This window comes from Alternaria dauci, chromosome 2 (genome assembly GCF_042100115.1).
Source record: "Alternaria dauci strain A2016 chromosome 2, whole genome shotgun sequence".
Taxonomy (NCBI): domain Eukaryota; kingdom Fungi; phylum Ascomycota; class Dothideomycetes; order Pleosporales; family Pleosporaceae; genus Alternaria; species Alternaria dauci.
The window spans coordinates 1,308,217-1,569,348 of record NC_091273.1 but is presented as its reverse complement, the minus strand read 5'-3'; the positions used below and the strand labels follow the sequence as shown (position 1 = coordinate 1,569,348).

At 43.9% G+C, this 261,132-nt stretch overlaps 51 protein-coding genes across 51 annotated transcripts; 22 read left to right on the top strand and 29 right to left on the bottom strand.

Annotated features, from left to right (window-relative positions):
* Nucleotides 1–23,296: 23,296 nt before the first annotated feature.
* Nucleotides 23,297–24,442, bottom strand: ACET3X_002548 (uncharacterized protein; the record flags this gene model as incomplete). Its single annotated transcript, XM_069449303.1, has 4 exons — nt 23,297–23,302; nt 23,406–23,444; nt 23,498–23,883; nt 23,932–24,442. 4 exons carry the CDS (start codon nt 24,440–24,442, stop codon nt 23,297–23,299), a joined length of 942 nt encoding a protein of 313 aa, XP_069309095.1.
* Nucleotides 24,443–25,064: 622 nt separating this feature from the next.
* On the top strand, nt 25,065–26,656 carry ACET3X_002547 (uncharacterized protein). Its single transcript, XM_069449302.1, has 4 exons — nt 25,065–25,116; nt 25,174–25,411; nt 25,475–26,075; nt 26,137–26,656. The coding sequence occupies exons 2-4, from the start codon at nt 25,203–25,205 to the stop codon at nt 26,638–26,640; spliced, it is 1,314 nt and encodes a 437-aa protein (XP_069309094.1). The 5' UTR covers nt 25,065–25,116; nt 25,174–25,202; the 3' UTR covers nt 26,641–26,656.
* Nucleotides 26,657–32,490: 5,834 nt separating this feature from the next.
* On the top strand, nt 32,491–33,978 carry ACET3X_002546 (uncharacterized protein; the record flags this gene model as incomplete). Its single annotated transcript, XM_069449301.1, has 2 exons — nt 32,491–33,601; nt 33,665–33,978. The coding sequence occupies 2 exons, from the start codon at nt 32,491–32,493 to the stop codon at nt 33,859–33,861; spliced, it is 1,308 nt and encodes a 435-aa protein (XP_069309093.1). The 3' UTR covers nt 33,862–33,978.
* Nucleotides 33,979–34,064: 86 nt separating this feature from the next.
* On the bottom strand, nt 34,065–34,907 carry ACET3X_002545 (uncharacterized protein; the record flags this gene model as incomplete). Its single annotated transcript, XM_069449300.1, has 3 exons — nt 34,065–34,103; nt 34,435–34,826; nt 34,880–34,907. 3 exons carry the CDS (start codon nt 34,905–34,907, stop codon nt 34,065–34,067), a joined length of 459 nt encoding a protein of 152 aa, XP_069309092.1.
* A 21,871-nt stretch (nt 34,908–56,778) lies between these two features.
* On the top strand, nt 56,779–57,178 carry ACET3X_002544 (uncharacterized protein; the record flags this gene model as incomplete). Its single annotated transcript, XM_069449299.1, has 3 exons — nt 56,779–56,825; nt 56,877–56,948; nt 57,001–57,178. The coding sequence occupies 3 exons, from the start codon at nt 56,779–56,781 to the stop codon at nt 57,176–57,178; spliced, it is 297 nt and encodes a 98-aa protein (XP_069309091.1).
* A 7,829-nt stretch (nt 57,179–65,007) lies between these two features.
* Nucleotides 65,008–66,173, bottom strand: ACET3X_002543 (uncharacterized protein; the record flags this gene model as incomplete). The annotated part of the gene is made up of 4 exons (XM_069449297.1): nt 65,008–65,460; nt 65,513–65,765; nt 65,821–66,016; nt 66,072–66,173. The coding sequence occupies 3 exons, from the start codon at nt 66,171–66,173 to the stop codon at nt 65,686–65,688; spliced, it is 378 nt and encodes a 125-aa protein (XP_069309090.1). The 3' UTR covers nt 65,008–65,460; nt 65,513–65,685.
* Nucleotides 66,174–106,061: 39,888 nt separating this feature from the next.
* On the top strand, nt 106,062–107,003 carry ACET3X_002542 (uncharacterized protein; the record flags this gene model as incomplete). Its single annotated transcript, XM_069449296.1, has 5 exons — nt 106,062–106,081; nt 106,173–106,247; nt 106,600–106,643; nt 106,691–106,910; nt 106,967–107,003. The coding sequence occupies 5 exons, from the start codon at nt 106,062–106,064 to the stop codon at nt 107,001–107,003; spliced, it is 396 nt and encodes a 131-aa protein (XP_069309089.1).
* Nucleotides 107,004–108,602: 1,599 nt separating this feature from the next.
* Nucleotides 108,603–109,968, top strand: ACET3X_002541 (uncharacterized protein; the record flags this gene model as incomplete). The annotated part of the gene is made up of 3 exons (XM_069449295.1): nt 108,603–108,649; nt 108,742–109,277; nt 109,340–109,968. 3 exons carry the CDS (start codon nt 108,603–108,605, stop codon nt 109,966–109,968), a joined length of 1,212 nt encoding a protein of 403 aa, XP_069309088.1.
* Nucleotides 109,969–114,565: 4,597 nt separating this feature from the next.
* ACET3X_002540 (uncharacterized protein) lies at nt 114,566–115,385 on the bottom strand (the record flags this gene model as incomplete). The annotated part of the gene is made up of 4 exons (XM_069449294.1): nt 114,566–114,801; nt 114,860–115,135; nt 115,198–115,312; nt 115,374–115,385. 4 exons carry the CDS (start codon nt 115,383–115,385, stop codon nt 114,566–114,568), a joined length of 639 nt encoding a protein of 212 aa, XP_069309087.1.
* A 1,343-nt stretch (nt 115,386–116,728) lies between these two features.
* Nucleotides 116,729–117,757, bottom strand: ACET3X_002539 (uncharacterized protein; the record flags this gene model as incomplete). The annotated part of the gene is made up of 4 exons (XM_069449293.1): nt 116,729–117,353; nt 117,409–117,557; nt 117,607–117,624; nt 117,680–117,757. 4 exons carry the CDS (start codon nt 117,755–117,757, stop codon nt 116,729–116,731), a joined length of 870 nt encoding a protein of 289 aa, XP_069309086.1.
* Nucleotides 117,758–118,050: 293 nt separating this feature from the next.
* ACET3X_002538 (uncharacterized protein) lies at nt 118,051–118,815 on the top strand. Its single transcript, XM_069449292.1, has 4 exons — nt 118,051–118,122; nt 118,184–118,286; nt 118,373–118,503; nt 118,555–118,815. The coding sequence occupies exons 1-4, from the start codon at nt 118,120–118,122 to the stop codon at nt 118,741–118,743; spliced, it is 426 nt and encodes a 141-aa protein (XP_069309085.1). The 5' UTR covers nt 118,051–118,119; the 3' UTR covers nt 118,744–118,815.
* A 1,520-nt stretch (nt 118,816–120,335) lies between these two features.
* ACET3X_002537 (uncharacterized protein) lies at nt 120,336–121,091 on the bottom strand (the record flags this gene model as incomplete). Its single annotated transcript, XM_069449291.1, has 3 exons — nt 120,336–120,653; nt 120,715–120,970; nt 121,033–121,091. 3 exons carry the CDS (start codon nt 121,089–121,091, stop codon nt 120,336–120,338), a joined length of 633 nt encoding a protein of 210 aa, XP_069309084.1.
* A 2,302-nt stretch (nt 121,092–123,393) lies between these two features.
* ACET3X_002536 (uncharacterized protein) lies at nt 123,394–125,631 on the bottom strand (the record flags this gene model as incomplete). The annotated part of the gene is made up of 7 exons (XM_069449290.1): nt 123,394–123,690; nt 123,755–124,086; nt 124,243–124,668; nt 124,711–124,850; nt 124,907–125,084; nt 125,137–125,358; nt 125,421–125,631. The coding sequence occupies 7 exons, from the start codon at nt 125,629–125,631 to the stop codon at nt 123,394–123,396; spliced, it is 1,806 nt and encodes a 601-aa protein (XP_069309083.1).
* Nucleotides 125,632–130,168: 4,537 nt separating this feature from the next.
* ACET3X_002535 (uncharacterized protein) lies at nt 130,169–130,828 on the top strand (the record flags this gene model as incomplete). Its single annotated transcript, XM_069449289.1, has 2 exons — nt 130,169–130,197; nt 130,252–130,828. 2 exons carry the CDS (start codon nt 130,169–130,171, stop codon nt 130,826–130,828), a joined length of 606 nt encoding a protein of 201 aa, XP_069309082.1.
* A 388-nt stretch (nt 130,829–131,216) lies between these two features.
* On the bottom strand, nt 131,217–131,823 carry ACET3X_002534 (uncharacterized protein; the record flags this gene model as incomplete). The annotated part of the gene is made up of 3 exons (XM_069449288.1): nt 131,217–131,409; nt 131,459–131,566; nt 131,648–131,823. 3 exons carry the CDS (start codon nt 131,821–131,823, stop codon nt 131,217–131,219), a joined length of 477 nt encoding a protein of 158 aa, XP_069309081.1.
* Nucleotides 131,824–132,465: 642 nt separating this feature from the next.
* On the bottom strand, nt 132,466–136,004 carry ACET3X_002533 (uncharacterized protein). The gene has a single exon (XM_069449286.1). It carries the CDS (start codon nt 135,587–135,589, stop codon nt 133,019–133,021), a length of 2,571 nt encoding a protein of 856 aa, XP_069309080.1. The 5' UTR covers nt 135,590–136,004; the 3' UTR covers nt 132,466–133,018.
* A 2,650-nt stretch (nt 136,005–138,654) lies between these two features.
* Nucleotides 138,655–140,316, top strand: ACET3X_002532 (uncharacterized protein). Its single transcript, XM_069449285.1, has 3 exons — nt 138,655–138,825; nt 138,874–139,137; nt 139,186–140,316. Exons 1-3 carry the CDS (start codon nt 138,733–138,735, stop codon nt 140,212–140,214), a joined length of 1,386 nt encoding a protein of 461 aa, XP_069309079.1. The 5' UTR covers nt 138,655–138,732; the 3' UTR covers nt 140,215–140,316.
* Nucleotides 140,317–141,364: 1,048 nt separating this feature from the next.
* On the top strand, nt 141,365–143,457 carry ACET3X_002531 (uncharacterized protein). Its single transcript, XM_069449284.1, has 5 exons — nt 141,365–141,665; nt 141,774–141,872; nt 141,932–142,002; nt 142,067–142,696; nt 142,763–143,457. The coding sequence occupies exons 1-5, from the start codon at nt 141,482–141,484 to the stop codon at nt 143,240–143,242; spliced, it is 1,464 nt and encodes a 487-aa protein (XP_069309078.1). The 5' UTR covers nt 141,365–141,481; the 3' UTR covers nt 143,243–143,457.
* A 161-nt stretch (nt 143,458–143,618) lies between these two features.
* Nucleotides 143,619–144,786, top strand: ACET3X_002530 (uncharacterized protein). Its single transcript, XM_069449283.1, has 3 exons — nt 143,619–143,914; nt 143,970–144,308; nt 144,363–144,786. The coding sequence occupies exons 1-3, from the start codon at nt 143,689–143,691 to the stop codon at nt 144,593–144,595; spliced, it is 798 nt and encodes a 265-aa protein (XP_069309077.1). The 5' UTR covers nt 143,619–143,688; the 3' UTR covers nt 144,596–144,786.
* A 1,514-nt stretch (nt 144,787–146,300) lies between these two features.
* On the top strand, nt 146,301–147,190 carry ACET3X_002529 (uncharacterized protein; the record flags this gene model as incomplete). Its single annotated transcript, XM_069449282.1, has 2 exons — nt 146,301–146,704; nt 146,758–147,190. 2 exons carry the CDS (start codon nt 146,301–146,303, stop codon nt 147,188–147,190), a joined length of 837 nt encoding a protein of 278 aa, XP_069309076.1.
* Nucleotides 147,191–147,809: 619 nt separating this feature from the next.
* On the top strand, nt 147,810–149,905 carry ACET3X_002528 (uncharacterized protein). Its single transcript, XM_069449281.1, has one exon. The coding sequence runs from the start codon at nt 148,277–148,279 to the stop codon at nt 149,663–149,665; it is 1,389 nt and encodes a 462-aa protein (XP_069309075.1). The 5' UTR covers nt 147,810–148,276; the 3' UTR covers nt 149,666–149,905.
* Nucleotides 149,906–150,285: 380 nt separating this feature from the next.
* Nucleotides 150,286–151,028, top strand: ACET3X_002527 (uncharacterized protein; the record flags this gene model as incomplete). Its single annotated transcript, XM_069449280.1, has 2 exons — nt 150,286–150,841; nt 150,934–151,028. 2 exons carry the CDS (start codon nt 150,286–150,288, stop codon nt 151,026–151,028), a joined length of 651 nt encoding a protein of 216 aa, XP_069309074.1.
* Nucleotides 151,029–152,759: 1,731 nt separating this feature from the next.
* Nucleotides 152,760–154,537, top strand: ACET3X_002526 (uncharacterized protein; the record flags this gene model as incomplete). Its single annotated transcript, XM_069449279.1, has 2 exons — nt 152,760–153,576; nt 153,624–154,537. 2 exons carry the CDS (start codon nt 152,760–152,762, stop codon nt 154,535–154,537), a joined length of 1,731 nt encoding a protein of 576 aa, XP_069309073.1.
* Nucleotides 154,538–156,697: 2,160 nt separating this feature from the next.
* Nucleotides 156,698–158,352, top strand: ACET3X_002525 (uncharacterized protein). The gene is made up of 3 exons (XM_069449278.1): nt 156,698–157,021; nt 157,072–157,718; nt 157,773–158,352. The coding sequence occupies exons 1-3, from the start codon at nt 156,924–156,926 to the stop codon at nt 158,258–158,260; spliced, it is 1,233 nt and encodes a 410-aa protein (XP_069309072.1). The 5' UTR covers nt 156,698–156,923; the 3' UTR covers nt 158,261–158,352.
* Nucleotides 158,353–164,643: 6,291 nt separating this feature from the next.
* On the bottom strand, nt 164,644–165,760 carry ACET3X_002524 (uncharacterized protein; the record flags this gene model as incomplete). The annotated part of the gene is made up of 2 exons (XM_069449277.1): nt 164,644–164,733; nt 164,783–165,760. 2 exons carry the CDS (start codon nt 165,758–165,760, stop codon nt 164,644–164,646), a joined length of 1,068 nt encoding a protein of 355 aa, XP_069309071.1.
* A 3,283-nt stretch (nt 165,761–169,043) lies between these two features.
* Nucleotides 169,044–169,736, bottom strand: ACET3X_002523 (uncharacterized protein; the record flags this gene model as incomplete). Its single annotated transcript, XM_069449275.1, has 1 exon — nt 169,044–169,736. The coding sequence occupies one exon, from the start codon at nt 169,734–169,736 to the stop codon at nt 169,044–169,046; it is 693 nt and encodes a 230-aa protein (XP_069309070.1).
* Nucleotides 169,737–170,783: 1,047 nt separating this feature from the next.
* ACET3X_002522 (uncharacterized protein) lies at nt 170,784–172,173 on the bottom strand (the record flags this gene model as incomplete). The annotated part of the gene is made up of 2 exons (XM_069449274.1): nt 170,784–172,046; nt 172,111–172,173. The coding sequence occupies 2 exons, from the start codon at nt 172,171–172,173 to the stop codon at nt 170,784–170,786; spliced, it is 1,326 nt and encodes a 441-aa protein (XP_069309069.1).
* A 4,692-nt stretch (nt 172,174–176,865) lies between these two features.
* ACET3X_002521 (uncharacterized protein) lies at nt 176,866–178,902 on the bottom strand (the record flags this gene model as incomplete). Its single annotated transcript, XM_069449273.1, has 4 exons — nt 177,752–178,902; nt 177,608–177,698; nt 177,377–177,558; nt 176,866–177,328 (listed from the first exon to the last, which is right to left on the bottom strand). Exons 1-4 carry the CDS (start codon nt 178,726–178,728, stop codon nt 176,866–176,868), a joined length of 1,713 nt encoding a protein of 570 aa, XP_069309068.1. The 5' UTR covers nt 178,729–178,902.
* A 3,259-nt stretch (nt 178,903–182,161) lies between these two features.
* Nucleotides 182,162–184,658, bottom strand: ACET3X_002520 (uncharacterized protein; the record flags this gene model as incomplete). Its single annotated transcript, XM_069449272.1, has 4 exons — nt 182,162–182,458; nt 182,513–184,310; nt 184,362–184,396; nt 184,623–184,658. The coding sequence occupies 4 exons, from the start codon at nt 184,656–184,658 to the stop codon at nt 182,162–182,164; spliced, it is 2,166 nt and encodes a 721-aa protein (XP_069309067.1).
* A 931-nt stretch (nt 184,659–185,589) lies between these two features.
* On the top strand, nt 185,590–193,921 carry ACET3X_002519 (uncharacterized protein). Its single transcript, XM_069449271.1, has 3 exons — nt 185,590–185,715; nt 185,909–191,121; nt 191,168–193,921. Exons 1-3 carry the CDS (start codon nt 185,712–185,714, stop codon nt 193,619–193,621), a joined length of 7,671 nt encoding a protein of 2,556 aa, XP_069309066.1. The 5' UTR covers nt 185,590–185,711; the 3' UTR covers nt 193,622–193,921.
* A 7,259-nt stretch (nt 193,922–201,180) lies between these two features.
* Nucleotides 201,181–202,398, bottom strand: ACET3X_002518 (uncharacterized protein; the record flags this gene model as incomplete). Its single annotated transcript, XM_069449270.1, has 1 exon — nt 201,181–202,398. The coding sequence occupies one exon, from the start codon at nt 202,396–202,398 to the stop codon at nt 201,181–201,183; it is 1,218 nt and encodes a 405-aa protein (XP_069309065.1).
* A 959-nt stretch (nt 202,399–203,357) lies between these two features.
* On the bottom strand, nt 203,358–206,999 carry ACET3X_002517 (uncharacterized protein; the record flags this gene model as incomplete). Its single annotated transcript, XM_069449269.1, has 4 exons — nt 203,358–203,736; nt 203,790–206,194; nt 206,247–206,618; nt 206,664–206,999. The coding sequence occupies 4 exons, from the start codon at nt 206,997–206,999 to the stop codon at nt 203,358–203,360; spliced, it is 3,492 nt and encodes a 1,163-aa protein (XP_069309064.1).
* Nucleotides 207,000–207,148: 149 nt separating this feature from the next.
* ACET3X_002516 (uncharacterized protein) lies at nt 207,149–208,937 on the bottom strand (the record flags this gene model as incomplete). The annotated part of the gene is made up of 5 exons (XM_069449268.1): nt 207,149–207,166; nt 207,221–207,269; nt 208,251–208,497; nt 208,549–208,716; nt 208,769–208,937. 5 exons carry the CDS (start codon nt 208,935–208,937, stop codon nt 207,149–207,151), a joined length of 651 nt encoding a protein of 216 aa, XP_069309063.1.
* Nucleotides 208,938–210,217: 1,280 nt separating this feature from the next.
* Nucleotides 210,218–210,892, top strand: ACET3X_002515 (uncharacterized protein; the record flags this gene model as incomplete). The annotated part of the gene is made up of 2 exons (XM_069449267.1): nt 210,218–210,306; nt 210,754–210,892. 2 exons carry the CDS (start codon nt 210,218–210,220, stop codon nt 210,890–210,892), a joined length of 228 nt encoding a protein of 75 aa, XP_069309062.1.
* A 507-nt stretch (nt 210,893–211,399) lies between these two features.
* On the bottom strand, nt 211,400–212,098 carry ACET3X_002514 (uncharacterized protein; the record flags this gene model as incomplete). The annotated part of the gene is made up of 2 exons (XM_069449264.1): nt 211,400–211,728; nt 211,798–212,098. 2 exons carry the CDS (start codon nt 212,096–212,098, stop codon nt 211,400–211,402), a joined length of 630 nt encoding a protein of 209 aa, XP_069309061.1.
* Nucleotides 212,099–214,718: 2,620 nt separating this feature from the next.
* On the top strand, nt 214,719–217,421 carry ACET3X_002513 (uncharacterized protein). Its single transcript, XM_069449263.1, has one exon. It carries the CDS (start codon nt 215,862–215,864, stop codon nt 217,140–217,142), a length of 1,281 nt encoding a protein of 426 aa, XP_069309060.1. The 5' UTR covers nt 214,719–215,861; the 3' UTR covers nt 217,143–217,421.
* Nucleotides 217,422–218,911: 1,490 nt separating this feature from the next.
* ACET3X_002512 (uncharacterized protein) lies at nt 218,912–219,796 on the bottom strand. Its single transcript, XM_069449262.1, has 3 exons — nt 219,727–219,796; nt 219,585–219,672; nt 218,912–219,513 (listed from the first exon to the last, which is right to left on the bottom strand). Exons 1-3 carry the CDS (start codon nt 219,745–219,747, stop codon nt 219,131–219,133), a joined length of 492 nt encoding a protein of 163 aa, XP_069309059.1. The 5' UTR covers nt 219,748–219,796; the 3' UTR covers nt 218,912–219,130.
* A 366-nt stretch (nt 219,797–220,162) lies between these two features.
* ACET3X_002511 (uncharacterized protein) lies at nt 220,163–221,580 on the bottom strand. The gene has a single exon (XM_069449261.1). It carries the CDS (start codon nt 221,387–221,389, stop codon nt 220,196–220,198), a length of 1,194 nt encoding a protein of 397 aa, XP_069309058.1. The 5' UTR covers nt 221,390–221,580; the 3' UTR covers nt 220,163–220,195.
* Nucleotides 221,581–222,268: 688 nt separating this feature from the next.
* Nucleotides 222,269–223,176, bottom strand: ACET3X_002510 (uncharacterized protein). The gene has a single exon (XM_069449260.1). It carries the CDS (start codon nt 223,016–223,018, stop codon nt 222,302–222,304), a length of 717 nt encoding a protein of 238 aa, XP_069309057.1. The 5' UTR covers nt 223,019–223,176; the 3' UTR covers nt 222,269–222,301.
* Nucleotides 223,177–223,426: 250 nt separating this feature from the next.
* ACET3X_002509 (uncharacterized protein) lies at nt 223,427–226,624 on the bottom strand. Its single transcript, XM_069449259.1, has 5 exons — nt 225,093–226,624; nt 224,507–225,029; nt 224,318–224,449; nt 224,236–224,265; nt 223,427–224,181 (listed from the first exon to the last, which is right to left on the bottom strand). Exons 2-5 carry the CDS (start codon nt 224,975–224,977, stop codon nt 223,558–223,560), a joined length of 1,257 nt encoding a protein of 418 aa, XP_069309056.1. The 5' UTR covers nt 224,978–225,029; nt 225,093–226,624; the 3' UTR covers nt 223,427–223,557.
* A 1,269-nt stretch (nt 226,625–227,893) lies between these two features.
* ACET3X_002508 (uncharacterized protein) lies at nt 227,894–229,372 on the top strand (the record flags this gene model as incomplete). Its single annotated transcript, XM_069449258.1, has 4 exons — nt 227,894–228,224; nt 228,279–228,781; nt 228,829–228,960; nt 229,010–229,372. 4 exons carry the CDS (start codon nt 227,894–227,896, stop codon nt 229,370–229,372), a joined length of 1,329 nt encoding a protein of 442 aa, XP_069309055.1.
* Nucleotides 229,373–230,061: 689 nt separating this feature from the next.
* On the bottom strand, nt 230,062–230,936 carry ACET3X_002507 (uncharacterized protein; the record flags this gene model as incomplete). The annotated part of the gene is made up of 3 exons (XM_069449257.1): nt 230,062–230,345; nt 230,399–230,560; nt 230,615–230,936. The coding sequence occupies 3 exons, from the start codon at nt 230,934–230,936 to the stop codon at nt 230,062–230,064; spliced, it is 768 nt and encodes a 255-aa protein (XP_069309054.1).
* Nucleotides 230,937–236,598: 5,662 nt separating this feature from the next.
* ACET3X_002506 (uncharacterized protein) lies at nt 236,599–238,719 on the bottom strand (the record flags this gene model as incomplete). The annotated part of the gene is made up of 3 exons (XM_069449256.1): nt 236,599–236,913; nt 236,970–238,442; nt 238,660–238,719. 3 exons carry the CDS (start codon nt 238,717–238,719, stop codon nt 236,599–236,601), a joined length of 1,848 nt encoding a protein of 615 aa, XP_069309053.1.
* Nucleotides 238,720–239,874: 1,155 nt separating this feature from the next.
* On the bottom strand, nt 239,875–240,284 carry ACET3X_002505 (uncharacterized protein; the record flags this gene model as incomplete). The annotated part of the gene is made up of 2 exons (XM_069449255.1): nt 239,875–240,119; nt 240,176–240,284. 2 exons carry the CDS (start codon nt 240,282–240,284, stop codon nt 239,875–239,877), a joined length of 354 nt encoding a protein of 117 aa, XP_069309052.1.
* Nucleotides 240,285–240,692: 408 nt separating this feature from the next.
* On the bottom strand, nt 240,693–242,028 carry ACET3X_002504 (uncharacterized protein; the record flags this gene model as incomplete). Its single annotated transcript, XM_069449253.1, has 4 exons — nt 240,693–241,350; nt 241,400–241,444; nt 241,500–241,664; nt 241,847–242,028. The coding sequence occupies 4 exons, from the start codon at nt 242,026–242,028 to the stop codon at nt 240,693–240,695; spliced, it is 1,050 nt and encodes a 349-aa protein (XP_069309051.1).
* Nucleotides 242,029–243,384: 1,356 nt separating this feature from the next.
* Nucleotides 243,385–244,911, top strand: ACET3X_002503 (uncharacterized protein; the record flags this gene model as incomplete). The annotated part of the gene is made up of 1 exon (XM_069449252.1): nt 243,385–244,911. The coding sequence occupies one exon, from the start codon at nt 243,385–243,387 to the stop codon at nt 244,909–244,911; it is 1,527 nt and encodes a 508-aa protein (XP_069309050.1).
* A 1,017-nt stretch (nt 244,912–245,928) lies between these two features.
* On the bottom strand, nt 245,929–248,237 carry ACET3X_002502 (uncharacterized protein; the record flags this gene model as incomplete). The annotated part of the gene is made up of 2 exons (XM_069449251.1): nt 245,929–247,811; nt 247,910–248,237. 2 exons carry the CDS (start codon nt 248,235–248,237, stop codon nt 245,929–245,931), a joined length of 2,211 nt encoding a protein of 736 aa, XP_069309049.1.
* A 1,527-nt stretch (nt 248,238–249,764) lies between these two features.
* On the top strand, nt 249,765–251,882 carry ACET3X_002501 (uncharacterized protein; the record flags this gene model as incomplete). The annotated part of the gene is made up of 6 exons (XM_069449250.1): nt 249,765–249,923; nt 249,988–250,085; nt 250,133–250,140; nt 250,218–250,325; nt 250,376–250,751; nt 250,814–251,882. 6 exons carry the CDS (start codon nt 249,765–249,767, stop codon nt 251,880–251,882), a joined length of 1,818 nt encoding a protein of 605 aa, XP_069309048.1.
* A 451-nt stretch (nt 251,883–252,333) lies between these two features.
* Nucleotides 252,334–253,048, bottom strand: ACET3X_002500 (40S ribosomal protein eS19; the record flags this gene model as incomplete). The annotated part of the gene is made up of 4 exons (XM_069449249.1): nt 252,334–252,585; nt 252,646–252,711; nt 252,875–252,893; nt 252,960–253,048. 4 exons carry the CDS (start codon nt 253,046–253,048, stop codon nt 252,334–252,336), a joined length of 426 nt encoding a protein of 141 aa, XP_069309047.1.
* Nucleotides 253,049–253,816: 768 nt separating this feature from the next.
* ACET3X_002499 (uncharacterized protein) lies at nt 253,817–254,974 on the bottom strand (the record flags this gene model as incomplete). The annotated part of the gene is made up of 1 exon (XM_069449248.1): nt 253,817–254,974. One exon carries the CDS (start codon nt 254,972–254,974, stop codon nt 253,817–253,819), a length of 1,158 nt encoding a protein of 385 aa, XP_069309046.1.
* A 2,733-nt stretch (nt 254,975–257,707) lies between these two features.
* Nucleotides 257,708–259,100, top strand: ACET3X_002498 (uncharacterized protein; the record flags this gene model as incomplete). The annotated part of the gene is made up of 2 exons (XM_069449247.1): nt 257,708–258,085; nt 258,135–259,100. 2 exons carry the CDS (start codon nt 257,708–257,710, stop codon nt 259,098–259,100), a joined length of 1,344 nt encoding a protein of 447 aa, XP_069309045.1.
* Nucleotides 259,101–261,132: the final 2,032 nt, after the last annotated feature.

The following is a 261,132-nucleotide window of genomic DNA, read 5'->3' as shown; positions in this document are numbered from 1 at the left end:
ATTTAATTAAAAGCCTCTTAATATTCCTTATTCTATTTAAAACTAATTTCCTTTTTTATAATCTTAGAGAGAGGTATTATAATCTTTAAGTAATCCTTAATAAACTTTTAGTAGTAGTTAGTAAATCCTAAGAAGGATTATATATCCTTAACTATTTTAGGTATTAGCTACTCCTATATAACTACTATCTTTTTTAAGTTTATCTTTACTCCCTCTATAGATATTATAAAGCTTAAGTATTCTATTTCCTTTATATAGAATTTATACTTCCTTAGCTATAAGTATAGCTTATATTCCTTAAGCTTCCTTAGCACTTTCTTAATATACTCTATATATTCTTCTAGCGTCCTACTAGTATATACTAGTATATTATTAATATATACTATAATAAAGATTCTAAGGTACTTATAAAGGGTGTTATTAATAACTAACTAAAATATTACTAAGGTATTTATTAACCTAAAAGGTATTACTATATACTTAAATAGTCTATATTTTATCTTAAATATTATTATTTATTTATATCTTTCCTTAATCCTAATTTAGTAAAATCCTTCCTAAATATTAAACTTTATAAACTACTTAGCTCCCTAGAGTTAATCTATAAACTTAGTTATTAGTAGTAAAGGATATTAGTTCTTCTAAGTAATACTATTTAACTTATAAAAGTTAATATATAGTTACTACTTTCTATTAAACTTCTTTATAAATAAGATAGGTAAGGCTATTAGGCCTAATCCTAGTCTAATAAATCCTTTCTTTAGATTCTTCTAGATATAATCCCTTAGCTTAGTATTATACTTAGGTAATATAAGGTATATAAGTCCTAGGCTTAGCTTTACCCCTTTATTAAGGATAATTTTATAATCTTAATCCTAATAGTCTACTAGATCTATAGCTTTATTTTCCTTAAAGAGTTCTCTAAACTTATTAGTTTAATACTCTTTTAGTATCTCTAGTAGTAAGGGTCCTTCCTTTATAGTTATAACTTATCTTATCTAGATAACTCTTACTCTCTAAGGGTCCTTCTTATAGATTCTCTTAATCTTATAAAGTAAGATCTTACTAAACCTCTTATCTTAGGTTAAGCTCTAGTCCTTTAGGCTTACTCTTCTATATACTCTAGTAACCTTATATATAGGTTCTCTTCTAAGTATTATTTACTTTTACTAGTTAATAGTAGGGTTATAGGTATCTAGCTAATTATAACCTATTAATATATCTAGTCCTCCTAGATCTATAATATTAATATTTATTTAGTACTCTATACTAGCTATTTATAGCTTTATTAATTTAGTCTCTAACTTTATTATACTATTTTTATATTCTATAGGTTTCTTATTAACTAGTACTACTAGTACTAAGTAATCCTTAATCTTATAAGGTATCTTATATTTCTTTACTACTTAGGGTAAGATTATTATATATATAGCCCTACTATCTATAAGCGCCTAGATATCTTAACCTAGTATAGATATAGTTATAAGTAGCTACTTCGCCTAACTATTAGTATCCTATACCTTCCTAAGGGTCCTTTATTATAAGGTAACAAGGAATTACTTCCTTTTTATATAGGTCGCATGAAGGAAGACTATTAGGCGGACACTATAGATAAAAGTAGATCTAAGGTAGGGCCTAGATTATATAAAAGGAATAGTATCCTACTAAGACCTAGCCTCTAGGAGGCTAGTAAGGATTAAGAGGCTATAGCCCTCCTAGGCCTCCCTTTTAGAAGGGAGGGTAAAGAGGATAGGACCTAAGGTAATAAGTATAAGAATATATTAGATCTTATTATTATACTTATTATAGTTAACTTAAATAGTTTATCTCTTATATAGATTATTAACTAGTTATTCTATTATTTATAGAATTAGTATTATTATTCTCTTAGTTAATAATAATAACTCTTTTCTACCTAATTATTCTATATACTACCTTATAGACTATTACCTAAACTTATCTTACCTTAGTATAGACTAAGCCTAGAGAAGTATAGCTAAACCCTATATAATACTTTAACTACCTTAGATATTAGTAGATATTTTAACTAATAGTATTACCTAATTAAGATTTAGTAATAGTATCCTATAGAACTACTTAGAATAATATAGTCTAGGGTCTAGGACCCTTAATATAGGTGCTATATAATAATAAGATACTTAATATATCTAACTCTAAGATAGAGGATAGCCTAAGTATTAGAGAACTCAAGAATCTTAGGTAGCTAGCCTATATCTAGGCTTAGTAGATAGCTATAATATAAGATATAATTAATTAACTTATAAGTTAGCTAATAGCTATACCTAATAAAAGATTACCTACTATTAAGAAACCTAAGATAGTAGCGCCTAAGAAATATAATAGAGGATAAGAGGAGTTATAGATATTCCTTACTTAAGTTAATCTCTATTACGAATTTAATAAAGTACTAAGTAACTAGGATAAGATCCTTATAGTAAGTATATATATAAAGGGATAAGCCTTAAACTAGATATAACCCTATATAAATAACTATCTACTAGACGTAGAATACTAAGGAACTAGAGAGGAAACTAAAGCTATATTTACTAGTTAGAGTAAATTTAAGTAAGAGATAGGATATATCTTTAGAGAAGTAGACGCTAAGAACTAAGTAAAAAAAAAAATTACTCTCCTAAGGTAAACTAAGTCTATATCTATATATATAGCAGAGTTTAAGTAATTATAGGTAAGGATTAATTAGGATAATATAGTACTTTAAATAGTATTTAAAGTAGGCCTAAAAGAAAATATTAAGGATAGCCTTATATACTATAATAAGCTTAGAACGCTATAAGCTCTACTTAAGCTAGCTATATATATAGATAACTACTTATAGAAATAGTCTTAGTAGAAAGGATAATTTTAACTAATAATAGCTAATACTAGGAAGTAGCGTAATAGGTATAATAAGGATAGTAATACTATTATAACTAGTAAGGTATAGGAGAAACCTAAGGATAAGAAGAATAAAAGTTAGAGATAAGATACTCTCTCTAAGGAAGAACGCTAGAAGTGTTATAATAATAAAGTATATCTCTAATATAGTAAGATAGGACACTTTACCTAAGACTATAAGGAAGAATAGGTTAAATAGGTAGCTATTAAGATTTAAATAATTAGATAAGGTACGCCTTACCCTACTCTAAGAGAATTAGATAATAACCTAAGTAACTTAGACCTCTATAATAAGGCGCACTAGGTAACCTAAGAGAAATTTATAATAATTTAGTAGCCTAAGGCTTTAGCTAGGGATAAATTAAAGAATAATAACTAGAAGATTAAAGGCTAAGATATATTAAACTAACTAGCTAATAACTAATACTAGATTTATAGTAGTAATATATACTACGCTAATAACTATAATATCTAAGGATAAGTTATTATTACTAGTAAGAATACTAAGGATATTAGTTACTAAGTAGTACACTAATAACCCTACTTTAAAGACCTATTAGCTAAGGTTAGGGACTAAGAAGCTTCTAAAGTAAAAGATACTAAGGATTATAAGGATTTATATTAGTATAACTATAAGATTAATTATAAACTCTATAAGTAGGATAAGGAGGAATATAGAATAGACTAGGACTAGTATTATTACCTAAACCTCTAGGTAGACAAATATCTAGTAGATAACTACTATCTATATAAACTAGAGAAAGTAGAGATCTACTATAGACTCCTATAGACGTAATATAGGAATAGATATAAGTTCTATTAAGATTAACTTAATAAGGTATAATAAGTAGATAACTACTACTATACTATATTATTATTAAATATCTATAAGGTTATAAATTACCTAATATATAAGGCTAAGAAGGCCTAACTAAGAGAAAGGATTACTAAGGAGGAGATCCCTTATTAGAATATCTATTAGAGCTTCTATTATAATAATAAGTATTTAATATACTATAGCTTAAAGAATAATACTAGCTACTTTCCTAAGTATAGGAAAGGTAAGTAGTTAAAAAACTAAGATACTACTAGGGATAGGGTTATACTAGTAAAGGTAGTCCTAAAATAACCCTTAGGAAGGTATAAGATACTAATAGTTAGGTAAAGTAGTTACTTATAACTATATCTATATAAGGATAGAATATTAAGGCGCTTATAGATAGTAGGGCTATATAAATAATAATCTTACCCTAAGTAGTAGAGAAGTACGGAGTACTATACTAGATTAAGAAGAATCTAGTACTAGTAGTACTAGCTGATAAAAAGCCTATAGAATATAGAGACAGTATAATACGGATAGAAACTAAATTAATAAAGCTATAAATAGCTAGCATAGAGTGCTAAATAAATATTAATATTATAGATCTAGGTGGACTAGATATATTAATAGGTTACGATTAGCTAGATGCCTATAACCCCGCTATTAATTAGCGAAAACAAATAATACTTAGAAGAGAACCTATATATAAGGTTACTAGAGTACGTAGAAGAGTAAGCCTAAAGGACTAGAGCTTAACCTAAGATAGGAGGTTTAGTAAGATCTTACCTTATAAGATTAGGAGAATCTATAAGAAGGACCCTTAGAGAGTAGGAGTTATCTAGATAAGATAAGTTATAACTATAAAGGAAGGACCCTTACTATTAGAGATACTAAAAGAGTATTAAACTAATAAGTTTAGAGAACTCTTTAAGGAAAATAAAGCTATAGACTTAGTAGACTATTAGGATTAGGATTATAAGATTATCCTTAATAAAGGGGTAAAGCTAAGCTTAGGACTTATATATCCTATATTACCTAAGTATAATACTAAGCTAAAGGATTATATCTAAAAGAATCTAAAGAAAGGATTTATCTAACTAGGATTAGGCCTAATAGCCTTACTTATCTTATTTATAAAGAAGCTTAATAGGAAGTAATAACTATATATTAACTTTTATAAGTTAAATAGTATTACTTAGAAGAACTAATATCCCCTACTACTAATAACTAAGCTTATAGATTAACTCTAAGGAGCTAAGTAGTTTATAAAGTTTAATATTTAGGAAGGATTTTACTAAATTAGGATTAAGGAAGGATATAAATAGATAATAGCGTTTAAGATAAAATATAGACTATTTAAGTATATAGTAATACCTTTTAGGTTAATAAACGCCCTAGTAACGTTTTAGTTAGTTATTAATAACGCCCTTTATAAATACCTTAGAATCTTTATTATAGTATATATTAATAATATACTAGTATACACTAGTAGGACGCTAGAAGAATATATAGAGTATATTAAGAAAGTGCTAAGGAAGCTTAAGGAATATAAGCTATACCTATAGCTAGGGAAGTGTAAATTCTATATAAAGGAAATAGAATACCTAGGCTTTATAATATCTATAGAGGGAGTAAAGATAAACCTAAAGAAGATAGTAGCTATATAGGAGTAGCTAATACCTAAAATAGTTAAGGATATATAATCTTTCCTAGGATTTACTAACTACTACTAAAAGTTTATTAAGGATTACTTAAAAATTATAATACCCCTCTCTAAGATTATAAAGAAGGAGGTTAGTTTTAAATAAAATAAGGAATATTAAGAGGCTTTTAATTAAATTAAGTAGATATTCTTTAAAGTACTAGTACTAAAGATATATAACCTAAAGTAAGAGACGTAGGTTAAGACTAATACGTTAGACTATATACTTAGAGCTATATTATTATAGTAGTACCTAGATAAGAAGTAGAGACTAGTATTCTACTACTTAAGGAAGTTCTCTAGAGTAGAACTTAACTATAACATTTATAATAAGGAGCTACTAGGAGTAGTTAATACCTTTAAATAGTAGGAAGTCTATCTACTAGGACTACTACACTAGATTAAGGTTTTTACTAATTACTAGAACTTAGTAGGTTTTATAATAATAAAGAAACTTAACTAATAATAAGTCTAATAGGCTAAGATACTAGCTTAGTTTAACTTTAAGATAATATACTACGTAGGAATACTTAATAAAGTAGTAGATACCTTAAATAGGAGATCTAACTTACGTAAGGAAAGTTATAGGGAACTATATAACGCTATATTTAAGAAGATACCTAATAGTATACTATATTATAACTAGCTAGAACTAGCTAAGATAGCTAAGGTAGCTAAGTAGGTAGAAACACTTTAGTAGTAGTAGTAGTAGAGAGTAGCTAGCTAGTAGTTTAAGCCTAAGGAAAAAGGCTCTAATAAACTATTATAAGATAAGTAAGAGTACTAAGATATAATTTAAAGTAATTAAATATATATACCTCTATATATAAGATTAAGTCTTATTAAGGAACTATATAAGTCCCTAGAGTATAGGTATATATTACTAGAAGAAATAGTTAGGCGACTATTAAAGGTATTTATAATACTACGCTTATAAGTAAAGATATAGGACGTCTTAGGTAACTATTTAGCTTATTACTAGAATAAGCCTAAGAGATATAAGCCCTATAGCCTATTATAACCCTTACTACTACTAATAAGACTATAGAGTAGCGTAATAATAGACTTTATAGTAAAGCTCCTAAAATTATTAGAACTAAGATCTAGAAGATTATATAATATAATCTTAGTTATTATATACTAATATATAAAAGGAGTAAAGTTTATACCTATAGAAGAGACTATTATAGTAGAAGAATACGCGTATAAGGTTAGTAAGGCACTAATATTAGAGTATAGGATACCTAAAGAGTTTATTACTAATTATAATAAACTATTTACTTCTAAATACTAGAATATATTCCTAGTAAAATTAGGTATAAAGAAGAAGCTATTAACTAGCTTTTACCCTAAAATAGACAGCTAGATAGAAAGAATAAACTAAATACTAGAATAGTATCTAAGGATATACGCTAATAAGCTATAAGATAACTAAGTTAAACTCTTACTAATAGTATAATTAGCTTATAATAGTACTAGGTCTATAATAACTAAGTACTTACTATACTATATAAACTATAGATATAAACTAGTTACTTATTAAGATCTAAAAGATATAGAAAGTATTATAGTAAGAGTAGATAATAAGGCCTACTTAATGCGAGAGCTATATAATAAATTAAGTAAGAATATAGCTTATAGGAACCTTACTGTAGCTAAGGTAGCTAATAAGTAAAGGATTAAGGGACTAACCTTTTAGAAGGGGGATAAAGTTTTCTTATTATAATAGAACCTAAAAACTAAGTAACTAAGTAAGAAACTAAATAACCTCTAAGTAAGACTATTTAAGGTTCTAAAAGAAATAAGTAATATAAACTATAAACTCTAACTCCTACTAGGTATATATATCTACTCTATCTTTTATAAGAAACTCTTAGAAAGAGTACCTCTAGAGGCTAAGCTAGCTACTAATATAGAGCTTAAAGATAATAAATATAAGGTTAAAGAGATTAGGGGCCTATAAAAAATTAGTTATTAATAGAAATACTTAGTTAAGTAGCTAGGATAGCTAGAGAGCTAGAATACTTAGGAACTAAAGGAAAATTTAATAAACTATAAGTTATAGGTACGTAAGTACTATTAGAAATACTTAGAGAAGAGAGGACTAGATCCTTAAGGGAGAAAAAGAATTTAGAAAAAGGATTAAAAGAAGTATTATCCTATAACTAGCCTAAGTTAGTTTATAGTCTAGGTAGTAATAGTTTAGTTAGCTAAAAGTCTATACTAAGGGTAGAGTTCCCCTTAGCTTACTCTTTTACGTAATCTTAAAGACTTAAAATAGTATAATCTTAATTAGTAAATACTTACTCTTATACCTTAGTCTTTACTACTTCTAGCTAAAGTTAAGTAACCTTAGCCTTAGCTTAAAGAAGTGCTAAGTACTTCTTATACTTTTTAGCCTTAACCTTCTTCTACTCTTCTTTAGTTATAAATAAGCTGTACTTAGCTTTTACTAAAATATAGCTAGTATACTACTTAGAGGTAGTATTTATAAAATAATAAAGATTCTTCTCCTTATACTACTTATAATAAAAGGTTATCTTATTCCTCTATTAGTAGATATAGTTAATATAAGCCTAGCGCTATTAAGTTAAGTTCTAGGTATAGATATATTAAGAAGTCTAAACCTTAGGTATAGTGTTACACGGGGTTAGGCTATACTTCTCTAGGCTTAGTCTATACTAAGGCGAGGTAGACTAAAGCGGTAGTCTATAAGGTAGCGTATAGAATAATTAGGTAGAAAAGAGTTATTATTATAACTAAGAGATAAATAATACTAATTCTATAAATAATAGAATAACTAGTTAATAATCTATATAAGAGATAAACTATTTAAGTTAACTATAATAAGTATAATAATAAGATCTAACATATTCTTATACCTATTACTATAGGTCCTATCCTCCTTACCCTCCCTTCTAAGAGGGAGGCCTAAGAGGGCCGTAACCTCCTAATCCTTACTAGCCTCCTAGAGGCTAGGTCTTAGTAGGATACTATTCCTTTCACGTAATCTAGGCCCTGCCCTAGATCTACTTTCGTCTATTATATCCGCCTAATAGTCTTCCTTTATACGACCTATATAAAAGGGAAGTAATTCCTTATTACCTTATAATATTACCCCCCCTCTTAGGCGTATCGTCTTAATACCCTAGATTATTATTTTCCTGCGCCTAGTCTAGCGGCGGTAGTAGAGGTATAGCTACTCTAGTAGTATTATATCCTCTCTTCCCTCCTTTCCTTACTTTCCCTAACTATACCTAAGGTTTAGACTTCTTAATATATCTATACCTAGAACTTAACTTAATAGCGCTAGGCTTATATTAACTATATCTACTAATAGAGGAATAAGATAACCTTTTATTATAAGTAGTATAAGGAGAAGAATCTTTATTATTTTATAAATACTACCTCTAAGTAGTATACTAGCTATATTTTAGTAAAAGCTAAGTATAGCTTATTTATAACTAAGGAAGAGTAGGAGAAGGTTAAGGCTAAAAAGCGTAAGAAGCGCTTAGCGCTTCTTTAAGCTAAGGCTAAGGTCACTTAACTTTAGCTAGAAGTAGTAGAGACTAAGGCGTAAGAGTAAGCATTTACTAATTAAGATTATACTATTTTAAGTCTTTAGGATTGCGCGAAAGAGTAAGCTAAGGGGAACTCTACCCCTAGTATAGACTTTTAGCTAACTAAACTATCGCTACCTAGACTATTAACTAACTTAGGCTAGTTACAGGCTAACGCTTCTTTTAATCCCTCTTTTAATTACTTCCTTTCCCTTAAGGACCTAGTCCTCTCTTCTCTAGGTGTTTCTAATAGTACTTACGTACCTATAACTTACAGTTCGTTAAATTTTCCTTTAGTTCCTAAGTGTTCTAGCTCTCTAGCCATCCTAGCTACTTAACTAAGTATTTCTACTAATAACTAATTTTCTATAGGTCCCTAATTTCTTCGACCTCGTACTTATCGTCTTCAAGCTCTATATTAGTAGCTAGCTCAGCATCTAGAGGTGCTCTTTCTAGGAGTTTCTTGTAAAAGACAGGGTGGATGCGCATACCTAGTAGGAGTTAGAGTTTATAGTTTACGTTACCTATTTCCTCTAGAACCTTAAATAGTCCTATTTAGAGGTTGTCTAGTTTCTTGCTTAGTCACTTAGTTTTTAAGTTCTAACGTAACAGGAAAACTTTATCCCCCTTCTTAAAGGTTAGTCCCTTAATCCTTTACTTATTAGCTACCTTAGCTGTCATAAGGTTCCTATAAGCTATATTCTTACTTAATTCTTTATATAGTTCTCGCATTAAGCGGGCTTTATTATCTATACCTACTATAATACTCTCTATATCTTTTAGATCTTAATAAGTAACTAGCTTATATCTGTAGTTCGTATAGTGTAGTAAGTACTTAGTTATTACAGACCTAGTACTATTATAGGCTAATTATACTGTTAGTAAGAGTTTAACCTAGTTATCTTACAGCTTATTAGCGTATATCCTTAGATACTGCTCTAGTGTCTTGTTTCTTCTTTCCGTCTAGCCGTCTGTTTTAGGGTAAAAGCTAGTTAATAGTTTCTTCTTTACACCCAGCTTTACTAGGAATGTATTCTAATACTTAGAAGTAAATAGTTTATTATAGTTAGTAATAAACTCTTTAGGTATCCTATGTTCTAATATTAGTGCCTTACTAACCTTATACGCGTATTCTTCTACTATAATAGTCTCTTCTATAGGCACAAACTTCGCTCCTTTTATATAATAACATATAATAACTAGGACTATATTATATAATCTTCTAGATCCTAGTTCTAACGACTTTAGGAGCTTTACTATAAAGTCTATTATTACGCTACTCTATAGTCTCGTTAGTAGTAAGGGTTATAATAGGCTATAGGGCTTATATCTCTTAGGCTTATTCTAGTAATAAGCTAAATAGTTACCTAGGACGTCCTATACCTTTACTTATAAGCGTAGTATTATAAATACCTTTAATAGTCGCCTAACTATTTCTTCTAGTAATATATATCTATACTCTAGGGACTTATATAGTTCCTTAATAAGACTTAGTCTTATATATAGAGGTATATATATTTAATTACCTTAAATTATATCTTAGTACTCTCGCTCGTCTTGTAATAGTTCGTTAGAGCCGTTCTCGTTAGGCTTAAACTGCTAGCTAGCCGCTCTCTACTACTACTACTGCTAAAGTGTTTCTACCCACTCAGCTACCTTAGCTATCTTAGCTAGTTCCGGCTAGTTATAACGTAGTGTACTATTAGGCATCTTCTTAAATATAGCGTTATATAGTTCCTTATAATTTTCCTTACGTAAGTTAGATCTCCTGCTTAAAGTATCCGCAGCTCCGTTAAGCGTTCTAGCGCAGTAAGTTATCTTAAAGTTAAACTAAGCTAGCATCTTAGCCTATTAGACTTGTCGTTAGTTAAGTTTCTTTATTATTATAAAACCTACTAAGTTCTAGTAATTAGTAAAAACCTCGATCTAGTGTAGTAGTCCTAGTAAATAGACTTCCTACTATTTAAAGGCATTAACTACTCCTAGTAGCTCCTTATTATAAACGTCGTAGTTTAGTTCTACTCTAGAGAACTTTCTTAAGTAGTAGAACACTAGTCTCTACTTTTTATCTAGGCACTGCTGCAACAATATAGCTCTAAGTGTATAATCTAACGCGTTAGTCTTAACTCGCGTCTCTCGCTTTAGGTCGTATATCTCTAGTACTAGTGCCTTAAGGAATATCTACTTAATTTAATTAAAAGCCTCCTAATGTTCCTCGTTCTATTTAAAACTAACTTCCTTCTTCGTAATCTTAGAGAGAGGTGTTATAATCTTTAAGTAATCCTTAATAAACTTCTAGTAGTAGTTAGTAAATCCTAGGAAGGATTGCACGTCCTTAACTATTTTAGGCGTTAGCTATTCCTGTACAGCCGCTGTCTTCTTTAGGTTTATCTTTACCCCCTCTATAGATATTATAAAGCCTAGGTATTCTGTTTCCTTTGTGTGAAATTCGCACTTCCCTAGCTATAGGTATAGCTTATATTCCTTAAGCTTCCTAAGCACTTTCTTAATATATTCTACATATTCTTCTAGCGTCCCGCTAGAGTATACTAGTATATTATTAATGTATACTATAACAAAGATTCTAAGGTACTTATAAAGCGCGTTGTTAATAACTAACTAAAACGTTACTAGGGTATTCGTTAACCTAAAAGGTATTACTATATACTTAAATAGTCTATATTTTATCTTAAACGCTGTTCTCTATTCGTGTCCTTCCTTAATCCTAATTTAGTAAAATCCTTCCTAAACATTAAACTTTGTAAACTACTTAGCTCCCTAGAGTTAATCTATAAGCTCCGTAATTAGTAGTAAGGGATATTAGTTTTTCTAAGTAACGCTGTTTAACCTATAGAAGTTAACATATAGTTGCTACTTCCTGTTAGGCTTCTTTACAAACAAGATAGGTGAGGCTATTAGGCCTAATCCTAGTCAGATAAATCCCTTCTTTAGATTCTTCTAGATATACTCCCTTAGCTTAGCATCGTGCTTAGGCGATATAGGATATATAGGTCCTAGGCTTAACTTTACCCCTTTATCTAGGATAATCTCATAATCCTAATCCTAATAGTCTACTAAGTCTGTAGCTTCGTTTTCCTTAAAGAGTTCTCTAAACTTATCGGTCTAATACTCTCTTAGTATCTCTAGTAGTAAGGGTCCTTCCTTTATAGTCGCGACTCGTCTTATCTATATAACTCCTACTCTTTAAGGGTCCTTCTTATAGATTCTTATAATCTTATAAGGCGAGATCTTACTAAACCTCCCGTCCTAGGTTAAGCTCTAGTCCTTTAGGCTTACTCTTTAGCGTACTCTAGCAACCTTATACATAGGTTCTCTTCTAAGTATCATCTTTATTCGCTAGTTAATAGCAGGGTTATAGGCATCTAGCTAGTTATAACTAATTAATATATCTAGTCCTCCTAGTTCTATTATATTAATATTTATTTAGCACTCTATACTAGCTATCCGTAGCTTTATTAATTCGGTTTCTATCCGTATTATGCCGTTTCTATATTCTATAGGTTTCTCGTTAGCTAACAGTACTAATACTAGGTTCTTCTTAACCTAGTAGGGTAGTTCGTGTTTCTCTACTACTCTAGGTGAGATTATTATTCGTACAGCCCTACTATCTACAAGCGCCTTAATGTTTTATCCCTGTATAGATATAGTCGTAAGTAACTACTTTACCTAACTATTAGTATCCTATACCTTCCTAAGGGTTATTTTAGGACTACCTTTACTAGCGTGACCCTATCCCTAGCGGCATCCTAGTTTTTTAACTGCTTACCTTTCCTATACCTAGGAAAGTAGCCTATGTTATTCTTTAAGCTATAGTGCGTCAAGCACCTATTATTATAACAGAAGCTCTAGTAAATATTCTAATAAGGTATCTCCTCCCTAGTAATCCTCTTCCTTAGTTAAGCCTTCTTAGCTTTGTAAATCTTATAGTCTACAACCTTATAGATGTTTAATAATAGGGTGTGATAGTAATAGTTATCTACCTTATGTACTTCCTTAAGCTGCTTACGATAGAAGTCACACCTATTCCTGCATTGCGTCTATAGAAGTCTGTAGTAGGTCTCTACTTTCTCTAGCTCGTGTAGGTAGTAGTTGTCCGCTAGACATTCGTCTACCTAGAGGTTTAGGTAACAGCACTATTCCTAGTCTATCCTATATTCCTCCTTATCCTATTTATAGAACTCGTAATTAATCTTACAGTTATACTAACATAAATCCTTATAATCCTTAGTATCCTCTACTTCAGAAGCTTCTTAGTCCCTAACCTCAGCTAACAGGTCTTCAAAGTAGGGTTGTTAGTGTATCACCTAATACCTAATTTCTTTAGTATTTAGGCTAGTAATTATAATTCGTTTACGAACCGTGCATTTATTAGCGTAGTGTGTCTTGTTACTATATACCTAACACTAGTTGTTAGCTAATCGTTCTATTATAATAGTACCTTTAACCTTCTAGTTAGTCTTCTTTAGCTAGCCTATAGTAAGAACTTCGTTATCCAGTTTAACTCTTAGGACGATTTCGTAGCCTTCCTTATCCTCTAAGCGTACCTCTTCGTATAGGTCTAAGTCGCTTAGGTTATTATCTAGCTCTATCCTAGCTAGGTAAGGCGTGCCTTATCTAATTATCCGGATCTTAATAGCTACCTGTTTAACTTATTCTTCTTCGTAATCCCTAGCGAAGTGTCCTATCTTCCTATATTAGAGACATACTTTATTGTTGTAACGCCGCTAGCGTTCTTCCTTAGAGAGACTGTCGTGTCTTTTACCTCCTTAGGTTTTCTTATCTTTAGCCTTCTCTTATACCTTACTAGTTATAATAGCGTTACTATCCCTGTCAAATCTACTACGCTGTTTCTTTATATTAGGCAGGTTAGGTTAGAAGTATTTCTTCTAATTATTTCGTTCCTATAACCTATTATTAATACGCGTAGCTAGCTTAATTAGAGCGTATAGCGTCCTAGGCTTATTATAGTGTATAAGGCTGTCCTTAATATTCTCTTTAAGGCCTACTTTGAATACTGTTTAAAGTGCTATATTATCCTAATCGATCTGTACTTATAGTTGCTTAAATTCCACCGTATATACTAATACTAACGAGGTCTACCTTAGGCGAGTAATCTTCTTCTCTACCTAGTTCTAAGCGTCTACTTCTCTAAAGATGCGTCCTATCTCTTGCTTAAACTCTGTCTAACTTGCGAATAAGGTACGGGTTCCTTCTTTAGTGCCTATATATTCTACATCTAGTAGATAATCGTCTATATAGGGTTACATCTAATTAGAAGCCTTATCCTTTATATATATACTAGCTATAAGGATCTTTTCCTAGTCGTTAGGTACCTCGTTGTACTTACAGTATAGGTTAATGTTAGTAAGAAATACTTATAGCTTTTCTCGTTCTCTACTGTATTTCTCTAGTGACGCTATCTTAGGTTTCTTTATAGTAATAGGTTATTTATTAGGGGTTATTATTAGTTACCCTATAAGCTAATTAATTATTACCTACATCTTAGTAATCTACTAAGCCTGCGTAGTTGTGTGTTACCTAAGATTCCTAAGCTTAGTGACGTTAGGGTTCTCTCCCTCGTTATTAGATACTTCTAGTATCTTATTATTTTCTAGGGTAGGGCGTGCTAGCGTTAAGGGTCCCTAACCCTAAGCCCTATTATTCTGCGCGTTTCCCTAATAAGCTATTATTAAATCTTAATTAGGCTGTCCTGTTAGTTAAACGTCTACTAATATCTAAGGTAGTTAAAGTGTTACACAGGGTTAGGCTATACTTCTCTAGGCTTAGTCTATACTAAGGCGAGGTAGACTAAAGCGGTAGTCCGTAAGGTATTGTATAGAATAATTAGGTAGAAAAGAGTTATCGTTATAACTAAAGGATAAACAATACTAATTCTATAAATAATAGAATAACTAGTTAACAATCTATATAAGAGATAAACTATTTAAGTTAACTATAATAAGTGTAATAATAAGATCTAACACATTCTTATACCTATTACTATAGGTCCTATCCTCCTTACCCTCCCTTCTAAGAGGGAGGCCTAGGAGGGCCGTAACCTCCTAATCCTTACTAGCCTCCTAGAGGCTAGGTCTTAGCGGGATACTATTCCTTTCACGTAATCTAGGCCCCGCCCTAGATCTACTTTCATCCATCGTGTCCGCCTAATAGTCTTCCTTTATACAACCTATATAAAAAGGAAGTAATTCCTTATTACCTTATAACATACAGTTAGGGAAAGTAAGGAAAGGAGGGAAGAGAGGATATAATACTACTAGAGTAGCTATACCTCTACTACTACTACTAGACTAGGTATAAGAAAATAATAATCTAGGGTATTAAGATAATACACCTAAGAGGGGGGGTAATATTATAAAGTAATAAGGAATTACTTCTCTTTTATATAAGTTATAGGAAGGAAGACTATTAGGTAGATATAATAGATAAAAGTAGATCTAAGGTAGGGCTTAGATTACGTAAAAGGAATAGCGTCCTACTAAGACCTAGCCTCTAGGAGGCTAGTAAGGATTAGGAGGCTATAGCCCTCTTAGGCCTCCCTCTTAGAAGGGAGGGTAAGGAGGATAGGACCTAAGGTAATAAGTATAAGAATATATTAGATCTTATTATTATACTTATTATAGTTAACTTAAATAGTTTATCTCTTATATAGATTATTAACTAGTTATTCTATTATTTATAGAATTAGTATTATTATACTCTTAGTTAATAACGATAACTCTTTTCTATCTAATTATTCTATACGCTACCTCATAGACTATCGCCTAAACCTATCTTACCTTAGAAAGGACTAAGCTTAGAGAAGTATAGTAAACCCCCGTATAATACTCTTTTAGGTATACCTTTATTAGTATAACCCTATCCCTAATAGTATCTTAGTTTTTTAACTACTTATCCTTCCTCTTCCTAGGGAAGTAGCCTATATCTATTTTTAAGCTTTAATATACTATATAGCGGTTATTATAATAGAAACTCTAGTAGATATTCTAATAAGGGATCTCTTCCCTTACTATCCTCTCTCTAGGTTTAGTCTTCTAGACCTTATAAATTAGGTAGTCCTTTACCTTATAAATATTTAATATAAGTATATTATAGTAGTAGTTATCTACTTATTATACCTTTTTAAGTTAATCTTAATAAAAAGTATATCTATTTCTATATTACGTCTATAGAAGTCTATTATAGATTTCTACTTTCTTTAGTTTATAGAGGTAGTAGTTATCTACTAGGCACTTATCTACTTATAAGTTTAGGTAGTAGTACTACTCTTAGTCTATCCTATATTCCTTTTTATCCTTCTTATAGTACTTATAGTTAATCTTATAATTATACTAGTATACTTTTTTATATTCTTTAGTATTTTCTACTTTAGTAGCTTCTTAATTAGAGACCTTAGCTATTAGGTTATTAAAGTAAGGCTATTAGTATATTACTTTATACCTAATTACTTTAGCGTTCTTACTAGTAATAATAATTTAGCTTTAAATCTTATAGTTATTAGTATAATATATCTTATTACTATATATCTAATACTAGTTATTAGCTAGTTATTCTATTATAACTCTACCCTTAACTTTCTAGTCTATAGTCCTAGGCTTATCTATAGCTATAACCTTATTATCTAATTTAACTTATAGAATAACTTTATAGTCTTCTATATCCTCTAAGTATACCTCCTTATAGAGGTCTAAGTTACTTAGGTTATCTTAATACCTCTAGCGTTCTTCCTTAGAAAGGCTATTATAGCCCTTTCCTTAGGTATATCTATCTTTAGCTTTCTCTTATACCTTACTAGTTATAATAGTATTACTATCCCTATTAAATCTACTACGCTATTTTTTTATGTTAGGTACATTAGGTTAGAAGTATTTCTTCTAGTTATTCTATTCCTATAGCCTATTATTAATATATATTACTAACTTAATTAGAGCGTATAGTATTCTAGGCTTATTATAGTATATAAGGCTGTCCTTAATATTTTCTTTAAGGCTAGCTTTAAACACTATTTAAAGTACTGTATTATCTTAATTAATCTATACTTATAGTTACTTAAATTCCGCTATATATACTAATACTAACGTAGCCTACCTTAGGTAAGTAATCTTCTTCTCTACCTAGTTCTAAGCGTCTACTTCTCTAAAGATATATCCTATTTCTTACTTAAACTCTATCTAACTTATAAATAAGGTAGAGGTTCCTTCCTTAGTACCTATATATTCTATATCTAGTAGGTAGTTATCTATATAAAGTTATATCTAGTTAGAGGCTTTATCCTTTAGGTATATACTAGCTATAAGGATTTTTTCTTAATTAGTAGAAACTTTATTATCCTTATAGTATAAGTTAATATAAGTAAGAAATATTTATAGCTTTTCTTACTCTCAACTATATTTCCCTAGTAATACTATCTTAGGTTTCTTAGTAGAAATAGGTTATTTATTAAGGGTAGCTATTATCTAGCTTATAAGCTAATTAATTATATTCTATATCTTAGCTATCTACTAAGCCTAAATAAAGGCCTATTACTTAAGATTTCTTAGCTCTCTATTACTAGGGTTCTCCTCTAAGTCTAAGTTAGATATATTTAGCATCTTATAATTAGCTAGTATAGCTACTAGTATTAAGGGTCTCTAACCCTAAGCCTTATTATCCTATACTACTCTTAGGGATACTATATTAAATCTTAATTAAGTAAATCTATTAGTTAAATATCTACTAATATCTAAGGTAGTTAAAGTATTATATAGGGGTTTACTATACTTCTCTAAGCTTAGTCTATACTAAGGTAAGATAGATATTAGTAATAGTCTATAAGGTAAGATATAGAATAATTAGGTAGAAAAGAGTTATTATTATAACTAAAGGATAAATAATACTAATTCTATAAATAATAGAATAACTAGTTAATAATCTATATAAGAGATAAACTATTTAAGTTAACTATAATAAGTATAATAATAAGATCTAATATATTCTTATACCTATTACCTTAGGTCCTAATATCTTACCTAGCCCTCTATATCTTAGATATTAATAGTATCTAGGGAGGACCTAGTATCTTAAGAAGACCTATCTTAGTAAGATACTATCTACGTAACTACAGCCCTGCTAAGATTATTACCTTCTAATATAGCCGCTAGTTAGCTTCTAACCCTAACCCTTACGTTAAGGAGAGAGTCCTCTTATTACCTTATAATAAATATTTAAAGACTTTTTTAAGATAAAGCGCTAACTAAGTTACTATAAGCTTATACTTATATTTAGTACTACTAGTATATATATAGTATATTATAAATACTAGATACTAAAGATATATAATAGTATTATATACTTACTAGAGATAAGATAATTTAGAGTAACTTTCTAACTTATATATTATCCCCTACTATCTTCTACTATCCTTTACTATCCTTTATTATATCTACCCTTTATAACCTTTATAGTTACCCTTTATAACTACTACCTCTTCTTAAGAATAACTACCTAGGGCTACTACTATACTTTTAACCTTAACTAAAAGAATATTAGTAGTAGTACTATCTATACTATATTCTTATATCCTTATAATATCTATTAAAATTCCTTCTCCTTAAGCCTAAGATATTAATCCTTTATTACTCTTTTAATATTAACTACTTACTTATATAGCTAGGCTTAGGTTTCTTAACTAAAGCTTACTTTATTAAGGAGAAAGATATAGCTGAATATAAAGAGCTTATAGCTATAGCGTTTATTAAGCTAAGCCTTATATCTAACCTTTTTAACTTTCTTCTACTATTTCTATATCCTCTTCTCCTTAATAGTCTCTTCTATAATAATCTTACTAATATAGAGGTTAATCTAATCTCTTTTAAATACTTTACTATCTTAGAATATATAGTAAACCTTTAGTAATTACTTATCTAACTTATTATAGACTACCTTAAGTAGCTCTTAGGTATATATAAGGCTAGTATATTATATATTAGATAGATTAATTACTACTTATCTAGTTAGGGTTTTTAGGCTATAATAGAAAACCTTATAGAGGATAATATAGAGGAAATATATTATATATATAAGTTTATATATAGTATAAGTTTTAAATAAAGTCTTAAAGCTTATAAGTTAGTATTAGTATAAAGGTTAAAAGTAGTTAGGCTTTATAGAAATATATAAAATTCTAAGTAAGCTTAATTATAGTAAAGATACTATATCCTCCTCCCTTTATAATATATTATAATTATATTACTAGCTAATACTAGTAATCCCTATTAGACCTCTGCTAAGGTTTCCTATAGGTGTCTTTTTTAGTTACCTTTAGTAAATTTTTTTTAACTTTAGTTTTTACGTATAGACATTAGAGCTTTACTACTATAAAACACTAATTAGTCTAGCGTTTAAATCGCGTTATTACTCTATCTTTTTTATTAACTTTTATAACTAATAAGTAGAGGGATAGCTACTTTTCACTTTTTTAAAGTTTTATTTTAATAATACCCCCTACTTATAGAAAATAGAAAAATTATCCCTACTATTATAATTACTATTAATACTACCTAGAGATTAAGAAGCTCTATTATATTATAGTAATTATAGTTTAAGAGTATAAGTACTACTACTATTATAATTATAATTATAGTTATCCCTCTTAGGCCTTAGGGATAAGGTTTATAGTATTATCTAATATTATATTACTAAGAAATTTTAAAACTAAGCCTAAACTATCTTAGTATATTTAGATATCTCTTTTTACTTATAATACCTTTCTATTTACTTTACTTATATTATACTTAGCTATACTACCTTAATATCCTTACTATTATAATTACTACTAATACTACCTAGAGATTAAGTAGAAGCTCTATTATATTATAGTAATTATATTTTAAGAGTATAAGTACTACTACTATTATAATTATAATTATAGTTATAGTTATAGTTATAATTATAATTCCTTTTAAGTAGCTATAAAGCTTATATATTAGTAGTACTATTACCTAAACTCCTCTATAGCTACTATATACCTAATAAGTCTTATTATACTATATCCTAAGCCTCCTATATTATTATTATTATTATTAAATTAATTATCTACTACCTTATTAATACCTACCCTATATATAATTATTAGCTATACTTACTTAATATAATTATAAGATAGGGATAAGCTAGCTAAGGACCTACTATAGCTATCTATTATAGTCCCTACTTATAACTATCTTAATATATACCTCTTACTCTATTATAAGTATACTTTTAGCTACTATTATACTACTTAACTTCTTAATATAAATATTCTACTCTATAGTAATAGATAACCTTACTTCTATATTTATCCTAATACTAGCTAGTAAAGTAATACTACCTAAGTAGATAAGAGTTATAGTAAATAGGCTATCTATATAGAAGAGAATTTTATAATAGTCTTTAGTAGTATTATCTAATAAGTTAAGAGAAGAGAGGTAGATATTTAAGAAAGGGCTTAAAATACTATAAGGCTTAAGATTATTATAATTTAAGCTAATTTAATCCTTAGTATACTAGTACTTTATATCTATATTAATATTAAGTATAGTTTATAACTTTAGGAATAGTAAATTAATACTCTTAATATTATTATATATTATAAGGTATATAGTATTAAAGAAGGTATTCCTCTTTAGTAGTAAGCTTTAGGATAGAGTATTAAAGTAGAAGTTAAGAAATAGAAATTTAAAGAGTAGTTACTTAAATATTTCTATAGCCTTAAGTACTATAGTTATAAGCTTAAAGGTAAGCTAGAAACTATAGTTATTAACTAAAAAACTCTTCTTTTACTTAATATTACTATAACTCTCTAGAACTATTTAAACTTTAGGGCTTTAGTTTTAACCTATCTATTATTAAGCTATATATAGCTATATATAGGAAAAATAAGTATTTAGGAACCCCCCTAGGCCTTAGGGATAGGGCCTATAGTGTTATCTTATATTATGTTACTAAGAAATTTTAAAACTAAGTCTAAACTATCCTAGCGTATTTAGAAGTCTCTTTTTACCTATAACACCTCTCTGTCTATCCCCTATATTACGCCCTACACTGCCTTAACGTCCCTACTATTACGATTACTACTAATACTACCTAGAGATTAAGAAGCTCTATTATATTGCGGTAATTATATTTTAAGAGCGTAAGTACCGCCGCTATTATAATTATAGTTATAGTTACGGTTATAATTATAATTATAATTATAATTATAATTCCCTTTAAGCGGCTACGAAGCCTATATATTACTATTACCTAAACTCCTCTATAGCTACTGCGCACCTAAGTCCTATCGCGTTATATCCTAAGCCTCCTATATTATTATTATTATTATTGTTAAATTAATCGTCCACCGCCCTATTAATACCTACCCTACGCGCGTAATTATTAGCTATACCTACTTAATACAATTATAAGATAGGGATAAGCTAGCTAAGGACCTACTATAGCTATCTATTATAGTCCCCGCTTATAACTATCTTAATATACGCTTCTTACTCTATTATAAGTGTACCCCTAGCTACTATTATATTACTTAGCTTCTTAATATAAACGTTCTACTCTATAGTAATAGATAATATTACTTCTATATTTATCCTAGTACTTACTAGTAAAGCGACACTACCTAGGTAAATAAGAGTTATAGTAAACAGGCTATCTATATAGAAGAGAATTTTATATTAGTCCTTAGTAGTATTATCTAATAAGTTAAGAGAAGAGAGGTAGGCGTCTAGGAAGGGGCTTAAGACACTATAAGGCTTAAGATTATTATAGTTTAAGCTAATTTAATCCTTAGTGTACTAGTGCTTTACGTCTACGTTAGTATTAATATTAAGTACTATCTATAACTCTAGGAATAGCTGTTTAATACCTATAGCGCGATTATACATTATAAGGCGTATAGTATTAAAGAAGGTATTTCTCTTTAGTAGTAAGCTTTAGGATAGAGTATTAAAGTAGAAGTTAAGAAATAGAAATTTAAAGAGCTAGTAGTTACTTAAATATTTCTATAGCCTTAAGTACTATAGTTATGAGCCTAGAGGCGAGCTACGAACTATAGTTATTAACTAAAAAACTCCTCTTCTGCTTTAACTCCTCTTCTCCCTAACGTCGCCGCGACTATCTAGAACCGCTTAAAGTTTAGGGCTTTAGTTTTAACCTATCTATTATTAAACTATATATAGCTGTATACAGTAAAAATAGGTGTTTAGGAAACACACCTTTACCGCGATTTATCACAGTGTCTTTTAATAGTGTTGTGCTTACGTCTTTTACTAGCACGTTTATCATTTAAATAAGTATTTAGGAAATATACCTTTACTATAATTTATTATAGTATCTTCTAATAGTATTATACTTATGTCTTTTACTAGCACGTTTATTATTTAAATTAATCTAAAGCTTTTATATTTTATAGAGCTTCTACTAGTTTAAGTGTTACTTAGTAGTATCTATTATAAGTAATAGGAAGGATTCTCTCCTTAATAAAGACTAAGGGTTAAAGGCTAACTAGTATTTATATTAGAAGGTAATAATTAGCGCCTTATACTAATTATATAACTAATATCTTACTAAGACTAAATATCTTAAGATACTAGGTCCTTACTAAGTACTAGTAATGTTAGAGATATTAAAAGCTAAGTAAGAGGATAGGACTTACGGTAATAAGTCTAAGAATATATTAGATCTTATTATTATACTTATTATAGTTAACTTAAATAGTTTATCTCTTATATAGATTATTAACTAGTTATTCTATTACTTATAGAATAGGTTTTATCTTTTAATTATTAGTTAACTTTAATAACTCTTTTCTATATAAATTGCTAGACAACTACCTTACAGATTACTACTTCTAGCTACCTCGCCTTAGTACGGACTAAGCTTTGAGAAGTATAGCCTAACCCTATGTAACATTCTGTAGTTTCTTACGAATCTCTTGATGTTTCTTAAGCTAAAAACTGTTTTTAACTTATTTTGGATCTTAGAATCCTTGCAGAACAACCTTTCCCTGCAAAAGAGACAGAGTAACCAGCTTCTCACGATCTCTATCAGATAATGACTCTTTAGCCTGACCCGTTGTATTGTGTACAATTAACCCTCCCCCGTAAAGATGGCTGAATTCAACTTTTGCATCCCATGAATACAATGGGGATCGCTCGCGGAAGCAGTACGGCTCACCATTCTTGAGCCCGAGATCATGGGTTTCCCGCAGGACTCCTGCGTGTGCTGTTGTAAATCTCCCATGCACGTCTACGGCTACTGCACAATGCCAAGGTGTCATGGACAAGGAGTCGGGCTGAGGTATTAGCGGCATCGATATCTTCGTTAGACCGGTCGAGGGATGGATAGACAAACGCACACAATCGGGGTATTTCTCCCGGATGAGCGCTGCAAATGCCTAGAGTTCTGTGTCAGCATATAGTGCCTCGATTGAATTGGGGAGTGACATACCACGCCACGAGCAATCATTGATTTCGCCGTCTCGTGTACCAAGGTCCTCCACTTCCTTCCGCTGGCTATATTTTGTTTGAAGGGGCTGAAGGCAAGGTCCTTCTTCAAAAACTTGGCATATCCGTCATAGGTCGACTTGTAGTCCGGGTCGTTCTTGATGCAATAAGTTGCATCAAAGTCAGAATCGCCGTACCTGGACATTAGTTCCACTCGTGAAGGTTCGAGCAAACTAAAATACTGTTCTTTGGAGATGTGTTCGTCCGTGTGTAAACCCAACAGATTCATGATGCGGACAAACTCGATGCGATCGTAGCCTTTCTCTGTTACCATCTTACGTAGTGTGGCTCCATATTCCCAAAGGTTTTCATTTGTCACACCTGTGAGATCTTTTTCATGGTTAGCAAGTGTCTTTCGGTTCGTAATCATGTACTGACCGTTATAGCAAGCTCCATCAGTTGCGATAATAACCACAATACCAGGCTTATAGATTTGACCAATCTGATTACAAAGGTCGTTCAATCTATCCAAAGCAAGTCCTTCGCCAAGATCAGGGCTGGTTCCCAGAACTTTGTCTTGGGTATTGATGCTTTTGGCCGGGAAGGCCGGCAACACCATGGGGATATATTGACTTTTGGAGACGTGATGGCGAACCCTTGGCGAGAAGACCTCCCTTCCCATGAAAACGTCATTGCCGTGCTGTTGGAGGCTGAATCGCTCTAGGATATCCATGATTGCAGTGACTATCCCGTCGACCTGCACATCCTGCTGATTTGGCACTTCTCCAGTGCGGTCTGGTTGCCAATTATTAGGCCATCCATTATAGATGTCCTTCAACAAGTGATCGTTCGAGAGCGACGCGGGTTTGAGGCCGTGTCCGTGCTCGGCTACGAAAGTTGGTATGAAGGTCGGCTTTTCGGATGCGACGATACTGGCGGAAAGAGACATGTTCGAAGCACAAACAAGGATATGTGATAAGTGGATTTGATTGGAAAGTTAATGTGAATAGTGTTTCGGAGTATATATGTGCCAGATATAGCGTTAGTTATGGAAACATGAGCCTATTTAACAGACAGCTAAACAGCTACTAAGAATCTGTCTGTTCGTTTCCGCCCGAAGAAATCTCTATCTCAAATCAATCCTAGAAAAGGTAATATTCCGGTAAGACTGCAGCTGCATGCGGTCCCGACTCTCAATCGTCACATCTTCGTCCCCTAAAAGGCACAACTCCGGCGCGGCGTTAGCGACACGGACAATTTTAATTAATATACACTAGTTACCTTCCTTATGTACACAATATACAAGGTACAGAGATCTAGACTTACCATTTTGAAGGTAGTCTTACTTATACTTATTTCTATAACTCTAGAAAGTAGCTGTTCTCGTAAGGAAAGCGGCTCGGCACGCGCGCCAACACTGTATTTGTCATTCGTCCGTCAATAAGCCCGAATGCTGATACCAAATTTTACCTCCCGTTCACATTGGGGTGTCAGCCTTTGAACGCCTTCTTTATTGGCATCGTCAACTCAAACTTTCGTCTTGTCTCTGCAGGAACCCCCCCCCCTCCCCCCCCGGAAGCTTTTCACTACATTCGGAACTGCAAGCTAAGCCTGGAATTTAAAGTTCGTTGAGATCTCCCTAGATTACCCTTTCAGTCTGAACTGATCAGCCTGGTCCAGCTGCAGTGGATCGCACGCAATATACAACGATGGGTAGCCATCTATCTCCTCACGAACAGGCCGGGGTTGTCCTCGAGCCTTCAGGTACTGAGAGGCAAGAATCCCGTTCTCTGGGGAATCCAAGGTTACCAGACATAGGTCATGCACAAGACGATATTCCTGATGGAGGTCTTTCGGCGTGGACGCAAGTCATCATGGGCCACTTGGTTATCTTCAACTGCTGGGGATATATTACATCGTGAGTTACACCGGCGGCGGAAACGTCACTACCGATGGTAGTCGGCTCTAACACTACATTCAGTTTCGGCTTGTTTCAGCAATACTACGTTGAACAACTGGGGAGATCATCATCAGATATCGCTTGGATAGGCGGCATGCAGATGTTTCTACTCAACTTCGTCGGCGTGTTCTCCGGGAGGACTGTTGATATGGGATATCTCAGACATTGCCTCGTTCTCGGCTGCATACTGCAGGTGCTAGGGGCATTCATGACAGCTATCTCGACAGAGTACTGGCAGTTGTTTCTTTCACAAGGCCTCTGCAGTGGCCTTGGACACGGCTTTTTGTTCGCGCCGATCGTTTCCATCCTCCCGACATATTTCAAGAGACATAGAGCGCTGGCCGTTTCTCTAGCTACCTGTGGCTCTTCCACGGGTGGTATGATTTTCCCACTCATTGCCTACTTTTGTCTTCATCGTCACGGCTTCCGATGGACGGTCTTCATTATGGCTTTCGTTATAACGTTCAATGCTGCGACCATCCTCGCCTTTACGAAGACACGTGTTCCAGTCCGCAAACCGCGGTCGTTTTTCGATGCAAGAGCACTCAAGGAAGGTTCCTTCAACCTGTTCGTCATTGGCTCATTCCTGTCCCTGTGGGGATTGTATTTCGCTTACTTTTACGTGAGTCTTTTTTGCCTTCTGTCATGGCAGCCGATGCACGCCTATTTACTAATGAGACTAGATTGGCACATTCGGACGTACAGTACTCGAATTCTCGCAGACCCAGTCACTACTTTCCATCGTTGTAGTGAACGGTGTCGGTTTGTTCGGTCGGGTCATCCCAGCGCTCTTGGCGGATAGATACTTTGGGATACTGAACACACTGATTCCTGCGGCTGGTGTCAGTGGAATTTTACTGTTTGGTTGGATAGGTGTATCATCCATTGAGGGACAGTTCGCATGGGCTGTCATCTATGGTATTGCAGCGAATGCGACCCAGAGCCTGTTCCCAGCTGCAGTCAGTGACTTGTCGACGGATCCTACAAGGGTAGGCACCAAGGTCGGTATGGTTTTCGGCTTCGTGAGCATCGCGTGTCTCACTGGGCCACCCATTGGCGGTCAACTCGTCGCGCTCAATAACGGAAGCTTTCTCTATGCTCAGTTGTTTGCAGGGTTCACGCTATTGGCAGGTTGTTTGGCCTACGTATCAGTTGCCATAAACAGGTCAAGGGCAAAATTGAGCTAGTTTGGAGGACTATAGAGATCTGCAAAGGGATCTTTGGTTGGATCTGTCACACGGGTGTACTCCATCCTGTTCGCGATTTCCTTCGCTATCTTGGAACCGTAGACCTTCTCCATCCATGCAAATGTCACGTCAATTCCAGCGCTGATGCCTGAGGAGGTCCAGATGTTTCCGTCTTGTACCCAACGAGCTTTGTGTATCCAGTTCACTTCCCGTCTCAAGGCAATCGTAGCATCCCAAGAAAGCTTGTTTGTGGTTGCCCTCTTTCCATCTAGAACTCCAGCGCGGGCTGCGAGTCCAGAGCCTGTACAGACGGTTATCAGGTACTGAAGTGAAGGGTATGCCTTCTTGATAAAATCCACGGTACCCGTTATATCCGATGCACGTGTCCCCTGACCGCCAGGTACTATGAGAACATCAAGCGCTGGCGCGGTTTCGAAAGTGTGAGTTGGCAATATTAGCTGCTCAAAATTTGATTCTACAGGTTGTTTGGCGTGCAGCTTTGTTGAGACGGGTTCCATGGATGCGGCAATGATGTGTAGGTTCATCCGTTTTGTACGAGAGAGCACATTGAGCGCGTCAAGGGGTCCAAACACATCAAGTGCCTGGAAAGCAGGAAACAAAACGATGCCAAAGTTTACAGGCTTGTCTTCGATTATGTCAGAAGAAATTTGTGCTTAGTGGAAGACTTTTCCTTACTGTCCGTGTTTTGTTGAGCCATTTTCGGCGCCTGTCCTTCAGTAAAGCATCCAGCGTTTTGTGATGAAGTCGAATTCAAAGGCTTGAGACGAGAAATAACCGAAATCGGGCGGGGTTGGCGATCGGCTTTGGCAGACAAGCGAGAATTGAGCCTGACCTTTACAGCCCTGTTCAATCTTCTCGTGTTTGCGAAATCAGGTCTAGAAAGAACATCGTAAATGAATTTTATGATCATCTTTATCCCTGCTCCAGATTCATGGGAAGAATCCGAGGGTCGCTCGTGCAGAGGTGACATGTCATCCGGCCATGAGAAAAATAGGGGCGGCCATACTAGCGCGTAGGTAAACCCACTAAACAGGGGTATAGAGGTAGCAGAGCTTAGCGTCAGCAACGCTCGTAATAGGTCTATGCTTTTGGCTTCAGCCTTTGCAGAGTTTTTTTGCTGTTACAGCACGTTTAGAGACTTTTTTTGAGATAAAGCGCTAACTAGGTGACCGCGGGCTTATACCTATATTTAGCACCGCTAGGACGCACGTAGTGTGTCACAAACGCCGGACACTAAAGATATATAATAGTAGTAAGTTACTAAGACCTAGAATTTAGGTACGTGTTATATCTAGCGCCTTAGATTTAACGTAATATATCTTATTTTAACGCTAAGGCTTTTATTAGCGTATATAGCTAACTTAGAGTCTTTATAGTAGTTATACACCTACTAGAGATAAGACGGAACCTTCTAATATATATACTATCCTCTACTATCTTCTACTATCTTTTACTATCCTTTACTATAGCTACCCTTTATAACTACTACTACCTCTACTACTACTACCTCTACTACTACTACCTCTACTACTACTACCTCTACTACTACTACCTCTACTACTACTACCTCTACTACTACTACCTCTACTACTACTACCTCTACTACTACTACCTCTACTACTACTACCTCTACTACTACTACCTCTACTACTTATTCTTAAGAATAACTAACTAGTTACCTATAATATAACTATTATTATTTAGTAATTAGTTTTAATTAGAAGAATATTAGTATTAGTACTATTTATACCTTATTCTCTTATCTTTATAATATCTCTTTAAATTCCCTCTCTCTAAGCCTAGGATACTACTCCTCTAATACTTATTTAATATCCTTTATCTACTAGTATAACTAGTTCTTAGTTTCTTAACTAAAAGTACCTTATTTAAGAATAATAAGGTAGCTAAATATAAGGAGCTTATAGCTATAGTAGCTATCTATATAAGCTATATATACTAGCTCCTCTCCCTTCCTCCTTATCTATATCCTCCTCTACCTAATAGCTACCTATATAATAATATTACTAATAATTTTTTTATTTTCTGTAAGTAGGGGGGTATTAATAAAATAAAACTTTAAAAAAGTAAAAAGTAGCTATCCCTCTACTTATTAGTTATAAAAGTTAATAAAAAAGATAAAGTAATAATATAATTTAAATATAGGACTAATTAGTATTTTATAGTAAAGCTCTAACATCTATATATAAAAACTAAAGTTAAAAAAAAGGTACTTATTAAACCTTAAGAGGATATAATAGGGATTACTAGCTATTAGCTAGTAATCCCTATTATAATATATTATAAAGGGGAGAGAGGATATAGTATATTTACTATAACTAAGAAGAGGTTATATAAAAGCCTAGCTACTTTTAACCTTTATACTAAAATTAACTTTAAGTATCTTACTATATATAACTAAATTAAATTATTTATTAATATATATATCCCTTAAGTTAACTTATTATAGCTATTTAGCTAGGCCAGTATACTTTCTTTAGTAAAGAGCCCTAAACTTATTGAATTTAAATAATATAAGCTATACTACTCTATATACCTTAGAGTTAAATCTAGTAGTTAATAAAGAGCTAGAAGAGTAAATACCTTAAATACTCTAAATCCTTAGTAATAGTAAATCTATTAGCTAATAGCTTATTAATAAGTTTAAAGCTAGTAGTATTATTATAAAAGTAACTTATAAATAGACTAGAATATAGTATCTAAAGAGGGTTATAAAGTATAAGGAGATTATCTATACTAATACTTACTACTTTATTAATCTCTTTATATTTAGCTACCTTACCTACCTAACCTTTAGTAAGTAAAGTAAAAAGACTAAGAGATAGCTATACTACTAAGCTATTAATATTAAAAGAGTATTTAAAGACTAGTATCCTAGGCTTAGAGAGAGGGAATTTAAAGAGATATTATAAGGATAAAAGAATAAGGCGTAGACTATACTACTATTAATATTCCTCTAACTAAAGCTAATTATTAAATAGTAGTAGTAACTATACTATAAGTAGCTAGTTAGTTATTCTTAAGAAGAGGTAGAGGTAGTAGTAGTAGTTATAAAAGGTAGCTATAAAGGGTAGCTATAAAGGTTATAAAGGGTAAATATAGTAAAGGATAGTAGAGGATAGTAGAAGATAGTAAGGGATAGTATATAAGTTAGAAGGTTACTATAAATTATCTTATCTCTAGTAAGTATATAATACTATTATATATCTTTAGTATCTAGTGTTTATAATATACTATATATACTAGTAGTACTAAATGTAATTATAAGCTTATAGTTACTTAGTTAGTACTTTATTTTAAAAAAAGTCTCTAAATATACTATAATAAAAAAAAGGTCTATAAAGGCTAAAGCTAATAGTTTTACTATATATAGCTATATATATTTAATAAGAAATAAGTTAAAGCTAAAGCCCTAACCTTTAAGTAGTTCTAAAAAGTTATAGTAATATTAAGGAGAAGAGGAGTTTAGAGAGAAGAGAAGTTTTTAAACTATAGTTTATAGCTTATATCTAGGCTTATAACTATAGTACTTAAGAATAAAGAAATATTTAAGTAACTTAAATTTTCTTCTCTTAACTCCTATACTTTAATATATCTAGTATATCTAGTAACTCTAGTAACTCTAGTATCTCTAATATAAAGGTTATTATATATAATATTATTATAAGTATAAAGCGCCTAGTTTTAGAGGGCCTAGTAACCCTCTTAGTAACTATAGTAGTAACTATTAAGTAGTATAGTAAGTATAAAGTTATTATTAAGATTAACCCTCTTAAAAGTAACCTTAAGTATAAGTTCTAGACTTATATTTAATCCCTTAGCCTATTATATAGGTTTACTAAAAAAGAATTTAACTATATACTTAGGGACTTAGTATTTATTACTAAGGTCCTCCTTATAAGTACTACTATTATACTAGCTAATAAAGGTATAAATAAAGCTAATAAGTTATTTACTCTTCTTTAGGATATATAAGTCTAGTGTATATATAATATATAGGTTACTAGTATTATAATAACTAATAAGTAGTATAGGTACTTAGAGGAGGTCTATAATAAGGACTTTAAGGACTAGCTACTATATATTATAGATATTATTAAGGAGCTAAGATAGGTATAGGTAGTAAATAATTAATTTAATAATATAGAAGGCTTAGGATATAACGCGATAGGATTTAGGTATATAATAGTAATAAGTATAGTATAATAGCTATAATAGCTATAGTAGTAATATATAAGGGTACTACTACTACTAATATATAGGCTTTATAGCTACTTATAGAGAATTATAATTATAATTATAACTATAACTATAACTATAACTATAACTATAATTACTATAACTACTATAATTACTATAATTACTATAATTACTATAATTACTATAATTACTATAATTACTATAATTACTATAATATAATAGAGCTTCTTAATCTCTAGGTAGTATTAATAGTAATTAAATTATATATAGTATAACTTAATTATATATAGTACGATTTAATTATATATAGTAGGATACTTAAAGTAAGTTAGTATTAGTATAAAGGTTAGAAGTAGCTAGGTTTTTATATAACCCTCTTTTAGTTATAGTAAATATACTATATCCTCCTCCCTTTATAATATATTATAATTATATTACTAGCTAATACTAGTAATCCCTATTAGACCTCTACTAAGGTTTCTAATAGGTGTCTTTTTTAGTTACCTTTAGTAAATTTTTTTAACTTTAGTTTTTATATATAGACGTTAGAGCTTTAATACTATAAAACACTAATTAGTCTAGCGTTTAAATCGCGTTATTACTTTATCTTTTTTTATTAACTTTTATAACTAATAAGTAGAGGGATAGCTACTTTTTACTTTTTTAAAGTTTTATTTTGATGATATCCCCCCACTTGCAGAAAACAAAAAAAATCAAAATTATAGGTCTATGCTTAACTAACCTATCTTTTTCATTTCCCCGTTGACCAGTTTATACGCCGTGATTCATTTCCGACATCTGACTGACTAGCCTGAAGGAGAACTAATTGAACGAAGCACAAAGCAGGGGTTTGGGGGGTTTGGGCAACGATTAAATAAGTAAAGTGATAGATACACAGCTTCACGTTCTTCACAAATCTTTTGCGCCTCAAGAATGGCTTTTTCATTCGCAATTTGTTGGACATTTCTATTGCCTGCTGCCTTGTCACTCCAGCAAGGTCCACACGTCACTAGTGTCACCGCACGTCTTGACGACATCGATTATTGGATCCCCCCAGATGCAGTTGGGTCTCTCCTAGATGATTCTAAAACTCCACTTCTCGGAGCAAAGCACTTTGCTACCGGATCTTTTGCGGCGTTGACCGTGATTTCTACCGAGTCAGGTGACTTTTCAGAGGCCGGCCTAGAGCGAGACTTCATCCGTTTCAGGACGATTGATGATGTGTGGAGCGAAGGGTTCGCAAACGGTATGCTTCCCTGAAGCTATGGGTTTCAATCCGTGTTGCGTACTGATGATTACCTAGTGGTGTACCTTCAAGCAACAAAGAGTATGAATGGAAGTTCTCAAGCTGCTTCTGAACAATCTGAGGGCAAAAGAATTGTTCTTTTCCCTTCAAAAATGCTGAATGAGACCCTTCCCGAAGGCCCCTATTTCCTGTCATCTCAAGGTAGCATTCACCGGGCATATCGGCTTTTTTCCGATCATCAAGAGTCCTTTATCGAGTCTATGTACACCGACCCTACTGGCAAGCATTCGGTTCTTCCGGCGCATATACCGGGACATGGTCTTACGATCGCAGTCCCATCTCGGCTTTACTACAGACCAACAGCGATGAAACCACTTGACGGCATGCGTCTGGGCGTCAAGGACATCTTTGACATATCCGGCATCAAGACTGGCAATGGAAATCGAGCTTGGTACAACTTGTATCCCCCTAGCAATACAACAGCACCGTCAGTTCAAAGACTGCTCGACGCAGGGGCGATTATAGTAGGCAAACAAAAGACTGCTCAGTTTGCTAATGGAGAATACGCAACGGCAGACTGGGTTGACTACCACTCGCCCTTCAATCCGCGTGGGGACGGCTATCAAGATCCAAACTTTTCGTCCGCAGGAGCTGGGTCGAGTGTGGCCTCGTATCGATGGCTTGATTTTGCATTAGGGTCGGATACAGGTGGGAGCATTCGCGGTCCGGCTCGGGTAAACGGCGTATATGGCTTACGGCCGTCACACGGCGCTGCGCCGTTACAATTCACGCTACCACTAGCTCCGGAGCTGGATACTGCCGCGCTGATTGCAAGGGATCCATTCCTTCTTCACGATGCCGCTGCTGCACTCTACGCGCTCCCTCGCAACAGATCTCATGACTCTCTTCCCACTCAGTTGCTGATTGAAAGTTACCCGGCAGTTAACTTGACGAACGAGACAATTGCGGTTCTCGACCAATTCTGGCATGGTTTGAGAGGTGTGCTTGGCAACGGGACGACCGATTGGTTCAACATAACTACAACCTGGCAGGAGACCCGACCGCCGTCGGCACCAGAAGATCTAGGGTCGTTGATGAACAATACCTACACCACCATCGTAAGCCAGCGTCAGGCAGAACTGGTGCGCGATCCCTTTTACACCGACTATCGACTCCTCCATGATGGAAGGTTACCCGCTGTTAACCCTGTTCCCTTAGTGCGCTGGGCATTCGGAGATGCGCAGCCACCAGCGGCCTGGACCAATGCGCTAAGGAACAAGACCGTTTTCATGGACTGGTTCCATCAGAACGTCCTCAAGGAAGATGACGAGACTTGTACTTCCGCGGTCTTGGCCTACTTTACTCCATTAAGCGTGCAATACAGAAGCACGTACAGAAACCCACCTACACCGCCCTCGGGCTTTGCAACCCAATATTGGAGTGTCATGGGAGAAACTCCTGATATAACTATCCCGAGTAAGTAGAGTTTATGCACTGAGCTAGTCAGTCTAGACCATTGTACTAACGAGCACGACACAGTCGGTCAGATGTCGTATTACTCCACGATAACAAATCACGTAGAATATTTGCCTATATCGATAAACCTGATGGTCGCCAAAGGATGCGATTCCGTTCTGTTGAACTTGGTCACCAAGCTTTATCAGAGAGGCGTACTAAGAGCTTCAGCAGCCGGAGCAAGTAGTGTAGATGGCGGGGAAATACTGCAAAAGAAATAGGCGGTCGGGACAAGTAGCTGCATATTTTGGCATACTTTATTAATTGGTGCATCAAATGATGAACCAGTAGAGCAAGGCTGGAGTTTCCTACTGAATTTGAAACCCACGCACTTCCACACTCCCAAACCTCAAAGCTAGGTTAGCAAGTTTTAGCTTGAATTCTGCATTTAGTTCCGCTTTCTCTGGTGAGATGTTTTCTACAACTATTTTGCCTCCGTAAGTATGATGTAGTCTGATGTGTTCTGGCCAATTAAAGTCGTCATGTCTTTCACGTATTAAAAAGGGTCTTCCATGTTTTTCAATGACCTCGAAGTTCTTGTTGTCTCGATAGTCCTTTGAATGAGCAGCCAGGTACCGCCCTTGAGCGGTAACCACAACACAGCAGTGCCAGGGCTGGAACCCAAAGCCCTCAGGCTGTGGTATCAAGGGTATGGGTATCTTGGCTTCTCCAGTTGATCGATGAATGGAAAGCCTAATGTGATTCGGAAAAGCCGCTTCTAAAGCTCCTTCATAAGCCTAGGAAAAGTGATTTTAGACAAAAAAATTGGATAACACTCGAGCAGACGGACTTACGAGCAAGCGCTCAGTCATTCTGATTGCGACCTTCTGGGTCTCCTTGGTGTACCTCTCCCTGTCATCTCTGATCTGTGGATCAAGATCCGGACCCCATCGCAAGTCCTCATCGGCAAGCTTAACATAACCCTGGTAGGTCAGATTTGTGTCTTTGTGGGTTTCGATCTTTTCCTTGATCTGCGCGTCTTTCGGCAGGAACCTCGCTTCCATCTCGGTTCGGCATGTATTAGCTAGTGCTAGATGTTCGTCCTTGGACAGGCTGTCGCCATCTGCTAGTCCAAGTACATCGGCTAAACGCCTAAATCGAATGCATGTAAAGCCTTTGTCGGCGGCAATCTTGCGCAGCCGGACACCATAATCGTAGTAATCAGAGCCAGGTATGCAGAGTAAATCTGGATGGTTGGTATCAGCGAGGCGGTGTCAGTCTTGACCAAGCATAGCTTACCATTGTAGACCGGGCCATCAGATACCATTGTAAGTTCTGCGCCAAAGGGATGCACCTTTGTCAATTCATCGCAGAGATGGTTGAGCCTGGACAAACCCAACTCTTCTCCAAAATCAGGGTGCTTTGTGTCCAAGACCTTGTCTGCACAAGAATTTTTGAAAGGGGCAGCAGGCAGGAGCAAGGGGATTGGACTTTTGGATGCAAAACTGAGTTGGATCTTTGAAATGACAGCCGTACTATAGCCACGTGCCTCGTTTGGCTGGTTCCGTTCTTCAAGACGAGAGAAGCGACGAAAAATAGCGAGAATCGCGTCAACCTGCAATGAATTGTTGCTAGCCATTTGTAATAAAAGATTGTGGACAAATTAGGCTGAATGAAGTAGGCTGGAAGGTTGTTGAGAGAACAGGGGACCTAAACTAAGAAAGTAGGGCATGTCGCGGAGTATAAACAGATCGATATACCCCGACTGGCCGAGTTTTGTGCCGAACGGGCGTACGTGGCAACCTTGGCGGTAGCAACACCCTACCGTGTCCGTGCACGCAATGAGCTGGGTCATGCAATAAGCTATCCCACAATATTAGGATCCTAAAAAAATAAGGTTATATAGCTAAAGTAAATTATAATAAAATTATAATAACTTAGTATTATACTAATTATATACCTATAAATAATTTAGCTTACTTATTGCGAAGCGAGCTTGCGAGCGAAGCAATATGTATATAGTTTAAAAATTAAAACTATAAATAGGGGTCCTTTATTTTATCTAGTATAAATTTCCCCTTTTAGCGTCCTAATATTCTACTAAAAATTAATCTTTTTTTAGCCTACATACTAAGCTAATACTAACTAATACCTACTTACCCCCTTTCTAGCCTAGTTACTACGTTACTTTCTTACTCTAAACTATAACTATTTATATACCTATTTTACTTATTATACCTCTTATAATACTACTACCTAAGTACTATAAGTATAGTAAAGTACTAAGTACTATAATAGACGCGTTTTAGTCTAGGAAATAAAAGTAAAACTATATTACTTACTTTCTACCTACGCGTATATACTAATATAATAATATATATATAACTTTAAAGTATTAGAGCCTTATAATATATACCTTAACTTCTACCTCTAATAGTAAATCTAGAAATTATATTACTTATACCTATCTACTTAAACCCTCTATTATTATTGCTTTATACCTAAACGCTTCTACCTATACCTCCTCTACTTTTATTTACTATAACTATATCTATATCCTATCTTAATTTAATACTATAGCTTAATAGTATATTTAGAAGTATAATATCTTTACTATTAGTTTACTCTATAGTAGCTAGTATAGGTAGTTTAAGATATACGCCTATACTATCTACGCCTATAAGGTCTTTACCTAGTAATATAAGCTTATCTTATAGTACTACTTCTATCTTTATATCTTAGCTAGATTTAGAAATATAAGAGTATAATAATAAAAGTAGTATTAGTAAAGGTATTAGCTAGGGTATTAGTCTTACTAAATTTAAATTAGTAGAACGCCTTATATATAATATACCTTAAATACTACTACCTATAAACCTAGAAGACCTAGTATTCCTAGAAACTAATACTCTAATAGACTCTAAGAAGGTCTTAGTTACTAAGTTTTATTATAAAATTATAAAGATTTATCTTAAGATATATAATACTTATAACTATATATAGTTTAGGATAGATATTTTTAACTATAAATATTTAGCTTATTTAGAAGATTATATAAAGTACTCTAGTATAAATAGGCTTATACTACTTTTTAGTTAACTTAATAATATTAATCCTAGGCCTATACTACCTAAGTTACCTACTCTAACTTATATTAAGGAGATACTTCTTATATATATCTATATCTTTATAAAGGTCTACTAGTATTATAGTCTTTAATATAAGTACTATAGCTATATATATAACTTTATAGTTAATACTATAAAGGTCTTTAATTAACTACCTCTTCTTCTATCTTATCTTAATATTATTATTCTAAAACCTTTACCTTTAGTAGAGGATAATCTTAATATAGTTAATTAGTAATTCTAGAAGGACTATAAAGTCTAAAGTATAGTTATTATATAGTAGAAATACTTTCTAAAGGATAACTATCCTAGTTACTCTAATATTATTATTAATAAGTTTACGCTTAATACTCTCCCTATTAATAATTATATTAATAACTAGCTTATAACTATTATCTAAGATCCTACTACCTAAGTTAACTAGACTATGTAATCTTCTTCTATATTACTAATAAGTAACTAATATAATATAATAGAAAGGTCTATATAAAAGTATAATTCTAGTCCTATAAGTAGCTATAAGGCTTCTATATAAGATAAAGTTAATAAAGATAGGGATCTTCTACTTAAAGTTATAGTAATTCCTAATATTATAGCTAATATTAGTAAGTTTAAAGTACTATAAGAGTAAATATAGTCTAATACTTAGGATATATTTTTATCTATAGGATCTATTTAATATATACTAATATTAGAGTTTAATAGTAAGGAAAAGTATTTATCTCTTACCTTCTTATCCTTATACCTAACTAAGTAGGTAGACTTTATATAGCCTTAACTATAGGAGATTAGCTATACCTTATATATTAAGCTTATAATCTACTATTAAGATAGAAGGTTTACTTACTACTTACGTTTCTAGTATACTATATTTAATACTTTAATATACTACTAGTTAAGGGATAAGATAAACTTTTTTATAAAGTATTAAGCTAGTAGTAACTAAATATTATTAGAAGATATCTAAGTAGCTTTTAATAGTAATAATAGAGGCTAGCGCCTTATAAACTTTATTATCTACTAGTTAGTAATAGTTTATAAGACTAGAGCCTTCTAGAATACTAAAGGAAATAAATTAGAAGTAATAGTAAGTAACTAATACTAACTAATACTAACCTAATACTATTACTAATATATACTAATAGTATATAAGTCTACTAGTTAAAGGCTTTATATCTCTTTATTATACTCTCTACTATAGACTACTATTAGAATAACCTATTACGCTTTATACCCTAATATAAAGAGTAGAAGATAGTAATATCTATAAGATAAGCCTATCTAGTATAAGACTATATATAAGATAATCCTTATATTATTACTTATTACTTCTATTAGTAGTTTAAGTTATTTAAGAAGTATATTATTATTCTTAAGTTTAAGGTTACTAACTCTTAGGATTACTATAAGTAGTAGGCCTATAGTAGTACTTATAGTTATAGCCTCTACTATTATAATAGTATTCTTAACTTAGATAAAGAACTTAGTCCTAATAGTTCTACGTTTAGTATTACCTATACTATAAGGTTCTAGGGGTACTATATTTTAGCTATATACTTAGACCCTAATCTATAGTCTTTACTTAATAAAAGGTTAGTCCTTATACTACTATTTAAGGAAATAAAGTAGATATTTAGAGAGTTATTATCTATCCTTACCTACTACTATAAGTACTTTTACTTTATATTATACTATCTCTATAAAGATAAAACTACTAGTATAGAAGTCTACTACTTTAATATACTTTAGTCTATCTACTTAGAGCCTACTTTTAAATAACTACTAACTAAATTATTTTTATACTTCTATACTATATATAATTATCCTTACCTTAATACTTATATATAACTATTACTATTAGCTTAGTAAGCTAATACTAATATCTAAGTTTATATAAGTATAGCTAAGGTTATATAGTATATAGGTATTTATACTATAAAAGGTAAAGTCTAGTCTTAATCCTTTAAAGATATTACCCTCTAAGTCTTACTTTACGTTAAGCTAAATTATTCTCTACTTTCTTTTATATTACGTATTATAAATAAGTTAATTAGTAAGTAGGATTATAGCGCTTAGGAGGTTATATATATACTATTTAGTTTACTATTAGTATATTACTCTTATACTATTATTAATATTAACTACTACTTAGAAGATACTTAGTTAACTTTATAAACTATCTATAAGAGTAATATAGAGAATCTAAACCTAAACTTAGAGAATATACTAACTATTATATAAGGTATATCTCTCTATATAAAGTATAAAGGTTAGCTAAGCTATATAGAGGATATATATTATTTAGATTTCTTACTATACTTTATATATATTAGTAAAGATTATAAGTGCTAACTAAGAGCTAAGCCTTATATACTAAACTATATACTATAGTATAGCGCTATTATAGAGCTAGAAGAGTTTACTTAAGTAAAGTTAATATTATATTATTTATTTTAATATATCTAGGATATCTAGATCTTATATAGCTAGGTATTTAACTCTTATATAGCTACCTACTAGGCTTACTATATTATAAGTAATAAAGGTTAGATCCTCCTTATATAAGGGAAGCTATAGATAAAGGAAGAAAGGCTAAGTATAAGGTGTACTAAGTTATATAATATACTATTACACTAAGATCTAATATCTAGGATAGTAGAGTACTTTAGGATAGTAGCACTATTATAACTATCTATAGTAGAAGGGATAGAAGGGATAGTAGGACCTAAAGGTAATAGGTATAAGAATATATTAGATCTTATTATTATACTTATTATAGTTAACTTAAATAGTTTATCTCTTATATAGATTATTAACTAGTTATTCTATTATTTATAGAATTAGTATTATTTATCTCTTAGTTATAATAATAACTCTTTTCTACCTAATTATTCTATACGCTACCTTATAGACTATTACCTAAGCCTATCTCGCCTTAGTATAGACTAAGCTTAGAGAAGTATAGTAAACCCCTATATAATATACTAGGAAGAATATAAATTTAAGGAAAAGGACTTATATACTAATCCTAATCTTAGGGTTAAGGAAGAGGACTTTAATTTAGAGCTTATATAACCTTTAAATAAGTCCTCTTTTAATAAGCTAGTAGGTAGGAGACTAAGCTTAATAAAGAAATTAGTAGATAAGGATAGGATTAGTAAGTAACTTAGTAATAAAGTAAAGGACTAAGGTACTACTAAATATATAGACTCCTTTAGGCTTAATATATAAACCTATTAGCTAAATATAAAAAAGGACTACCTTATAGTAAGGCCTAATACTAGGCTTAATACTAGGCTTAATACTAAGACTAATACTAGGCCTAATACTAAGCCTAATACTAAACCTAATACCTTAGCTAGTACCTTATAAGAGAAGTAGTATATACTATATAATTTAGTTATTAATAACTTTTAGGCTACTCTTAATAGCTACCTACTAGTATAGTTATTAGTCTAGTTATATAGGTAAGGGGGTACTAAGAAGATATACTTAATTAAGTATATCTCTTATACTTTAGAGTACTTAGTTTTATTAGCTAAGCTAGAGTCCCTTATTATATACTACGCTCCTACTAGTATTACTACCTTCCTTATCTCTAGGTATACTATTAATATACTCTTCTAAATACCTATTATATTTATATATAGGTAGTTAGATCTACTTAATACTACTAAGTAATAGTATATCTAGGTAGTATTTAAATATATTTACTACCTTATTATTAATAAGAAGTTAATAGTTAGTCTACCTATACTTAGCTTTATCTATAGTTATTATAGTTAGATTTAGCTTAGCTAAGTATATATCCCTTTTACTAATCTTAATATTATTCTTTTAGGTAATTACTACTAGCTCTTACTTATAGGATATTAGGCGCTATATAACTACTCTTTAAAGAAAGATCCTATTAAAGTTTATAGCTAATACTTATATTATATATTTAAGAGGACTATTATCTTAGATACTATTATATATTAATAAGGTATAGTATAATTTTTTAATTTCTGTAAGTAGGGGGGTAATATTAAAATAAAACTTTAAAAAAGTAAAAAGTAGCTATCCCTCTACTTATTAGTTATAAAAGTTAATAAAAAAGATAAAGTAACAACGCGATTTAAACGCTAGACTAATTAGTGTTTTATAGTAGTAAAGCTCTAACGTCTATACATAAAAACTAAAGTTAAAAAAATTTACTAAAGGTAACTAAAAAAGATACCTATTAAACCTAAGTAGAGATCTAATAGGGATCACTAGTATTAGCTAGCGATACGATTATAATATATTATAAAGGGGAGGATATAGTATATTTACTATAACTAAGAAGGGTTATATAAAAGCCTAGCTGCTTCTAACCTTTATACTAATACTAACTTACTTTAAGTATCCTACTATATACAATTAAATCGCACTATATACGAATATATATATCCCTTAAGGTAACTTATTAGAGCTATATAGCTAGGCTAGTATACCCTCTCTAGTAAGGAGCCCCTTACCCTATTAAATATAAATAATATAAGCTATACTACTATATACTCTTAGGAGCTAAATCTAGTAGTTAGTAAGGAGCTAGAGGAGTAAATAACTCTAATACTCTAAATCTTTAGTAATAGTAAATCTATTAGCTAGTACCTTATTAAGAGGTCTAGGGTTAGTAATATTATTATAAAGGTAACCTATAAGAAGACTAGAATACAGTATCTAAAGAGGGTTATAAAGCGTAAAGAGATTATCTACGCTAACGCCTACTACCTTATTAATCTCCTTATATTTAGCTACCTTACCTACCTAACCTTTAGTAGGTAAGGTAAAGAGACTAAGAGATATCTATACTACTTAGCTATTAATATTAAAAGAGTGCTTAAAGACTAGTATCCTAGGCTTAAGGAGAGAGAATTTAAAGAGATACTATAAGGATAAGAGAATAAGGCGTAGGCTATACTACTATTAATATTCCTCTAACTAAAGCTAATTATTAAGTAGTAGTAGTAGCTACACTATAAGTAGCTAGTTAGTTATTCTTAGGAGGGGGTAGAGGTAGTAGTAGTAGAGGTAGTAGTAGTAGTAGTAGTTATAAAGGGTAGATATAGTAAAGGATAGTAGAGGATAGTAGAAGATAGTAGGGGATAGCGTATAAGTTAGAAGGTTATATCTTATCTCTAGTAGGCGTATAACTTACTACTATTATATATCTTTAGTATCTAGCGTTTATAATATACTACGTATATACTAGCTATACTAAATATAGGTATAAGCCTATAGTTACTTAGTTAGCGCTTTATCTTAAAAAAGTCTCTAAACGTACTATAATAATAAAAAAAAAGTCTATAAAGGCTAAAGCTAAATAAGGTGTAGTATAAGCCTAGTTTTATAATACTTTATAGTAACTTTAACTTAGCTATTCTACTTAGAATAATTAAGTATTATTTATAATATAATATAGGGTTAATCTCTTATATCCTAACTATACCTTATTCTAAGATACTATTTACTTATATAGCGACTATATTAATATATCCTATATTAACTATAAAAGTATATATAATTATAGTAGTCTAGTATTAGTTATATTAGCCTAATATAACTAAGCTATATAGGCCTCTATATCTATAAATAAAGCTAGTAATCTACTAAACTAACTCCCTTTATATATTTATATAAGAGTTTTATTAATAACTAATATCTAGACTAAATAAGAACTAGTTAATAGTACTACTAGTATTATTAATAATATTCTATAAGATACTAGTATAGCTAATCTATAAGAAGAGATACCTAAGGCTATTCTTATTACTTTATTAGAATATATTAGTCTAAGCCTTTATACGCGCGCTAATAGTTAAGCTATTATACTTATCTTTCTTATTTTACGTAAGTTTTATTAGAATAAGATATCTTATTCTTAGCTATAATTTCTATTATTACTTACTTAAGCTATTACTATTTATAAGTCTTAAGGTATAAGTCTTAGCTAAGTAGTAGTATAGGATAAAAGAGACTTTATCTTAGGTTTACTATATATTACTATTTCTTAAGTTAAAAGTTTAGAGAGTTTAGTATTTAAAGAGCTTATATCCTTTAATTATTTATATAGAAAGGAGGGTAAGGTAGTATAGTAGTAGAAGAAGGATAAGGAGTAGTAAGCTAAAGAAATTATTTCTTTATAAGAGATAAGCTTTTTTTAAGCTTATCCTCTATAGTAGGCCTAATACTAGCTATATTAATCCTTTATTATATCCCCTACGTCTACTAACTTATTATAGTAGTTCTAAATACCTTATATTTAGTCTTCTCCCTCTTTATTAGAGTTATCCTTAGATTCCTCTTAGAATTTATAGTCCCTAGAGTTAAGCTCTTCTTTAACTACGTTAATATCTAATTCCTCTAGAATCCTAGTTAGTTTAAACTAATACCTAGCTAATACTCTACTTACCTAGCTTATCTATAATTTATTACTCTAGTATAGTTACGTTATTTATATTAATTACTTCTTCTTCCTCTTTTAAGTTCTAGTTAGTGTTAAGGCTAGACTCTACTCTAGCCTATAAATTATCTATCTTTTATTAGTAATTATTAGCCTATACCTTCTATATAAACTTACTAAGATTAGGCTTAGGCTTATCCTCTATCAGTATATTATTATTCTTATTATCTATTACCTATATATTAGTTTATAAGCTAATACTTAGCTAATACTACTATACCTAGGCTATATCCTAGCTTAAAATCTAGTCCTAGTTACTCTAACTTAAGCTAGTTATTTATATTCTTAGGTAGCCCCCCTTTAGGCTCTCTTAATTCTAGTAGTATATATTTAGCTTCCTTACTATTAATATACCTATATAGAAACTTCTTATTAGAGAATACCTATTTATTAAATAGTAGGGGTAGGTAGTATAGGCTATACTAAGTAGTAAGGTAAAGGTAGCTATTTTCCTAGAAGTATCCTTATATCTATATAGTAATAACTATAGCTATAATAATCCTCTGCTAATTTTAGAAAAGTAGTATAAATAGGGGGATTAGTAGGCTAGTATTATTATTAATTTTAATTAGGGGCTTATAGCGTTTAATATAGTTCTAGTAAGTTTCCTTAATAAGGTTAACCTAATATTATTAGCTTTAGCTAATACTAGACTAATACTAGTATATCTAACGTACCCTATTATAGTAGGTAAGTAGCTTAGTATATAAAGAGCTTTCTAATAAATATAAGTAGGCCTAAGGAGTATAAGTTAGTATAACCTATATTATAGTAAGTAGTTATAAATATACTTTAAACTTAGTACTTATTATCTACTTAATGTATACTCTAAAGTCTATATTATATAGTATATTAATCTTAGTAGTAGTATTCTTAGCTATTTCTATCTAGAAATCTTTAATATATAACTAGTACTTAAGGTTATAGTCTTTATTATACTAGCTATTAATATAGTTAAGGTATACTCTAGCCTTATACTTAGGTATAACTATTATATAGTATTAGTATTAGCTAATACTTACCTAATACTATACTTATACTTAGTATTATCTATATCTCCTTTTATATCTAGTTCTTACTCTACTCCTATAAAAGTACTATTAGCTTCTATATAAACTACCCTTAATACTATATATATAATCTAATTAGGAGGTATTAGACTATCCTCTAGTTAGTAGATAGTTTCTTATTTTATAAAGTACTTATTCTTTTCTTTCTATATAGTAGTATTTTTAGTTCGCACCTTACCCTCTTAGCTTAAGTACTTATTCTAACTAAACCTATAACCTCTTAGTAGGGCCTAATACCTACCTAATACTAATATACCTAATCTCTATAGTAATATTATTACTCTAGTAGTAGAAGTTATCTTTAAGATACTTTCTCTTAGTCTTATCTTTTTCTATATCTAGGGCGTTTTAGATAGTAGGCTTAAACTTTTTTAACTAGAATATTAATAAGGCCTAATTAATATAAGCCTATATTAGTTAAGGTAGTAATATATACTTACCTTATTAGTAGTATTATTTAATAGGATCTTAATAAGCCTAATACTTATAGCCTTCTTACATTACTCTCTATTCTTAATAGTATATAGGTTTATAGAGTATATAGCCTTAGATAGATTTAGTATAGTAGGTAGTTATAGTAGTATTAGTTTAGCGTACTTAGTATTAGGCTCTATAGGTCTATAGGGCGTAAGTAGGGTATAAGAAGTAAGGATAGAGTAGAAAAGATATTATTAGTATAGGTAATATTAGTATAGACTTACTATATTTAGGGCCTACTTTTAATCTAGGATAGGTATTCCTAATTAGCTATAATCTTACTATTACTTATACTAGTAGGAGTAGTAGTAAAGGTAAAGGTAAAGGTAAAAGTAAAGTTTAAATATATATTTTTTCTTCTATACTTTAATCCTCTTCCTCTTCTATCCTCTTCCTCTTATATCTATCTATTATTACCTAACACTATACTAATACTTTTATTAGTATATTATCTTACTTTCTACTTACTTATATACTATATAGTACTTATAATATCTATTAGCTCTAATATATTAAGTTTACCTTTACTTTTACCTTTACCTTCTACTTTTACTTATTATTATAGTTACCTAAAAGCGTTTACTATTAATAAAGTATTATTAACTCTTATAGTTAACCTTTCTCTTACTTCCTACTTACCTCTTATACTTATAACCTAATAACCCTAATTACTACTACTATAATAATAATAATACTACTACTACTTCTCTTAATATAGTTAACTATACGTATTAGCTAGTATTAGTTAATATTAGTCTATATCTTATACTTACTTAAGGTTTAGTATTACTTATCCTTTACTTAGTATAACTAACCCTAAGGGTACTTAAGGTTATCCTACTATTACTTATAAAGCTCTTTACTTTATTATCTTAATAATAAGTATATATATTCCTAACTACTACCTCTTACTTATTAATTTAGGTACCTTACTTAGTTTACTTACTCTAAGTTCCTTAATAGTATAGCTACTTAGTATTACTCTAGATACTTTACTTACTACTACTCCTACTAGTAGCGCTAGTAGTAGTAGTTAGGATCTAACTTATATAGTTATTAATAGCTATATCTATAAGAGTACTAGTAAGACTTTATATATATAGCCTAGAGTTAAGATCTAATTTAACTATAAGGTAGAATAGGTTCTAGTCTTCTATAGTAATATAATAGGACCTAGGAAAATTACTTAATAGGGTTAGTCTAATACTACCTAATACTAACTAATACCTTACTTTACTAATAGTATTATATAGCCTATATAGTAGAGGAGATCTAGTACTAATAGTAATATTAGGGTTAGGTATTACTAAAGCTTATTATCCTATACTATATTAAAGAGTTTATAGCTATAGAGCTTAAAGCTCTATTCTATTACTACCTAAATCTACCTAGTAGGATAAGTATATCTACCTTTACTACTATTTATAAGGCTACTAAGGAAATATACCTTTAGCTCTAGGTTAGTATATATGTAGTTATAGTATTAACTTAGTATTAGATTAACTTTCTTAGCTATAAAGGTTATAGTTAATTATTAGGGTACTATTATTACTACTCTTAAGGATATAGCTAATACCTTTAAAGTAGCTAGGTTACTAAATACCTACCTAAAGCTCTTAGAAAACTATATCCTCTAATATACTTAGGTTATTATAAGGTATTATAAGTTTTTAAGTTTATAATATATAGTTCTTATAAGTATTTATACTATTTACTTTTAGTTTTATAGTCTAGCTCTTAGTTAGTAATAAGAATAAAAAAGATATTTTATAGCTTTAAATAATCTAGCTTACTTTATATTACTGTTTTAATTTTTTTTAAGGAGCTATATTACTATTATAAACTATACCTAAGAGGAGCTAAGGGTAGGCGTAAGTACTTTAAAGGATTAAGTAGTATAGCTAAAGGATTATAGTATAGTACTATACTATAGTTATATAAATACTTATCTATAAGTATTAGTTATTAGTTAAAAGTAAAGTATATATAGTACTACTTACTTATAAGTACTTATATACTTATATATAAGTATAATACTTATTAAGTATATAGCTTAGATACTAAACCCCTATAGCTTAGTATATTTAACTTTTTATAAAACTCTAGTATTTAATCTAAAGGTTATACTTTATTCTTATATAACCCTTTATAATATTATATTAATCTTCTAATTATACTATTATACTAACCTTATCTATTATACTTACTTATTAACTTTTATAACTAATAAGTAGAGGGATAGCTACTTTTTACTTTTTTAAAGTTTTATTTTAATAATACCCCCCTACTTACAGAAAACAAAAAATTATCTATTATACTTACTTATTCCTAAGAACTAACTTAAAAATTATCTAAAGATAACTTTTATAGCTTTCTTCTTAAGTAAGGGAAGGATAAAGTAAAGAAACTAAAGGAAGTATAAGTAGTTAAAGAGCTAATAGGCTTAGGGATAGTATAAGAAAAAAAGGCCTTATAAAAACTAGCTAAATAGTATATAGCTATAAGATAACTATAGTATATACTCTTTTTAATATTTTAATATCTACTTATTATATTAAGTACTTATTCTTAATAGAGACTTTATAATATAATACTCTACTATACTACTACTTATACCTATCTTAGCTACTTAATAATATTTATAATATATAGTAGCTAATCCTTAAAGTCTCTATTATAAACCTCCTCTAAGTACTTATACTACTTATTTTAGCTTTAGCCTTTATAGACTTTTTTTATTATTATAGTACGTTTAGAGACTTTTTTTAAGATAAAGTACTAACTAGGTAACTATAGGCTTATATAAGCCTATATTTAGTACTACTAGTACGTACGTAGTATATTATAAATACTAGATATAAAGATATATAATAGTAGTAAGTTACTAAGACCTAGAATTTAGGTACGTGTTATATCTAGCGCCTTAGATTTAATATAATATATCTTATTTTAACGCTAAGGCTTTTATTAGCGTATATAGCTAACTTAGAGTCTATATAGTAGTTATACACCTACTAGAGATAAGATAGTAAGCTATTAACACCTTAGTCCTAGTTAGACGTTACACCTAGTAATTCCGCCTTAATATAATACGTTTTCTTAGACGCTAGAGGCTCTTATTAGCGCGTTAGTTAACCTAGCGGTTTTTATAGTAACCTTCTAATATATACGCTATCCTCTACTATCCTCTACTATCCTCTACTATCCTCTACTATCTACTACTATTTCCGCCCTTTATAACCTTTGTAGCCGCCCTTTATAACTACTACTACCTCTACTACTACCTCTACTACTACTACCTCTACTACCCCTTCTTAAGAATAACTAACTAGCTACCTATAGTATAGCTACTACTATCTAATAATTAGCTTTAGTTAGAGGAATATTAGTACTAGCGCTATCTACGCCTTATTCTCTTATCCTTATAGTATCTATTTAAATTCGCTCTCCTTAAGCCTAGGATCTTAATTATTAATTACCCTCCTAACGTTACTTATTTACTATTATAGCTAGGTCTTAGTCTCTTAACTTAATCCCTTTCCTAATACTAAGATAGTAAGATAGCTAACTATAAGGACTTTACTACTACTAGTATTATTAATCTAGGCCTTATAGATAACCTCCTCTACGTCCTTTAGTATCTACGTTCTACTCTTCTTTATTATCTCCTCTACTTTAATATCGCTAATATTAGAGGTATTAATAATATTAATATTATCTACTATCTTAGTCTATAAGAGGTAGTAGAACTTAAGTAATTACTTATCTAACTTATTAAGGACTACTCTAGGTAGCTCCTAAGTATATATAGGGTAGGTATATTATATATTTATAGATATATTAATTAGTACCTATTTAGCTAGGGTTTTTAGGCTAGGCTAGAAGACCTCCTAGATAAGGATAAAGAGGAAATATATATATACGTAGCGGTTTATATATAAGGCGAGTCTTAAAAGTATTAAAAGTATTAAAGCTTATAAGTTAGTATTAGTATAAAGGTTAGAAGTAGCTAAGCTTTTATAAAAATATATAAAAATCTAAGTAAGCTTAATTATAGTAAATTTACTATATCCTCTCTCTTCTTTATAATATATTATAATTATATAACTAGCTAATCGCTAGTAATTCCTAATAAGCCCTCCTAAGGTTTAATAGGTATCTTTTTTTAGTTACTTTTAGTAATTTTTTATAACTTTAGTTTTCGCGTATAGATATTAGAGCTTTACTACCCTAAAATACTAATTAGTTTAGTATTTAAACCGCGTTATTAATTTATCTTTTTTATAAACTTTTATAACTAATAAGTAGAGGGATAGCTACTTTTTACTTTTCTAAAGTTCTATTTTAATAATACCCCCCTACTTATAGAAAATAAAAGATTATACTACTTATTAGTTATTATAATACTAGTAACCTATATGTTATATATACACTAGACTTATATATCCTAAAGAAGAGTAAATAACTTATTAGCTTTATTTATACCTTTACTAGCTAGTATAATAGTAGTACTTATAAGGAGGACCTTAGTAATAAATACTAGGTCCTTAAGTATATAGTTAAATTCTTTTTTAGTAAACTTATATAATAGGCTAAGGGATTAAATATAAGTTTAGAACTTATACTTAAGGTTACTTTTAAGAGGGTTAATCTTAATAATAACTTTATACTTACTATACTACTTAATAGTAGCTACTATAGTTACTAGGAGGGTTACTAAACCTTTTAAAACTAAGTACTTTATACTTATAACTTAGTTTTAGCTTTTATAAACTTTTTTTATTATTATAGTATATTTAGAGACTTTTTTTAAGATAAAGTACTAACTAAGTAACTGTAGGCTTATATTTATATTTAGTACTACTAGTATATATATAGTATATTATAAATACTAGATACTAAAGATATATAATAATAGTAAGTTATATATAAACTAGATTAGCTTTAGCCTTTATAGACTTTTTTTTTATTATTATAGTATATTTAGATACTTTTTTAAGATAAAGCGCTAACTAAGTAACTATAGGCTTATATAAGCCTATATTTAGTATAGCTAGTACGTACGTAGGATATTATAAATACTAGACACTAAAGATATATAATAGTAATAAGTTATATATAAACTAAAGACTATAAGATATAACCTTTTAATATATATACTATCTTTTACTATCCTCTATTATCCTTTACTATTTCTACCTTTTATAACCTTTATAGCTACCCTTTATAACTACTACTACCTCTACTACTACTACCTCTACTACCCTTACTACCCCTTCTTAAGAATAACTAACTAGCTACCTATAGTATAGCTACTACTATCTAATAATTAGCTTTAGTTAGAGGAATATTAGTATTAGTACTATCTATACCTTATTCTCTTATCTTTATAATATCTCTTTAAATTCCCTCTCCTTAAGCCTAGGATACTAGTCTTTAAGCGCTCTTTTAATATTAATAGCTTAGTAGTATAGCTATCTCTTAGTCTTTTTACTTTACTTACTAAAGGTTAGGTAGGTAAGGTAGCTAAATATAAAGAGATTAATAAAGTAGTAAGTATTAGTATAGATAATCTCTTTATACTTTATAACTCTCTTTAAATACTATATTCTAGTCTCCTTATAAGTTACTTTTATAATAATATTACTAAACTTAGACCTCTTAAGAAGGTATTAGCTAATAGATTTACTATTACTAAGGATTTAGAGTATTAAAAGTATTTACTCTTCTAGCTCTTTACTAATTATTAAATTTAGCTCCTAAGTATATATAGAGCTTATATTATTTATATTTAATAAGTTAAAGGGCTCCTTACTAGAGAGGGTATACTAGCTTAACTAGATAGCTATAATAAGTTACCTTAAGGGATATATATATTTATATATAGTATAATTTAATTATATATAGTATAATTTAATTATATATAGTATAATTTAATTATATATAGTAGGATACTTAAAGTAAGTTAGTATTAGTATAAAGGTTAAAAGTAGCTAGGTTTTTATATAACCTCTTCTTAGTAATAGTAAATATACTATATTATCTCTCCTCTTTATAATATATAATAATTATATTACTAACTAATAGCTAATAATCTTTATTAAACCCTCTTAAGGTTTAATAAGTATCTTCTTTTAGTTACTTTTAGTAAATCTTTTTAACTTTAGTTTTTATATATAGATATTAGAGCTTTACTACCTTAGAAAACTAATTAGTTTAGTATTTAAACTATATAATTACTTTATCTTTTTTATTAACTTTCTTAACTAATAACTAAAGGGATAGCTACTTTTTACTTTTTTAAAGTTTTATTTTAATAATACCCCCTTACTTATAGAAAATAAGAAATTATAAACTAGAGATAAGATATAACCTTCTAATATATATACTATCCTCTACTATCCTTTACTATTTCTACTCTTTATAACTACTACTATTACCCCTTCTTAAGAATAACTAACTAGCTACTTATAGTATAGCTACTACTATCTAATAATTAGCTTTAGTTAGAGGAATATTAGTTCTAGTACTATCTACGCCTTATTCTTATATCTTTATAATATCTATTTAAATTCCCTCTCCTTAAGCCTAGGATATTAATCCTCTATTACCTATTTAATATTAACTACTTACCTATATAGCTAGGCCTAGGTTTCCTACCTAAAGCCCCCCTAGTTAAGGAGAAAGATATAGCTAAATATAAAGAGCTTATAGCTATAGTATCTATTAAGTTAAGCCTTATACCTAAGCTCCCTAACCTTCTATTATATCTATATCCTTCTCTCCTTAATAGTCTCTTCTATAATAATATTACTAATATAGGTATTAATCTAATCCCTCTTAGATACTCTACTATCCTAGAATATATAGTAGAACTCTAGTAATTACTTATTTAACTTATTATAGACCCCCTTAGGTAGCTCCTAAGTATATATAAGGCTAGTATATTATATACTTATAGATAGATTAATTAGTACTAGTCTAGTTAGGGTTTTTAGGCTATAATAGAAGACCTCTTAGATAAAGATCTAGAGGAAATCTATAGTATTTATATATAGTATAATTTAATTATATAGGATTTAATTATATATAATTTAATTATATATAGTAGGATACTTAAAGTTAGTATTAGTATAAAGGTTAGAAGTAGCTAGGTTTTTATATAACCCTTCTTAGTTATAGTAAATATACTATATCCGCCCCTCCCTCCCTTTATAATATATTATAATTATATTACTAGCTAATAGCTAGCGATCCCTATTATACCCTCCTAAGGTTTAATAGGTGTCTTTTTTTAGTTACCTTTAGTAAATTTTTTTAACTTTAGTTTTTATATATAGACGTTAGAGCTTTACTACCCTAAAATACTAATTAGTCTAGCGTTTAAACTATATTATTACTTTATCTTTTTTATTAACTTTTATTACTAATAAGTAAAGGGATAGCTACTTTTTACTTTTTTAAAGTTTTATTTTAATAATACCCCCTTACTTATAGAAAATAAAAAATTATAAGTAGTTTATAGCTACTTTATTATTCTCTATTATTAAGGCTAAAGGTCTTAGTAGATTTACGTAGATATTATACCTTATCAAGATTTTATAGTTCTTCTTTAGGCGCACTATTTATATATTGAAGTATTACTAGTCGAAGGCACTTAAGGTCCTTATTCTAGGTATACTTATTAGTTATATATAAGAAATTATTAAAGTTAGCTAATAAAGGTTTTCTAGTACTATAGAATTATTTAGTAGTGATAGATATAGCGTTATATATATTATAATAATCTTTACTATATATTATACTACGAGAAAAACCTACACTATTAGCTTAGTAAATATATAGATTATAAGCTAACTTACTACACTCGCTATTACTTCAATATAAGGGTCCTTAAGATAGGTATAAATATTAAGAATTTCTTTAAGTATATACCTAGAGTACTCTAACTAGAAAAAGATTAAGTTATTAGTCTCAAAAGCTTACTTAATAGTAGAGACGTATAGGTGGTTAGATAATCTCTTTAGTATCTTAAGCTGTTTACAGCCTGCATTAATAGCTATCTCTCTAACTATAATAAGCTCTTGTCAATAGACGTATATTGATCGTATGTGCTTACCTTACACTAAGTTGCCTTGTTAGGTTAAGGTCCTCTAAGGACTTTCGCGGATCTCTTAATAGATTAAAGAACAACGCTTATCGTCCTCTATTGCTCGCTGCAACAGTGCTACTTTCGTTGGTACCGTGAGCCGCGACGGACCTGGCTTTATAGGCACCTGGGGTCTTGGGTGACGTTGAAATGCTTCCTCAACACCCTTTGATACCATATTGCATGATACGAGTCACGAAAGCTACCTAGGTAGAATTTTGATCTTGTTGTATAGCACTGCAAGGACGATTACCAGATTATGGATGATACTGGAAGCTGCGTAAAGGCTCAGGGGATGATCTTCCGATATCGTGCTTGAGCTCGCAGAGAACAGGTGACATATCCCGGAGTCGGGTGGCATTCACCGGCGGCGGTCTTCCAAGTCCAGATACGGGAACTTGTGCCTAGGTAGGTAACAACTACCTAAGGTGTGTCCATAAAAGCTTTGATCAAGAACTTCATTCACGGTACCAAGGTATCGTCCATCATCACTGTCTATCAATCGCATCAGCCTTACCATTATTGATTATGGACCAAGTTGAAGCTACGTGGCCCACAGTCACCTGGCCCACTTTACACCCATTACGTCATCAGCATTATGATGTAACCAATCGGCTTGCAGAAAACCTCCGCACTCCAACCTGGCCACTGCAAACATCAAGCAGTCACGCCTCGCCTCAGCATCAACCAGACCTCTATCTACAGCTAGCGCAGGTCTTAGAGTGGGAGATCTGGAATCACAATCAAACACGTGGTAGACTATGCTCAGAACTAGCTCGTCGCATAGAACTCGAAGCCTAGGTACACAAGCTTAACCAGGAGGTCGCCCAGTGGTAAGAAAGCTGTCGTATAGCCTACGCAGCACTCGATGAACACAGGTCTAAGAGTTTAAATCTTAAGCTTGATGTTGAAGCTTTGACTGATGAGCTGCGCCATTTCCGGAAATCACAGGTACGTAGTATGCGGTTTCTTCTGAACAAGACCTTAGGAGGAATATTTCGCCTTTAGTTTAGACCGTCGTCCAACTATGCTTCGCAACGTTCCTTAGTGCGGCTTCTTTCGAGTTCTAGCTTACATAGCGGCAGGTCCAGCCAATCCACAGGAGTCCATCTCCGCCTTCAGGATACAAGGAGGATGATAAAGCTGCGGACAAGATGCCACAGGAAAATCAGTTACCTCCAATTGAGAAGGATAATGAGGCTTCGTGGCGTCTGGGATTCATTCAAGACATTGAAGAACATCAAAGCAGTTTCGAGTAGCTGTGCAGTCAGAGTGGTTTACATTGTCATCCTTCGTTCAGATAGTGTTAAGCAAACAATTCAACGCCTAATTCATGCTACCTAGAGTCCAGTCCATGTCATCTTCATCGTCTCTCCGCATACCAAAATCTTCTTCGCTCAAATCTTGTGTTGCTTCCATGAACTGCTTTAGTTCTCTAGAAAAATCATCCAAGCGCTTCTTCTCCTCTTCCGTGTCGAGCGTCGCTTTCAAAACTGAGCGTCTAAGGTCCCACGAATTCGACAACTTGCGCGCATCGTCACCGGAGATTCTCCCGGATTGGAACTTCTTTGCAGTCTGCTCGATACAAGTGGTAAAGCCAACCATCATAGCTCCTTCATGCCTCTTCGCGGCTTCGTAGAAGTCTATCCAGAGAGACTGTACTAGTAACCACGATTGCTCAATTCCTTCCAGCTTACGGTCGAGGAGTTTCTCGTATGCAACAAAACCTGGGCGCGAGGTTTGTAAGCGTACGCGTTTCGACCAGCGGCTAGAACTATCAACTGAATGTTGATCGTGGAGTAATGGCTGTTGGTGCTGTTCTGCAGGTGATTGCTCATCGTCCGGGGAGATAGTGTTCAGGAGATCTTGACTATCATTCTCGTCGTCGTCGTCGTCGTCGTCGTCAGACAGATCGATAAAAATTGACTGTTTGTGCTATGCTACATGAGCTCCGCAATCATTGTTGTTCTCATGGTCGTCGTCTGATAGATTCTCGACTATTATTGGATTACTTTGGCTCCCCTTGACGCGATCAGCTGCTAGCAATCCTAGCGAACGACGGCGCGCTGTTCCCGACTCGGATGATTCAGGATCAATTGTGATTCGCACGCTGCTGATGGATGTTACACTCTCAGATAGTCTTGTGGACGTGTCTTGTATATCTGTGGAGTGTTCTGCGGAGGCTCGGGCAGAAGGCTTAGAGGTCTTGGCTGCTACAGCTATTCTTTCAAGGTCTTTGTAGTCGATAGTCCTTGTGCTCGTTCCTCTTCCACTGACATGAGGCTGCGGTGAGGAAATCGAACATGAATCGAAGTCTGAATCGTCTGGGATGGTCTGACCAGCTCGGCCAAGTCGTTTCCGGCTGCCTGTCTGCTTCGACGTAGAGCTCTTGCGCTTTTTCGTAGGCACAGTAGAGTCCATGGTGTCGCCACCCATAACAGGAGGTGGTGTAGTCTCAACGACTGCATCATGCGGTGGCCGTGGTAGTACTTCTAAAGATTCGACCTCGATGTTTGGCACTGTGGCTGATGCACAGGGAACAATGACTTCAGGCTCTACCAGAGATGTCGTAGAAGGAGGAAACTGTGGAATCTTGTCGAAACAAACCAAGGTCTTTGAAATTGCTAGCAATGGTCCTTGACTGTACTGAGGTAAAGTCTCAATAGATTGGATTGTCGACATAACTAGCAAGAAGCATGGTGGAGCTTGGGGTGAAGGAGAGGCGGTCGTCTCCTTCTCGTATGGTGGCATAATATCATCCGCAAAGTTTGGAAGTTGAGTTGCCATGTCGGATGATACGCTGGGCACTCTGCCAGTATTCGGGATCTCCTCCAGGATTCTATCCCGAGATTGGTTCTCAGCCTTGTTGAAAATCAGCAGTGACAGAGCAAGATAGTCGATTTGCATACGTCGATGTGGCCTGCCGTATTGTATTCTTCACGTGTCTGAATCTCTTCACAGAGATTAATAAGCTCTTCGTTGCTTAGTACATGCATTACGTCCTTTTCGGCCATGGTAAGCGTAGGTTGTCAGGGTGATGTTGAGTTGCAAGTTGGATGAAATTCGTCGAACAGCGAACGAAGGGTATTTAAGTCCCCTTGGGCGGTTATTGCATGAATATCGATATCATTGTTCGGCATCTCAAGCCGCAGCACTGGCGGTCTTGTGACGAGAACATCCAGTGAGAGTGCTCTCTGCATGAATGTCTTACCACTAGGATGATCTCAAGGCGCCCTTTTGGTTCTGGGTCGCATATGGTAACCTTATTCAGTGGAATCCGTTGGCTCGCATAGTTCAAAGCAGAGCAGCCGTAAGACAAACACGATGCATTGCATGAACACGTTGCCGCTCTGTCGTTGACCTGTTGGTAGCATGTCCAAATATACGTCTGTCTCCATATCACGAGCTCTATGCCGCTGTAACCGTTGGCCATCATCGTTCCGAGCAGAGTAGCTCTAAAGTAGACACGGCATCATGCATGAATGCATTGCCGCTCTGTCTTCAGATTGTTAGTAGCACGTCTGAGAATACCCTTCTCGAAGTCCTGGTGACACAATGTCAAAATCTATTGGCTCTTGTGGCACTGGGCGCAGCGTTGGCAAGGCAAACCCACTGTCCTGCATGAATGTATTGCCGCACTGAGGCTCATCCTGTCGGCAGTATGCCCAAATGTATCTGTTTGTCTAATGCCTGACCTTCGCATCAGCAAGAACCATTGGCTTGCATTGCACTATGCACCGTGTAGACAAGGCAGAATCTTGTGATGACATGGGGATCCTGGCCGCTATGTTAGCCCCCTCGGCGTCTGTCTTTGGAGGAATCATAACTGCTCTATAAAAAAGAGGACTGCCCCAGCGGCAACTACTCTTCCAGCAACTGCAGCGAAGATGAGCCCCTCTCAACATTCACAGACTCCCGTACAAGACCCGTCAGCGTAATTAGTATTATTGTCTTTTGTGATCGAGGGAGACTAACATGCAAGCAGTGATGACTTCTACTTTTCACCGGAGTGGGATGATAGCAAACCTTCACAAACCCCCGTGCAAGATCAGTCGGCGTACGTTGCATTGTTCACTCTCATAATTGAATGAGACTAACAGCGAATATAGCCCCGATGAATACTACTTAGAACTGAAGTGGAATGACGACGACCAGTCGGCCACTTTCGACTGCAAGGAACATTCCTCTCAAACCGAAGATAGCCAGCACCCCATATCGATTCCAGCCGTCGAAGAGCTCTCTAAGGGGGAGTCGACCATACCCGATGAGGTAGTGGAGTACGCTTAAGATAGCATTGGACGATCGGAGCCATCATCTGAAGCGACGTCAACTCCCTGGACTCGAGCATCTGTTTCCTGCATTGGTGTCAATGACCACGGATGCCGTATAAGGTACGGAAGCCAAAACCTATCGGCTCGTGAGATATTGGAGTTTACAACCCAGTGCAAGCGGCCTTTACCGGAAGTTATATCCTCTTTGCAAGTGGTCGGTACAACCACAAGATATCGAAATTCCGCGGATTTGACAATGATATTATATCAAGCGCTTTATCAAAATAAGCGTTTGAAGGTGCACTAGAAAGATCGGCTCATGACCTTTGAGGAGGTCACAGCTGAAGGTCAGACCTCTCTCGTATTGTACTTTCTATGGCAAAGGAGGCGCTTTATCACACAAGCTCTTGCACAATGGTACAGCGAGCTGTTCATCTCTGTTATCTACGAGCTCGTAACGAGTTCTTGGTCTGATTCTTTTGGGCGCCATGTATTACTACCGTACCGCGCTAGGGGGGTTCTAGGAAGAGATGTTGTCACTGTGCCAATGGTAATAGAATGACCAAGAGCTCTTTAAATCTTGCGTCGCAGTAATAAGCAAAGCAAAGATATTGCATATCAGAAAAGATGTACATAAGTCTCGCAGAACAAATGCGAAACTATCACCTAACTGCATTGTTGCCACCTTAGACAAACGTACCAGCTGAACCTTTAGGTCTCTTCGTCATCCTGGAAGATATCGTCCTCATCCTTATCTGTCTTGACAACGCCAGGTTCTGGCTGTCTGCTTCTTAGGCGCGGCTTTGGCCTTACGCTGGCCTTGTAGTTTTGTAGGTCTAGCTTCCTTCTTAGTAGCCTTCGCTAGCTTTAGGGGAGGTATAGATTTAGAGCTGGCGCCTTTATTAAAGACGGAGTCTCTAACCAAAACTTAGTTACGTACAAATAGTTAGGTAACTTATAGAGGATGCTTACATACCTTACGCCAACAAGCAGGCATAGTGTCCTCGAAAGCTAGTGGTAGGCACGATGCAAGCAACCGCGCGCCCTAGTAGTAAGGGTTCAAACGAGGCCCTGGGGCGCGCGGCTAGCATCGTGCTTACCACTAGCTGCCTAGGTCTGCTTTAGCTTTCTTGTTGTCTAGAGAAACTTTAATAATTAAATGTTAGCAAAACACTTCTACTTAGAGTTTGACAGTCTGTGTTACCGAAGTTATACCGTCTCTGCTTAGTTAGGCCTAGCTTATGGCCCCAGCGCTCGCTTATTAGCTAGTGCGCGCTAGGGCTACCTAGTAGGATCTAGGCCTTATAGCTACCTAAGTTTCTTTCTCCCTACCTTATCTATACTTTAGTAAGTATAATCTTATTACCTAATCTAGCCCTAATAATTTTAGCTAATTAATATAAGCTATTTAAAACGTCTTTAACGTTCTATAGCCTTTATACTTTTTAGTATATTCTCTTTCTATAGAAACGCAGCTAATAATTTAGGCTAGTAGTAGCTATAGCTAATAGTATAAATAATTAAATTATTTATTATAATATATACCTCTCTAAGATTATCTTTAATAATTTTATTATCTAAGCCTAATAATACCCCCTCTAAGAAGAGTTATTTAAATAATAAACGTACTAGTAAAAGATAGAAGTATAATACTAATAAAAGATACTATAATAAATTATAGTAAAGGTATATTTCTTAAATACCTATTTTTATTATATATAGTTATATATAGTTTGATAATAGATAGTTTAAAACTAAAGCCCTAAACTTAAAGTAATTCTAGAGAGTTATAGTAATATTAAAGAGAAGAGGAGTTTTTTTAGTTAATAACTATAGTTTATAGCTTACCTCTAAGTTTATAACTATAGTAATTAACTTTAGCCTTTATAGACTTTTTTTATTATTATAGTATATTTAAAGACTTTTTTTAAGATAAAGCGCTAACTAGGTAACTACGGGCTTATATAAGCCTATATTTAGTACTACTAGTATATACGTAGTATATTATAAACGCTAGACACTAAAGATATATATTAGTATTATACGCCTACTAGAGATAAGATGTAACCTTCTAACTTATATACTATCCTTTACTATTTCTACCCTTTATAGCTACTCCTACTCTTACCCCTACTATATCCCTTCTTTATAATACTTATATTACTACTAACTATAACCTATAAGTTAAATAACTATATAGCTAGTATACTAAGTATAGCTAATATACTTTAGAGCTTTTTACTATCCCTATAGTTATAGTTATAGCCTTATTTAAATACTATCTATAATACTATTACTACTAGATAATTAACTTTAGCTAAAGGAATACTAGTAGTATAGTTATCTACGCCTTATTTTACTCTCCCTATAGTATATATTTAAACTCCCTCTCTGTAATACCTAGATCCCTCTTCTTAACTACCTTATTAATATCTATAATTTATTAATATAGCTACTCTTTAGTCTCCTTACTAACCCCTAAGGCTATTATAGCTAAGTAGCTATACCTAATAAGCTTAATAAGGTAACGTATATTAGTATATATAATAAATATTAACTTAAACCCCTTCCTCCTTAGAATTATTATTATAGTCTCCTCTACCCTCTCTTCTATTATAATATAGCTAACCCTAGTCTCTCTTATAAGGTCCTTATTAGGTTTAGTGTAGTAAAAGTACTAAAGGACCTTAGGTTTACGCTCCTCTAACTCCTAGAAGACTTTTAGAGGTAGCTTACTAATATATATAATACTTAGATCTTTTATATTATTAAACAGTATAAGTAGGACCTCCCCTACTAGAGTGTAATTATTCTTTTAATATAATATATTAAGGATCGCAATAGTATTTATATATAAGGTAGTTATATATAGTATAAAATAATTGTATATAGTATTAAAGCTTATAAGTTAGTATTAGTATAAAGGTTAGAAATAGCTAGGTTTTTATATAACCTCCTCTTAGTTATAGTAAATATACTATATCCTCTTTCCCCCCTTTATAATATATTATAATTATATTACTAGCTAATAGCTAGCGATCCTTATTATACCCTCTTAAGGTTTAATAGGTGTCTTTTATTAGTTACCTTTAGTAAAAATATTTTAACTTTAGTTTTCGCGTATAGACGTTAGAGCTTTACTACTATAAAACGCTAATTAGTCCTATATTTAAACTATATTAGTACTTTATCTTTTTTATTAACTTTTTTAACTAATAAGTAGAGGGATAGCTACTTTTTATTTTTTTAAAGTTATATTTTAATAGCACCCCTACACTTATAGAAAATAAAAAAATTATAACTATAGTACTTAAGGCTATAGAAATATTTAAGTAACTACTTTTCGAATTTCTAATTCTTAACTTCTACTTTAATACTCTATCCTAAAGCTTACCACTAAAGAGAAATACCTTCTTTAATACTATATACCTTATAATATATAATTATATTGTAAGTATTAAATAGCTATTCCTAAAATTATAGATAGTACTTAATTTTAATACTAATATAGATATAAAGTACTAGTATACTAAGGATAAGATTAGCTTAAACTATAATAATCTTAAGCTTTATAGTATCTTAAGCCCCTTCTTAGAGACCTACCTCTCCTCTATTAACTTATTAGATAATACTACTAAGGACTAATATAAAATTCTCTTCTATATAGATAGCCTATTTACTATAACTCTTATCTACCTAGGTAGTATTACTTTACTAGCTAGTACTAAGATAAATATAAAAGTAAGGTTATCTATTACTATAGAGTAGAAGGTTTATATTAAGAAGCTAAGTAATATAATAGTAGCTAAGGGTATACTTATAATAGAGTAAGAGGTATATATTAAGATAGTTATAAGTAGAGACTATAATAGATAGCTATAGTAGGTCCTTAGCTAGCTTATCCCTATCTTATAATTATATTAAGTAAGTATAGCTAATAATTATATATATAAAGTAGGTATTAATAAAGTAGTAGGTAATTAATTTAATTATAGTAATAAGAATAATATAAGAGGCTTAGGATATAGTATAATAAGACTTAAGTATATAGTAGCTATAGAGGAGTTTAGGCGATAGTACTACTAATATATAGGCTTTATAGCCGCTTAAAGGGAATTATAATTATAACTATAACTATAACTATAATTATAATAGTAGTAGTACTACTTATACTTTTAAAATATAATTACTATAATATAATAGAGCTTCTCTATCTCTAGGTAGTATTAGTAGTAATTATAATAGTAAGGATATTAAGGTAGTATAGCTAAGCGTAATATAGGGGATAGATAGAGAGGTATTATAAGTAAAAAGAGACTTCTAAATATACTAAGATAGTTTAGGCTTAGTTTTAAAATTTCTTAGTAATATAATATAAGATAATACTATAAGCCCTATCCCTAAGGCCTAGGGGGGATTAAGGATAGTTATAACTACTTATATTAAAACTACTATTAAAATATATTAAGAAGAGGAAAGAAGAGATTAACTAGAATAATAATATAGTAGTAAAATCCTAGCTTAAAAGCGCTTAGTATAATACCCTTATATTATATAGTAAAGGAAGAGTAAAAATAAGAGGTTTAAATATCTTTATAATTACTAAAAAGTATTAAAAACTTTAAGGATAACCTTAAGTATAAGATCTAGATATTAAAAGTAAATAAGGTTAAGCCCCCCTAAGCCTTAAGGATAGGGCCTATAGTATTATCTTATATTATATTACTAAGAAATTTTAAAACTAAGCCTAAATAGTCCTAGTATATCTAGAAGTCTCTTTTTACTTATAATACCTTTCTATCTACTCTATCTATATTATACCTTATACTACTTTAATATCCTTATTATTATTATAACTACTACTAATACTACCTAGAGATTAAGCTCTATTATATTATAGTAATTATATTCTAAGAGTATAAGTAGTACTACTACTATTATAATTCCCTTTAAGTAGCTATAAAGCTTATATATTAGTAGTACTATTACCTAAACTCCTTTATAGCTACTATATACCTAAGTCCTATTACGCTATATCCTAAGCCTCCTATATTATTATTATTATTATTATAATTAAATTAATTATTAGCTATACTTACTTAATATAATTATAAGATAGGGATAAGCTAGTTAATAACTTACTATAGCTATCGATTATAGTCCTTACTTATAACTATCTTAATATATACCTCTTACTTTATTATAAGTATACCTTTAGCTACTTTTATATTACTTAGCTTTTTAATATAAATATTCTACTTTATAGTAATAGATAACCTTACTTCTATATTTATCTTAGTACTAGCTAGTAAAGTAACACTACCTAAGTAGATAAGAGTTATAGTAAATAGGCTATCTATATAGAAGAGAATTTTATATTAGTCCTTAGTAGTATTATCTAATAAGTTAAGAGAGGAGAGGTAAGTATCTAAGAAAGGGCTTAAGATACTATAAGGCTTAAGATTATTATAGTTTAAGCTAATTTAATCCTTAGTATACTAGTACTTTATATCTATATTAGTATTAGTATTAATATTAAGTACTATCTATAACTCTAGGAATAGCTACTTAACGCCTATAATATAATTATATATTATAAGGTATATAGTATTAAAAAAAGTATTTCTCTTTAGTAATAAGCTTTAGGATAGAGTATTAAAGTAAAAGTTAAGAAATAGAAATTTAAAGAGCTAGTAGTTACTTAAATATTTCTATAGCCTTAAGTACTATAGTTATAAGCCTAGAGGTAAGCTATAAACTATAGTTATTAACTAAAAAACTCCTCTTCTACTTTAACTCCTCTTCTCCCTAATATTACTATAACTATCTAGAACTACTTAAAGTTTAGGGCTTTAGTTTTAACCTATCTATTATTAAACTATATATAGCTATATATAGTAAAAATAAGTATTTAGGAAATATACCTTTACTATAATTTATTATAGTATCTTTTAATAGTATTATACTTACGTCTTTTAATAGTACGTTTATTATTTAAATAGAAGAGTAGATAGGGTTAAGAGATAGTAAATTATAGTTAAAGTTTTTATAAATTATAGTTAAAGTTCTTATATTAGCGCTAAGACTATTTTAAGGAAATTATATATATTTATAATAATCTTATCTTAGTAGTATAAGATTAGATACCCCTAAGTTTATAGCACTTATAATATTTTTAGTAGTAGAATAGTCTAAACTATTACTCTATATATAAATAACTATTAGATTTATATTTAAAATAATCTTCTATCCTACCTTTATATAAATTTTATAGTATAGGAAGATAGTATTTTCTTAAGGTTTAATAGTCTATATATATATATATATATATATTCTAGATATTAATATATATAATATTTTTATACTATAATAAATATATAGAATATATAAAATTATCCTTAAGATAGCGTAAAATTACTAAAATTACTAGAGATAATAAAGGGACTTAGGAGAGTATCTTTTATTACTAACGTTAACTAGGATCTTAATATATAACTACTTTACTAACGTTATTACTCTACTATATTAATAATTATACTAGGTAAGCTAAATTCTAGTAGGGTAGGTTATGCGTTAGTAGCGCTCTTAGCGCGGAAACAGTCTGAGTGTCAAACTTTAGGTTAGGGGCTTTACTTCTTGTTAGATCGTTTCTGCGAGGTACTTACTAGAAACCTAGGCTGGTTATCTTCTTGCTTTACCCGCAGATGGTGAAGCCGTCGTCGTCGTCGTGTTCATTAGTGATGGAGTGGAAAAAAGATGAAGATAGATGCGACAAAGTCACTTGCGTTGAGGCCTGAGCTCAAGCTGGTGGGCGGCTACCTGGCTGTCGGCGCAGTGGAAGTGAAGGTGACCTCGAGAGCCGCTGCCTAGGTGGCAAACGACCAAGAAGCGAATAGGTGGCGAGGAGCTGGCCAACCAGAAAGACATATCTCGTAATGTTGTTGATGTTATACATTACAGCTCAACATCATATCAAACTCACCGGGCCTCAGCTACAACACATATCGAAACTATCACTACGATGGACGAGTATCGGAAGTTGTGACTGACTTTCACATTTACAACACTATACCTAGGTATCTTTGTCTATTTAGATAACAACTGATTAGCCTCCAGTCTCTCAACGGCATCTTGGCGAATCTTATTTGATGCCTTTACGTGACGACGACTCTTCCATAGAAACCAAATAACCAGTGCTATAAATATTACAAAGATAGTTGCAACAACTCCAATGACTATCGGGGAGTTAAACTTGAATTTTTTACTTGTCTTGTGTGACGCTGAGGGAGCCATCTTGTTTCCGAATCTTAACTTCTAAGTTTACGTTAGTTATATGCTATACTCTAATAGTGTCCCAACTTACCATATACTACGACTCGCTGGAGAACCTCTTGCAGCCTTTTCAACCACGAATCCTGTAGTTCGGGTCGCTGTAGTGTATGCGGATCTGATATACTTCCCATAGTTAGATAGCTAACAAAACCATTAGGGCGGCACCTACGAGTAAGGCGGCAGATAACTTTGCTGCCTTGTACTTTTCGGCGAATATCGGATAAAGACGATGCAGCACATGTTAATCACAATGCTAATACGTGTAGCTTAAACAGTCACTTTATAGTTCTCTCTTCCCTCTCACAACACCTCTCTAGAATCCTGGGTCCGGTAGTGGTATCTAAAACAGGAGTATGCAGCCGGTTTCTGCGTCGCGCGACGGTAACTAAAACACGGATATAGTAAACAGTTCTACAATTGCCCAGTTAGACATCAGGTGCAAGCTTCATAATCGGGTGTAGCATTAGTACATCGTCATTTACAACATTACAACTATCGTAATAGCGAGGACTTTGCAGAGGTAGAATGTAGCAGAAAATTAGCCACGCGGTGCACCATAAATGTGAATCAGGTTAGGTAAGAATATCTTGTCTGACCAGGTCTTAATTATGGTGGAGTAGTGTTGATGCTTACGCAGTGCAACAACGCGGTTGAGTAACCCAGTATATTGAACTCAATGCAGGTGTATTTCCCAAACACGTCGTCTGACCAGGTCTTGAAACATTCCAAAAACTCTAGACCTTTGCATTAAACTGCAACACAATGCCAGACCCTTATTTGACCAAGTGGACTAGCGATATGTTGATAACTCCTGTGAACGACGAGATGTATATTGTACGATGGTGACGGTGGTAATCGGAAGTTGTGTGTGGCTCGCTTATAGGTCATCGCAGTACCATGGAAGGCCATGATAGCAACCACGGTTCGGCTTCGCATGAGTCAAAGGGACGTATATGATGTTGATAACTACATATAGATCAATTAGCCAAAGTCAGAGCGAATCAAACATAAAGCGTACCGATCGGTGGATCCAGAAGCTGAGTGTTGGGATGGCAAAGCAGCGGCTTAGGAGACTGGTGAATGACATCTTCCATGCGTCCTCATCGTCGCCTTCGCCCTCGGCATCTTCCTTCCTGCTGAACTTCTTGTAGAGGGGGAATGTCCTTGCTGGCGTTCGCTTTTGCGGTCGCATCAGCAGATTGGCATTGGGGTGGCTTTGCGGGAGAGGTCAAGGCAGAGCTGACGCCTTTCTCGAAGATCGAGTCTTCGGACTAACAGTTTAGAAGTTAGTTAAGGACAAGCACTCAAGTTATTAAGAACACTTACAGAATCTACAAGCGGGCGTAGAGTCTTGGAAGACTGGGGAGCTGGTAGTGACGCCGTGGTCGCCACCGGCTGTCTGGAATTCGATGGTGAGCACCATGCCGCGCGCTCTGGGCGGTACAGGCTCGAATGAGGCCCTGGGGCGCGCGGCCGGCATCGTGCTCACCAACAAAATGTAGCTGTAGCCTTCTTGCGGAAGCTACAAGAGCAGCATGTTAGCGAAGTACATTTAGTTAGCTTTCGCTATTACTTACCTTGTTGTTGGCTGTGTTGGTGTGGAAAGTGATTGAGGCGGAGGCAGCAACAGATTTACAGTTGTTGGGGCCCAAGCTCAAGCTCGCTACCGCCTTTAGCATGGTAATGGTGACAGTGAATCTAGATTTAGATATATCTTGAATTTTAGAGTCTTATTTTGCCTCTACAGTGATGGCTTTTTGAATATCGACTTATTGCCAAGGTGCGTTGTACCACCGCACAGAGTCTCAAATCTAAAGCAGCTACCTGATTAAGGCCCACGGGGGTCTTGTGAACCGGCTTTACAAGTTTAAGCAACCACTACAGTCTTCGTGATTGCCATAAGCTTCCGCCTATACCTACCTATAGAGTAAGTTAAGCTCTAAGAGGCTAAGACAAGCTTACCTCTTCGTCTTGATAGCAATCATACATAAGTATCGCTCCTTTACGTTTGACCGTAATGTAAACTTAAGTTTATAAAGGTAGTATATAATACTTAAAGGCTTAGACGCCTCCTTCGTAGTAGGGTACAGATTAGTAGGATTTGTTTTAGATATAGAAGCCTATGTAGTAGCACTATGCCTTGTTAGAAGTAGCCTTAGTGTTTACATACCAAGGACTTACGTAAGAGGGAAGACTATACATATGCTAGATAACTTCTAGAAACCCAAATAGTAGCTCAAAAGCATCACCGCCACGCTCTACACCTCAGTGATAATATCTATGCACACGGAAGTCCGGCAGTTATAGCTTAGCAGGCAACAAGCCCTAATCATTAACGGGAAGGTTCCCTATCCGGGTGTCTGTATATGCAGGCGGGCAATCCGTAGTAGCGGTAGAGGCTAAGGTCGCAGTAGGTGCTACTATAAGCATTTCTAGAAAGTTTATAGTTATAGAACAATCTATCTCCGCAGCAGATAGCGTTAGTAGGACTAGAATGTATAGAATCTCTGCTAGACTACCCCCTAACGATTGCTTATAGAACTTAGTAGTAATTATACTAGGTGTACACGCTATGTGCTCCTAGATAGACGATATATACTGCGTTTAATTAGCTTACGTATATAATAAATACACTTTAGAGTTACCTACTAAAGGCTCTACTATAGCTAAATCAAAGATTTAGACTTTACCTAGTCTCTTAATTTCTATATAGACGGAAGCTCTAGACGAGCGCGAATATTAGCTTAAAAGAAGAAAGAGAACGTCCTCTTTATAAAGTAGTTTTATAGTGTATAGAACTTTCTAGTATTTAGATATAAGCTATTTAATGTTAGGAAAAGCTTAGCTTAATTAGACCTTAACAAAATAGTTAATACTAGAAATAGGATAGCGGGCGCCCTAAATATAGTTAGTTTAATTCTCTAAGCCTTACTATCTTAAGGCCTTATAACGCTACGCTCTAAAAATAAGTCTTTAATATACTTTACGTAAGTCTAATAATCTTCTACACTTAGTGGACTATTTATTATAAATATAGAGCTGTACTTTATATTTCTAATTTTCTAGTAGGAATTAGACATACTCTCTATATAGGCGGGAGGTGTAGCTTAAGGGGATAATAGGTCTATTATTAACGCTAGAGATATACGACTAGTATAGGAAGATTTATAATAGGAGTAGGGTAATAATACTTTTAATTTCTTAAGTAATTACTACGCCGCCTAGATCCGCTAGTAAGAAAATAACTATTATAAGCTTACTATATTGATAAAATTCGTATAGGCGCCTTATATAAATAGCGTATTATATAATAGGTATATATCTAGTTTATAGTAAATAGAAGTCTATTTATTACTTATTAAGCTTTGCACAGCCTACCTAAGTAAATAGGTTCTAGGATTAGAATTTAGGTACTATAGTTTTTTATTTTCTATAAGTAGGGGGGTATTATTAAAATAAAACTTTAAAAAAGTAAAAAGTAGCTATCCCTCTACTTATTAGTTATAAAAGTTAATAAAAAAGATAAAGTAGTTACGTAATTTAAATGCTAGACTAATTAGCGTTTTATAGTAGTAAAGCTCTAATATCTATACGTAAAAACTAAAGTTAAAAAAAATTTACTAAAGGTAACTAAAAAAAGACACCTATTAAACCTTAGGAGGGTATAATAGGGATTACTAGCTATTAGCTAGTAATATAATTATAATATATTATAAAGGGGAGAGAGGATATAGTATAATTTTTTATTTTCTATAAGTATAGGGGTATTATTAAAATAAAACTTTAAAAAAGTAAAAAGTAGTTATCCTTCTACTTATTAGTTATAAAAGTTAATAAAAAATAATAAAGTAATAATATAATTTAAATCCTAGACTAATTAGTATTTTAGGGTAGTAAAGCTCTAACGTTTATACGCGAAAACTAAAGTTAAAAAAATTTACTAAAAGTAACTAAAAAGATACCTATTAAACCTTAGTAGGCCTAATAGGGATCGCTAGTATTAGCTAGTAATATAATTATAATATATTATAAAGGGAGGAGGATATAGTATCTTTACTATAATTAAGCTTACTTAGAATTTTATATATTTCTATAAAAGCCTAGCTACTTCTAACCTTTATACTAATACTAACTTATAAGCTTTAAGACTTCTTTTAAGACTTCCTTTAAGACTTATACTATATATAAACTTATATATATAATATATTTCCTCTATATTATCCTCTAGGAGGTCTTCTCCCTTTTATTTATATATACTATTAATCTAAATATTATTTAGCCTAAATATAGTATTAGCCTAACTAAGAGGAATAGGACCTACTATTATAACCTTAACAGGTATTAACTTACCCTTATCTACTTTTATAAGGCTTTATTACTAAAATATATCCTCTATATCCTTAGTAGTATTTTCTTTATATACTTATTATAATACTTCTTCTAGTACTTAGTCTAATAGCTATTTATAACTATTTATTATAATAATATAGAGTCCTTCTCTATCTTTTATAATAATACTACTATTAATACCTTTATTTATAAAGTTACTATTCTCTTATAAAAGGTAATATTACTACTTCTTCCTTTCTTACTTACTTTTCTAGTTCTTCTACTTACCTATAAATTTTATCTTTAACTAACTACCCTTTAGCTCTTCTTCTAAGTCTATTTTTACTTCTATTACTCTTATTATACTAAATACTACTTTACTTTCTAGCCTTTTAGTAAGTTAATAGAGTAGAGTACTAGTTTTTATACTCTTATTCCTTTTCTTAAGATAAGTCTAGTATAGAGGTTAGGTTTAGATAGTTAATTACTCTTAGTATATATAAACTTAGTATTATATTAGCTATTAATACTAAAGATATAATAGTACGTTAGCCTATTAATTATATACTTAATCTTTACCTAAGTATCTATTAGAAATAAATTACCTAATATAATTAGATTAGTATAAGTTTCTACTATAAAGAAGTTTATTTAGACTTTAACTTACTCTATAATAATAAGGACTCCTTAGATAATCCTTATAAAGTTTACTATACTACTATTAGTAGTAACTATCTAAGTAGCCCTTATACTTCTTAGGAGTAAGGTTATTAGTAGTATAGTATTATATAGGGTTTAGCTATACTTCTCTAGGCTTAGTCTATACTAAGGTAAGGTAGACTAAAGTAGTAATCTATAAAGTAATATATAGAATAATTAGGTAGAAAAGAGTTATTATTATAACTAAAAGATAAATAATACTAATTCTATAAATAATAGAATAACTAGTTAATAATCTATATAAGAGATAAACTATTTAAGTTAACTATAATAAGTATAATAATAAGATCTAATATATTCTTATACTTATTACCTTAGGTCCTATCCTCCTTACCCTCCCTTCTAAGAGGGAGGCCTAAGAGGGCTATAGCCTCCTATTCCTTACTAGCCTCCTAGAAGCTAGGTCTTAGTAGGATACTATTCCTTTTACGTAATCTAGGCCCTACCTTAGATCTACTTTTATCTATTATATCTACCTAATAGTCTTCCTTTATATAACCTATATAAAAGGGAAGTAATTCCTTATTACCTTATAATATTACCCCCCCTCTTAGGTGTATTATTTTAATTCTCTAAATTATTATTATCTTATACTTAGTCTAGTAGTAGTAGTAGAGGTATAGCTACTTTTATAGTATTATATCCTCTCTTTCCTCCTTTCTTTACTTTTCCTAACTATAACTAAGGTTTAGACTTCTTAATATGTCTATACTTAGAACTTAACTTAATAGTACTAGGCTTATACTAACTATATCTACTAATAAAGAAATAAGAAAACTTTTTATTATAAGTAGTATAAGGAGAAGAATCTTTATTATTTTATAGATACTACCTCTAGGTAGTATATAGGCTATATTTTAGTAAAAGCTAAGTATAGCTTATTTATAACTAAGGAAGAGTAGGAGAAGGTTAAGGCTAAAAAGTCTAAAAAGTACTTAGTACTTCTTTAAGCTAAGGCTAAGGTTACTTAACTTTAGCTAGAAGTAGTAGAGACTAAAGTATAAGAATAAGTATTTACTAATTAAGATTATACTATTTTAAGTCTTTAGGATTATATAAAAGAGTAAGCTAAGGGGAACTTTACCCTTAGTATAGACTTTTAGCTAACTAATCTATTACTACCTAGATTATTAACTAACTTAGGCTAGTTATAAGATAATACTTCTTTTAATCCTTTTTCTAAATTCTTTTCTTCCTTTAAGGACTTAGTCCTCCCTTCTCTAAGTATCTTTAATAGTACTTCTATACTTATAACTTATAGTTTATTAAATTTTCTTTTAGTTCTTAAGTATTCTAGCTCTCTAGTAATCTTAGCTACTTAACTAAGTTTTTTTACTAATAACTAATTTTCTATAAGTCTTTAATTTCTTTAACTTTATACTTATTATCTTTAAGCTTTATATTAGTAGTTAGCTTAGTATCTAGAGGTACTCTTTCTAAGAGTTTCTTATAAAAGATAAAGTAGATATATATACTTAGTAGAAGTTAGAGTTTATAATTTATATTATATATTTCTTCTAGAACTTTAAGTAGTCCTACTTAGAAGTTATTTTATTTCTTACTTAGTTACTTAGTTTTTAAGTTCTATTAAAATAAGAAAACTTTATCTCCTTTCTTAAAGGTTAGTCCCTTAATCCTTTACTTATTAGCTACTTTAGCTTTTATAAAGTTCCTATAAACTATATTCTTATTTAATTTATTATATAGTTCTTATATTAAGTAAGCTTTATCTTTTATACTTACTATAATACTTTCTATATCTTTTAGATCTTAATAAGTAACTAGCTTATATCTATAGTTTATATAGTATAGTAAGTACTTAGTTATTATAGACCTAGTACTATTATAAACTAATTATACTATTAGTAAGAGTTTAACCTAGTTATCTTATTATAAAGTAAGCTTATAAGTAAAGTAATATATAAATAATTTAAAAATTAAAACTATAAATAAGGGTCCTTTATTTTATCTAGTATATATTTCCTTTATTAGTATCCTAATATTCTACTAAAAATTAATCTTTTTTAGCTTATATACTAAGCTAATACTAACTAATACTTACTTACTTCTTTTTTAGCCTAGTTACTATATTACCTTCTTACTCTAAACTATAACTATTTATATACTTCTTTTACCTATTATACCTCCTATAATACTACTACCTAAGTACTATAAGTATCGTAAAGTACTAAGTACTATAATTTTTTCTTTTCTATAAGTATAGGGGTATTATTAAAATATAACTTTAAAAAAAATAAAAAGTAGTTATCCCTCTACTTATTAGTTATAAAAATTAATACTAAGCGCTATAATAGACGCGATTTAGTCTAGGAAATAGAAGTAAAACTATACTACTTACCTTCTACCTATATATATATACTAATATAATAATGTATATATAACTTTAAAGTATTAGAGCCTTATATTATATACCTTAGCCTTTACTTCTATTTTATCCCTACCCCTAATAGTAAATCTAGGAATTATATTACTTATACAGATCTACATAAACCATTTATTATTTTTAATTTATACCTAAACGCCTCTACCTATACCTCCTTTACTTTTATTTACTATAACTATATCTATATCTTATCCTAATTTAATACTATAGCTTAATAGTATATTTAGAAGTATAATATCTTTACTATTAGTTAACTCTATAGTAGCTAGTATAAGTAGTATAAGATATATACTTATACTATCTATACTTATAAAGTCTATACTTAGTAATATAAGCTTATCTTATAGTATTACTTCTATCTTTATATCTTAGCTAGATTTAGAAATATAAGAGTATAATAATAAGAGTAGTATTAGTAAAGGTATTAGCTAGGGTATTAGTCTTACTAAATTTAAATTAGTAGAGTACCTTATATATAATATACCTTAAATACTACTACCTATAAACTTAGAAGACTTAGTATTCTTAGAAACTAATACTCTAATAAACTCTAAGAAGGTCTTAGTTACTAAGTTTTATTATAAGATTATAAAGATTTATCTTAAGATATATAATACTTATAACTATACGTAGTTTAGGATAGATATTTTTAACTATAAATATTTAGCCTATTTAGAAGATTATATAAACTACTCTAGTATAGATAAGTTTATACTACTTTTTAGTTAACTTAATAATATTAATCCTAGGCCTATACTACTTAAGTTACTTACTCTAACTTATATTAAAGAGATACTTCTTATACGTATCTATATCTTTATAAAGGTTTACTAGTATCGCGGTCTTTAATATAAGTACTATAGCTATATATATAACTTTATAGTTAATACTATAAAGGTCTTTAGTTAATTACCTCTTCTTCTATCTTATCTTAATATTATTATTCTAAAACCTCTACCTTTAGTAGAGGATAATCCTAATATAGTTAATTAGTAATTTAAGAAAGACTATAAAGGCTAAAGAGTAGTTATTATATAGTAGATATACTTTCTAAAAGATAACTACTTTAGTTACTCTAATATTATTATTAATAAGTTTATACTTAATACTCTCCCTATTAATAATTATATTAATAAGTTTATACTTAATACTCTCCCTATTAATAATTATATTAATAACTAGCTTATAACTTTTATCTAAGATCCTACTACCTAAGTTTACTAAACTATATAATCTTCTTCTATATTACTAATAAGTAACTAATATAATATAATAGAAAGGTTTATATAAGAGTATAATTCTAGTCTTATAAGTAACTATAGGGCCTCTATATAAGATAAGGTTAATAAGGATAGGGATCTTCTACCTAAGGTTATAGTAATTCCTAATATTATAGCTAATATTAGTAAGTTTAAAGCGCTACAAGAGTAAATATAGTCTAATACTTAGGATATATTTTTATCTATAGGATTTATCTAATGTACACTAATATTAGAGTTTAATACTAGGGAAAAGTATCTATCTCTTACCTTCCTATCCTTATACCTAACTAGGTAGGTAGACTTTATATAGCCTTAACTATAGGAGATTAGCTATACCTTATATATTAAGGTTATAATTTACTATTAAGATAGAAGGTTTACTTACTACCTATATTTCTAGTATACTATATTTAATACTTTAATATACTACTAGTTAAGGGATAAGATAAGCTTTTTTATAAAGTATTAAACTAATAGTAACTAAATATTATTAAAGGATATCTAAGTAGCTTTTAATAATAATAATAGAGGCTAGCGCCTTATAAACTTTATTATTTACTAGTTAGTAATAGTTTATAGGACTAAAGCCTTCTAGAATACTAAAGGAAATAAATTAGAAGTAATAGTAAGTAACTAATACTAACTAATACTAACCTAATACTATTATTAATATATACTAATAGTATATAGGTCTACTAGTTAAAGGCTCTATATCTCTTTATTATACTCTCTACTATAGACTACTACTAAAATAACTTATTATACTTTATACCCTAATATAAGGAGTAGAAGATAGTAATATTTATAAAGTAAACCTATTTAGTATAAGACTATATATAAGATAATCTTTATATTATTACTTATTACTTCTATTAGTAGTTTAAGTTATTTAAGAAGTATATTATTATTCTTAAGTTTAAGGTTACTAACTCTTAGGATTACTATAAGTAGTAAGCCTATAGTAGTACTTATAGTTATAGCCTCTACTATTATAATAGTATTCTTAACTTAGATAAAGAACTTAGTCCTAATAGTTCTACGTTTAGTATTACCTATACTATAAGGTTCTAGAAGTACTATATTTTAGCTATATACTTAAACCCTAATCTATAGTCTCTATTTAATAAAAGTTTAGTCCTTAAACTATTATTTAAGGAAATAAAGTAGATATTTAAAAAGTTATTATCTATCTTTACTTACTACTATAAGTACTTCTACTTTATATTATACTACTATATAAGTGTTAAAGTGTATAAAGATACTAATATCTTAGTATTAAAGTTTTATCCTTTATATAGCTAGTAAGGCGCTCGTAAGTAAGTAGTAGATAGAAGTAATTAATTATTATAAGAAGAGTAGTAAGTATATTCTATACTATTAAAAGAAAAACTTATAAAAGGTTCTATAAAGGTTTAATATTAGATAGATAGCTAATAGATAATTAATAATTATTTTTATACTACCCCTTTAATATAGAGTAGAGGGAGTACTTATAGGAAAGCCCTTTTACTTACTCTATATACTAGTATAAACCTCCCCTTCCTAGAGTTATAGTCCCTTTATAACTCTTCTACTTATAAGCTTTACTAAGTAAAATTAAATAAATAAAAATAAATAAAAGAGAAGAATAAAAAAGAGATAAAAGTTAGTTTAAACTTATAAAATCTAAGAAACTAAAGTAATATAAAAGAAATCTTTTAGACTAGGTAATACCTTATATTATTATAGTAAGTATTTTTAATAGGATTTAGGTTATAGAGCTATAACCTAGATTTAATTACCTAGGTACCTAATTCTTTACTTCTTATAATAATTAATGCGACTTAAGGCTATAGTAGGGGTAAGAGGTATAGTAATATTAGATACTTATAGGCTACCTAAATAAGAGTAAATATTCTTATCCTAATTACTTAGTAATCTAATAGTAAGCTTATCTAATTCTATAAAGTACCCTATCTTATCTAGTTCTAAAGTAATCTTATTAGCTAGTTAAGCTAGAGTATTAGCTTAAGTAATATCCTTATCTTATTTATTCTAATCCTTATCTTAAGCTAGAGCCCTCCCCTTATTAGTAAAGAAGGATTAATTAAGGATATTCTCTCTAGGTACTACTATAAAAGTAAATATCTTTAGTTATTATTAAATAACCTAAAGTTCTTTAACTATCTTAATAACTTTCTATTACTTAACCTTTATATATTAAATCTACTATTTTTTACTTATATTATTAATCTTAATATATTCTAGTTATACTATCTTATTATCTTATAAGAGTTATCTAATTAACGCCTTTTAAATAAGATTACTAAATAGAATATATAAGTTAGCTAAGAAAGCCTACCTAATACCTCTAAACTAATTTAGGTATCTAGAAGGAGTATAAGGAGGAGCTATTAAGTTTTAATATATACTATAATTTTTTCTTTTCTATAAGTATAGGGGTATTATTAAAATATAACTTTAAAAAATTAAAAAGAGCTATTACTCTACTTATTAGTTATAAAAGTTAATAAATAAAATAAAGTAATAACGTAGTTTAAATATAGGACTAATTAACGTTTTTTAGTAAAGCTCTAACATCTATATATAAAAACTAAAGTTAAAAAAATTTACTAAAGGTAATTAAAAAAAGATACTAATTAAACTTTAGTAGGCCTAATAGGGATTACTAGCTATTAGCTAGTAATATAATTATAATATATTATAAAGGGGAGAGAGGACATAGTATATTTACTATAACTAAGAAAGGTTATATAAAAACCTAGCTACTTCTAACCTTTATACTAATACTAACTTATAAGCTTACCTTTAATACTATATATAATTATATTATACTATATATAACTACCTTATATATAAATACTATTGTAATTATTAATATATTATACTATAAGAATAATTATACCTTAGTAGGGGAGGTCTTACTTATACTATTTAATAATATAAAAGATCTAAGTATACTATATATTAGTAAACTACCCCTAAAAGTCTTTTAGGAGTTAGAGGAGCGTAAACCTAAGGTCCTTTAGTACTTTTACTATACTAAACCTAATAAGTACCTTATAAGAGAGACTAGGGTTAGCTATATTATAATAGAGGAGAGGGTAGAGGAGACTATAATAATAATCTTAAGGAAGAAAAGGTTTAAGTTAATATTTATTATATATACTAATATATATTACCTTATTAAGCTTATTAAGTATAGCTACTTAGCTATAGTAGCCTTAGGCGTTAGTAAAGAGACTAAAGAGTAGCTATACTAATAAATCCTAGATATTAATAAGGTAGTTAAGGAGAAGGATCTAGGTATTATAGAGAGGGAGTTTAAACGTATACTATAGGGAGAGTAAAATAAGGTATAGATAACTATACTACTAGTATTCTTTTAGCTAAAGTTAATTATCTAGTAGTAATAGAATTATAAATAGCTACGTTTAAATAAGGCTATAACTATAAATATAAAGATAGTAAAAGGAGGTTATAGTTAATAGTAATATAAATATTATAAGGAAAGGGTAGTAGAGGTAGTAGTAGTAGTTATAAAAAGTAGAAATAGTAAAGGCTAGTAGAGGATAGTATATATATTAGAAGGTTACGTCTTATCTCTAGTAGGCGTATAATACTATTATATATCTTTAGTATCTAGCGTTTATAATATACTATATATATACTAGCTATACTAAATATAGGTATAAGCTAATAGTTACTTAGTTAGCGCTTTATCTTAAAAAAGTCTCTAAACGTGCTATAATAATAAAAAAAAAGTCTATAAAGGCTAAAGCTAATTAATATATATTATAGATTTCCTTATAAGTACTTATAGCTAGTACCTTTATAATACCCTTATAAACTATAATAAACTATAGAAAGATAGTATATTATACTTTTATTACTAGTCCTATTAATCTATATAGTAATATTAGTAAAGTAATATAAGTATCTCCTTTCTTATATATAACCTTTATCTATTTAATATTTAGGTATTAGGATAAGATTACTATAGGCTAGTCTTTACTATTAACTTAACCTTTAATATAGCTAGTAGAAGAATAAATACTAACTATAGTACACTAGTTAATATAGTCTAGAACTATCTTATAAAAACTAGTTAGAATCTTAGTATAGTTTTAATTATCTTTATTATTAAAAGAAACTAATCCTTAGATTATATCTTACCTAGTACTATCCTAGCTAGCCTATTCTAAATTAAGATCTATATAGTAGAAAGTAGTCTTATCCCCTTCTATTATATACTTAGTATAGTAAGGGTAAAAAATTAATATATATTCCTTCCTAAGTATAGTATAACTAAACTAGTATCCTAAGTTAGTGCGTATAACTTACTAAATTAAAGAGTAGTATATATTATAAAGCTATCCTAAGTTCTCTTTTCCTCTAATATAGTATAGGTAATATTAATATATATAAAAACTTTAGTTAATAATCTCTACTATTTCCTTATCTCTAAATAGGTAGTTAAGCTAATTAGTAATAATATTACCTTTATTAGTAAACTTTATATAAAAGGACACTATTCCTTAGTCTTTAATAATCTTATCCTAGTTAAAGCTAGTAAAGTTACGTTTATTTAGGTAGTAATAATAGCTAAGTATATTATCCTCCTATTAATTCTTATAGTAATAACTAATAAAGAGTATTAAAGTAACTAGATTACTCTAGATAATATCCTATTAGCTATATAGGTAATAAAGCTAGTAAAGCGTATTATTAAGTATTATACTAAATATAGCTTATTTAAATAGTCCTATTACTATAGTAGTAGCGCGCTTATAGATAAAGTATAACCTATTATTATTCTTAACCTTATTACTATCCTAACAAATCTTATAGTACTATTCCTTAATAACTACGTACTATTCTAAGTCTTTAAGGGATACTTTCTTCTTATATACTTTCTTTAATAGTACTAGTAGGATAGACCCTATATCTATATACTTATATAAGTCTACTAGGATTTAAGTTAACTATTTATAAGTATCTAAGTCCTCCTCTTAATACTTATTATCTTCTAGAATAGAATTAATAGTATTTATACTCTATTAGTAAGTAGAAGTTAGCTTTAGTACTCTTAAACTCCTCTTAGGAATAGGTAGTAATAGAATATTAGCTATTAAGATATTTTTCTTAGCTATAGCGTTAATTATAGTAGTCCTCTTTACTACTACTTTCTTACTAGCTTCTAGTTCTACTATCTTACGTACTTCTAAAGGTACGTTAACTCCTAAGGTCCTAGCTTTATTTATTACTTCTCTAAGGGAGTAAGTTTCTGATTAAATTATAAAGGCTAGATTAGTAATACCTTCTTCTACTTAACTAACCTTATTATTAATAGGGATAAATAAATAGTACTTTAGATATATCTTAAGTCCTTTATTCTTTAAGTTCTTCTCTTATTACTAGATATAGGTAGTAAACCCTAAGCTTAAACTAGGTACTACTATCTATATATAGTAAGGGAGTAGCGTTATCTAAAATAGTAGTTAGGTTTCTAATTATACGTTAGGCCTAAGCTTCTTTATATTATAGATAAAGTTATCCTCCTTTATTTAATAGGCTTTAAATATTTATCTTAACTCTTTAATATTAGTATCTAGTAATACTTTATATTAGTTTATATTAAAGGTATTATCTACTATAAACTAGTATATAGACTTTAGTTTAGATTTTAATATTACTTAGTCCTATTTATTAATAAATTAATTATTAGCGTAATTCTTTATATAGAGTCTAACTACTATAATTTAGTTAAGGAAAAGTATAGCGTTAAAGAGCCTTATATATTTTAGTATAAAAGTTATATTAGCTATTATCTAGAAGGTACCTATTATATAGGACTTCTACTTATAGAGGTAGTTCTTAACTAATCTTAGTTCTAGTTTCTTAATAGTCTTAATTACGCTAATTATTTTAGTCTTACGTTTATCTTTTATACTAGTTATTTCCTTAATAAGAGGGTAATACTGTATAAAGGCTTTATATCCTCTATACTTATCTATTAGGCCTAGAAGTTTTTTATATATTACTATTACCTTAAGTATATAATTATAGAAGAGCTTAAGGGCCTAAGAACTATTATAAAACTAAATATTTAGTATTATATACTACTAATATAGAGTTTTATTTTCTAGTTAGTTAATAAGGTTATATACTAAGTCTTAGACGCTAATAAGAGCCTATTAAGCTATATTAAGAATATCTTACTTAGCTAATACTAGCTCTTAGTTTAATATTATAATATATTACTCTTTATTAGGTAGTTTAGATATATCTCCTACTCTAAGATTACTAAAATTAGATAATAAACCTAAGGTTATTAGAGGTAGGGTTAACTATAAGGAAAGAGGTATTATTACTAATACTTTACCCTTATCCTTATTCTTATTCTTATTCTTTAGAGCTATCTATTACTATTCCTTTAGTAATATAAAGTAGTTTAGTATATAGAACTAAGTGCGCTAGTAAGTAATTAGGTATAAGAAGTTTTTTTATACTACTTCTAGCTACTACTTTTATAGTTTAAACGTTTTACGTATAATTAAGTTAAGTATAAAGAGTAGTTTAAAAGAAAGAAAAGGTAATTAAGAGCTTAAAGCTAAGAGGTATTACTTTTATCTATCCTATAGTAGTGTATTTATAGCTTCCCTAGCTAATATTACCTAGGTAGTAATATAAGTAAAGGTAAAAGAGCACGTAAAAGTAAAGGTAAAAGAGCACGTAAAAGTAAAAGTAAAATAATAATATATAACTATAGGCGTATATACTATAGAGAGGTTCTCTACCTTTATATTCTTCTTTAATTAGAACTAATAGCTAATTATTAGGGGCTATAAGTTAGCCTATTACTAAGGCTATAGATTCTAGGTTTATAACTTTTAATAGAGGAAGAAAGAAGGAAGAAAAGAAAGATACGTTCTATTTATATTATACTAAGACTACGCCTAGATACTACTTAGTAGCTAGTTATAGAAGTTTTACTTTATATAATAAAGATCTAGACTAAGTATTATTATTTTCTTCCTCCCTATTCCTAAGGTAGTATTATAAATACGCTTAAGTTATTATTTTCTAGTATCTAAAGAGATTTATAATATATTATTATATAGTATATAGTCTATAATATATTCTAGTAGTTAGGGTATAGAATCTAGGTTATAGCTTATAAACCTAGATTCTATATTTAAAAAGTATAAATAATTAGTATTATCCTAAATTAATAAAGGAGTACTTAGAGGTATTAAAGTACTACTAAAAGTTACTCTCCCTCCCCTTCTTAGAAAGATAGACTATCTTATAGTCTATTTAGATACTAAGGAGGTATTAGAGTTAGATCTAGAGTTAGAATTTCCCTAATCTTATATATATACCTATTATTCTTCTTTTATTAGATATTTAGTAATAACTACTCTAAGAACTATCCTACTATCCTTCTATTATATAGTTAGTTATATTAATAGTCTATAGTCTTAGGGTAGTAATCCTTTAGTATCTAGAATAACTAGAATATCTAATATAATACTACTATTTTCTTAGTACCTTAGATTCTATAGTTTTATATTACCTCTATCTTCTTTTATAATATTATCTTTAAGATACTAGTAGAAGAGTTTTAGCCTTTTTCTTAGTATAGTATATAGGAAAATAGTACTATTAAGGTCTTCTAGGTAGTAGGTTCTATAGTTAGGCCTTACCTCTTATTCTCTATATAGTCCTAGCTATTTTATATTAAGCTTTTAATCTCTTAATATATTAATTTCCTATATTAAATTCTAAAGAAGTACTAAGTCTCTAGGTATAATATCTTCTTAGTAAATTTCTTTTATATTATCCTAATATTCTTTCTTAGCTATATATATATAGTTAGTATAAGCTATAGCTTCCTTAGTAAACTAATCTCTAAGATCTAACTATATTACTTAAATTATAAGTAGCTATACCTAATCTTTAACTTACTAGAATAGTAAGGTCTACTACGTTAGTAGTAATAGTTTAATTAGTAGGACTAGGTTCTAGCTAGTAATTAACTAATATAAAGAGTAGCTAGTTTATTCCTATATTAAAATTCTATCTATAAGAAGTACTATAGGAAGATTCTTAACCTATAGACCTAGGAGTTTTACTAAAGTATTTATAATAGGCTTATATCCTCCTTTAATCTTACCTATTACCTATAGGTTATATACTAATAACTATATATAGTTAATCTTATAGGTTTTTACTAAATAGTTAACTACTTTAGTAAAGTCTAGTCTACTATCTACTATAAGTTTTCTTATTATACTCTATCTATATATAATATCTTTATAAATAAACTTAGTAATAGTCTTAGACTAGTTATTTAATAGTATGTAGGCTTCTAGCTATCTACTAAGATAGTCCCTTATAATAACTAAGTATTTCTTTCTAAAGTACTATAGTATATAGACTATATTAATAGTAACTATTTTCTAGATTATAAAGCTATACGTCTTAGTAAGTATATCTACTATCTTTTTTAATAATCTTAGTTAATAATCTAGGTATATTACTAAATATATATAAATATAGTTATATATCCTATTCTACTAGTAATATTACGTAAGTATTAAGTATACTCTATTTACTCTATAATATCTAATTTATTAATAAATATTCTAGACTATAGTAGATTATAAGTTAGGATTATTTATAACTCTCCTAATAGCTATATTATATAAGGTTTTCTTAAATAGTATTCTATCTTAGATAAAAAAGTTTAAGGCTCTCTTTTTCTATACCTAAAGCTCTTATAGGGTTATATCTCCTAGTATTTTTAGGTTTAATAAGAATTAAGCGTACTATTTAAATATATTAGTAAACTCTTACTAGAGTATTCTCCCCTCTAGTAATAGTAAAGAAGGTATATTTATATTCTTAATTATATAATTAATAAATTCTTTAAGATTATCTTTAGGTTCTTTTAGTAGTTCTTATCTCTTTAGTTTTAGGTACCTTAAGAGAGTGTCTACTACTATATTTTTCTTACTTAGGATATACTTAATATTAAAATTCTAGAGTATAATAGTAGATATCTATCTATTTATTACTAATCCTAGGTTATCTATAGAGGATTTATTAAGTTAGGTAATAAGAGTAGCTATATTAGTTTTAATAGTAAAGTATACTCTATATAAATATATCTAAAACTTCTTTAAGGCCTATAATACTACCTTATATTCTAGCTTTATAGAATACTATATTTATTCTTATACTAACTATAGGGTACTTTTAAATTAGACTAAGTAATATTTACTATCTTTTTTAATTTACTTAATATATACTCTTACTCTATCCTAGCTAGTATCTATTATAAGGAATATTTTATTAGTAAAGATATCTAAATAATCTAAATTAACTAGTACTAGTACTAAAAGAATAGACTATTTTAAGGTATATATAGCCTTATCCTATTCCTTTAGCTATATAAACTCTATATCCTCTTAGAGGAGATAGAATAGGGGTTTTACTACTAGAGTAGAATAGTTAACCTAAATATAGTAGTATATATAAATACCTATAAATAATTAAACTACTATATACTTCTTATAAGGTAGCTAGTTTAAAACTTATTAACTTTCTTAGTATTAGGGTACTAGCTATCTAAACTTACCTTATATCTTACGACTTCTAATTATTCTATAAGGAAGTAGTATTTCTTCTTATTTACTATACCTCCTACTTATTTAATATCTACTAGGACTAAATCTAGTTATTAGATATATTCTAGGATATACTATTATACTCTAGGGAATAATTCTTCTCTTTTATAGTTTATTTTAGGTCCCTTAGAAGTAATATTATTAATAAATAGTATTATCTCTAGCTAATAGTCCTTTAGGATCTTTATTATTACTCTCTAAAAGGTAGTAACTAAATTTATAGTACTTATAACTATAGTATAAGATTAAATAAGGCTAATTAGTATCTAGAAAGCTATTATATCTTAACTATCTAAGTAGAGGGTAATCTAGTTATAGCTAAAGAATAAGTTTATAAGAGATATAATCTTATAGCTAGTAAAGTATTTAGAAAACTTATTAGTAGTAGGAGGAAGATTTATATCTCTTATAGTAATACTATTAAGTTTTTATATATTACTAATCTAGTATACTCCTTTATCTTTCTTAGGGACTAAGTACTATAAGTTATAATATTAGCTATTATATCTTTCCTATATACCCCTATTTAATTACGCGTTAACTATTATAATTACTTTTAGTTTAAGAGCCTTTAGGACTATAAAGCTATATATCTACTATACTTTATATAGTATAGTCCTTATTTTATAGGGTAGGTAGATGTTTAGGTAAATCTACCCTACCTCTTTAAATTACTATAATAGTGTACCTTCTTAATTATAGAGTATTTTAATTATTATATTATACTCTTATATTATAAGCTATTCTCTAATATATAATTTAGTAATCCTTTTTATTATTAGTTAGGTTCCTCTTAGAAATATAGCGTAGCGCTATTTAAATAAGTAGTTATAAGAACCTAGATTAGAGTTTTAAATATTAATACATAAGTATTAATATTTAATTACCCTCTCCTTCTAGTCCTTATATCTAAATTCTATTAGTACCTTTTATCTAGGAATATCTACTAGCTAGACCTTCTTATTTACTATTTTATATAGTATATATAAGTTATTATTTCTTTAGATATAAAGTAATTATTCTTAGTTTATATATTCTTAGTTTAACTTACTTATAATTACGTACTAACTAAGTTCTAGTAGACTCTCTAAGTCTTCTACTTCGCCTATAGCTATTATAAAGACTAGATTTATCTATTATATTTCACTTTAGATATCTTATTTACTAAAGATTATTCTATACTCTCTTAGTCTAGTAGTAGGATTAGACTATACTACTTTATAAAGATACTTTACCCTTACTATATTAGGAGGATATTAATTACTATTTATAAGTATATTAATTATACCTAATCCTAAGGACTTATTATTAAGTAGGTATACTTCCCCTATACTTATACCTACTACTTATTTTTTAAATCTTTATTATCTTTATAGGGCGTTATCTATAATAGGTAATATAGTACTAGGTTAGATACTATAAAAACTATATTCTTAGTACTATCTTCTAAGAGTATCTTATATATAACTCTCCTAAAAGTATTATATTAAATAGTTATCTTTACGTATATATACTAAGGACCTCTTAGTATTACTAATTAAGTAATATTAATAACTATTTAGAAGTTAGTAAGTATTATTACTAAACCTATTTATATAAGTATATTAAAAGCTATTTTAATAAAAGGATTATATATACTATTTACTAAGGTAACTCCTTAAGGCGTATTACTAAGTTTATAATATATAAGTTTATATAGTATTTTTATAGCTCTAGCTACGCTAAGTTATAAGATATTTATCTAGGTATTAGTATTAATTAAGTACTTTATAGAGTTACTATTAATTATTACTTAGTATTTAGGTAAGTCTATTTATATATAGGCTTATCTATTTTATTAGTATATACTATATACTACTTTAGTAGAGAGTATATCTAGTTCCTTAATCTAAGTATTACCTCTTCTAGTAGCTCTATATCTAGTTTATATACTTAAATTATATAGATAAAGTATACTATACTTTTTACTACTATATATTATTATACTATAATAATTATATTCCTATATAGAAATATAAGTAGCTAAGTTAGGGTTAGTAATAGCTAGCTAATTAGATTATATAGTAGAATCTAAGTTATATTTAGAGAACTTAGATTCTATACCTAACCTAACTTCTAATATATTAATACTTTTACTACCCTTAACTAACTCTATATCTTTATCTAAAAGATTATATAATTACTTTTTTAGTCCTTCTTAACTTATTAAGTCTATAATAGTAATACCTCTTACTTCTTAGTTAAGTAAAGCTATTAGGATATAGTTAGGGTTTACGTAAAGTAATTCCTATAATCCTTCCTTAAGTAAAGTACTTATAAATTTTATAACTTTCTTTTTATATCCTTATTATAGTTATTTTAGATTTATAGATATATTACTATTAATAGTTACTAACTAAGGTAGCTTAATAATAGAAAATAAGTCTTCTTCTTACTATATTTCTTAGTATTTATATATAGTATCTATTAGCTAAGAATTTATAATAAGATTATTAGAGACTATAGGGGTACCTTTATATAGCTCTCTAGTAATCTTATACTCTCTATTATTCTTAGTAAGTCTTCCTTATTTCTAGATATCTCTATTTCTTATACTATCTATATCTTATAATCTTATACTATTCTTAGGTTTAGGGTATATTATAGTATTAGCTTTAGTAAGAGTTCTAAGAGTAGATTCTTCTCCTCCTAAGATAATATTTACTATATTAACCCTATCTAGTTAATAATCTATATCTAGTAGGTAGGGGTTAAATAGTTAGTCTTAGAACTACTAGAATTAAAGTAATATATTATATTTCTCTTTATATTAGTCTAAAGAGGAGGTAATATTAGCTAAAGCTATTAGGTTTCTTAGTCTAGTATACCTTATAGCTAGATATAAGTCTCTTCCTAAAAACTTCTTAGGAATAATGCTTAAAGCTAGCTAGTTAAGGATATTATTAGTAATATTAAAGTATTCTCTAATTTTAGCTTTTAGCTATTAGAGAATAAAGTTAAGAGGAACTAATCCTAAGATCTCTCTAAGTCTTATATATAGAGGGCTAAAGTAGTAAGTCTTATACTTAGTATCTAAGTCCTAGTTAAAGCTAATCTACCTGTTACAAGGTAACAAGGAATTGCTTCCCTTTCATGCAGGTCGTATGAAGGAAGACCATCGGGCGGACACGATGGACGAAAGTGGATCTAGGGCGGGGCCCAGATCACGTGAAAGGAATGGCATCCCGCCAAGACCTGGCCTCTGGGAGGCCAGTGAGGATTGGGAGGTCACGGCCCTCCTAGGCCTCCCTCTTGGAAGGGAGGGTAAGGAGGACAGGACCTATGGCAATGGGTATAAGAATGTGTTGGATCTCATTATTACACTCGTTGTGGTTAACTCAAATAGTTCATCTCTTACACAGATTGTCAACTAGTTATTCTATCGTTTATAGAATTGGTATTGTTTATCCTTTGGTTACAACGATAACTCTTTTCCACCTGATCATTCCATACGATACCTCACGGACTACCGCTTTAGTCTACCTCGCCTTAGTACGGACCGAGCCTAGAGAAGTATAGCCTAACCCCGTGTAACACTTTGACCACCTTGGATATCAGTGGACGTTTAACCAACAGGACAGCCCGATTAAGATTCAACAATGGCTCATCAGGGAAACGCGCAGAACAACAGGGCTCAGGGTCAGGGACCCTCGACGCCAGCACGCCCTACCCCAGAAAATGATGAGATGCTGGAAGCATCCGATGACGAGGGAGAGAACCCTAACGTCACCGAGCTCAGGAATCTTAGGCAACACACAACCACGCAGGCTCAGCAGATTGCTGAGATGCAGGCAATGATCAATCAGCTTGCAGGGCAACTGATGATGACCCCTAACGAACGACCCGTTGCTACAAAGAAACCCAAGATAGCGTCACCAGAGAAATACGGTGGAGAACGAGAAAAGCTACGAGTATTTCTCACCAACATCGACCTGTACTGCGAGTACAACGAGGTACCCAACGACCAGGAAAAGATCCTCATGGCCAGTACATACATGAAGGATAAGGCTTCCAATTGGATGCAACCCTATGTGGACGATTATCTGCTGGATGCAGAACACATGGGCACCAAAGAAGGAACCCGTACCTTATTCGCAAGTTGGACAGAGTTTAAGCAAGAGATGGGACGCATCTTCGGAGAAGTAGACGCTCAGAACCAGGCAGAGAAGAAGATCACTCGCCTGAGGCAGACCTCGTCAGTATCGGCATACACGGCGGAATTTAAGCAACTACAAGCACGGATCGATTGGGATGATGCGGCACTTCGAACGGTATTCGAAGCAGGCCTCAAAGAGAATGTCAAGGACGGCCTTGTACACCACGATAAGCCCGGGACGCTACACGCTCTGATCGAGCTAGCCACGCGTATCGACAACAGGTTGTGGGAACGAAACGATCAGAAGAAATACTTCCGACCCAACCTGCCCAACATGAAGAAACAGCGTGGTAGATTCGACAGGGATGGCGACGCCATCATGACCGGCAAGGTACAAGAGAAGGCCAAAGACAAGAAAACCCGAGGAGGTAAAAGACACGACGGTCTCTCCAAGGAAGAACGCCAGCGGCGTTACGACAACAAAGCATGTCTCCGATGCGGGAAGACAGGACACTTCGCTAGGGATTGCGAAGAAGAACAAGTCAAACAGGCAGCTGTCAAGATCCGGATGATCAGACAAGGCACGCCTTACCCGGCCGGGATAGAGCCGGATGACAACCTAAGCGACTTAGACCTATACGAAGAGGCACGCTTGGAGGATAAGGAAGGCTACGAAATCGTCCCAAGAGTTAAACCGGACAACGAAGTTCTCACCATGGGCCAGCCAAAGAAGACTGACTGGAAGGTCAAAGGCACCATCGTGATGGAACGATTAGCCAACAACCAGTGTTGGGTATGTGGTAACAAGACACACTACGCCGACGAATGCACGGTTCGCGAACGAATCATGATTACCGGCCCGAATGCCGAAGAAATTGGGTATCAGGCGATACACCAACAACCCTACTTCGATGATCCAATGGTTGAGGTCGAGGACCAAGAAGCCCACGAAGTAGAAGATACCAAGGATCACAAGGATTTGTGTTGGTATGACTGTAAGATAAATTGCGAGTTCCATAAGCAAGATAAGGAGGATTGCAGGACAGACCAGGACCGGTGCTGCCACCTGAACCTCTGGGCAGACGAATGTCTAGCAGACATCTGCCATCTACACGAACCAGAGAAAGTGGAGATCCACTACAGACTTCTATGGACGCAATGCAGGAACGGGTGTGACTTCCATCGCAAGCAGCTCAAGGAAGCACACAAGGTGGATGACTATTACCATCGCACCCTATCATCAAACATCTGCGAGGTAGCAGATTGTGAGATTCACGAGGCCAAGAAGGCTCAACCAAGGAAGAGGATCACCAGGGAGGAGATACCTCACCAGAACATTCATTGGAGCTTCTGTTACGACGACAGGTGCTTGACGCACTACAGCTCAAAGAATGACACAGGCTACTTTCCTAAGTACAGGAAAGGTAAGCAGTCAAAAAACTAGGATGCCGCCAGGGACAGGGTCACGCTGGTGAAGGCAGTCCTAAAACGACCCTTAGGAAGGTGCAGGATACCGATGGTCGGGTGAAGCAGCTGCTCACGACCGTATCTGTACAGGGACGAAACATCGAGGCGCTCGTAGATAGCGGGGCCGCACGAACGATGATCTCACCCAGAGTGGTGGAGAAACACGAACTACCCTACCGGGTTAAGAAGAACCCAGTATCGGTACTGTTAGCCGACGAGAAACCCATGGAATATGGAAACGGCATGATACGGATGGAAACCGAATCAACAAAGCTACGGATAGCTGGCATAGAGTGCCAAATGAATATCGACATAATGGAACTAGGAGGACTAGACATGTTGATTGGTTATGACTGGCTAGATGCCCATAACCCCGCCATCGACTGGCGAATGAAGACGATACTCAGAAGAGAACCTGTGCACAAGGTTGCTAGAGTACGCCAAAGAGTGAGCCCGAAGGACCAGAGCTCAACCCAGGACGGGAGGTTCGGCAAGATCTCGCCTCATAAGATCATGAGAATCTATGAGAAGGACCCTCAAAGAGTAGGAGTCATATGGATAAGACGAGTCGCGACCACGAAGGAAGGACCCTTACCACTAGAGATACCAAGAGAGTATCAGACCGACGAGTTTAGAGAACTCTTCGAGGAAAACGAAGCCACGGACTTGGCAGACCATCAGGATTGGGATCACGAGATCATCCTAGATGAAGGGGCAAAGTTAAGCCCAGGACCTATGTATCCCATATCGCCCGAGCACGATGCTGAGCTAAGGGAGTACATCCAGAAGAATCTGAAGAAGGGATTTATCCGACCGGGATCAGGCCCAATGGCCTCACCCATCTTGTTCGTAAAGAAGCCTAACGGGAAGTGGCGACTATGTGTCGACTTCCGAAGGTTGAACAGCGTTACTCGGAAGAACCGATATCCCTTACCACTAATAACCGAGCTCATGGATCGACTCCAGGGAGCCAAGTGGTTTACGAAGTTCGACGTTCGGGAAGGATTTCACCGAATCAGGATCAAGGAAGGACACGAATGGATGACAGCGTTCAAAACGAAATATGGACTGTTCGAGTACACAGTAATGCCTTTTGGGTTAACGAATGCCCCGGCAACGTTTCAGTCAGTCATCAACAACGCTCTTCACGAGTACCTTGGAATCTTCGTCACAGCGTACATCGACGATGTGCTGGTATACTCTAGCGGGACGCTAGAAGAACATGTGGAACATGTCAAGAAAGTGCTCAGGAAGCTTAAGGAATACAAGCTGTACCTGCAGCCGGGGAAGTGCGAATTTCACACGAAGGAAACGGAATACCTAGGCTTCATAATATCCACAGAGGGGGTGAAGATGAACCCAAAGAAGACAGCGGCTGTACAGGAATGGCCAACGCCCAAAACAGTCAAGGACGTGCAATCCTTCCTAGGATTTGCCAACTACTACCGGAAGTTCATCAAGGATTACTCAAAGATCACAACACCTCTCTCCGAGATCACGAAGAAGGAAGTTGGTTTCAAATGGAACGAGGAACATCAGGAGGCTTTTGATCGAATCAAGCAGATATTCCTCGAGGCACCAGTACTAGAGATGTACGACCCAAAGCGAGAGACGCGAGTCGAGACCGACGCGTCAGATTATGCACTCGGAGCTGTATTGTCGCAGCAGTGCCCAGACAAAAAGTGGAGACCAGTGTTCTACCACTCAAGAAAGTTCTCTGGAGCAGAACTAAACTACGACGTTCACGATAAGGAGCTACTAGGAGTAGTCGATGCCTTTGAACAGTGGGAAGTCTATTTGCTAGGACTACCACACCAGATCGAGGTTTTTACCGATCACCAGAACTTGGCAGGTTTCATGACAACGAAGAAACTCAACCGACGACAAGTCCGATGGGCTGAGATGCTAGCTCAGTTCGACTTCAAGATAACTCACCGCGCTGGAACGCTCAACGGAGCTGCGGATGCTTTAAGCAGGAGATCCGACTTACGCGAGGAAAATCATAAGGAACCACATGACGCCATGTTCAAGAAGATGCCTGATGGCACACTACGTTACAACCAGCCGGAACTAGCTAAGATAGCTAAGGTGGCCGAGCGGGTAGAAACACTTCAGCAGCAGTGGCAGCAGAGAGCGGCCAGCTGGCAGTTCGAGCCTGACGAGAACGGCTCCGACGAACTGTTACAAGACGAGCGAGAGTACCGAGATATGATTCGAAGCGATCGAACATATGTACCCCCACACATGAGATCGAGTCTCATCAAGGAACTGCATGAGTCCCCAGAGTATGGACATGCATCGCTAGAAGAAATGGTCAGGCGACTATCAAAGGTGTTTGCGATACCACGCTTGCGAGCGAAGGTGCAGGACGTCCTAGGCAACTGTTTGGCTTGTCATCAGAACAAACCCAAGAGACATAAGCCCTATGGCCTGTTACAACCCTTACCGCCACCAACGAGACCATGGAGCAGCGTAACAATGGACTTCATAGTGAAGCTCCCGAAGTCGTTAGAACCAGGATCCGGAAGATTATGCGACACAGTCCTAGTCATCGTGTGTCGTCACACGAAAGGAGCAAAGTTTGTGCCCACGGAAGAAACCATTACGGCAGAAGAATGCGCGTATGAGGTCAGCAAGGCACTTATGTCAGAACATGGGATACCTGAAGAATTCATCACCGATCGTGATAAACTGTTCACTTCCAAGTATTGGAACACATTCCTGGCAAAGCTGGGTGTGAAGAAGAAACTATCGACTAGCTTCCACCCCGAAACAGATGGCCAGACGGAACGAACGAACCAGACACTGGAACAGTATCTGAGGATGTACGCCAACAAGCTGCAAGACAATTGGGTTGAACTCTTGCCGACAGCACAATTGGCCTACAATAGTACTAGGTCTGCGACGACTAAGTACTCACCACACTACGCGAATTACGGATATGAGCCGGTTGCTCATCGAGATCCAAAAGATATAGAGAGTATCGCAGTAGGTGCAGACGACAAAGCCCGCTTGATGCGAGGACTGCACGAAGAATTGAGCAAGAACATAGCTCATAGGAACCTCACGACAGCCAAGGCGGCTAATAAGCAAAGGATTGAGGGACCAACCTTTAAGAAGGGGGACAAAGTTTTCCTGTCACGTCAGAACTTGAAAACTAAGCGACCAAGCAAGAAACTGGACAACCTCCGAATAGGACCATTCGAGGTTCTAGAGGAAATGGGTAACGTAAACTACAAACTCCAACTCCCACCAGGCATGCGCATCCACCCTGTCTTTCACAAGAAACTCCTGGAAAGAGCACCTCCAGATGCCGAGCTAGCTACCGACATAGAGCTCGAAGACGATGAGTACGAGGTCGAAGAAATCAGGGACCTGCGGAAAATCGGTCGTCAGTGGAAATACTTGGTCAAGTGGCTAGGATGGCCAGAGAGCCAGAACACTTGGGAACCAAAAGAAAATTTGACGAACTGCAAGTCACAGGTACGTGAGTACCATCGGAAACACCCAGAGAAGGGAGGACCGGGTCCTCAAGGGAAGAAAAGAATTCAGAAAAAGGATCGAAAGAAGCGTCATCCTGCAACCAGCCCAAGTCAGTCGACAGTCCGGGTAGCGATGGTTCAGTTGGTTGAAAGTCCGTACCAGGGGCAGAGTTCCCCTCGGCTTGCTCTTTCGCGCGATCCTGAAGACTCAAAATGGCGTGATCTCGATCAGCGAATGCTCGCTCTCGCGCCTCAGTCTCTGCCACTTCCAGCCGAAGTTGAGCGACCTCGGCCTCAGCTCGAAGAAGCGCCAAGCGCTTCTCGCGCTTTTCAGCCTCAACCTTCTCCCACTCTTCCTCAGTCACAAATAAGCTACACTCAGCTTTCACCGAAATACAGCCCGCACACTGCCCAGAGGCAGTGTCCACGAAACAACGAAGATTCTTCTCCTCACACCGCTTGCAACGAAAGGTCATCTCGTTCCCTTGTTGGCGGATACGGTCAGCACGAGCCTGGCGCTGTTGAGTCGAGTTCTGGGTACGGACGCGTCGAGAAGTCTGAACCTTGGGCATGGTCAGGGAAAGTGAGGAAAAGAGGAAAGAGAGGATACGACACCACCGGAGTAGCTATACCTCCACCACCGCCGCCGGACTAGGCGCGGGAAAACGATAATCCAGGGTATCGAGACGATACGCCTAAGAGGGGGGGTAATGTTACAAGGTAACAAGGAATTGCTTCCCTTTCATGCAGGTCGTATGAAGGAAGACCATCGGGCGGACACGATGGACGAAAGTGGATCTAGGGCGGGGCCCAGATCACGTGAAAGGAATGGCATCCCGCCAAGACCTGGCCTCTGGGAGGCCAGTGAGGATTGGGAGGTCACGGCCCTCCTAGGCCTCCCTCTTGGAAGGGAGGGTAAGGAGGACAGGACCTATGGCAATGGGTATAAGAATGTGTTGGATCTCATTATTACACTCGTTGTGGTTAACTCAAATAGTTCATCTCTTACACAGATTGTCAACTAGTTATTCTATCGTTTATAGAATTGGTATTGTTTATCCTTTAGTTACAACGATAACTCTTTTCCACCTGATCATTCCATACGATACCTCACGGACTACCGCTTTAGTCTACCTCGCCTTAGTACGGACCGAGCCTAGAGAAGTATAGCCTAACCCCGTGTAACACTACCCTATCTTCTTTAAGTAATTATATAAGTTATAGTTCTTAACCTAATATCCTATCTTATTATATATATTAAATATATTATAATATTCTCTACTACTATAGTTAGCTATATCTTAGTTTAGAGCTATATTTCTAGGTACTATAGTAATAAAGGTACTATTATTCCTTTTATTTAGAAGTCTAGCTATTATAGCTTTAGTAATAAAGTATACGTAATTACTTAGCTTCTTTAGTAACCTAGACGTATCTAGATAGGCTATTAGTATATCTACTATAGCTAGTTTAATCTTTATATCTCCTAGAGACTTAATTAAATCCTCTACCTCCTTATTTATATTATTTAGGGTAGAAGGAATAGCTACTACCTTCTTTACTTTAGATATGGCTTCCCTTACACTTTCTAAGGTAAAGGTTACTTTCTTATTAAAGAGTATAATACCTCTTATTTCTATATTAATATTACCTCTTTTTTAATAATATATCTTATTAAGACTATTAATCTTCTTATAGTAGGATTTTAAGAATATATATATCTAATTTTTATTATACGTAGACTAGTTATCGCCTATTAGAGCGTTAGTTATATAGTATATAATTACTTCTTTATCTAATTAAGGTAATCTTTTAAAGAAAAGAATACTAACTTCTACCTCTAGTAGCTATCTATTATTAATATAGGTATCTACTACTAAGGAAAAGTAAGTATAGTACTCTACTAGGCCTAGCTAATCCTAGAGGTAGAAGTATAAGTATATTTATAAATAAGATTACTTACTTATTATTACTATAGTATCTTTATCCTACTACTACTCCTTTATACTTATTTAGAGCTATAACTAGTTTTTCGAAGAGTAACTAGGTAGCTATTTTAATATATAAGAGATAGTTTGATTTATATTAAATAGGTAGTCTAAAAGTATAGAAACCCTTATATTATTAAGGGTATTTCTATTATTAGCTTATTAGTTAAAGTCTTTAAGGAACTTAGTAACGTCCTTTTCTATAAAAACTAAACTAGTATACCTAGGTCTAGCTTTAGATAAAACTAAGTTACTTAGAGTAGATATAATATCTTTACTAGGACTAGTTATTATTAATAAAGCTTCTAGAGTAGCTTCTAAAGGGTTCTTAGATATTAATAAAGAGAGTAATTCTAGTTCTAAGCTACCTTAGTACTAAATAGCCTTTTAGTTCTTCTTTAATTTTTAATTTTTTATTTTCTATAAGTAGGGGGGTATTATTAAAATAAAACTTTAAAAAAATTAAAAAGTAGCTATCTCTTTATTTATTAGTTACAGAAGTTAATAAAAAAGATAAAGTAATAACGCGATTTAAACGCTGGACTAATTAGCGTTTTATAGTAGTAAAGCTCTAATATCTCTATATAAAAACTAAAGTTAAAAAGAATTTACTAAAGGTAACTAAAAAAAGATACCTATTAAACTTTAGGAGGGTATAATAGGGATTACTAGTATTAGCTAGTAATATAATTATAATATATTATAAAGGGAGGGAGGGGAGGATACTACTAGTATCTTTACTATAATTAAGCTTACTTAGAATTTTATATATTTCTATAAAGCCTAGCTACTTCTAACCTTTATACTAATACTAACTTATAAGCTTTAAGACTTCCTTTAAGACTTCCTTTAAGACTTACACTATATATAAACCTATATATATAAACCTATATATATAATATATTTCCTCTATATTATCTTTTTAAAGGTTTTCTATTATAGCCTAAAAACCCTAACTAGACTAGTACTAATTAATCTATCTATAAGTATATAATATACTAGCCCTATATATACCTAAGAGCCGCCTAAGGTAGTTTATAATAAGTTAGATAAGTAATTACTAAAGTTCTACTATATATTCTAGGATAGTAGAGTATCTAAGAGGGATTAGATTAACACCTATATTAGTAATATTATTATAGAAGAGACTATTAAGGAGAGGAAGATATAGATATAGTAGAAGAAGGTTAGGGAGGTTAAGTATAAGGCTTAGCTTAATAGGCGCTATAGCTATAAACTCTTTATATTTAGCTATATCTTTCTCTTCTACTAAGGGGGCTTTAGGTAAGAAACCTAGGCTTAGTGATATAAGTAAGTAGTAAATATTAAATAAATAATAGAGGATTAATATCTTAGGCTTAAAGAGAGGGAATTTAAATAAATATTATAGAGATATAAGAATAAGGCGTAGATAGCGCTAGTACTAATATTCCTTTAACTAAAGCTAATTATTAGATAGTAGTAGCTAAACTATAGGTAGCTAGTTAGTTATTCTTAAGAAGGGGTAGTAGTAGTAGTAGAGGCGGTAGTAGTTATAAAGGGTAGAAATAGTAGAGGATAGTAGAGGATAGTATATATATTAGAAGGTTATATCTTATCTCTAGTAGGCGTATAACTACTACTACTATTATATATCTTTAGTATCTATTATTTATTATATACTATATACGTACTAGTAGTACTAAATATAGGTATAAGCCTATAGTTACTTAGTTCGCGCTTTATCTTAAAAAAAGCCTTTAAATATACTATATTAATAAAAAAAGTCTATAAAGGCTAAAGCTAAGTTCTTCTTTATATTATATAATATAAAAGAACTTATAGATTAGTTCTTCTTAAACTAAGTTAAATTAATATAACTAAATAATTAATATATTTAAAAGATAGACGTTTACTTTAATAATTTAAGTAGTATATCTAGTATACGCCTCTTATAGTAACTACTAACTATCTCCTTTAATTACTTCTCTAGCTTATCTATATATACTAGTAGTATTACCCTTTAGGTCTATTAGATTAGTATTTTCTATCTAATATTATTTTTAAGAGGGGTTACTATCTAGTCTATTAAATTAGTATTTTCTATCTATAGTATTAGTATAGGTAATTCTATTCCTAGGTATAGTACTAATTTAGAGAGTAAGTAATATTAGTCTAAGGAGTTACTTAATAGTATAGTATAACGTAGCTTCTAATAGTCTCTTCTAGAGAATCTAATTATAATAGGGTCTTAGCTACCCCCTTATAGGATAACTAGTAGTATTAGCTATATATTAGAATTACTTCTTTACTAAGTTAAATAGTATCCCTATAGGCTTTACTATTTATATAGGTATTAGAGTATATAAAGATAGTAATATCTTAGTATTAAAGTTTTATCCTCTACGTAGCTAGTAAGACGCTTATAATTAAGTAGTAAATAGAAGTTAATTAATTATTATAAGAAGAGTAGTAAGTGTATTCTATACTATTAAAAGAAAAACTTATAAAAGGTTCTATAAAGGTTTAATATTAGATAGATAGCTAATAGATAATTAATAATTATTTTTTTTACTACCCCCTTAATATAGAGTAGAGGGAGTACTTATAGGAAAGCTTTCTTACTTACTCTATACACTAGTATACTATCTCTATAAAGATAAAACTACTAGTATAAAGGTTTACTACTTTAATATACCTTAGTTTATCTACTTAGAGCTTACCTTTAAATAACTACTAACTAAATTATTTTTATACTTCTATACTATTAGCTTTAGCCTTTATAGACTTTTTTTATTATTATAGTACATTTAGAGACTTTTTTTAAGATAAAGCGCTAACTAGGTAACTATAGGCTTATATAAGCTTATATTTAGTACTACTAGTACGTACGTAGTATATTATAAACGCTAGACACTAAAGATATATAATAGTATTATACATAAACTAGAGACTATAAGACGTAACCTTCTAATATATACGCTATTCTCTACTATCCTCTACTATTTCCGCCCTTTATAACCTTCGCAGCCGCCCTTTATAACTACTACTACCTCTACTACTACTACCTCTACTACTACTACCTCTACTACCCCTTCTTAAGAATAACTAACTAGCTACCTATAGTATAGCTACTACTATCTAATAATTAGCTTTAGTTAGAGGAATATTAGTACTAGTACTATCTACGCCTTATTCTCTTATCCCTATAGTATCTATTTAAATTCCCTCTCCTTAAGCCTAGGATATTAATTATTAATTACCCTCCTAATATTACCTATTTACTATTATAGCTAAGTCTTAGTCTCCTAGCTTAATCCCTTTCCTAATACTAGGATAGTAAGATAGCTAACTATAAGGACTTTACTACTACTAGTATTATTAATCTAGGCCTTATAGATAACCTCCTCTACGTCCTTTAGTATCTATATTCTACTCTTCTTTACTATCTCCTCTACTTTAATATTACTAATATTAGAGGCATTAATAATATTAATATTATCTACTATCTTAGTCTATAGGAGGTAGTAGAACTTAGGTAATTATTTATCTAACTTATTAAGGACTACTCTAGGTAGCTCCCTAGTGTATATAGGGTAGGTATATAGCGTACTTATGAATATATTAATTAGTACCTATCTAGCTAAGGTTTTTAGGCTAGGCTAGAAGACCTCCTAGATAAGGATAAAGAGGAAATATATATATTTATATATAGTATAATTTAATTATATATAGTATAATTTAATTATATATAGTAAGATACTTAAAGTTAGTATTAGTATAAAGGTTAGAAGTAGCTAGGCTTTAATAGAAACGTATAAAATTCTAGGTAAGCTTAATTATAGTAAAGATATTATATCTTCTTCCTTTTATAATATATTATAATTATATTACTAGCTAATACTAGTAATCCCTATTAGGCCTACTAAGGTTTAATAAGTATCTTTTTAGTTACCTTTAGTAAATTTTTTTAACTTTAGTTTTTACGTATAGATGTTAGAGCTTTACTACCCTAAAACACTAATTAGTCTAGCGTTTAAATCGTGTTATTACTTTATCTTTTTTTATTAACTTTTATAACTAATAAGTAGAGGGATAGCTGCTTTCTACTTTTTTAAAGTTTTATTTTAATAATACCCCCCTACTTATAGAAAATAAAAAATTATACTTCTATACTATATATAATTATCCTTACCTTAATACTTATATATAACTATTACTATTAGCTTAGTAAGCTAATACTAATATCTAAGTTTATATAAGTATAGCTAAGGTTATATAGTATATAGGTATTTATACTATAAAAGGTAAAGTCTAGTCTTAATCCTTTAAAAATATTACTCTCTAAGTCTTACTTTATATTAAACTAAATTATTCTTTACTTTCCTTTATATTATATATTATAAATAGGTTATTTAGTAAGTAAGATTATAGTACTTAGGAGGTTATATATATACTATTTAGTTTACTATTAGTATATTACTCTTATACTATTATTAATATTAACTACTACTTAGAAGATACTTAGTTAACTTTATATACTATCTATAAGAGTAATATAAAGAATCTAGACCTAAACTTAGAGAATATACTAACTATTATATAAAGTATAAAGGTTAGCTAAGCTATATAAAAGATATATATTATTTAGATTTCTTACTATACTTTATATATATTAGTAAAGATTATAAGCGCTAACTAAGAGCTAAGCCTTATATACTAAACTATATACTATAGTATAGTACTATTATAGAGCTAGAAGAGTTTACTTAAGTAAAGTTAATATTATATTATTTATTTTAATATATCTAAGATATCTAGATCCTATATAGATAGGTATTTAACTCTTATATAGCTATCTACTAGGCTTACTAAGAAGAATATAAATATAAGGAAAAAAACTTATATACTAATCTTAATCTTAGAGTTAAAGAAAAAAACCTTAATTTAAAGCTTATATAACCCCTAAATAAATCCTCTTTTAATAAACTAGTAAATAGGAGACTAAGCTTAGTAAAGGAATTAGTAAATAAAGATAAGATTAGTAAATAACCTAGTAATAGAGTAAAGGACTAAGGTACTACTAAATATATAGACTCCTTTAGGCTTAATATATAAACTTATTAGCTAAATATAAAAAAGAACTACTTTATAGTAAGGCCTAATACTAAGCCTAATACTAAGCCTAATACTAAGCCTAATACTAAGCCTAATACCTTAGCTAGTACCCTATAGGAGAAGTAGTATATACTATATAATTTAGTTATTAATTACTTCTAAGCTACTCTTAATAGCTACCTATAATTTTTTTTATTTTCTATAAGTAGGGGGGTATTATTAAAATAAAACTTTAAAAAAGTAAAAAGTAGCTATCCCTCTACTTGTTAGTTATAAAAGTTAATAAAAAAAAGATAAAGTAATAACGCGATTTAAACGCTAAACTAATTAGCGTTTTATAGTAGTAAAGCTCTAACGTCTATATTTAAAAACTAAAGTTAAAAAAAATTTACTAAAAGTAACTAAAAAAGACACCTATTAAACCTTAGTAGAGATCTAATAGGGATTACTAATAGCTACTTACTAGTATAGTTATTAGCTTAGTTAGATAGGTAAGGAAGTACTAAGAAGATATACTTAATTAAGTACCCCCTTAGGCCTTAGGGATAAGGCTTATAGTATTATCTTATATTATATTATTAAGAAATTTTAAAACTAAGCCTAAACTATCTTAGTATATTTAGAAGTCTCTTTTTACTTAAAATACCTCTTTATCTATCCCTTATAATTTCTTGTTTTCTGTAAGTGTAGGGGTATCATTAAAATATAACTTTAAAAAAATAAAAAGTAGCTATCCCTCTACTTATTAGTCGCAAAAGTTAATAAAAAAGATAAAGTAATAACGTAGTTTAAATATAGGACTAATTAGCGTTTTATAGTAGTAAAGCTCTAACATCTATACGTAAAAACTAAAGTTAAAATATTTTTACTAAAAGTAACTAAAAAAAGACACCTATTAAACCTTAGGAGGGTATAATAGGGATCGCTAGCTATTAGCTGGCGATGTAATTATAATGTGTTGCGAAGGGGAGAGAGGATATAGTATATTTACTATAACTAAGAGGAGGTTATATAAAAACCTAGCTACTTCTAACCTTTATACTAATACTAACTTATAAGCTTTAATACTATATATAATTATTTTATACTATATATAACTGCCTTATATATAAATACTATAGTAATCCTTAATATATTATACTATAAGAATAATTATACCTTAGTAAGGGAGGTCCTACTTATACTATTTAATAATATAAAAGATCTAAGTATTATATATATTAGTAAGCTACCCCTAAAAGTCTTCTAAGAGTTAGAGGAGTATAAACCTAAGGTCCTTTAGTACTTTTACTATACTAAACCTAATAAGGACCTTATAAGAGAGACTAGGGTTAGCTATATTATAATAGAGGAGAAGGTAGAAGAGACTATAATAATAATCCTAAGGAGGAAGGGGTTTAAGTTAATATTTATTATATATACTAATATACGTTACCTTATTAAGCTTATTAGGTATAGCTACTTAGCTATAATAGCCTTAGGGGTTAGTAAGGAGACTAAAGAGTAGCTATATTAATAAATTATAGATATTAATAAGGTAGTTAAGAAGAGGGATCTAGGTATTATAGAGAGGGAGTTTAAACGTATACTATAGGGTAAGTAAAATAAGGTATAGATAACTATACTACTAGTATTCCTTTAGCTAAAGTTAATTATCTAGTAGTAATAGTATTATAGATAGTATTTAAATAAGGCTATAACTATAACTATAGGGATAGTAAAAAGCTCTAATATCTATTAACTACGCTTAGTATACTAGCTATATAGTTATTTAACTTATAGGTTATAGTTAGTAGTAATATAAGTATTATAAGGAAGGGATATAGTAAGGGTAGGAGTAGGAGTAGGAGTAGCTATAGAGGGTAGAAATAGTAAAGGATAGTATATAAGTTAGAAGGTTACGTCTTATCTCTAGTAAGTGTATAATATTATTATATATCTTTAGTGTCTAGCGTTTATAATATACTATATACGTACTAGTAGTACTAAATATAGGCTTATATAAGCCTATAGTTACCTAGTTAACACTTTATCTTAAAAAAAGTCTCTAAACATACTATAATAATAAAAAAAGTCTATAAAGGCTAAAGCTAAATCTATCCCCTATATTAGGCCTAGCTACACTACCTTAACGTCCCTACTATTACAATTACTACTAATACTACCTAGAGATTAAGCTCTATTATATTATAGTAATTATAGAAATTATAGTAATTATAGTAATAGTTAAAGTTATAATTAAAATTATAATTCTCTTTAAGTAGCTATAAAGCCTAGATATTAGTAGTAGTACCCTTATATATTACTACTATAGCTACTATAGCTACTATAGCTATTAAAGCTATTATACTATACTTATTACTATTATATACTTAAATCCTTCAGCTTTAGCCTTTATAGACCTTTTTTTTATTATTATAGTACGTTTAGAGACTTTTTTAAGATAAAGTACTAACTAAGTAACTATAGGCTTATACTTATATTTAGTATAGCTAGTATATATATAGTATATTATAAACGCTAAATACTAAAGATATATAATAGTAATAAGTTATACGTAGACTAAAGACTATAAGATATAACTTTCTAATATATATATTATCCTCTACTATCCTCTACTATCCTTTACTATCCTCTACTATCCTTTACTATTTCTACCCTTTATAACCTTTATAACTACCTTTTATAATTACTACTACCTTTACTACTACTACTACCTTTTCTTAAGAATAACTAACTAGCTACCTATAGTATAGCTACTACTATCTAATAATCAGCTTTAGTTAGAGGAATATTAATATTAATAGTATCTATACCTTATTCTCTTATCCTTATAGTATCTCTTTAAACTCCTTCTCCTTAAGCCTAAGATACTAGTCTTTAAGCGCTCTTTTAATATTAATAGCTTAGTAGTATAGCTATCTCTTAGTCTCTTTACTCTACTTACTAAAGGTTAGGTAGGTAAGGTAGCTAAATATAAAGAGATTAATAAAGTAGTAGGTATTAGTATAGATAATCTCCTTATACTTTATAACCCTCTTTAGATACTATATTCTAGTCTACTTATAAGTTACTTTTATAATAATATTACTAACCTTAAACCTCTTAATAAGGTACTAGCTAAGAGATTTACTATTACTAAGGATTTAAAGTATAAGAGGTATTTACTCCTTTAGCTCTTTATTAACTCTTAAATTTAGTTCTTAAGTATATATAAGGTTTATATTATTTATATTTAATAAGTTAAGGGGCTCTTTACTAGAGAGGGTATACTAGCCTAGCTAAATAGATATAATAAGTTACATTAAGGGATATATAGTATTTATATATAGTATAATTTAATTATATATAGTATAATTTAATAATCTATAGTAAGATACTTAAAGTTAGTTTTAGTATAAAAGTTAGAAGTAGCTAGGCTTTTATAGAAATTTATTAAATTCTAAGTAAGCTTAATTATAGTAAAGATACTATATCCTCCTCTTTTTAAAATATATTATAATTATATTACTAGCTAATACTAGTAATCCCTATTAGACCTCTACTAAGGTTTCTAATAGGTATCTTTTTTAGTTACCTTTAGTAAATTTTTTTAACTTTAGTTTTTATATATAGACGTTAGAGCTTTACTACTATAAAATACTAATTAGTCTAGCGTTTAAATTATATTATTACTTTATCTTTTTTATTAACTTTTATAACTAATAAGTAGAGGGATAGCTACTTTTTACTTTTTTAAAGTTATATTTTAATAATACCCCCCTACTTTTAGAAAATAAAAAATTATACTAATAAATCCTAGATATTAATAAGGTAGTTAAGAAGAGGGATCTAGGTATTATAGAGAGGGAGTTTAAATATATAGTATAGGGTAAGTAAAATAAGGTATAGATAACTATACTACTAGTATTCCTCTAGCTAAAGTTAATTATCTAGTAGTAATAGTATTATAGATAGCGTTTAAATAAGGCTATAACTATAACCATAGGGATAGCTAAAGGAGGTTATAGTTAGTAGTAATATAGATATTATAAGGAAGGGACGTAGTAGGGGTAGCTACGAAGGGTAGAAATAGTAAGATTTTTTTTATTTTCTATAAGTAGGGGGGTATTATTAAAATAAAACTTTAAAAAAGTAGAAAGCAGCTATCCCTCTACTTATTAGTTATAAAAGTTAATAAAAAAAGATAAAGTAATAATATAGTTTAAATACTAGATTAATTAGTATTTTATAAAGGTAAAGCTCTAATATCTATATATAAAAATAAAAGTTAAATAAATTTACTAAAGGTAATAAAAAAAAAGATACCTATTAAACCTTAGGAGGGCTTATTAGGAATTACTAGCGATTAGCTAGTTATATAATTATAATATATTATAAAGAAGAGAGAGGATATAGTAAATTTACTATAACTAAGAAGGGTTATATATAAACCTAGCTACTTCTAACCTTTATACTAATACTAACTTATAAGCTTACTAATAATACTATATATAATTAAATCCTATATAATTAAATTATATATAAATACTATAGATTTCCTCTAGATCTTTATTTAGGAGGTCTTCTATTATAGCCTATAAACCTTAACTAGACTAGTACTAATTAATCTATCTATAAGTATATAATATACTAGCCTTATATATACTTAGGAGCTACCTAAGGGGGTCTATAATAAGTTAAATAAGTAATTACTAAAGTTCTACTATATATTCTAGGATAGTAGAGTATCTAAGAGGGATTAGATTAATACCTATATTAGTAATATTATTATAGAAGAGACTATTAAGAAGAGGAGGATATAAATATAGTAAAAGGTTAGGGAGCTTAGGTATAAGGCTTAGCTTAATAGGTGCTATAGCTATAAGCTCTTTATATTTAGCTATATCTTTCTCCTTAACTAGGGGGGCTTTAGGTAGGAAGCCTAGGCCTAGCTATATAGGTAAGTAGTTAATATTAAATAGGTAATAGAGGATTAATATCCTAGGCTTAAGGAGAGGGAATTTAAATAGATATTATAAGGATATAAGAATATAGTATAGATAGTACTACTATTAATATTCCTCTAGTTAAAGTTAAAAGTGTAGTAGTAGCTATAGGTAGTTATTCTTAGGAAGGGGTAGAGGTAGTAGTAGTAGAGGTAGTAGTAGTAGTAGTAGTTATAAAGGGCGGCTACAAAGGTTATAAAGGGTAGAAATAGTAAAGGATAGTAGAGGATAGTATATAAGTTAGAAGGTTATATCTTATAGTCTCTAGTCTATATATAATACTATTATATATCTTTATATCTAGCGTTTATAATATACTACGTATATACTAGTAGTACTAAATATAAGTATAAGCCTATAGTTACCTAGTTAGCGCTTTATCTTAAAAAAAGTCTCTAAATGTACTATAATAATAAAAAAAGTCTATAAAGGCTAAAGCTAAGTAGAAATAGTAAAGGATAGTATATAAGTTAGAAGGTTACGTCTTATAGTCTCTAGTCTATATATAATACTATTATATATCTTTAGTGTCTAGCATTTATAATACACTACGTGTATACTAGCTGTACTAAATATAGGCTTATATAAGCCTATAGTTACTTAGTTAATACTTTATCTTAAAAAAGTCTCTAAATATACTATAATAATAAAAAAAAAGTCTATAAAGGCTAAAGCTAAAATAATATTATATATAATAACCTTTATATTAAAGATACTAGAGTTACTAGAGTTACTAGATATACTAGATATATTAAAGTATAGTAGTTAAGAGAAGAAAATTTAAGTTACTTAAATATTTCTTTATTCTTAAGTACTATAGTTATAAGCCTAGATATAAGCTATAAACTATAGTTTAAAAACTCCTCTTCCCCCTAAACTCCTCTTCTCCTTAATATTACTATAATTATTTAGAACTACTTAAAGTTTAGGGCTTTAGCTTTAACCTATCTATTATTAAATATATATAGCTATATATAGTAAAACTAAGTATTTAAGAACTATACCTTTATTATAATATATTATAGTATCTTTTTATAGTATTATACTTATATCTTTTACTAATATATTTATTATTTAAATAGAGAGGATAGTAGTAGAGGGGGTAGGAGTAGAGGGGGTAGAAGTAGGACTATAGTAGTAGGTTAAGCCTTATTATCGTAGTATTCTATTCTTAACTTAGTAAGTACCTTTAGATAGTTATAGTATATTAAAATACTATTAAAACTTATTTAGGGCTATATTAGTAAGGTATATAATAAGTTAGTAATAGAGTTATAATTCCTAAAATAGGTAACTAAGGATAAATCTTAGTTAATTAACCCTAACCTAGAACTATAAGATTTAATAGATTGCGAGGGTAAACTAATTTTCAGTGTCCTATGGTCGTATGTGGAAGAAAGAGCCGTGATTAATGATCATATTATAGAGGCGTATAGACGTGGTAGGCATGCAGACGGCGATATGCCCCCCTGCTCGTTAGCGCGATGAATCAGCAGGATATGTTCGACTTGATACCAGCCAGCATATAGGTACCCAGTGATCGCAGAGTGTAAGAACAGGCTGCGTAGATCCAGACAACCGTTAGTCTCTTCTGTTGTGATGGTGGTGGTGCTTCTTCGTGTAGAATTGCGTCAACGCTGTGGCTAGCTCGCGTTCCAACGACGGGCCAAGAGTTAAGGAAGATACAGGTCTGAAGACTGCCGCGCTGCTAGAGATCTTGGACATCAAGTCAGTGTTGAAGATGAAGATGAACGCGGCATGGAGAACCCCTTGGTGGCGCAGCAACCAATGAAGCCAGGTATGACGTTTAGCGCGGGAGCTTGGCCGCCGTTCCCTTGCAACGTCTCGTCGCAGGCCCGACATTGCGCAACACCAAACATACTCCCGAGCTCTGTCCTAACAAGCTCCATTTCCCATCTCATCTCATCCGCCTCCTCCCCAGCCCGTTGCGCGAAGTCGTCAAAGTGCGGTTCCCACACCTCGCCGGTCAATCATCCGCCATGGATTTCTCAGACATCTTGTAAGTACAGCTGGAGCTAGGCAGCGGTTTCCGACAGAGGCATTGGGCGCTTAGAAATGTCGAGAGCGAAAGCTAATTCACGATTTTGTAGTCGCATGGTGAATTTCGCCGTTGCGGTATTCGTGGTCCTCGGTGGTATCGCGAAGTTGTTCCCGTTCGACGACTTGTGAGTGCACCTGGCGCGTCATTCTCCATCCGGTTCCGTTGCGTCGACATTCGAGTGGGTAGAACAGTGAGATGGCACACCATGCCTTGACGATCGAGCCGCGATGAGCGTGTGTGGACTTTGGAGATGGGCGCAGGCTGGACAATGTTGAGAACTGCCGCTAGCTTGGTCCACACACGTCTCGGCGTGCGTACGGTTAGAGCACTATACATGCGAGCTTGCGCATTTGCGAGGGTGTACAAAGAGCACGCGAGCTTTGAGGGTTGCATAACTGCTCTTATGCAACCTTGAGTTGGCGGCGCTGTACAAAACTTTAGATCGCGTTACCTAGGAAAGCGCTGACAGTCCCTAGCTCTCACATCATTCTCGGTGTATATCTGATAATATTCGGTCTTGGTACGTTCGGCGGCCTCGTACTACCACATGCCACTAACAAACAACAGGAACCGCTCTACTCGAGTTCCAGATTCCCCAGCAAGTGGCACGCTATGCCTCTTTTATGTTCTCTTTCCTCGGCCGCGGTATCTTCTACATTTTCATCGGCTCGGTTATCGTGGGTGAGCGCTGGTTCCGCATTGTGCCCGGCACCATTGTCGGCATCATTGGTGTGGGCTACGCTGCTCTAGAGTTCATTCCTTCCATTGAGCCTCCAGCGAACATGCGGTAAGATATCAACGCTGCTTGGAAATATTCTGCGTGTGGTACTAACGACGTTACAGCGACGCCGACGCTGGCTGGGGTGCCGAGCAAGTCTAAGTTCGCAATCTGTAGACAAGAGGATGGCGGTTGAGGATTCCTCGTACAAGAACGCTTGTCTGGTTTTTGGACCTCGGCATGAGACCGTCGTGCGGTTTCTGTGTACTAGCCCAAGTATCGCATATTACGGATTGGAGTTGCCCACAGTTGCGTCTACGGATGTCAACAAGGTGGTCTGAGTATGTCTTTTTGGATCCCATTGGTTGGTCCGGTGATCCCATCGAGGTTTTGGTTACACAGGTGGAGAAAGCCTTGGAGAGAGAGTCGATGTATGATAGGTTATCTGATTCAAACGAGGCTGTGGTCGTCACACGTGTTCGCTTGTCTGTCTAGTGTCCGCAGTGCATGGAGCGAGGATAGACTACTGGTACTTGCATTTCTGCTAGTGTATCGTTCCGGGAAGGGCTACGTTGAGCAATTGTCAAGATTTAGTGTGATGTTGCTGTTGCTGCGATAGTAGGTAACGTTGACGCGATGTTGGTTGTGTCGTCCACCCTGTGATTGGTGCCAGCTGTGCATGAGTAGCGTGCGGAGCAGCAACCATTACAAATCGCTAGTCGTAGGCGAGGCGGATCCTCATCCGCTGACAGCTGGTTTATCGCAAGGCTCAGGTGGAGTCCAAGCCTGATGGAGCCGAGTTTTCCTTTTTCTTGCCGCCGAGCATATGTATCGGAGATAAGGACGCCCGGCCTGCATTTTAGAATGAATGTACCTGAGTGATGGTTGGCCCCGCCTGCAAGCACGCGCATGTGTAAGTCCAAAGTCGAATTGTCTTCACTACTTCTGAGCTCGTCTGTTGCCTATAGTCGCCGTGAACGTGCTTTCAGGGTTGTCGCGCTAAATCTCGGCTTAGAATAGCAACGCCTTGATTGGCCACCACCTCCTATTCACCGCCTAAGAATTCCAGCTTGTACCGCACCAGCATCGCCAGACCCAGTAAGCACCTTGCGCAGAATTATGACGACGGAGATCCCGAGCCCACCTGATATCCTCCCGAGCTAGACCCGTCCTTCTTAAAGTTATCTGCCAGCCATCGGTGTGCTACACCCCTCAAATATTGTGTACAAAGGCCCGAAGTCGCGCAAACCACACCAAGTCACGTTAGCGCCTGCTCCAGATTAACCTACACTTTCATCGGATATCAGATTAAGCCGATAGCGACGTCCGGACATCTGTTTGGATCGACAACTTGCACATCCCCGGACTCGCGGGCTCTATTTACAAAAATTTAGGCAACAGTGCATCACTACAACCCTGAACTCATCTTCTAGAGACACGTACCTTGGATCAATCAGACGCTGCCCTATGGCACATCCTCCAGGGAGCGGAGGCACGTCTTTGGCCCCAACCCCGACACATCCGCATCATTTATCACGAGAAACGAGCAGAGACGAGCTGGAGATGGCTGAGAGTCTACGGTTACTCAACCAGGCCCATGAGCACCACAGGCCGAGGACAGAAGATCCATCTCAGGAACAGCAACAGATTCAGAGCCAGGGAGACGAAAGATCCGAGATATACCACTCGCTCGAGGATGCGGTGCCCATCTCAGAGGAGCCGACGACACCGGCAACTTCAGCGTCGCTACAGCTGCCGAACATGAACTACGATGCATCCAACGCGCCTGTCACCGGACAAGTCTGTAGGTACGTTGTCTGCGATTTTACCGTGTGCTTGCCACCAGTCCCTTGATTGCAGTTGAAACCAGATCCGCAGGCAAGACGCTAACGGACCGAAGCAACTGCAAAACGACACAAACGCCGCTTTGGCGCCGATCCCCAGCTGGGGAAACTGTGTGCAACGCATGCGGTTTGTACATGAAGGCGCGGAATCAATCTCGTCCAGTGAACCTGAAACGGAACACTCAGACTCAACCGATTATGCCCGTGCACCAAAGTCCAACGCCGGGCCCAGGTGACGGCAACGGGACGTCCCCCGGAAACCTTGCGGCTTCGCCCCGAGTAGCAACTTATGTTGCTGCGGACCAGATGACCGCAGGTACATGTCCTGGTGGGGGTCGATGTAATGGTACGGGTGGTCAGCAGGGCTGCAGTGGCTGTCCAGCGTTCAACAACCGCGTATCGAAGACGGCGAAGTTTGCGTTGGCTCAGGCAAATGCAACTTCGAGCGACGGTACGAATAGTGCAGATGCTACGTCCAGTGCAGCGGCAGCAGGTTCTACCAGTGCTATCCCTGCGTGCCAAAATTGCGCAACTACAATCACACCACTATGGAGACGGGATGATGCTGGCCATATAATATGTAACGCTTGTGGTGAGTTTACATTCGTGGGGCTACTCTTCAACTGAGCCGCGATAGCTAACTCCAGGTTGAAGGACTTTACTACAAGCTCCATGGAACACATCGTCCCGTCGCGATGAAGAAGCAAGAAATTAAGCGTCGGAAACGAGTCGTCCCAGCCGGCGATACTAGCTCTCAAGCCACACCGTCGGTGGCCGATTACTCTCCACCACAGCGCCCGTCCCAAACCCCCGCATTCGAGCATTCTGTTTCTCCAGACCCGTCCATGGCAATCGAGTCTAGGGAAGACTACACACCCGAACCTCCTAGAGGACCTATCGCTGTCGACTTTACTCACTATTACGGTAACGCATCAGTCACCTCTAATCCTGTGACCCTTGTACCCAACATGCAACCCAATGCGCCATCACCCCGGAAACGCAGCCGCAGTGCCACCATGGACCCAGAAGAAACTGCAAACCCGATGCCCCACCGTCCAAACGCAATTTCTTCGATACTGAACCCATCTCAAGCTGATGCGGACGCAAAAATCGACCCTACACTTTCCGTGCCTCTACGCCCGAGTGCCGGCACATCACCGAATCCAGGAATGTCGCAAGAAGAGAAGGCAGCTAGGAGGGAGAGACTAAGGAAAGAGGCAGAAGCCATGAGGCAAGAATTGGCGAGAAGGCAGAAAGAACTAGATGAATTGGAAAATGATTGAGGCGTCAAGGCAAAATTAAGGAAAATATCACGAAGTACACGTGTTTGGAGAAGAGCAGTTGTGTTAAAAGTGGTACTGCTAAACTGGGCAGGGACGAACTATCACTACATGTAGAAGCTTTGGGGTCTTGGATGGCGACCGCCGGCGTTCTATATCATACCTCCATGCCTATCCCCCGCTCAGGGATACAAGGCGTTGTTCTGGAGGCCAAGGAATTACGGACTAGCGGATGCCAGAATAGCAGAATCAGTAAGACTGTGGGCTTGGCACTATAGCCCAACCACGTGATCACTTTCGCAATGCCTCGGATGCTGAGATCATTTATTAATCTAAATCGGCTAACATTTCCAGCCCATTTTGTTGTGGGGTCTTCAAGCTCGAATGGTACGACTGGGGCTTCAAGTGTGATAGACGATAAACAGACACAATGTCTTCCGACCACAGACGATAAACCAGCGCATACGTTGCATCGATATGAACAGTTTTTGTCCACATGTACACACCTCGAAAGCTGTTCGAATAATAATCAGACACCGAGCCGTACGGTGGTGCGGATCCGATGTAGAAACATCTCCGCATCCATGCCGCATTCCTTGGCAGATTACGCAATAGTGATCTTTGCTATCGTTTCCATGTAGCGAAGGGCAGTGATAAGGTGTGTGTATAGTAAACGTCTCTCGATCTGATGCGGAGGTCCTTGAGAAAACATGGGACTGAGCAAGGTCACTTCAAATCCGAAATTCTAAAGAAGAGATACATGCGAAGACCGCGACCAGACTAGGAATAGTTCCTTGCTTTGAAGGTCCCTCACTCCAGTGAACGTCTACACTGTGTTGAGATTCATATTCTTTGCAGACTGGTTGTTGAGCTATACACGCGGTGGACGCAGTGTGAAGGTTGCGCCACCTCGATGCCATACTCGATCTGCTAGCAGAAATTTACAACTTTTGATGAGATGGGTCGTTTTCTTCGCAGTTGACTTTATTATCGAAATCTTCTCACTAGAGCTGCACTCCGTGATTCGCTTGTGAAATATCTTCGAGTGACATTATTTGCTGCTGCACAGCTGCAGTTGCATTAGTTGATTGTCAGTCCAGCCATATATCTGCAGTACCAGTATCTCATGTCTTCGTCTTAATTTTCCGGACCATTCCGTTCGACAGAGAGGACCACGCTACCTCCCATGAACAAGGAACCTTCATATCACGGCAAGAAGTTGCGGAATCGGGAACATAGTTACCTATCTATCGGTATACTTCACTCACGCGCGGCCACTTACCGAATATGCACTTTTCGGTCCTTCTCCATTTATTGGCTTACCCAAACTCGTTTACCTCTCGATTCCGCTTCCAGCTTTGTCGCAAGCGGCTGCGATATTCAGGTTCACGAGAAAAAACAACTGGAGATGCTATATGATCTTCTCTTCGAAATATGTTCGGGCCGTGCCGTAGAACAAAGATCAACAGGCACCCGTGGACGTTGATCTTTATTGAACCGTTGAGATGCTGATAGGCAACGAACCTTGGGTCGACAAAAGTCAGTATTGACCTGCGACGTCCAAGAGAAACGCTTTACAAGTGACGACTATAGTTGGCAAGGTGGATGCTGCAGCTCGGTTGACTTTGCCGGGGAGGCAGGATGGGGACCAGTGCGGAGCAAGGGCGCCATGGCCGTATATTGTCAGCGGAGGAAGACATCCAGTCAAGGGCTGCATAATCCCGTAGGAGTCTCAGCAAACCTTGTGAGACCCGCCTGTAGGCGATGGAAGGACAGAAACTGTCAAGCAAACCTGAGTGGTTCAACAGCGACACAAAAGGAGTAACGTCGAACCCTCACGAGACCATGAGTACAGCTTAATCCCCATCAATGCAAGCAGCAGAACTAGCGACCGACGTATTCCCACCACCATCTACTAGCATCGTTAATTCGGGTTACACTTCACTGCCACTTCGCGCCTTGCCCGCCCATTGGCTGGCTTCAAAAGCCGCGATTCTACCTACAATCCACAGTGTCCTACCACAATTACCTGAAGCAGCGATGCATCAAAGCATCTTGGTTTCGAGACACGATTATGGATCGAAAGACCATGAGCGAACGGCTTTGTATGCCGTTGTCCCAATCGGGTCGGCCAACAGGGGTGGCTGACAGATACGGGATCGGCGATGAGCAGGAGCGTTGGAAGTCGAGTCACGCAACGATGAAGACGGCTGTTGAGACGAGTCGTTTTGTTAAGCAAACATTTGCAGGTACCTGCGGTGCATCTACATACTCGACCAGTTCAATTTTCCAGTAGTCTTCGCTTGATTGTTGTGGTGAAAAGCCAGTGTACTAGAGGTTGCATTTCGTTGCTGCGCTATCCCTGCTACCCAGCTAGCGCCAGGGTCCAGATCATTCCGCGGAGTGCCGATCTGCGTGATGAATGTAAATGTGCCCGTACCTTTTTACAGCTGCCCAACATGCTATTGTGTTATTAGTGAGGCCCGAAGCAACTCGGCAGGACGCAGCTGCAGCTCTGCAAAGAGTTGACAGAAATAGGCTCGATTGAATTTTCGTTACGGGGCATGGTGCAGGGCGTATAACGTCAGACTTACGAAACCGTGCCTGAACGTGGCCTGCGGCATGTGCCATCCGGCTACGTCTGTACAGGCACGGCCCGAGAATGATAGCCTTATGCGTGAACCGAAAAGTTCAGTCTAGAATCTGGCGGCAGAAAAGCCTAGAAGAAGTCGGGTGGTTCGCGTCTTGGGCTATGAAACAGGCAACCTGAAGGCATATTTGGAAAGAAGAGCACACGTTGTTGGACACTGGATCACTCTCAGCCACCCAAGAGACATGAGTCTGACTAAGTCGAGTTTCAATATGAAAAGGGACTGCTGTTCTCTCGCTCATCCTGTAGGAAGCGGTTGCATGCGCTCTCTCGCCATCAATTCTTACTGGCTGACTTGACTGCTATACTGATCAAGGATGGTGAGTGGCGTACGAGAGGGCTCGCAACCGAGCCAATTCGAAGAAGCCCAGCATAAAATCTGCACGCTTGGTCCAGTTCGGTGTGAATCGCAAGCATCGATGCCCGTGAAAGGAGGCAGTCACTGACAGCTCACGCATAGTCGGGCGAGCTGTTGCAAGAGTATCGGGGTAATCTGCTATGTCTGCGCACGGATGGGGAACGAGGCGTATGGGTGGGTTCAGATATCCATCTCCACAGCCTGGTGTGCTGGCCATGAATGGCTTTTGGCCAGCGAACGATTTGCTCAAAACCAAAGTAGAGGCTGTGGACTGCATGTTTGGTGCATTTGTTAGCAACACTACAGGGTTAACGAAGCGACCGCATAAGCAGCTTTCCTTGCGCACCAAGGCGCATGCAAAGGCGTCGACTGCTTGGTAGTGCAGAGCAGCGGATGTAAAGATGCAGTTGAGCTAGTGTAGAGTGGTCGAACGAGGCTGCCCTTTGAACCGACGCGGGCAGGGCGTATAGTACTGCCCGTTCGGGATGGCGCTGAAATAGGCTAAACGGCAGGGGGTGTGAGAAATTCGTGAATATCCAAACTGTCGGGCCGCCACTTGATTGCAGTTGGACGGGACGGCAAGTATTTCGCAAAAATGGCCGCAGAGAGGTGGAGTGAGGCGAAGTGATCGTCAGGCCGAAGAGTTGAGGATTGGCGACATGTTGATGTGCGCCATTTAACGCATCGCGCACGTGTTGCGGATACGGCAGGAACGGCGCATCGGTTTCTAGCAAGCTGCCGCCCCCCAACCCAGCGTTTCACCCAAGGGACCCCGATCGACGGATGCTGTGGTGTTCGTCCGGAGAATAGCTCCCTGGAAGTCGGGCCTAATGGAGTCGATGTTGACTTACCTCTCTCCTGATCGACTTCCCCTCTTTCTGTCGGGATGTGCTCCCTGAAACGGCCGTGCAGAGGTAGCGTCCTATCTGTGGTAATCTGCATCCAATGGCGGCGCCCGGGCAAGGCTCGCGAGTCGAAACACCACGCGATTATGGCTCCAAGGAGATGATCACTGGCATTGCGACGCCGCTGGTAGCCGATGGCTGTCGAGGATGCAGCGCAAAGGGAAGACGATTGTGATGGAAAAAGACAAAGGTGGGCTGCGAGTAGAGATGAATTATGTTCATAGAAGGTAGGTAAAGTTAAACGACCCTAAAAGCTGTCAAAGAGAAAATAAGGAAATCTTTTGACTCCCAGAAGCGTGCTGCATGGTGCCTCTCTCTGGCATGCCGACAGGAGGAAATACAGAGTACCGATCAAAATGCCATAAAGAAATCGGTCTAGATAGATGAAGGCGAATACGAAGAGCGCCACCAGATAGGAAAGATGGAGTCGATACCAGGAGTAGAGGTAGGGTGTTCGGAGGCGCATCCAGCAGACGTGAATCCGTTACCCCGTAATGTGAGCCCAAAGTGACAGTATCGAAGAGAAGGTGTACTGGCAGTACGCAACAGCAGCATCGCGTGTGTTTTCTTTCTGCTGGACCAAGCAGCACCGCCAATGGCCAGGGCGGGTGACCGAACCCAGCGGTGTAGGTATCTCTCTGACCGCGAGCGCGACAGCAACAACGACGACAGCGGCTCCCCATGTCCTTACATTACTGAGCATCCACAGCATCCCTTCTTCTCTGCCTGGTCATCCGTGTCGAATGTCGTCTTCTGGGGCCCGTTGCCGTTTGAGCCAGGGGCGCCTGTGTATGAGGACATTTCCTTGTTGTATCTGCGGATTTCTCGGACAATGTCGTAGAAGGCGTTGTCGACGTTGATGCGGGATTTGGCCGACGTCTCGATGAATTTGCAGCCAAAGTTCCGCGCCAGAGTCTGGCCCTCTGTGCAGGGTTAGTATATGCAGGTGGAAAGGGCAAGGGATGCAGCAGGCAAACGCACCTTGTGTCGATACTTGCCTCTCGCCGTCGAGATCGCACTTGTTGCCGACGACAATCATGGGGAAGTAGTCCTTGTCCTTTACTCTCAGGATTTGTTGCTGGAATGTCATAATCTCCTCGAAGCTCTGCCTGTCGGTTATCGAGTAGACGAGCAGGAAGCCCTCTCCTGTGCGCATGTACTGCTCGCGCATGGCCGAGTACTCCTCCTGTCCGGCGGTGTCGAGCACATCGAGCAGGGCGACCTCGTCGTCAATGACACACTGCTTGCGGTACGAGTCTGCGAGGGGGCGTGTTAGTGTGCTTATCGCGCCAAAGGGTGCGTGTGTGTGGAGTGCTCACCCTCGATGGTCGGGTCGTACTCGTCTACGAAGTGGCTCTGGATCAGCTGGATGGTCAAACACGACTTTCCGACTCCACCGCCGCCGACTACCACGAGCTTGTATTCTCGGAGAAACTGGCGCGGGTTAGCAAGGGGGGGTGTGCGCGGGCGGAGCGGGCGATGGACAGGCGCCTACCTTTGATGCCATTGTGAGTGTGAGTGAGGTGCCGGACGATGGTGTAGGTCGCAGGCGATGATGGATGGTGTATTAGGTACCAGCAAGGATGAGGGAGGCGATCAAGGGAAGGGAAATGCCGTCGTGTTGTGGCGATGCGACGCGCGCTGTCAAGGCGTTTTGATGCAAGGGCGGCGGTGACGGCCGTCGGGTCGGGGGTATTATCAGCAGCGAGAGAAATGGGGCCAGGAGAGCTCGTCGCGGTGGCAGAGAAGGACGGGAGCGAGCACAGAGCAGAGCAGAGCAGAGCAGAGCAGTGCAGAGCAGCAGAGCAGAGCAAAAACGACCTTCTAGCTTGCTCTGGGGCCTTGAAGGAGGAAGGGCTAGGACATGGGCTTGGGCGCGGCTTTGGCGCTAATGTCGCCGTGCATAGGCCTACCTTCCAACCAAAAGAGGAGCACAGCGAGCCACCCGTCTCCACCACGACGCCCGCTCCAATGCACGCTGAATAGCCTTGGGCGTTTGCCTGCGTCGAAGCCCGCCTCCCCCATTTGCTGCCGCCGCTCTGCCTGCCGGCCTGCATGCATCCCATGCCCCCCCCCTCGCACTGTACTGTGCAAAGCGGCGGCACTGGACACACTCTAGAAACACCGCATGGGCCGCCAGTCTCCGACGCTTCCCTGCGATCCCAGCGCCCGACGCCACGAGGCACGGAGTACCTGATGCCCTCGCACGAACCACTACTGTGCACCAGGCATGCCACAACTGAGTTCCACGCCATCCCAAGGCCAACTGCAGAGCAATATATTCACTCCCACGGGAACACCGTCGCTCGCCTCCGCGCTTGCCCTCGTGCATTCACTCCAATCGCCTCCGCTCCCGTGCATGTGACTATCCGAGCATGCGGGTGCTTCACCTCGAGCACACGCACACGCACACACGGCGACCGTGGTTGCTTGGGGTCCCTCACACGAGCGGGGTCGGCGGCTTATCACATCGCCATGCACGCGAGCCTTGCCCCGACGACGACGACGACCTTGTCATGGTCATCATGACACCTAATTTCATTGACAGCTGGAAAAGCAAATCCTTCTGTACCGCACAATCTCTGCCCGCTGTCCATCTATCCCTCCCTCGTATCAAGGGTCCAGCGAGGGCGCCCAGCTCCCGGTCGCACGCCACTAGGCTGCTTCTCGAACATGTGTAGAAGCCTGCCGCACAGTTCGCTGATACCCGCCTGTTCCAACATCATCGTCGTCATCTTCATCACAGGCACTCACTCCATTCTGACACACACTTCTCGCGTCTCCACTTTCGATATATACACTGACGGACGGCTGCACTTCTGCAATGCCCAGCCTGCTCTCCATGACCCTCTACGAGTCCTTGTCAGACGTGTCTCCGTCGTCCTCGCCTTCTACAGCCACGCGCCTCCCCTGAACAGCCTTCTCTACCTCGGGAACTAAGCTCTCCATGAAGTCGCGATCGCGTCCAACTAGCGTCACAGTGTTGTGGTCCTTGCCCCATCGTGGGTAGCTTCCCACCTTGACCCCTTTTGGCTCCGCCTTGGCAGCCAGCTCGGTGAGATAACCAGCAACGGCACTTTCGGCCATCGGAGTCGAGATGAGGATCCGCAGAACGCCTTTGCCCTCGGGATCTGTCAATCTAGGTAGGATGCGGGGCTTGAGGCCGTCCAGCATCGCTTCAAAGAGGCGAGGCACGCCGGGCAAAATGTGCACGTTACCGTTGACGACGCTAACGGGAACCCAAAGCGACTCGCTGACGAAAACAACCTGATCTTCGTCTGGCTTGGATTCATCAATAGGCAGTTCAACCATGCGCTTCTTTGCCGTAAGCGCTGGAGACTCGACGTTCCAGTCAAAGTTTGGCTGAGACTTGTGCGGCTTAGAGAGGCGCTTCATACGCTCAAACGCCGCATCGTGCAACTTCAGAGGCAGGCCAAAAGCCTTGGCTATGGACTGGTAAGTAATGTCGTCGTGACTGGACGCCTGTTAGCTCAGCGGCTGCGTGGTGTAGCGAGTATTGCTGCACGCACGTAGGACCAATGCCGCCACTCGTCACCACCATGTCGTAGTTCTTCGACATGCGTTGCACGGCTTCTACAATCTCGCCCTCGTCGTCTGCAATGACTTCGATGCGGCGCAAGTTGATGCCCAATGAGAAGCAGAATTTGGCAAAGTACGCCTGTGAAACATTAGCCAAGGTACCACGACTTCAAAGTGGCATAGTCTACCGAGTTTGTATCGACTGTCTGCGTTTCACGTCAGCTGCCAGAGTACCAAAATATTTACATGCACCCTGAATACCTTGCCTCCGAGCACTTCGTCGCCAATGATTAAACAAGCCGCCGTGTGGATCAGACTCTTTTGCTGTGTCGACGCCATGACTGATGACGTTATTGACGGACGGAACGAAGCCGCTGAACGATGCGCAAAGTTGGGTATGGGACGAGACAAGTGTCTGGCAACCTGATTCAGTCGTCCGAACATGGATCAGGAGAAGAAACTCGGGGGAAAGAGGGTATGAGTAGCTAGGTGCATGAGAAGAAAAGGCTTCTACAGAGTTGAGGGTGTATGGGCATGACGGTAGTGCATTGTCTAGCGCCATCCGTCCAGCTCAGGAACCCCCGCCAACAGACCCCCCCACTAGCGTGTGCCGTTCGTCAGACTCCCTCAGCCCTACACCTCCCCCGAGCATCGTCAAACAACCGTTGCGAACCCGACTCTCCCCATCATCGTTCGCCATCATGGCAAGTGCCGTCTTCGTCTTACGCGCGTCATGTCCACGGGTTCGCTAATACCTCGGCCCAGAGTTCCGAGGCACGACTGTACACCTTCTCCGACGAGACCAAGACCAAGCTACGCAAGTTCCGCCTAGGCACCTCGCGCGCCAAAGATCCCCAGGCCGTCATCTGTTCGTATATACCTGCCGCAGTCGTTCCTGCCACTGCCCGCCACGGGCCCACACTATGCAATGGCGCTGACGCCCATGCGCGCCAGACGAAATCGATAAGAAGACGCTCGAAGTGCGCCAGGCAGACGACGATGTCTACACCGACGTCCAAAGCCTCGCCGACGAGCTGCCCGACCATGCCCCGCGATTTGTGCTCCTGAGCTACCCGTTGACCCTCGTACGCAATGCGGACCATACACCGTGGGAGAGAGAGGCTGAGACTTGACAGGACTCGGGACGGTTATCGGTGCCATACGTCATGCTATACTACCTGCCCATAACATGCAACAGCGAGGTGAAGATGCTGTACGCCGGTGCAAAGGAGCTGATGCGCAACACCAGCGAGGTCAACAGAATCATCGAGATTGACAGTGCGGAGGACCTGGAAGAGATTGAGAAGCTGCTGAAGGATGTCTAGAGGGGAAGCAGATGACGACACAATGGGGAACGGCCGACTAGGATAATACATTGTGCACCCGCCACAAGGACAATACCACTACATGCCGCAGGTATGCACAATACCGCACAAGCTCGATTCTCCCAGCAATCTGCCACCCTCCCACCAAGACCACACATGCGTCATTCCTTCCAAGGCGTCTCAACGGCCCCTGCCGTTGCTGCGTACCGCCTAACCCTCTTATAGCCGAAGCGTCCGCAATGGTGGTCCCCGTGTAAACGCGACATTGACGTGAAGCAGCACCGACAACATGTGCATCATGGGTCCAATCATACACGCGCAGTGACCATGCAAAGCATCCGTTGTCGAATTTCAAACTATTAGCAACGGCGCCTCCTATAGCTGCTATCCTCTCTCACGTCACACGTGCATGGTCCTGCCCTCGCCTCATTGGCCAACAACCCCCATTTTCCTACAAATTACATGTGGACCCCCACGATACCCTACCACGACAAAAGAAAATCTCCGAGGCGCCCACCACGCTGCTATGTCTGCATACGGCAGGTACGCTGACGCTTTCAACATGCCATCGACTGGTATGATTGCGGCACGTTTTTGCATGTAGGGATGTTGACTTGTTCACCCCTGCTCCCGCGGGTTCATGGAGCGTCTCTCGCTTGCACCGGCATTGGGACATGGGAATCCGGAAATGCTACTGCTTTCTGCAGTGATCGCCGGAGAGGGTTGACTCGATAAATTGTCGAGAGGACGTGAGTTGAAGAAAAACGTTATTTGAAATGAAGTTCGCACGGATATCGCAATGGACGACGCGCGTTGGGCGCCGAGAATCATAGGCGTAGGGTTCGGGATGCGACAATTTCTCAAAAGGGACCGATTTCTTCCGCACGCTGAACGGTGAGTCACAGAGTAGGAGTTTTCAGCAAGGAGGTTTGTGCTTGTATGCGTTTGACCCGTCTCGCGTCGCGGTAGAAGCGCGTTGTCTCCTTTACCGAGACCGTAAAGGGGTCCGTGAGTGCACCTCAAGCAGATTGACGTCCTTCCACGGACCAGTTCAGAGACCTTCCCATTATTGTCAGCGTCTTCTTCCAATCTGGAGGTACATTCAAGAGCGGTTGAATTGACAAACAATTGTCGCCGGAACAACGAGACGCCAGCAGCCAGTCTCTTCATCCCGGCTTTCTCTGACCAAGGATTAGCTACGTCAATGTTGGCCTGCTTCGATTGTGGATGATATCCTAAGCCCTGGATAGTGACCTTCAAGGCCAAGTCTTCCGTGTTAGACTAGGTATCTTGACCCACAGCACTGCGTCTTCTGGAATACAGCAGAGATTGTTCGGCTTCTTCATTCCGACATACAGCATGGCGTGGTGGTAAAGGCAGAGCGCATCAATCTTGGCGCCGCGCTGATGCTGTGATAGGCGTTGACGCAAGACTGCCGAAGAGCGGTTCTATCAAATTTAAAACACCAACAGCAGTAGTAACAAACACTCCTTATCGTGCTAGCGCATCGCTAGAAGCAGTATCATTGGGCCAGAAACTGGAAGCATTCCTTCCTTCTCGTATATCAATGCTATCATACCTCGCCAACCTCCTTATACTGCCCACTTGCTGCGCTTCCGGAGACTGGGTCCGAAGTGGTATAGTACATACGGAATCGGTAGCGCAACAACGCTAATGATACCAAGCAAAGTCAAGGTCCAGTGAGTCCCTAGGTTTCTATACATGGGAATGCCGACAACTGTCATGCCACCGGCTGCAATGTATCTGACCAAGGCGACAAATGTCAAGGCCGATGCTGCGTATGCTTCGTAACTGTCGATGATGTACATGTACGCGGACATGAAGATGCAGATGTTGCTAAAACCAACAAGCAAAGATGCTGCTAATGGTGACCATATTGAAATGGAAGCCTGTTGTTTGTTAGACTTGTATAGAAGCACGGATGACGGAAGACGCGTATACTATACTCACATAGTCAGTCCAACCCATCCAGAAGAGTCCGATAGGTAACGTAGGCGCTCCAATCATGGCAAAGAACAACCTCGACTCGCGGTGTATAGCCTTGCCAGACCCATCGTCTCCATCGTTCTCAAGCTGTCGCACGGTCCTGTGGTAGGCTATTGGAACAAGGAGTGCCGAAAGGGCGATTCCGATGAACAATCCAACGAAGCAGACGTTGGATAGTCCCTCGTTTACACCGAAGGTCTCCGCAAAGATATAAGGGTAACTGCAACATCGTTAGTAATGGACATGCTACATTGCAATTTGAAGCATTCAAGGGACTCATACCCGTCCAGAAACGTAAACAGAATGATGTAAACAATCATCAAGTACAGTGTAAAGGCCATGACGATTGGCTGTGTGCAGAGAAGAAAAGGCCGAGTAAAAGACCTAGACAAGAGCTCACCAATAGAGCCATGCGATGCTTCAGTCGCGGTCTTGAACTGCTGATTGCCTGTGAGTTTCCGGAAGTGCTGTGCTTTGTAGTGTAATAGGCGTGGTGCGAATGATTCTCTTTTACAGAGCAGTATTAGTATGAAAGTCACTCCGATCAGAATCAGCGTTATCCATTCCGTCCATCTCCAGTTGATGTCTTGCTCGTAGCCAATGTATGCGCCTATCACAGGACCTAGTTTTTTTCTATCGTCAGCAAAGCCAACAAGGAGCAGATTGTCTTGCTACGAATAACACACGCATCGGAGACTAACCAAGAACGGGTCCGCCAAATGCGGGTATCGCGAATAGTGGAAAGGCGAATGTCTTCTCCACTGGGCTCCAAAGATCACCCACGGAGCCGCCTGCAACCGTCAAGGGAGTACTCGCCGAGAACCCAGCTAGGAATCGAAAGACAATCTGAGCGCCAAAGTTCGGCGCCAACGCAGATCCAAGTGTCCAGCAGGCAAAAACGAAGAGGGAGCCAAGATAGACTGGATATCGTCCGAGGAGCTCAGAGAGGGGAGATAGAAGCAAGGCACCAAAGCCAAATCCTACCAAGAAAAGAGCAGTGGCCAATGACTCTGCTACTTCTGAAACACCAAAGTCGGCAGTCGCTCTGGTGAGCACAGCAGAGTCGATGGAAGATGCGAGGGTCGCTACAAAAGCGACGAGACATACGAGTAGTGTCGCAAAGATACGGTGGAGGGTTGAGAAGTGCTTGGGGTTGAATGGGTCATCGGGGCCGCTCCAGTCAACCTGGTAATAGAGCTGGCTGTTACCATCTTCCCTCAATGTGATGCCTGGAATCCGTGTGTACGGTTCACCTTTGTTTAGCGTACCAGGTGACTCCAAATCTCCCAGTTCGTGTGATCCATCGGGGAAGTGTCCAATGTGGGCGGACAATGGATCTGGAACGTCGGTTACACGCTGTAGCTCTTCCTTAGCATGCCGCTGAATAGCCCTGTATTGCAAGAAAAATGCCATCGAGGAAAGAGAAATGGCTAAGACCGTGGGGATGAGGCTAGGAGATGTTGCAGACTTTCAAAAATCTGAGAACTTGTGAAGAGTTTCTACACCATGACGTATCCGAGCCATCATTGGGTGATGAAAGTCTCTGATACATGACCGAAGGCAATGTTTTGAAAAAATGGAACATTGCTGGATGCTTGTGACGGGAGATGCGATAGTGGGTCAAAGCTAGAGACTTTGCAGCTACCGATGGCTGGTGCCTTTGGTCCCCGAGACCGCGCTTTCCCCAAAAGAGCGTCGTAGTCGACGTATGGGTCCGGAAATAAATCCTGACGTAGCGATTTTGGAGGGATAGACGGCAAATAGCTTATTACGCAGTTAAGACAGAGTAGGCGAAAATACAAATATTGAACATCCAGTCTTTGTACATATGCTGCTTTATAAGCTCTGGCGTTCTAGAAAGAACACAACGAGGAAGGCGGCTCCCGCTCCACGCTCTTCAAATCCAGCGGCCAGTTCTATTTCGCGTTGGTCTAACACTTTTCTGGCAACAAAATATCGTTCGTGGTGGTAGGAGTTTGATCCGAAACCCCTGAGTGCGGCCACGACATTGATGTTATTAATGGCCGCGGAGCGAGCGGGCAGGCAGCGTAATGTCATCGACAACTTTCTTTTTGTCAGCTCTGACCATCGCCCTTGGATACTAAGAATCTAGTCCATCGTCGTCATCTGGAACCTTTTTTCTGTGACGTGTACATGCTATGCACCTTACTAAGTTAGGCCCACGTTTCTGAGCCTTTGCAAGGGCTACAATATATTGCATCCCACGCTCTTGCATCCCATCAACTATGACATGTATCTGCTTGAGCGCCGCTAGACTGATTCTTTTCTTTTCTCGGGCCATATCGCATGCCTGCTCAGCATTGGACCTCCAGCGGCCCACTTTTATTCTCTTCGAAAGTGTAATCTTGGATGACTTAGTATGAAGGAAGTCTTTGGCCGCTAACATGGCAGCAAGGATGCGACGCGCAGCCACATTTGATACGATGGGCACCTCAAGCTGAAAAGACTTAACAATACATTGCGTCATGTCGTTAAGATTGATGTCTTGTTCGGGCTTCGTAATGCTATACATAGCTTATGAAGCTCGTCTTCACTATTCTCAAGCCCTCATAGTACCCCGCCCCAGCAGAAATTTCGTATTGAGCCGACAAAAAAATCCAGTTCGAAACCCAGATCCCAAGATCAGGCTCTGTCGGCATTCTCAGTCTTCGCCGCGGCGTACTCAGCGTTAGACTGGAAGCCACCTTCCGGAAGCTTGTCGAGTCTATCGTTCTCCTTGTCCAATGTTCTGAAAGTCCAGGCGAAACCAACCCAACCGAGAAATGTCAAGATGGCAATACTCATGTACAGCCATACGAGAAGTGGGTCACCAGCCAATGGCACGAATGCCTGGGCAATGGCAGAAGAGAAGGCATGGGTAAACCAAAACATGCCTGTAACCAACGAGCGCATGTTCTTCGGTGCTTTTGTGTACGCGTACTGCAAAGGTGGAGATTCAAAGTCAGTATATGCCTCAACTGCAATTCGTACACGCGAATCTTACCTCTAATCCAGTGATGGATGCGAAGATCTCCGAGAATGCGATGAGGATATAGGCTGGAACCTGAGTCCACACTGAAAGATCCGGTGGCTGGTCACAGTCTGTTGGGAATTCTCCACATGGCGACTTTTGGTAGATAAAGTGCTGAATGACTGCTGCAACGACCATGGAGAGCATCGCGCAAGCGAAACCGGCTTGGATCTTCTTCAACGGTGTGAAGTTGATACCCCAGTGGGAGAGTCTTGGATAGATGATTTTGTCGAAGATCGGGATGGAAATAAGCAGCGTGAACGGATTCTTGAGTGTAGAAGTCAGTATCTGTCTGCTCTTATGAGCTCGTACATTGAAGTTCTTACCAGATTGTGCACCACATCGTTTGGTACACCGTTAAGTTTCATAGTAGACGCCTGCGAAACTAAGTTACTAGTCCTTGAAGACGGTCAGCGGCGATCTGGAATGTATCCCAGAGAGTATCGAGACTTACATCTGACCATATGGCAGCCAGAAGATCGGCAACCAAAAGAATACTTGACAGGCCTTGATACCACGTCGAACTTCGTCCACCCACGCATCGTCGAAGGTCATCCATACTGGTTTGTTTGCGATCTTGCTTGGCTTGGCAGCATCCCAGATGTTCGGATCGGAAAGATTTTTCCACGTCCGCACAGGATTGAGCGAGAAACGACCTTTCAGGACCAAACCGTATGTCCTCATCGATTTGACAAGCACGTCACCCTGCGGAGGCTTCTTGACGTAATGCTTACTGAAAGCAAGCATCAGAAGCGGGCAGAGGATGAAGAGAATGGTCGGCAATGTGAAAGAAAGCCAAAAACCGACGTATTTCTCCGCGTAAACTGCATTCGAGGTGAGCTTTTGAACATAGTACAATTCGCTGACAAACTGCTTACCCATGGAAACTTGGCCAACGAGTGCTCCAACATTGATCAAAAGGTAGTAGCGCATGTAAACTCGGGAGTAGGTGATTCCCGGATCGACGATGACTCGTTCCCCGTTTGGCTCGGTGCGAATAAAAGCTCGCGGATGGCTGGCCTCGTACTGCTCGGCGATCAACGGAGATATGCAGCACTTGAAGAAGCCCCTATATTTGACGAATTTAGTATGCGCCTCACGAGCACTCATTCCAGAGACACTTACACGCCGGTTCCAAACAAGATCAACCCCAGAATAAATGAGGCAAGAGCTCCTTCAGGATTTGGCCCCATAACTTGAGGGATGGCGGCGACGATGATCAAGATATGCCCAAGAGTTGCGACTCCAATCGCAAAATATATTGTTTTGAATTTTCCCCAGTATTCGTCTGCAACCCATCCACCTAGGAGAAGGATTTAGTATGATGCTTGCTCATTAGCAGAGAGTACACTGACCAACTAGAGGCATGATATAAGAGAAGAAGGAATTAAACTGGACGAGGCCAGTACTGGCACGCTGACCCATTCCAAGTGCGCCAGGCTGCCCGTCACCTGCAGCGCCTGCTTCTGGGAAAGGTCCTGAAGTAGGTAGGTCTCTCTGAATGAAGTTGACAAACACCGCAGTAGTTCCGTAGTAGGCAAAACGCTCGCACATCTCCACAATACCGATAACATAGACTAATAGTGGTTTCAGGCGTTAGCGTATGTTACACAAAATCTCATGAGGAAAATGAGCGTACTCATCCAGTTAACTTTGCCATACACACGGCGAAGCTGCCTCCAGTCTTCATCGGTAGGATATTGCTCGCCATTAGGGCCAAGGAGGCTCTCAGAAGTCGACACAAACTTGTCTTGCTTTTCCAAACTCACACTGCCCCGCGTGTTGTTGTGAGGGGCGTGGACATTTGCCAGAGCGGCATCAACTATCTCCAGGTTGGCGCCTGTAGACATGGCGACAGGTTTGAATGCGATACAGCTGTCTGTAAAAATGCTACACACTCATTATATAAGTCTCTACGCCTTAATCCTTTAGTTCTCGAGCTGCCTCATTCAGCAAAGTCGTGGAACTGTATTACCATTCACGGCGTTCTCGGCACCAAACAAACCTTCCACAACCCTGATCGCCCAGAGATAATATCCTGTAAACGACGTTCCACACTCGTTCGAATTTCATCCTGCGTTCTTGGATTTCTTGGGTCTCTCGGATTCGCGGTTGGCGCCGAGCAATACTAAGCCTGCGCCATTCTTGAATGTTTGCAACTTGACCTTGGCAAGCATCACTTCGCCAGGCCAAGCACATAATATCCAATGAAACGTGTCAAAGAGATACAGAGGGGCTGTTGGCCACCTGATAGCAATCCAAGGCTCTCATTCACCCAAGATCTGACAATGTCTTGACATCCCTACTTTATATCGCGACCTTCCCCATCAAGCAATGTGGCAACCCTTACACAGAAGCTACAAGTCGCGTGCACATTGCCCAGGAAAACGCGAAAGAGCATTGTCGCAACGGACTCTTAGTGAACGGCCGATGCTGTGAAATAACTAAGATTACCGTGATTGGGACATCTGACATGGATGAATCGCTATTGGATGGACAGACAAGAGCCTGGATGTAGAAGAGAAGGTAGCTTCCGTTGCGGCTACGGATGTCGAGAATGACGGATGAAGCAAGCTGCACATCCCCTCGGCCCTGGGAGCGCCAAGCAGACCCCGCTCAGCTAAGCAGCTTCCGACTAGTGTCATTTCTTCTCACCCGCTCACCTGTGCAGCGATCCAAAAGCACTTGCAACTTTATCTATGCGATACACACGCATATTGCTTAGTATAGACATGTCATCAAGGATGCTCTCGAGCTGTTGCAACTAACTAGGTACCCTCGCCTTCCATGCCAGGTCCCTCGCAAACACGGTAAAGACCTAGGCACATGTTGCTGATGATTGATGAACCTAGGTAACATAATGTATGTCAAGAAATGCTCTTTGGTAGATGGTAATTGCTTCCGGTGTCGACCACGTCAAACTGTTTTTATCGTGACTGATAGCCGTAGTGCATATATACCGATATACCCGCGCATCCTACCACACCTGGATCCGCCCCTCCACCCCTCTGCTGCCGCCACTACAATCCTTCCAAACCCGAGCGATAAGCAAGTAGTTCCTCTTCGGTTTTCCGTAGCTTCTCTCTTTCAGATTCCAGTCGCTTTCTTCGCTGATCGTTCGAGCCCTTCTGCGAATCCTTCTCTTTGTCATATGCCAAAGGATGGTTCACTAGTAGTCGGATCTTCCAGTCTTCAAACAACACATCTTTCGCGACTCTTTTATTTCGAAGCAATACGTTCACTACGTTCTGCAAACGTTGTGCGCATGTCCCATCAGCATCCGCTTCGAGGCCTCGGTGAGGTTTTAGCGCTTTATTGAATTGAGCTGGTCCTCGGAAGCCATTCTTGCATCGGTCAATCAACGCTAGGAAGATCTCGCGGCACGTTGCTTCGAGAAGTAGGGAGTCGTACGCTTCTGGGCGAAATATCTTCGCTGCGCTCGAGCTTGCAGGATCTTTGATATCTTCGAGATTGATCATGGCCAGGACGAGCCTCCGCACCCAAAATTCGGCATCTTGCTCCACAGCTGGTATAGAAATATCAGAGTGAGGATCAACTTGAGGCGCCTGCTGCACTCTCCGCCTATATTCTCGAGCGTTGTCCCATCGGCTGCTGGTAGCTGGTGCTGGTATAGTATAATGGAGAGTTTCTAGATTTTGAATAAGTGGTGAGTGCATGCCGGCTAGGTATAGACTTGGGTAGGATGGCGGAAGATGGAGTTGAAGATGTCCCATTCTCGCAGGTCCCAAGACACGTATCAGGGTACAGGCGACTTGTGAATACTAACATGGAACATTCAGTGTCTGCTGGTCCTTGGAAACTCTGCCGCTGGCACTGCGATTCGGAACAAGCGCATAATGTCAATCTGTGGCAGATTCTTCACATCTATGGTTCTACTTAGCGCGCCTGTGCTACGGTACTTATATTGCAGCACAGTGGATCTGTTAGACCGGGTGCCTGCAGATAGCGTCACGTTATTCACAGTAATCGCTTGCTTTGTCCGGACCACGAGCATACTAGGCTTTCACGATGCCTTTGCTGTGCTGTACTGCCTTGCGGTACATCTAGTCTCCGCTAGCAAGTTGTTACCGCACCAGACAAGCATTGGTCCAGCCCCAACTCACAGATTTGTCAGTTGATTTTGTAGCTTTCATCACCGCCACCGCAAAATAACGACAGATTGTTTGAGTAAGACACACTGGATATGGCACCATCCCACACGACGAGCCGAGCGAGAGCCCCGTATCCTTCGTCACTTCCAAGCACGCCCTCACAGACGAAGTGCTCAGAAGGCTCTTCGCCTGTATATACAACAACATCGCGACCGCTACCATCACCACCCTTCTCTGCTATCACAAGACCAACTATGCGAACAAAAAGATATTCATGGGACGATCGTTCTGGAGATAATGCCACCCCACAAGGTCAGTCTGGAACTGCGGTGGAGAACATTCTCAGCCAGCCACAACCACTTTCATACCCATACGATACCCTCATGTCCGATGTGAGGTCTATGGAACAAAGTCCTATCAATATGCCTGACCACAACGAATACGTTAGGCCAATCTTCGCCGGGAGCAGAAGGAATCAGGACTTCCTCCGGTCACCACCGTATCCGATACATGATGATGACATTCAAGGGCCGTCAGCAGGTGCTATATATGGTAATAAAAGCCGCATCCTACGACGGCCGACGACAGAAGACTTTCTCTGTTCAGACTATCTACTTCCCGCGCCTCCGCCCGAGTATGATTCTGATCAGGATCTTCCTGTTATCGAGCCGGATTCCTATCTCTCTGAAAATATCCACAACGAGCAAGAACCGCAACTAGTCCATACTCAATATCAAAAATCATCCGTAGCCGTCCCGGAACGAAAATCCGCGACTGCCAACGCCCTAGAGCACCCTGGACCCGCAACCAGGCCGAATTATAAACGCTCGAAATCAGAATCCACCCCCCCTTCACATGTCCCTGCTCTTGCGTACGAGCCAACCATTTCCGAGCATCACAGCACGCCTGAACGTGTGCCAGCCATCGGTGTTGACATGTACCAGCCAGCTCTGGGCGGCTTGCAAATGGTGTCGGTTATCCAACGTAGTGATCCGAAGCGAGATCGTGTCAGGCGCTGGATGAGAGGTCACAACCCATTTCATCGGGAGCGAAAGTTAGGGCGCCAGCAGAGCGACTAATGAAGAACGCTGGCCGACAGGGAATATACTTGAACTGCTGGTATGGATGGGCGATAGGAGAGATTGCAAGAAGGCAAATTTTGGAAAACGGCGCGAGATGCGTCGAAGAAACAGGCGCTGATGCAAAACTTTCGAAGCCATTAGCTTAGAGAAATTGATGTTTATAAGGGACGATTGACTAGTGTCTTCGCACATGATAGCGTCTTCTATATCTTAGGTCAGACCAGGCTGGAAAGCAACAGAGAGACCAAAACAATAGTTCAACACTATCTATATGACTACAAGTTGCAAAGACGATGAAGCATCTGGTAATAGTACCACAGCCTGATGCGACCCCACTAGCGTTGTGACTGCGCCATCTCCATCAGTCTAATCTTGGAAACCTCACTTTTCACTTACCCATATACAAGAATGCATCATGCGATCATATACCCAATTATGACAGTAGCGACATATTTCTCACGAGAGTGATTGAAACCAGTTCAGCGTTACATGCTACAATGTCACCGTTCACTTCGCCCAGCCCCTAACGTGTGCGGCTGAACAGCCGTCACGCACATACATGACATTCACCTAAGCATTACTAATACCAATCCTATCACTGCACGAAACAAGACCAAACGCAATTTATTCACTGGTTTCTTGTGATCACAAGCATATTTCATTGAAGCACTAGCCACATTGTTCTCACCCGCAGAAAGATCAAGATGCCATTCGGACCCTTCGCCCTGCAATGGCGCGCGCCAAATCCCAACCCACCGCCTCCCACACGAGTCCCAGATGGCATAACAAGAACCTATATCTCAACTGCATCGGGACCGCTGGAGCTCCTCTCAGCCCTTCCTCCATCACCGTCTACCAAGCCACCCCTCTTCTTCGCCCACGGCGGCTTCGGCTGCGCGGCCGTTTGGACTTCTTATATGCTCTTCTTCTCGTCTCGTGGATATCCTTGCTACGCTGTGAGCTATAGGGGACACGGTGGCAGCTGGTATCCTGGGTTCTTGAAGCTGTATTTCACAGGTCGAGGGAGCATTGCACAAGACCTCGTAGCGGGCGTTGAGGAAGCCGAGAGACTCGAGGGTGAGCGGAGAAAAGCCGAGGAGAGAGTTCGAGTCGTGTTGATTGCACATTCGGCGGGTGGAGCGCTGAGCCAGTGGGCGCTGGGTCAAGGGTTGTTGAAAGTCCAAGGTTTTTGCATGTTTGCGGCGGTACCGGGGTTCGGGTCGTAAGTCCATCTCTGTACTGGTGTTGCTTGTGAATATCGCTGACTGCAAAGTAGATGGTCATGCTACAAGTTCTGGGCCTTTTCTGCGCCGCTGAACTTCCTCTACCGTTTCATGCACCCAAGATACGTCTTAGCGATGACCAGGCAGGTTCATGACGCCTTCTTCTTACCCTCCACACCGACTTCCGTTGTCAAAGATCTGGAACGCCTCCTCAGCCCCTACGAATCCATGGGCTGGCCGATGCAGGCACTCTTTCCAATCGTGACTGGGCCAGATGTGCTCAAGTCTATTACCGGATGGAAGACGCAGCAGCCGACCAGTGAAGATAGGCGTGGAACTACTATTATTCCACGGTTTCTGGTTCTGGCGGCAGAGCTAGACGTCCTCTGTACACCACCAGTATTACTTGATGCAGCGAAGCGTTATCGTGCAGCGTTTCGTCACTGCGTCAGGTCTCGGAAACTGGATGGTATCCGGGAATACGATGATGAGCATATTGAAGGAAATGATGAGGACGGACGGGACGGTATCTCATTCAAAGTTATCAAAGGAACAGCGCATCATTTGCAGAACGATGTTGGATGGGAAAGAGGTGCGGAAGAGGTTTGGAGATGGACTGAGAGCTTATGAATCTCCCGCCTTTTTTTGCCAACGCATGCGCATCACATACTGCTCAGCTTGTTGTCACATTCACTGCCTGTTCGATCAGACTGCAAACGTGGATTGCAGTGGTCTACTAGGGATGCTACCACGCCAGTGTCAGACTGGTCAACAAGGTATCGACTTGTTCTTCTCTTGAGTGGACGCACGAGTAAATCATTGCACGAGTCCAACCTGAATTTATTACATTTGGCAATGCAGCAGCTGGTATTTGAAAAACATTATCATAATTCCACTCTGCGGCGTGCTGCCCATGATTTGTCCCTCAGCAAAACAGTATCCCTTTACTCAATGTCCAAGCCTAGTCTGGTGCTGGATGCGATTGTCTGTGTTTGCGGGGCGGCTTCGACTGTGCGCTCTATTCCTCGTAGTTGTTCTGGATAGCGGTTTCGAGAGCCTTGGGGTTGGCGCCAACGACCTCGGCGACCTTGGTGCCGTTCTTGAAAAGGATAAAGGTAGGCATGGCGCGGATACCGAGATCTGCTGCGACGTCGGAGGCTTCGTCGACGTCGAGCTTGTAGAAGCGCGCCTGGGGGTACTTGTCGGAGAGTCTAGAGCACGGTTAGCGGCGCGTGATTGTCATGGCAAGGCACAACTTACTTGACGACCTGGGGAGCGATCACTTTACAAGGGCCGCACCATGTCGCGAAGCAGTCGATGACCATGAGGCTGTCCTTGGTTGCCATGGCTGCCTCGAACTCGTCCTTGCTGCAAGGCCATCACGTCAGCATATGTCCAGCAGTATGACGTCGTGCATCGCATGTGGAATGCGACGGCAGCTCGACTTACTTCTTGAGGTTGTGTACGCCCTTGTGATCGTCGCTCATTTTGGCGGTGTTGTGGAAGAACTTCTGGGTGAAGAGTGGACGGTAGAGGTTTGCGGTGGATGTGGGGTTGATGGCTGTTTGCAGACGCGTAGATGTGAGCAGTGTTCTGGTAGCTCTAAAGGACGACGGCGCAAACATAGTATATGTAGAAGCGTGGTTAGACAGCAGGGGAGGGCGATTTCAAAGAACTCGGCTGATGGACTGAACTGGCCGCCGTTGCCGATAACAATTCTGATGCGCTTATTTTTCGGCAAAGCCGTTCGAGTCCCTGCGCAAATCCGAGACTGGCAGAGATGCCGGGGGAATGTGAGCGGAAATAGGAAAGGCGTTACTTACAATATCAAAGGCTGTGCGTGTATTTGAGATGGTCGGTGGAGTAGGGTTTCCAACGGGTTCTTAGGTCTGGCGTTGTGATGATAAAGCGCGGATTACTGTACACTTGCCGCGCAGAGGGGCTGCCATGATAGATGACGTGCTTGCCCGACCGCCCGATTTGCCCCACCAGGGCCTGCCTTCTTCCTTAGGCAACGCAACGGCGACATGCCCCCTGTGTGCTGCTTCCAACACCGGATGCAGCTGACAAAGACAACGGGACAAACTTCGCTGTCATATACACCGTGACCATGTAGCATTCTACTCTGTGTTGCGTGAGACATTGCAGAGTTACTCTTGTCCCTTGCATGTAGCTTCGCATCACCACGTGGAGCAGCCCAAACACGTGCGCACTACGTCATGGAACCATGAGAGGCTTGTTCGAGGTCCAATTTGAGAATGTACAAAGCTGATACAGCTGATTTAACTAATCTCTCTTCATAAAGAGTGATGAACGCAGCGTCTTCTCGACGCCGTGCCCGTGGTATCTGATCTACCCTAAAAACAAAAAACCTCATACAATGTGGCAGTCCCTATGACCCAAACCGGGCCTCAAGCCCGTCTATATACTACACATATTTCCTTACACGCCCAAAAGAACACAACCCGAAAAGAGGGTATCACAGAAGCAGCCCCTGGCAACTTGTGGTATCACGCAGAAAAAACTAACTTTGAAACAAATGCCAACGCCACGCTATGCAGTTGGGGGGATAATCCGAATCCAGTTGAGTAGTCCGAGGGAGCACATCCATCCGAACGGTCGATTGGTCCAGGAACTCATGCAGCTAAGCCAAAACGAAAAGCAAAACAGCTAAGGAAATTCAAAGGAGTGGCTGTAGTTGGGGGAGAGACATGTAAGGAAATGTAAACGAGTGACAGGATACAAAGGAAAGCTAAATGAACGGCGTGGCTGGCATGCATGCATGTTCCTGGAGGAAATCAATCGTTAGGAACAGGTGTTTTACTCCTGCTCAGACATCCTGGGCGACCGGCCGTGTACTGGTGTACTAGATCGCTTCTGAATATCCAGGAGTTTTGCGGAACCAGCGCTGAGGTGACGAACGTGACCATGGCCTTTACCGAGATCGACGCTCTTAGCGCGCTGTACTAGCACCGGTTCCTCCGATGTGGGCGATGTTGGAGAATCCGGGTCCGGTGACTCTTGTCCAATATCGGCAACCTTGGATGATGCATCCTCAGTATCGTCTAGAAACATGCTGAGGAGGCCTTCAGTAGACTTGACGCGGGGTCGGCGGTGGATAATGGTAGGCTGGCGACCGACGCTGCTTTGTACAAATCCTCCTTCTTGGGCAGGCGGTACGTCTTCGGAGGGAGACACAACCTCCTCATCGGACTCAGCCGCAGCATCTAGCGTCATAAGCGTGCTGCTAGCCTTGCGTCCCCGATCGTCGCTTGCATGAGGGGATCGACCTCTGTGGTCTGGCAGCGGGGTCAATCTTCTGAAGTATTCATCATCGGCCATGCCCAACTCCTCATACGACGCATTGAAATCGTCATTTCGTAGTGGGGCTGAGGACGTCAGACTGGAGCGCATCTGCGATCTGTTTGACGATCGCTTGGGTGGTCGACCAGAGAGCCAAGATCCCTCAGAGTCGACTGAGGCGAGCGATTGTGACATGACGTTGACGGGCGCACCTGGACTGACAGGAGAATCAGATCGGTCGCCAGGAAGCGACCCAACGTGGAGATCTGAAAGATGCTGGCTCCTTCGGCGGGCAGCAATGACGCTCGTTGAGGGGACTTCTGGTGACTGGACGCGTGAATCCGGGGGTGATAGAGGAAATTCTGGTAGATCCTCTCTGAATTTGGACATTGTCCGTCGGGGCACGCTGGAAGGCCTCCGAATCTGGATAGGTTGGGTGGGAGGTGCGGTTCCAACCAAGTGGGCTGGGATGGGCTGGCGAGACATGGACTCTCGCGAAGTGTTGGAAAAGGAGATTTCGGATGGCGTGGGTCGTGCTTGCTCTTGCGAGTTGCGCTTCCCCCGTCGGAACAGTGATGCAAAGACACCCATACGTCTGCCTTCTGAACTACGCCGGCGTGTGGAAGAGCCCGGCTTTGACGTGGCAAAGGTATCGGTGGTGTCAATGGGGTGCAGCGAGCCGCTTCGAGTTGGATCGTGCCCATGCTCGATAGAGTCTACAGGCATGTCGTTTGCGAGCTTCTCCGAGATGAGTTCTGGTAGGATTGAGGCGTTGGATGGGCCGCGAGTGTGTACGTGTGCGGAGGCGCTGCCTCGTGAATAACGAATCTCCCGAGCATCGGATACCACAGGCTCCTCGGTGGGGCTATCCAGCGGTGTCGGCAGTTGGTTGTTCTCGTTGGTACGGGGTGTGGCGGGCATGTCGAGCCGCTGCGGCTGCGGCTGCGGCTGCGGTGGTGTAGATGGGCGGACGTCTTCCATGGGAACAGGCGCCTCTCGCTCGATACCGAGACCAACCGTGCCTGTGCCCTCCTTGCGGGGGGTGGCGGGCGTGCCTCTTGCCTCCATGGCATCCTGCTTCTCTGCACGGCGTTCGAGTCTTCTCCGCAGCCGCTCCTGGTCAGCCTTGGCCTTCTTCTCTCTCCGTCTCTTGTCTCGCTCAAGGATATCGCGTAGGGCGCCGGCATCGAGTTCGTCGGCGAGGTCGTCGATGCGGCTTGTCCTCCTGCTCGCCTTTTCGTCTGCGCTGCTGCTGATGGGCCGGCGTGTGGATTTTTCGCTGTACGTGTTGGGTGACATGCGGTCACCGGCGTAGTGGTTGGAGCCGACGGAGACGCGGATGGTGGGCCGGGGAGAGAACATGTCGAGTGCACTCACGCGGAAGGCACGGTTCTCCGAGTTGCCAGACATGGACGAGTGGATGGAGTTTTCGAGGGGCAGTGATACGTTGGACATGGGACGCTCGAAGCGGTGGTTCAGGGCGCCCTTGACCTTCTTGCTGTCGCGGCGGAGCATGCCTCCAGAGCTGGCAGCGGGACGTTTCTGCGGCATGGGGAATGACATGGCGCGGATCTCCTCCTCGCGGACGTGATCATGTTCTTTTCGCCTCTTGCTCGACTTGCGGCGGACCAGGGCAGAGTCAGTGTGCGGATCCCTGCGCATCGACTGGGGTCGCTGGAGCTTGCCACGGTCCTTTGCAGAGGGCGGCAGGCTGTGGTGGGAGGGGGACGAGTGGAAGTTGTAGGGGATGCCGGCGTGTTCCTGCGTTATTGGGCGCAGGTGCGGGCTGTGAGCCAGGCGTTGCTGGTTGGGCAGGGCGGTGATGTCTTCGGCGCTCGACGAGGGCCACTCCCTCGCAAACGCGGGCGCGGGAAGCGTCTTTTCAACGTCGCGCACCGAGGCCGTCGTGGAGCGCGAACTACCCCTTCTGCGGCGCTGGCGCTGGCTCTGGCTGGGCCCTCGTCGCGGTCCATTGCCCGTCTGAATCGTGTTGGTTTGCTCTGCGACAGGCCGCTTCCTGTCTGTAACCTCAGTGGGTCCGTCTTTGAGCTTAGCGGCCTTTCTGCGTCTTCGCCCAAACAGCCACATGGAGCGGCGAGCGTGCGGGCGCCAGGGCAGCGGCGACTGCACAAAGCAAAGGCACTTGTAGGCGTTGAGTCGCGGCCGTCGCGTTGGGGCGGCGCGGGCGTGACGTGTGTGTTTGCGTGCGCGTGTGCGTGTGTGTGCGTGATGGCGATAATGCGGACTATCTGGATTCGGGAGTGTCGCTGCACGGTCCGTTGGGCTGCATATTGGTGGGCGGGCTGGATGGGGCGACGGGTAGCACTTGGCGCGAACGTTGGAGCGGCGGGTGTGGGTGTGAATGCGACTCCAGGGCACTGCCTGACTGGTGCGGATGGGGGGAGAGCAATGGGAATGCAAGTTGGGAAACGAGCGAGGACGACGCCAGTTGTGAATGCTCTGCGTGTGATGTAAGGGACGATCCGCCTCGTACTCCTAACAGGCTTGCACAGTGCAGGCGTGTGCCCTTCAGGGCTTGGTTTGGTGGGCTCGACTCTTGCTGATGTCGATCCCCACCACGAGGCACACCAAAATAGCTTTCTTTTGTTTCGGGCATTTGCAGGGCCCTGGCCGCCGCGCCGACTGCAAACTGCTTTTGCCAGGCCAGCTTCACCTTGCTTCTGCCCTGGTGCGGCACGCGGTACCACGCCGTCGTCGCTGTGACTTGCACCGCCCAACACCGAACCACGACAAACTCTGCCACAACCAAAACTCTGTCCACCCGGCCGGTCGATCTCGACATGGCGGCGCCGATGGACTCGGCTCACAAGGCCCTGTCGTTAAAACCTGCCTAGCGCTGCTTCGACACGAACGCCAAACGCCACCCACACCCACGAGCTGGCCATCGCTCATCAAGCCAGCTGCCAATCACGCGCCCCAGTCTGGCCAGCACATGGCCAGGTCAATCTCTCGACCAACTTTCTCACCTGGTCGCATGGCTACGAGCCACTTCAGTGACCATGGCCTGCGAGAAAAAGGAAAGCACATCCCGTCACGCCCGGCGACGCTGCAGCGACAACACACCTCGCGACGGTACCGTGCATGCCACCGTGCTGCGGGAAGTATCGAATATTCAAAATTCGGCGGGACATGGAGAGCCACGTCGGTCTTGCAGCCCAACGGCGCAATTGTCTAGCCAGCATTTCGAATCCTCCTGCATCTGTGCCGGTCAGGAGAGCGTCGACAACAACCTTGTGCACTCCTCCACTCAGGTACCCGTGTCTCCAACATGCACCTTTCCTATTCGTTCCGCGGCCATTCCTTATCACTGCGGACTGTACCGTTGTCGGGCGGGAAAAACGGCTAGTCACATGCTTTGACTTCTCGTCTGAAAACTAACGGTCCTTCCAAGCCTCTCAGCCCGTGAAACCACCTAGGCGTGGCAAGCTCGTGTTTCAAGCGCACGAAGCTGTGTTTTATCCTGTCTTACCTTGGCTGTACCTTGGCATAGCCTGTTGCAGTCCCTACACTTGGTTCCGTTCCCTGCGTCGCTGGCATTTCGCAGCACCCGTCGACGTCGGGGACATATCTGCAGGGAGCGACAGACGTCATGGCTACGTCTGCCATGCAGGTCTCCCTTGTCTGGGGAAACGTATAGTGTGCCGTAGTCTAAACCCATACGCTTGCACGCGTCCAGATCTAGCACTATTGAGAGATCAGCGCCTAACCACAAGGCTAAACTTACCTACTTGACGTTCTCACAGTTCAATCGAGTGGTTCGAGCACGAAACGCACTATTAGACTCCAAAGGTAGGGCGCGTGTCATCATTTCGTAGTCCATGGCCCACGATGGGAACATTTGGATCCTATCTCTGATGTCAGATCTCACCAGATGCAGGAAACACATCAGTTAGGTTCCCGGTACCGAGATATGGTATCGCCCCACCTGTGGACTTTGACCCTGATGGAATATAGCCAATAGAGCTCGACCTTCCGCGATCCCTAGCGGTACAGACATGCGTATCACCGTCAGCCCCTTGGACGCATCGTAGCAGCTACGACAGTAATACAATACTTGTTTGCATGGACGCTGCGGAAGCCGCGGAAGCCGCGTATCTTGCGGGAGATGGCCTCTACGCACAAACAACGACGGACATTTAGCTACCCCGCCAACTATGCGAAACGAACACACCAACACAGTAGTAACAAGCCCGAAACCATACCAGTACATCATCCGAAGAAACCTCTTGTAGTGGCTAGTGTGTGTACCATAGATTGAGCAGGCAACTTACATTTCGCCACATTTGCGTCCTGGAGGCCCTCTTTCTTAGTTATTTTGACTGAAACTTTGGTACTTGCTCTCCTGGTGAGACGCTCCCCTCTCATGCACCCAGAATTAGCAAAGTCTTCTATTCGGCTCTGGATACAACGATTCTGAATACAGCTGTCTGGTTCTGGTGTTGACACTCGTGCTTATGCTGTAGGCGGAGAGAACAACACACAATATACTATGACTGCCTGTGTCCATTGCTCTCATGTACGTGAGACTGTGCACATAAGAAGGCCTGGTATATCATCCCACATCTCCAGCGAGACTGCGAGGTCAAAGTCTAAATCTGACATGGACAACCTTGGAATCTCTAGTCGTTTATACAAACTTTACAAAATATTGCTACGTTAGATGGCCAGTCATTGCCACATTATCTCTTGATTACTACCGTTGCCATCTCCGCTGACTGAAGTAATGAAAACTATGTAAGGCATGTCAGGTCTGTTCCAAGCACGAATAAACTAAACTAAAACTAAACAAGACCAGAGAGTCATGGTCTGCTGACGTGCGGTCGTATCTACTGTGCGGACATCGTTCCCGTCATCATACGAGTTAAGCTTGATAATCAACGTTTCCTGTTGGTTATGCCTCCGGAGGCAGAAAGTTAGATGTTTTGCATCAGACGAGCCATAGGACCGCAGGCGCATATAGCGGTTACGCGTATTGCTTATCTTGTACAAACTGAGGGAGAATGTCTGAGCTGGCGGTGGAGTTATGGATCGATGCGCTGTTACGCGATACTGTATCCGGAAGGGCGGCACCCGAGGTCGCTCCTTCCGTGCCAACAAACTGTTGGACCCTGTAAACAAACACTGCCCACCGCCTGAACAATACCACCCTACGATAGCGAACAGCTCGACCAAGACACTCACATCCGACCGAGGTCGCGCAATAACCCAATATGTCTTACAACGGGCGCATGAGCATGGCGCGAACGACGCAGCACAACCAACGTGCGCCGCCCGCCAACGAGCACGACGCATTTATGACTCTGGTATGCGCGCAGACTTCCTCTGACCCTGCGCAATACTGACGGATACAGCCCGACCATGAGATTGCAGGCTGCATCTCGGACATTGGAATTCAATTTTCCGTCTCGGATCTACAGAAGCCCAATCCCCAGATCATCCAGAAGGTCTTCGAATGGCTCGCCGAGCTGCTCATGAACACAACACGCGAAGTCGTTGCGCCAGCAATGCGCGCTGCTGCCGAAGACATGTGTGGTGGCGATGCGGAGAGGCTCTATACAAGCGACACGAGGGATCTCATGGCCTTTTTTGTCATTCTGAGGAAACTTCTTCGCGAAGTGAGTGCCTCTGATTCCGGGCCTGTCGGCCAGTACTAACGAGCTCAGTGCGGCATCCACGACTTCACCTTCAACGACCTCTACAAACCTACCCACGGCCGCCTGGTCAAGATTTTCTCTTACATGATCAATTTCATCCGCTTCCGAGAGTCACAGACCGAGATCATAGACGAGCACTTCAACAAAGCCGAGCGCACAAAACTAAGAATCGAACAACTATACGATGACAAGCAAGCAAAGGAAATGCAACTGGCCGAGCTTGAGCGCAACCGTGCCGCCACGCAAAGGCTCATGCAAGAGAAGGAAAAACGCAACAACGAGCTCAAGAGCAGGCTGCTGGAGCTGAAGAGGGGTCAAGAGGCGGTTGCAGAGAAGCTCGAGCGTGCGAAAGCTGAGCAAGATAGGCTGAAGAAGCTCTTGCAGCAGAGGGTCGAGAACAAGGAGAACGTGCAGCGCGAGGTTATCAAATTGAAGCCTTACACACAACAGAGCCCGACAGCGTTGGAAGAGTCACTGCGAGACCTGAGCGACCGGCTCACTGGAGACAAGACCCAGATCGACATGCTAGACCGCCGTGCTCGCGCCCTTCAAACGTCTACCGATTCCTTCGCTGTGGTCGCGACAGACGTTACTTCGTGCACACGGCTACTCACAGACGTACAAGCCGACTTATCACGCGAGGAGGAGGAGTTGGCAAAGGCGTCAAGACACCGAGACGCATTGGCAGATCGAAGCAACAACGTCCGGGATGTCGAGCGACAAGAGCGCCTCCTACAGAAGCAGCTAGGCAATATCAACGCGCGAACCAGCAAACTCAAGACCAAGGGCGACGAGGAGGCGGAGCGTGCGCGTAAGCGCATGGAGGAGCTGCGAGAGACACATGCCAAGCTGACCGAGGAGCGAGGGGAGAAGGGGCGTGAAATGGAGAGACGGCGGGTGCGTATCGAGCAGACGGAGAAGAAGATGGCCGAACTCAAGGACAACATCGAGAACGAGGTGCACGCTGCCCATGACGAGTACCTCAAGATGGAGAGTCACATTAAGCTCTACATTACGGAGATGGAGCAGAGCATTTAGGGCCGTTGTTGTGACGTACAAGCAGCTTACGTTGGCGTTTGGAATCTTTTTTGATGATACCAGGTTGCAGGGGTTGCGATACCATGTAGTTCTGATTTAATTATTGTTCTGGCTTGCTACTTTACAGTGTGATGGATATCCGGACCCTCCGTTCTAACCTGCAGTCTTCCAAACAGATCTTCATGGAAGCTACTGAGGTGCATGACCTAAGAACAGCGCACTTCCTGGGTCGATCACGGGTCGCCAGTGCTAGTACACGTAATGCAGGCGCAGAATTGGTATAGATCAGGGTCTTGACCATGTCCAATGCACCATGTCGAGCGGGAGAGCCTGCATATAGCCATGGAGACGAACAGCTCGTCTCATAGCCGCGCAGGATGGAAACTATAGAGTAGCACGTTGACCTTTGGGGTTGTACTAAGGGCTCAGAACGGTACTCGAAGGTCCAACCTTACAGCTTAAGACACATAGCCCTTGATCTTGCGCGACTGTTGGAGTGTTTCTACCTGGGTAGGTACGTACGTACCCTGAGGTTGTACCAGGGGACTGGAAACCAGGGACGATCCGTACCGTGCTACATGGACCATCAACAGAGTTTCGGTCATGACTACCACGCTGGTGCAGGGCTCATGATACATACGACTTCTTTGACTCAAAGCGGGGTTGTGTGACACCTACTAGCGAAAGGCTGTATGTACGCTGACAGTAGAGGATGAAAATATTTTCTCGACAGACTCACGAGTAGCGACCCACCGTTGTCGTTTCTTTTTGCATTTGTGACTGCACATGTTGGAAGACGCCAAGTGTTGAGTGTGTCTTTGTGTCGCGTGCAGCAAGTCCGCGGCCAATATCACCACCGGGCCTGGGTAACGAGGCGGTGAGGTGGATCGCCAATGGCATGGTCTGCATCCAGAATTCCGTTGCTCGACCCAGGATAGGCATCCAGTCTGGAGCCTCGGCCGCACTTTCTCCAGGTTTGTGGAGAGGAAACAGATTGAGAGCGGAAAAACGAAGTCTACTCCGCCTTGTGTGCATCCAAGCAGAGTCATCTCGTTGGCTGCCGCCGGACGGAAACCCCACATGCGAGCAAAGGTGGCTAGCGCAGAGCTACAGACCCGATCCCGGCCCAGTGCTTTCATCATCGCTCTTCGCAGCAGATTTTTGTCCTTCTTGACTCACCTTGGAATTGATTGCCCGGCATTCAAATACCGCCCTGCATCCGCCAACCCTCCTACCTCTTCATTCCCCTCCACACCAATTGCCCAACATGTGTCCTCAGCCCGAAGAAACACCTGCTACCAACGGCCATAGCAATGGCACCAACGGCGCCAACGGCTCCAAGGAAGGCTTCACAGGCGTTCAGACCAGACAGAACCCTCACCCTTCGCACAAGAGCCCATATGCGCCTGTTGGCGACTTCTTGTCAAACGTTGGCCGATTCAAGATTATCGGTACGTCATAACGCCTATCTTCAGCGTTATCGGATGCGCACTCGCGCCGACTGAAGTTTTACTCTTGGGCACCAAGAAAAAAAAAGCAGCGCTAACTTACTTGTGCAGAGAGCACACTGAGAGAGGGCGAGCAATTCGCCAACGCCTACTTCGATCTCGAGGCCAAGATCAAGATTGCGAAAGCTCTTGACAACTTTGGTGTTGACTGTATGGCTATCCTCCGCGGCACTTGGCGCGAAGCTTTCAGAAGCTGACCACAAATCTAGACATCGAAGTCACCAGCCCTGCTGCCTCTGAGCAGTCAAGAAGGGACTGTGAAGCTCTTTGCAAGCTCGGAGTACGTAATTTTTTTTCTCCTTGTCATGATTTGGCGGTGAGGACGCAATCTGACAAAGTGCCAGTTGAAAGCCAAGATCCTTACTCACGTACGATGCCACATGGACGATGCCCGAATTGCTGTCGAGACTGGTGTTGATGGTCTCGATGTTGTCATCGGAACCTCGGCGTACCTCCGCGAGCACAGCCACGGCAAGGACATGACATACATCAAGAACACGGCGCTCGAGGTCATCGAGTTCGTCAAGAGCAAGGGCAAGGAGATCCGATTCAGCTCTGAGGACTCGTTCCGCTCAGATCTCGTCGACCTTCTGTCAATTTACAGCGCTGTCGACAAGGTTGGCGTCGACCGTGTTGGTATCGCCGATACCGTTGGCTGCGCATCTCCTCGTCAGGTCTACGACCTTGTACGAACTCTCCGCGGTGTCGTTTCCTGCGACATTGAGACACATTTCCACAACGACTCTGGCTGCGCCATTGCGAACGCTTTCTGCGCGCTAGAGGCTGGTGCCACTCACATTGATACCTCCGTGCTTGGCATTGGTGAGCGTAATGGTATCACTCCTCTTGGAGGTCTCATGGCCCGCATGATTGTTGCGGACCGTGAATATGTCACCAGCAAGTACAACATCAAGGCCCTCAAGGAGGTTGAGGATTTGGTTGCCGATCTTGTCGAGGTTAACATCCCCTTCAACGTAAGTGCCCGTTCTACAACTGTACAGCAGTAGAGACTCCAGCAGATCACGCACTAACGTATGCAGAACTACATCACCGGATTCTGTGCTTTCACCCACAAGGCTGGTATCCACGCCAAGGCCATTCTCAACAACCCTTCGACATACGAGATTATCAACCCCCAAGATTTCGGCATGTCCCGATACGTACACTTTGCCAGCAGGCTCACTGGATGGAACGCAATCAAGAGCCGTGCCGAGCAGCTTGGCTTGAAGATGACGGATGCGCAGTATAAAGAGTGCACTTCCAAGATCAAGGCCATTGCAGACATCCGCAAGATTGCGCTTGACGACACCGACTCGATCATCCGCACCTACCACAACAACCTGCACGCCACGGAGGAGGTGCCCCTTCTCCCTGGTATGACTGAGGAAGAGAAGAAGAAGTTCGCCCAGGCTGAGGCCGAGCTGAACGGCGTGTCAGAGAAGCGGGAGCTTGACGCCACCGCCGATGCACAGGCCGAAGTGCCAGTCGCCAAGAAGAACAAGACTGCCACCGTGGCTTAAGCGCAAGACGCTTTGTATATACTGGGCTTTTGGAGTTGGTTGTTTTCCTTACTATTATCAGGGATTGTCATTTCGAGCATATCTGCATGTCTTCCGGTTACGGAAAAGTTTCTGAGTTATTGATACCTGGATCGAAAAAGCCCATAGGCTTCGGCAAAGAGTACGACATGATGAGCAACGGTCAAAACTAGACAATAAGACAAAAGCGCTTGCAAACCAATAAAAAAAGCTTTTCTCATAGTGATCTGACGCGTGGCGAACTGCTACAGGCAGACTGGCGAACTGCTAATCGACCCAAACCGGCGCGGAGGCGGAACCCTGCATGAGAGACAGGGGCGGTGGGCGCGTGCTCGCTTTCTTCAATACCCCGACTGCCCCTCCTAATTCTCGGGGCATATCTTCTACGCCTCAACTCTCTTTGCCTACACGCGTGCCAACTCGCAATCATGAGCACCATTGAGACTGTCACGCAGCATCCTGAGATTACGGCGGAGAATGTCCTGCGCCTCTTCCCCGAAGTAAACACCAGCATCATCGGAGGATCGCACAACTCGGCCACGAGCGACAATGCACTCCAGGGCTACGACGAGGAGCAGATACGCCTCATGGACGAGGTGTGCATCGTGCTGGACAACAACGACATCCCCATTGGCAGCGCGACCAAGAAACTCTGTAAGTGGCTACAGCGCGACCCGCCGCCACCTGGCCTGGTACTGACATGTCGTAGGCCATTTGATGGAGAACATCGATCGAGGCCTCCTTCACCGCGCATTCTCCGTCTTCCTCTTCGACTCCCAGAACCGACTCCTCCTTCAGCAGCGCGCGACCGAGAAGATTACGTTCCCAGACATGTGGACAAACACCTGCTGTTCGCACCCACTAGGCATACCAGGAGAGACTGGCGTTGGCCTGCAGGAATCGATTCAGGGTGTGCGTCGCGCAGCAGTGCGCAAGCTGGACCACGAACTGGGCATCAAGGCCGAACAGGTGCCCATAGACGACTTCAAGTTCCTTACCCGGATACACTACAAGTCGCCTAGTGACGGCACGTGGGGCGAACATGAGAGTAAGCTGTGCTACTGGCTCTAGAAAACGTGGACGAATACTTACGAATCATTAGTTGACTACATCCTATTCATCAAGGCCGATGTGGACCTCAATGTCAACCCTAACGAGGCCCGCGATTCCAGATGGGTGTCCCAGGAGGACCTCAAGACCATGTTCCAGGACAAGTCGCTCAAGTTTACGCCGTGGTTCAAGCTCATCTGCGAGAGCATGCTTTTCGAATGGTGGGACCACCTCGATTCGGGCTTGGAGAAGTACATGGGAGAGACGGAAATTCGCCGCATGTAAGACGCGTGAAGAAGCGTTACCCAACGACATGACAGGGCACCGTAATATGTGCGCCAATCCTTCCCGATGCTATTCGAGCGTACCGGCGTCCAGATCCTTGGCCCAGACTGCCCCCCATTCCCGAAAGTGAGGCGGTACGTGCATGCAGGCCCGGCTTTCTTAGATACCACAACTGCCATTTAATCCAGTCATTGACCATTTGATCATTCCCCACGCCCACTAGTCGGCGTGGCTTTATCGTGCGTGCATCAAGGTCCGCTTCTCTCCTATCATTGTGTTTTAATATCATTGCATGACAGGTGATGTATGCTAGCCCCGCCTACGGCATATCTCCAGCTGATAGATTAGTAGGACCCGAGCCAGACGCGGACAATCATGTAGCGGAAGTGTTCCAGGTGCTTGCTTTATCGTTAGCTGCCAGAGAGCGTAGGCCTAATGCTGGTGTTACTTTTGCGCTTACCTGCTTTGAGGAGGTACAGCCGAGGTATGCAATGCAACCCTTCCTCTTCACTCCACAGTTTCTCGCCAGGCATCCGATGTCGACCCGGTACTCTCTGTCTTGAATCTCGGTCGCCAAGGGCAGTTCGCAAGCAAGCCGCAAGTTGTAACGCCAAACGATTAGCAAGCAAGCCACAGGGCAACGTCTACGTTGAGCCGCTTCGGCCCGACACCAAGTTGAAGGTCACAGGACGAATGAGGACGACACTCGCATGCGTAACGTACCAAGTGGTTGGTCCGAAGATAGCTCCCGCGCTGAGCTACATGCGTGAAGCATGACCTCTACCTCCACCTGGCGGCGCTTGGTGCGCCGATCAGACAGGGTGGATGGAGGTATATCAAACTCCTGGCTTCCCATCTCTGACTTGCACCACAAAGACACACAAGCCTTACATCTGGCACAGGGTGCCGACCGTCAGCTTACACTCACCTCACGTCATTAGCTACTGCACCCCCACGCCATACGCAACCGGCTGCAGCCGACCTCCGTTCGCGACCCTTCATAAGACGCCCGCTGCAGCTGCTCGACATCAGCCAAGCATCGTACTGCAGTGCCGTCACTGGTCTTGTGACAAAGCTGCTAGCGAGTCAAAAAGCAAAGCTCAAACTCTAAGCAACCATACATCTACGGCCACCAGTCCACACACACACACACATAAAGGTTGGCACATCGTTGACCCGAGACGCACACTATCGACGCAAGACTACCTCATCGGACTGACACACTGCGTCTGTCGAGCCTGAACTCAAGAGGGAGCTCATCTAGCCTCTTACATTGATGTCGGTAGATCTACGTCAAGCCTTCACTTCACTACGCTACCCTTCTCGAGTCGATACCGTCTCGAGATCGCAGCTCTCTAGAGTCCATACAGGAGATCTTAATCGTCCGGCTAAAACGTAAAGACCCAGCAAAGCTCAGAAAAGGTATACTACATGGCAGGCAATCGACGGTCACGGCTCCTGCTCAGCCCACGACGACCCATTGCCACAACCAGACTGATGACAATTTAGTAGCGTTGTTTGAACTTCAGGTCCTCAGCTAGATATACCGCAGTTCAAGTGACTAACCTCTCACCCTCGCCGAATCCTACTCAGAGCCCTGCGGGGAACACCTCACGCTGGCGAATTCCACGACTGTCCCTATAACCAAACGAAGCGGCAGATCCCATTTAAATACTAGTAGAAGCTTGCGGTCGAAACTGCAATCATGGCGAAAACGTTCTCTGCCGTTACGCCGGTCGGCTGTAACTACACAGTGGACACCAAGTCAGCAACCTTGAAGTCTGCTAACATTAGGGTCAATGAGGTACCTGCCAGCTTCCGAATCCTGAAGCAGAAAACAAAGGGTGCTGGCGCTACTGTTCTGCCTCCGCTCACCGACGGCGTCCGCGTCGTTACGGCTGCGGAGTACAAGCAGGCTGCTGAGTGTCTGGCGGAAGCATTTGGCCAGGACGAAGTTGCCAGGTACTTTATTGACGTGCCTGACCGTGAGCACTGGACTGAGGAGCAGAAATGGGCCTTGCATGTCGAGATACTTGAGTACATAACGTATGCTCACATCCTCAAGGGACTAGTGACTACGGTAGGCGACTTTGAAGCAGTCGCACTGTGGTAAGTTGTCGAAGCTGTGACGTTGGCATGGGTCTTTGAACTCACGCACGTAGGATGCCGCCCGGTCAGAACATGGACGACTACCTGACAATATTCCGCTCTGGCATGTGGCGCCTCAACTACCGCCTCTCCTCTGAAGGCAAGCGCCGTTTCTTCGACGAGTTCCTGCCCCTCCTCCACGACACGATGCATACTGCGCTCGGCGAGCGAGAGCATGACGCCTGGTATCTTGTTTACCTAGGCACCAAGCCCAGCGGCCGTGGTAAAGGTCATGCTCGCAAGCTTATTGAGCATGTAACGAAGCTTGCAGACCGCGAGGGGAAGCCGTGCTACCTGGAGTCGAGCAATGAGGCCAACCCTCCGATCTACAGGAAGTTTGGCTTCGAGGAGACGAGAAGGATCAACCTGCAGAGGGGTGGAAGGAATATACCGTTGGACATTATGGTTAGAGAGCCGGTTGGAATGGAGAAGAAGGGTGAGTTGTAAAGGGATGGTAGGACGCTGAAAGGGATAGCACCATTTCAACATGCGTGTGTCTCCAAGGAATACGAGTTGCGTGTGATGGGCGATTGCAATGTCCTTCAACAGGATCATTATTGGGATAGGCGCTTGTCCATGTTTGTTAGCTACATTCGTTCAATTTTAGCCAGGTAGAGTATCGCCTAACGCCGAAGTCGGCCAATGTAATTATTGCAACTTGATGTCCATGGCTATTGCGTGAACAGGTAGGGACGATTGGGGGGTGGATGGATGGATATTCTGACGACTGTTGAGCTTCAGGTTGTGAATGACGACCGGGCACGCGATAAGCAAACACGTTTCACCTGCCATGGGAGAAGCTCCCCAAAAAGACCGTGAAGAGACAATGTGCTGACATGAGGCCACGCACGGCGGATGATCGCAATACAGCGATAAGCCAAGCAGGCATCCATGGGCTCGCGACGGGTCGCGATTATGGAATATTGAAGATGCGAAGATTGGTTACACGAGAGATTGGCGGTGGAGCTTGATCATGGCTGGGTGGGCAGTGCAACGTCGACGACAAATTGCGGTGATGATGAAACGCGGCATTGTTGCCCAGTTGCCAAACATGCTACGCCCTTCATCTCCCTCCTGATCCGTTTGTGCCGATTGTATACCTGTATCCCCTTTCGCCCACCCTGTTGGAGGCCTGCGTGACTGCCCGTCTGCGCGCGTGTTTTCTGTGATATTCCTCTCCTCTAGCTAGGCCCCATCAGTCTCTCCCGGGCGGCGTAATCGATAAACAAGTGGTGTCTCCCCACTCGCGAATCCGCTTCTCAGTCCACTCGGCCGCATCCGCAGCGCTACCTAACGCACCCCGCAAGCCTCGCCCATTGCGCGCCGTCGAGGGCCTGCGAAAGGTCATCGTGCAGCCTGCCAGCACATCTGCGCAGAAGAAAGGTTTTTTTTGCTGGCGCCTGCCACTCGACCGACTCCACGTAACACGACACGACACAACACGACGCGCCTTCTTGCCTGCCCTCTTGCCCTCTCACTCTCCCTGTCTCTCTCTCTCTCTCCGCACTCCTTGCTGCCTCTTCCGCAGTCACCATGGTCACCCAACGCAGGTATTCGGTCACGGGCCAGACGCCCCCGGACGACGCTGAAGCCATGAAGGCGCGCTCTCCGAAACTCCAGCCTCTGGATACGAGTGTGCAAACACCGCCGTGTGGCTACTGTGACGGCGCGCCGGAGCTGAGTACGAGCGGCGGCGAGGATAGCGCCGCCAGCCAGCGGAGAGGAAGAAACATGTCCCAGAAGGGCACCATTGTACGCATGTCGAGCAAGCGATCCGCTACCCAGCTGCCGTCGCCCAGCTCCCCGACGCACCCGCTGCCGCCCAAGATTCCAAGATACAGACTCAACGTGGACATAGACATTGGCTCCGACACGGACACCGACTCGGACGACGCGGACCTGCTGGGTGATGGGAGCGAGCACGGCGACTACCACGGCTTCGAGAGCCAGGCTACTTCGTTCCCCTCAACGCCCGAGCACTCGCAACAGTACGGCCTGTCGACTCTGCCCGATGCCTCGCGTTTGGAGGGCCTGCAGCTGTATGCAGAGGAAAGACCAGACGACGATGAGCACATGGACGACTACGCGCTTTCCCCTTCCCATTCCAGAAACCACAGCCTCGACCGCATCCAGCTCGATGGGTCCGATGACGTGCAGAGGGACTGGGCCGCACACATTGCCTTGCACCAAGACCAGACAGAAGTTATTCACTTGGCAAATGTCCAGACCACATCAATTCATGATATCAATACACCCTCTACTGACAACATGACGCCCGCCCCGCCCACCTTCGTTACACTGCCGCCAGAGATCCGCCATCAGATCTACCGCAATTGCGATAATCTCGTCATCGATAAACCCCTCGTATACTGCATCTCCACCTTTGACGGCCAGATGCAGCACCCACTCGCTTCGGTATCACGCCTCGTCCGCTCCGAAGCACTCGCCATCTTCTACAGCTACAACCTCTGGGTCATCAAAGTCGAATTCAAGATGATGTACGAAGCCTTCCGAGACTGGATCATCCGGCTTGGGGACGGTGCAGGACTGCTACGACTGGTCAGCTTCTCGGTGCGCGGCTCGCTGTTCAAGCCCAAGAGGAGTCATGCACAGAGTGTGTTGATTCATGGACACCTCGTGCAGCTTGCTCCGGGTGTCATTGGGCCGGCGACGACACGGGAGGAACTATATTGCCCGCCAGACGGTGACGCTAGTTTCAAGATTGATCTCAGTGAAAAGTTTGCTGGTGGCAGGGTGCAGCTGGTGCGGAATGATGGCACAAAAGAGGCGGGTGAGCAGGCTAGAGCTCACCTGGGCAAGATGGTCGAGGTTCTCTGGGCGAAGAGAAAAGCTGGAACACTGAATGGCCAGGACTGGATTGACATGGTGGATGGCTTCATCACCTTCATTGGGGGTTGGTGATGACTCCAGGGGCAAGCCTTCTTAATGTGCATACGGTGCTTGGATATATCGTTCTTGTGTAATCGCGTCTAGCATGATTTTTACGACGTTCTGCATGGTTTACGGCGTTGTCAGGGATGGGAAAAGATTTTGACACGGGGATATCATCTATCGCATTTTTCGGCTACCCACCCAAGAGTAATGATGGGGATGGAAGAGGAGGTAATACTCTCAATGTTGTACGCAGTTTTTGTTTGTCAAATTTATACCCATTTATCTTGACTTTTCTTCTTCTTGTACGCAGGGAAAGGATGAACATACACGACCGCCTACATAGTATAGCCACGGTTGATTAGATAGGCCAAGACTGCTCCTACCCACCCGGAATACGGGTGTGCTTATTAGCAGACAACAGGCTTGGGCATCTTGGACATGAGCTGAGGATCCGGGGTCCCGGACTTCTCCTATTCCGGCTGGCACGTGCGTTTTGATGATACAGAAAATCCTCGCGATCCTCATAAAATGCAGTACAGCGGAAACAAAAAGACAATCACCCCCTTTTACAAAAGGTTTTGTTTTCGAGTTGGACCAATTACTTCCTCACCTCATACGTTCCTTAGCAGAGGCAGCGACAAGGCAAAATGCGCATCCTCCTTGCCCTCGGCGCCATCCTCGGCGTCCTGACAACACTCATGTACAGCCTGGACTCGCACCTGGACAAGTTCTACATCTTTACTCCTTCTCAACTCCACAGTCTGAGCCAAGAAGCCCTATCCCTGCACGGAAACGACACGGCCTCTGTCGTGTCGCACATTGTATCTTCCCTCTCTGCCGCCCACGGTCCGCACATCAATCTAGACGAAGAATGGATCTTTAACAACGCGGGCGGTGCCATGGGCGCCATGTACATTATCCACGCGTCTGTTACCGAGTATCTGATTGTGTTTGGGACGGCGATTGGGACAGAGGGCCATACGGGTCGGCATACGGCGGATGACTACTTTCACATCCTAAAGGGCGAGCAGCTGGCGTATCGGCCTGGAAAGGGCGTTTATGAGGCTGAGGTGTACCCTCAGGGAAGCGTGCATCATCTGAAGAGGGGCGATGTTAAGCAGTACAAGATGGATAGTGGGTGCTTTGCGTTGGAGTATGCGAGGGGGTGGATTCCGCCTATGCTTGGGTTTGGGTATGCTGATAGTAAGTTTCCGACTCTTTTGTTCTTATCTTGTACTGTCATCTTCGAGAGATGAAGACGGAGCTTGGAGAGTTCATGGCTAACAGAGTGGTAGCATTTTCGAGCACGTTGGACTTCCCAACACTCTGGAGGACCACCGTGGTCACTGGACGGGAAATGATTAGAAACTTGATGATGGGCAAGTTGTAAGAAGAAGTGGATGCGATGAACAGAAAGAGAAGGCCCGTGTCTAGAACTGAACGCTCTCACACCGTGAGATTGAATCCGGGGAATGCATCGCTCGCACTGGTTCTTACGCCATACTAAAAGTACGAGCTGGTTCTAGAGCATATCGCAATAGGCAAAGACGTATACTATCCGCGGACAAGAGCTGTATGACATCTGTCAAGCATGCTTTCCCTGCATTAGGCTGGACCACGATATACTTTCCTCTGTCGGTATTCTCCACCAAGCTATACGTCATACAATCAACGCCATATCGGAACTGCGGCATTGACATGATGGACCAAATTTTCTACAAGCAAGTTTCGTGATCAGATAGGTGGACGTAGCTCAATTTCGCAGCATCAGACGCGCATCATACTTGTGCGGTAGCAAGAGGTGCATTTTAGTGGCAGGCAAATACGGATCAAGCACCGCCCAGCACGGGAAGTTTTGGCCGTGTCTTCGCTAGCGACGCCTCTCTGAACATGATGTGTTGTACATGTGCCGTGATGATGTAAGCTGATATTTACAAAGGCCGCGACATCCGTCTGGCCTGCTGCAAGCATGTACACGGCGTATGTACTCGGGTTCTTCAGCTCAAGTTTGAAGTCGTGTTCGAGACCTGGTGCTATTCTAGGCGCAGCAAAGCTAGATGAAGGCAGAAGGTGCTAATCATGCCAAACTTTGAGGCTAGCAAAACGTGTAATCAAGAAGGTTTTCCCCCTTTGCATCATCAGATGGTAGGCCGGCGTGGATGCGGCTACGGCTGTTGCAAAGGTTACGAAGGGGGCTGGGATGGAGAGCTGGAAGAGGCTGGGCAATAAATCAAGCTCCCAGTAGTGTGCATGCCGTCTTGTCAACGGGCCAATGTGGAAGCAGCGAACGGGTGCAGGGGAGAGGCGCAGAAGCGGAATATTGGATTGCCATTATCCAGACGCTGTGCATCGGGGCCCTGCGTGCGTAGGCGGCGTACCGCGCGCTCCCAGGTGTGGACCAGGTGCCCGCGAAGATCCACGGGGACCAAAGGCCCATGACGAGGCCTTCCTGGTGTGAGGAGGGAGCATCGGACAGTGATGCGGATTTCGGGGCCATGGCGAAACAAGGCTTATTGAGCCTCCTGCGGCGGATCCTGGTGGCTAAGGCTCCGGCAGCCGCTCAGATTGGCGTGGGCGCAGATCTGAGGCAGCTACCGCAATGGGAACACGGAGTGTCGTCGGCAGCAGCTGACGCGTTTATCCTCTTTTATTTTCTATTCTTTGCAGCGCTGCTCGAGGGATCAGAGAGCGAGAGAGACGCAGGGTGGGATGTCATGTCCATCAGTGACCCACCCCACCCAGCTGTCAGAGGCCGGACGTCTCAGAGGGGTTTGCTTGGTGTCGCAGCGTCCGGAAGCATGGCGGCTCGTGATGTCATGTGCTGTTGAGTCTGGCGCGTCGTCGTCTGGCATGGCGCGGACCGGCGCCACTTATGGCCCATTTAGTGACGCATGTCTGAAAGTGTTGACACCTCTTTCACGCCCCCGGCCACCCTGCAAGCGTCCACTCATCATCGACCCTGGCTGCATGTCGCTCACTCTCCGTTTCCTGTGATAACCTCCCCTGCGCTCGCTTTTACTGATTGCTAGTTTTTGACTTTACTTTCCGCGCTTCTTTTTTTTTACTTCTTCCTCTCGTACCATCTGCACTCGTTTGCACCGGACGGCTTACCTCAGCAGCCATGATCCCCTCGTTATCCGCCAGCAGTCTAGCCATACTGTCGTTACCCGCCGTGCGCCTTGCCCTCGCCCAGTCCATCTCGATATCGCTAGGGAACAGCCCGCCTGATGGCGCCTCCAACTACCTCGACCCCTCGTATGCGGGCTTCGGCATTGAGCCCTCGAATCTCTTCTCCTTCACCGGCAAGGAGCAGACGAACCAATTCTCCATCAAGCTGCTAGAGAACCTCGCAGACTACTCGGGTGCGCCGCCGCACATTCGCCTGGGGGGAAACACGCAGGACTACATGGTCTTTGAGGCGAGCAACGAGCAATATGCGTGGACTGCAAACCAGGACTCGACAGCACAGGGCGCCATTGCCGCCGACTCCATGATCATCGGGCCCAGCTACTTCCGGGCGCTCGACCGCTTCCCCAAGGACACGCCCGTCACATTCGGACTCAACATGGCCTACATGGACGACGACTACCAGGACCAGATTACCGCATTGGCCCAGGCCGCCGTCGACGGCATGAACAACGTCAAGCTCTACTCGTTCGAGATCGGCAACGAGCCCGATTTGTGGCTCCAGAACTCTTTCCGCTCTGCGCCCTGGGACGGAAACACGTACACCGACCAATGGCTCGACCGCTGCGAGGTCGTCTACGAGCGCGTGCTCAAGGCTGCTGGCCTGCCCTCTTCCTTCTTCGAGGCTCCTGCGACCGCCTCCACCATCGGAACCACGTTTGAGATTGAGCAGCTCATAGACGACGGCATCATGGAGGGCAGGAACGGCGACAACTTCCTGGCCACCTGGAACCAGCACGACTACTTCTACTGTATGTCACGTTTCAATGAGTCCGCTTTCTGCACTAACATCAAACAGTCATCGGAGTCACTCCCACACCCCTCACCCTCGACGACCTCATGGACCTCGATGCCACCAACACACAGTTCAAATACTGGGAAGAGCAGGTCGGAATCGCCCTCAACACAGACCACCCCTACGTCCTGCGCGAGATGAGCTCGGTTGGGCCCATTGGCATGCCCGGCGTGAGTGACGCTTTCGGTGCTTCTCTCTGGACCCTCAACTTCTTCCTCTACGCAGCATCCATTGGCATTTCCTCGGTCCAGATGCACATGACCGACAACTCCAATGCCAGTGCCTGGTCCCCTATTCCCATGTATGGCCGCGACACCACATTCGTCCGACCGCAGTACTACGCCCATGCCGCTATTGCACAGATTGTTGGCAACGGCAACGGAACCACACAGATTGCCGCTCTCACTACTAGCAACGTAGGTGCTGCCTATGACGGCCGCATCCGTGCGTACGCAGCCTATGCGAACGACAAGCTCCAAGCCGTGACCATGATCAACGCGAAGCAAGTCAATGCCTCCACGTCGGACAAGGGCAGCTTCACATTCAACCTCAACCTTGGCTCTGCAAACGCTAACAAGGAAGTCTACGTCTCTTACCTCACAGCCCCCGGCGCAGACTCACAGACAGGTGTCACATGGAACGGCATGACCTACGACGACGTCACTGGCGCGTCATCCGTTACTGAGAACACAGTCACGACTACCACAGCTGATGGCAACGGTAGAATCTCCGTCCCCGTCCGGGACAGCCAAGCTGTGGTGGCCAACATTGGTTTCCAACTAGGCAGTACCGCCGTCCTCAAGCCAGACGGCACGCAGTCGAAGAAGAGTAATGCCGCTTCGACTCAGATCAGTGGTGCCAACTACGCCATTCTGAGTGGTGTGTTGGCTATGATGGCGGCCTTCATCGCCGCGTAATGGCAGGTGTAGCGAAACACATTTTCCTTTGTTCAACAACACAAGCATCATGGAATTGCATATGCATTATGACGGCGTTCTCTCTGCGATGCAGGGCTTTTCATCCGCATCACTCACGGTTAGGATTCTCCCGCCTCATTGCTTCACTTGGAATTGGATTCATCGGTCAGGATTGGGAACTTACTAATGACATGCGACACCAGAAAATTTTCATTTTCTTCTTCTTCCTTGGTTTCAACAGGATAGGACGGGCGCGATCACGGCGCCCAGGAGTGTATATACACGGTTTTACATTGCGTCAAGGAAGTACACATTGTACCTGGTATCTAGATTTCAAATCTCTAGAAAGCAAATATATGCTTGTTCCTCTTCAGTCACTGCAATTACTGGATTTGTGAATGCTGCACTGCACTGCACATCTGAATTCAGGGGCTCTGCTGCGGGTTCGCATATGGATTTAGCAAAAGAATGGGATGCTAAGCTTTCAGGCTTCCTGTCTTACCATAACTTCGGAATTGGGGTTATAATAGGAACCGTTGCCCGTCCCGCTTCTTCGGGAGTCGGTGGCGAGCATCGTGGGTGGCCGTGCGTTTTGATTGATATTTTCCCCCTTGGTAAGTTTGGGGAAGGGGATCGTCGCCATGCAAGGAATCAAAGGCCTTGTGCTATGCAAGCTGAGGCAGGGAAAGCCCCCGGGTAGGTGTCGTTAATGCATTCATAGTACCGATACGGGTTGTTGTTGTCGTTGGTCAGGTGGCTAACTTAGTTGATTCGAAATACTTGTTTTGGTAGAAAGCAGATGTCGTATTAGCAAGCAGTGTTTTTGCTTGTGTCGGAAGTGATGCTTCCATAACATCGATGTGAACCTGTGGAATTACCCGCAACTGAACAAAGGCCGTTCAAAATGCACCTATCATTGTATGCCACAGAATGTTCCCAAAGGAATGCCTACGTTAAAGGCACAACGAAGGGCTGGTTGGTAAAGTTGTATCAGTGCCCGATATCACACTTCACTCTGCTCAGATTCCTCTCTCTTTAGATTCCTCTCTGCTTAGATTCCTTTCTGCTTAGATTCCCCTTTCTCTGTTCACGTGTTTGACATTGGAACACCATGGAAGACAACAGCAAAGTTTTCAAGTTCATCAAAGCGTGCTTTGGCAAGGACGCCTTGACAGAGCTTGCGCCTGTAAAGTCTGGCCGCATGAATCCATAGCGCTGTTGCTGAAATGAGCATTACCGACTGACGATACTCAGGGGATTGAGTGTCAAATCGTCGAACGGTATCGAGGATTTGCGCTCCGGAGGAGATTCTGTTGTGGACGCTAAGACATTTGTACCACCCGTATAGATACTTCGACAAGAGGCAGATGAAAGCTCAGAAGTGTGCGGGTTTAGTGTCAAGAATGTGGGGTAGAGTTTCCACCCTCATGACAAGTGGTCAATGTGACCTTCCGAAAAGGAGGTATTTGTTCTGTTCCTCCATAAGAGCGCTGTGTTTCCCTGAAGAACAGAGTACATAGATAATGACCACCCAGACGGAGTCCCACAGAGCATTCTCGTCAACTTCGAATTGTGCTTCAACAGGGATAGCGGAACTGTCACCCGTGAAGAGCGGAATCCTTGGTAGCTCGGGACTTTGCAAAGTAAGTCTCGCACCACTGACACAAGACATTAAATGTAGTCTCGGCAGTCAGATCGAAGGACTACCACTTGAACAGGGTGTAACGATGGCGTATCTCTATCATGCTGACTTCCATGGTTCAAGGATATAGAACGAAGAATGGTCAGATTAAATGAAGCACGAAGGAAGAAGATAACGCATCCCAGTGCATGGTAAGCCACATTGATGGCACTGTTGTAGTGTTTTGAGGATGCGAGAGACAGATTGCTGAGAGCGTAAACCTTGAAAGCCTTGCACAGGGCAGGGCACGTCCATTTCCATTGAAGCGAGTAAGACCTGGCATACATACACCCATAGCCAGACAAGAATCAGGTGGTTGCACATCAACCCAAGATTGCTGAATTATTCTCTTTTCTGAGATGCATGTGTTCAGCTTGATGCCTTGCAGTCAGTCATACGACCTCTGACGTCACAGTCGTCTGTGCGCCAAGCCCTCGTCCTCAGATTTTCTGCTAGACGCTTGCGTGCCGATTTCCGAGACTCAACTACGGGGCTATCTGTCGTTTCTCTCATTTGATGCGTACACACCAAGATCGCCACTAACTCTAGAACAAGCACGCTATGGGCCCGTATGACGAAACCCGCCCGGCACCTTTCCGGGATGTTTGAGAAGAAGGTGTCGTAGCTGAGAACCTGTAAATACCACCTGAAGCATAGCTCAGGACTGCTCAACACCTGGTCGCAGGCTTGACACTTGTTACCAAAATGCGATTTCGCGACAGAACTGGTACCACGTACGAGAAAGATGAGGAGAAGCCACCACAGGAAGTTGGGCTGCGTGATCGCATCGCGCATTTCACATGGTAGGTATGCACGCCGAGGACATTCGAATAACGAGCTCATGATACCACAGGCCATGGTTCGCATGTACGATGTCAACAGGATCGTTAGCTGTGGTCCTCGGGAACACTCCAAACAAGTTTACTGGCCTGGAAACCATCGGCAAGGTGGTCTTCATCTTCGACCTTGTACTCTTCATCGTATTCAGCTTCTGCATGTTGGCGCGGTTTCTACTGGTCCCTCGTAAACTTCTCGGATCCTTACACCACCCAGTCGAAGGTCTGTTTTTCGGCACGTACTGGGTATCGGTCGCTCTCATACTCAACTGCATTTACATCTATGGCAACCCGTCGACTGGGCCATGGCTCACGAAAGCTCTCGAAATCTTGTTCTGGATGTACTGTGCCGCCGCTTTCCTCGTTGGTGTCATCCAGTATTCGCTCTTCTTTCGTCTCGAACGCCTCAACGTTGGCGACGCCGTGCCTGCTTGGATTTTTCCCATATACCCCTTGCTTGTAGTAGGCACTCTGGCTGGTACTATACTTCCATCCCAACCCGAGACGCCCAGCTGGAAGATATTCGTTGGAGCTGTACATTTCCAGGGACTCGCATGGGTCGTTTCTTTCCTGCTGTACGCACTATACATGCAGCGCCTAATGACTAGTTCTTTGCCGTCTCCCTCTACGCGACCTGGAATGTACGTATCTGTTGGTCCAGCCGGTAAGTTTACACTCCTTGCATCTTTGCGTATGATGGAGATATTGATAACGATAGGTTACACCGCCGCTGGTCTCATCTCCCTCGCGAACCAAGCACCGTCGCTCGTCTCCGCAAACTACTTTACGAACACTGTAGTCCCCGACGGCGAGATTGTACGCATCATAGGCATCATGGCAGGCCTCTTCATAGTACTGTTTGCATACTGGTTCTTCATCATAACAACCATTGCCGTCGTAGTGGGCTCGCGTAGAATGTCCTTCTCGCTGAACTGGTGGGCGTTCATCTTTCCCAACGCAGGGCTTACGCTTGCAACAATACAAGTAGGGAAAGTGCTACACAGCGAAGCTATTAACGGTGTTGCGAGCGCTTTGACCATTCTACTGGTCATCATGTGGCTCGTCACGGCAGTCTTCTGCATTCGTGCCGTGTACCTCGGACAGGTCTTGTGGCCCGGAAAGGACGAAGACAAGACCATGTCCAGATTAGCCTGGGGTTGGCAGGGCAACAGGGACAACCCGGAAGCTGGCAAGATCAGGCCGTAGTGTCCAACGTTGAAAAGGATTGTTGTTTATGGAGCGAGGCGTGAGGTTATTAAAGCATTGTACTATTAGCATGATACCCTGTTCAATTTCGAGCACTTCTATACCAAACTGCAAATACTGACTCAAATTTTATTGGTATTGGGTCGTGTTAGCTTGACTTTTCAAAGGTTTGCTGTACGATGGCGTATGGGGTACGGCTTATACGAGGCTGACCATGTGGACCGTGGACATTGGGTCTCCAAGGCCATTCGGGATCTGGGGTGCGTTGACGCGGCCTGGGCTCGTTTACTGAGCTTGGTGCACCTGCCACATGACCTCGGATCGAAGAGTTGGCGTCGAGCGGAATTGCTTGGATCCAAGAATTCCCGCCCTCGTTCTGGCCACGAAAACGTGTAATCATCTCGCACTAGAGATATGTTTTAACCGTACATTACAAAGCAATTGTGCCATTGTGCGGATGTTGCGGAGTCGGGATGCTTACAGCTATGGTGCAATTTCGTTCTACTCGATTGTCACACATGCTCCTTGGTGCACGCTGGTCACCATGAGCTATTCTGTCTAACGACGGTAGTTTCAGTCCATGGGCAAACCGTATAGCTGCTCGTTTACTAGCTGAGTGCCACGGTTCAACAGAACTACATGGAACCGTACAGAAGGTCTCGGCAGCATTCTCGGAAGCTAGGCGCCCAGCATCGCCCAGCCGGGTAGTGACAAACATTTTGCCAACCGTCATCGTGAACTGCAAAGACGACAATGCTCGCCCGCAGTTGCACAACGTGTGCAGATAGCAGCAGGTGACTGCGGAAGAAGCTCTCGGTCAATATTTCGCGGTCGGCACAATGCATGGTCCCGAACGCGACCTTTAGGCAGCGGCCGGAGATAAAGTCCAAACTCTAACACAAAGTGTATAATCGCGATGCTGTAAACGCCGATCTTCCGAAACCCAGTCTCCCTCACAATAATCCCTTATCATCGAGCAACTCAACAACACCTTGCATCATCTCCGCCTAGAATTACACGACGATAACAAACGTATGGTCTAGATCCTGCAGAGAGAGCGACTTGGCCGAGCTAGAGTGAAAATCGCACTGTTTAAGCGCTGCTTGGCCGGCTGGCGGAGAGGAAATTGGTGCGGGGCTGCCTTGTCTACGCACGCATGAACCACTTATCGCCGCTCGTCGGACACAACCAAGCGGCACAGTAAGCTGTTCGGGGAGACTTGCCACGCGTTGTGCAGGTCATGGGCCGAATCAGCGCGTTGGGCTGACACGGCGGAGCTGGCGTTAAGGCACCCTTGTGCGGTAGCGCGCTATAATTGGCTGCGGGGGTGACGGGTGGAGCTTGCGATGCTTGGACTGTCGGGGATAGGGTTTTGGGTTGCTGGTCTAGTGGATGCTTGCGTGGAGCTGGGGTTTGGGATGCCGCATGAGCAATGGCATTCTCAGGTGAGCCGTGGGATTCTGGCACAGTATATAGCTGAGTCGTATCCCCACATGAAGGAGAAGACATAACATCGCAGACTTCCTGTATCAGACTTGAATCCATCATCGTCATCGTCTTCCTACACTACTACTTCTACTATCCTACCAAGCTTGAATGAAACCTATCCTATCAACAAACATGTCTTCACCCGCTACGCAATTCGTCTACGTCCCCAACCTAGTTGGCGGCCAAATGCTCAGGATCCCCATTCAGGACATCGAGGCCGAGGGCCAGATCTCCATCGCACAACAACCTATTGCCAGCCCAACGCTCTCGTCCAGATACGTTCGTGAATCATCGCCTTCACCGAGCGTCGAGAGCGTCGACGACACCGAAGAGTGATAAGCTCATACCGAGACGACGTACGGAAACGACAGAATGACGGCAAGCCTTGCACCAGTATGCAGGCAAGCAAGGCGGAACCAGCAGCGGGCATGATTGCCAAGCAGCCTAGTCGCAGCCTTGATCAATACCTACGAGTCAAAACCCACGGGGGGACTGACATCATCGTCCCCATACCCTCACTGCAATCGCAACATTTTCTTCCAAAATGATGACAGTCGGCCCGTTGGATCCCCCGTAATGCCACCGAGGAAAACTTTCATATTGCGTGGAGATGGCGTGTGGGGAACATATGCAAGCAAGGAGAGCATCTTTGGCTTGGTTGGAGTCGGAGGAAGCTTGGGAGCGTGTCGATCGGAGATGGATCGGGCAGGGAAGCACGCGTTGGCTTGGCGGGCTGTGGGGTTCGCGATTCAGTACTCGAAACGGGACGAATCAATCGGGTGTCCTCGGTAGTTTTAGTTATTTTAATGTCTACTATAATTATTTGTGGTACTTTTGATCACTTGACCGTGTCCATGCTGTGTAAGAATGTGAGCTGTGATTGCATGCTGCATGCACTGACTATGCATTGACTACGTGGTGACAAAAGCAAGGAGAGGTCGTGTGTTGTCTCTTGCACAATGGTTCTTTTTATGCATGCAACCTGTCTCGTGATCGCTATGCATCATCATGACCAGAATAGAGCAGTATGCGCTGCAGTCTACGATAACTCTTCCAAGGTAGCCAAGCTCCGCTCCAGGCCCACAACGCATTCCTGCATGGCCAGCTGAAGAGGCCACTCCTCCGGTCATTCTTCGAATCGAGGTTGTTCTTGATTAAAGGGACCCTCTCCTGTCGTAAGTTTGATCCAATATTCCAACCGCTTTTGCAAAGTACAAGAAGAAGGAGCCCAGTACTGCAACTGAAAGGTTGTATAGTGGAGGTCTAGACAAGTGAAGCCTTTTGAGTAGTACACCAAGCATCATGGTCACCACAACTGGAAACATCCATCATGGCATAGGCTGCTCATCATTGAAAACGAACGATGACGATATATCTGTCTTTCCATACCCGTCCCCTGTCTTCAGGCATCAGCATAGGACATAATGTGTGGAATGCAGTTCACTTACACGTCACTTCTCCAACCTTGTATGGTGCAATCCACAAAATGTCCTCCACAGTCAACATCTCCCATAGCTCTGCTACGCTTCCCGCAGTTATCATGAACCAGCCAAGAAAAGGCAAGCGACCGTGTCTTGCTCGTTGCTCGTACTCTGCGTGGACATAATCAACCTTTACGCATTTCAGCCATTGCAGTTTGGTTTTCGACCATCGCTTATGATCCAAGTGGTAATACTGCAATTGCTGTTGCTCGGTGTCTGGAAATTTCTGGAAACCGTGATGTCTATACCACCATTTTTGCCCAGTTTCCGTAGCCGCGACATCGCTCAAAGCAGTGTCTGCGGCGTCTTTTAATGCTGCGACCTCTTGTGGTAGAAAGTAGGGATCCAGCAAAACCTCTGCATCGGCGACGAGAAGGACACGGTCTGGTCGGCCAAAGTTTGGCGATGGTATACACTTCGTGGGCGGATCACGATAGACCTTTCAAAGATCGTCTATGGTAAGACCATCATACAAGGAGGCGTCGGAGCGAAGATCTAGGCGAAAGAGAGAGAGTAACAGTTGAGACCTAGGTGGTGGTTCATCCTTGCGCAATCCCGGCATGGTTTCTTCGATTCCTAGTAGGATGGCTTCGACTAAGGACTCCCATCGCAGTTGCGACTCACGCGTGTAACATGTACGGTAGATTGTGTAGCCCCAAGGGTGATAAGAATCTCTAGGCTCGTCTTCCTTCTCTTCTTCTTCAGCTTCTTTCTTCTCCGCCGACCTGTCCTTTGTCTTGATCAGGTCCTGTAGCATGTTCTTGGGAGATTCAATCATGGTGTTTCAAACCAGCTGTTTGTCAATAAGAATTCAGTATGTCAGTTGGCGATTAGTAAACCAAGTGCACCATTGGATGTCAGGTTTATGTAACTGCCTGGCACGTAATTGCGGCACGGTACTCTCCAAGCAATAATCACACTTATTTCATTCGGCTTAGCGAGTGTTTCCTGGGCTGCATTCAGACTTGCGGCAATGTTGGTAGTAAAGCTCATATGAATTGTTGGTAGAAAAGAAAAACTGCCTCTCTGATAGCAGCTAAGCCCTGCTGAAAGACATGATGACAACGCGTCTTGGGTATTCAAAATTCCCACTTCATACCAACACAGCCCTGAAGAATTCACGTATACCTAGGTAAATACCCTACCGAGAACATACCTTGCTTCTTGAGCAGCTCCCTCGCCTCCTCCTCCCTCCTATTCTTCTCCTGCCTCTCCAACTTCTTCATCTCTTTCTCCCTCTTCTTGTTGGCTTCCTTTTGCTCCTTTTGCGCTTGCACCTTTTCCTCCTTCATCTTCTTCTGAAACTCATCATACCAATCATTCTTAGCACTTCCCCTATCACCAATCCAAGCACTTGATCTACGCATACTGCTTCTTCCAAGCATACGGTCAGTGTTACTTTCTTGGCGAGCGCGCTCAATATCCCAGGCTTGCCACTCGTAGGGATCGTTTGCTTCTTCTAATCCTGGTGGTGGCGTTAGCTGGCGAGGGTGTAGGTTCTCTTGCGGTCGATTCGTGCGCCCAAAGTATTCTTCTTGTGTTATTTCACAACCGGGGAAGATGAGGCTGGAGGCAGTGGAGGACCTTGGTGAGGCTTTGCGGGGTTCTGGATAACAGGGAGTTGATGTATTTGGATGTGAATCAAGACTCAAGTCAAAGCCCGCGGAGGTGGTGGGCTGAAGAGTTCTGGAGGAATTATCCGACAAAGTAGTAGAAAGTGAAATTCGACAGCATTGGAGCGTACTACGTAATGAAGTAGTGCGTGAAGGTTTCTCTGCGTCGCCTGAATTCCTAGTTTGTTGCTGTTGCGGTGCGACCAAGTTTATATTTCCCTCTGTTTTCTCGAGTCGCTTTCTTTTCACCCAGGACAAAAGGCTGACTGATCTAGGTGGGAGGCAGTCGTTCAAGCTAGGTTCCGAGTAACGGCGAGAAAGTTTCTTCCTGAGTTTGCGAGGTTTCTCGGGGTCTTTTGATGAAAGTTCAGCGCGAGGTGCAGTGGATTGAGATTGAGGATCCTGACGCGACCAGGCCCGGAGGAACACAGGCGGAGACCAGTGTCCGCACGTAGCCATGGCTAGCATATAGGGATCTAGAAGGAGGAAGTCCGACTCCTCTGGAGAGGTTGGTGATGTGGAAGATGGAGGAGATTGTGGGGCCTCCTGACATGCAAGCTGAGAATCACCGCATTGGAGAGTGCGGCGACGCAATAGTGTACAAGCTGGCTTCAACGAAACACGATGTGCTGTTGGCTTGTCCTCCTGTGATGCACCTTACAGCAGACTCTTGGTACACGTATTTGTCAGTGTTTTTACTTTCTTTTAATTTGGAGGACGTTGGCAGTGGAGACTGCTCATCAACAACTTGAATGTCCTGTCTGAGGCTATCAGTCATCTATCTATGCCGCTTTCTCAAAAGCTTCCTTCTTGGGATTCTCTTACTTTGACTTCCTCTGCTTCAGCCCAAAGCAACCACAGTTTCTGCTGTGTCATTTGAGACATTATGCTTGCTTGATCACCATTATCCTCCTCCTTTACCTCGAACTCACACAGTCCTTGCTTTGAAGCCCTAGTCAATTCTTGTTCCCAAATCTCCTCAAAAGTCAACCTGGGCCCGCCCATCATACTGCCGTATATCATCTGCGTCCTGCGATGTCTCTTCTTTATCGCTTTCTCGACTCTGTCTATAGCGGCAAGATACTCTGCATCATTTTGGGAGTGTAAAGAGACTTGCCAACCCCAATTCTGAAGGTCTTTGATTTTGGAGAGCTCGGAAGGGGTAGGATCAGTAAGCGTATAGGTAAAAAGCGGATTGCATGTGTCGAAGGAGTGCGCTGGTGGCTGTAAAAGGTATGGCATGGTCTATTGCGCGAGTTTTGTGTTGAGAACGATAGACAAGAGGCCAGGAGACTCTGATGGTGGGGAAATATATTCATTGTCGAAAAGTTTGCTGCTGCTGTCAATGGAACCATATACTTCACGTTAATCATTCTCATAGAAGAATCATGTCGTTACGACAAGGCTAGCTCCTTGAAGAGGTAGGAGGGCAAAGAAATGTTGCCATTGCACAAATCTATTGGGTATCATATGCCGGCATCGCCAGCGCGATACCACGTCATAGTTGGTCGTTATCTTTCATCGTTCTCGCGTGTTCCAGTCTTCTTTGGCCACAAAGCCGACTCCCAAGCGCTGTCAAGTGAGCTTCTAACGCGCACGATACCTTGCTGCATATGTGTCCCAGTCTTGAGACGTGCTGCGTCGGTTGCGGCGTAGGCGGGAAGGCTGCGGAGTCATAGGTTCACCTTCCATGAATTTCCTATGACTGATGTGAGCATCTTCCACAAAACCGTATACCCATCTTGTGTTCGCGGGAGGGTAATTGTTCTGGTGTGGGGTGGAGGTCATGCTCGGGGAGGGCTCAAAACCATATCTTGATCAACTCCTCCGAGACAGCAGACGGGGTAAGGACGCCGGACTCGGTAATGATACCAGAGATCAGGTCAGGTGGCTGGTCAACATTAGCAAGATGTATTCCCAGTAAAGTGGGCAGAACAAACCGTAAAGTCGACAGCATCATGAGCGTCGAGTGGAGCGACTGTTGACCCCTTGGCAGCCATGTCTGCGATGGCTTCGTCGAAGACGTTCCGCTGCTCTTCATCGCTCTTGGTCTTTTGTTCCTCTTTGGGTTCTTCTGCAATCTTGAAGTCCAGCACCTTCTGCTCAATGGGCAAATCAAACTGGCTAAGGGGATACAGTCTGACAAACTTGTGGCTCTCGGCAACCACGTAGAAGGGCTTTCCTTTGCTCTTGGCTAGCACACCCAGCTGGTAAGTGCCCATGCGCGAGATGATGCCGCCGTTCTCCACAACACCCTCGGCTCCCACAATGACCATGTCGACCTTGCCCAGGGAGTAGGCGACGGCTGAATCTGGGATGGTGGCTACTGGGACGTTGTGGTCTCGGAGGTCGGCGACAGTTTGGAGGCCCTCTTTGGCGTCCGACGAGCTGGACGAGGGGAGGACGTATATGACCTTGAAGCGGAGCGTGCTTGACTCGGCTGCCCTCCTCAGCAGCGCGCCCACCACTCGCGAACCACCATTTGTGAGCACTGTGCCGCCGTCGCGGATGAAGTGCTTGCCGAAGCTCGCTATCTTTTCCCTGCTCTGCTTGGCGCGGTCTACGAAGAGCTTGCCGTTGGACAGGAGATGGTTGCGTATCGCGCGGAAGTCGTCGTCTGGGCCCAAGTTCAGGCTCGCGGGGCGGTTGAGCGTCGTGATGAGGTAGCGCTGGAAGAGATCGGTGCCGGCAGAGAGGGAGATGGGGTTCGCAATCGACGCCTTCAGGGCAGCTGTATGGCGTTCGAGCAGATCGAGCGTCTCGGCGACGGTTGAGACAGAGCTCTGTGCAATGGCTTCTACGAGCGCCTCAATGGCCGCGACGGGCATAGTAAGCTCGGGGTCATCTTTAAGAATGCGGCGGTATGTCGCGACAATGTCAAAGGTCGGCTGTGTCTTGGCTCCTGATTCGGTGCTCATCTTGACGATTGATTGCGACGTGTTTGTGCTCCATCGACTTTTGGATATTTTGGAGGGGTCACGGGCGGTTCGCGATTGAGTCATTCGCCAAGACCATGGTCGGAGGGTTAGCCTCGTCATCACGCTCTCCAACGCGCCAAACTAGTGCAAACATCATCCACCGTACATCTGCTTCACTCAATTGTTGGGAAGCATGCTATTGTTGGGCCGCACCCACCCCTTTACCATGGTTACAGTCTGTCATGCGCGATGGGCTGACCGAAACCACTCACTGTCCGCTGTGACTACACAGAATCACTCAAAAGCCACACTTCACTGAAAGCTAACATGTAAACTCAATCTTCTTACTGATCCTGACCACTACTCGTACCCTCTCACTACAAAAAGCCTCATCCTTGCTGGCCTGCAATCATTCACTAGCAGCCAAAAGAGCGCCGAAACTCTACTTACGTCCTTATCATATCTATTAGGGAACCGACTACTATAACCGGAAACACAATGCCGTACATCGTCCGCGTGCCTGGTGTCCCGCAACCCTACATCACCAACGATCCGAGAATCTACATCAACTGTCTAAAGCTGCTTAAGTGGGAGTGCGAATCACGACCGTTTCACGATGCATTCTGCAAGGCGTTCCGGGCAGATGAGGATGAGCAGTCGTTGGCTGACAGGCGTCGTGCTCAACTTGAGGCTTTCTGGGCTGAGGCACTTCAGCGGCAAACAAAGCTGAGGGACAGACCTGATCCTTCAGAAGAAAACACATGCACATTGACTAAGAAGACTGTCGAAAGATTGGCAGAGCACGACTTGGACCAAAGCTTATTGTGTGATATTAAAAGCTGTAAGGAAGGTGCGCTCTAGCAGGTCCTAGTATACCCCGTGAGCACCTTCCTCATCACCAAGTCGTTCGTGCAGGCAGCTACGAAGCGATTGATGGTCAGGTGTGATTGCTATGGCACAACTAGTGGATGCCATCTAGGGTAGCTTTTACCTTCTCGCTCATGGGCCTTGCTAGGTCAAGCAGTAGACAAAATCTCTCATTCTTTATTTCTGTACATCCACAACACAGTTCGCGCAGCTCGCTATACATTTCATGCATTCTTTCGCCTCCAGACACTCGTATCGATATTGACCCCTGTCTTACCCACAAAGCCACTACAGCTCGCTACCTCACCACCCCGAAAATGCCCGGACTTTCAGACACGGTCGACGAGCCAGAGCCAGAAACATACTACAAGAACTTTAATGCGCCCTTTCGAATGCCAACCGCACATGTGGTGCCACCCAACGAGAAGTTTGTTGTGGTTGAGGAAGGTAAATATGCAGTGGCGGCAGCTGACAATGCAACACCACCGCCTCTGATGCCACGCGACGCAAACCACTCAACTTTTACCCCCTACACCACTACAATCCCTTCTCTCGCATCACCACATACGACTGCATCGGCATCGAAGTCACCCAAGAACTTTACAGTTACCATACCCATCACTGTTCATCTACCTGCCGAGGCATTCTACCGCAACTTCCCGACAGATGCATCAGGGAGAAGAAGGAGAGTGATTACGACAAATTTGACCTACGATGTGGCAGTCGGGCTGCCAGAGACCCGAACACCTGCTCATGACAATTCATCACCAACGTCATATGTTCGACCCGTCAATCCATGGTCTTCCACTGCCGCACAGTACCCATCGACATTCATCAGCGAATCTGGCCCCCTTTCACGTTCTGGGATCGGTCATGATGAAAACGCTACGGATGCTCCTCAGTCTGGCGGGGCTGGCGACGGACATGGTCTTGGCCCTAATTTTGCACAAAACGCGCCGCAGCTGATAAAACGCCCTTCAGAAGAAGAAGTCATGGGAAACAACTGGATCAAATTCCAAAACTAACAGCCGCATGTATCGCCCAGAATGTCGTGCACCACGAGATCCGAGACGCGCGTCTGAAATGTAGCATACGAATAGAGTCAAGCATCTACTTGTTACGTGTTTGCTTGCGTCAGGCCCGCGCATTTCTTCTTAACTGTACCTTGGTATGCAATGAGCCCTAGAGGTATATGGTGTGTTTTACGTATGTATGTTATATAAGATGACGTAGTGTATGTCCTTCAAGTAGACTTAATGTCTTTGGTACAACACAATATAACCGAGCTCCTCTATCTCATTAGAGACGACAACCCGCTTCCTCTTTGCAGGTCACGTATCTAGTTGTGTTATGGAATATAATCATAGCATCTTGTTGGAGAGAATACTAGCCAACGAAAACTGATACAGTGGCATTGAATTCTCCCGGTACCTGCTGCGGTCGAATGAGCGATGACGCACTTTGCATGCTGCCAGCGGATGCACCCGTGGATCCACAGCGCCCAACGTCATATCATGCACCGGAGTTTGCAGGGACCCTGAGGTAATCTTCAGTGGGCACACGATCTATTACCCAGATGAGCGTCATGAAAACAAGACAGAAAGCTCGAACCATCAGGTGTTCCAACATGCAGGCATCTTTTGACCCATACTCCCCGTGCAAGAGACTGTTCTAAACAACTCTCTTCTGCAACACTAAGTGCACATTGAATCCTATTGCCATTCACAGCTCGGCGATCAGAAAAATGTCAGTATTGTCGGACATTGCATCAGCAGTCAAAAACACACGACTCGTCCCACCAACCGAAGACGAAATCGCATCAACAAAGAAGGAAAACCAGGACCCAGAAACTTCTCAAACTCGACCAATCCTCGAAATCACATCCTACGACCGCTTCACACCACCGTCTCCAAAACCAGACCTGGAATATGACTGCCGTATGACGCATAACCCGTCCTCTCAAATACGCAAAACATGCACCGGACTCGACTCTGCACTGCAAGACGAGCTCATGCGCCGCGACTCGTTCAGTGACGTGGTGACCTGTGCTGAGGGCGATATTCGGCGGCTCATGGAGGTCAAAAATGTACGAGCTAGCAGGGAAGGTAAAAAAGCGATAGTGCGAGTAGGGTGTCTATGTGGGAGCGGACATCATAGGAGTGTGGCGTTTGCAGAGCAGCTGGGGAAGGTGCGGTGGTGTGAGAATGACGAGTGGGAGGTTAGAGTTGTGCATAGGGATTTGACAGAAGGGGTGGAGGAGATGAAGAGGGCTAGGCGTGAGAAGAGCGAAAGGAGTAAGAAAAGTGGAAAGAGTGAGAAGGAGATGGACGGAGGGGGAAATGAAGAGTAAGAGCTATAAGAGCAAAAAGAGCAAAAAGCTAGTATGGAGGTGTAGAGGGTGGAATGACACTCGACCTCATGCCAACCACGAGTGTCTAGTCAAAGGCTCTACATCGGACGCTGCAGTCTCTGCAAGTGTAGTTTCCTTTGCATCCACACCACTACCATCTCTCAAATTACCCACCTTGGAATCTCCCTTGTCTATGCTCCTACCACTCTGTATAGGAGGATTCACAAAAGGATCGTCAGGCAAATCCTCAAACCTCCTCGCGATCCGATTATCCGCCAACTTCCACCTCCTCTCCTCCTCCTTTCTCAACCGCTGCTCATCAGAACAAATGATTACACCATCCTTCCCGAAATACATGCCCGCCTTCTTCACTCCATGCACAAACTTTCCTTTCTTTCCCTTCTCACTCGCTTCCTTGTCCTTGCGTTGCATATCCGCCCACGCAATCTTCAGTCCATGTTCGCGCTGCCAGATCCTCCAGATGTCATCGTCCCAGGTCTGTGTACTCACTGCTTTGTAGTACTTTTTCAACCACTTTTTCATGTTGGGCGCAGAAGGGTCGGTGATGTATACACGCCAGCCCCAGGCTGCGACGTCTTTGGCGATGGCGGCGTTGCGGGTGGTGAGGGCCTCTGTGGAGGCGGGGATGAGGACTATGTAGCGTGTTGTGGTGGTGGGATGTACGTCCGGGGACCTTGCGTAAAGGAAGACGTAGGAATAGGCTTGGTAGTAGGTTGGGATTGCGACTATAGTTACCATTGTTGTTGTTGCTGTTGTTTGTGAGGGCATGGTTGTTGAGGTGGTTGTAAAGGTTTGTAGAGTGCTGGTTGAATACCTAGGTAGTGCTATCATGCACTTCCTTGAGGAGAACCAGGAAATGACTCTCACCGTTGATTGGGATCTTACGCTGTGAGGCACCCCTTCTCATGGATTCAAAACATTCACGCCACCCACTCAAGCGGGTGAGTTCAGCTTCAAGACCCGATGAGTTGTCCATCAGTGCACAGTTCGAAGACCTGCTGCACGACTGTGAATTCACAATGTCCTGACAGAATTGCCAGTATTCATCTGCAACTATCCCACGACTTGCCCTATTCAAACCACTCTCAAACCTTCACAAACACAAAGTCAGAGTCACCATAACTCATCATGCAATACATTCTCCACGCGCCCCGAAGCAGCATCGTCTTCGCCACCATGGACAGTTCAATATCGCGCTTTCTACGGCGCCGACACGGGTGGGCCGGCTTCAGCACCGAGCTTGACACGCTGCCAGAGTACATTAGCAAATCGTGTATACGAGAGCTTGATAACGGAGAAGTTGAGATTGACGAGAAAGTCCTGAATGGCAATCTTCTGTGCAAAGAGATACGGTCTTTGCTTATGCGAGATGGTTTCGTAGAGCCGGATTTCCGCCTTGTTGGGCGCGTAGTATGACCTGGACGTATGGGTACGATGCGCAGTAATGGAGAGTGGTGAAGCAAGGATTAAAGTTGGGATGCAGAATGACTTGGATAAACGTCAAAACTCATCCTAAAGGTATACACCCTGATTCATCCGTTGAGACGGTGGCGTAGATCACTGTGTATACCTCTAGGGTAGATTTTCACCAACGGGCAAAACTCTGGGAAACGAGCTACTTCATATACCATGAACGTGTATTCGTAATTCATTTGTCTCTATAGGACACGGTGCATACGAATGTAAATTCTATCAACTTTTGTCTTCGTAAAAGGGTAGCCTAAAAGTATTCATAGAGTCTGGGTATCGCAGGAATATGACGGAAACAAGATGTAGTTGGCAGGTCTAGATGGCCCACCCGGCTTTCTTCTTGGCAGCCTTGGTGGTCATGGTGGGCTCGGACGGTGGAGGCGGCTTGATATCCTTGAGGTCTGGTAGCGGGTCGTTGTCCCGGATCTCGAGTATGGTCATTTGCGAGGCGAGAGTCGCTTGTCCGTCGGCTGTTGTGTCGCCAGAAGCAGACATGTCGTCGCCTACAGGGCCACCTTGTAGGGAGACGCCCCCGTCTTCCTCATCATCAAACTCGTCCTCCCCAGCATCTTCCTCCTCATCCTCGTTACCATCAGCCTCTTCTCCCTCCGCTCCAGTGGCAATATCTCCAGCATCGCCGTCGATACCATGCTCCTTCATGTAGAGTTCCAACTCTTTCGCCATCTTCTTACTGAAGCCGGAAGCCTGGACCTCGACATCTAGCCTCTTGACGAGCTTCTTGGTAGCATCCTTGAAGAAAGGACCTGGCTCGTCGCTCTTGAAGCCGAACCGGCGGTCGAAAAAGCGCTTTACGCAGGCGACGTCGCGGTCAAAGTAGTATTCGGCATTGGCATGGTCGATGGACACCATTTGGGGGAAGTCAATGAGGGTGGGCACCAGCGACAGACTACCGTCCTTTTCGGTCTTCTCTTCAATCATAATGTTGAACTCGTTGAAGTCACCGTGGATCAAACCATGCTGCGCGAGACGAACGATGAGGGCAAGCAGTTCGGCGTAGAGTTCCTGCGGATCGCCGACTTTGGAGATTTGACGAAGAGGGAAGCCGTCGATGAGGCTCATGATGACGGTATGCCTGTTCTGGCCAACCGGCTCGGGCACGGGGAAGCCTTCTGCTCGGAGCGCCTTCATGAACTCAAATTCTTTCAGGGCAGCGAGACGCGACATGTACATCCACGACCCGCCCTGGCGGTTGCGGAGATAGTCACGGTTCGCCTTGACGGTGCGGAAAGATATGCGGCCCAGACGGTGGATTTTGAGGACCAGCTGCTTGCCCGTCTGGTCGGCGCAGACGATGATATCCGACTCTTTTCCAATGCCGATCTGGTTGCCGACCGAGTAGACTGTCGAGGCCTTCTGGTGGGTGTGCAGGGCAAGGTAGTCGAGGCCGCCGTACGTGAGCCGGTAGCCGTCATATTTTGCGTTTCGGACTTTGGCGATGAGGCCAATTTTTGCGAGGTTGGAGATGCATCTGTGGACGCCGGTGCCTGAGCGGAGGGCAGCGATCTGGGCGATCAAAGGGGTGGGCACGACTTCATGGTTGCGACTGCCCATCTCTGTCTGTCATGGTCTTCATCAGCGTTAGTTCCCCCACCACGTACGGAAAGACGGTGCGGGCGCATACCGCAGTGAGGACGCGCCAGTCGTCCGCGGCCAGATAGCGGATGTTCTTGACGTTGAGCTTCATGGTGAGTGTTTGTACGACTCCGAAAGCCGTCCGGATGCGGGTTTGGGGATATATGCCGGGGGTCGGGTGCGGCGACAATAATTTTTTGGAGGCTTCTCAGCGGCTGAGCTGCGGCGGCGGGCGGCGGCGGTGCTCATCATCGGCGGACGGGGCTTGGCCCTAGCGCGGCGGAAGTGGTGTACGCGAAAGCAAGAGCTGCCTCATCGACATCAATCCGCCATTACCACTCTCCCCACTCGACTTGCCTCCCGCTCTCCCCACCCATTTGAGCGGCCATCTACATCTCACACCACCCGCGCACCATCTTTTCCGGTCGCTGTCCACGCCGCCCCATCCCGACACATAGACACCCACACACTTCGCCGCTTGTCCTAGCTACATATCAACATGGCCAAGGAAGACGAGAAGAAGCCCACGGCCGCCGACAAGGGCAAGGGCAAGGCGCCCGTGACCAACGACGCGGATAAGAGCAAGGATGCAAAGCCAGATGCCGACGACAAGAAGGGCGGTGTTGCGACAACCGGCGGTATGTTTGGTCTCCGGGACAGCTGTAGCGGCTATCGTCATGGACATGCACTGATTGACACCCCACAGAGGAGCTCAGCGAAGAAGACCAACAGCTCAAGAGCGACCTTGACATGCTGGCAGAGCGGATACTGGTGAGCTGCTTACCACGGAAGCTGCCCTTTCCCCCCGCAGCATGCGCTGACCCCATGTGTTTACTAGGGAGCCGATACCAGCCTCTACAAGCCCGCGCTCGAACAGATCAAGGAATTCATCAAGACATCGACGAGCTCCATGACGGCCGTGCCCAAGCCGCTCAAGTTCCTCCGACCACACTACGAGGCCCTCGAGAAGGCCTACGCCTCATGGCCGGCAGGCGAGAACAAGCGCTCGCTCGCCGACATGATGTCTGTCTTGGGAATGACGTATTCGGACGAGGAGCGCCTGGACTGCCTCAAGTACCGTCTGGAGGCGCCCTCAACAGATCTCGGCTCCTGGGGCCACGAGTACATGCGCCACCTTGCGCTGGAAATTGGCACAGAGTACCAGAACCGCCTGAATGACGACAAGTCCACCGACGATGTCACCGACCTTGCCTCGAACCTCGTCCCCTTCTTCCTCAAGCACAACGCAGAGGCGGATGCCGTGGACATTCTGTCTGAGCTGGAGATGATTGATCAGATTGAGCAGTACATTGACGAGAACACCTACTCGAGAGTCGCTCTCTACATGGTCAGGTAGGTCATTGTCGCATTCCCCTAAAACGAGTAGCACTGACATGAACAGCAACGTACCCCTGCTCACTTACCCAGACAACGACAAGTTCCTCCGCACCACCTACCGAATCTACGCCAAATACAAGCAGTACACACAGGCAATCGTCATCGCGATACGACTACACGAGACCGACCTCATCAACGAGGCCTTCAACGCTACCAAGGACAAGTCGATCCGAAGACAAATGGCCTACCTCTGTGGCCGACAGCGGATATGGCTCGACGTCTCCGAAGACGAAGACCCCGAGCTCCAGGAGTGCATCAACAACACGCGCCTGCCCGATCACTTCAAGGCGCTGGGCAAGGAGCTTAATATTCTCGACCCAAAGACCCCGGACGACATCTACAAGACACATCTTGAGAGCAGCAGGACTGCCGGACTCACCAACACCGACTCTGCCAGACACAACCTCGCATCAGCCTTTGTCAATGCCTTTGTCAACACCGGTTACGCAAATGATAAGCTCATGCTTAACGAGAACACAAAGAGCAGCTGGGTATGGAAGACCAAGGAAGAGGGCATGCTGTCAACAACCGCATCTCTGGGTATGCTCATGCTCTGGGACGTAGAAGAGGGTCTCGATAAGGTCGACCCCTACACACACGTCGAAGACGACATGGTCAAGGCTGGTGCCATGCTTGCTACCGGAATCTTCAACTCCGGCGTGCGCATGGACTCAGATCCCGCCATGGCTCTCCTAGGTGACGAGGACAATATCAATTCCAAGAACAAGAATATCCGCCTCGCCTCCATCATGGGTCTTGGTCTCGCCTACGCAGGGTCAAATAAGGAGGACCTTTTGGACATTCTCTTGCCAATTGTCAGCGACACCAGCCTCGATATGCAGCTCTCTGCCATGGCAGCCCTGTCTCTTGGCATGATCTTTGTTGGTTCGGCCAACGGAGACGTTACCGACGCCTTGATGAACACCCTCTTGGACGAGGACCGGACAAAGCAGCTCAAGGACAAGTGGACCCGCTTCATGGCTCTTGGTCTTGCGCTACTTTTCTTCGGTCAGCAAGAAGAGGTTGACGTCATCTTGGAGACCCTGAAGGCCCTCGACCATCCCATGGCCAAGTCGGCCTCGGTACTCACCGAAGTGTGCGCGTGGGCAGGTACGGGTGCTGTGCTGAAGATCCAGCAACTGCTCCACATTTGCAACGAGCACATCGAGGACGAGAACGAGGAGAAGAAGGGTGACGAACTACTACAATCTTACGCTGTCATTGGTCTATCATTAGTCGCCATGGGCGAGGACGTTGGCCAAGAAATGATTCTCCGCACTCTCGGCCATCTGATGCACTACGGCGAGGCTAACATCCGCAAGGCTGTGCCTCTCGCTTTGGGTCTCATCAGCCCTAGCAACCCTCAGATGAAGGTTTACGACACTCTTTCGCGCTACTCTCACGACAATGACAACGATGTCGCCATCAACGCCATCTTCGCCATGGGTCTCTGCGGTGCCGGTACCAACAACGCCCGTCTTGCACAACTACTCCGCCAATTAGCCAGCTACTACCACCGTGACCCCAACGCTCTCTTCATGGTGCGCATAGCACAAGGTCTGCTACACGCAGGAAAGGGCACACTATCCCTCAACCCATTCCACACCGACCGCCAGGTATTGTCTCGCGTAGCAGCTTCGGGTCTTCTGACTGTTCTCGTTTCCCTGATCGACGCCAAGTCATTTGTCGCTGGTGACTCACATTACCTGCTCTACTACCTCGCCACCGCCATGTCGCCGCGCTTCCTCATCACGCTTGATGAGGATCTCAAGCCCTTGACGGTCAACGTCCGCGTTGGTCAGGCTGTTGACATTGTCGGCCAGGCTGGTAGGCCCAAGACCATCACTGGATGGCAAACACAAAGCACGCCCGTACTCCTGGCGCACGGCGAGCGAGCGGAGCTGGAAGACGAGAAGTACCTCAGTCTTACCAACGTACTGGAGGGCGTGGTCATTCTTCGAAAGGTATAATATTCCCACTCGTTGTAATCTGACCAGCCATACTAACATGATTTATAGAACCCAGAGTGGGAAGACTGAACGATTCCAGTAAAAGGCGAGAAAAAGGAAGAGATGTCTAGGACATCGCGCAGGGCATAGAAAGGGTCTGCACCAAGCGTTTTGGCATTCTAATAGCATTACGGTCCCTGCCTCAACCCTCGCACTGACACAACGACAAGTCCGAGGGGCACACCGTTGTATATATAGATGTGCAAGAGCAATGAACTGAAATGAAAGTATTGATAAATATGATCGGTTCAGCGACTCTAGTGTGCCTGACCAAGGCCAAATTGTACTTACCATGGATGCACATGATACTCACTCATCCACTACACCCAGGATGAGTACCCAGACAAAAGCTCCAACAAGCTTCGCGCTGCATCAGGTTCGATTGCATTAGTATACAGACCTTGTCTAAGCCTACATCTCTCTTGTCCATCAACTTTCGTCGTCAATGGCCACTTGGTAGTGACTTGGCATCATGGCCGATTGCTTCCGTTTTACAACCCACCACTTTCAACCCTACCTGTTGTCTTTCTATGCGTACCTTTCCCATTGTATCAAAGACTAAAAAAAAACACTAATGAGCACCGTGTGAGTCGAACACACGTCTTCCGCAGTCAAGGTACCAAGTCTGCTACAGTCAAGGCACCAAGGTAAGGCCTCAGTTATCCTCCGCGAGACAGTACGGTTAAGTACTAGGAGTTTCGGCGAAGTATTTATTGCGGACGTCTTTCCACTGGACCAGGTGCTCCTTCATCGTCTTGTGTTGACAAGCCGAAGTGTTCGTGTGAATATCATGTAGAGTTAGACGTGTCAAGTCGTTGGCAGTGAGGCGAGAAGAGGCATTCGAGGTGTCACAAGGAACAAAAATTGAAGAGCCACCACCGACACAGAGATGAGCTGGAAGAAGATCTATTATACGACGAACTATCGAAACTGCGACAAATCCGATCATAGACCTAGCCGCCACTGCTGAAACCTGCCCTTGCCATCGATGAAAAAGAGATACATCGGATAACCCACTAACATCCTTTTGGTTTGCTGGCTTGCCCAGATGCTAACAGATGCTTCTAAAATGTGAAAAAAAGCCGCCCAAATATATTAGTCGAAAGGAAAACGCGAGACCGGAGTGTCGATGAGAAGGATATGTTCAAGGTCCTGGCGCCAAGAGCAAAGTATTAGAGGCCCAGTGACGTGAGCATGAAAGGCAGAGCGAGCGACAAAAAGGAACGACAAGAGCGTCGTGTCGTGGCATGTTGATATAGTATGGCCCTCGTAGAGTATACTGTTGGTATATGATCGATGCCAAAGTCTCCAAGAAGATGCGACTGGAGGATGGTGAAGAAGCGATCATGAAGAATAGTGCGTACATCGACGGTCGACTTGGAAAAGGCGGTCCCTGCTTAGTTGGTGGTGCTCGGTGAAGCAGACTTGCCAGCCTTCACGGGAGTGGCGGGGTTGGTCTTCACATCAACGCCGTTGTCAGAAGCACTATCGTCGCTCTTGATGGGTCCGCCCTGGGGCACGTAGTATGATCGGGCTGGGCCAAGAGTTGATGGCACTGGTGGCGACCATGGCTGACGCTGGCCGCGCATAAACATCTCGAACTCGTTGGCATGACCTGCGGGTACCGGAGAGACGGAGAGGTAGCGCTCGGGCGTACCCAGTGCCCTAGCCTGGGCAACACCGACCTCGTACTCCGCAGCACGGAAGACACGGCCAGCTGCGGTCTGCTGCTTCAGCATCTTCTGCTCGTGGGTATCGGAAAAGCGGATCTGGATGAGATGTTCTTCGCCGCCGGGCTTAGACACGGGAGTGTTGTTGAACTCCTTGATAACCTCGTCGCAGATCTCGCGAGATTCAAAGCTATAGACCATCAGCGAGGTTCAGATTGGTAGCACAATGGTGACCTACCGAGCAAAGCCGACACCGCGGCCAGTACCGGAAGAGTCACGAAGTATCCTGCTCGAGCAGACCTTGTGAGGTGCGAAGATGGAGGCGAGCTCATGCTCGTTCATGTTCTTGGGAATGTTGGATACGTAAAGATTGGTGTTGCACTCATCGGCGAATTTCTTGAGCTTGGAGTAGAACGATTCCTGGGGAGCGTCAGTGAGTGTCATTGCACATCAGCGTGAGGAAACATACCCGAGCAAAGCTGACTTCGTATCCGAGGTAGTGGAAGCCGCGGATACAGTCCTCAGCGTCTTCGAAGTTGTGGTACTTGATGAAACCGAAGCTGCACAGGAGGGTTAGTGGTTGAGGCACTGGGATGTTTGGGGAACTGCTTACCCTTTGCAAAGGTTGGTCTTCAAGTCGATGATGGACTTGGAGCTCTGGATGTCTCCGAAACGCTTGCCCCATAGGTGAAGCATCTCGTCGGTGGTCTCAGGCAACAGGCCTCGGATGTAAACGTTGGTCTCGCCAGTCTTGTTCTCCAGGCTACGGTCGAGTGGCTTGTGCGGGGAGCTAGGAGCGGGAATGGCCCGGGGGATGGGAGGCTCCTGGTGCACTAACGCCAGTAGATGGGGAGGCAACGTGGGCATGGCCTGCTGCTTCGGAATGGGCGCCATGACCTGGTAGGGGTGGACCAGCTGGGATGGCGAAGGGGTGGCACTGCTGGAGTAGAGAGCATTCGGCGAGCGATCCATGATAGCAGCGTTGTTACCATAGCGGTGATACATACCGCCACTGCCGTAAGGCGTGCCCGGGTTGTCATTCTCGTTCGAGGAGATGGAGTCACGACGCGGTGTCATGAGCGATGGCATTTCGGCGGAGGACATGCGAGCAGCCCATGCTGGTGGCATAGCGTTGTTGTCGATGACAGCTTGGCCATACTGGTAAGCCGCCTGCGGAACGTACGTACCAGTGTGGTTGTACATGCTGGGAGAAGCCGCCATGGCAGTCTGCTGTTGACCACCAGGCATCATCTGGTACATGGATCCGAGGACTTGCTGGTTGGGAACCCAGAGCCCTTGGCCATTGGAAAGAGGAATGTTGCTGTAGTCGGATGAACCCCCTGACAATGCAGAGCTAGCAGACTTGGAGGTAGCGGACGAACCATAGGAGGCGTGCATGTTGAGAGCTGCCAAATTGCTCGTCAGACCTTGCATACCGTTATCACCGTGGGGGGAGATGGGCAGACCTCGAGGGAGGTATTGAGCGCTCCCATGACCTTGACCGTGCTGGTTGTAGTTGTTGAGCATGTGTTGTCCCTTGAATCCCGCGTTGGGAAGCGCGTAGCTCTGCTGACGACCGTTGGTAGACATTGCAGTGAGCTCGGAAGTGACGCTGATCGAAGGAGAGTGAAAAGACCGACGGGGTCTCTGGAAACGGAACCTGAGGCTACGAGCAGGGGCAGGCGGATCGAAGAGTGCGAGCCTGAGGACAACTGCGACGAAGGATCTCAACAGCGAGCTTGGCAGACAGACTGAGATGCAGAGAAGAACGTTGCTCTGCTCGGAAGATCAGCTTTTATACAGGTTATGGGGAGGCTGGGGTCTGGCCCGGCAAATTTGCTCGGTGATGAATGAGGATGAGGAAAGCAGGCCTCGCCGGCCAATGTGGGGGGAGGATCACGCCAGGTCTGGCGGTAGCAGGGCGGGGCGAGGCCAAAAAAGATGAGATGGTGAAGGTGAAAGGGACTTACTGGGTCGTAAATGTCAAACTTTTGCAATGTGCGGGACTGGTAGTGACTCCAAAGCTGCCGGGGCGTTAGTATCTGAGTGCTGCATGACAGTGATGGATGGGTTGGGACAGAGACTGACCTGGGAAAAGCTACAAAGAATGTGGCCACTGATGCGTATTGGTGAGAAAGAAGTGAAGGAGAGTGAAGAAGAGACGAGGGATGGTGGGATGCGGCGAGCTGTTGTACTCGATGATGGCGTCTGGGCGTAGCAGATGGGGAAAGAGCAGCCGCGATGTCTCAGCGGAAGATCACCGGTGGGGTGTAACCGGCAGCCTCGATATTGACAGAGGGAAGTGGCGAAGAGACAACACGACGATGGAGGAGACACTCACCTTCTCGATGAATTCACTTCAAGCAGGAGTAGATGGACGAGAACATACGACACTTGCACGCTGCGTATCGTTGCTTCTTAGCTTGAAGATTGCGCCGCAGCAGTCCTTGAGTAATATTGTTGAAAGAGCTGTTAAATAGTGATGTCGACCTGGCGTTCGAGCGAAGCTGTGGTGCTGTCCTACTCGCCGTGGTGCAAAACGTGTTGCTCTTATATGTCCACCACAACCAAGCACGCACAGTGTTGAATGCGTGTACCAGGAACACGGTATTGCGAGTGCTGCAAGCATACAGAGTTGCATCAGTAGTGTACTGCTCGCACATGCGTCGATGCAGCCATGCCTTTCTTGGGCCAGTGTGCGTAGCATACAAATGACAAGGCGTCAATTGGTGCGTGTGGAGTCTAGCTTCCACATGGGGTAGCCAGCTTCTCGCTGTGGCAACGGTCAATGCAGCCATGTCGCCCTTGCAGCAAGGCTGAACAGTCTCGCAAGATGACGTCGAGGAGGAAATGTCATTGTTTGTTGAGACGCAGAGAGTATGCACACACGTCGACTTGTGCAGTCACGACGACTTTGGTGCGCAAGCTCTCATCATGAAGATAAGACCTGTCGTTTCCTCCCTTCCGCGCATTGATCAGCATGCGGGTACACGCAACAGCCCTTCACAGAACTCGAGACATGCCCAGGTCCTGGTTGAAGACCTTCCAGTCTGTTTTGCGCTTAGTATGGCTACACAAGCAGGGTGACTCTCTTACAGTGCTCTACAGCAAAACTGCCGCCATCCCATAACAGACTCGTAGTAGCCTGACGGGGCGGCACGCCTGTCGCACGCCTGTCGCACGCCTGTAACCTGCGCGACGAGCCGGCGCAGTGCAGCCGTTGCCAATTGTAAAGCCTCGAGTCGCGGGTTCGAGACGGATAGGAAAAGCCCCAGCCGACGTTATTGGAGATGCGCCGTCGTCCGAGACTCTTCTGGTATGCAAGGCGATAAATTCTGCATCACCGAAAGCACTACCAGGACAAACGAGCTTCTGCACCAAGACGCAGATGCAAGGGGTACATCCGACGTCTGTGGCCCGACCAACCTCGCCATATCATGTGAGAGAAGTCGCTCTCATTCAAGACAGGCGTGTCGAAGATTGCCATGTGCGATGGATCTTTCCGAGTTTACTTAGATATACCATAGTTATGAATAGGTGTCGAACGAGCTGGTAGCCCTCTACCTAGTAAGAGAGAAGGTACGAACCTGCATCGTGTACCAAGTCCTCAGGTGCTCCACCAAGGACCTGATGGCGCTGGAGTGGTACAGACTCACGAATGGATCATGTCCCGCTTCCTCGCGTGTTGCATGGGCGCAAGCGCACTGATTACCGTGTCGCATATGTTGCAAAACAGCTATCCGGGTGGTTTTCGAATTCTCGATGCGGCTTTTGTAGGTCGCGTGGCAGTACAACGACAAAACAGAGTCAGAGAACATCTACTCGTGCCTAGAATCAGCAAGCGAACAGTGTCTCCAGAATCCATGTCTGGTGGCGTTCCGGTATGTGATCATTCGTCGATCCCTCTTAACATGCCTGCCTGTAAGGTCCTTTTAGGATCTGTGCATGCCGTGCGCCCGGAGAAGCGTGCAGTTCCTCCACATGCATGTCTCTCCAAATTCTGCCTTTTGTGCTGGCCTGCCTGAGAAATGTTTCGTTGCAAATCTCCCAATGTGACCCGGCTTGACCTCAAACCTGGATTCCAGATCTTCCCGCTACCATGATCGCAGAAAGGAACAGACGAAGCCGATCGGCTCCTTCTAGTCGCATCTGCGGGGTGACACAGAGAGCAGGTGAGAGAGAACCCAGCCTCATATAAGCCTCGCTAAAGTCCATGGCGTTTCAGAGCACTGCTTTCTTCAGGGTTCCAAGCTAATGCCCCGCATGCTCAGGTTGTGGCGGTGAGTGACTGGTGTGGTCATCCTACCATGAAGATTTTCAGTGTGCGAGGCGCAACCAGGTTAATACAGAAGACGACACTTAGCCGGGACTGCTATGGGTAGCTCTACCGTACGCACGACGGCAGTGCTCCATACAAAGAGATGAGCCTGCACCTCTGAGCAATGAAGGATTGCCACGCAACGATCCGGACAAGCGACCTAGACATTGGGGGCTGCAACCTGCGCGTGTGATCAAGAAGACTCTTCGTCGATTATCGCGGCGCAGTCATGATCCAGGAACGGCAGATGTCGTCGATATTGGTCCGAAGCTGTTGACATGCACGCAAGGCTGATGTTCATCGAAGAGGCGAGGTTTATGGGCCGCGATCCTGGCGGCAGGCACCGCGTGTGCTTGCGCCAATCATGGCATGGACCCTGGACTAGCGCACGTTTTACCTACCACGACAGGGCCTCACAGCATTAGGTTGCGCATCGCTCAACATGTTTCTGATAACCGGAGTCACCTGAGCAAGAGGTACATTGTGAGGTATTAATATTTTTGTTATTTACCAAACCAACTCGTCAACGTCGCAGTCTACATAACGTGGTGATATCCGCACATGGCCGTCTAGGCCTCAGATACAGAGACAGTATATTCCAACGCGGAATGTGGTCGTCAGATCGAACGCCGTCGCCCACACCATTCTACCCATGAAAATGCATGCTGAAAGTCTTATTCTAAACTCCTCTCCGTGGTTCCTAGATTATGACCAGACGTCCTCTTGGTATTGGTTTGACGCCCTCATGGCCTTCACAATCTCCTCGCCCTTTGTCTCCGAAACATTCCTGTACTTGGAGATGATCTTTCCAAGAAGAGTGTTGACTTCGCGGGCCATGTGTGCGGCGTCACCACAGACGTAAAAGTAGGCCTTTTGCTCGAGCAGCTTGTTCACTTCCTCGCCGGCTTCCTCGAGCTTGTTCTGTACGTAGACCTTCTTGGGACCGTCTCGCGAAAAGGCAGTGTGCATCTCGAACTTGTCACCCAAGTCTGCTTTGTATTGCTGCGTGTCTTGTTAGTCTCAACCCGGTGATGATTGTGGCATTCGACAACTTACCTTCCATTCGTCCGCGTACATGAAGTCCTCCGATTGCTTTCTGCACCCGAAAAAGAGAATAGTCTTTCCAACGTTCTGGCCAGCCTTTGCTTGTGCAGCTCGTTCTTGAATGAATCCACGGAATGGTGCGACACCAGTACCGGGTCCGACCATGATGATGGGCTTGGAGGGGTCCGAAGGCAGCTTGAAGTTGGAGTGGCGGACATGGACTGGAACGTGGATACCATCGTACTTGTTGCGAGGGCCAGTGATGGCGTAGTTGAGCCCATGAGGATCCGGGTTGGGGTCTCCGTGTTGCTTCTGCTTCAAGGCCAAGAGGTAGTTTGTAGTGACACCCTTCAGAGCGTATGGCGCACCGGGCTTTTCAATAGATTCAACAACAGCGGTAATGGAGATCTTGTCCTTCTGTACCAGAGACGACGAGGAGATGGAGTAGTAACGAGGCTGGATCTTGACCATAGTTTCAAACAGGAAAGAAAAGGGAATCTTGTCCCACTTCGCGCCCTTGCCAGTGATTTCGAGGAGCTGTCCCAGGTTGAGGTTGCGCTCGGTAACTTGCTCCTTGAAATAGTCCTTGTCGCTACCCAGCTTCACTATTTCAGCCTTGATATCGTCGTTGGGCGCAAACTGGGCAATGACAGAGACGAGCTGGCGGGACACGGAGGCGTTGATCTCGATGTGGAAGCGAACAGCGGCATCGTAAGTGGTCGGCGACGGGAAGGGAACCTTGGCGGTGGGGTCGAGACCTCTGACTGCAATGACAGTGTGTCGCTGGTCTTCCTTGCCAAGAACCTTGAATAGCCTATCGACTTCCTTACCAGCGTTGTTGGGCCAGATGGCAATGTGGTCGCCAGTAGTGTACGACAGGTTGGATCCAGCAATGCTGATTTCCATGTGTAGGCAGTTTCGGTTGGGAGTGTTGAACAGTTCGGCGGACTCGACAATGGGCGCAATGAAGGGGTTGTTGGCGTTGAATGGACCCTTTTGGCTGCCCTCAAGGTGGTTCTTGTTGGGCTCACCAAGGTAGACCGTGTCATCGTCGGCAGAGAGATCTGGCCTTTCGGTGACCTCGAAGACGGGTTCGTACATGGCCTCGCGCTCCTCCAGACCCATCTTTTCGGCAACAGCAGCCCACATGGGCTCCTTCCAGGCGAGGAAGTCTTCTTCCATGGTGCCAGCACCGTCGTCACCCTCGCCGGCATCGCCCAATCTGGTGGCACCGAGTCTTGTCAAGTACTTGTCGACATTGCGGACCATGGAGTTGTAGTGTTCGTAGGTGTTGTTTCCGAGACCGAATGCGACGTAGTTGAGCTTGCTGAGGGGCTTGTCGTCGGCGCTGCCACCCTCAGAGAAGCTGACATCTTCGGAGCCAATGAATTCGTAGAATTCCACAGCGTTATCAGTGGGTTCGCCCTCGCCATAGGTGGCCAAGACGAAGACGGCGAGCTTGTCCTCGGGAAAGGTGTCGAGGTTTTCGAAATCGTACTCCTCGAGGTCTGCCACCATGGTCTTGAGGCCGAAGCGGGAGTGACCCTCCTTGGATATACGCGAAGCATAGTCCTCAGCCGTGCCCGTCTGGCTACCGTAGAAGACGACGCAGTTCTTGTCCGTCTCTTCCATCTTCTCGGTTATGTTCCGTGACTTGCCCGCCTTTGCAACGCCATTGGCTGCGGCCAGCGAGTTGCCGTAGGGGTCCCCATAGACGCCCCAGTAGGTGCCTTTGGTGAAGTAGGCTATCGTGCCGACCAGGAGGGCGGCCAGCACGATAATGTCCAAGGTATCGAGTTGTGCCATGGTGCTGTTCGGTAGTTAGCAGAGAGTCAGAGGACGATGGAGGGGCAGCGCTGACATGGCCACAGTAGTCGGTTGCCGTCCGGAAACGGTCTGGAAACGACACGGTAATATTTGTATCGGGCTTCGCAGCGGAGCGTCGGAATGGCTGGTGGGCCGTGCGTCTCAGCTCAATCTTATCAAGACCTGGGGCCGAGGAGCCGCAAGCACGTTGTTGGGCCAGTAGACGTGGAAACAATGGCCTTTGTTTAGAGTCAAAAGGCCCCTGGCTTGCTTTACGAGCGTAGCCAATGTGGCCAAAAGTGGTGCCGTCACTGACTGTCAGATGCCCATCGGATGCCGATGTGTTCCGCATCCATTCCGCTGGGGGGGCTGCTCGTGAAAGCCGGCGGAGGGCACGAGACCCGGACTTTCCCGAGCCTCGCTGTCTTTCCGCTACGTCTACCAAGGATGCCCGCCAGCACTTCGGGACCTTTGTGGGGCGGGCCGTTTAGAGCCGAACACGATGGCTTCGTACGAGAGCGGCAGATGCAGCTGCGAAGCCAGCAGAGCAGCAGAGTCAGGCCGATGTTGAGAGAGAGACATGACAGCCCCACAGAATCGTCTCGTAACGCTGGGCAGCATGTCATTGCCAGGACAGAACAGACGTGATCACTACAGAAAATGAGCCGATGGCGCAGGGCCGACGACGCATCCTGCTTGTAGCTGTGTATCTAATATGTTTTATACAGCCGTTGCCATTTACATTCACGACGACTGGGACGGAACGATAAGCGAAATGTCCATGTCAATGATGCGCAGACAGAGCAACTGCAGGCGGGCTTGGGAGCAGAGCGACGACTTTGCCGGATGCGGGTATGACTTTATAACTACACGGCCAGCCCACACCTGCGCGATGATAGATCGCATTCCATCTCTCGGCAATCGGCGGAACCCAGCTTATGAAGAAACGTGCAAGGCTGTAAATTGAGCCCAATACGCATCAAGTTCGCATGGAGAGCTACGCATGAGCACCACCCTCTTCATGTCTCTGCGCCCGAGCTCTGGTGAACGCTGTATGCCAGCATGGCAGAAGCAAGCTCCCGTCAAGACGAGGCCGGACGTATCAATAATGTCGCATGCGCAGTCCCAGATTGGCACTACGTGGGACTGAATAATCTCCAGGCTCGGATCGATCTCCAGAGCCGTGTTGATGCCGGGCGCCATGGATGATCGTAGCCACCAATGTGGCTAGACAGCGGCTAGTCAGGCACAGGGCATCTCTACTTACCCATTTCATCCACCTCGAGACATCCATGACAGCCGTCGCGACCCTCTCCACGGCGACCTTCTCCGTCCTGAGCCTTGCTTGACGGGCTGCAGCTTTTCTCCGCCCGCCACGGAAGATGCTGCACGGCAAGTCTGCGGCATGTGTGAGTAGCTTTTTTCTTTGTGTATCGCATAGTCGTGCCCAAGCCAGGCGAGGTACCGTGAAACACACTCCCCACGCGGCTTGGACTTTGACAGTGGCGGCTTTTGCTGTGCCATAGGAGCCCTTATCTCGACATCGACGCTTCTCCGCGTTGCATCAAGACTGTGCTGACCCCTGTGCCTTGCCCGATGCAGCTGCTTTCCCTCTCCTGCAAGCTCGACCAGCTGCTGGGAATGTGTCGCACCATATAGACAGCCCCTCGTCGGCCTCGCGCGAGTCCAGCCAGACCCGCGGGCGTGCGCTGACTGCCTCGTCCCGGACTGTTGCCTCGCGCTCGCAAACACCGGCCCTCAAGGCCACCAGCAGCAATTCCAGCCCCGACCGCACCCTCCAGGCGCTCGAACGCAAGCCGTCGGGCTCGTATGCCCACAACCGCAACACGTCCATCGTGCACGGCATCCAGCACTCGCGCAACACCAGCTTCGTCAACTCGCCCGCCACGAGCCCGCTGAGCCCCCAGATCATCGCCGCCGCCGGCGGCGCATCCATCGATGGAGCCGTCATGTCCCAGGAGTCGATAGCCGAGGCCTTTGCCGCCAACGGCATGCAGCCGGGCGCGAGTACGGGGCATGTCTATGCCGGCGTTGGAGCCCAGGCGGCATCCAGCGATGCCAGCATACCGCAGCGCAAGCCTGAGCGGGCGCCGAGTGCCAGATCCTCGCGGAAAGGTCACAATCACCACCGCTCCCAGTCGCGCCACCCGCCGCCGCACCCCCACGAACTCAAGACGGTCGGCGAGTACGCGCTGCACCACCTCTTCAACTCCTTCATCAGCCAGGCCGAGCACAAGATCAACCAGTGCATGACGGAACGAGGCCAGCCCGAGGCCAGGGTAGAGGGTGTCTGTGGACCTGGCGTAGACCCCACCTTCGACCAGCTCATAGCAGCCCTGGGCCACATTGCGCGCCACAAGCCGAAGCCTCTGATCGACACCATTATGCTATGGCGCAAGGCAAAGAGTGAGGAAGCGTCCAAACAGCGCACTCAGCTGCTCAATGCCCGCCAGGCCACTCCGGGACTGCAGCTCCATCCTGCCCTGTCTCGACGTAACACCGAACCGGTCCAACACTTGGAAAACCACCCCCCGGCCTCTGTGGCATCTGGCCCTGAGCACATTGTCGCTCTACAACAGACGGTAACCCAAGCGGAGCAGCGCTCGACCGTCTCAACCTACATCCTTTGCCGAGTACTGATCGAAATCATGACGCAAACCGACCTCCAGAACCTGACTTTTGAGATGGCCGATCGGCTTCTTGGTCTTTTCTACGGCCAGCTCAGCACCGTTGATCCTGATCTGGTGGACATATCTCCGCTCAACCTCGCCAACTGGACCATCTACAGCCAGCTGCTCGGTGTGTTGAGCGGACTCATATTCGAGCAGGTGCAAGAAAAGTTCGTCACCGACCTGAAGATCGTTGATGGCCACTTGGCTATGAAGAACCAGTACAACAGGGACCACGAAGCCAAAGGCGCCCTGCTCATCCGCGCTCTGAGGCACCTGCAAGTCAAGTCATATCCAGAGGAGACCTGGGACCGCACGTGCGACTTCATGCTCTCCATGGCCAAGCTCTTCACAAGCGCCCACGGCCAGCCAGTCAAGTATGCTTACTGCCAAGTCTTGCGGGAACTGCTGCTGCGTATCACCTCCAAGGCTACCATCGAGCTCAATGCACCCAAGTGGAAGACTGTGATAGATGTGATGAAGCAGCGCGCTGCCATCCTGTTAGGCAAGCCGAAACACTGGCACGAAGCATTTCCACTCATGGCTGCCATCCTATGTGCTTCCCCGACCGATACTTTTCTCTCCCAGTGGCTCGCGCTCGCCTTGTCTACTCAGCCACGACTGAAGGAGCGCGCAACGAGAGCTATCGCTCTTCGAGGTATATGCCGGCTGGTGTGGACTTACATCTACAGACGGGGAACCGAGACACCAAATGTCGCCGTGCGTCGACTAGACGAGATTATACGAATGGTGTTCCAACCGGGAAGGCGGTCGTATCTTTCGACTGAACCATCCATCGCTGAACCGTTGATACAACTCACGCGCATCATCGGCTACAAGTACCAAGACCTCTGCTTCAAGACCATCATATTCCCTCTACTGAACTCGGAAATGTTCATGTCAGGGCGGGAGTTGCGCGTTGAAAATCTGGAGCCTGACCGTATGGTCATCGGTATCCGCTCGTTTCTCGCAATCATGGCTGATCTCGAGAACACCGAGCAGCCGCCCTTCCCAATTACATTCGACTACGATCCAAACGCGTTTTCGAACGAGCTCCCTGCTCCTCCTTCCAGTCCGCGGCCTCTGCAACCTCTGCCGATCAAATCCAGCCTCCTCAAGGAAGAGCGTCTTTCGCGTCCTGTAAACTTTACTGGATTCGCCGAAGTGGCAAAAGAGTACTATATCCGTTTCTGCAAAATCTTGGGAGAAATAACCATCATATGCGACAATGCATTTGGAGGACAGGCCGTACTGGACGAGAAGTTCTCTTCACAAACACCCAAGACACCCATGGCAGCAGCTTTCAGCTTCGCCCCTCGCGAAGATTACATGACTACTACGGATCTGCGCCAAGGGTTTTATGACCTTTTGCATGTCGCCGTCCAGGCTTTACCCCGCTGCCTGTCTCCACATATACCTTTCAACTCACTTGTAAACCTCTTGTGTACCGGAACTGCCCATGTTCAAAGCAACATCGCCGTATCGTCCGCTCAGTCACTCAAGTCCATAGCTCGACAGTCACACGCACAGCAAGTCACAATTGGCTTTGCACGTTTCATCTTCAACTTTGATGATCGTTACGCTACCATGTCTGATGGCGGCATGCTGGGAGCTGGACACATTGAGAACACCCTAAAGCTCTACGTGGAGCTATTAGAGATTTGGATTGAAGAGATCAAGCGGAAAACACGCAAGGCAGCATTGGACACGCCCGATGACGGTTCCGGGAATCGCGCTACGCAACTCGACCTTTCTTCTGTGTGGGCGCACGTTGACGAAGTTGAGTCTCATGGCCTCTTCTTCTTATGCTCACCTTCACATCGCGTCCGCTCTTACGCTGTTACCGTGCTCCGTCTCATCACCGAGTTTGATACGGCGCTGGGTGGCTCCAACACCCGTGTCATCCGTGTAATGGAGGGAAGCCCCCAGCGGGTTCTGGACATTAGCGACGAGAAGCTGTCGCTAGCTGAGCGCAGTCGTTTACAACGCGGCATGCGCAAGAGCAACGTGCAGAGTACACTCGTGGAACTTTGTGGTAGCGATGTGCCGTACGACGCTACTCTATGGTTCAAGATCTTCCCAAACCTGGTGCGAATCAGTTTCGAGGTCTGCCCTTTCGCTGTAACTCTCACTCGAGACATAGTGTGTGCCAGACTTGCTCAGATGTATCGCACTTTATCGTCCTTGGCTGAGGGCCAGCGTACAACACCGCACCCATCGTACGAGCCCGGTGCTAGCAAATTCAGCGGGCGCCTTGCCTCCACCTCACCAGAAGTCGTCATCGAACAATGGAAACTGTATCTCATTTTTGCCTTCACAACATTGACAAGCCTGGGTCCGACTGCTCCGTCGGCTACGCAAGGGCAGCATTCGCGGAAGAGCTCAAAGTCTTCGCAAACAAGCACAAACAAGCAACACACTGCCACCGAATTGTTTTCTAAAGTTCTCCCCTTCCTGTCAGTGGACAATCCCGCCATACGAGATGCTGCGGTCATCGGCCTTGGCTCTGTTAACCTGAATCTATATCGCACACTGCTCGAATCGCTGCAGGGGATTGTGGCTGCTTGTGCAGAAGAAGCTAAGATGCGACTGGGCAATCACAACAGAACCATCAGCAGTCCCCGCCCGATCAACTATCGGACAGACCATCTCCGAACAGAGATCACACACGTATACAAGCTAACATCGCAACAATTCCTCAAACTCCCGGAAGCCCACAATGACGAGTGGATAATCAACAATCTAATGAACTACACAAAGGATTTAAGAATATTTCTAAGTGATACAGAGGTCCAGCTCGAGGCGCGCTACCAGAAGTTACGCACGCACTACTGTGGTCTTGTAGAGGTTCTGTTTGAGGGCATCAACAAGACCAGCGATCCTTTGCACTGGATGCCGTTTCAAGCTCGTAAAGCGGCATTTACTCTGATGGAGGAATGGTGCGGATACGCAGCAAACCAGTCTCAGATCCGTCAGCGAGAGGAGCAGATGCGTCGTTCGATGCTCGACCGGGAGGTAGACAAGAACAGCAAAGGGAACGCAACTGCAGCCCTTGAGATTGAAAAACGCGATCTTCGAACTGCGGCTTTGAGTGCCATGGCTGCGCTATGTGGTGGACCTGTCAGTATCACAACTGATAGCAAAGTCTTGCTTCAGTTCGATGTTATTCGTATGCTTTCGTGGATACAGAGCATCTTCGAAACTCCGAGCGACCGTACACACGCCATTGGTCGCCGAGCACTTACGAACCTTATTTTGCACAATCGCGAGCATCCATATTTGCTGGACAAAGCAATTGAAATGTGCTATCTTGCGGTCTCTAGTAAAGCTCTCGAGAGCTACTTCGAAGTTGTTACCCAGGTTCTCACACAACACGAGGACTACACTTTGCCATTCTGGAAAGTACTAAGCGCTGGTCTCTACACGCTCGGACATGAGAACAGCGAGATACGCACAAAGTCCACGCGATTACTTCGAACGCTTGAAGCTCGTGAAGGAAAGAATTCGAAACTACAGGACCTGGATATCAGCATCTCTGACAAGACAGTCGCGGTGTACAAGCTTGCACAGTTTGAGACATCACGAAGGCTTGCCAAGCAGCATGCTGAGCTTGCCTTCTTGGTCTTCTCGCAATTTTCGTACTACTTCAAGGATCTCAAGCCTGACCATAAGCGCAACATGGTTGCTGCTATGCTCCCTTGGGTACAGTCTGTCGAACTCCAAGTCAACCCAGATGGAGGACCGACTGCTAATTCTTATATGCTACTCGTCAATCTGTTTGAAATCACCTACAGATCAGGCAACGTACTACATAATGAGATCCAAGCACTCTGGCAAGCACTGGCAACTGGACCGTACGGTGGTAACGTTCAGCTCATCTTGAACTTCATCATCAATCTCTGTTTAGACAAGCGAGAACAAAACTACGTCGACTACTCCAAACAGATTGTAGTCCATCTTTCTAGCACTCCTGCAGGACTCAAGGTCGTCGAATTTTTGCTCTTACAAATCAACCCACGCTCTATGGTAAGCGAAAAGCGCGAGCCTATGCCACCACCACCAGACGCTGTCAATCTTCCATACTTGGCCGACCTTACCCAAGTCTTGCCAAGTAGCAACAAACAAGTAAGCATGACACGAAATTCACACTGATTCACACTGACCTCTATAGTCTGGCTTCGCTTTGGGACAGGTTTGCCTCATCTTGCTGGTTGACCTTATGGTATCCCCAGTAGAAGTAGCCAAAGAGCACATTCCATTGCTTCTGCAAGTGGTCCTGGTGCTCTGGGATCACTACACCTCTGTAGTGCAGGACCAGTCTCGTGAGATGCTTGTGCACTTAATCCACGAGCTGGTTATTTCCAAGATCGAGGACGACACACCAGGCATCGATAAAAGGTCTATCGAAGACTTCGTCGAAAGCATTCGACAACATGACACCAAAGTGGTATGGAGCTATGACGACAAGAACGGCAAGGACGTGGCAGACTCGACCTTCAAGGTTCCTGAGCCAATGGGCTACGTTGCTGGTGAGGTGATGAAGTTCTTCTCATTCGCATACCCTGGATTAAGAGAAGCCTGGGGCCGAGTAGCATTGAACTGGGCCACATCTTGCCCAGTCAGACATATCGCTTGTCGGTCGTTCCAATTATTCCGCTGCATTCTCAGTTCGCTCGATCAGCAAATGCTTTCGGATATGCTCGCCAGACTTTCCAATACCATTTCGGATGAGGAAAGTGACATACAGACCTTCTCTATGGAGATATTGACAACATTACGGACCATCATCGAGGCATTAGCGCCCAAAGATCTGATACAGTACCCTCAACTGTTCTGGACGACCTGCGCATGTTTGGACACTATACATGAAGGCGAATTCATGGAGAGCCTCTTGATGCTGGACAGGTTTCTCGACAAGCTTGATCTAGGTGACGAGGAGGTGTTGAGCATCCTAGAAGAAAGCTGCCCGGACAGATGGGAAGGCAAATTCGAAGGCCTTGCCCAACTGACGTACAAGGGCATCAGGTCAAGTATATGTCTGGACCGTTCTTTACGGATCCTGGAAAGACTGGTGGTTTTACCTTCTAGCCGCATCGTGGGTGATGACAGTCGACTGACGTACACCATTCTTGCGAATCTGCCAAGGTTTCTACGTTCATTCGACTCTACAGCACAAAGTTCCGGCATTCACGCTACTGCGGAAGTGCTTGCACAAGTCGCAGACCAGCATTACCAGTGCACATCGCTTTCCGAGGCATTGACTGCCTTCGCAATGAAGAGATACCGCCATGAAAAAGACTTCCTCGCGCAGACAATGTCTGCTATACGTTCTACGTTCAACTCGGAACACGAGTTCGGTAGCCTGGTATTTCTTCTCGGTCTGCTCATGAATAAGATCGATTGGATGAAGATCAACACGATGGAAGTGCTCTGCATCCTGTTACCTGAGATTGATATGCGCAAGCCGGAAATGGCCTCTAAAGGATCTGACCTTTTCTCGCCTCTTCTACGACTACTACAAAGCGCGTACTGCCCACAAGCTTTGAGGGTTCTTGACTTCGTCATCAACCTCAATATGACTAGTACCCTCACGCCATTCGACAAGCAGCACATTCGCATGAGCATGGCAGGCTCCCACTCTACCAGGGGATACAAGAAGCAGTTCGAGAAGACGCAATCATTGTACGGCATTCCCGAAGAAAGTGGGTGGTCCATTCCAATGCCTGCTTTGCACTCGCAGTTGACAAGAGCGAACGTCCACGCTGTTTTCTATACTTGTGGAAACTTTGACGACATGAATGTGCCAGACACTGAGACGCCGAAGGTAGAATTCCGCCAAGAGGAGTTCCCGTTCAGCCCATTGTCCGACTATCACCGAACTGCGACCATGACTTCCGAGGACACCCGTGGCGACAGTCACATTGGTGAACTGGTCATGAAACTAGACAGCTTGGATGATTTCTTTGAGGACGATGATGATGCGGAAACCTTGACTGACTTGCCAAACTTTTCGTCCTCGGGACGATACGGTAATGGACCGTATGCTCATGACACGCGCGAGAACCTTTACGATCAGCAGACAGCGCCAATCTTACACAAATCACTCACACGGAACGCATCTGTGACTTCTTTCCAATCAGGGTTCATCTCGGATGTCAAGCTCTCCCCAGCTAGAGACCCAGGTGTCATGACACCGGGCGCTTTCAGCTCCTTCGCCAACTCGTCTACTGGCGCCTTGCCTCCAACAAGTCATCCCCGCCCGGGTCTCCACTCCCGCTCCGTAACGTCCCCCTCTGCGCCAAACCAACCTCAACGTATTTCTCCCTCCCTCTCATCAACCACGCTCGACGAACAAAATGAGCCCTTCTCCGATGACGAGTATTCTGCTGGTCGGTCGAGCAGCACAGACAAAGCCGGTACCTTCAGTCTAGAGAACATCATCAAGCCTGTTGCTCAAGACACGAGGAGCCGCTTCAGGAGTGGTATGAGACGGCTGACCGGGGGTGGCGGAGAGAAGGAAGGCGCAAAGACGAGGGATGCAATCAAGCTAGCTTTGCAGAAGAGCCCTCAAGTACCAAAAGTACCCGACATCTATCTGGTGAACCCCAAAAGCGCAGATCTGTAGTGGGGTCATGATAGATGAACTGACAGCACGCATTTGATGGTAAATGAAGTATGGCACTCATAGGAAGGAGTGTCTGATATACATGGGATAATATATGGGTATGTACAGAAAGAATCAACGAAACGACCACAAGATACCACGGCGCAATACTCGGATGATGTTTTTCAGCCTACGGAAAGGATGGGGGTTATTGCATGCGCATGTATGGGTTACATGAAAAAGTTACCAACCGCTCCTTCCTTCTTAGCTGCATTTTGCTTGCGAGATACCACAGTTTTCATCAATATGATTAGAATGCTTACTATACTTTGCATGCTCTCCATTTTTCTGCTCTAGTGTATACGACTGAGCGGCTGGCATCGGCCAACATCCTCTATGTCGATTGGTGCGCGTAGTACTCTGGTGGTGCCTCGAAATCCAACTCCCCACTTACAAGCCTATACTCGAATGTTCCTTCCCCTTTACCGTACTTGAGCCACCCTCTGGTCGGAACAGGCAAACCCCAATCCCGGTACCAAGATCGTTCTACCGCTGTCATCCAATGTACCGGCGCAAGATTACCAATTGGCCCTTGTCCCTCTTTTCGCTCTGCTTCCCCTCTACCATAGTTACCGATGATTATAGGCGCTATACTTCCTACGCCAGTCGGTGCATAGCCTGGGACTATCGCCATTGTAGGGCTGAGGGCAGATAACATTGCGAAACCTATGCGAGTTGCGATGCTCCTTTTAGCATTGTTCGTGGGCGTTGGAGTAAGAGGGGCGGGTGTAGATTGCCATTCTGGGTGGTCACGGACAACGTCGGAAAAGGATTGTGTGATTAGCCAGCCGCGATCGCGATAGATGAGTGTGATGGCTGGGTTAATTGTGCGAACGACTACGGGGCCTGCTGGGTGGTAGATGTAGGTGATCATTGTTTTGGCGTGTGAGTGTTACCTAGGTATGGTAGGCTGGGTTGCATGAGGGGTTTTGTAAGTGCTAATCAATCAAACGCTGTGCGTGAACTTCGTTAAAAAATATTAGGAGAATTACAGTCTATCAGGGGGATTAGGTGAGTGTTGCAGACAGTTTTCACGAACTGTACGTAGTGTTGATTCACTCGCGTCCACGTGGTATAAGGAATTGCGGCAGATGTGACGTGTGTCTCAAGAATAGCATTCAAATAAGGCGTAAAGCCACAATCAATCAATTTCAAAGATAATCTTATTCCATGGATGCACATGCGAGCATACTTTTTCACCCGCGAGATGAATGTCGTGGCACCATGTGAAGCTTTCTGAGAACCTTGTCAGTCATGGAGGATAAGACGTCCTCATTTCCATAGACTTTTCATGGAAAGAGGAAGATAGCATCGCAACAAGCCTAGATAATTTCAAAGACCAAATTCAATATGGTGTGATGCTAACATATCTAGTCCCGTAGTTGCAATCCATACCACCATTTGAGAGCGCGAACGTTTCACTGCCACCTGCAAAACCGTGGCGCTGCATACACATCACAAAGTAGCAGTTAGCTGCGCAGTAGTGCCAATGATGGCTACCTGAATGACGCGCCCATTTTAGCAATCACGGTGAGGAAGGGTACTGTAAGGAGTTATCTCCGGAGTCGTTGGTGGAAGGAGACGTGGATTGGCCCTGTAGGGCCAGCTGAAAGTTTAGCGCACCTGGGCATGCGGTAATCTTACACACTACACAACTTAATCTCCTATTCGCCTTCTAACAATGCATCATCTCACCACACCTGCTATATCGAACCGATTTTGGGTCACTCTGCCATCGCGCCCTCAGTAGTATTCAGCCCTACGACATTTTAGACCTCTAATAGTGCCCTCACTCCAAGGATGGCATCTACAACGCAGCTGAAGACGCAACGACCGCTTTTGGTATAATGGACTTCGCTGGAACCGGAAGTGAAGTCAGCGCTGCTTTGGGGCGCCTCACTTCACCATGCCCAGGTGAGCTCTGACCATGACGCCTGGGTATGCTGGCGCACTGCTGCGATAGTGTCGCACACACGTCAAACACGCTGTTTATATGAAGATTTGAAATAAGATAGATCTGCACCTCTTCTTAATCTCTGGGTTCCTGTCTCGCCTCCACATCATCTTCTCGTTCTGGAAAAGACATAGCGACCATCTATCCAATATGCCGAGCACATTACGCGGTGCCAAGGTTTACCTTATCCACACTACGCAGCATACTCGACCATTCCTGACGACTGTACCCTTCATAGCCCGCGACTTCGCTTCTTGGGGATACCAAGTCGATCATCATGCTGCAGATTCGCCATACATTATTGAAATTCGGTTCCGCGAGGACATGGAGCATATGAATCGCACAGATCGCGGTGGCAGCCGAAGGACTAAGCTAATGGGAATATGGGCGAACGAAATAGTACAAAGAAAAAGACAGCAGCGAGGGGATGCAAGCGGGGCTGGAATTCAAACGTCCGTGGCTGATGGCGGATTTGGGTCGTTGGAAGCCAGAGTCAAGAAAGCTAGCGAGCTGGTTCAAGATGTCATTGATGGGTTAGCTGTCTTTGGTAAGTACAAGTTCGGCATACGGTGATTCTCGCTTGATATTGAGGAGAAAGTTAACACGATAAAAGAAGCTCAGCGCATACCCAGGTCGGCTCGAAAGAGGAAATCACCAGAGTCGCCACCCACCATTCTGACCGCATATACTCGTCACTTGCACGCCATCCGCTATATGCCTAACGTGCCATTACCGTCATGGTCGAATCCCGATATCACCTACGCAGACCAGATCGTTCTAGAGTTTCATCATCACGAAAAGATCGTAAAGGGTCATCTTGTCCATGCAGTAAGTTGCGCGATTGGTAAGGACGAAGGAAGAATGGGAAAAGTAGAGAAATGCACGACTACAGGTCTGAAAAGAGTCCACCTATGGGTCGATGTTGGAGACACATTCTTCGGCAATGTGGTGCGAGAAGAACGCGATTTGGAAGACAGAGACCCTGTCCCCAAGTATGAGAGGGACGACAGACCACCGATGTATGAAGAGAGATGAAGCGAATGACATCTTAAATACAGTTACGATGCTACCCCAAAGAGTCACCTGGAGATCCAGAAAACAAAGTTGTATATGTTGCAACCTTGCGCCACCGGCTTCATGTGCCCAGGTTGACGATTACAAATATCCTTCGAACAGAATACAGCGACGCATAGAAAGTCAAAGAGCAATGGGGTGTATCCATCATTTGCTTTCATGCGTCGGCCCCGATGCACTCCTGTGTTCTACTCTCCTCAGATATGCCCTTTACGCATGCCACTTCTTTCAAGCCTCCCAAATTCCTATCTCTTCTTTCCTCTAATCATACACTACTTCCCCTCTCCTCGGTCCGCCCTGATGACTCTTCGCTCCCTGCGTCATCAATGCATTCATGTTCATAACCCGAACCTCAGCCATGTATTCCTGTTGCTCCGAAGTCATGGGTTTTATATCGTTGCCATCCTTCTTGAAACCAAAGGTCGCATTTATGGCATAGCCCACGCAGACACATATACCGGCGCCGAGCATGATGAGGAGAATGATGGCCATCTCCGGGATCGCGTATTCGTCGCGCTTGACGAGGGGATGTGCGTTTGCACGGGTAAGGAGTGCGAGAATGGGGATTGCTGTTGGAGCCATGCTTGCGTATTGCTCTAGATGCGAGTGATGTTGTAGTGCGGAGGTGGATAGCGGTGCTACGCTTCTCGTCTCAGGTAGGGGTTGGACCTTTTATGTCGATGAATGCAGCAGATCACGAAGCTGATGGGTGCTCTCGAGTAATCTGGCGTGTCTCTCTGTGGATGCTGAATAAGGAAACGAAGGAAGGGTAGTACAGCGTGATGCTCGAAAGTAAAGACTGGACGAAAGTGAAGGAACAGGAAAAGGTCAGCGGACAGAGTCCTTCAAATGATGAACGCCATGCATCATTTCTAAACAACAAACTCCACCTGTAGACTGCCTTACCAATATCCCCTGATCCTTCATTGCCGTTATCTGACATGTGCACAGACCACATCTTCGTACATTGCCTCTTCTGACATAGCGCCTCACCGAACGGGCGCTGCGGTTGGCCAACAGTTCCCTGACCGACCCACTTCACTTTGTCGCTTCGCGAGATGTATCCACTATGCACGTGATATTGCGAGCAGACCAATGGGAATGCGAGAGGCTATTTTTGTGCGTCCCGATGCGGCATCGATGAGTGTCTTGTGGCGTTACGGGACCTGAGTACCACATGATTGGATTACCTAGGCAAATTGATTCTTTCTGTGTGACCGGCATGTCAGATGCAAGGCCGCTGTTCCGGTCAAGATGGCCAGGAGTCGGCTTCCTGTGGTCGTCAGCCTGACTGCCGTCTACACAAAGGTCCTTGTATTACCCAACGTCAAACGCCCTTCAATATCATTACTATAGGCAGCAGAAGGCATGCGCCTTTATGCTAAACCACACTTGGCACCAGTAGTCTAACCCGTCATCGCACCCCGACACTGTTGTCCACGCGCAACACTGCAATGGAGCGTTTTGGCGATCTAAGTATCTTAGAACTAGACAATAACATAGAAACATAGAAATGTCACTCTGCTCGGCTGTCCAGATGAGAGGAAACTTACAGATGAACACGTTCGTAGTGGTTAGGCGCGGTTGAATCTCTACCATGGTCCTGTATCTCGCTTGAACAGGTCTAACAACCAGAAAGATCGTTTTGGATACAGTCGACATTCGCGCCGACACCTTCGAACGCGTTCTTCTCGAAATAATACGAGTCAAAAGCAATAAACGCGCTCTAGAAAAAAACGCACCTCCGCCATGGACCACGACCAACAGCCAGTCGCACAAGGCCAGACTCCAGGACAAGAAAGAGTCCACCGCGATCCTGCTAGCATTGATAGTGTTGAATATCGCATTCGCAGCGAGCCAAACCACCTTTACGAAGACCCAGACATTGACGAAGACATAGTATATCGCATTATTCCTGGAGACCTTGTGACGAAGAGGCGTTTAGAGACTTGCGCGGAGCAATTTTCGTCTAATTATGGTGTGTGGAGCCAGAGAGCACATCTCCTGATGGGTTCCTGGGCTGAGTATGGTTAGTGTAGCGACAAGTGCGAAGCCATTTCTAACTCTTGTGTATAGGCAAGCACATACGGCTTAGTCGCGAAAGGCTGAGAGCTCAATATCTGCCGGATGGAGTCAATAATATTCTAGTGATAGCCATTACTAAAGATGGTCTACAGGTCGGACATTGCTTTATGAGCCAGTGGATGCATGGCGACGATCGGGTGTGGTGGATAACACAGTTACTGGTGTCAAAAGGCTATCGCAACCAGAGACGAGCTACCAAGGTAAGCAGATATCATACATAAGAACAAGCAACTGACGTACAATAGATGCTACAAGTCCTGGCAATGCATTATGATGTCGGCAGATCCACCCGGAGAGATCTTGTCGGAGTTGCGACCTCAAACCCCTACGCCATTTCTACCGTGCTCCGCGTTTTCGGTCGAGGCATTGAAGTGCTACCTTCCAAACCGGATTGGGAACAAAATCCTGTTCGTCATACGCCGCTGCCCAGTTCAGCATGTGAGCCGATAGTCAAAGCCGCACCAGTCAACTACATCCGCGATGCAAAAATGCTACCCGGGGCATTGACTGCTAACACAAAATTCTTCATCGATCACGCCGCACTCGACGAAGCTTTGGAAAGAATTGTATACAGTATGAATAAGCGGATCACCGAGCCATGGGAATGGTTGTTCGGCCGCCTGGGACCCGGATATGAGTATGTGTGCATGCTGGACTATTCCTTCGACCCAGAGTATAGGCTGGACTCAGCACTTTGTGACGACTTAGCAATCTCGAACGCGGCCCAATTGAAAGAAGGAATTGTAAGCCGTGCAAAAAGGTCGTTTGTAACTAGCAACTCCAGAAACCCAGAACAAGCTCCAAGCTTGATCCGATATGATGAGATCGATCGTTACCTGCTCGAAGTCCCTAGCAGTTGCCGACTCGACCCAACATTCAACCAAGCTCATGCATCCTTACATGGCAGTGTGCGAAAACTCATCTTTGAAGCAAAAGAGCTGATTGCAACAACGCTAATGCTGTCCGTCATTATGAGTGCGAAACAGATACCGGATGACCTTCGCAGAGTCTACCAGTCGGCGAGTTTGCGCTTTCCATTACCAGAACAAATGCGGACATGGGCCGAATTTACTGAGTTCGCATACGAAGTCTTCGAGAAAGACGTTAACGTCGCCGCTAGGTTGTTGATCCTTCAGGCCATCCATTTTCAGGAGCTCCTAGACAATCGCGAAAGGTCGCAGAGAGCAGGGGTGAAGAAGGGTCTGGAGCTGGCGAAGGTAAATAGAACAGGGGAGAAAGTTTGGTCGGCAAGAGGCGCCAAACAAAAGCCTGCGATCCAGCTACCTAGGTTCACGGTAAATGCTCCTCGAAACAAGGATGGTGCATTGCCTGCAAAGTCTCAGGGAAGATCTGGACTCACCCCAATAATACCTCTCCGGAAGCCTCTCGTTACAAAGTCTCAAGGACTATTCAAAACTGCCGAAATGCCAGCCAAGGCAGGTGTATGTGTCCCCAAGCCTCGTACAACGTCTATGCTCTCTTCCATCGGGAATTCCTTTCGAGGTTTAAGAGTTTCCAACCCTCGGCGAACACTGTCAGAGTCTAAGCCCCGGGGCTCTATACCGACGACGAATACATCCAAAAACACGCCAGCACCGACGGAGCGAACGCCGCCACAGACACCCCCTAGACATAGCTCTGCGCCACCCGCTCGGATTGCATCGACTCGAGTTTCTGCGGCTCCCAAGCACCCCATCTCTGCAAAAGGCATTCGTCGAGACAAAACCAAGGCGCATACTGCCATCACACCACCCGCCACTCCGTCATCCTCCCAGCCGCGAGCGGACCTGCCACATTACATGACCCCAACTATGGGCTCAATGCAACGGTATAAGACCCACAGTCCTGAGCTTTTCTATTCCGACGAGTCTGATGACGGAAGTAGGTCGAATGTGTCCGGCAGGCCGTCTTTGAAGAACAGCGGGAAGGTCTTGGATCGGAGGCAGGGGAGGAGAGGATGAATTGTTGGTCGAGTCGTTGGCAGACCAGACAAAAATGATGGGCTATAGCCAATTGGCTGGTCGGTAGATACTATGTCTTCGTGACGTTTAGGGAGATAAGAAGCAGGTGGAGAACGAGAGAGTGCTGGAGTAGATGAGTGTGGGGTCATGACGCGTCTCGACTGGCTAGTGCGTGGACCATACCTACCCACCCTTGTTTATTATCTCGTCAACTTGAATCAAGTCAAACCTCACCTCACCATTCATCAAGATGCCACTCGTAGCAACATTTGCACAAAGCCATCTCATTCTTTTCTTATATTATAAACCTATAGTGTTACGAACCAGTCGCTCGAACTGGGTGCGAATGTCATCCATTCGCGAACCCATGTGAACGCATACAATCTATCTTACCCCGACGCAAAGAAATGCCGCAAAAGAGCTAGTTATGAGAATTACATGTACGCCTACAAGGCCCAGGCAGCCACGGCAAAGACGACAGACAAAGCCATGGCCATCGAGTTGGTGACCGACACCGAGGTAACAGCTCCCGCACCAGTTCCGCTGGGAGCAGCAGTGCCAGATGGCTGAGCGCTGTCGCTTCCGCCATTGCTTCCACCGTTGTTGTTGTTGCTGCTTTCGTTGTCATCGCCACCTGTAGTCGAGTTGTTGCTCGACGAGCCACCGGTCGAAGTACCGTTGTTCGGGGTGGAGGAGTTTCCCGATGGTAGCTCCTTCTGCTCTGGGCAGCTGATGTCGAAGCGCGGGGTGGTGGACAGCTTGTCCGAGATGGCAAACTTGACCTTGTTGGCAGGATTGGCATCGCGGAGCGTGTACCAGAAGACGTTCCACTTGCCGAAGATTGCGCAACCGACATCTTTCCAGTATGTCTCTGCGTTGTCTACAGTCGACGTGGCAGCACCAAAGTCTGGACCACTGTAAGCCCAGCCAGTCTCGGTGATCCAGACATCCTTGTCTCCAGCGACACCCTCAACTGCGCTGATAGCATCGCTCAGGAGATTGGCGGCGTTGTCGATCCTGTTGTCAAGCTCGGATTCGTAGAAGGGGAATGCGTTGACAGCCAGGAAGTCAATCTCGTCGATAACAGCCTTGTTGGACTCGTTGACCCAAGCGGTCCAGGTGTCGACGTGAGTAATCTTCACATCCCTGAGAGGGGTGTCAGCAAGACGCTCGCGCGTAGCCTTGATGAACTCGACAATTTTCTCCGCGCTGTTACCGACTCCAGCCTCGTTTCGGATTCCGGGCTCAGACACACGGTAGAGATCTTCCGAACCGACAGACAGTCCGATAACAAGATCGGTCAGCGCTGTCCCGTATTCCTCGACGGCAGAGCTCAACGCCTTCAATTCGTTGTCAATGTTGTCTGTGCCTGATGCCCAGATACCGAGGAGGAGCCTAGAGTTCGTTGCGATGGCGGCAGGGAAGGCAGCGATGGGTGTGTCGGTCGTCTCCCATTGGATGTTAGAGTAAAGACGGATGGCGCTGAAGTTGCCCGGTGCGCCCTCCAGGTTCTGCGCGGTGGTGAACTCCTTCTCGAAGTCCTCCTGGGTCTTTGCCTTGCCCTTATCGTCAGACGCACCAGAGTTGAAGCCCAAAACGAGGTCCTGCGCAAGGGCGCTGCTGATGGTAGCCGCCGCGACGGCGAGCGCTGATACAAAACGCATGTTTGTTGAAATTGCAAGTGAGCGACTGTAGTTGAAGAGTGGGAATTGAAAGCAAAGATTGTGTCAAAAGGAAAAGGGGAAGTCAGCAGTGGAGGCCCTATGAAGGAGTGAGACCATTGGGAAGCAGGGCAAAGCTCCGCGTGTTTTTATGCAAACGCGAGCTGATGATCATTCACGAACGGCGTACCCCGTAATTGCGGCAGCTGGGGTCCGGGGCTAACTGATTGGCCGCCCCTTCGCACTGCAGCTGAGCTGAGTCTTGGCGCCGAGGGGGCGCAAGTCAGTTCTACCTTTGTGTTTGGCGCACGCCGCGCGCCTGAAACGGCGCGTACAGAGACAAATGTTTCGAACGCTTTCAGAACGTCACGTCAAATCCGGCTATTCTAGATAGCTTCACCCAAACCCCCTGGCGAGTGCATTCTGGCTATCCTCACTGTTTCCCTCACAGCCGCTGGTGTATGCAAAAGATGCACCCGCGACGTAGCCGTTGCAACACCGATGTGAATCTCTATTCGTGCCTGCTCGCGACTGTGATGCGCAAGAGCAATCCCAATCATCCTAGCCATCAGTGCACGTTAAAAACGTGCTACACAATATAGGTTTAGGATCAACACAATACATGCCTTTTCACCAAGCTCGGAACCTGGCTGTCGCGACAGCACTAGAGCTGCCCCTAACGCAACCCTTCGTAATACGCAAGAACTAGTCAAAAGCAATAATCACGAACAAAGCAGAGCCAAGGCTTCTAAACTTATCAAGAATGAATTAATGTTGTATGATTCTGCCAGAATGACAAACCGTATTCTTGCGAATGTATGTATATGAATCCCCGTTCTGTTCCTTATTTCTCTTAACCTAGATTACCCTGAAATGTGCAATTACAAACCCAGGTATCGTCCCTCGTATCTACACCCCCAAGGACAACCTTAGTACGCCAAACCTGACTGCTCCCCGAATCTTTAACGCCTTGGTGCGGGACCAGAGCTCAGTGCTGACAAAGGTCCACCGCCGGTTACGGGCGTCTGAGCTCCTGTAACTGGTGTCGCAGGTGCGGGTGTGGGGGCACGAGATGGCACATTACTCCTGTTATGTGCCATATGCGCCTTGACAAGATGACCTGCACACAGCGCACTGTTAAGCGACAGTTCACCAGCCAATACACCAGCAGCGATGACACGAGCCAGTTGCCTGGCGTTGTCGCCAGGTGATGTTGGGTGAGCGCCCCGTACACCGAGGAGGTCCAACATGGCGGATTGGGGTTCAAGAATGGTACCACCACCAATTGTGCCAACTTCAATGGAGGGCATAGAGACGGAGATTTGGAGGTTGCCGTTGACGCTGTTCTTCGTTAGATTCTGACCTTGTTATATTTCACGAAAAGGGCGACTTACTTGTGCATGATGGTGATACAGTTGGCACTCTCAACGACCTGCGCTGGATCTTGTCCGGTAGCTAAGAAGATAGCAGCGACAATGTTCGCCGCGTGAGCGTTGAATCCACCCATAGCACCAGCCATTGCAGATCCGATAAAGTTCTTGGAAATGTTCATCTGTACCAAATCTTCAACCTCACACTTGAGGACTGACTTGACGACAGAACCGGGGATCATGGCTTCGGCAACAACACCCTTGCCACGACCGTCGATCCAGTTGATAGCGGCAGACTTCTTATCAGTGCAGTAGTTACCCGACACAGTCACTACACGCATGTCGTCGAAGCCACATTCGGTTGCCATCACGGTGAGAGCGTGCTCGACACCCTTGGAGATCATGTTCATACCCATGGCGTCACCAGTGGTGGCCCTGAAACGAACGTAGATGTTGGTACCAGCGATAGCAGACTTCATGGATTGGAGCCTGGCGAAGCGAGAAGTGGAGTTGAAGGCGTCTTTCATCGTCCTCTGACCTTCTTCCGAGTCGAGCCAATTCTTCGCAGCACCAGCACGTACAAGGCTATCGAACCCAATGCAGGGTCCGCGGGTCATACCATCGCCAGTCACAACAGTAACCGCACCGCCACCTGCGTTGATAGCCTTTGCACCTCGGGAAGTTGAAGCGACGAGTACACCCTCGGTAGTTGCCATGGGGAGGAAGTAGTTTTGGCCATCGACGAGGATAGGTCCAGCGACACCGAGAGGAAGAGGGAGGTAGCCGACAACGTTCTCACAGCATGCGCCGTGAACAAGATCGTAGTTGTAGTCCTTGTAGGGGAGCAGCGAACGTTCCAGCAGTGTTGAAGTTTCCCGTGTGGCGTGGGTGCGTGAGACAAGGCCACGACGAATCTTGACGGCACGAGTCTTGTCACCAAGTGTCTTCTCTAGAGCGTAACCAGGAATCTTTCCCCTGAGCGACATCTCGATAAGTTCCTCATCAGTCATCTTAGGTGCCTGTTTTTCCTTGATCATCAGTTCGAGAACCTCAAGAGGACGGTTTGGTTGTCTCTGCTGTTCTTCAGAGGGGCCTGCAGGTATCTCTGGTGTTCGAGTTGCGATCTGTGTAAGGGGCTGGAGGCGGCCATTCTGGTCCTCGGGGCCGGGAGTGCGGGGTGGCGTAGGCATGTACATTGAAGGCACGCGAGGGGTGCCTGGCACAGTAGGAGCTCCATCCTGGACTTCAGAGGGAGAAGGCGGCGCGAGCGGCTGGTGAGGTTCCTTGATGGTCCAGCGAGCGGCATTAAAGAGGTAGCCGTTCAAGACCACGCTCATTACAAGAGCGAGGATGATCCATTTGCTAAGGAAAGGGTCTTCCAAGCTCTTCAGTACACCGTCAACAATGTGAGTGCTGATATTGCTTCCGAAGGCAAAGTCGTTGTCGGTAATCGAAGGCTCGGCATAGTGGATAGAAGGAAACTCGAGCTCATACTTGATCGGCATAAGGATGGTGACGATAGTTGACGTGGCGGTGCTCTTGGCCTGCTCGTAGATGTAGTCCAGTCCATTTCCAGCAACCTTGAAGGGGTCGAGCGGAGGGGTGGCACCTACGCCAGAAACGTGAGAAACCTTGCTAGGAGAGAGGCCGAACCGGAGAGCAACCACATTGACGACATTGACAACGATGAATCCAGCGACCATGACAATCTTGAACTTGGGGACCGTGATCTTCTTTCCAAACACAGTTGTCGTGTGGTTGTCAACTTGCACATCACGAGCGTTGGGCCAGTCGTTGTTGCGAGCGACGTTCTCGGCGACCTTGCCATCGACACCGTCGTCCTCAAGAGCCCTGCGGAGAGCCACATGACGCTTGATGCGGTTTATCTCAAGCTTGATGGTGAGGATAGCAGTGTAGAAAGTGAGGAGCATAATGGCGTCGAAGAAAAGAATCCAAGCGCCGAGGAAGCAGAACTGTCGGAGACCGCCCTGGATTCCCGACATGGCGCCAGCAACAAGGATCAAGATCTCGAAAAAGTAGTCGCGAACAATCTCGAAACCAGTCCTCTTGATGGCGGTCTGTACGGATGACTGAATGGTCAAAGGCTCACCCCGCTTCTCCTCGGCTGCTCGTCGGCCATCCAGAGAGGCAGAGAGCACAGCCTTGGTGAGAACAATGGGCTTCTCAAATCCAATGATGACGACCAAGAAAGGAAGACCCTCGGAGAGCAAGATCAGGTTGATGGGAACGCCGAGGTAAGTTGTCACGGCGAGACCGAAGAGGAAAGCAAAGGCCGACTGCAGGAGGACTGCGGTAGCCAACCAGAAGTTGGATCCAAGTCGCCTCATGGCAAGGAAGAGAGAGACGAAGGTTAGGTGCATAGCGAGGTAGCCCAGGGCCATGATGACGATGTCGCCAGTATCGGCGTTCTGTGCTGGTCTTAGCCCAAGTTCACGTTGTTATATCCAGGGACAATAATACCTTGAGGAGATCGACAAACGACGTCCACGATTCAACGATCCAGTTGCGCACGCCGCCTGGGGCACTGCCGTTCTTGGAAGCCTTCATCATCCACTTCTTCTCTTCGCGCGTGCCCTCCTTGTCAGAGCCCTGCGACTGGGCAGCGTCCTCTGGCGCAGAAATCTCCTGCATAGCCTGGAGGAAATCGGCGGCCTGGGTGTAGGGGATGGAAAAGGCGAGCGAAGTGTCGTGCGAGAAGGTAGAGAAGGAGCTCGAGGAGCTTGGGAGGAGCTCGGCGGAGACATTGTTGGGAACGGATTGTTGTGAGGGGGCAGAGTTGATGGTGCTCGATTCGGGGAAGACGAGCGTCACCAGAGCGAGCTCCTGGGCAGTCTGTTTGTTTTAGCCAGATGTCTTGGGGCCGGCGGGGTTGCCTACCTTGTCCTTGTAGACGGCCGTCTTGGGCTCTTCAGCCTCCCACTGCCACGATGTCTCTTGTCCTACTCTGAGTGTCTTGCTGCCTGCCAGAAGGGAGTGGAAGTCGACTCGGCTGGAGACTTCTTCAATGCCACTTTCGAGGAGGCCCTTGTCGAGAACGCCCAGGTACGAGTAGCTAGCCAGGAAGGCAATGGTGACAATGGTGTGGATTGGGTGGGTGCATGCCTTCTTTGCGACGGAGAGAAGTATGGGCGAGAAGTGGCGGTCGAACCAGGTCGGACTGGTCTTCTTCAGGTCGCCCGTCGACTGCCAGCGGCTGGTGAGGTACCCGAGCATGGTGGAGCGGTCACCACTGAAATTGATTCAGTGGGAAGTGTTGCAGATGCCGTCTGGAGGGTCGCTCGCATGGGATGACGCGGAGGCGTGGCTGTGCGCAGCGTGTCGTGGGAGTGGAATTGGGAAGTGGGTACAAATCACGAGCGTGACTACAAGGAAAAAAAGACCTTCCACCATGTCAGTACAGTTGCTGGCGGATATTCCTTCTAGCGCAGGCATACCTCGCGGACCCACCGTGGTCGGTGTTGGCTGACCACACGCGGCTCGGGTCTTCAGTTATGGACCTGAGCGATACCGGAATCCCGCAATCGGCGTCACAATACACGCACTCACACACGTAAACGCGCCGCTCTCGAGAACAGTAAAGGAGGGGGAGTAGAGGCTGGTGCACAAGACACGCTCGGTGCCGACTCAAATGTGGAGGAAGGCCCCTTGCCGTCCCGCGACTTTTTTGTCAACGCTAGGCCAGACAGCACCCTCACCGCTTTGTATCCCGGCCCAGGCAGGACGTCGTCATTCGACGGCAGACGATGCGATAACAAAGGGTCCTGCAGAACGTATGCGCCTAGCCGGCTTCGACGTCTAGTCTGCTTGACCAGCTCAGCGTACTTGGGTCAAAATATCCTAGTTTTGTTGTTTCTGGCAATTCATTAGTTATGCAGCCCTAGTTTGCGCCACACGACACGCGCCACGTACGCCACAGGACAATGACGCGCCTGTCAAATTTGCTGAGGGCTGGCGCTCCAATCCGCTTTGCCCGCCGCTCCAACCGTTCCCAACAGCAACCGGGTGATCTTCAGGGGAACTGGACCAGCATCGGTGTCGCCTTGCGCCCAGGTGCACAACAAGGCTGAGAGGATTGATGTACTGTATCCCAAGTCTGGATGATATCGATAGCAGATAATGCACCTCTAATCATTGTCCGCCTGCTCCTCTAACAGGTAACCCCATGTCTATAACGCATCTGACCGGAATGATTGCAAATTGCCACCTAGAATATGCCGTCATTTGTGCATAATCTCCCGTCGGCATGCCAAAAACACCCCGTTGTCTTCCCGAATGCTCGTGCACTCAAGAGAGTGGGAGACACGAGAGAGAGAGAGAAGTCGGCACGTTTTTTATTCCCCTCTCGACTGTACTAGAGCCGAAATGCCCCGTTAGCCTTCCCTCCTTCCCTCCTAGGTAAATTTGTCAGTCATCGGGACATCGCCGTTCGTAATCTCCTTTAGGAACACAGCGTCCGGTCTGTACAACATGACGTGGAAGTGCTCTACCGCATGCACGCTCTTCAGGCTCTTCCAGTTCTTGAACCAGACCAACTCTTTGACCTTTGGGGCAAACGTCTTTTGCACGTAATCGCCGATTTGTTCCTGGGACTCTGCGGTAGAGAGCCCGGTGTCGGGGTCGTCTTCCAGTTCAAACTTGGTCCACACGACGAGGTGCACCACGTCTGCATCAATGCCATAGGGCCAGTCGTTGTATAGAATCTTGATGTCTTCTGTCCATTGGTAAACATGGATGCCCATCGCTATAACACAAATGCACATACCATCGAATTCAAACGGCTTGCCCTTTGGCTCCATGCTTCCCCACTTCAGCCGCTCATTAACAATAAAGTTCATGATGCTGCCGTATTCCCTTTCTAGCCGATGGGTAAACTGCCGATACCGCCTCAACTGACTTGGCATGCGATGAAACTTGTCGACCCGGTTGCTTTCTGCCCACGACCATCAGCGTTTCGCTTATCGCGCGTCGTGCCTCAATCTCACCTACAATGTCCCGCACTTGGTCCCATGTCAAGACCTTGTAGTCCTCGTCAGGCGTCCCGATGATTCCCCTGTCCTTCTCACTAACGTTTCTCAAAAAGTCCGGACACTCGCTCGGCCACTGATCCCTAGGGACATTGACTAGCCAGAAAGGCAACTCCTCGTGCGGCATCCTTGCTGCTGCTAATTCCGGAAATCAGTGAGCAGTCGAAAGCAAGAAACTGCGTAGTGGTACAAGATTGTGCTGGCAGGGTTTTGGGATTGCACAGCAAGGATGCCGGTGCGACAGTCTAGGGAACCCTAGCGGTGAGCCCTAGGGAATGTCGAACGACAGAAACGGCGGGTGGGACCGCACTGAAGCTTGCGCAAGGCCGTTGTCAAGGCATGTTTTGCGTATAGCGCCTTGTTTCAACGTGGCATTCCGCCTTGATGGGGAAGAGCACACGCGTGCTGACGATGATGAGCAGCAGCTCTTTTCGTCTGCATGTGTTCTGCCAAGGGTGCGATGCCGAAAACTCGAGATGCAGGTTGCTGCAACCAACACAGCTGCAGTGTACTTGTTCAGCTTCAGAGCCGCACTGCACGGAGATCAAGTAGCCTCATGGCCTTACCAATCACACGTGGATCCCTCGTCTCAAGTACCTTCTCTCTAATTTCCCGCGCCCTACCGCCATCGGCGCCATGTGTCCAGCATGATGGCCAGCAGGGATCCAAACAGCCTCGAAGCCTCCCATTGGCCAGCTCAAAACCAACCAGAACCACCACTGTGGTTGCCCCCCTTCTCACGACAATATCGACATCCTGCTTTGGCACTTGGACGTCGAGTCTAGGCAGATGGTGTTACATCGGACGGGTCCAAGACCCATTGCCTTTTGTTTTAGGGGCCTGTATAGGCGAGAAATGTTAAGTATGGTAGTTTCCTCTTTTCATTCACGACTACTTCCATTCACGACTGCGCCTTGAAGTGCTGCACCTGTGCAAACGACCGCTTCATCCTACCATCGTCGCCCCTTTCTCTACTACGTCATTTCAGCTTCACTCGATTCGCAAAACCATCGTCGATCACTACCCCGACTTAAGGTTTACGTCGTGTCAGTCGTGTCATTCCTTACACGCGGCGGTTTCCTGGCTCACTTGGCCTTTTCCAATTTACATACCCACACCAAATCTCGCCTGTTGCTGTGCGACACAGCTATATCCGTCGTCGTACCCTCGTGTCACTGGACGATTCTGCACATGACAATACAAACGACTGCGTCCACTCTCACTCAACAATTCTCGTCACCACAACCTCCTTGCAACCCGAGTCCACCTTTCCGCGACTTGAAGTCACCACTGTCTCCATCCACGTACACGCTCAACGCAGAACAGCGTTAGCAGCTCGTCATCACCTGCGTACCGTCGCTACCTCAACACGATCTCCTCCCAACACCACTCATAACATTGCCTAATATGGTGCGCGATCCTCTATTCTGGAAACGCTTCAGCGTGGCGGTACACCAAGACGAACTTGAAAAGACAAACCAGGACCCAAAGCAACCGTACGTCCAAAGTTCTCTGTCTTCCCCCTCACACTCGCCCCTCGGATCCCCCACTTCCCAATCGCCCCTAAGCCCTGATCTCCCGCCCATGGTCCAACTCTCTTCCATACGGTCGTCCTTTGCTTCATCGCCTCTGTCCCCATTGTCGGGAGAAGTCCCTGCGAGCCCGATACCGCGGGAGCAGAAACGACGCTCTCGGTCCAAATTGCAAAAGACAAATTCTACCAAACAACTACTGCGACCGGTGGTCTCTGTCCAAGAGCATCCCTCAAACAGAGACGAGGACGACCTTGCCCCGCCACAACGACCACTTTCCCCCCTCCCCACAACACCGTCACGTTCCTTCTTCCGCACCCCCAACTTCTCTACTCTTTCCCTCAGCCTCTCTGGCCGTCCGCAATCACGCTTCAACTTCGTGACGACCATCACGGCTGACGCCTCACATAGAGATTCATGGCTCGCCAAGCAGCAGCGCAAAGCCAAGCATCGGACATGGATTTGCTGGTGTTTCTGGACAATCTTTCTGCTGCTCATCGCAAGCATTGTAGTCACTGTGCTGGTCTTGAAGGCGCACAAGATCATCTGAGCGAACCGCGTGAGAAAGATGAAGATGTATGGGATGGAGGCATATATGGGTGTTTTAGACACGTTTGTGTATAGGCGGCGTCTAATGTCTTTTCAACGGGAGGCGGGATGGTGTGTGTGAATACCGACCTGCATCAGCGATGCATGGATTCCTCCTTTTCTTTTGTTTATATTCTAGATGATACCAGGTCTTACATGACCACAATGCAATATCTGCTTCTTTCCTTGACAAAATCACATCATCGTTGCGCAACTCACGAGATTTGTCTGGGCACAATAACAGACTGGAACGAACTGACATGATTCTTTTTTGCGTAAACTAGTCCAGCCTATTATCCGCACTTCACTGTTTTACCAAAACTAACTTAGAAATGCCAATCTGCAGCGCCATGCCCGCTACGGATATCGAGGTATCAACCAACATGTCCCAAACTGCGCGAGCATGTATAACACCAAAACGCCCTTCGTATTCAGCCCTTGTCTTCACATTTCCCGTTCCATCTCCACTCTAGAACCTGTTCTTCGTCGCAGGCGGTGTAGGACTCCTCGACATGCTCCTCGCGTCCCTGCCACGCTCCTTGAGCCACTTGCGCGTGCACATGTCCAGCTCTCTGTCCAGCTCAGGCGACGGTTCCTTGCGATGAATAAAGTTACAGAAGCCGCCGCGGACGCAGCCCTCGCCACTGTTAAGACGACAGCAGGCTTCGCGGAAATCGGTCACGGGCGAGAGTTCGCAGTAGATGGGGCGGCCGGCATACCAGCGCGAGTTGAGGGCGTCGCAGGCTTTTTGCGCGTCTTCTTCGTACTTGAATCGGACGTAGACGTTGCCAATGAGATCTGTTGAAGATGTTACGTTAGCAGATTGTTCTACACCAGAGCACAGGAGGAAGGGGAGGGGAATCGTACGGTCATTGTTGTTGTCGCAAACAACCAACTCTTCAACAAGCCCATACTGGCACAGCTCGCACCAGATGTCCTCGTAAAAGGCATCAAAGTGCATCTGCATCTGCTGCGGGTTCATCTTGTTCTTGGGGTCGTAGGCCGGGTTCTGGTAGAGGTTGGGCAGCAGAATAGTCTGCGAGTACGAAGGCTTGACGTGTTTCCTGGAGCAGCGGTCGCCGTGGCGGCAGGCGCCAATCTTGTAGTAGAAGGAGCAGTTGACCTTGTCCTGCTCGGTACCGAAGATGGAGGCGAGGTAGTTGGCCATGATCGCGGTTGTTCAAGAAAGTGTTTGGGAGTATCGATGTGAGTGCGCTTCGATTGTGTGGACGACAAACGGTGATGGCGTGGTGAGGTTGTCGCGTGCGGGCTGGAAAAGTCGCGATGCGCGAAGCTCTCTGCTAGGCAGATTGTCGCGGAGGCTAGTGCACGTGGTCGGCTGACAAAGCTAGACAAATGCCAAGGAATCCTCGAGAAGCGCCACCTTCGCGCACTTTCTTCATCATCATCTCTCTCCAACCTAGAATGATGTTGCGTATCGTGTGGCAACATCTAAAGTTTCCAGTCTACTTGGCCACTCGCAGTGGCGTCGTACACCATGGTTACTTGCCAGAGTACTACCACTAACTGTTTGCAATTTGTTCCCCCAACACCCACCTCGAATGTACCTAGGTACCAGTAACTGCCGCTGGCATTCGAGATCTTGGCGCGATTCCAAATCATACCACTACCATCTCCAGGCTCTTTTGACGCACTCCACGACTGACCGGAACAGTGTCCCGTTGAACAACCGCACTGGGCGCTGGGACAACGAGTTGATAGGTATCAAGAATGAATATCTTGGTGAGAACAATATCCTAAAGGATCTATTATTTCGTGGAAACATTGCCATCATGATTAGAGTTTGCGAAGCGCTTTACCGGATAAGCGATGTAACCTATGCCCGTACGACTGAAAAATATAACGGAGGTTGTATTAAGTCCCTATCTCTGAAAGGCTTCTCGTGGTAATTTAGTGTCTTCTGGCGGGATCTCGTATGAAAGACACGCGCGATAGCTGATGCGATACTCAATACGATCGTAATTACTCGCACATGGATGGTAGGCAAAATGACGTTGCTAATCGGCTCCACATATGTTGGCAACACTTGTCACAGTTAACAACGAAACGGATATCAGTTTGGGACCAACAAGTGATGTCCGCATACCAGGCCGGTACGACTCAAGGCTCTCAAACAGCGTATGCTACACTTGCGTAACAATCAAGAACGTCTCTTCATATCACGACTCCTCATCCTCTGGCACGTCGCATGGACATATCCCCCGCCTCTGACACCACGCTCTCTCTGCATCACTCGTCCTTTCCGAGCATTTCTCGCATATCTCCTTCCAATGAAGTTCTACTCCAACAATTACTGGCGGATGGTGGTAGGTTGGTCCTATACAAGTAACCTGATAAGTGTAGCTGTGGCAGCCGCAGGCCCAAGAGTTCGTGACTGCGGTGCATATACAGTTTGCTGGTCTGGGACTGGGTAGTGGCATATTAGGAAGGAGGCGATATTTAATTTCCTGGAAACTGTTGTGTATGTGAGTAGTGGGAGAAAGTTGTTAGAGGAGGTGCGCACACTGCTATGCTGTGAATGAGCCTGTAAGAACAGTGGAGAAGATTCAAGTTTAGTCGAATCATTGCGCGAAAAGAGTCTCAATATTGTATTCAATGCTTGAATTTGTGATAGTCAGTGATGGTGGTGTTGCAGAATGCCTGATGCTAACACTGCTGGCTTCGCAGCTTTCATGATCTTCCACACGAACAATGTTGTTAATCATGCGCGCTGTGCATGTCATACATTCCTTCATATATTCACCAACACATATCGTAATCTCCATACATGTCAAAGAAGCGTATACCAAGCTCCACCACTTTCACAACACTGTCACTGCATTGTCTGTCTTTCGATGGCGACTACTGCGGATGAGCGAAGCCGTGTTCATGGTTTGGTGTCTCACAAGAAATCAATTTGTGTCAACCGGACGGAAATATCGACCCCGGAAGGCGCGTGTGTCACCAAATACCTAGTTATTCGCGGTCAAGTTGATGGATGAGCATTTGCGTGGACAAGACCGGTTGAGATATATATGATATCGACGTCAATCACGAGAAATCAGTTGATAACCGCATCTTTCTGCCAGCGTGTCAATGTGGTAAACGCGTCAATAGAGTACTCCGGTTGAGACTTTATCAGTCAACGCATGTTTGATCAAGGGTCTCCAAGATGCAAGGACTTTGAGGAGATGGATCCCGGGAAGGTGCCTGATTGTCTCCTACATAGCCAAGCGCTTGGAGTTTGAGCAGTCACAGCGAGAGAAAGATTGCTATGGTCGTCCGACGTGGTTAGCCTCGGGTTTGGTTCCTGTAATCTGCGAGCCGTTTTGACAGGTGGGGATGCTGGCCAGGCTCCTGTTTGTGCCGTTTGCTGTGCCTCAGGGCTGTTCCGCGCCCCGCACTTTTACCTTGTCGATGAAACACGAGTAATCGATAGGAAACGTGTTTGTATGGGTGAAAAGGTGCCTCAGGAAAATATCTCATCTTGTTGTCATCTATCTTCCCACACGCCGAGAGAGCCATGAAAAGAAAAGATGCATGATGTTGGGCAGATGTCTGGAATCTCGCTTGTCAAATATAGAGACTGGATGGGCGTCAATCTAGTCGTGTGGAAAAGACTAGCTGGGAGGTATCGTGAAATAGAATGATGCGCTCCAATCGGATGATATCTCTGCTGGCTAGTATGAAGCCTAGCGCAGCGGGCAACAACCAATCGACGCTCGCTGGTGCTCTGACCTGAAACGAAGCGGAGCCTCCTACCAAACTTCTTTCACCCCACCCCATCGCTTGCGGGTTCACCTTCCTTCTCGAAGCGCTGCAACGGCGCACATTCACCTATCGTCAGGTGGCTCCGACATCACTCTCTAGCACACTTCGGATGCTTTTCTCGTTGTCCCTGTCAACTCCACGTGGGTCGTCACGCGTCACGCGTCTTCGGTGGGTGCATGATGCGAAAGCGCCTCTAAACAGCACAGCGGCAGGCTGTTGTTGTTTCCCAGCACTTCTCCACAACTTGACAGCGAGATCGCATAACGATCTAGATCATGCCTAGCTTCCGTCGTCGTGTTGTAGATCAACGGCACACGGTCCTCTGACACTCTACCGCCCCTCTGCATGTCTGAGAACAGCCTAGCGCAGCCTTGCGATGCGACTTGCTTTACCAACTACCGAGTACCAGAGGCCGATCTTCGCGCCGGAGAGTACGGGAGGCTGCAGCATGTGCGCGCTACGCCGCAGCCATGCTGCGGGACGGGAAAGCCATAGCTGGCGGCTACAGTGTCGGCCAGCGTTGAAACACTCATCCTACACCCATACAATTCAGGCTCACAAGCTTGAATGCGGCGCCGCGTGGAGTGGCGCTGCGTTTCGACACATCGTGTGTCTCCTTCTCTATTGGCTCCCGTCACTTCTTCTCTTCTAGGCCGGAGATTTTACAACGTTCAACGGCGTCTGTCTCACTACCATCGACAGCCTGAATAAAGGACCATGGCCGCGTGAGCTTTGCATTTTGTGATCACACCTGGCTTGTGTGCGTCTTGACTTCCCTCTTCCATTCTCATTCCCTTATTTTCTTGTGGTTGTACGTTGTGTTAGGGTGCTATTACCAAAACGGTCATACACCTTTGCTGAACAATAGCTTTGTTGCTATTCTTCCGGTGAACACGAGCCGACTGCCTGTCGCTCTACACTGTACTCTCATTCACAGCGTGTTGGCTGAGCCAGCCCTTTCACAATTACATTAGTCAATAGTGTTCTTCACTTTGACAATACTTCATCAGCAAGCCACGACAATTTTGCGACTACACTACCACACTACGAGATTCCCAACCTTACGAGTACTTCACAACTTCACATATCGACCGTGTTTTGCAGGCCAAAACCACGACATTTCCGAATCCCGCGTTTACGAACGAAAATCTTTACACAATATGCCGACCATTCTCACATTAATAATTGCGGCGATGACCGCAGCCCCCGTTGCGATGGGCCACACTTGGATTGAACAGCTGCGCAACATCAACGACAATGGCGAATACGTTGGGGAATATGGATATCCGCGAGGCATGGTCGCGAAAACCGACCCGGGATACAGCGGCACTTCGATGAACTACGAGATTCCGGGCGCCATGACACCAGGCAACGTCTTCATTACAAACAGTACACTACTATGTCACGACCAGCAACGTAAGCAAGAGCAGTCTCAGGACAAGTATCCTCGCCTCAAGGCCGCACCCGGTGGTTTCATAGCCATGCGATATTCAGAGAACGGCCACGTCTCTCTACCGGGCAACCAGCTTGGAAAACCCGAGAAGGGCGGCACCGTCTTCGTATACGGTACCACATCACCGAAGGAGGACGAGCATCTAGCGACGGTCTTGAGCTGGACTCAAGATGGCCAGGGAGGGGACAAGCGCGGCAAGCTACTCACCATGAACGATTTCGACGATGGCCGTTGCTACGAAACAAACAGCTCACCTATCTCCACCGAGCGCCGAAAGTCCGACCCGAATTTCGCAATGGGACAAGTTGTCGAAGGAGCACCAGGCAACTATCCTCTTTCCTGCGAAACGGACGTTCAGCTTCCTGATGACACCGAAGTGGGTAAGCCATACACCATCTACTGGGTCTGGCAATGGAACACAGCTCCTGGTAACGCTGACCCAAGTTATCCGAACGGAAAAGACGAATACTATACCACATGCATCGACATCGATGTCGCATCCAAAGACGTCGCCATGGCTGAGGCTGCAGAGCCGAAATTCAATCTTGGACCTCAACAAGATGCCATGACCGTTGCTGTAGCGGACTTTGCGTCACGCAAAGCTCTCATGACAGATGTTGTGCAAGGCGAAGTCGGTCCCATCTTTTCTGGCGGATCACCTGCTGTTTCGCCCTCCGCTACAGACGCGGCGCCCTCACCGACCGGTGGCGCTCCAGTTGTCAGCAGTATTGTTCCCTCTATCAGCAGTGGAGCTCCTTTCCTTAACTCCACTTTGTCAGCCCCCACCAACATCCCGACTCTCAGTGGGCGTCCTGGGGCAGCTCCCACATCATCGACAAATCCAAACTCTGTCATCATCACTGTCACTGATACCGTCCTGGTCACTGTTACAGCGTCAGCTCCAACTCAACCTGCTGCCTCTGCGATTACTCCTCGTGCAGTGCACAGCATCTACCACAAAAATGGTGCCAAGTTTAGGGGTTTGTAAAGGGTGCAGTCATGGGTATGAAACTGGTTTCTTTCCTGCATGCGTACTGCGCTTTTTGGTGGCAGGCCACTTGCGCAGAGAAACAGACAGAAATGATAACGATGACGACGATTGCATGGTTATGGGGGCTGGGAAGTTGATTTTTGTTTGCATTTTAGCGTTCCGGGATTGGAAATGGGCGATACCCCTTGCATAACATATATTGGGCGTTCTGGTTTATTAGCGTTTCAAAAAGTCTTATACCCAAGTGGATGGATTGGCAGGCGCTCATCATTCAAAACATTGATCGCAGAATTTCGGCTCGTGCTTACTTTAATTCTGATTATGGCACTTCTGATCGCAAGGTCTTTTGCTGGTCGAGCTGACAAAGCTAAGCCGGACTTTCTTAACGTGTGCCTCTTGCCATTTTAATCTCTGCACGGTTGGAATAGAATACCTACCACCTCAATTGAGACAACGGCCGACTTACGTGGTCTTCGGCTCACTTCGATAGGTTTCTGTCTCCTTGCCTGATGGAGGGCCTGTAGTTCCACCTCCAGGGTCGATCTCTGTGTGACCGGGGAATTATCCATATCGACCCTTGTGGCAAGCTACAGGTTTGGATGACGCATACGGCGTTGATTGTGACAGAAAATCTGGCAGACTTTTCTCTTTGGGTCACGGCCCGGATGTTACAGTCGCTTTTTGCGACACTCGTTGGCCTCAGCACAGCAAACACGATCGTCGTTTGTACCACGCCCAAAGCCCTAGACTAGCGGGATCATGGCACGAAAGCCTTGTGGTGACTTTGCGTGCCACCAGACGTTCGCGTACTTGTATTCCGGGAACTGGGTATACTATGTAGGGCTGAGCAAATTATCACCGGGAGCTTTATCCCATGGCGTGCTACGGCTTGGATCCGATTTGTCCTCAGGACTCTCGCATATCATCTTTGCATACCGGACTGTTCGAGCCCTCTGCCATGTGTCTTCGCGTTACGAGACCCGTTTGAGCTAGTGCTCATAGCTTCATGACAAGGATCTCTGTATGCCGCGAACAGTATCTTGCATCCGCCGAAATCACACATCGCTCAGAACGTATACTAACTATTCAGTGGCGGAAGCAAAGAGATCTCATGCCACAGCTACATGCTGTATGTACAATTCAAGGCTCACGTCAAAATCCACTACCCGCCCTCCCCGCGCCCAACGGTTGGATGATTTCAGAATGTGTTCGACAATCGCAACACTGAAGGATATAAGATCAGTGATAATGTGAGACCGTCAAGACCTTCTAGAAGTAGATAGGAGTTCCATACACAATTAACTGACTCATCCACAACGCATCCAGCTGAGCTCATAGTAACTCCTTTTGCTTCACAGTCCAAAACCTCGTACCAAAGCGATGTGTCGAGACGTTCATCGTCATTGGGAACTTTGCAATCACCGAGAGTACATACAGGCCCCGCCGTGTCAGCACTTCCGTACTAGTCTGGACCGGATCAACGACCCACGATACTTCAATCAACCCGGCATCCCTTACCGTCAGTCCCGAAGATGCCAAGAGCAGAATTACTATGACTTTCGCCGGAATGCCTATTGCACGCCGTGCACAATGACTCGTCAAGGCTGGAATTTCCTCGGATACCCAATGGGATTCGGTGGATTTCCCAGGTACACATGACGGATTATGAGACAGAAGGGCAAGAGATGGTACATGATCTTTGAGCTGTTCTTTGGAACAACCAAGTTAACTTCACGATAGATCGAGTGGCAACTTGTGTGAGCGAGCCGACGGTCAATGAATTCTCTTCCTCGTTTGGTCCATGTATTGTCACCCGAATAATTCTAATACGATACATGCCATAGCAGTTCTGACGCACGCTGCGTAGACTCCAATCCTCTATCCTTCCCTAGCAGTGCTCATGATTCCACTCCAATGGCACGCTTGGTATTGCCCCGACCAGAACTTTCTTGATGAACCCAAACAAGTAGCCGCTAATCACGCAGCTATTTGACCTTCTTAGTGACCTCCTCGACCGGTGTATTTCCCGCATTCGACTGCAGCATCGCCAAGGTAAAGAGTCCCGTCAGCGTCAGCCACACATTGCCCCACACACCAATGCTCATACTGGTGTTGTAATGACTGGGCAGCTTGTAGTGTTGGTACGCGCCGATGCCAGTTGTGATGTGGTGAAAAATTGTCGCAGCCACAACTGCCTTCGCATACGGAATCGACGTAAGCTTCGTTGCAGGTGCTGAGCTAAAGGGCACGGCGTTCGTGAAGGATACTAGGATCAACGCAAGGGTGACGAGACACCATCCGTCGTTGCGCACGTTGTACGCTTCGAGGTCGTTCGGCGCAAGGTTCAGTTGTGAAGGAGGTCGGAACCCTGGGTCATATCAGTTTCAGAGCTCTAATTCAGATGGTCTGAGGATGAAAGAAGAGGGCCTGGGGACGTACAGCCGATGACCATGATAGGGTCGTACACGCGGCACAAGCCGCGCAGGCCGTACCAGAATGCGGTACCGTATGCGTATGCATGGAAGACCTATCGGAAGTCAGTCAATTGTCTACCTTGTGCAACCGCGAGAGAGACACTTACAGCTGAGTTTACAGAAGGCATAATGTATCGCGACGCAGCTAACAATCACTTGATGAACAGTAACGCAACAATGCAGAGATGAGATGAATTGGGCCTCACACGAGCTTATCTTAAATGATGTTTGTTGACGTTCCTGGCACCCGCGACGTCATTATGAGAGCGTCAATAGCTCCATTGGTGTTGAGGGGCTGCAGCCACCCGTAGCTCCCCAGCGTAGTCGGAACACCGATCCGCGCAGCGGACCGCATCGAGATGAGATCGCGAACGATCCGGCTGCAGACGATGACGCTAGATAGCAGGGGTTCATTCCTATAAGCGTAGGGGTGTTTCTGGGATGGCGACGATGTGCGAGACTCAGCAAGATCGCGGAGAACAGCCTTTGGGGGCCACGTCGAAAAAGCAAGCAAACCTTGGAACAGCTGGGATGCCACTGATCAAATTCTTCTATAATGTTTTTCGGCGAATGCAATTACCACGATATCCTGCCAGCGAGGCTCCTCTTAGTTCTCCTCCCCTTTCCTAGCCCGATAACACCATCTGCACCACCTAATCCCTGCATTCTCAAACTCGCGTCGACAACTTCCAAGGCATTGAGGCTGTCGATGGGTCCCAAGTCTGTCCTCTCTCCATCCTGAACTGCAATGACGGCCGGATTAATAATCTTCTCAACATCCTCCTTGACCTCCGGTAGGATTTCTGCTGTAGCGCCCAACCAGCGTGCCAGCAGACCCTTGAAAGAAACCTGATCCGTGTTGCAACCACCATCATCTATATCTTTGCCTTCGCACTTTGATTCAAACAGAGCGCCAGTATCCGGCGAAGTAAAAGTCCGCTTCGCAGAAGCAATGAAACCGCGGGTCCGATTGACCCATTTCTCATCTCTAGTATGAACTGCCATGACAGCAGAACCATAAAGATAAACTCCAACATTGTAACTCCACTGGTCGTGGTTCAGATCCGAACATCCGTTCTCCTCATCTGTCCCATCGTAGACATTGAAATCCTTGTCCACGAGTCCGACTTTTGTGCTCCAAGCGTACGTCTTCTCCGCCCAGGTCAAACTCTTGGTGTCATTTGTGTGATGGGCGAGGCGGGCGGCGAGCTGGAAGAATAATCCGTTTGTAATGGCGTTCTTGTAGTGCCATCCGTTGTTTCCGTCTTCGTAGTCAATCTTCCAGCGTAGTCCGCCCCCGCAGGTGTTTTCGCCGTCTTCGTAACGCTGTCTTTGCTCGTTGAAGACGTTTCTTGCTAGATCGACCCAAGCTATACCTCCTAGTTGCGGTACCTTGTTCTCGGCGGCTGTCATGGCAGCGAGCGCCCACCATGCCTGATCATCGTTGCCGGTGGCATCGATGGTCATGAAGTCGTTTGTTGCTGTCGCTTGAGTCACGATCGTATTCTTTAGCATCTCCTCATACTGCCAATCTCCTGTTGTCGGACCATAAGTGAGCAGCGCTTCGACCGTGATTCCGGATTGCCACCACCAGTACGGTTGGGGTAGTAGTGCTAGGCCTTGATCCGGGAAGGAAGACTTGAGCGACGTAACGAGGGTGCTTGAGGTAGTCAGGAGGGCGGCTGGTGGTGGTGGAGATGGCGGCGGGGCTTGTTCTGCAGCAGTTTGGATGATGAGGGATATTGCGTTGGCGAAGTAGGTTGGTATCATGTTTAAGAATTATGAAGTGTACGAAGAGCTTGCGTTTGGCGTGTCGTTGATTCGAAATGTGGGCTAATCAAAGCAAAAGAATGTAATGAACTTGTAATGAACGTGTATGGTTCGCTGAACCTAGAAAGATAGCAATGAACGAGAGACTGCGCAAACTGCGACGGTAGAGAAGGACGAAAAAAATGGAGAAGGAGACGAAAGGCGCAGCTTACGCGTAAAAGACGAAAGCTGTAGATAGCCATCGTACATAACTTACACAGCCTACAACGCATAACGTCGTTTCAACCCAGCATACTCGGCACCCACGCCGTGCACATTCCAAGATTAGCCAGGTGGCTAATTATCTTGGCCTCTCCACCATAAATATAGATTTCCCATGTCATCGCCTTGTGCGCGATGTCGACAAGAAAACTTCGTTGGGTGAGCCTGCCAACGGCTGCAAAACTCTCCTGATCGACGGCTGGGGTACCCGGTCTAGAACCAATTTGCCTGATTATCTGAAACACAATGCCACCACGCTGCAGTGTGTGATTCGTCGGGTGTTGAGAACACTGGAGCAGCCGAGAAGTCGCGGTGCGTGTGCTGGCAGGGATCGGCAAGAACGGTTCATGCTGCGATAGCGGTCGTTGGGACAGTCGATGGGTATGTGCATTGAGGGCGATAGCGATTGTACTGACTTGCGCGAGCGTTTGGTGAATACTGCGTTCGCTATCCAACCATCGTCAGGCTGGCGCATTCGTCGCACGCGCGCAATGGTTGGCTGCTGAGAGACCGAAGACGTATGTGTCACGTCCGTGGAATGTTTGCGATGCAACTCCACGCTGCCTATAGCTGGAAATGAGTGGTTGCTGAAGTTAATACATTATACATTCCCTTGTCCTTGTGCTTCTACATGGCCATAGATCAGTACGTCTACATCTTGGCCGTTGGTTCAAGCTTGTCCAACACAAAACTGCCCCATCCTTCGGCATAGACGGTACCCTCTCCGTCTTCGATCCATGCTACTGATTCTATCCACCTCCCCACCTCTCTGCTTATCCTCGCTCTGGCCTTCAGTATGCAAGGCGTTCCAATCGCCTTCTTGTATTTGACCCTCAACTCGGAGGTCGCATGGCTACTTTGGTAGTAGTGCATCAACAGCGCGCCCATGGTCTGATCCAGCAAGGATGCAGTGAAGCCGCCGTGAAGACGTCCGACAGCACCATCAAGATAACGACCCACAGAGACCAAGACGATGTTCTCGGGTGCTTGCGGGTCTTCAAGGTCATGCTGTACGTCCTCCTTGGCCGTCTGTCTGGCTAACTCCTTCTCGTAGTCGCTCGGCGCAAAGGTCCCTAATTTTGGTGGTTCGCCTGTGAGCATGCTACTCCTATCTACTGCCCTTCTCTGCCCTTTGCCAGGTTTGTACAAGTTGAGGAAGGCGCGAACGGCATCGTTTGTGAAGAGGGTCCGGGTGAAGAGGCTGTTCCATTTGTCTCCTTCGCCGAACATGTGGCGTTGGTGGACGCGCGTTACCAAAGGGTCGAAGATGAGGTCGTTGCACCATTTGTGTGCGGTAAAGTCTTCTGGGTGCTCGATTTTTGGGTCGGACATCGTGGGCAGCGAAGCGTGTGGATAGACGACTGTCATGCGACGGACAGCCCGCAATGATTCGAATCCGATCTCGAAGACGACAGGGGACGACGCGACATGATTACCGACATGATTACCGACATGTCAGAGGCCATACTAGAAGCTGTGGTAGTGTTGGTATTCACCGGCTCAACTCCTCAGTTGCGAAACGGAGGTGCGCAAGTTCCGAGGTTACGAGCTGTCGAATCGACAACTATAGTTTAGCGCGCCACTTATCCGCAGCCGAACTAACGCGGAGACACGATAAGGCTCCTACGCCGGGGTACATTTGCCCATAGATACTAACTAGCTCACGCAATGTCGCATGTCAAGGTAATATTCAGTCATCATCTTGTAATTTGGTTGGTCACAGCTTCGTAAAGTAATCAAGTGTCACAGTCTCAACCTTGTGACTTCCAAACGTATTGCAATTCATGAAATATACCTAGGTAACCTGTCATATCCACTGCCGAATCTCATACCACTAAACGACAGAGCAAGAATGCTTTACACAGTGCGGAGTATGTGTGATCAAGGCTGACAACCTAGCACGATGCTCAACGGCTGGCGCTCAGAGAGACTAACATATGTGCGCCGTTCAGATGAGCGGCATCGTCATTCCGAGGCACTGAAGTTGAAAGGCTGTCCTTGAGGTTGTCCGCCTTCTTGCTGACAGGAGAAGCATCTACGGCGCTGGAGAGAATATCACTGGGAGGCTCAGAGAGCTCCGACTCGTTGTCCGACTCCGACTCGCCCTTTATGTGTGCATCAGGGTGATAGTTGACGCCAGCATCTTGTCCGGGAGCAACAGCAAAAGACTTTGTGGGCAAGTCTTCATTTGAGAAGCTGATCATGTCGATATCCTTGCCGTCGGATGTAATATGCTCAACCTTCGGACGCTTGCGGGTAGGCTCTTGGCTCTGCGTTCCAGTCTCTTCACCTCCACCAACAGCTCCAGAGTCCACGTTGTTACGCTGGTTCATGCCAATATCGTCACCATCGGAGACAGCCAGTTGGTCTCTAGTGCGCCTGCCCTTGATCGGACGATCTTGGTGATTCTTGTCTGCTCCACGACCGTCCTTAATCCACTTGCCGCGGTGGGCATTCGAGATAGTATTGACAAGGGTACTACTGTAGAGCTTATGAGGTGCGCCAATCGTGATCCAGCTCTTCTCATACTTCTGTTGTTTAGTTAGCTACGAGTATCAACACTCGTGTCAGTCTTGAAACATTACCATCAGAGTAACAGCAACGTGCTTGGAGCTCTGCGTGCCAAGTCAGTATGCGTTCAGCCATTGCGAAAAGGAAGAGGTATACCTTGAGCACTTGACATATCCAGTCGATCCGCTCTCGGAACAGCCACTTCTGGGTCTGGCCGATGTGATCAACGATGGACTTGTCGTAGATCGGAACCCTGAAGCCGTCCGTGTGGATAGACTTGGCCTTATCCTAAATCACCGGTTAACAAATTAATCGTTATCATGCTGACATACGCCTCTCGCTCACAATGATATCCCAGGCACAGGCTTCGATAGCCCAGTCCTGGTAATAGGAAGCCTCGCCCGGAGTGAAGCGCTTACGGTAGGCGTTGGCCGCGGTATCCTTGGCGATGCTCATATCCTTGAAAGCATCCACCAACATCATAGCAATCTCACGATGTTCTTCCTCGGTCTTTGGTATGGTTGCATCATCCTGAGGTGCGTCCCACTGAGCGGCAGACATCGGTTTCTGAGCCTCACTCATGTTCTTGAAGCACAGACCATCGACCATTGGAAAGTCATGCTCCAGGCATTTCGAAGAAGTTCTGGGCTTGGGGCGATACGCAGCCTTCAAGAATTTGGGTACCTTTTCCAGCTTTCGATCAGATAGTCGGGGGAGATCAGGTGCGGGGGAAGACGAGGTTGCGATCGAAGTCATCGTAGTAGCCTTGTGAGGTGCGTCCTGAGTGGTACCATTGTTGCTATCATGATCTGTCATGTTGTTGAACTTGAGCGCGGGTAGGAGTGTGATGTCTTGGATGTGTAGCTGCCTGCAAGTAAGCGTAAAGGTCAGCTCCGCTCTGGTGTTCAATTTCCAAGTTTGAAAGACTTACTCGCGAAGATGTGTTGATAAATTAGTATGTATGGTGTAAATACTAAATGGTGAAAGGCAGTAGGAGGTGAATTTATGTACCACCAGGGCAGCAATCGAAAGGCGACAGTGAAAGCTTGAGTGAAGCGGCGCTATTCCAGGCAGGCTGTAGAGTGAAGTAAAGTCAGGCTGTCACAAAGCCAACCACCGGATGATGCAAAGCCTACCAAATGTCGCAGAATCGAATATTCGCTCTGCGGAATCGCAAGATGTACGCTAGTTTCTCGTTGCCTAGGTAAGCAATGTATGTCGTGCCTCGTGTATCGATCAACACGGATTTGTGGCCAAAGTACCGTCCGAGCGTCATATGAGAATCTCGCATTCACCTTGGATCCTAGAAGCGTTCGCTTCAACCGACCTTCATCCTGTCCAATGCAGGCTCCGGGAGATATGATATTAGGTGCTCCAAATGTTATGCGTGACACAAATTAACACTCTCTGCGCCTCATGTCGACTGCTACTCATTCCATGGAGAGTGACATAAACTAACGCGATCACTCTAGGTATCTTGCTGAGTCGGCCCATAGTATCGGTTAGCGCGCCTGTCGCTTCCTCGTTGACGTGATCGATTGCTGTTGACAACGGCAAAGCGTGCATTCAGCAGGATGGTGTTCGACTTCCCAACGAGTTACATCCTACCAAGATCACTTTCTCTGCGTTATTCCAGTGCTTGTGGTGTGTGGTGCCGCAGGTGCACGTTGCAAAAGACATGAACAAATCCTTCTTCGACAGCAATGACATGGCGACAGGTGCGCCATGTGCTACACAGCAACTCGAAGGCACTGCCTGACCTTCTGTATCAAGTACACACTCCTTCCATGAGGAGTTTGAATCATATGGCTCCTCTCCGTTGCCGAGAGACTACGCATTTCCAACAAAAGGCAAGGAGAAGAGAACACCTCGGGCAGAATGCGCCTGTGGCGCCTTTCGCATGTGGCCATCCTCGCGGTTCCGACTTCTCTCTGGAGGGGTATGGTATCGACGCGGTATTGTTTGGGTTGCGCGCGTTCTGGGTGGCTCGTTAACTACGCGCCATCGCAGAACCATACTGTGCTATTGCGCGTAACTAGAAAGCTGGATACATATCGCTCATGATGTACTCGCGGTAGGTCATGAAGTGTCTTCTTTCGATATTGCCTGTCAGAGGCGCAGCATACGGGAGATGTCTCCCAGGTGTATTTAGGCTGGGAGATTGCGACATGGTCTCCGACGCGTCTGAAGGACAGTGGTCGTACCATAGCTTCGATTATTGATACGAATCTGGTGTGCCAGACTTGCGAGGCATGCGCTCATTCGAGGATAGTGCAGACTCTGTGCGGATCGCGGTAACTGTGGATGACATGGCTTGTTAGCTGTTGGGTCGTCGTACGACCAAAGCAGCCAGCGTTCGGCGCTCGTCGGATCGTTCGATACATGTGGAACCGTTCGCAACTCGACTGAGAACGGTGGCCATCACGATATACGACGCCGGCCGGCGGTGGGTTAGTATTGGGCGGATGTCGTCATGCTTGTCGCGGAGAAGAACGGCCGGTGCTGAGGGGGCAGAATCGTCATCGTTAGCGCGGATTGATGATTACCTCAAATCCAACGACAACCCTACATGGATTCATCCATATCCCCAAACGCCTTCTACCTTTCTTCGATTACAGCGCGCTCCAATCAGTTCTCCCGAGCATGAGCATATACAGGACGATGTCCACTGCACTGCCTAGGTGACTTCCTAAATGAGGTGAGGCATCGCAGCGAGGACATCAATGCAGGTCAATGGACAGTGGTACGTTAAGACCTTCTTGTTGTCTACTCAAAGAAGGGTCCTGCAGTCTCTTTATGAACCCGAGGTTCTATCGATCCCTCAGAGCTAAGGGGTTCCACAATACTGTAATCCCACAGTCTCAGACCACGTCCGCATGACACAGAACCATCCATTTCGATCCTGATATACAAGCAACCATTGCAAGTGTGTCTCGATCTGCCCAAAAAACCACGTGTACGTCACCGTGATCGTTGTAAAGAGCTCACGTGTTTGACATATCGGTTTGTCGGTAGCAACTTCGAAAGTCTCTGTCATTCTCATCAAGCACTTCTGCATAAGAGTCGAGAAACACCCCCGAATTCACGTGTTATACGGAAAGACAGCAAGCGTTTGAATCTGATTAGTAGATAGGCTTGTCATTTCCCTTGATGATTTGCCTTTTTCCTAGATCTACCTCACAGCCATTACTTCTCGTCCACTGAACCGGAGTGATACACTTTCAAACTGTACGACCGACTAGACGTCATCGCGAGCTGAGCTGAGAAGTCTATATTTTTGAATACGGTGCCCTCCGCGCACATGTCGCTTACAACTTCAGTTCTCGTCGACCAATCTTCACTCTGTTGCTTTCAGAGTGGTCTTATACAATGACATCGACTATACATCGTCAGGTTCCTAAAGCACGTCCTCGTTGGCTAGGAGAAACCCAACTCAATGGATTTTAGCTTATACTCAGAGCGCTCTGTTCTATAGAATTCTCTCTCAAGTTCCGCCTCTGCCGCTAAAGAAACGCTGTCTGTAAACATGTGATTCACTTTGCGCCCCACATTATTCCGGCTAGAGACCTTTCATTGCAGTATTTCATGCACGATAATTCAACTCCAGAACGCGTTCCACGACCCCACAACCGTATTCCATTCCACCACAGCAAGAAATAGTCCTTCTCCAATCCACTTCTTCACGCAACCTTGGGACTTTCATTCTGTTTACACCAACCGAATTCATACAGAATGAATAACAACGCTTCTTTCCCTGACCGCCAGCGCGTAGCGCCCGATTTTACGTCGATCTCTCCTATCGCGGCGCCTGTCGCTCAGATATTTCCTGAGTCCGCTGGCTTAAATGTCTTCGATTTGGATCAGGACGGCGAGTTCTTTCCGACAGAACAGCCTGCCACGTACGCGGACGGAAATAGGATTTGGCGCTACGATCTACCAGATTCTCATCAGGCTGATGGTAATTTCCATCACCAGCAGTTACCATCTGGATTGATCCTACCTGAAGAGCCCTGGAACTTTCGACCTGGTCGTCCATTGCTTTTCGATACCAATGTCGCCCTTGGTAAGTCATGATAATATCCGGATTACGCGTGGCGCAAATACTGACTTCTACCAGGCACTCCAAACGACTTTGGGAATAGCCATTTGCATCCTCCCGTTGAACCCACCCCATCATATGACAACGGGTATCCTGTTCCCTCGCCAAAACAGTCAGACAACAGTCAAGTTGTTGACGCCGGAGAGGATACGGGAACTTTGGAAGTCGTGGACGCCGTCAACGATGCGCTTCTTGACAAAGAAAAGAGGGCTAAGGCTGTGCTCAAGACACAGCGGGGCCAGAAAAGCGCGGCCAAGCAGATGGGCGAATCCGTCACCCTTTCCCAGACGGACACTGGGATCCATATCGGCGGAGTGTACTGGACCGCGCCCGCCGATGATTCAACCATTCCGTCGTCGCCAGCGGAGATCAATGCATGCATCGACGCACTCACTAAGGCGATGCAAAACAGGGAAAATTGTAGGGAAAAGACTACAACAGGCCAGTATCGGAACCGTTGGATGGAGGGATCAACCTACTACTCCGAGGACCAATTCAAGGCAGCAGCTCGCGATCTTGTAGTAAGCTATCCTGCTATTATGATTGTTATATCGCTAACACAGTGTAGCTCGCAATGATCGAGATCCACAAGAACGGGTGGACCAAGACCATTTACGACAAGGGTGAGCGTGAGAACTGCCAGGTCACGATGTTCTACACTTTCGAAGACCGTTTCGAGGCCCTTCGTGAGCTTCTTCACGTGCGTCTCCCCCCCGTTCACTGCGCTGGCCATTGCTAACCATACACAGTGTTCGAAGACGACGTGTCAGGACATCCTAAAGGGTAGCCGATTCCATACCATCATCGGAAATCCCCGTACCCTTACCTTCCGGACGGCGACTAACAAAAATGCGAACGCGCATAAGGCTGGTCTCATTGCAAAAGGCAAAGTGACCGCCAATGGCAAGAAGCGCTTAGCCAACGAGGCACACTCCGGCTCTGAAGAACGTTCTGAGGAGGGAGATTCTCTAGAGCCCAAGAAGTCTCCTCCACCACCGAAGCCTTCAACGATCAAGAAGCGGACACATGGAGACATCGTTCAGGCGGAGGGTGAACCAAGCGACAACGCTTCACGTCCAAAGGTGGCTATCAAGAAGCGGCGCAAGGCATGACATCGTTTGCCTTTTAGCTATGTGTATGGTCCGCGGGCTATACCCATTCCCTGCAATTCTCTTCCTTTCTCGTTTGCAAAATGTCCGGAACGACATTGAAGCTCTGTTTACTTGCTTTGCTGAAATCGCTCTCCAGCTCTAGAACGCCCTTCACTTCGCTGCTTTTACGTCACGTTGTAGATTGTAGCCCCAAACTTTGTATTGTCCCTCAATTAATATATGGATTTTATAATAACCAGCGCAAGGTCCAAAAGTGTCACGTAGTTGATGACATCGGGTGTAATGAGACCAAAATCTGACGCACTTCGATCGAGCATCCCCGCAGATCTCGACGATAACGCAAAGCCTCTCAGACATGAGGTCTTTGTATTCTTTGGATCATGAGCATGTTCAGCAGTAGCGAGAATCGAGTGCATGATTGCGTTCTTGCTTCCAGTTCAACAGCTCGTCCAGTGAACTTTCATGAGCAGGCATCCCCTCCGAGCAAAGTAAAGGTCACAATGAGACAGAATACATGTTTGTGCTTGATAATCAAGTGTATTAGATGCACCACCTGTGCGCAGAGTTATATGTACAAAGAATCCACCTCTAAACTTCCAAAGCGTTTAACAGCCGACTCATTCATCTCCACCCGTGACCACCATATTCTCGTTCGTTTGAAAAGTATCGAGCGAGTCGAAAGTATGCGTCTAGCAAGACTTCATGGCGGAAGCGGTGTACTTGCAGTTGCCGGAGGGGCCCTTGGAGACGGACTTGGGCTCGGAGCCGGGCTTGGTGCCCTGGAACTCCTCGCAGATGGTCTTGACGGAAGAAGCGCAGGTGCCGGAGATGGTAGCGGTACCGCCGAAGTTGGGGTTGATACCGGCAAGGACCTTACCGTTGTAGGCCTTGACGTTCTTGATAACGACGGAACGGGCGACGGAGTTCTTGCAGTTACCGCAGGCGCGGTAGAGCTTGCCAAAGTTCATGACGGCTGTGGAGTTGTTAGCGGTTGTCCGAATGTACTGTGCCGCATGAGCTGCTTACTGAAGCCATCGATGGTGACCGTTCCCTTTCCGTTGTGCTGGATGACCTTGTCATCAGCAGCCTGGGCACCTCCACCACGGATGACGGCGTTGCCATCACCCTTGAGGGAAAGAGCATCCTCGCAGACGTCGACCCACCAGACGTTCTCGATGGTGCAGGATCCTGTATCAGGTTAGTACGTTGGCCATGTATAATGCGTACAGGGGCAATGCTTACCCTCGCAGTGGACACCCTCGATCTGGTCCTTGCCGATGATGGCGTTCTTGAGGGTTCCTCCGTTCTTGATGAGGAAGACAGCGTCCTTGTCACCACCCTCGGCTTGGCCGGAGCAAGAGGCACCACGGCCGTAGGTCTTCATGCCACCATCGAAGGTTCCGGAGATCTCCTGGGGCTTCTTGTAGGTAACGGAACCCTTGGAGGCGGGGACCGGGAGAGAGGCGCGCTTGGCGAGAGAGAAGAACTCGCTAGGGGTGGAAGCGGCAGGGCCGGCAGCGGCGAAGCCAGTGATGGCAGCAATGATGGCAATGGAGAACTTCATTTTGATAGTTGAGTTGGTTGATCGAAACTGTAAAAGTCGAAAGAGGATGATTTGGCAAAGTATGTATAAAGAATGTAAGTCTCGAAAAGAGGTAGCGAAAGTGGGATGCTTCAAGCAAACGAAAGACTGAATGAATGTGATGGTGGATGATTCCTTTTTTGCCGGTGGCCTCTGTGATACTTATACTCCTCTCAACTCAGCTGCTGCACGCCACATTGGGGCTTCACACATTGCTCCGGAGAGGGGCCATGTGGAAGACAGGGTACTGTTCCCCCGGGCGGTACTCAGGAGGCAGGCCCAGCGCGTCATGCGGTTGCAAATGGGATTCAGGTCCAGAATGATACCCTCACAGGGATCCATTGGCGCTAAAGCCCGTGCTTTGGTGGGGGCATGAAGGTCGGAAGGAGGCTCATGGTGATATGTTTCGACACCATCTATGTCACGGCTTTCTCGTATTATTCGCTCTTTCGAGTGACCACCTGCATGATGAAATAAACATCATTCAACATATCAGCATCATTGTCCATAGTACTAGGGTGAGCAAACATCTGCTCTGCCGCTCAGAAAGGTGACTCGGGTGATGCAATAGGCGCTTCGCTTGCAGACTCCACTCGGAAGCCCGTTGTCATGGGTCTCGCGAATATGCCATTAAGACGTTCCATGTCCGATCGGCTAGCACTGGATACAGGCTGTCATGCCAGTGCCAAGGCTCGGATAGATGCCAAGCTTTGCGCTGAAACCGCACAAATATCCACATCGATACCACTTATCTGGAACGCCAAGGAGAACTGAAATTTCCGCTGATCGTATGGAACGTCTGGCCACTCAAGCATTTCTCCGGGAACAGTGTTGGTGTTTGGCCAAGGCCTGTCTGCGACTCATTCTCCGGGGCGAGCCTTACGCTATGATCTTGCTAAATTGTAAGGCTGTTTCATTGCTGCCATTTGGCGCACAGTGGCCAATGGCAGCTCTGCTCAGATAAGCTTAAAACAAGCTCGTCGTGTCTTGGCATGTCATGTTGCGCGAAACAGGTGTGCGGCGCAAGATGCCCAGTTGTCGTTTCTAAGTAGCTCTTGCACACCGACCACGCTGGAACGGATGGCGCATGTCCAGAAAGCTCACTAACGGAACTCGCTCATCGGACTGATGAAACCGACTGACTCCAACAACACGGCAATGTTCAGGTCTGAATAATATTGATTGTCTGGCATCTATACAGATGTAGGAGGCGTCCATTGCGTATGTCGTATTTTGGCAGCATCCCATGGTGGAGTATATTGCAAATCGGCGTCGCGAATCATGGGTGCACCGCGCATCCATGGCGTGTCGTGCCGTGTTTCGCTGGCCGGGCTGTTTTCTCCCGATGGCATGACTCTCATTTCACCCCAACTCGATCCCTGTTGAATCCTACGGAATACGTGCAGAAGTCGCAATCATATTTGGAACGTTTACTAGATGAGTTTGTATTATATAGGACCGAGAACCAGGCGGGGACAAAAAAACCTGTGGCGCTTGGCCAATGCATGCAATGGAGAAGGACCGTATTGGCGGACCGCGGGCGATAGTGTGGCGCGGAGATGTGGCTCATCTGCATAGTAGTGGCAGGGGGTGGCGCTTCCAAGGTGCACTCCACTCGCTTCCTGCTGCCCACGCCGAAAGTGTCCGACACTGCACAGACTACCGTGTGCAACAACAATGACCCAGAAAAGGCACCAATTTCAGACTCTTCACCGCATCGCGGACGGGGTATACAGACACATGGGTATGTTGCTGAGGCTACCTAACAGTCCACAGCATTGGGCAGTGGAAGCACACCACCCACAAACACGACTCGCTGTCTTCCTGCCTACCTAGGTAAGCGCATTCTCATCCAGAGAATATCACGAAACTGGAACACTCCAATCTGATAAGATACCAGCGTCATCCCGCGCTGCTCGTATATGAACATGACGAGCTAAAGTCCTGTAAGCTAGGAACAACCCTTTGATCACCTTCTGAATGAGTCATGTGTGCCGTGTTATCGACACATCCAGACACACAGCAGCACGTTCCGCTGATCAGGAGATGTATGCACGCTCTCCTGGAATTAGCGCGGGAACAGGGATGAGATCATTGACCCCAACCCATTCCTCTTCCTTTAACCCGATCAGTGAGTCCAGGGCTCAGGTGCACGCCCAGAACAAAGTGTCGGAGTACACTTCTCGACTGACCAGTCTACACCGGTCTCGGTAAGCTCCACAATAGACAGAAGCCTCATGTCACCGCCACCCGCGGTCTCTGCGAGCTGAATTGCCAATTTACGTAGCAACTAATTCAATGCCAATATGTACAGAAGCAAGATATGACCGGAGTTCCATGTCTCTAGGAACGTGGTTCTGCGCATTTATGCACATTTGAAAGCGAAATGTTATGAAGACTGATGATGAAGAACTTGTTACAGCAATCTCCCATGCTCATAGCTGAATCATGCGGCCGACCCATCAGTTAGCGTTCATACCAGAACTTCCAATTTTATCGCAGCTCGTCCGCGTTACCTTCCATACTTACCCTCACTCCGCATTCATGCATAAATGATCACCGTTTTCCCTCCAATGTCTCCAGAATACCTGGCGATAGTTGCGGTGTACTCACCCTTACCAGCTGGATGTCTAGGTCTTGGCTATTTGCATTCCTCAGCTTCTCAACCTGCTTTGTGGAGTCCTGCGTAATTATCTTCCACAGCATCCAGCTCATACCAACTCGGAGACACGAGGTTGACTGCGATGGAACGGCAGAGAAATGTGATTATGATGCCGAGTATTTGAGTATTTGAGTATTCCAAAGTTTGCACTCAGCTTGAAGAATGGAATAGCCGCAGTAGCGACGTTGCTGGCTAGTCGTGCAACAGGAAGGCGTACAATTTCTCATGGAACCCGGAGTGCGTGAACTCTTGTTCAGAAGGTAAGCCGTCGATTGATACTGGTTGACAACAACGGAGGATGTGGACACATATATGAATATGATACTGGTTGACATGGACGCAATTGCTTTATTGTTTGAACTCGATATGAAGCAAACTTGGTCAAGTTTCAGACTGCGCAACATGCTCACACAATCGGCCAACGTTTGCTCGAAACCTATGTCACGTTCAAGAATTATCTAGTCTGAGCTACCCATCCGCTCAACTGTGGTTTGGCGATGACCCATAACCGACGAGCCACTCACGACTTCCGAAACCCATATGTTCCCATACGCAAAATGCTCTCATCAAAAGAAGTACCGCAGATCAGAGAATTATTCTGAGCTACTATCGACATGCCTTTTACCTATGGAAAGCTGGACCTGCTTCCTGCAAGCAGCAAGCCAGCCATACAGCCACTCCTAGCAACGAGTGATCATGCGGCGAGTCCAAGACGTACGCAGTATCATACCCATGATCGTTGGCTTTGCGATGGGGAAGGTATGCTGCTGTAACCGGATCATCCCGTTCGAGCAGTCTGTTGATGCACAGATCGATTTCCTCTTCCATCTCGTCAGAGTCAAGAGCAGAACTCTTGTTCTTGACAACCCATTTAGTTCCGTTTTCTCGCTGACACTCAGCTTCCACGATTGCGAACTTCCCGTTCATTGTGACGCGTGGACAGGCTTGAGTACTCTGGCCTGGGTAGAAGTCCAGAATGTCGACAAGGAAGACAAGGAGCTGTTGCTGAAGCCTGTAAAGAGTTGTCGTTTTGACCGCAACTTCATCATGACCGGGGAAATTGATTTGGGCCAACTCAACCCGCATCTCTGTGTTCAATGGGAGCTTGGTCGTTGACACAACGATGTTTGTTATCGGGATCCGAAGTTTCGAAAGTTTGGCTCGCTCCGATAGTTCAAATCGCAACAGGACACTCAGTGGGTTTTTATCGTACTCGGCTCCGCCTTTGCTACGAATGAACAGTCGACTAGCCACACACCAATCATGCATCGACTTTAGGTCATCGAAGGTAGCCTGCGCCTTGTACGAAAGAATTTTTCCGACAGCACGGACATTTGAAAACCTTAGGAGCGCCAGTTCTCGGAAGTAGTGATTTATCGAGAAAGTTTCCGGGAAGCGAGGTGAGGTTTTTCGATTCTCAATGTCGTATGTAATCTCAGTGACGTTTGAACCCATGAGCATAGAGAGAAGCTTTTCACGGAGCGACGCCACGGATAGGAGACGGAAGATACCGGATCGGTTGTCCACGCTCTGACCTCGTCGTTCAAATTGACCGTTACCATTCAACTTGTACCTGATATATGGCATTTCCATGCGATCGACATGACTAGGCGTACCCAGGATAAATAAGGCTTGCGGGCTGTTGAGTTCGGTCGGAATTGCTTGAAGCACATGTGGTGATTGTAGGTAGGGACTCATCTCCGGACTCCGCTGGGGAGTCAGCAGCGCGATTATCGCGTTCAGGTTAGAGTCGCTGATGGTATCTCGCGGTGCATGATGTACATGCAAATGAAGTGAACGCCCTGAGAATGCGAAGGATATCTCGATGTTTGCGCGCTGTCGGCTGCCATTCGCTGTAATTATGTCTTGGTAACGCCAGATCTCCATCATGATTGGTTTCAAGTCGATCCATGGCCGAAACTGACGACACGGTCCAGAACAAAGTGGGCTTAGGTCGATAATCACTTTGCGTATGTAGTCGCGATACGGACCAAGACCGAACATCCATCTGCTCAAAAGACCCATGGTTGAAGCGTCCTTGAAAGTACCGTTATGCGTGGAAAGTAGAAAGGTGTTGTTTGTGAGAAAGATACTCTTGCACTCATCATGGAGCTGGCGGCAGGTAACAAATACCGGGATGTCCTGAGTCGCACCTCCCATCGCCGGCGACGACGGATATATTATAGGACCAATAGGCGGTACCAGCACAATTGGATCCTCATACTTGAAAATATTTCGAATGATCTTGTTCCGAATCTCCCCTGGAAGTCCGAGCAGAGGCGAGCCTGTCTGCGCAATGAAGGTAGTCGTCATTGTAGAAGAAGACCTTCGTGGCGGAGGGTTGTTTCGATGCACGGTGTCTGGAGCGGGGGTCGTACGATTGAGCTGTTCAAGGTGTCGTGCATGAGGACTCGTGGAGGGGTATATAACATAGGAAGCGATCCTCCAATTGGTATATCTGTGCGCATAGGCGGTATTCAGGAGACATTCACTTCGTCGGAGAGCAAAGAAAAGCCCGCATAACTCGATTAGGAGAAGCGAATTTCCTCTTCCGGACACTACGGGTTGAACCTTTTCACTTTTGCATTTCTTGTTACCCAATCCAGAGAATTATCGACACAAGATTGCTCCAAATACCCGCAATATAGGTGTGATTTGCGAAACTCATATGTGAGGTACCACGGTCGATGGGCTTGAGTTTAATGTCGGAGCGAGCTTCGAGGACAACGTAACCCTAGAACCTGTCGAATCGATCGTCTTTACGTCCAACAAAGTCCGAATAAGGACGATAAGGGTGAGCGCTTTGTTGCAACGTCCGAAGTGACCGTGATATTTCGCGAATTGTTTGTTTATCTCTCGCTGCATTGTAGGTCTTGTAACGTTGACCGAGTCTCAGTGTACTGAATCCAGTATATCGCACGATAGCGCCTCAGGCGTCTCATCGGCCATCTCAACGACCTGCACGAGTCAGGTTTGTTTGTACTATTTTGGCCCTGAAAGAATCTCCGCAACAGTGGGCAGTGCAGCCTGGAAAGACGCCTCCATCAAGACCTCAGGAACCTTCTGACCCACCTTGTTGTATAGATGCTGCTGCGGAACATAAACTCCGTCATCCGGTGGTAGGTATTGCGGACAGATACCGAAAGCGATGGCGCCTTTGCCAGCAAGGTGACGTTTCAGTTTCAGGGCGTTTGATAGCACTCGGGCTTGGTTGATACCAAACTCGTGCTCGATTCGTGTCATACAGTTGTGTATGAAGTCTTGGCTTCTCGACGAGGCCAACGGCATGGCGGCAGCCTACACAGAGCTATTAGTAGTAAAATCATGATGCTAGTCATGATTAGGAGCCGTACCACATAAAGTGCCCATACGGTGCTATAGCCTCCTGCGACTCGCACGATGGGGAGTCGATCTTTTACTGATCCATTTCCGACCAGCGCTTTGATAAGACTGTGTGTGTTGCCTCGAAAGTTCCCATCAAGAGACTTGAGTGCTTTGCGATAAGGAGATGCTGGAGTCGGACTAGCTGATGTAGGCCACGGTCTGCCTCGCCCCGACGCACCTGGCGAGGTCTGTTCACTACTTCTCGGGCTGCTCACTCTACTCGGCGCTTCGTCAGGCACGTCATGCAAGAATTGAGGCATGCTTGCTATGATGTCAGATTGTAGCTGGTATAGAGTGCGAGCGCTTGTCTCTAGTTGCCGATGGTACTTGGTGCCGACAAGTGTGGGTGAATTAGAGGTGAAGTCTGCTAAGATGCAATTTCGTATAATGTCGTGGAAATAGATCCTATTGTAACGCACCCAGTTCCAGGTTTGGGCTGCTGTTGCGGTTGGGTAAATATGGTAGAAGTTCTCATAGCAGCATTCTTGTTCCTCGCAAGGCACTACATCATAGTCCCAGTCTGGACCTTGATCTCTGAAGATGTTGACAGCAACGTCGTCAAGCTCTAGTGCCGAATCTATTATGTCCATCAATGAGAACGCTTCTTGATTTAGGATTCGCGCTCTCAGGTCAATGGTCTTGATGTGCAGAAAGAAAAACCGATTCCTAGGATCCTCGGTATCGAGGTGCTTTACAACTTCGGTATTCAGATCATGAACGTACTGAGGGAGGGAAACACCCTTTCCCATGCAGTTCATTGTCAGTAAACCAATGGTGTGGAGATACATTCTCTGTCCCGCTGGTGTCGAAAATTGGCCCATGCCCCGCATTCTGATCAGGGAGGCAGCGCCATCGACATGGTTACTCCACCCAGCTAGGGAGTTGTCGTTGAACGTTGCTTCGAACATGCTGAGAAGGTTGACCGATGTGAGGGTGCTATCGGCCGTTACGTCTTCCGGCGAGGAAATTGCTGCATTGGCCATTTTGATAGCCTCAAGATACCAACGTGTCGCTTCGCTTTTCAGCCGTGAATCCATGTACAGGTTGGCTACACCAGCAATACCCAAGGCCGTCATTGACGTTGCGACGAGTGGATGGAAGCCGTGTGTGGATAGATGCTGCTGATACTCGATCGACTGCATAGACGGCTGATCCACGCCCGTGCAGTAGTAGGACATGAAGAAGGATATGCCCTGGTCAATGAGCGGCGCTGTGATAGCCGTTCCCGGACATTGTTTGGCCATGATCTGTAGATATGCCTCTCGGAGATCTCTGTTATCTCGTGCATCACGCGCGGCAATGGCTTTTGCCTTTGACCTTTTCGCTTTCGCCCGAGTTTGTGCGGTTTCATCGTGGAAGAAAGCGTCGACGGTTCGATCGTACCCAGGGCATTGGAATTTACGTTCAAAGCATTTCACGCAACCACCTGGACGCTCGTCACACTGTAGACGTCTAGTCAGCAACCTGAATCACCGAGGCTACATCGAACTCGTAGTACGAATCGGAACTGAGATCTGAAGCTACCGTATCGCACTGGATTCCCAGTTAGGAAGAGGCTAGTCGCGGCACACGGCACGCAACAGCAACCTCGCGCGCCATACCCTTGAGGGGTTCATGACGCATTGCCTGACATACAAATGAACGCAGCCCGTTACTCACTTTGATTTTTCTCTCGCGACACTTCTTGCAACCCGTTGATGGTCGCCCGCGATACACCATTTTGGACACGAGTGGTGTTGCATCAAGGGTACGGAAGACGATGATATCGGGGCTGAAGAGGCCTAGCCTATGGCAATGTTCTGGCAGAAGCCTGGAGGGTACTTGTTTCCGCGACGTACCGGCTTCCTGAAGGGACTGATGGCGACGCTGCTTAGATGAAGACCGTTCAGATTGGACACAATAGGTGCTGACGGTTGTTTCTGCTGCAAGCCACGACAAACATTCCGACGGCACTGATGCATGTCCTTTCGCGGAAGCCGGAGTTTGCGGCGGAACGTTGATGATCCGACAGGTCGGCTGGCCAAGACGACTGTTTTCTCAAGGTGTAGTAGGGCAAGGGCGGTGATAAGATGGAGGCCTAACGCTAGCGTTGACTTTGCGCTTTGCCTTTTGCGGAATACGTGCGACTGGCCAAGTCACTGTCGACCTTGAACATGTCAATTGAACTCACCGCGAAAGCCTGAGAGATGTCGGACAGGATATTGAGTCTCTAGTGTGACGTGTACTGCGAAAGTTCCACGCTTGGGTCGAGGCAAGGGGCGTTTTGGTTGGCCGTTTGTCACCAGGTTCCACGGAATGGAGAGCAAAGCTGGGCACGGCAATGTTGTGGGCCAGTCTTTAGAGCCGTCCGATATCTTTAATGATATTTTCTAGTAAATTACCGATTATGTCATCAAGCAACACAGCATGAAACAACATCGGGCGTTGTGGCGGAGTGGTTATCGCGCAAGACTAGAAATCTTGTTCCTTCGGGAGCGTCAGTTCGAATCTGGCCAACGTCGTCTTTTTTGCTCAATCTGTGTTCTCTCAAAGAAGGGCCAGGCAACAAGCAAGGACCAAGTGACTTTTTTTTCGTATGTATGCGTAGTCTTCTTTTTGTTCATTGTGGGGACCAGAGGGCAAGTCGTAATACTTGGCCACGATTGTCTAGCATCCGTTTGGGTTAAGGGACGAGCAAGTGCGGTTGCTAGTTTCCCCTTCTCATCAAATGATGATACACATTGGGGATCAGTAAGTGTTTCTCCACACGACAGAACAAAACTCGTTATTTCCCCATTCATTTCGTGAAACATTGCCATTACCATCTTCCAGACACAGCCATGTGTAGCATGTCAACAACGCCTGCTGCTTAATCCTGCATCCGCTCGGGCTCCATCAACCCTGCCCGTCACATACGCCAACATGACAGTATTTCTTGCATCCTGACTCCCACTCCCACATGCTGCTCTTATCCCCATGTCTCCAGCTGTGATGGTTGGTCTCGTTGGGAGACCTCCAAACACCGTTTCCACACTCATAGATACAAGTGCAGTACTCGGAGCCATCATCCTGAAGCACGCACAAAGAGCGATCACCAGTTTGCTCTGCGTACCAGTCGCCAAGTTTGGGTATCGGAATTTCTGGAGTAATATCAGATCGACCCGTGAGGGAGTGAATAGGCCATCAATGAACATACGGAGGATTTGCATGAGTTCCCATCCACAACGTCTTTCACCATCTCCACCTCTTGATTCAGATGTTGCGATGACGCTCGCAACAAGGATGACGAGTAGCACCAGGTTCATGGTGCTGGTGAGTAGGGTAGAGGCGTCTTGAATGGGGGCTAGGAGATGTTGACCAAAATGTCAGAAGAGATTAGATTATTGTTTGCTGCTAGCATACTCGAAAAGCACATTGACTTTCGCAATGAGCTCGTGGTACGCACACGTGGCTAGCTGCAGACCGTGCCTCGAGGCTATAGCGGGTGGATGCTTGTGCGCGTACGCTACGTTGGTGTTACGACGTCATGTCGTATATCACATTGTGGTCCACATCAACGCACGAATCAAACGGCCAAAGATTAGCTTCATGATATCGTATATTCGTAAGGGCTCGTGATAGAGATGTGGTGTCCAAAACGCCTCGCTATGCAGTATGGGTATCAAAGGCAAATATGCCAGAATGTTAAAAACAGTAACGCCGCCATGTAGGAATTAGAACCATGCCAAACTCCAGAGTGCAGGCATGTTGGGCCATCGCTCCTGCCAGGTAGCAAGTATGTCGGGAACGCGCTCGTCAAAGCCAGAACGAGCAGCTCCGCCACCCGACTGCCATCCACTATCACCGTGTTGCTCCCTCTCTTTTGCCGCAGCTTCATTCAAGCTGAGCGCGAGGTCGAGGATAGCTTTACCGCCAACGAGGGCTTCCTCGTGGTTGTCCCTAATGTCGACGTTGAAGACATGAACAGGTCGGTTGAGCTTTCCGCCCTTGTTGTGGAGATCTTCTAGCACAGCATCGAAGCAACGCTCCTCGCACGTTATAACGACATCAACAACACCAGATTCCGTCCCCTGCGAACCTTTGTCTTCAGCATGATCAAGACGTGGTTTACCGGGCACCCAATCTTGAAAACGCTCGGGGTAGCCCTTGATATTCAAATTACGGCCAAGCATGTTGAGCAGGCCATTGTGGGTGTAGAGGGCAGTATTCTGCTGAGCGAGCTCATCATGGATGGCGCGGTAGGTGGTGCTGTTGAAGTGATAGACGTTGGGCTGCGTGATGGTTGGACCGGGGAGACGGACGAGAGAGCCAGTGCCAAAGCTGATGGTAGGGAGGTGGGCTGAGGCAAGCTGGAGATGAGCTTCCATGGAACTAAGCAAGTTAGCAAGAGGTTGGGTTGGCAGATCAGCACTTGACATACCGGTTCTGGTTACTCGCACACACAGTGCAGAACTTGAGCTTGAAGCTATTGTCGGGCACCATGTTCTGCTCTGCGTGCGCGTCACCGGTGCCGTCCATACCCATGGAACTGGGTTCGGCTGGCGGCGGAGGGGGTGGTGGGGGAACAGCAGTCGTAGGCGGCTGCTGCTCCTGCCTCGCGCGCAGTCGTGGGTCGGCAGACATGTTCGAAGTGAAGTGAGCGGGCGGATTGCTGCTCGACGCGTCTGTAGGCAGTTTTGCAAATTCTTCTTAAGAGTTAGCTACGGTTCCACACATTCGTAGGCAGCAATTATTTCAAATTCACGCGAGATCAGAATTTTCAGTGTATATTATTATTAGAGTCCTCAAAGGCTACTGCCTAGGACAGCTCCAATATGTGTTCATCATCGCATTGGTGGGCACGCATCGGGGACAGGAACAGACTTACAGTGAGAAGAGTAGAGACCCAAGCTCATAGTCCCGTACATAAGGGAAATGGGCAGGATTTGGAAGGAGTAGCGGTGATGGTGTTGGTGGTGGTGGTTGTGCAAGGCACGAGGCCTGTAGAGGATGCAGGCTTTGTCCAGCTCGGAGCTCAAGCCAATATCTTGCTAGCGGATGACTAAGCATCCGGATGAAAGATTACGCGGGGCGCCGAACACCAGACGAAATGGAGGGGCTGGTCGACTTAATGCTTTGCTTTGCTTTGCCTTGCCTTGCCGTAATGGCGCGAGGCGTTTTCCTGTTCCTGAAGCGCTTGGACAGTATAGCATTGCCTCGTATACATCGTATCCCGTTAGATGAGATCGTGGGCGACGCCATGCAATTGCGCAAGCATACTGTGAGCCTAAACAGGCACGTCTAGGTAACCCCAGCGCAAGCGCATCTGTCACAGGGCATTCTGGTCGGAACACGATGATGACATGGCCAAAGGAATGACATCCGAGTCAGGTATGATGTGTCCGACCCCGTGACAGCACGCGGTGAAGATTGCGTCAAGGAAGTTCCTCGTCGGCCTCGAAGCGCACTCGACAGGCGGTCCCTATGCAGCTAGTCGGTGACCTGAAACGCTTACTAGGGTGAAAGTAGCCTAAGCATGCATTGATGGGGTTTGCAATCATGGAAAGGAAGAGCCGTCAGAACACACACACCCCTCGTTGATGCCACCAAGGCTCCGTGTTGAGGCCTGTTGACCTGTTCTCCTACTCGAAAAGTGTTCCCCAGTGCGGACCTCTTCTTGTGCCATTCCCCTCTGACGACACTGTTAAACTTGCCCTGAAACACAGCATTGGCATCCATCTAGCACCTCCCCCGCTGCCTGGTGCCAAAAATAGAGTTGGCCTTCACCACCACGCGCGCGCTGGTCCTCGACGACATCCAGAACCCGCCGAGTCGCTCGCCATAGTCGCGTCGCCGCTTGGCTGCACTGTTGCCGTTCCCCTTCCTGCACGGTGCCCATCCAAAGCCACAGAGCCGTCCCTCGGGTGCGCAGCCCATCGCCTGTTCACTGGGCGAGTGTTAGCGCCAGGCCTGACCCCCAGCGAGCGCTTCTCCAGCCGCTCTACAGTGGAATTATCTTCACGCCCGCCGCTTCCCCCTCCCAATCGCCAGGCGCATCTACACAGCCGACGCCGTCCTTCCAGAAGGCTCCAAGCGCGCCCGCCGGCCCATTGGTCACCGTCCACCGTGAAACATCCGATACACAAACATCGACTCACTGCGCCATCTGCCGTTGCCATTCCACAGCCGCTCCAGACGTACCGGCTCGCTCTGATTTGAACGCTGCTTGTGCGCCTTGTGCGCTGGCCGCCTGGAGCCCGTTTTGCTGCTGCTGCTGCTCCTGCGGACTCTTCCTGATTACTGAAGGCTGACCTCTGTCGCGAACTGGCTCTGCCACCCACACTGCCCTCCACCGCGCTTGGAATCCCCCCCATATAGCCCATCGCCGACGACTCAGACAACCTGCACAAGTCACATCTACTGCGCATGACAGACACCAATTCAGCGTCAGAGACGGCCGCCGACCCGCCCCGGCTGAAGGACATAGTCGAGGGAGTGGCTGTCCAAGGAACATACAGCGAACGAGACATGGCTGCCGATGTCTTATCCCCCAGGAGCGATCCTGGCGCATCCGCACAAGTGGGCGTGAATCGTACCTCTCTGCCCCCGCTCGTCACTTCCCCGCCTTCCAAAGCGAAGCTTGAGCGCGCAAGCTCTTACATGAACAAGCGCCTATCCACCTTCTCCAACGCATCCAACACACATCAATCCGCACGCTCAAGGCCGCAATCGACTGCCTTCCCCATTTTCCACTCGAGTCTGCCCTACACGCTCGTGCGCGACTTCGCATATGGCTCGGCCCATCCTCTTTTCTACGGCCCGCTCCCGGAGCAGCCTTCCGACTTGTCAACTCCAGCGAGTGAACACAGCCGTAGACTATCAGATCCGCCACCCGTGGCATGGCGCAGCGACCGAGGCGGCTGGTCTGCGGGGTCCTGGGACGAAAAAGATGGCGAACAACTCCCACAAACAGCATACGACGGAGGCCCGCCCTACAGCGAGGATGACGACATCTCAAGCCCGGTAGTCACCAGCCACCACGGCGCACGACACAAGAAGCACAAATCCAACATAGTCAACTTCGATCACACCCGCGGGCGAAGAGGATATCCGGAGGACCAACGGCGCGGCTCGATAGTGCCACTGAACGGCGAGAGCAGCCAGTTTGTCAACGATGAGGCTGCAAACGGATCTGGCGGCGAGTACATCACATATCCGCCCGAGTCGTCGCGGCTCGGTGTGCCAGAAGGAGCATCACGACGAGACTCGCATTTCGCAACCACCCTCCCACAACGCGCTTACGCGGATGCCAACGCAGACGTCGAAGGCCCGCCTTACGACTCGGACGATGAAATGTCAGAACCTGAGGACTACATACACGACGACAGTCGCTTCTCGCGCGACTACCAGTTCACGATTGCGTCGCCTGACGAGGAGATGCACGGCAAGGCCGTCGCCCTGTTCGACTTTGCGCGCGAAAATGACAACGAGCTACCGCTGGTAGAAGGACAAGTGATACTGGTGTCATACAGACACGGCCAGGGTTGGCTGGTAGCCCAAGACCCGAAGACTGGTGAGAGCGGACTTGTGCCCGAGGAGTATGTCCGCCTACTGCGCGACATTGAAGGAGGCTGGAATGGCCTCGTTGGTGCTATACAGTCACAGCCCGAACTGCTGCCTCCCGAGGCAAACAACGGACCCGAGAGCTTACTCAGCCCAATTTCGGCCGGGCCTGACGCGAAGACGCCCACCCAGGCCGACCACCCGCAGAACTACACGCCTGTAATATCCACGTTTTCGACAAGCCATAAAGACCTGGAAAAGTACCCAACAGATAAGCTTGGGACGCCCACTACCACCGAAGGTGGCCCGTTCTCGAGAAGCAAGGATATGGGGGGCATGGAGGGCGTCGAATCAACACCGGAGCCTCAGTCACAGGGGCAGAAGCCATGAACATTATCAGGCCGCTTGCCTCACCACCATGTAGCGCAAGTCCGGAAAACGAAACTTGGGGCAGTGCGGCAAGGATCTTAGGAGCCCAGGAGCTGTACAATGACAGGTCTACGTCCCGATCGCCGGAGTCAAGCGCCCAGACTTCCATCATCGCTGGACGCACAGAAACGAAATGCTAAACGCGTTCACGACATTCGCTTCAATCCATGTCTTACCCAGTTACTTTTACGAACGCATTCTTCGGCCTGTAGCGATTCTTTGTGTTTTTTGTCCTCTATATCCAGAGCGCTAAAAAAGGATACTGTTGTTGCTGCAGTAGGGATGGACAGGTATATATCGGCCTGACGAAGACGATGTGCAAGGATCTCATATTGGCCGAAATAGCCATCACTGTAGTTGTACTTTCTTGACGAACGACACTTGGCTTGGATAGAACAGCAAGCCGAGTAATGACGGAGCTGAGAGGTAGTTACCTCTTGAGCTTAGCAATAGTGATGATGCGGTGTATGCACCGCCGTCCTTTGTAATAAATGATTGTTTCCAGAGATTTGGCTCTTGTGTCTCAGCGAATCATGGCTGAGGTGGAACCCATTCTTCTTTTTCTTCTTCTTTTACATACCTACAACACTTCATAGAAATGACTTGACTTGGTGTTGCCATCATATGTTGGATACGCTACTTGTTGCTCTTCCAAATTTGTATTGCTAGAAAAGTGTACGATTATTTTACATGTGAGCTAGCATGTGACGATGCTGGAATAGCATGTTGAATACATGTTTGAGTTCGGCCGTTATCGTACTGATCAAGAAATATACCGGTCCTAGTCCAAGGATACAATCCTGATACCACATGTTCCTGAACCCCGCATAATATGCCCATGTCCGATAGTCCTTGTACGCCTGAACGCGTGCGCTTGCCAGACCGAGCGAGCACGAAATAACCAATAAAAAGTATACTATACAAAAAGACCGCCCAAAACGGTAAGAATGAACAAGAAGAATGTTGTCATCGTGCTGATCACAATGTCGGAGCGCGCCTAAGGCCCTGACAGTACCGAACGTGAAGGGCATCTATGAAATGCGAGTGTCGGATGCCTGGTGGGCGAGCTTGCCGAAAGGTTTCAATCGCATCTTCCACTCGGTAGCCTAGTCGCTCAATCATATACGACACAAGGAAGAAGCCAGTGCGGTTGAAGCCATAGTGACAGTGTACTCCAATCAGACCTGGTCTGCCCTCGGCTCGAATCTTGTCGACGAGGTCAAAGAACTCTTTGACCTCTGCTTTCTGTGGAGGTTGTTTTGACACTGTCGGAAATTTATAATATAGGATACCGCCTTCTTCCAGCCCTTTAGGGTCATATACAGGGTTGTCGTGTGAGATATCGATGATTGCGCAAAGCTTGCCTGCCCATTTCTTGGTAAGCACCTTTGGTGTGTGCTCTTCGTCGACCTCACGAAGCGTCTTCATTGCGCGAAAAACACCTGCGATAGGCTCCGATACTGGGCGCACAGCCTTCCACTTTTCCAGATTTTTCACGTCCCATTTCCCCTCAGTTGACAGGTAATTGAGTTGCCAAGCGAGTGACAGACGGGGATCGATATAGTCGGCGAAGAAAGTGCCAATCAGCCCAGCTATGATGCGTGAAGTAGACGGCGCAAACAGTAGGGAATGGGCGGCAGGCTTGGGCATGATTGCAGTTTTGACAACTAATCGACGCGGATGAGGCGAGGGAGTGTGTGACGATGGGCTGTTGGCATTGGAGAGCATTGGCCCGTCAGCCGTAGTCATGCTCCCTTCTGTTGTATTCTCCTCTGTGCACGTGAGACTCCTATTGTTGGTCGACACCGAAGTTGATTCGATGGTCCTGGTATCATCTTCGAGTTTGGGTAAGTCTGACGCATCAATGCCAGAGTCTTGGTGCTCTGTCCGCTTTGACTCGTCGGGAAAGACTGCGGAAGGTACGAATGGAGCTGCTGCAATTGGCAAGCTCGCCTTCTCGCTCGGTGGTTCAATTGCACTGACATCCCTTCCTAGGAATTCGACAATTTGCTTGAGATTGGACGCAGGAGTGATCGTATCCGTCTCGCCAGCAGCGAGGAACAACGGAATGTTCAGTCCCGTCCACACTGCCTTGCCAGGAAGGCCTCCTTTCGGTGAGCCGCTTGAGTAATCGGGACACATGCCTCGCGCCATCCGCAGCCACACAGAACTTCGACTCTGCTTGTTGAAGCGCAGCTGCAGTTTCTTGGTCTCGTCGTCAGCGTCCACGCCTGCCATGCGTAGAACGCTCTTGCTATTGACACCGCCTCTCCTATCCCAGCGCCTAAGCAGGTCGAAGAGAAAAACAGGTGTCAACGTGACGGAACGCAGCTTTTTGACCTCTTTCTTGGTGGGAGGCTCGGCCTTGGGACATATAGCGATCAATCCGCTGACATGCTGCGAAAGGAGATGTGCGTACGGCGAAGACGAAGAAGCTAGCAGTGCGGCTAATGAGCACCCCATACTGTGGCCGACAAGAACGACAGGTTGTCCGCTATCGACTGCACGGTAAGTCTCGATAACGACGGCGAGAAGCTGCACCAGGGCTTCCGTGGTGTAGGCGTCCCATGCTTTTGGCTCGAAGCTCGACACGCCGCATCCAGGGAGGTCTACGGCCAAGCACGGAGCTAGGTTGGAAAGGCTGATGAGGATAGGACTGAATTGAGCGATAGACCCCCCTAGACCATGGATGAAGACCAACAGCGGAACTGGGCACGGATACTTTGGGAGTTTATCCTCCTGATGATGTGGACGGTAAAAGGTCCGGAGTCTGGGATAGGTGAAGCCGGTGGAGGGGACGGTATATGAGCGAAGAGTGGAATACTTCCTCAGCAGGCCCGAGTCGGTTGTAGCAGCATCATCTGCGGAGGATTAGCAAGACAAGGCTAGACAATGTGCTAGCTCAGCCACGTGATCGGGTGTGTGTCGACGGGCATCACTAAGGCCTGAGACAACTTACCAGCCGCGGTGTCAGATGCATCTTGCGAGTTGAGGGCGTTCCCCTTCCCCTTCGCTTTGCTCCGATAATAAAGCACAGATCCAAGTCCACACAGTGCTGTCAGTTGGAGCATGCCCACAAAAGTCAGAGTCAACCGGCCTCGACTAACTACGAATGGATTGAGGAACTGGAGCAGACGGTAGGCGGATTGCTTTATATTCTGGCCATGGCAGAGATTGAAGTCTGAAGCGGTCTGTGTCACTGGGTTGCCGGGCGAGGCAGCGAGGGGAGCCTGTGGAAGACGCAACGTGCCATTGCGGAACAAGCCAGGACGCGAATGAGGCTCCATGGCCCTTTGCGTGCTGGAATGCTGAAAGTATATGCGCCGGGGCGTCGAGGTGCTGGCGTGCGGGACAGTGACGCACGAGGAGCGGCAGCCAATGGAATGGGATGCTGCCTCTCGTGCCCAGATCGCTGGAGAGAAAGAGCCGGGAGCGTCTCTCACTCGAAACCTTGCGCACGTTGAGGGGGAGGGGGGAACGGCGAATGCGCTGCTATGACGGATCCTCTTGAATCTGGAAGCTGGAGACGCGCTGGATATCTGAGATTATCATCCTGGCCAGCGATACCGAGAGATAGCGGGCGGTGTTTGCTTTGTCCTATAGTGTTTTGCCCGCCCCAGCTGAAGCGGACAAGCAATCGCGTGGGAGTGTTTGCGATATGGAAACTGCCTAGCAAAGGAGCGTTGTTGCGGGTGAGTGGGCGTGGGCGGGATGACGTTGGGTTGGGTTGGGCTGCTGCTGCCACGCTTCGGAAGCGGCGTTTTCTCCCATTCATCGTGGAAACTTGGCAGGGATCGTGCTGGAGCCTTCGTTCGCAACGGCCTTCCCCTGAACATCCTTTCGTCCCATCGCCCAAACTCTATGAGACACTGTGCTCTGTCTTCCCACTTCCCCATCATACTGGAGAGCTTCTCCTGTCATCCGCGAGGCTGTGCATGTCCTCCTCGGACCTTTTGGTGCGGCACCATGAGCCCGATACTTCAACAACACATGCTTTCTTCATGCTTGGGTGGTTCATTCCTCCAGCCCTCCCAAGGTAAAACATGCCTGTGTCGACCAGGTATTCGGGCTTGGACCGACTAGACCAGAAGCTGTCAGCAGGGACGTGTTGCAAGTGTGTACATACATAACCGAGCCATGCAGCCTTGTGAGCTCCGACGACCTCGCAAGCATGTCAAATCCAAGGCATGCATGCAAGTCACTCGCCGCCATGCCCATCGCGAGATGGCGTCTTTCCAGAACACCCCGCGACCGACTTCGCCGTTGCAGACGCTGCATCTGGTCAAGCCGAAGCCGCGCCGGTAGTTTCGCCGGCACACACCGGACTTGGCCGCCTACCAAAGTAAATCCCCCAGACCAAAAAACACCGCGCTACATGGCTTCCAATCGTCATGATTCGGCTTTCAATCAGCTTGGTCGTATTGGCCAGCCTCTGCGCCTGTCAAAACTAACGCGGCCCAGTACCAGTGTGCCCTCATCCGAGGAGCCCCTCCCTCCCTCCGAGCTTTAGCTACAGCACGATGTGACAAAGAACTGCCAATGCCCCACACAGACATCTGTTGGAGCATTTGGATTGCTCCATCATCACTAGGGCAGCCAGCGAGTGCCCACATCCCTGCTGCGGGAGTACCTGGGTACACACGGTATCTGCTAAGCTATCAACCGTATCTCATTCCCGAGGTGATTACTTCGTCCATTGAGTCGCCTTTATCGTTGCTCATCCCTCAAATTTCTTCGTGGCAACCTGTGTATCCTTACTTCCACGCCGTTGGTCACGCCATTCTGTTCTACTCTAACATAACAGCTCGCTCGCCATGGACCCGCGCAATCTTCAGAAGCAGCGTGAACCAGAAGAGCCACGCTTTCTCAGCTTCCCACACCTTCCCGATGACGCCAAACTTGAAGATGGAAGACCTGCGTTGAACAAGTACTCGTCTACCCTTACCACTGGTCACAATTTCCCGGGGGCCCAGGTTCGCTATTCCCGGTGTCACAATGATTGAAGGAATTCAGTCACTAATGACTCCCATCGCTTAGGCAATGTTGTATGCAGCTGGTGTGCCATCACGAGAAGCCATGAAGACGCAGCCCCACGTGGGAATTGCAAGCGTTTGGTGGGAGGGCAACCCATGCAAGTCAGTTTACCCACGGATTCGTTGTTATAGTACTGATGATGTCGCAGCATGCACTGTGAGTAGACGCATGTCTTTTGCGCAGGACAGGCCAAGGGCTGCCATACCTTGGTTTGCGTACTGACGACGGAGTAGTGTTGGACCTTGGGAAGGAAATCAAGAAGCACGTTCAGAACGACAACATGCTAGCATGGCAGTACAACACAATTGGTGTATCCGATGGAATCACCATGGGTGGAGAAGGTATACCAGTCGACGTTGGCAAATTTACGCACAATCTGACAAGCCTCTAGGCATGCGCTTCTCCCTTCAAACTCGCGAAGTCATCGCCGACAGCATCGAGACTGTAACATGTGCTCAGCACCACGACGCCTGCATAGCCATCCCTGGGTGCGACAAGAACATGCCCGGAGTCATTATGGCTTTCGCGCGACACAATCGTCCATCACTCATGGTCTACGGCGGTTCGATAATGCCAGGTTATTCGGAGACGCTGAAGAAACCTATCAACATATCAACTTGCTACGAAAGCCACGGCGCATACATATACAAGAACTTGAAGAGTGCGACGGAGGGCAAATTCTCGCCGGACGAGATTATGGAGGATATCGAGAGAAACGCTTGCCCAGGAGCTGGTGCTTGCGGAGGAATGTATACGGCAAACACCATGTCAGTCTGATTTCCTCTGTCTGGACTGCATGTGAGACACATATTGACTTTGTATATCGTAGGTCAACCTCGATTGAAGCAATGGGTCTGACTCTCCCAAACTCCTCCACTACACCCGCCACCTCTCCTGCGAAGATGCGCGAATGCGCCAAAGCCGCCGCCGCGATACGAGTCTGCATGGAAAAAAACATCACGCCTCGAAAGCTTCTCACAAAAGCTTCCTTCGAGAATGCTCTCGTCATGATGATGGTACTGGGTGGATCTACAAACGCAGTCTTGCACCTCCTCGCCATGGCAGGCACAGCAGGGGTTCCATTGACGCTCGACGACTTCCAACGTGTGTCCAACAAGATTCCCTTCCTCGCCGACCTCGCACCATCAGGAAGATACATGGCAGCCGATCTCTTCGACATTGGTGGTATGCCATCTGTCATGAAACTTCTTGTTGCGGCCAAGTTGCTTGATGGTAGCATCCCTACCGTCACCGGCAAGACTCTTGCAGAAAATATCGAGCCATATCCGTCACTGCCACAAGACCAGACACTCATCCGCCCACTAAATAACCCGATCAAGCCTACAGGTCACATCGAGATCTTGCGTGGCAATCTCGCTCCCTCTGGTGCCGTAGCAAAGATCACCGGCAAAGAGGGCTTGAAGTTCACAGGTAAAGCCATTGTTTTCAACAAGGAGCATGAGCTTGACCGTGCCTTGAACCTCGGACAAATACCGCATGGCGAAAATGTTGTCGTGGTAGTGCGCTACGAGGGCCCCAAGGGAGGGCCAGGCATGCCAGAGCAACTCAAAGCTTCAGCCGCCATCATGGGCGCCAAATTGACGAATGTAGCTCTCATTACTGACGGTCGATACTCTGGGGCTTCTCATGGTTTCATCGTCGGACATATATGTCCTGAGGCTGCTGTCGGTGGTCCCATCGCCGTCGTGAAAAACGGTGATATGATTACCATTGATGCAGAGAAGAACCGGATTGATATGGATGTGCCGCAGGAGGAGATCGATAAGAGATTGGAGGAGTGGGTAGCACCGAGCATGCCGGTTACTAGAGGTGTGCTGGCCAAGTATGCCAGACTGGTGGGCGATGCAAGCCACGGTGCTATGACGGATCTGTTTTGAGACCAGAGTCCGCAACATCTGAATTGACACGATAGAAATTATGACTAGGAGTTGAGAGTTACGAATCCAAGACAATAGACATGGCGTACAGGGGCGTCGTTCACCACTGGAGAGGTATTTTTTTGTATAAAGTCTCGATCTTTGCAAAACATACCCTGGTAATACCTTACTTGAAATTTATGCACTGTGTGTTGCTAGAGTGTAGTAGATGATAAGAAGAATTAGGTCACGATAGTCAAAGGATTGCACACGGCCGTCGAGGTAGAGGGGTATCATGTTGCTTTTGAGGCCCAAGCCCATTGTCATTGGATATCCTAGGCTAAATGCTGGCCCAGCGAAGTCATGTCTTCAACGCCATAAGCCGTAAACCGTGTAGATCCGTAACCGTCCCGCAATCAAATGCTAGACAGTGCTTTTGTCGCATCCCTGCCACATGTTTTATGGGAAACATTTACTCGTCATCCTCCTCCTCCTCAGCCTCGAGGGTGGTCTGGGCGATACGGTCCAAATCACGCTGGCCGGATTGTGTGATGCGGCGGCCACCCTTGTCCTCGTCCTGCTCAAGGACGCCAATCTTCTCAAGAGCCTGCATGACCTTGCGGTCGACGGAGCCGGAGGCGTCGACGTGGTGGGAGGGGCGCGAGCCGCGGTTCTTGGTGGATCCGTGGACCTTGCGGAGACGGCCTACACCGACAGTCTTGCGCTGTTGCATTCATCAGTACCATGCTATACGTATATCCGCTGTATCGAGATGTTGGCGTACCATGTAGACGTGGCGGGCGACGGCAGCGGCGCGGATGTAGAACCAGTCAATGTCCTGGGGAGGGAGCTCATTGGAGTCTGCGGGTTGTGAGTGGACATTCCAAAGTGCGCATCACAGAGAGGGAGATGTCAACTTACGGCTCGTCTTGACAGTGTCAACCCAGCCTGTAGATAAGGGTCAGCAAGCTGAGGTTATCCCCCATTTACGGGATTCAGGCTTCATCCTTCACCCGCTGGATAGAGACGAACCTGGACTGCGGACTGTCAGCTTCTGCTCTCGGCATCGCTTTCGCGCACACATCGGTCGGAACTTACATGGGAAGCTTTCCCTGGCGCTTCAAGAAAGCCGCATAGGCTTGGACAAACTTGTGGGACTCAATGTCCTTGACTCCTACACCGGGCATGTTGGCGGTATGTGATCGGGGTTGTCGGGTTGGGGGTAGGGAGAGGGCGGGCGGTGGGCTTGTCGTTGGAATGCTGCGACTTTCGAAGATATCCCAAGTCGCGAATTTGCGGTCGCCCGCGGTGGCTCGCTTGCGTGGGAAAAATGGTCGGGCCGGTGTTAGTGGGGCGCTACTGGTCGACCGAGGCGCGAACCATCATCGTCATTCTTCGCAGTGCAACACCAACAGGTCATCACCTTCATGGAGGGATGCGCGATTAAGCATCGTTTTGCTGCCAAATCTACTGCGCGACATTCTGGCTCACGGATATTGCTCCTCTAGGCTGTCATTCAACATGCCCTTGTATGTTGCATCAACCGTCAAACAATATGCAACGTCAACACAACACATAGGAGGTATTTGCAACGATCAGACTTTACTTCACATCTCCTGCAAGGAAACCTGTTCACGGAATTACGAAATCGTTTGGTTGCTGCGTGCGCCATCCTGTCTGGGCTTTCCGTGTATCGAGGAAGACGTCTAGGCTGATCACATATTATGCGTGGAGTCCATGATGAAGCTCGGACAAAAGAGCAAACCCGTATCGTTGTACGGGTACCCAGTCACGATTCCTGCACATATCCCGCTGCATCAGAGTAGCGGCGTTGGTTTACATGTCACTGCACACTGACGAGGGCGAGTTGTACACTAGTCGTCGGATTGAATTTCAATTCGTATGCTATTAATATTGGATTTATTTGAGCGTTCTCATCACTCTACAAATCACATCTACCAGTTGCTGATGTCAACAACGGTAACAGTGATCGAGTTGGTGTTGCTAGGTGGCAGCTGTCCACCGCCCATGATCAACAACTTTGACTGGTCCTTGAGGACGCGAAGGTGCCTCGTGTACGAGCTTCCCTCAGGAGTGTTGACCTTGATCCAAGGTCCCTCTCCAAGACCCTTGTTGATGTAGACCTCGGAGCCAGAAGCGTTGGTGCCGCTGTGCGCGCTGGCAATGATGGTTCCGTTCTTGCCACCGACAGAGCTCCAGACAACGTACGGCGAGCCAGTAGGGATAGTGCCATCAGTAGACTTCAGGCTGATACCCGTAGCCTCGCCGAACTTCTCGGGATTGGAGACGATCTTGTAGTAGACAGGGAACTGGTACGAGGATGTGATGACTGGTCCACCGCCATATTCGTATGTCATGATGTATTTGCCATTGGGCAGCTTGGCAACGGTAGGCATTCCCGGGCGGTCAGTGTAGGTAGGGTAGGTAACGTCGTCGACGACTGGGCCCCACGTCTTGAGGTCGGTGGTAGTCTGGTGAACCATCTTCTGACCGTAAGTGGCGTTGTCTCGCTGGTCCGAGTAGTAGCAGATGAGGGTCTTCTTGTACACCATCAGGAAAGGCTCCCAAACAGGAGTGAGGCCGTTGTTGGGGCGAGCTTCACCACCAGATGCGACAGAAGAGACAAACTCCCAGGTCTTGCCGCCATCCTTGGACGCGTAGACAACGATTTCTGTAGTAGAGAGGTCGGTGGGAATGGAAGATCCAGAGATCAGGACGGTGCCGGCCTTGTAGCTACCAATCTTCTCGGGCAGCACGTAAAGGAATGGCTGGTAGCGCAGACCAAAGCCATTCTGGGTATCTTGAACGCGCGAGAACTCCGTCCAAGACTTTCCGCCGTCGGACGACTTGAAGATGGGGAAGTACACCTTTGGTGGCTCAGGCGAGTAGTTCTCCCATGTTGCAAGGAGCGAACCGTCGGGGAGCTGCGCACTGCGGGCGTAAAGCACACCAGGGTCGGTCCAGTTGGCGTTTCTGGGTGGTGAGAAGATGACGTTGCGAGAAAAGGTAGGTTGTTCGGCCTTCTGGGGATACGCAGAAACAGCCGTAGATGCCACGCTAACGAGCGAGAGGAAGAGGGTGGACAGACGCATCTTGAAGGCTTGAGAGATGTGCAAGATGGAGTCAGAAATGCGGACGGTCTCGACGTGCTATATAAACAAACGCCAATACAAGTCTTCTGCTCATTCTACCAAGACCCCTACCATTGTACCATGCGATCTATAATTTGCACCCGGTATTTGGAGCGAGATAGTTCTCGGAGTCTGACCGTTAGCGTCAGGTTGCCCTGCTACATCTGGTAAGGATCCCTACTCTCCGCAAGAATCACGTCTTCTAATGGCGGGGAATCTCGAGACCGCTGTCCGGAGAAATTGTGGAGAGCAGTGATCCCCGTGTCTTGCGGGGAAAACGGTAGTTTGAGCACCGAGGCATCGGTGCTTCTACCAGCAATGTGGCTAGCTTAGCTAATAGCCAGGAATTAAGCGTGCCGAGGCGCGGAGGAAGAGCTCTGAACAGATTCGTCCGGAAGAATACGGAGAGCATGTGACTAAAGTCTGTCCGGGACTCCAAAAGCCAAGGTTTTGGGAATCGGAGAGACACCGAAGTCGTACTGTTATGATGGCAGGTGTCGGCGTTGGGGGCTGGAAGTAAAAGGCGGCGTACGGACATGACGCACAACAACGGCAGGCTGGGGGAAGTGCGTCATGGAACGCGACACGCGAGACCTCGCTACCTCGACAGCCACGAAGCCTATCCCGACATCACCTTCAAGCCATCGCGTCGTTGCACGTCTCTCCGCCAGGTCATACCATGTGTATTTTGTGCCCCGTATACGGTAGGGATGAGTTGGGGTGCAACGTCAAATTGACGTGCGAGAGGGGTAGACGGAAAGAGAACGGTCGGCCCCTGGGGTCGAAAAGCAGGTACTAGATGCATCAAGGCGACAATGCCGTCTGCTTGCACTTCCTACGGGCAGGGTGGAGTTAAAGAGTGTAGGCAGAGATGAGGCAGCCCGCGCTTGTGATAACAGCTGCGCCCGGTGGATGGAGTTCGCCAATTAGCAGCGCGGCACAACAGCCTGATCGATCACCTTGCAGGAGTGGTGGCAGTGCAAGAACGGCCGCAGCAGACGTTTTTGGTTCGTTCGTGCAAGAAGCAGCTCACTGCAGCCTTGACCGGTCAAAACTATCATCAAGCTACCCCCCTTTGCGACCTCCAGACGAATGTTCCTGCATCCCGCCGTGAACACCACGCGAACATGGTAAGTCTCTATGTGGCTTTCAGGCATGAAGCGGGGCAAGTCGTTGCCAGCGCGAGCCTGGAAACGACGATAGGGTCAGTGGCTGATTTGCGCCTTGCGACAGGCTTCCTCGATAGCTGCTCCGGTTCCGTTGCGCTTCAGCAACCCTCAAGCGATGATCAGCGATCCAAAGGCCTGTGATGCGGGCCGCGAAACACCTCTTCCACAATACGAGAAGACACAATCGGTGCCATTTACTCTGAATCTCCAGGAAGATGCAAGAAATCCAGGCCAATTTCAACTTGTCTTCAACCTTGGCTCCAAACAGCAGCTTACGAATGGTGTACCTCTGAACTGTGCGCCTCCTATCACATCTCCTACGATACCGCGAAACGGCTTGAAATCAGACGCAGACCATTCGATAGTAAGTTCACACCAGAAGACAAGCCCACCAACTTCTCCTCTGCATGACAAACAAGGCTGGGCCGATCTAGAGAATGTACATCCAGACTTCCTCAAAAAGGTTGTGCCGGATTGGAATGTATCGTTCTCTCGAAGCGATTCGACAGCGTCTGCACAATCTAAACGACTTACCGATATCAAGGCTAGGATCAAGAAAAAAGGAAAGGGCTATGTAGTGCGCTTATTGAAAGGTTCCGCGGATACAAACGAGATTGCAGAAGTAGAACTGGGTCAACAAGTAAACGCGGAACAATCACCTGACACCCAAGAGCTTGACTCCGCGACTTTACCAGCCGAGTTGTATTGCCCTCCCTCTACTGTTGTTTCGACTACCGACATGCTCCATGCACGCAACGATGTTTTCGAGATCGGTACTTCGAATTCACCAGGCATACAACGACCACTGCCGTCATCTGTGGCTGGGCTTGTTGAACCTGCCGCATCATCAATGGAATACCCGCCGCGTCATAGCCTAGCCAGGAGCTCGATCGCAGAAGATGGCCTGAGCGACGCTGAGACTCTCTTACCAGATGTTCGCTCGATATACGGCCGTATGGATGAAGATCGGACCGACGCTGAGCCATTCTCCCAGGCCACTACGACTCTTCCCACCCGGTCAACTTCGGTTTCCAGTATTGTGAAGACGCCGACTCGTGGTCTGTCGCTTGTTGGACCTGTACGAAAGCGGGTAGAGAAGAAAACCCGTCCTCGAATAAAAAGCCGTACAGTGAACCTGGATCTTAAACGGTCTGATGCTCACAAATCTGTCAAGCGGCACGGAGGGCCGGTACTCGATACGTCATCCCATTTGGTTATGGAGGCCGAAGTAGAGTCGGCAACTTTGCGCCACCGCTTACGTCCAACGTCTCGCAAATCTGGTGAGTTTGTTCCAGGGAATGGCGAGCATGGTACTTGGTCGCAACCGATACGAAACTCCGGTGGAGTGAAACCGCAACATCTGCGTCACTTGTCTGCGGACGATCTACAGGTTCCTTCTAGACCTCAGCTGGGGTTGCGACTTGTGACTGATGTGCCTCAAACAAGGTCCGCACACGTGTCGCCAGTAACGCGGCGAAAGAGGTCACCCAGGATCTGCAAGCCCACATCATTCTCATCGTCATCGATGGAGGTAGATGACGCCGCTGTGCCACGTTCTCCTGATTCGGAAGTGGATCGTTCAGAAGAGCTCCGTGAAGCGCTGGGAAGAGCGCTTGGTAAAGTCATTCCTAACAATGAAGATGTTGAAGATGACATGAAAGAGTTATCAGTACCCAGAATCATTGAGCCGTTGGATACTGAACACATCGGTGAGATACCATTGCCATCGGAAGTAGAGATTCGGTCGGCGCCACTTGGGGGGCGTAGTCCAACGTTGATGTACTGGGGTCTTGCGCTGAGTGCCTTGTCGGACAAAGCTTATGAAGGGTTCCGGTTGCTTCGTGACACATTCGGGACTGAGCCTGCTGTGCCACAGGGACATGTCCGTGTTCGATGGACTTGTGTAAGTATCATGGTATGTCCCGCAGCTAGACCATACTAATCGATTACAGTCATGTGGCGAGCCACTGTATGATGACTTTGTTGAACAGCGACCCAATGCTGCTCGTCTTCTCGAAGCATTTCTCAATCGTCCAAGGGCTCACACACCACGAAGTCCTAGCAGCCAAAGCAGCACGGCATCTTCGATGGCCTCCATTTTTGATTCGTCCAGTAGAGCTTCTACACTAACTACGCCATCCTCGACTTATGGAGGACCTAATTCCTGGATGAGAGGCAGTGACACTTCCAAGTACAGCCCTACTCGTGCGCGTGCCACCAACTCCTTTAGCGTTCGCATGCCATCTTTCGCCGAAGAGTCCTGGCTCTTGACCTGCGCAAATGAGGGCCGACTGACGCCCAAAATTGTTCATCTTGATGTCAACGAAGGACGCATACGAAGCGACAAAGACCTGGCACTCGCGCTACGAGAGCACTATGATCAGCTCAACCGACGATGGTTCAACTGGGCTCGTCTGCGCGGGCTCACGACCATCGAATTTGTTCAATTCGAAATCCATCGTAATCGGTTCGCTGATATTCGTGCTGCGCCCTCCATGCCGCCCAAATCTGCTGCCTCTTCAGCGTCGACCAGCGAGCCTGAGAAGTCTCATGCGCCATCTCAACATCCGTATACATTCGAGCCCAATGACCTTCTTCCTCCTGTTGGAAGCACCTACCTGCTCCATTTGTTCAAGCACCCTCAAGACTATGAAGGTGAGTTGATTACGTATCTTCGCAGCCCGAAACGGCGCCAGCGTCTGGAGTTTGGTATGGGCTGGGGTGTACATCTTGTGGAGGGATTCCTCGCACAGCGGGTGTGGGTAGCAATGATGGGCGTCTGTGGCTTGGGCAGCTTCGCCTTTGCGATTCTATGGACTATCAAGAAGGGTGACGTGCAGGGTGCGTTCGGGGTTGCGCAGTGGGTGTTGGGCTTCGCAGTCTTGCTGGTCGGTGGTATGCAAGCGTGGCTGGAGTGACTATATACATCGTAGTATATGAACGGATACGCGTTTACGTAAGGCAGGGATTTGATCTGTAAGTGAGATAAGCACGTTGCATGCGGCTGTTTGCGCATACTTTGAGTCAATGTATTCGTACGCGACCACGGAACAGTGAAGCCGAAGCTTTGCATATGCAGGCAGCCGAAGGGTAAGTTTACTTACAGGAACAAGTAGATCAGCCTTTTCCTGTTTTCAAGTTCATCTCTGGGGTACCGAATAGGAAACATGGTTGCCAGCACTTGACCTCCACGATAATTGTTCCTCCACAGCTATCGAAGCCGTAAAAAGGGTCGTCGGTCTGTCAAGGAGCCGGATATCGATTTTCCACATGTGTAGGGCGCAAGGACAGAAGACGACCCTTGAAGGACATTTCAGGTAGGCTGTGATAAAACACTGCTGTTCGTTTTCACGACTATACTTAGATGCTGCATGACTGCTGACATAGTCCTCTCAAGAGACGAGGCACTTTTCAGAATGAGGACTGAAAGACACTCGAAGAATCCTGCAGTGGCAGAAGGAAGCGTGATAAAGGACCGTGAAGGTGTACACTGAGCGGACTTGCTTGCGGTCAGTGTAGGCCTTCGAGGTTCGCTAGGAGATGCATGTGGTATCATTCTCCAGGTAACAGAAAGATGGAGGCAGGGCCTGGAAGTGTTCGAAATATCACAAGCGCCAGAGAAAGGGGGAATAAACCAGCCCGACAGTATGCATGAGGATCCGGGGGCAATATTGGCAATAGTCATGAGAATACCAAAGGATATGCGCGATGTCTTGGCCTTGAAAGAAGAAACCTGATGGAGCAACCCGTAGGATTGCGGACAAATTTAATGTGGAGATCGCGACCAAAATGTCGGAGGCTGGAGGCATACGCGATAGTAGGCAAAGGGTAGCGGCTTCCTGTTGTGCTAATCTGTGGCAGACTTTTTTGACTGGGTTCTGTTCGAGAAATCGTGAAAACCCATCATCAGGCCAACAGGCATGACCCAAGTGTAGCCCAAAAGGAAGACGACGGATAACGAGGAAGAGTACGGAAGACGTTAAAGTAAACAGCGCCGCATATGCGATGTTGGTTCCCCCGCGCCGCCATCCAGGAACGACCCTCTATAACCAACGTGATTACTCTCGACAGCGTTGTGGTCAAACACGCCTGCCTTGATCTAGACGCAACGCCGCACCTTACTATTGGAGGAATATTGGCCGTTTCACGTTTGAAACGAGGCTGTATACGCGAACATCGGTGGAGTGGGTCCGATAGAGGGTGTACGCTGTCAGGGGTGCATGACAGTTGCGCGCGCGAAATAGGCGAGCCGACTACAGCTGTGAATCATGAGACGGGATCTATTGATGGCTTGGTGTGCAGTGCAACGAAATGGGTCTGGACGATGCTGAGGAAGAGACGCTGGGTAGCATGGCGAGCGGGATTCCAGGGGCCGTGGATCGCCGGTAGGTACCGATCTTGCTGACGTTTGTTTCGAGCTCGCCATCGAACGCATGAACGCCAACCCTCCAGTTCATCAATACCACATCGTCCCCGATTACAATCTAGACGTTTGACAAGCGCCACACAAATGCGGCGTTCTCGGCACCTCGTTTGCCAGAAACAGCTAAGATCTTGGCGGTGGAAGTGTACTAAGGCGAAAACCAAGGAAAAGCGGGATGCACGTTTCATGCGGCCCCGCTCCACGCTGTCGCTAGAACCCGAAACCACTACATCACCGACAGGAACGATTCATTCGGAAGATAGCCAGGCGTATGATGCATATCCCGTAGCCCGAAGACGGAATCTGGGCAGGGCGAAGCGCTCCTGCGCGGCGGCTTGACGCTGGGCTGCAGGCACGGGACACTTTGCACATCCTGACAATATCGCTTGTCTCTCCTCAAGCGGAAACATGGCGATTCAAACAACCAGAAGACGTGCATGGTGTTGCGCCCGGCATGAACCCGCCATAGTGGGCTCCCAATTTGCGAGTCGCCCAGGATGTGGGTCAACGTAGGCCGAGCATTCGAG

Excerpts from the sequence above, each read along its gene's own strand:
- ACET3X_002547 (XM_069449302.1), top strand. The coding sequence starts at position 25,203 with ATGGGTAGCCATCTATCTCCTCACGAACAGGCCGGGGTTGTCCTCGAG. Across the intron at positions 25,412-25,474 it reads TGCTGGGGATATATTACATC|TTTCGGCTTGTTTCAGCAAT; the intron begins GTGAGTTACACC and ends CACTACATTCAG. Across the intron at positions 26,076-26,136 it reads TGTATTTCGCTTACTTTTAC|ATTGGCACATTCGGACGTAC; the intron begins GTGAGTCTTTTT and ends TAATGAGACTAG.
- ACET3X_002538 (XM_069449292.1), top strand. Across the intron at positions 118,287-118,372 it reads AGATCCCCAGGCCGTCATCT|ACGAAATCGATAAGAAGACG; the intron begins GTTCGTATATAC and ends CATGCGCGCCAG. Across the intron at positions 118,504-118,554 it reads TGAGCTACCCGTTGACCCTC|GACTCGGGACGGTTATCGGT; the intron begins GTACGCAATGCG and ends GAGACTTGACAG.
- ACET3X_002533 (XM_069449286.1), bottom strand. The coding sequence starts at position 135,589 with ATGTGGCTGTTTGGGCGAAGACGCAGAAAGGCCGCTAAGCTCAAAGAC.
- ACET3X_002532 (XM_069449285.1), top strand. The coding sequence starts at position 138,733 with ATGTCTTACAACGGGCGCATGAGCATGGCGCGAACGACGCAGCACAAC. Across the intron at positions 138,826-138,873 it reads ACGACGCATTTATGACTCTG|CCCGACCATGAGATTGCAGG; the intron begins GTATGCGCGCAG and ends TGACGGATACAG. Across the intron at positions 139,138-139,185 it reads TGAGGAAACTTCTTCGCGAA|TGCGGCATCCACGACTTCAC; the intron begins GTGAGTGCCTCT and ends TAACGAGCTCAG.
- ACET3X_002531 (XM_069449284.1), top strand. The coding sequence starts at position 141,482 with ATGTGTCCTCAGCCCGAAGAAACACCTGCTACCAACGGCCATAGCAAT. Across the intron at positions 141,666-141,773 it reads TGGCCGATTCAAGATTATCG|AGAGCACACTGAGAGAGGGC; the intron begins GTACGTCATAAC and ends TTACTTGTGCAG. Across the intron at positions 142,697-142,762 it reads AGGTTAACATCCCCTTCAAC|AACTACATCACCGGATTCTG; the intron begins GTAAGTGCCCGT and ends TAACGTATGCAG.
- ACET3X_002530 (XM_069449283.1), top strand. The coding sequence starts at position 143,689 with ATGAGCACCATTGAGACTGTCACGCAGCATCCTGAGATTACGGCGGAG. Across the intron at positions 143,915-143,969 it reads CAGCGCGACCAAGAAACTCT|GCCATTTGATGGAGAACATC; the intron begins GTAAGTGGCTAC and ends GACATGTCGTAG. Across the intron at positions 144,309-144,362 it reads CACGTGGGGCGAACATGAGA|TTGACTACATCCTATTCATC; the intron begins GTAAGCTGTGCT and ends ACGAATCATTAG.
- ACET3X_002528 (XM_069449281.1), top strand. The coding sequence starts at position 148,277 with ATGGTCACCCAACGCAGGTATTCGGTCACGGGCCAGACGCCCCCGGAC.
- ACET3X_002525 (XM_069449278.1), top strand. The coding sequence starts at position 156,924 with ATGCGATTTCGCGACAGAACTGGTACCACGTACGAGAAAGATGAGGAG. Across the intron at positions 157,022-157,071 it reads CGCATCGCGCATTTCACATG|GCCATGGTTCGCATGTACGA; the intron begins GTAGGTATGCAC and ends ATGATACCACAG. Across the intron at positions 157,719-157,772 it reads CGTATCTGTTGGTCCAGCCG|GTTACACCGCCGCTGGTCTC; the intron begins GTAAGTTTACAC and ends TGATAACGATAG.
- ACET3X_002519 (XM_069449271.1), top strand. Across the intron at positions 191,122-191,167 it reads TGCCAAGTAGCAACAAACAA|TCTGGCTTCGCTTTGGGACA; the intron begins GTAAGCATGACA and ends TGACCTCTATAG.
- ACET3X_002513 (XM_069449263.1), top strand. The coding sequence starts at position 215,862 with ATGCCGACCATTCTCACATTAATAATTGCGGCGATGACCGCAGCCCCC.
- ACET3X_002512 (XM_069449262.1), bottom strand. The coding sequence starts at position 219,747 with ATGCCTTCTGTAAACTCAGCT. Across the intron at positions 219,673-219,726 it reads TGCCTTCTGTAAACTCAGCT|GTCTTCCATGCATACGCATA; the intron begins GTAAGTGTCTCT and ends GACTTCCGATAG. Across the intron at positions 219,514-219,584 it reads CCCTATCATGGTCATCGGCT|GGTTCCGACCTCCTTCACAA; the intron begins GTACGTCCCCAG and ends GATATGACCCAG.
- ACET3X_002511 (XM_069449261.1), bottom strand. The coding sequence starts at position 221,389 with ATGATACCAACCTACTTCGCCAACGCAATATCCCTCATCATCCAAACT.
- ACET3X_002510 (XM_069449260.1), bottom strand. The coding sequence starts at position 223,018 with ATGACAGTCGTCTATCCACACGCTTCGCTGCCCACGATGTCCGACCCA.
- ACET3X_002509 (XM_069449259.1), bottom strand. The coding sequence starts at position 224,977 with ATGACAGATCATGATAGCAACAATGGTACCACTCAGGACGCACCTCAC. Across the intron at positions 224,266-224,317 it reads GGATATGTCAAGTGCTCAAG|AGCTCCAAGCACGTTGCTGT; the intron begins GTATACCTCTTC and ends CTTGGCACGCAG. Across the intron at positions 224,182-224,235 it reads ACGTTGCTGTTACTCTGATG|AAGTATGAGAAGAGCTGGAT; the intron begins GTAATGTTTCAA and ends ACTAAACAACAG.